The sequence below is a fragment of the Apis cerana genome, linkage group LG7 (assembly GCF_029169275.1).
Source record: "Apis cerana isolate GH-2021 linkage group LG7, AcerK_1.0, whole genome shotgun sequence".
NCBI lineage: Eukaryota > Metazoa > Arthropoda > Insecta > Hymenoptera > Apidae > Apis > Apis cerana.
The window spans coordinates 5,688,639-5,976,996 of record NC_083858.1 but is presented as its reverse complement, the minus strand read 5'-3'; the positions used below and the strand labels follow the sequence as shown (position 1 = coordinate 5,976,996).

The following is a 288,358-nucleotide window of genomic DNA, read 5'->3' as shown; positions in this document are numbered from 1 at the left end:
TTTAATTTTAAAAAATAATTTTTTATATTATAATATCAAAATACATTCTTTTTTTAAACATGAATTCGAAATAGTAATGAGTGAACAGAAGTTATAATGATAAGTGAGGTGCAGAAGGTGTAGAATGTCACTCGGTATACTATAACAGCATACTCGTCGAGGTTGTTAGCTAGGCAGATGAATAGAACAGCGGCTCAAATCTTTGATCTAGGGTAGGATGCCACTCTACTCGAGGACCTCCTGTCTACTGAAGGCAACACCTGCATTCTGCGGAAATTATACTCGAATGCCCTATAGATCGTTCTATGAATCTAACTGATATTTTTATTTTCAATTGTGTGCGAGATCACACCTCTTAAATTTGTCTACAAAGATCAAAATCTTGATGTCATTGTGAGAATAATAAAATAAAGTTGAAATATTAAAGTCGATAATAAATCGATAATAAGAATTATAAAAGATTTCATTTTGAAATATAAGAATACAATTTTATAATTTGCAAAGATAAAGTTTTAAACATTCATATTTCAAAGCAATGAGATATAGATTTATTCTATTAGCCGAATGTTGTTTTACAATTTAAAAAAGAATTAGTAATACGTTTCTGACTTTTCCTAGATACGTGATAGATATCTGTGAGACTAATAATTTTTCATTTATTCCATATTGTGATAAAAAACCATTAAATTCAGTAAAATTATTCATCAGTCACTATGACTAACGAATCAATTATTTTAAAATAATTATTATCTAATTAAAACTGATAAATCTTTCAACATGAATAATTAATAATAAAATACTTATAATTTTTTAAAGATACAGATCGTAAATCTTGACAAGTAAAAAAATTATTTAACAATTAATAAAATAATCAAATATAATTTAAGAGTAATTTTAATCTCAGCAAAAGGCAAGATTTCATTCTTATTGATTTTTATTTCAGTTCAAAAATTAATGTATTTGACGCATTCATATTGAAACATTGTAATTAAGAAGTGTTGTAAGAAAGTGATTAATTAATGAGATAAATTCATATATATATCGTAATAATATAGAAGGAAATGTAATATTCTCAACAAGATAAAAAATTAAATTACCAGCATAAAATTCGAAGTAAAGGATTAAATTAAATCATTCTATATAAAAAGTTACACATTAAAAAAGATAATGTATCTTTTAATGACCAAAAAGCTTGCAAAGGTAATTATTAACGATCACATTATGTTAACAATTACGATAAAAAATTAAACTTAAATTATATAGCAAGTATAATATCAAAAAATAATTATAAATCTTCATTTTTTTTATAATATTAATTATTATATATAAAATAATCGAGTTATAGAAATAATTTATGTTCATTTAAAAATAAAAATTAATTATTTATTTGTAATATTTAATTTATTTACTTTTTTATTATAAAAATAAATAAAGTTAATCTTTTCAGGAATATTATAATCAAAGATATCGTTACAATATATTTTCAAAGTGATTGTCATGTAAAATAAAATATTATTAATATTTCGAGTTTTTTTTATTTTTTATTTTTATCATTAAAAGATTTTGTAAAGATTTTTTTCAATAGTTCTTACTTTAATTTTCTTTTTATTTATTATAATTTTAATAAAAAAAACTAAATATACATATACGTACTAATACTTCTAAAGATTTCAAATTTTTTCATCAATTTAAAATTATTATATTCTCTAATAATCTTCTCTAAAAATATTAATATTTTTTAATACCTATGGATATCTATAATAATTTTTATTGATGTTAATTAATATCTAACTTACATATATTTATAAATAATGCTTATTCACTTTTGATACGAGATTTATTCATCTAACGAATTTTAAATAAGGATCTAATATCGCAAATAATGAATCGAGAAAGCGGGGGAGAAGCTCAAAGCACAGCAGGTTTCTGGGTTGACAAGCTTAATCTAGCGCATGTAAAGAAGGGCTTTCTCCGTGATGTAAAACTCCATGGGGGTTAATACGTGTTTGGGCGCGTAACCTCGCACGTAATGGATCCCTAATGTGAACCAACGATTATACCGCTCTTTCTCTCTTTGCCCACCATGATCAGTCAGTGACAAATTTACCAGCGATTCGAAAGCTTTTAACGGAAAACTTTTGCGTCGATTGAGCTTATTTCATTATCTCCTTGCTATGCTTGCTGTACAGATTTTATCACTATGTGTGTTTTCCGATCTACCATTTGAACATATTCGTTGTATGACATGCGTATAGAATATGCGTATAGGACATAGAAAATTTAAATTAACATTTTGATTTGAATTGAATATGATAATTCAGAAAATATTAGATATATAAATATTAGATATGAAAATTTTATATATTTATCTGATATTGTTAAAGCAAAACTATATTTAATTTTACATTAATAATAATAAATAATAAGTAATACAATTAATATGAAATAATAATTAATAATAATATAGCAATTAAAAAATAAAAAGTTATTAATAAAAATTCGGAACTGGAAAGAATATATCCATTCATATATTTTCAATCATGAACCAATTTTAATTTCTAAAAAAACAAAATATTAAACTAAATTATAAAAAGAATAAAAATATAAATAAATATTATAGTTATTTATAAATAATTTAAAAATAATTAAAAATTATAAGATTTTTATATAAATTATATCGTATATATATTTATAAACATAATATATTATTTTCATATGCATTGTATTTATTTTTCATTTGGTATTTATTAATAGGCAAAAAAGGCAATAATATTCTTTATGTTATATTTTCTTTACGTTATTTTTCGATCTCTATTCATTCTTATTATCACTTCAACAATATTTTTCAATAAATATTCATCAATAAAATACATAAAATCATTATTATTTTTATTTATATTTAGAAAGATTGATTTAAAAATTAGAAAAAAGAAGCATACTCTGCATAAGAATACTTAATAATTTTAAATTTCTAATGAAGAATTAAAAATTTCTTATTTCGAATTTCTATATAAAATGGTACAAAAACTTCGAACATGATTCGAAAGTTCAAAATTCTTGAAAGTCCTAAAAAGTTTTGAAAATCTTGATCATTTTGAAAATCTTGAAAATTTTGAAAATCTTATTAGATTCGAAACTTTGGAAAGTTATTCTATCTTATTTGCATTTGGTATTTTATCTACTTCTCATTCTTGGTTGTTTCCAGGAATTAGTCAATGTTATCTCTGATTTTGGCTTAAAAGCAAGACAGTAAGTATTTAGTAGATAGTATGAGTAAGATAGAATAGCTCTTAAGATTTTTCAATCGATCAAAACTTTGAATATTTCTTAGATAATCAAGAATTCTAAGTTTTTTTAAGTTTTTTTAAGAAAATTAATATTTTGAAATTTTTTAAGAATTTTTTAAGAATTAGAACAATCAGATTAAAAATGATTTGAATTTACTGCTTGATATAGCTAAATACAATATCTATTTGAACTAATTTAAATCTCTATTAAATTATTATTTATTATAATATTATATAACAATATATTATATTATTTATTAAATATTTATAACAGAAATACTTTTTGAATTATTTAATATATATATATATATATGTATATTTAATTTATTACTTAACATTTTATTAATTTAATATTAATATTTTCTTTTGATTTCATTTTTGTTTATAACAATAGCTTTTCATAGTTAAAAATAATATTCAAATAATATTTTGTAAAAGAAACTCATATTGTTTTTACATTTGTTACAATAATATTATAATGATAATAATAATAAATGAAGTTTATTTTTACATATTATTTCGATGAAATGTTTTTTTAATAAAAATTAGAATTAAATCTAGAAATGAAAAAAAATGAAGCTATTGTTTAAAGAAAAATAAGTAAAAAGAAAAGATTTTCTCGAAAACTGACGACGAAGTCAAAAAATACTTTCCTAGAAAGCGGATAAAAATGCGCGCGATGCTTCCTAAATACAGGATCCACCTCAGACACAACGATGTCTGACAGGGACTCTTTCACAATATTGACTCTTGACCGTGAGTATTTATCCTTTTTTATAGTTACATATTTATCCGTGGCTGCCCTTTTGTCGGCTGGATAGAGAAAGCCACGGTCCTGCGTCTCGAAACACGACATATAGACATAACTGCTTTATCTATATAGATGCAGTCATCCTACCAGCTGCATCTGCAGCCGCATCTGCAAAGTGAACCAGTAAAACTGGCTTCCCTTTCACGCTCAGAGGCGCAATCTTCACTCGTAGACAAAAACCTTAAAAGAATCTTGACATTTGTTCCTCTTATTTTTTCATTTTGTTTTTAGCATCTTATATTTGAAGAACTTTGTTCGATCTCGTAAATTAAAAAATTGTTTCGATTTAAAATTGCATGATTTAAAAAATTATATCATTGATTAATATAAATTTATTCATTTTGATAATAAGATGATATAAATTAATTTGAAAATAAAGAAAGTAAAAAAAAAATAAATAAATAAAATAAAAGATAAATTGAGATTGAGCAAATTTTTTGAAAATCTACTAAGTTTCTTTTTCTAATTTTCATTATTATATTTCTATAAATCGTTCTATTTCCATCACTATTCTCTCTCTCTCTCTCTCTTATTATTCTCTCTCTCTCTTTCTCTCCGTTATTCTACTTCTCCGTTTTACTTTATCCAATGCAAACTTTTTTAGAATCAATACTTTATGATCACACAAATATATAAACATTGTCTGTATGGTTAGAATATAGATATGAATATTATAATTGTAATTTTATTATATATGTATCTAAAATTTTCAATAAAATTGAAAATATATAAATATAAAAAATTTTAAGTTATTTTTAATTTTACTTTCGACTCCAATCAATTCTAATAGACTTATGAAATTAAGTATTATAACGATATTAACGATTTAACATATGTATTTATTAAATCTATTTTGATATATTATTAATCTAAAATATATATTATTATCCATTATTATCTATAATTTAAGAAAATTTACATAAAATTATTAACATTTCAATAACTTATAATTTATTTATTGTATTAACTAATTGACAATTAATCTAGTTTTTGCTTTTATTTAGAATTACATTAATATGTCAATTTATTAATTACCGTAATTAAACAAACGAAAAATAATTGATCTTAATTTATTGATCTCAACTGAATATAAAAAAACACACATATTAAAACACATTATTAATTCTGTAATAGCATAACATAGTGCATTTTAATGTAATATTACTGTATGATTTATTACAAAAAAAATTTTTTAAATCTAAAATTCAATAAACATTTTCTTTTATATAACATCTATATTAATATTTATAATATTAATATATATTATATGTATAAATTCAATATGTGAAATACATGAACAATGCATAATTTAATAAAAAAATAAATTTTTTAAAGAAAAAAAATAAAAAGAAGAAGACAGACGAATAAATAAATAGGCGGATCGGATCGTTCGAACGAAAAATCAAATGCGTACATCGCGTGCAAGGATCTGACTAACTGACTAACTGACTGACCATGGTCGGGGGTGACTGAGGGGTTGAACAAATGGTTAAATGATGCCAGGATAGTTAGGTGTGCCAGGATAGAACATAGACGAGCATCTAACACGCAACTCTGTATAATCGTTGCATGCTTTTCCGCGTTACATGGCTTTGCTCATCCATATCGATGGTATTGTCCATTTACATACACAACTCAAGATGATTTTCTTTTAATTATACAGCACGCATGCAGTCACGGTGCCATCAGATAGATCGTAGATTATTTCGTTTTTTTAGTTTATCATTTTTGATAACATATTGTTCGCCGTAATTAGATAATATTTATGATAACATTTTATAATTTGTATATTTTTATAAGAATATATCGCCGATAACTATTTGTTTGATGAAAAAAATATATTAATTTGTATTGTTAATTTTTTTTCATCTGTCTCGTGATTATTTTTATTAATTATTTGTAATATAATTATTTTGATAAATATAAAAATTTATTGATAGTTTAATAATAGATAATTAGTTTATTTTGTGAAAGATAATTTTATTTAATTTATTAAAAATATCTCAACTTTTTACAAAAATTAAAATTAATATAGTATCATCAGTTCATAATATTTAGAACATCTAAGAAATTTTAAAATTATCTGTTTAAAATTTCTAAAAGAATTTTAGCATTTATTTGATTGCAATGAAAAAGTGCAAAGATCCAAATATCCAATAATTGAATAAATAACATAAAATTCAAAGTTAAAACTAAATGTTATATAAATAAACTTTATCGTCATTTATTTTTTTAAAGTACTTAAATCATAATTGCATAAGATTTGAATTAATCTGTAAGTCAATAAAATCTACTATCATCACACCATACCACAATCAGCGCTTAAAAAATTATCAGAATTATCAGTTTTCGCGCAAAAGAGATATCAGAGATGTCTATTGAAGAATATCAATTTAATTATTTGAAAATTCGTCAATAGAAGGTCAGTCAATGAAGCCAACCGGGAATAAATTTGCAACATAACGCAATTGTGATTGAATGGAGGCTCCAGAAGGGCATGAATTTCGAATCACCTGTTTGCGAAGCTCAGCTACCGCACTGAGAATGGATTTGTTTGCTAACATAAAAGGGATCAAAGGATTATCTGGGCAAACAGGGCATCCGTTACATTTTATCATGCTTGTCCTTTCATACACGCGATCGTTCGTTATCTCTTTTATCGACTCGCGCAACTGTTAATATTTTCGTATGCTTTTCAAACGCTTTTATCTTACTTCGTAAAACCATGAGAAATCGAACGAGCAAACTCGTTCCTATTATCGGTTTCTCTTTTCTACCGAAGAATTTTCAATTTAAACTGAAATTATCTTACCATTTTGATATATATATGATGAATATAGATAGATATATGTAAATGAAACAAATGTTAATAATTATTAATGATGGAATTGAGTTTAATATTAGAACGAAATAAAAATAAAAATTTGTTTATTATTCATAACATAATCTGTGCTAAGTGTTACATACATAAATTTTTCATTCAAGCTATTTGAAATTTTCGCTATTATATGACAATCTTTAACAAAATTTATTATAAAATCATATATTTTTGTTTCTTCTTTTACATTTTATATATATTTTATTCAATAATATATTATTTTTTTTCAATAATTATGATTCTTTTTATATATTTTAAATATTTTGAAGCATACTTTAAAAGAAAAAAAGAATATTAATTATATTTATATGATTTTATTAATATGAAACATACATGATCCATGTAACTTGAAATTATCAAAAATCGGCTTAGTATAGAAAGTATTAATAATAAATAAAAACAATTTTTTATAATAATAACTATTAAGATTTAAATTTAATGAACAAATTTTTTAAGATAACTGAAAGCTAATGATAAATTAATGAAAATAATAATTATTTTCATTAATTTTTTCAGAAACTTTTTAATAATAATTCTGCTTTTGCATATTACAATATACATTGAAAGAGAAGTGAAATTTCATCTCATCTGCATAAATCATACATTTTAACTTAATAACAAAAACTTAAAAACAACTTTAACTTAAAAACAAACATACGCGAGTATATATAAAAATATTCTTACGTAATTTGATATAAAGATATATTCGTACATACTTCATTCATTATGATGGAATTTCTATCAGGAAGCATGAAATGTTACGTCATCCTCCCACGTGAGAATGTACAAATTATACCATCTGCAAATCAAGTAGAAACGGCAAGCATGAGCTGGCTAAGGCCAGCAACGATGATGAGCCTACGATCCGATCAACAGCTGCCCTTCTCGGCCATATGGCACCCATCGAATGTGCCTCGTTTCTTGTCTCCTCCTTTCTCGCCACCGAGCCACCCTCGTACTGGTACATCTGATAAGAGATCGCGCCGTTGATAACCAGACCGGATCGAGACTATGCTTAGTAAATTTACCGGACACGAAAATAATACAGCCACACTACAATTTTACGCTGAATTGGCCGGATTGTCGTTCAACGGAAATGACAGTTGTTATTTGGAAATCTATTTTCTTTTTTTATTTCTTCCGGTATTGCAGATTGAAAAACATAAAGTAGCGCATAATCGATGATGATCATCAAATTTTATAATATTGTTTTATATTTTTAAAATATAAAATTTCTTCATTCATCAATTATTTAACATTTATTTTTCTTAAAGTTTTTTATAATAATTATTTATGAAAAATAAATTTTTTAATACATTGCCAAATCATCATTCTTAGTAGTATAATAAAGTTATAGTGAATAGTTATAATAAAGATTTTATTTTACAGTTATTCATTAAAAACTTATTAACAAAAACTTTTCTTCGAAACAGTTTAAGTTAAGTTAATCAAATTTATTACTAGATTAAAAAGTTAATCTAAACTTAATGCAAATTATTTTATAAATCAATTAATAATTAAATAAATTTGTATTTAATTTTGATTTAAGATAAATTTAAATTTAAGAAATAATATAAATTAATTAATATCAAACAAAAATTTATTTAATTTCTGATTATATTGATTTGATTCAGATTAATTTTTTATATAAGCAACAATTAGTTAAGTAAAATTTTCACAATATTATTCAATATGATAATCTTGAAAACATATTAAAAAATCATCAAGATCGATCGGATTTTTATAAATATTTATCTTTTCTATTTTTGTAGCTAACAAGTTTCATTGTCTTGGATTCATTCGTGAACTTAGTTATCACGAGATTCGTACTAATGATTTCATTTATGGCAATTTCAGCACGTGGCATCAATAATAATATTAGATCGGTATCGTAAAGAATTTATAGCAGGGCGGGGCAACGGAAGCAAAAGGATTTCAAGGAATCTAGCTTTCAAGTCATTCATACCATACGTCGGATACAATAAATATTTTCCAGGACAATGAGCAACTATAACGTTTTGTCCTTCTTTCGAGCATTCTTGTGGTTTTCGATCGGAACCACCAAGGGAAAGAATCACCGCTACCGGAAATCGAGAACGATCTACTGCGCATCCGGCCACGCGTCGCCACAAGCCAATTAATTCATTACTACCCTATACTTTTCATTACCCTTTTTTTGGTTCTGTTTATTTCTGTCATCCCTTTGCTATCTAAAAATATAAAATATTTCAAACCATTTAATACAATATTTCAATAGTTGAATAACGGTTTTTAATTAAATATATAATAGTTTAAAAAATATTCCAAGATTATAATAATCACCAAGAGAAATAAAAATTATCGAATAAACATAAATCCTTTCGAACAAATTGATTTTTATTATTTACGAATATTCAATATTGTGAGTGAATTTCTTCGCAACATATTGAATGTAAAGAAAAAAATTGGTTTACAAATATATTAATTCAAGATTGATAAGATTGATACATTATTATTATTAATCTCGAAAAAAAAGATTATTTTATACATATAAATATAGAATAAAATTTGAGGATTCATTTAATATTAAATATAAGATAAACATTATTTCCATATTATGAAAATATATTTATATCTAAATTTAGAATATTTGAAAATATATTTCAATCAATGATCCGCAGATTTTACAATGCAACGGAAGGGAGACATTAAATTATTTATCATAGACGATTTGTATTATATTTCCATTTATAAAATAATTTTTATTTATATTAATAATAAATAATTTTGAGTTGAAATATATAATAAGTAAATACTTCTAAATTAATTCTTGTAATTATTATTTTTTCTAATTATAAAGAAACTTATTTTATGATGAAGAAGTTTATAATATGAAGTATTGATAAATAATAAAATCAATTTTACATTAAAAGAATTAATTATAGAATTTATATTAATTACATATCTCTTATTTCTCATAATAAATATCATAATTTATATATAATATTCTATTATGATAAAAATTCATTCTATGCATTATTACTATATTATAATATTTAAATTTTATTGTTCTTCTATCTTATATATCTATTATAAAATCACTTAATATGAGAAATACATTCCGCGATATAGAATTTCATATTATTAAGAGTGCAAATTAAGAGCAAATTTATTATCTATAACTAAATAAATACTTTTTTCAGTAGAATAAAAAATAATGTATTATTTTGATAATGTATTATATTATATAAATTTAATAATGTATTACATTAATATATTTTATTTATTAATAACAAAATTTTCCATAATCGAATTATAAAAGAGTATAATACTACTATTGAAAAAAAATAAAAATATCTTAGAGAAATTATTAAATCAATAAGGAATATATCAATAACATATTTGATTTTCTGTATCTTATTCTTTTGAATTGAAAATATTAATTATTAAATTAATTTAATAATAATAAATTAATCTGTAATAGATATTTTTTTCCATAATAGATAAAATAAATACATATTTTATTAAAATCCCATGAAAATAAATCATTATTTTTTATTTAAACTGATCTTTGTTTTATATTTTTGACCTATTTCTTTCTCTAAAATACCAATATTAAGAGGAACATCAAATCAAGCGCGCAACTATCTCGGTTTGATCACGGAAACGGACTCCTCCTGGAAGCCACGTTGGCTAGAGGGTGCGTTTTGGGGTTCGTGTTTAGGGTGACTTTTGGCTATGTCGTCCACGGAAACGCGGCTCGACACGTGACCTCAATATTCGAATTCATTGCCACCGGCACGTGGCTTCCAATCAACCAGTATTGTGCTAAAAGTTGTATTCGTTGCTGCAAAATTTGTAGACCGTTCTGATGAGTGAACTCAAAGTTCGAATATTAATCGGTTTTTTGTCGTTCAAGTATTTTCTTCTTTTTCGATTAATTTTCAAAAATATTATGATTTTATTATTATAATTATCTGATAAAAATTAAATAATAATCTTTTTCATTTGTTTATTTATAGAATATGTGAAAAATATCAAAAGATATCTATAGAAAAAAATCATGAAAAGTGATCGAAATTTACTTTCTTTGTTTCTTATTTCACAGCGATACTGCCAGGAATAAAAATTTCCCGTGTTCGCAGGATGCACGCTTCTCGCGGGGACGCTGACAAATGACGCGTGTCGTCGTTCGGCCACGTGACGCCTAATTGACGCTACCGTGACGTCACGTGTCGCGACTTAGCCCGTTTGCCAACTTACAGCCGCTCTAATACTCTATAATACATGTTATCGCAGATTCTTTCATTTTTCAATGCTCCGTTTCTTGTAAATTTTGACAACAAAAGATTTAAGAAATCTAATATTCATAATTAATATTTATACATTGTTTTCTTATTTTCTCTTTCTATATATATATAGGTCTAAAGCATATGTTTAAAATTGGATGTGTATATAAAAAAAAATGAAAATATCTGAAATTTATATAATTTATTTAAATATGTTATTAATAAAATCAGGATAAAATAAAGATTTTTCAAATATTGCATTGATAAATTTAATTCTCTCCTTAATATATCCTAACATTTTAAATAATTTATAATCGCATTCATAGTTGTTTGAAAATAGATCGCGAAATATGATCTCCAACAGTGGACATTTCGACAGATTACAACGAATAATGTTCGTTTGAGAGGCAGTATATCAAAAGATCTGTTTGCAAGCTCAGACACATTATAATGACTTCAACAAATTTAGTGTTGCATCTGTATTGCCTAAGTCTTCGTGAAGAGCGAAATACAGTATTTTCGTATGAATATGATATTTTCGCTGTTCCCAAACTTATTCGCTTACGAATAACTTTAACCAGAATAAAACATGCAATTCATTATTTTTATCTTATCCTATCCTATATTTTGTATCCTTGTTATTCATTTCTTTCAACTTTTTAATCCAAATCTCTTTCAATCCGTAAGAATTTTGAATTTGCAATTCAAAAATCTCGAAATTTGAATTTCTTTTTTCCCTAAATATTTGGAAAGAACGTCACAACACCTTTAAGATTTTTCCATTTTTTCCGTGCTCGAGATAAGGAGAATATGGACGAGGACGAGTGTCCTAGGAATCCATTAATCTATCCAGAGTCTCAATAGCGTGGCGCTTTTTCTTCCTAGCAGGATCTATTCTTCGCAAACGGGATTCTCGAACTGCGTTGCGTGATGTCGCTCCCTCCATCACGTATGAAGGATATCACTTAGCTGGCATTGCCCACCCTTAGCAGCCGTGACACGCGCAAAAAAGGAGAAAATAACAGATATAGAGAAAGAAAAAGAGAGAAGGGAACCGCAGGGGTTGCGCGATCGACCTCTTGCCCCTCTTTTTCGCTTCACGAGGGTCACCCAGCAATAAAAATATTGATGGTTCGGTTCCGGCCACGGACGGGACAATCGACTAATTATTCAGCAACTATGCGATCCTATCCGGATATTCAAATGTCTACATGTTTTCCTATTTGTCTACATAGTACGGATAAATTTAATAGAGGAAGAATATTTATAGCATCGTCATATTATATAATCAAAGATTAAGATTAATTTCCAATTTATTATTTGTAAGCTTATTATTCAATTTATTTAATTGCAAATTTAATAAATTGTTATTATTGTCAATTTTTTTTTAGTTGGATTTATTAAATAACATTTTTGAAAATGATATTGATTTTATATTTATTTAAAATATATTTATATATCTATCAATATACAAAATAATTTATAATATAATTTACAATATAATTTAATCATTTGAAATAACTTATTTATTTTTGATAATGTTTTAAATAAATATTTTAGATAAATATCTAATGATGCACATATGTAAAGCAGACATATATAATGAGATGTTAATAAAATTGAAGTTCAACTTTATTTTTTTAAATTAAATTATATATTTTTTTAATTAATCAATAAAATGGATTAATTGATGTCGTTTTTAAAAATAATATTAACTCATTTTTAATAACAACAATTTTCAATAAAAAATTATTAATATAAGAAATATTTTATCTTGAATTTTGTAATTTATCATATAAAAAATAAAATAATAAATTTAATATTTTTTTAAAGAGAATATGTTATATCATGATTAATTACTAATTTCTATTATTTTATTACTTCAATTGAATTAAAATTGTTTGTTATCTCTAAAACTAAATAAAATAATCAATTTATTTATTTATGTTCTCTACAAGAACATCAAATGAAATTTTTAGATAAAAAAAAAATTGATTATATAGCTAGTACACTGAAGAGAAAGCAATAGTATTTTTAACTAACTGGTACAATTTTCGGCTTTACACAATTCGTGTACGATCGGATTTGTTCTTTTTGAAATGTAGTTTCACCTTTTGATTTACACAATATTGGTTTATTGTTTTTTATTTTTATTTCTATTGTTTTTATTTGCTACCTGTTGTGTATACATCGCTTGAATTTTACGTTTTAGTTTTCTAGTAACTTTCGTGAAAATTGTTTATTATAACAATTCTACCATTCTTTTTAAATATTATAAGAGTATTAAGAGATGATATTCTTTTATAAAAAATTTTTATTTATTTTTTAAAGAGATAATATTTTCCAATGTTTAAATAATTTTACATTAACATTTAAATATGTTTTTGTTGTAATAATTAATTCTTATCTTTGTCATTTGTATTAGACTAATTTATTATAAATTATGCAATAAATTTTTGTAATTATTTCGCAAAATCTGTTTATAAATATTTGTACGCCAATTTATTTGCACAATGAAATGAGACCTCGCAATATTCGACAGAGCTATTATTATTTATCTTTGTACGTTTATGACTATGGTACATATATTCAATTGAAATTAAGTGAATTATAAACAAATATATATTATACGAAAGTAGAGACATGGCATAAATTTGAATATGACAAAATGTGTAATATTTATCGTAATATAAATATTTGTTTGAAGTGATCAATTTAAAGTGAATTTCAAACAAATTATGCAAAAATAAACATTACATAGCTTCAATATTGATAAATGGTCTACATTAATAATATTTGTACCCACTTAATCAATGTTTAATTGAATTAAATAAATAAATATTATTTATAATGTGCTGAAATAGAATCGTAACAATACTCTATAAGTATTGAGGAATTGTTATTTATTTCAAAAAATAATTGTTTAATAAAATGTTTTATAAATGTAAAAAATAAATATCATTAATTTTATTAAAAGTAAGAAATAAAAGCAAAGTATGATATTTAGACAAATTCATTCTGGTACTTTGATTTCTCGTAGGATTCTCGTAGGAATGGAAGAAATTCTACCGAAAAGAAAAGCTCAGAGGGGAAAGAGACAGATTAATGGAAAGCACAGCAACACTCATCATTCAAGGCGAGGTGAAAAATCGTGAAAGCTTTGTTCAACAAGCACTTAACCAACCGGTGCAATGGTGAGTCGTAAATTGCTTCTCGTTAAAAAATTATATTCGTAAGATTTTTATTTATTTATATGATCAATCATTATATGTAAGTTCGTAAAAAGGAAACATTTATTTTCCATTGTGAAAATTTATTTAATTTTTTGTATAGATGAATTTATTCATATTTATTCATTATTCATTATTCATTATTCATATTCATACTCATTACATTACTCATTCATATTTTACTCATAAAAATTATGATTAAGTTATAAATCTTATAATAATTTCAAGAAAGATTGAGATTTTTTTTTATATAATTAATTAGCAATTTTAAAGCAATTTTCTTTATTGTATTTACTTCATATTTATTATATATATATATATTATTTATCTATCTTATGAGAAAATTCATTAATCTTAAAAAATCTGATTTTAATGAAAATAATGATTAATGATTTAATAAAATTAATAAAATTATTTAATAATTATGTATAATAGATTATATATGTATATTATAGGGTAATTTATATTTTGAAAAAAAGTTTTTTTGAATTTAAAGAGTTGATTTTAGTAATATTCTATTAACACAAAAAATATTCCATATATCATCTATTATAGTTTATATATTTATAGTATTTCATATAAAATAAAATTATTTTTAATTTAATAATATAACTTATTAATTAAATTCTCATATACGAGACTGTGATTAATTGTATATACACTGAATTGAAAAAATTATTTTAGAAAAGATTTTGTTCTATAGATTTCTCTGAACAAATTGCATTTTTCATCATTACTATCATTATTGATAATATAGTTAATTTATAAATATGAAATAGGTATATCATATTATATATAGGTATTATATGAATTAAGCAACAGTCCCAAATGGCAACAATTACATGTATTAACAAGCTATCGATATAATTTAACTATCGAAGTGGAACGTATATAAATGTTACAAGAAGCATTATTCAAGCGATAGTTGAAAGTGAATTATTATTCGTTTGGATTTCGATAAATTTTTAATGAGAATAACTCACAAGTACGTATCGCATCTTGTCTCACGCTTGTCGCCTTTAACGATCGTCGATATGTGGAATATGATCTATATTGTCTGGCATAATGTCGCATTATTACTGCACCCTTTGTACATACTCCCCCGCATAGCATATAGCAATCATTCGGCCTCACTTTCCCACCGTATCACCCTCAACTTGAAATCGAAACCATCGAAAACGAGTATTTCGTTGTGGTCACCCATTATCCATCGGAAGTTAGTTCGAAAGAAAATTCGAATGGAACATTTCCTTTATGATTGTTTGACATCGGTTCTTTTATGAAAATTTTCCTGTATTTTTGTATGGTAAAAAAATAAATATAATAAAAATAAAGATATAAGAATTCGTTCTTAAAAATTTATTTTAAAATTGAACCAAGTGAATAGAGAAAAAGAGTAGAAATATGAGAAATTATGATTTTAATTTGTAATAATGAGATAGCAATGATTAAAACTTAAATAAAATAAAGATTATATATATAAAATTATATATATAACGATCTTTCATAATAATTATTATTATTTTTTAAATGAATGTTTCTTGTATTCTTATAATTATATATTTTGTATATTTAAGTTGAATTTATTCTGATTTATTTTGTAATTAATATTTTGTAATTGTTTTTAGAAAAGCAAAAAATGTAATAAATTATATTTATATTTTTTTCATATTAGATTAGTTTTTTTCTATATTTTCATTTGTAACTATTCTGAGATAAGAAAATAATAGGATAGCCTTCTTCTCTAATGATTTAATGAAACTAATGTGGAAGTAATTATTTCATGTTTAAAAATATTATAATTTTTCTATCATTCTTATTAATCATAGAAATATAAGTTATTAAAAATTATCGATTCATCGCTATATATATTGTGATATAAAAAGTTATTTCTACTTTTGAAATTTATTTTCATGATATATGAACATTACTATTATTGTATTAAAATTATTAACTTATTTTCTTCATTATTTACAATAGATTCTGTTTATCTTATCATATCGTTTATCATATCATTCTATATGTTTTAAAAATTACTTCAAGTAAAGTTTCTAATCATGAACAACCACTTATTCAATTTTCGTGGAGATTGAAATAGTGTTAAAACATAATATGGGCAATGGGTTAAGAGCAGGTGATGACGTAGTGGGATCAATGGCGCGTGAGTGAGTGACTCAACAGCTTCCGGCCGCTGACCGATTCGACGAAAACGTCTAATGGAGCAGATGATGCGTCTCGTGGTGCTCGTGGAAGACTACCGCATGTTTGTTAAGAGATTCGCCACGGCGCGGTTCCCGTGGCGAAACGCTAAGTGCATCCCTCTATTATGCAAGACGTATCTTCTACGAAACTTGTGTCATGGGAGCGCACGATCGCGGCCTTCTAATGAAATCGTGATGCACGCCTGTCCACCAAATTGATTTATGCTCTTCTCCGCGAATTTCATCGGTGCCCGCAACTGTGTCCTCCTGTATCAGAAGAGATACTTGATATTGGTTCTCCAGTAGAGTTTCCTCGCGTACCAATTTAAAAGACAGGAATTGCGAATAAAAATATCTTTTGCATAAGAAAAATTTTAACGATTTCATATTCAAATTTAAAAATAATTAGAGGAAAATAAAAATAATTAAGATTTTTATAACTTTATTTAATATTAGTATTGAATTTTAAAATTCGAGAAAATTTGTATATTTTAAGAGTATTTTATATTATATGTACATTATATATATCTTATATATCTTATATATATCTTATATATATATATTTTATTATATTACACAAGTTAATTCTAAATATTCGGGAAGTATAATAGAAGCTAATTTTATATCAAAAAATAAATTGAAAATATGAAATAAAATTTTTTCATTTGAAATTTTATTTTCGAATAAATCAAGTTTGAAAATTTTTCAAATACAAATGAAATTGGTTAATTAAATAAACTAGTAAATAATTATTCTATAAAAATAAAACTATTATAGAATAAATAATTATTCTATAAAAATAAAAAAAAATGAAGAATAAAATTTTATTGTTTAAATCCATGTTTTGGAAAAAATCGAAATCGAAAACATACAATCAAAAAATCATATAATAGGCAAATTCAAACTCAATTTTCTTGGAAATTAATTTTTAAATGAAAAAAATTCATTCTATGTATTTTTTATTTTTATATGTAAAATTATCTCTTATCGATAATTAATTCGTATTTAATTTGGGAATAACTGATTCATAATTAATTTCATTTAAAAATTTTATTTATAAATTATTTAAAAATTTTATTATTTATTATTTATTATTTAAAAATTTTTTGAAATTTTTTTTTTTTATTTATTCGAAAATGAAAATCTCAAATAAAAACATTTTATTTTTTCATCATAATAAAATCAAATTCTATCGCATTTATATATGTTTTGATATACTTTGTATATTATATTGCATATCATATTTGTGTATTTTAAAAATATTATTTTTGCAATTTGTATAACGAACTATATAGAATAAAATAATGTCTTTATAATTTATTAAAATAATGAAATAAAATTGTGAAAATAAGAGGAATCATCTTATTAAATTGATTTAATTATTATTCTTGTCAAAGATAGATTTGGTTGAATAAATGAAAAAACAACTCTTTTCATTCTACTATAAAATAACTTCTATTAATCACAAGAATAAAAATATGAAAAATTTAAGTTTCATGAAATATAATTTTCTAATTTAGCTTGCTTCGTAGAAATGAAAACTATATAATAAACTTAATTTAACTTGCTTCATAGAATGAAAACTATATAACGAGCAACTTCTTCTTTTGTATCCTCCAAGTCTTTTGTTTTGCTCAGTTTCGTTGGAATATACCGTGTGACAATTGACATGCGCAGGATAGACAGGCCTTTAGTGCAGTTCGAAAAAATATAAGAAGAAAAAGAGGAGAATCCCATATCGAACGGTTGCATCTGCCACGTCACTGACCAGTCCGCTCTTTTTCTCGCATTCATTTGCCGCATTTCTCGTTGCGGTTCGCTTCTTACCTCTTCAACGACTATCCTTCGTCCCTACCATCGTTTCTTCATCTAACGGGCCATCTACATCCTCGTTATCTTGCATCGCGGCTCAATGGCTACTAATTCGAGGATTTAGTGAAAGTAAGACCTTAAACTCATCGCGATGGCCGATCGAAGGATTTCTTTTTTTGAAAGACTTGGTTTCTCCAGTTGATGTTTCATTCTTTGGTGAAAAGATACACTATAAAAAAACTTAAAAGTTTATATTTTTAATTTATCAAAACTACAAATTAGCCCAATGTAAAATTATAAACAATGATTTTAAAATTATAAACAACTATTTTGGAAAGCATTTTCATGAATATAATACGTAAATAATAAAATATTAAAAGCAATGAATCTAAAATGTTGAGATAATATGACTTTTTAAATAAGTAAATTAAGTTATTTCATAAATTATTATTGTAAAATATAGTGTTTATCTATCATTCAAACTAAATTATTCAAATATATATAATTATTCAAATTAGAAATATTTGGTTTATATAATAGATATAATTATAGGTTTTTTATTTGCGAAACTAGAAATTTTGTTGAATTTTATTTTAGTACTATGTTTAAATAAAATATTTATATTTATAATAATATATATATAGATATTTTTTAATTGTTTTTTTGTATAACAATCTACAATATATCTCAATCTTATCATGATTTATATTCTATTTTTTACAAGTTTAAATAAAATAAAAAATAATTCAAAAAATTGAAATTATGATATCATTTTTCATTTGAAAAATAATTTGAAAAATAAACTTCAACATTTTTGCGTATCAACTTAAAAATTTTTTTCTATTTATATCATTCAAACACTTCATATAATTTCAATTGAGCATCTAAATTTTATATGAATCAATCCACTTTAGTTTTTATCATCCACTTATATTTATCGATAAAATTTCACCTTATTATAAAAAGTATTTTTTCTAATGCATTATAAATGACAAATATATTGTATTACAGTATTGATTAGAAGCACTTGATTATTAAATTATTCATATAATTTGAATAATTTCATTATTTATTATTTCAATAATTGAAAATAACTTTAATTTTTATTCATCAAATATTTTATTATCAAAACACTTTTAAGTAATAATTAATAATTATTTATTTAATTCACTATTACTTGAAAGTGTTTTGTATGTTGGTAATGTATTTGTAATAAAATTAGGAAGTCGCTAGTAATTTTTCTTCTAGTGATACATTTTAATACCATTGACACATTCCATGGCAGGACCTGGGTAAAAGTAACTGGTCTGGTTCGATTATTGTCCAGCCTTATTCGATTAAGACCCTACAAACATGTTCCCCACCGCATACCCTTCGTACCGGATAATAAATTCGATTTCGTCGTTTCGCAAAAGCGCAACCAACCTTGACATAAAATCGTCATGTCGACTGATCAACGCCTCTGACGAATCAGCAGCAATCCTTTTAAGAGGAATCGAAATTTTTACAAGATTTCATTATAATATTTATATTATTATTATTTATATTATTATTAATAAATATATATGTATCATTTCATTAGTAAGTGTCTTGAAAAATTTTTGATTATTTTCTTTGTCTTGATTTGTCTTTTATTTTAATGATAAATTTTTATTGATAAATTTTTCATTATTTGATATCTATTTTGAAAATTTAATTTTCTTAATTAAAGTTGAAAAAAAAGAGTTACTTGAGTTAAATTATATAAATTGATATTTTAATTGAATATTATATATTTTAATCAAAAAATAAAATAAACCATAAATAATAAAAATTACTTAAATGTAAGTATAAAATCGAATGTAGATTAATATATCGATTGAAAATTACATATTGTCATTGACGATTGATAACCGAATCAGTGTCCCCTTTGATTATTATTCTTGGACCTACATGGGTAATGCAATAATCGGCGTGTATACAGGCCATATGTGCACGATGCACCCCTTGCACGCGCGAGTATCCCCGTAAATTCACAGACTAGTTATATTTGGGAAGATAGTTTTACGTAGCCGAATTTAGAGAAGCCGAAAATTTAAGATCGACGCACTTATATTGAATTACAGTTTGAAAATTAAAATTTTTAAATCAAAAAATTAAATGTTAAAATATATATATTTTGTTTTAAAGTATTAATAAATTGGAATTCTTATATATAAAGAGTACTTAATAATATGAACCAAAAATTCATTTGAACATCAAATATATAAAATGTAATTATATAATACATACGTAAATATATAAAACTAATTTTTAAATTTTTTATCAAAATTTCTTACAAAAATAAAAATTTTTTCATATAATATTCTATAATTCAATAATTTTAAGTACAATCATAAAAATAAAAAAAAAAGAATGTTCAGGATGAAAAGTACTTACGATTACAAGAATAGCTTTGGCTAAATCCGTGGCAAACAGAGTGGAGGCTAAAATTTTGATTAAATCAGCATTATTAGAGAACAGTTGCACCACGCTGCACCCTCGCATTGCCTTACGACAATCACACCAAATGTCGAATCGAAAGCTGGACCCTATGATACTCGGGACGATGAAATCGGGGGACAACCGGACAGAGAAGTTTAATCATGATCCTGCAGGAGTGGCCGGGGTCGCTACGAGTGTACCGCACTGAAACAGGTGCTGCACAATGCACCCTTGATCTCGATTTCCATCTGGAGCATGTTGCACTTTGCGCTCGATTGTAGCGCAGGCCATTCCGTGATAGATCTTGAGCGAATTATGGACTATCTTAGACTCCAGGATCTTTTCACCTTTTCACCTTTTCACCGCTTTTTAATAGAATAAATAGATGTACAAATTTGCGATTTATTATGATTAATTTTAATTTTATTATGAGTATTTTAAAAAATATCAATTAAATATTTATTATTTAATCACAATATAGATTATAAGTGAAAAAATTAAAATAGAATATTTAATATAATATAGAGATTAAAGATAGATATACATATCTATATATTTAAATATGATATATATTGATAAATACATATACATATGGTTTTATTTTTTAAATCGATTTTAATACAGAATTTTTGTTTTTTATGAAGCGTTTTTATACAAAATATAATATAATAATACTATAATAATTCTGTACATTTATTGGTACATGTTTTTTTCAGTCGAATGATATTTTCAAATGCATTTATGATACATTTATTTTTTACAATAACTTCATAATAACATATATTTTATAAAATCTACCATTCTATTACATTCATATTATATTATTCGTTATTCTTTAACATGAATAATAATATTTTTTATTGTATATAAAATATCATTTTGCGCAATCAGAAAATTCGTCAGAAATGTCACATTTCAATTTTAAAAAAATAAAAATAATACATTTTTTTAATAAATATAATTCATAAACAAAAGACTGTATTTTCTGAGAAAATCGAAAATAAGTATGTTTAATTGAAAATGTATTTCAATAAAAAAAAACAAAATGTGTTATTATTGTTTTTTCTTAATCTTAATCTTTTCAATTTAATTTCTAATCATAGTGATAATAAACATTTATTGAATAAGAAATAATAAATAATTTGTATATATCTATTATAAATATATTTTCCATTTGGTTAATATTACATTTTGTTAACGTATAAAATCTATAGCTATATTATATAAAGATAATAAATACTACGAAAAAAAATATAATCTTTGCTTCAAAAATTGTATTTAATGATACAAACTATGAATAAACAAATAATTTATCTATTCGTAATTTCATTTAATAATAATTTTTATTTTACCATATTATTTTATTCCATAATCAAATAATTTTCATTATCCATAATATTCATAAATTGAGTCGAATCTACGAATTGCAGAATCTAGAATCTACGAATCTACAAAATCTAGAAACTCTAAAGAATAAACAAATAGAATAAGCAATAAGATTTTCCCAAGCCCAACTTGAACGAAGACGGACAACAACAGAACCTTAAACGATAACCTTTGGTGTTGGTAAAATCACCGAGAAGCGAGTAATTTTTCAGGTGTTGAAGTATCTGGGCGCAAGTAGATCAGCAACCCCCTATATGGGAACAACACGGAGCTTTCCCTTCTTGGCGGTGTTCTCCCTCGTCGTAGCAGGAGCTGGTCGAGTTGTCGCCTTAATGCGAGCTCGATCTCGGTGTGCGTCCATGCGTATACTATACGCACATAGCTAGCCGGAAGACGCGTGCGCTCGGGAAACGCACCGTTCCACCCCTGGCTCCTGCTAAAAGCATATCTGTGTCGTCTTGCGAGTACATACGGGAGGGTACAACCTACCGGGGGGAGGTCGGTATATAAAACATTTACTAGTTTAGCAACAAAAGGGTATCGAAAGCGAACGCGTTAAAGAAGATGTATGAGTGCAGCGCGGGAGGACTTAAATAGAGAAAAAGGGAAAGCTGAAGGTTGCTGGACTGATTTCTTGAGTACCCGGAGAAAGTAAAGAATATGAAATCGAATATGAGATCGTTAATCGATGAAGTCTTTTTAGAAGATAATTCAGATTTATGTAAGAAGATTTCTAGTTGTTAAAGATATTTTATTAAAAATTTTTTACAAAGATGCATCGAAATTTGATTTTTTTTTTTGATTTTTAAATTTTCGAAACTCGAAATTTAAATATTTAATGCAAATTTTTTTTATTTTTTGTAAAAAATATCGATTTTGAGAATTTTGATTTCTAAAAAGTTCTTCAAAAGTTCGTAGTCAATATCAATAGTCTTTTTTTTTTTGAAAAAAAAAAGATAGAATAAAATTAAGTTTTTGTCTATAAAATATTTATTTTTTCTATCTATAAATTATTACAATAGATTGATAAAATTTTCATTAAATAAGTCTAAAGTTTAAATGCAAATTAGATGATTATTATTATTATATAAAAATAAATTCATATTGTAATAATATTCTCCTAAAAATTATTTATGCAAATTATTTTTATTTGAATTTTATAAATTTCGAAAAAGTAAAAAGTAAAAGGAAGTTTAACAATTCGAAATTTTTTAAATTTTGAAGGATTTTAAGTGATCTCCAATTTTTCACTTTATTTTAATCTTATAATAACTATTAATTATTAAAAATCAATTATCAAAAACTATTGAAATGATTAATAATTTAATCTTTGTCAAATCCAATTCAATATCTGCTAAATCATCATGATTTCATGTTATTACGGAATCAATCAATAGAAAGAAAATTTTGCACGAGCAGAAACTAAACAAATATAATCATAGATTGTCACGAATCGAATTTTTTCTATTTCCGTCAATCATCAATAAATATTGACCGCGCTTCTTGTATCTCTCGAACCGTAGGCTCATACATCGGGATCCACCCTTGGATTTTGGTTATAAATATTGATCAGAAATAACGTATGCACTCTTTACGATGCGTATATCTTGCCAGCTCAGTCAATGATATCCCACGGGGATGCGAGCAATGTGTGTTTGCCGTCGATGATTGCGGTTAATTACAACACTGGCCGTCTGTTTGTATGTCAACTTTGCGCTGAACGCGTGCAATCTAACGATCCCCCGTGGGAGGAGCGGATTCTGCGAGAGTGCAAGGAACCGCTTCTTCGCGCTCAGCTGCCTGGGGACGGTAAGTCATTGCTGACGTTTTACACGGAGTCATTGTTTTGAGTTACAATTCATTTTCGTCTAGAGGCTCATCCTACTATGTTTTCTGGCATGTTTTTATTAAAAAATATATTTTCATTAAAAATTCTATCTGACATTGTTTTAAATTGAATTAATAAAAGTATACAATCATCATAAATATTTATTATTTCCTCTTCTTCTTTTCTATCAATTCATTTTAAATTTTTATAAAAATTATAAATATACATATTAAGAAATTGTTATGAATCATCATTATTGATCTTAAGAATAAATCATTAGATAGATATATTTATCTGTATGATGATAAAAGAAAAAATTTATTTTTAATAAAAGGAAATTTGTATGATTATTTAAATATTAATAATTTAGACTAATTTTCGTTATAAAGCCGAGCGAGTTCTATGATCATGATGATTATTTGTTAAAACATCAATAAAAAGATATAAATATATTAATGTAAATTATCCAATGTCAAAATAACAAAAAGTGTAAAAAAATTAGAAAACAAATTTTATTTATATATATATGTTTACGTAGAAGAATATTATTCTCGTGAATGATTTATAACAATTGCTTAAATGGATTTATTTCATTGCGATTGTATTATTTGATTTATTTACCTTTTCAACTATTGAGAAAACTTATCTTCACAGATATTTGCATTTATAAATCTGTTTAGCATTTAGCAGTAGGCCTCAATTAATATTTTCTAAATAATTTCATTAATTTCAAAATTAATGAAGTTTATAATTAACAGATAAATGAATCATCTAATCTAACTTAATCTAATTTAAATTCGAAGTTTTCATATAAGTTTTCACATATTATTATATGATATTTCTTTTCATACCGAATATACAAAAACACTTCATTAAAAGAATTATTTTGCAAAATAAAATGAAATGAAATGATCTAAATGATCTAATTTGATGAGTGAAGAAATTATTATGAATTGTCCTTAAATTTTAAAAAATTTTAAGAAGAAAAATATTAAATAGATATATTCTTATCTCTAGATGATGAAAAAAAAACATATTTTTTATAATTAATACTCTTATATATTTTAATATATTGTACCTGCATCCATATACTAATAATAACTTAAGTGGTTTTGGAACATATTGTGATGTAAGTATCGATTAAGTCAATGGTTCACGAGGCTGAAACATTACTTTACTTCTTCTACGAACCATTGACTTTAATCCATCGCTTGAGTCCTTGTATCACAATATATTACAATATATATCCATGTATCCAATGTCTATAACAGTCTTTTAAATTTCTTCTACGTTCTTCTAATTATGTTACCGAACATATTAAATGTGCAAGATATATCTGGAACAATATAATTTTATATATAATAATAATATAATAATATAATTAATAGCATTTACTGGAACGAATTCTCAAATTTTCTACTAGGATATCATATCTCATAGTAATGAAGAACAAAGAGGGATGATATTCGATGACCAATGATGGACCGTCAAAAATCGCAGATGCGCCAATTCATTCATAGCTACGTGTTATTTTATTTCATAGGCTCGCGCCCCTCTAACCGTCCATGGTGTCTATTCGCCGATCTGGCATGTTACGTATAAAGCGAAAAAGACAGAGAGAAATCGAACGAGAGAAAAGGCTTCACGCCCATTATTGCGAGACAAACTATAGAGAGAAGAGGAGAGGGGGAGAGAGAGAAAGAGAGATAACGAGCGTAACGCAGAAAGCGCAATGTGGACACAGTCAAGGTCCAGTGACCAGCTGATTGATTGTCTCCATGGGGGTTACTATTTAGGGGTATCATCGTGAGTGGGATGACAGACGCTCTACTGGAAACGCCACCATGAGAGGATGAATTCGACGTGGGATTTGCTTGTGGAGAATACCAGTCGACCAATTTCCACTAGGTCTAACCCATTCTTATCCCATCCGTTACGATTAGATATAATAATACTTGTAATGATTGTATCGTGTAATTATATTGGAAGTGTTTAAATGATTTTTCTCATTATTCAAATTAATTTAAAATACTTCAAGAAATAAAATCAAAATTTTCTTATCTATTATATATTTAAATTGATGATTTCCAATAGAGTTAAAATAAAAATAAAAATTTATTTAAAAATAATAAAACTCGAACCATGAGGTAATTAAAGAATTTCTTTAATGAAAATATATGAAATTTATTCCATGAAAAGCTCGAAAATAGATCACGGATTATCGATTAAGTGATTACTCGAATAAAGGAAGTGGACCTCTTCGACGTTTAAATCGGGTCACCGGATATGTACTCGAAGAAGTCCCTATAATGGAGATCGAGCGAGGACAGGGGAGGAGATAGAGGAGGATGGCCTCGGTCTGCACTAGGATGAAGGGAGGAGGGATGAACACTCCGTTAGAAATTAACGCAAGGGTGACACTGGGCTGGCTTTTCCATTGTCCTTTGGCCTACCCCCTTCGATAGAATGGGACGTCTGGTGAAAAAATTCAGATGTGAAATTTTCATTTCCGCTCCGGATCACCGGCTCGGAAGAAATACTTCCTGCAGGGGCTGAATTCTCTTCCAAACTTGAAGATTTCGTGCTCGAGACGTTCTTTTGTTGGATGGCTGCTTCCTTCGTGCACCTGATTTCTTTGCTAATGATTTATTTTTAATGAATTAATATTTTTAATGAATTAATATTGTATTGTTGTATGAGAAAGTTGTATTTATAATACACTTTCATTCAAAATATTGAAATCATTTTCCTATTTAATATTTATAAGAGAAAATTAAATAATAATGTAGATATATATATAATAAAAATAAAAAAAATAAATAACAATATAACTTATTTATTATTATATTATATAATGAATAATATATAATATAATTTTATTTTATTTCTTAGTAAAAAATCATGCATATTTTATATTTTTGCAAGCAAATATATTATATTTTCTTATTTTTTCGTTTAATTCATACAGCTATTATGATTTTACCATATATGTCCATCTATAAAATTTTCTATTTTGAAAATTTTAGAAATATAAAAAAAAATATAAAAACATGTGTAATAGTTTGTCTCGTTATAAAATAATTAACTTTCATGATAAAAATTTGTGGTTATAATATGTGGTTATAATAAAACTATCAAAGCGTTTTAAATATATATAAATCAATAATTGTAAAATTTCTTATAGTATTTATAAAATACGTAGAAATCAGAAAATTAATATAGATATTTTTTAAATTATATTGACAATTATATCGAATTTTATAATTTTGTGTAAAATGGAATTTTATTTCATATAAAATAATATTTCATAATAATAATATTTCATGTAAAATGATCTATCTTCTATTTTAATATTATGTATATTTTAAAATTGAGATAAGAAAAATCAGCTTTTAATCATCGATGAATGATTCGTATGCAATGTATTCATTATGAATATCGTGGTAAAATTTAAAAAACAGGAGGGTGTCTACCCTTCTTTTCGTCCTTATTCCGGTCAGGAAATATTTCTTCCAAGTCAGTGGATCAGAACGATAGTGAACAGGTCGTAGCTGAATTTTTTCTTTCTTCTATTTCTTGTCTTACCCGATGATCCTCGGCACAAGGTCATGAATTTCTACTGGATAAGAGTTATTCTTCCGTTTCAATAATTCACTTTATTATAGATTAAAGCAATTTAATGTATTATTTGATGATTTATCGTGAAGTATTTTACTTTTATTTTAGTCAGTTTTTTTTAAATTGTTAATTATTCTTTTATATTTGCCAATAAAATGAAAATTTCATTTTTTCCGCAATCTTAATAATATTGCTATACTTTTTTTTTTAATTTTATTTCATTAGTGAAATAAGATTTCGATTTAGGATATTATCATATTTTATTGATTTTTAAAATAACAAAAAATCTTAAATAAATATATGTTTGATTTTTGCTTCATGTGAAACGTTTTATACATTTGTAAATATTGTATATCTATGAGTTATACATATATAGTATATTAATAAGTATATTACCATGAACGTATTTGTAAAATTCAAACAGTAAAAATATTTAATGAGCGAAAATGGCGCAAAATGTATTTTGGCAATATGAAAATATCAGTGAAATATAATTAAATTTACCTTAAATTGTATTTACACCAAGTATATTTTAATATATATATATATATAGATCACATTAAAATATATTTGATTTTGATATTTTATAAAAGTAATAAAAATATCATTTCTTTTAAAAATATTTCTTTTAAAAAAAGCTTAAAAAAAGAATGATATTGTTGTCAAAATTGGAAGATTATTAAAGTGAAAATTATTAAAATTATTCATTTTTATAATTAGATTGAAATTTTATCATTATCTCGAAAGCAATGCATTTTAAAAAAATGTTATTTATATTTACATTATTTGCATAGTTTCAAAAGGAAAATATTACAAACTTATTTTATTATTTATTTTATTATTTGAACATTATCAAAATTATTTGAAAATTATTTTTTTTTAATGGAAATTAATATATTAATATATTTTTTCGCAGATTTTACACAAAAGACTAAGAAATTCAATCATTACAAAATTATAATCTAATAATTGCGATGATATAATTAATATATTTTTTAATGAAATGAAAAATAATTCGGATCACAATAAATTATATAATATAATATATAATATAAAATATAATAAATCAATTAAACCTATAATCCATTAATTTTTCTCTTTTATTATTTATATTAGATTATATAAGAATAAAATCACTAGATAATAAACGAATGTAATTTAATCTAACATAATTTAAGTTATAATTAAATAATTTTTCTCTTTATTTAAATAATTATATAGAAATTATAAATATAAAATTATATAAAATTATATAGAATATTATATAAAAATGTGCTTGCCGTTATCAATCACTTGTATCAGAATTCATATTATGATGAATATATTCATAAAGCAAATTTAAAAAAAGTTTTTTGCAAATATTCAGAAATTAAAATCGAGCGGCAATAACAATATATAGGAAAATATTATTCAGAATGATAACATATTTCATTGAAATCAATAATATTTTTAAATATAAAATATTCAGCAAATGATAAAATACTAAAACTTAATAATCTTGCTGTATTTCAAAACTTTATTTCGTAAAAATTGACTTCTGTTACTTAATCCAGAAAAATAATCAAAAGTACATTAGAAAATACTCATAATTTCGATTTTTTTCTATTATAACTCAAGTAAACTATATTTTTATTATAATTATATTTTTATTATAAATTTATTAATTATGTTTAATTTTGAAATATATGAAATATATTGAAACCAATATATTATAACCAAAATAGTTGACACATCCTAACTTAATAGAGTATTTTGCAATACAATTTAATATAATTTAATTAGCATATGTTATAAATATAAAATATATCAATAAATATATATATCAATAAAGACGAGGAAGAAGATATCATACTCTATTCCATTACTAAAATTTCTCAGATCTTTTTCTAAAGTATCCATCTTAGAAACGGGAAGTCATGACGGGAAACTCACAATTTTCAATAGGAACATAGGAAAACGTGAGAACAGGAAGAAAAAGAATAGCTCGTCGATTCCACTTTTTCTTCCCCCGAAATCGGATCGGTTCTGCTAACTGCAGAGAATACCCTTTCCTCGACGAGCTAGATACAGGATCTATCGTGTAGAAAGTCTATAGGAGAAGGACGAGGTCGAAGAGGAAACCCAATCGTTGTTTACCCAGTGCGTCGTTCCCTGCGTAAGCAAAGCATCCATCTATCCATCCAACGGACCGGGCAAACACACCGCCCCCCCGGCCCCATTACAACAGTTCCGTAAAATCCTCGTTTAACTCCCGAACCGTTCTTCCTTATATTTTTCTCCACGCCTGAAAGAGAGCGATTTTTATTTTCGTTCAAACCGTCAACTTTGACGCGACTGTATATACTTTACTTAGATGATTAATATTACAAATATAGCAGTCAAATATAGCACTATGGCAAATTAATGTCTTTTCTGTTATAAAAAATAGAATTTATAGCTTTCTAGATTTTGAATTACTTTTTAAAAAATTTGTATTAGATATTTGTTTGTATTTACAATTTGAAAAAAATGACAATTATTTGTTCAGATTAATGTTATTTGGAAATTTTGGAAAATCTTGTTTATTTAAAAATTGAATTTTATGTTTATATATACATGTAGAAATATGGACATTCATTTTTATTAATATGATAAATTGAATATTTATGAAATGAAAGAATTATTTTTGGAACATGAAATTTCGATAATGGAATAATCGAAAAATAATATATAAATATGACAAAATATTTTAAAAATAATATAATGTATATATAAATAAAATTAAATGTGCATTTTGTATTATAAGCATATCTAATAATATATATTATTTTCACATATCAATTTATTCTTTTAATATATTAATAAAATTAATAATGATATTAGAAATATGAAATTCATAAATTATATAATCAACTTCAATATACATATATCTTTATATATCTTTATATATAATCTACAGAATGTTCGATTATAAACAAAAGATACAAATTATTATCCATTATATAACTCTCCATTATATGAAAACATGTTTGGACAAAAAAAGAATGAAAAAAAATAATCTGGTATAATTAGATTTTTTGTAGCCAGATAAATAACTAAATAAAGATCATATGAAAATAACATTTTTTTTTAAATCGTATCATAGCATCAGTTTTACACTAATCCATTCATTTCGGTATTCAATATAAAAATAAAATTTATGTCGAAAAATCATTAATTTAAAAAATATTAAAATTTAAAATTTATAAAATTTATTGTACAAAAAACAAGAAAACATAAAAACAAGTTGAGTTCGACTGACTTTTTTTCATTTTTTTCACAACAAAACTCTAAACTTCAAATTACAATATCTTGTAATGATGATACAAATTAAAATTATATAAATAATTTAATTAATTATATAAATATGATATAAATAAATTAAAATGATGATATAGATTAAAATTTTGTTTATAAAGAATGTCTATGAAAATAGATTACTACATTTAAAACTATATTTTATTTCATTTAAAAAAATTTATATCATTTTTATATAATTTTTAAAACTAGCCTATCTATAGAAAAACTAATTATACTAGATTATATTCCTTTTGAAAACATTCATTTCTTTTCTTTTTTTTTTTTATATAATATATATAATAATTAGGATGTTTAAATCTGAAATTCCTGTATATGTACATTCTTATGATAAATATATATCAAATATTTTATGTAATGAAAACATTAAATTGATAAAATATATATAGAAAAGAAAATTTAATAATGTTAAATAAACTAATTAATTTATACAAAAAATAAAAATTCTCTAGAGGAAAATAAAATAAATTAGAGCATTAATAGATATTAATAGATATTAATAGATATTATAGATATTATAGATATTATAGATATTATATTTTATATTTCGTTTAATAAGAAAAAATGTCGTAAGATATGAATTTAAATATGAATTTAAATGTAAATGTAGATAGTTGTTGAAGCATTTTGTGATTGATTATAGTTCCGTGAAGATGTTTTCTGTTTTTTAGAGCGCGAAAAATTCAAAGCATAAAAATTTTTAGCATAATAGCTATTAGCTATTTTTTAATTTAGATATTGATATAGAAACCATTAATGATATATGAATGATCATTGCATTCTATAATTCTTATGTCATTTAGTTGTTTAACAGATTTTTCATCAAATTGAAGCATAAATATTAAATTTTTTCTAAAATATCTCTCGGTACCAAGCAACATAAAATGTTTTAAGATTTAAAATTAATATTCTATCATAAATGAAATGTGATTTACATATAATTATGCATACGTATAATGTAGAGAAATATTTCTTTTAATACATATTTATCCTTTTTTTTTAAATTATTAAATTAAATAGTAATATTAATTGTTGTTCCATGAAGATTGCATGAGCGCAAAAAAAAGAAAATAATTTAATATATACCTTAATCAGCATTGTTCATTAAAAATTTGTCTTATCTTATAGCTTATTTCTAGGTTTTTAATCTCAATATTTTTTGTATTATATTTTTATTTATGTACTATTTATTTTTATATCTATTTTATATGAATTAATATTTTTGATCTTAAAAATATAAAGATTTTACATTTTAAATAATTTGTGAGAGTGTAATATCTTATTTATAATATCATTTAGAGAGTAATTATTTCAATATCTTTAAAATCTCTTATTTTTCTTTGTATTTAAATATTTTTTTAATTTTATTAAATTTTATTTTCTCAAAAGTTCACTTAAAATTCTTATATAAAATAATTTTTTTTTGCATTCCATTTCATTTTTTCTCTATATATCACTTTTATAATTTAGAAATAGTAGTTTATTTTAAATGATTTTTTTATAAAATCTAACATAATGAAATTTATTTTCTTCAATATGACAATATAATTTTTACTCTATATCTTCTCGCAAATAAGAAGTCATATAAAATCAAATAGATCCTATAATTTTTCTAAATTTTCTGACGAATTTCGCATCTCGGATAAATCGAGCAAGAGATAATTAAGTGATTCGTCGATTTCAAAATATTTCTCATCATCTGTCCAGTCTCCTTCACAATCTTCATAATCTCTTATCCCGGAATTGACTCGTGAAATCACTGACTCCTGCTGCGAACCGAAAGAAAAAAAGAATAGTTCTTATCTGTCCCCCCTATCTATCCCATTGAGCAACGTGTTCCATGGAACTCTGAATGAAAAGAGGAGAAAAAAAATCGAGAAAGAGAAAAAAAGAAATGAGAAAAAAGAAAAGAAAATAAAAAAGAGGAGGCGAAACCTCACGGAGGGAAGGAAGGAGGGAGATAGATCTTGCTGACAAGGGCGCGATTCCTGATTGCTGTCGCATTGTACATGCCTTGTCCCATAACAAGGACGACGCATTGTCGCTTACGAGCAGTGAATACGTTTGGCAAGACTCCCGATGACATGGGAGTAACCGAAACAGAGGGAGACGCGCACGGGCCGCAAGAGAAGAAGCCCATGCAGGGCAGGGGCCAAAAATTAAACCTCTGAGACAATAGGTCAAGCGTCCATAGAAATGGAAACACCAAACACGCCCTTTGCTTTATTTCCTTCGCGAGACACAAACGAAGAGCAGTGAAAGAATCGATCTCGCCCCCTGCTCTTTAATGTACCGCGAATGATGAATTCAAACGCTTTACCATTCGAAAAGCTAGATAGTTGAAAAAAGAAGCAAAAGAATTATTCGCTTGTTTGCATCTATTAATTATTGAAAATAAAAAATAATGTGAAATATATAAGGTATCTAATTAAATTGTATTATAACTAATGTATTATTATTCATAAAAAGTATTCTGTTATTTTTCTTTTATTATATTATTCTTATATAATTTAATATATATTTAATATATTTAATATATATTTTATAATATTTTTGTAAAATAATTTAATATAACTTTTAAATTATTGTATTAAAGATATTAATTTAGGACTTATTACATTTCATATAATAATTTCAAAAAGTATTCATATATTTTTAAATATAACAATTTTTTTAATTGAACTTAATATGTTGACTTCGAGAAATTAAAAGAATTAATTTAAATAATAAGAATTAATTTAAGTAACATAAAAAAATCTTGAATAAATTATAATTTTTTTATATATATAATTTACATTTTTTATACGTTATCTAATAAATTAAGGCTTTTTATTTCTTAAAATATTTTCTAAATTAAAACATTTAGACATTAATTCCAACTTTAAAAAACTTATTTTTCGTATTTTAAAGAATACCAATATTTTTTAAAGCCAGCATAAATATAAAGAAAAGAAAAAAAAATAATTTTTAGATATTTTAGGAAAATACAGTATCATTTTTCAAAACAAAATGAACTTGCTACAATTCTAGAATATAAATATAAAAAAGATAGAATATAAATATTTTTTTGAAAAAAAATTTTTAATTAACAGCAATAAAATAATTGAGAACATGATTTTTACATAGTAATATTTTTACGCATCATTAAGATATCTTTATTTTAAAATTCTCTTTCAATATTTTTTTATCACATTACATATTTTAACATATAATAATACATATAAATATATATAAAGACAAATAAATAATAACTTTTTCTCGAAACATATCAAACTTCGTTTTAGGCCTATGAATTCTGAACCTACTTGAGAATGAACTTTTACGAGCGTGTGATCTGACGTCAAAGTGGTCGTCCTTGATAACCGGAGACAACGAAGCGAAACGTCTTTAAGGAAAGTACATCTTCAACAATCGAATTACCGACAGGGTCAGTCGGTCTCCACCGCAGTAAACTTGTAAAACAATAAAAGCTTCCGGTGACCTAGCGAACCGGTACATCGAGTTAGCCAACTCGAACTTTTCACCGGAAACCGCCACGAACCCGAACCATGTACCATCCAGGATGACCAATAGTGGCTTTTTCCAGTTCTTGTCAAACGAACCCAGAAACTAAAAGTCATGAGATTGATTGCGACGAATTTCGAAAAATTTTAAAATAAATAAATATTTTTTACTTTATGTACATAATCTATTATATATTTCGTATAAAATTGAGTTGCATAATAAAATCTTAAAACTAAATTATTTTTTAATATTTATATGTTCTTGAACAAAGATAGTATAATGTATGATATTATTAAATATCTTTTTTTTATATATAACAAATATATAATAAGTATATTTTTTATCAACAATAGTTTTGCAATTATTTATCCATCTTTATTACTCATTTGTCAGTTAAATTATAAAAAAAATCCTGTATTATTCTCATTAAACTTCTTTCATTTCTTCTTTTTTAATTTCTTTAAACATTTTATTTTAAACATTCATTAAATTTTCCCATGCGATATACAATATCTAAATTTATGCTTTCTTGCAAATTGCATGTACATTATTTTAATCATTATAATATAATATAATATAATATACGATATTCATTAAAATTATCAATCTTCCACTAATTCATCATGCGTGCAGTCACCAACCATATATCTCATTCATTCATCAAATTCGTAAACGCAAACCGTCCATCATTCTTCATGCGTAAATATTCTCGATTTTCGACTATTTTTACCACACTCTATTTAATCTTCGTTCATCCTAAAACACCTAGCATGTTCTCCCCCAAGCCGGACGGTTGCTCTACGCCCTTTTCCAACCGGAATATTCACCAACCCCGCGAGCTTTTTCCCGTGCATCGGCAGATCGAAATAAAACGGAAGGCATAATGAAAATAACGGCGTCGCTGGACAGCGAAAGGAATAAACGCGAGGTTGAGGGACGATGGGCCAGGCGAGAGGCAGCGACAAGAGGAGGTGGCGGGCGGAAGGGGTGGGCGTTCTCACGATTATACGAAGCAACCCTTTGCTGCGTGAACACGCTGCGCCGGTCGTCGCGAGGCGAGGGCATGCGTGCAGCCCTGCTATATCCATTACGCTTATTACAACCCCGACCGCCGCCACTATCCTTTAACCATCCGCTCCCTCGTACCACCCACCCTTTTACGTGGATGAACATCGATCGACACCCGACCTGGAACAGTCCGGCCGCCAGGTAACCAAATTGCCTCCATTCTCGGGAATTTTCTCTCTTCAAGAACGAGCTGTCGGTCGCTTCTTCTTTGTCCTCGATTTTTCTTTCCCATTCCCAGCTATTACAACCGGCTCCCCCACCCACTTTTCAACATGGACTCCCGTTCGAACATCGCGAACCGATTACGCGAAATGCTATTCTCCGCTCGATCGATGTTACTTCAGCCGATAATTGCTTTTTTGACGCTTGTTCTTGTGGCTCTTTTCTCCTCTTTCTTTCTCTTTTTTTTATTGATGCATGTTTTTAATTTTTTATAAATGAAATGAATTATGTTCAAATTAAATATTAATAAAAATTTTTTCTGATTAAAATTTTTTTTTAAATAAAAAGAAAATAAAAAATTATTAGAATTATATAGATATTTATTTTCGTTATTAATGAGACATAGATGATAAATTTTATACAACGATAAACAAAAATATTAGCATATCTTTTAAAACGAAATAATTTTTTTAAATTTGGAACAATTCGAATTTTTTTTTAAATATTTACTAAATAAAACAAATTTTTTAAATTTTGTTTATTAGTCGAAATTGTAAAAAAAAAATTATGATTTTTAATTTTTTTATCTAAATCTATAAAAAATTTAAAATATGTCTTTTATAAATTAAAAAGAGTTTTATATATATATATATATTTAGTTTCATCTAAATCAATAAATGTAAAAGAGAAGATATCGAAAGATATAATAATTTTTAGATTTGTTAGTTTTTAGTTATAGACTATGAAAATCATCAAAAATTGAAATTTGTATTATTTTTAATTATTTATAATTCATTATTTGTAATTAATCGATCTCGACGAAACTTTGTGCATATGTATAACTTATGATTCTTTATGTGTTTAAATCTATAAAGGATATGTTTTAAATTCAATAAAAAAGTTAAAAATCATAATTTATATTTTTTTCTTCATAATTCTAATCAATTTTAACAAATTTTTTTTTTCCACATTTTTATATATATTTAGTAAACTAATCATTTTAAAAAATCTCAAAAATATTCAATATTTCAGTTCAATTTTAAAATTATTTTATTTTGAAGGATATGCAAATATTTTTGTCTATGACTGTAAATTATAAAAATATATAAATTCAATTTTAATTATTAAGTGAATTGATAATAAACTGATATAAACTTAATAACTGATTATTACGTGAATTTAATAATAGTAATTTTATGTTGAACAAGATTGTTTCTTCTTGTTACGGAATATGTATATTAAATATACGTGTTAAAATAATCTGAATTTTTGTAATTTAAAAATCATAATTCTTTTTAAAATGTATTCTTTTCAATTTTCTCTTTTTCTTCGATGTATCATAAATATGATCGATAACGTTATATTATCTTCAAAAATCAATTAAAAGTAATCAAGATAAAAGAAATTTTATCATAAACAACCTTGCACAAACAATTTCTGTATTCTTCCTATTCTCTTTCAGAAAAGAAGCTTCTTCCTCGCTAACGACAAAAGCAGCAACGCTACGCGTGGTCGTATATAGCTGCGCGCGAAACGTGGCTCCACAATTCACAGGGTAAAAGCGACCACGCTTGATATATTGTACAGTCCCGCTAAGTGGAAGCTGCCACTCTCTTTTTCTCTTACGGCCTCTCTTTTTCCCTTCTTCTTTTCCCCAGAACAGAATATAGAGACAGAAGTGACGAAGAAGCACAAGGACGCAACGAGAGGAGGGAAAAGAACCCGCGGGGAGAAGTTCCATGGACGAGCAGCTGTATTAAGTGCGCCTATAGATTACACTCGGGGAAAAAGTGGAGACCCCGCGCGGCGCGCTAAAACGTTTTGGAAAAAAGATTACCCTATGCACTCCATACGTCATTCGGCCGTGGCTCGTTCGAATGCACACGCGTGAGCAGGAGTATCTTCGCGTGGCGCCGCGCCGCTTTTCCGACGGTCGGACGTCGCCATCTTCGACTCTCGAAGAGCAAAAGTGATTTTTTCGATATTTTGAGGGCTGAGAATCATAAATCACGTGGAAATTATTTTAAGAAATTCATATTTAGAAACTAATATTTTTATATTCTTCGGTTGCAATATTGAATTTTAATTTTAATAATTAAGTTATATCGAAATAACTTATATCAATTAAAAATAATGTGAAATTATAAAATATATAATTACATATAGTATATACTTCTATTTTCTATTTATTGGATTTACCATTTATATTATTTATGAATCTCATTTGTTTTATTTTCGATGGACAATTGAAAACATTTATATTTATTAATATATCTATATATTTATGAAGCACGAAATATGACAAGCTTACTTTTTTCTTCGAAATTATCAATATATTTTTAAATTAAACGGTTCATAAAGATTAATCGTATAACAAATTTTTTGAGATTTTAGATAATAAAATATTTATTATTAGATTATCAAATATGTAACAACATTTATCTGAAACATTCTTTTTATTGTACATAATTAAAAAATTATAAATATCTATAATAGTTTCAAAAAAAAGCTTAATTTGTCACTTTATATATCTTATTCTGTAGATCGCGATTTCCAAAAGAATAGCAAAATGATTTTTTTCTATTAGTATTTATCTTTATACAAAACTTCATTGAATTTTAATTTTATTAAATATTAGATCAGAATACATAAAAAATAAAAAAATCTAAATGCCTTTTTATAAATATAGAAATAAAAGAAAGATCACGGCTATTATAAAAGATTTAGTTGTTATATAAAGAAAGTTTGTGATTTTAAAAAAATTATGAAACATTACCTTAAAGTAATTTTCTACATTTTTAAAATACTTTTTTTTAAAGTGGAAATTTAAATTCAAAATTCAATTATTTCAGCATATTTGTATCAATTACATAAGCTTTCGAATATCTCGATTTCATGTTTTGAAAACTGATTTTTCTTTACATTAACATTTCTTCTTTTACATAGAATTTATATATGCATTCGATATAAGACTATATGTTTGATGTGTATTCGTATATCAATTCATCATAGAATGATACGTTGCGTATCATCGTTGTATGTATTTGTATAACATTTTGATTATAATGCTTACTCATCTATATTGGCATGTAACAAGTATATATAGATATTCAATAAATGGATATCTAATATTTAGCCTACAATATTTACCAATATCTAATTTTGTAGTATTATCCTTCATTTATTGCTTTATTAAGTGAGCTATTTGTGTAATTGTCATATAAATGATATCATTTATTTGTATGTTCAATTGTTTCAATTCAAAGAAAGTCGCCGGAATCAAGGATATATGAAATTGAAATCTTTCGTGATCTTGAATCTTACGAAAATCATTATCTGAACGTTTCCGTAAGTATATTTACATGTACGATCGATACGATCTACAAAGTCCATTATTCGACACCCATTACCTAAATACCTTAATATGTGAGCATTCTGTGATTCGAATTATCTCTATTTGTATCATATGTATTCATTGTTAAATATCTTTCTTTAATATAGAAGTGAAAATAAAATTTAATTTGAAATTGATATGTTCACATAGTATATACAATAATATCAAAACGTAAATATATATTTAGCATTCGAACTATTGAAAAGAAATCGAAAATATAAACAAAATTAGAAAGCGAGTGAATAGTATATTGTTCTAAAGAGTACTTGAAAATACTGAATTGATAAAAATATATGATATTGGAAAATCTAATTCAATTGGCAAAAGTAGATTAGTGAAATGGAAAGTTATTTGTAAAGTGCATTTTTTTTTATATAGAAAATTTATACAAATTTAAAAAAAAAATTTTATTAGAAACTATTTTTTATCTACTAGTATTATCTAAATTTTTTAAATAAGCGCATTACTTTCTTTAAAACATAAAATTATATTTAATCTATTCTATTATCCGAATAGTCTCATTTCTCTATAATTCAGGTAATAAAGATTTCATTGTATTATATGTAAATCAATATATGAATCAATTTACGAAGCACAATGTGAAAAAAAACTCAATCTCAAATAAGATCTGTGAATTCTTTTAGCCGAATTTTGGCTAAATAATACGATATTACATTTCGATAGATCGATCAAACATGAATGATATACCATCCGAAAAACCGGATACGTTTTATTTATGTTTATTTAGACAGTAAATTTAAACCGCACGCAATATTATTAGTCAGCATTTTTGGGAAATGGCAAGTCGTGGGAAATTTGTGAAATTGCATATGAATGACGATTTTAAATTTGTAGGGAGAGTGGTTATTATTACGATTGGACAAAGTGCTGGGAAAGAAAGATCGTTTAAATTTTAAACGTAACATTAAAGAGTGAACGTAAAAGGTGAAATTATTTGTTGAAAACACCAATATAATTCTTGTATTATTGTTATTATTGATTTTTAAAAATAATTGAATTATATATATATATATAATTTATAATATAATATAATTTTTAAAATATAAGATGAATTTTTTAAAAATATTTTTTAAATAAATATTTAATAAGTTAATAATTTAATTAATTAATTATCAATTTAATTAATTAAATAAATAAATACTAATTTAATATGTTAGATAATTTTTTTCTTTTTTTGAATTTTTAAAAAATTATAATAATCTCTTTTAATTATTTCATCCTATTATGTATTATACAAATAGAATTAGAGAAAATTATAAAAATATCATTTCTAACTTTAAGAAAAATCTTATTTTTGAAAATATTAAAATTAAACATAGACTTAATATAACTTAGAATTAATACATATGTCACATTGTCAAACAAAAATTTATTTTCATAGTTTATATTAGGTTTGGTTTGTTTAAATTAGTGACTTTTTATTATCAACAATAAGTTAATTTAATCTAACTCAAATTATTTTTATTAATAAATATCTTCATTATTCAATGTGATAAACTCGATAACATATTAAAAATTCATTAAAAAAAATATCATTTTTTGATATATTTTCAATATATATATATAAGGATATTTAAAAATATGAACCATAAAGTTTTTTTCTCGAAATTTATTAGTTTTAGTTGTCTATTTCTAGCGAAACGTACAAAGCGTATGTTCGATTTTTATTTCTTCGATTGATCAGCGAATTAATCTCGTTGAAATGAACGAGATGAATAGCTAGAAATCGCAGAGAATCGAACTTTCGAACACGTGCGGGCAAGTACACACCGTTGTGCTGTTGTACAGTATATATTTCATACATATTACGTGAAGTTTGTTCGAAACTTCTTTTTCAGTTCGTGTGTCGAAGCAAAGATTTACAGAATTTGAAAAATTGTTTATAAGAAAGAGCATTACAATCGAGCTAAATTATTTCTAAAAAATAAATTCACGATCACGATTACTTTGATTAGAATAATTTTTTCTTAAACATTAGTTTATAGTGATGATAAAATAATATTTATTTTATTTTCGTTTTTTTTAGATTTTTTTCCTTTTCGTCATTTCACTTGTTGGAACGACAAATGATTTTAACGCATTGATCATGACGAATAAACATGGTGTTTGAGAGTGAAAATAGTAAATATTTTTTATTTTTAATTTCTGTTAATAATACTATAGTAAACGTATTAGAATAACATGACTCAACAAAATGAAGGGATAATAAAAATGGAAATTAGACTAAATTATCACAGAATATAACGTGGCAAAATGTATTCGTATTGTAAAAATTTTATTTCTCTTTGAGATATTATTTATATTTTTACTTTAATAATTTACCTTACTATTTATTTATTATCTGTTTTATATCTAATCAGCGTATAAATAAATCTAATAAGATAAGTTATTCAAATAATCAATTAATTTAAAAAAAATTAAAAAAAAAGTTTTAGTACTGCAATAATAAATAACTGAAATATCATTTATTTAGAGAATTTAATATTGTTTGCAATAATGTGTAAAATCTGCCATGATCAACTTCGAAAATATATAATATATAATAATATTTTTAATAATATATATTAATTATATAATAATATTTTTTTATTTTTTAGATATTTTTAAATACATTAGATAGATGCATAGTAGATTCTTAATATAAATGAAATAAGTGGAATGGCAATTTCAATAGTAAATATTAATGATTTTTTATTTATCTTATCTGAAATTTGGAAATAATACACTTATGAAAGTATATGAATGCATATATAGATGACAAATATTTTCTTATTTATTATACATTTTCATTTTACACATATATAATACTTACATACTTACATAAATTCATATAATTTTATAAGTGTAACATTTAATTTGAGCTCGGGATAAAACATGATTAATATTCATGATTGGAATCGGAAGTTATATTTTTATTTGACTTATTTTATTTATATATAATCCAAAAAATAAATAAAAAGAAATGAAAAGTATTATTATATCTCCTTATTATAAATATTATATGTTTTTGAAATTATTTATGACAGACTTCGACGGCAAAAACTTTTTTTATTAACTAATATCAAATTTTGGAATAACAAATGATATTCATTTTAGTTATTAGAAAATAGAATATTAGAATTTCCAACTAAAATTATTTTTTAGAAAAACTAATTATTCAAATAATTTTCCGTGTAAGAAGAAATTTTTACTATTCTCAGTCAGAAATAACATTTTCATTCGCTTTTGGAATATTCGGAAACCAACAAGTGTTCTTATTTCTAATATTTCAAGCTTGTACAATTTATTGCAAAATTATTTATTATTTTTATATCGAAATCATATAAAACCTTTGTCGTTCTTTTTTTTTATATATTTAACATTATACAATACTAAATTATCACTTCTAATAACTTATAATAAAATTTTGTTTAAAATGATGAAACTAAACAATACTCATAGATTTATTTTATTTTATTTAAATGAATTGCACCATTTTTAGGTTTATATAACAAAATGAATTGTAATGATTTTATTTAAAATTAAAATAAAACTGATTTTCGGTTTTTTAATCGCTAATAATTCATAATAAAATTAAAAAATTATAACTAAAAAAATCTGTAATGTTATATATATATTTTTTTAAATATGATTTTCATTTTTAGCTTAGTCGTCGAACGACAAAACTTTTATGGAAAAATTACACTATAGTATTAACCTAAACGATTCTTGATCGACTCTTTTTATAATACGCTGTTAAATAATTCACTAAATATATGTATACATTGTATATAATACTTGAATATTAATTGCATTGGCAGGACATTGCACAAGTGCGTTCGCTGCAACCACGAAAACACGTACCTCTGTAACTATTTATGTATTCGTTCTTCTTTCAATTATGTATAATATTACATTGCACTATGATAAATATAATGTAAAAATAAATATATATTAGGAGAATATTTATTTTTTTTAATGTCAATAATTATTTTATCAATAAATTCAGCGTTACAATTTTTGTAAATAATTATCTCCAATTTTATTTTTTTCCTTGAAATTTACATATTTATAAAAAAATTTGTTTATTTCTTCTAAATAAATTAATAATTTTTATTTTATATCAAATATTTATATCAATCTCAATTTTTTTTCATGAATAATGATTTTTCATATAAATTTCAATTTTTCATTGTTAAAAAAAATATAATATATTTGTAAGATAATATTAATAATTATTATCTATTTAATAAATTAACAATATTATTAAAAAAATAAATATAATATAACAAAATAATTATAATTAGAAATAAATATTATTTATCAAAAAAAAAAAAAAAAAAACAAATTAGATTTAAATAAAACCGAAAAAGTAATAGATACAAATTTACAAATGAAGATAAATAAAAGTAAAAGAAAATAAAATTGTAGCGCTGAATATGATATTGATAAACATAAATTAAAATTATCTTCTTAATAAACTTAATGAGTTTTTATTATTAATCCATTTTAATTAAATGTTTGCATACATTATGCTTGATTATTGCAATATAAAAAAATATAATTATAATTAAATAATGATACAAGAAAATTTCCTGAATATTTTTTCTTTAATATTTTTCTTTATTAAAAAATTTTTTGAATTCTTCAAATCGATTTTTAATTATAATGATTCATTATGTTCGCATGAATATTCATCTATATGTATATAATTTTTCTGATAATCAACAGTTTGTTAGAAACTGAGTATCATCGTCACATATCATTATAAATATATCTTTATCATATAATAAACGAAAAATTCGATTCGAACAAAAATGATGTAGCAGAAGGACACTTAAGGTGCACTTAAGAAATATAGAAATTTTTATATTTCTATAATGTAAAATGTGTCAAATATAGAAAAATCAAAATTAAATGAACCTTATAATAAAATAAATATTCTCTTTGTTTTCTTTTTCTATTATGTTTTTTCTGCTTTTTTTTAAATATTATTAATAATTTCCGTATTTGCCGCTTTTTACATGACAAAAAAAAGAAAAATTAGCATTATTTCGACACGGTTCACGTGGTTTTACATACGCACAAAAATATAGTTATTCTAATTCTAAATAATCGCAATTCGATTATTACATGATGGCTAAAAATGTTTGAAAGGCCCGTTCAAAAGACACGTTCATTTGCACGTATTATTGGCACGCGGAAATGAATACATACATACATACTATATATTAAATGTATAAATATAATTATGATCGTAATTAAAGATATAAAGCTTGCGAATCGCGATTGGATTAGATTCAAAAAAGAACAAGTCCGTTTCAATCTTGTTTTCTTTTTTTTTTTCTTTTTTTTCTTTACCATTTTTCTACTGACATATTCGTAATATTTGAATAAAAATGCACAAATAGCTATAATTGAAAATAAAAATACATTTTTAACGTTATTGAAACGTTTCTTTTAAATATAATAAATACGTATTACATTTATTTTAGTTATAGTCACAAATATATAATAATCACAAGAGATTAATGAAATCCAAAATTTTTATTTTTTATATTAATATAAAAGTGCTTATATTTATTATTTAATTATCAATATTATTTTATTCTAGAGAAATATTTTATGAAAAGTTTGCTATAGTTAGTTCTCTTTTTATATTAGTTTAATTATTATATTTGAAGTATTTGTTACATTTAGAAATTATAATTTCAAATATAGATAGTTGTGAATTTTCAAAATTAACATCATTTTTTAAATAATCAATTATGTCTAAAAAAAAAAAGACAGTTTCAAAGAGAGCTTTTGCTATCAATAAATTGAATTTTTTAAAAATTAAAATTTTTTATTGAATACATTTATTAAATAAAACAGACTTGTTAAGTTTTGTATCTTCGACAAATAGTGAATGATCATACATTGAAATTGTGATACAAATCTGTTTAACAGATAATTCTAGTTTGCAATTGTACAATTAATGTCATTTACCTACTAAATAATAATGGTAATATCAACGATGAAATTTGAAACATGCATGAAAATTGTTTTTTTTTTTTTACGTGCGTCCATCACGAAATTAAATGAGAACCGAAGAGTTTTTCTACAGAAATAAATTAACTTTTTTATTATTATTATCTAATTCTAAAATTATTTCTTCTAAATTCTTTATGATTCAATTTCTACTCATAAAATATCATAGGAAATTTAAAAATCAATTTCTTAAATAAAAAAATTCATTAATAAGTTCTAGATATAAATTTCCAAAACAATTCTACATTTTTTTTATTTTTTTCTTTTCTTCATTCATAAATCTTTAAGAAAATTATCATTGTAGAAAATAAAATCAATATCTTCATATTAAAAGAAAATTTTAATTATTATTATAATAGTTAATTATTATAATTAATAAATATATAATTATTATAATTAATTATTATAATTATTAATCATAATTATCAATACATGTTTATAATATGCTCATTTTACAAAAATTACTTTATTTTTTATAAAAATAGAGAATTTTTTAAAAAATTTATAAATAAAAAGTCTTAATATAAACTCATAATATATTTTTCTCATTCATTTTTCATATTTTTAGTCGTAGAATTCTATTACAATAATTTTTATTATATCATTTTCTTTTTTTAAATATTATTTAACGATTAAATACGATTAAATATTATTTCTGATAATTTATAAATTAAATAAATTTTGCAAAAAAAATTTTTTCAAATGCTTGTAAGCATAAGATTTTAAGCTATTGCGCAACAATTAATATTTTTTTACTTTTTTTTCATATAATTTATAATAGAATAAGAAAAAAATTAATTTTTTAACATTCTGTTTTATACAATTTGAGCATATGAAAAATTCAATTTTTTATATTGTAATATTATAATTTATTTGCTAAATTACAAATATTTTAAGATTTTACTTTTTTGTTTCAAGCTTAAAACTTTTACAGAATATACAATAAATACAGTTGATATAACTAGTACTATTATACCAATTCTTTTTTAGAAATTGTTAATATAATTAATACTATTATTTATCAATTGTATGATAGATATCGACTTTTAAATACACATATAAATATAGATATTATTTAAATTTTATAATTTTATCGTCTTGCAGTTTAGAGATACTTGATGTTATGAAACAACCGAAATAAATATTTCAGAACTATATATTAAAAATTTGTAGAAAGAAAAAAAATAATAAGAATCAATATTTATCATTGTTATTATCGAGTAATATATTATGAAATCATATTGAGAAAGAAAAATGATTAGGAAATTAAACAAAAAGCTGTATAAAATATTATTTTATTTGTAAATAATGTTCTTAAAACCAATTCTAAGACTAGAAAGTCATATTTCAATCGACTAGAAAAAAAAAATCATCTCAAAATATTTTTTTTTATCACAAAAAATGAGAAAGTCAATGTGCAAAACCATTTACTTATCTTATTTACAGATCTAGAACTCGTAATAAATTATCATAGAGAAAAAATCATATCTATTTTGCGAATAGAAAAGTATTTTCAAACATTTTCATTAATATTCTTATATTATTTAATTTCATACAAGTTGGAATTTATTTAATATTAATTTATTAAAGTACTGCTAAAATTGTCAATAATTCTTTAAAATAAATTTCAATGGTAGAAGATAATTTGTCATAATAATAAATTGAAATAGTAATGAAAGAAAGATTATTTTTAACATACTCAAATATTTCATTATATTTCAAATATAATTTAAGTTACGTATTATATTATGAAGTTATTTTACGAGAATATATGTAAAAGAGAAACTATATCAAAATATGAGTATGAAGAAACATTTAGAAATAATTTCAATGCATGTGATATATTAACATATATCTCAATAATTAGCATATTTACGTCCAAAATTCCAATAATTAAAATTTTTCCAATAATAAGAATTCTCAAATATAGTCAACAATAAATAATAATATTAAAATTCTTATATCTAATTGAAAAAACATTGACATCTATTTCTTTCAAGCGATAATATCAATAATAAATAATATGATTAATTAAAAAAAAATTAAATTTTCATTTTTTTAACATAAAGATATTTTTGCAATGTGAAAAAAAATTTATAAATTGACAATCATAGCAGCATTATTAACTCCCTATACAAGATTGTAATAGTCATTCCAGATTCAACATATGAATGCGTTTCGAATGAAAAAAAATGCATTCGAACTAACTTTCTCTGCAATTATCACTTTCTGCAAAAAACTCTTCGATTGATTGATTATTAAATATAATTAATCATAGTATAAAATTTAGCTCTCATTTTCAGTTTTTTCGCCAATCTAATTTAATTTTTCGGAATTATCTTCCATGCATAATGGAAGTTAATTCAATATACACAATATATCGGCGTCGAGTACCAGCCTCGATACACGTGAAATAGCTTTTCAACGATGGACGTACCTAACAACAATTTTCGTCCAATTGTTACTCGAACCTTTTGTTTCAAATAGAACAAAAATAATGATTCTGCAGTTAATTACGTCCATAAAATTCATCGTGTATAATGAAGAAACTTAAAGAAACTTAAGCGCAGTAATCGAATCCTAATTGGAACAGTTATGGACCAGTCGAGTCCTTCAGCAAACGAACTAACGTATTCAGCTTACCATCATCTGAATTTCTGTATTCCTCCAGTAGCTGTGAAATAGATTTTTTTTATATTTTCCTTTTTATTTTTATATTTCTTACTTTTCAAATGTTAATTGAATATATCAAATTAATCAAGATTATAATTTTTGCTCAACAATAATATCTAATGAAATAAAAAAATAAATAAAATAATAAAAATATAAATAAAAAAGATATTTATATAATTATTTTTAATTTAAAAAAAAATAAAAAAATAGAAAATTATTTATAAAATGATGGACTTACCTGATAAGATAATTCGCAAGAAAGAATCGCCGTAGCCTCTGGATTTTGGTGCGTAGCTGCCAAAAGCGTTGGAAAAATGTACGATGTTAATCCTGGAGCTCCGTAAAATGGAAATGGAAGAGTGCACAATTGTTGAAGTACGCTTGGACCAGCCCCAGCCGATTGAAGTATTAACTGAAACATATTTTAATAAAGCATGTTTCTTAAACATTAACATTTTTTATATTTATCTTTTACCAGTTTTTTACGAAAAAAAAATGAATTTTATTTTAAATACCATAACGGATTATATATATTTAATTCTAATAAATTTTAAATAAATAATAAAATTCTTGTTAACAATATTAAAAATTGAATAATAGATATTTACCATCTTGTTAGATTATTCAATTATTATAAATTTTAAAATTTTTAAAAATTGTTAGTTTCTAAAATCATTTTTTATAAATATATAATAAAATATTTTTTAATACAATATTATAATAAAAAAACTAAAAAAGAAATTGATTATAAATTAATTATCTCCAATATGGAATTTTGGAATTTTTCCAATTTGGAATTTCTAATATAAAAAGTTTATTGAAAGATTTGTTTTCTATGCAAAATACCCATATGAAGAAACTAACAAATAAGTCGTTAAGGAACAAAAATGTTAATTAAAACAACTTAAGCGAGTATCGAGCTCATTAATTCTTTTAAATATCGTGAGAAACGATACATCTATAATCCAGGTGTCGGAAACAAGCTAGTTCGAGAACAAGAAAATATGCAGTACATCTGCGGTTCAACAAGTGTCAACATGCACCATCAAGTTTCTGCACCTGTGAAAAGGTTTCGTGCAGGAAATACCCACATTACAGAAATTTTTATTTTCTCATCTATTACCCCCATTGCAATGCTTCAACGATTCAAATATGCATTTCAATTAGATAAATTCAGTTAATTAAGAATCATTTAAGACTTTATTATAAAAACGTTATTATTGTAAAATGAATTAAAAAAAATTGAATAAATATATTTGTATTTTAAAACCAGAATTTACAAATTTTTATTTAAAAATGATGTTCATATTTATTGTCTAAAATTTTTTCAATAATTGCGAAAAATATTAAATTCTATTTTAATTTTAAAACATATCAATTTATATTAACTTAAAATTTTTATTTTATATTATAAAAAAAGAAAACATATTATATTGATAAATTTTTTTTAGCGTATTATTTTAAGATTATTTTTATGTAGCATAAAATTGCTTATAACATTTACGATTACCATGTACCTCATATATTTTTATCATATTTTTATTATTTACTTTTCAATTAATTATATTCATACTATTTTTAATATTTCTTTTTCAATAAATTGAAAATTAAATTTTCAAAGTTAAATTTTCAACAGTTTTAAATCACTGTTACTAAAATATAATCATTCTCCAAATTATTCCTTTTATTCCTATCGATGATGCATTTTTACCTGATATTTTAGAAAACAACTAAAAATAAAGGAAGATTTTCTAAGTGGAACAATTAGGCTGATGATAGACAAAAGCTGTCGCGATGAAACGACCGAGAAGCATTTTATATTGGATCTTTCTTGTCCATTCCTTTTCTATATCTTCCAACATAGATTGAATACCTCAGTGATTAGGGAGAATTCGATATCAAAAAATGGGATTCAATAGTCGCGAGGAAAAAAAAAAGATGTCGCGACATTTTGAAAGGCGTCAGACCGTCAGATATTTTCACATATGGCCTATATTTTTTTGACTGAAAATATCTCAATGAATACGAGAGAAAACCGTTTACCATTAATTTCTCATATTTTTTTCCGAAGAATTTTTTTATCTTAATATTTTTAAAAATGTTTCATTAAAAATTAATTTATCATTGTTTTAAATATTAATACAAAATAAATAACTGAAGGATTGAATGTAAGAAGCAATTTTATTTTTTGAAATTGAGATTTTATTATGTGTTTAAGAAAAAAAAAATTCACATTACTGTTCAAGATTCATGATGTATTTCTAATAATTTCCTTCTATAATTTCTTTTCTTTATTCTTAATTTGTTTATGGAAACAGAATTATTTGAATATATTTATTGTAATTTTGATATAAGAAAAATTTCAAAATATAATGATACTTATAATAAAAATATATCAAAATAATCAATAGAAGATGAAGATATAATTAAATAACACAGCAATAGACAAACTTTCATAAAATATTTTTTTAAAATATTTCTATAATTATGATTATTATGATTATTATGATTATGATAATTATTAATTATATTTATAATATTTATGTATTATGTATTATATATGTATTATATATGTATAATATTCAAAATAATTATATATATATTAAATAAAACTATAAAAAACATTAAATTAATAAAATTTAATGCAAAAACGAAGTTATTTTAAAATTTATTTATTATATTTAAAATTTATTATATTATTATTTATTATTATTATGCATATAAATACAAAAAAGTCTTGTTATAAAATAGAATGCATTTATCAAAGAGATCACAATTAATAAGAAAAAAATATTTTATATCATTTTTCAATTTTTTAAATAATTTTTTTATTTCTTTTAAATTTAGTAAGAATAGAACTGTTCAATTCTTATATTTAACTTTTCAATTCATTTGTTGATATAAAATATGAATTAACACAATACGATAAGATCCAATTACTCTTAATATTTAGCTAATATACTTTACTATCTTAAGTTCATAAATATTTGAATAATTATAAATATTCAAATAGTTTATCGAACAGTTTTGAAATTATATATGTTTATCATATATTTACGATATATTTTGATAATAATATATACTAATACTAAAACATATGGAAATAAATTATATTAACTGGAAGAATATTCGGAGGAATTTAGAGAAGACGATCGAATGAAATATCAAGAATAAACGATAATCTTATGAATGAAAAAAATGAAAGTATGATATCGATAATCGTCAATGAATTCTATTTCTCGAAATAAATATTTTTAATTTTAAAATTAGGCTTCAAAAATTTTAGAAAAAACTTTATAAAAAGAATATATTTTTAATTTTCAGAATTATACGATATTACCCGCATCTATTTATTTAAGAATTATACCACAAAACAAATTAAATTTATAGATCATTTCTAAAAAAAAAAGCATTCAAGAATTCGACGAAAAGACTATCTCGAATTCGAAATAACATGAATTAAATTAATCAAAAAAGGACGTGCATAATGGTAACTTAGAAGTCCATTCAAGAAATATTCCGTTCAAACTAACTACAAGGTGTTCATTTAAATATCTCATCAAATATTCGTGATATTTTCAGTTTTCTATTTGTAAAAATTTATATAAAATTTTCCTAATTAACAATATAAATTTTCATATTATTCCGAACAACTGTGAAGAAGAAAAAATACATATTATATACATTAAATAAATAAAAACTTAAATCCATAAACCTGTAAATCCATCACTTTATTAATAAATCTCAACATCGCGATGTATCGAAGAAAATATCGATCGATGACATATTGGAAATTTATCTGCAACGATTCAGCAATGCTTGGAACGAGGATCGAAATTGAAACTGAACCAGAGCACCTGACATCATCCATCATGGAATGGGCGATTGGGTCACCCGGTACATTCGCGTGAAATGCGGTCCGCAACATGCAGCGAAGAAGGAAGAAGCTGTTAGACACAACACACTCAGCGGACCTCCCATCAATATACGGCCGAATGTAGTTAAGATATATTTACTCGGTTCCATTCCATACGTCAGCCTCGTGCAGGCGCACGATGCGCTTGCACCGCGCTGGCGAGGAGGGTGCATCAATCCACTGCGTGCATCGGGATGTGTAGCGTTGAGTGCACCGACGACGTTGCGCATTCGTCTTTCGCCGCCTTTTTTAAGGAGGTCCGCTTTGCTTGCTTGCTTTTGCTTACCGAAAGTGCATCCGATATGGAACGGGGAAACTGGCGGAAAAACGCTTTTAACCTTTAACTGCCGCCTGTAAATTGCGAGGGAACCATTGGAAGGAACGATATTACGCGATTTATGCGTTTTACATTTGACTTTCTTTTTCTTAGAGATTTATCAGAATCGGCTTGAAATTTTAAAACAATTGACAATTTTTTTTTTCTTTACTTTTATTTCAAATTGAATATCGATACTAATTTCCAAATTCATTTTATGTATATAAAGATTGAATAGAATAGTTTATGAATAATATTTGTCGAATAAAAATTATATGGTATAGAGCTAGATTAATAAAGGATAAACAGCTCGAATAAATCGTGGCCACAAAGAAATAATTAAAAATGCATTTTTTGTAGAAATTTCTTTCTTTTACAACTTATTTTTCAACTATATTCATTTTGAATATAATTAAATCTATATATATATTTAACAACTCAATCTTAAAATAATAGAGAGAAATTTATTAAATGAAAAATAAAAATTAAATTAAAAAATTAGAAAAGATATGAAATAAATATAAAGGTGCGAATATATTTGAGAGTAATTTCTCGAAAATAATCATTCTCAATAAATATTCTTTAGTAAACAATAATTTCTGACAGTAATTCTCGAGAGTTTTATTCTAAAATATATTCGTATTCTTATTTGTTAAACTGAAGATACCGGATAATCAAGATCTTGGATGATCGAGATTTTGGTTAATCGCAAATTAATTGAGATTTCATTATATTTCTTATTAAAATATAAAATTTTCTAATGTGAAAAAGTATAATATATATTACTAAACTTCTATCATGTCTATCTTTGCTATTCCTTGTCACTTTACATTGGGTTAAAAATTTAGTGATAATTTATTCATAATATTTCGTCCGCATTTTAATTTTAAAGACAATTCTGAATTAATTTTGAAAAATTACTATTTTTCAAAGCTATTGATAATTGCAAAAACAAAGTTCAATTCATCATTAATCTGCAAAGTATTTAGAGATATACATTATTTAATCATATATATATATATATATCTTTCCATAATTTTTTTTATATTAAATACAGATTAATATTTCATTCAACATATTTCATGAACATAAAAATAAAGAATTTATTCTCATTCTAAAATCAATTTTTAAAATATTTTAAAAAATTATTTTTTATTCTAAGGATTTGATCATAAAGATTATAATATTGCAATTTTATGTTTTGTTATAAAAATAAAAATATATTTTGAATATATAATTATGAATAATTATTAATTTTAGATATCTATATAAATAAGAAAGTTTGATTTGACATATAGAAAAAAAACTTCTCTTCTTTCCTCAGAAATAAATATTTTCTATTAAAAATAATTTAAAATATTTTTTTAAAAATATTTTTATTTCATATTTCTTATGAAACATGCACTCACCTGATTTTCTGGATTGTTAACTGCAAAATATCCTAGAACCTGGAATAGTTCTGACAGAATGTAAGTACTACTAGTGTTCTGCGCTGATCCAATTTCCAGCTTGTGCGATATTGGATCTCGTGATAATCGAGTTATCACATGACTAGTTATTAGTCGCCATTGCAAGCTGGTACTTTCTGCTCCTAAGAGATTCTGAAATCAAAAAGTTAAGATAAAATTTCTAAAATTCAAGTATGAATATCCAATTTAAATATTTTTAGATATTTCAAATTAATTATTTCTTTTTGAAACATCTTATTAAGTTATCATATTTTATTTTCATTAGAGAAAAATTGTACAATATCAATCGCACTAAGACTCAGTAAAAGTAAAATTGGAAGGATGTTTTAAAAAGATATTTTAAAATTTAATAGGAGGAAATTATTTTTATGAAACTTAATAATAAGAATTGATAATTCCTAAAAATGAAGAAGTTCTAATTCGTGAAAAAGTGAAAAATTATTGTTAATCAGAGATCAGAGATTCAATTAATAAATATTAATTTTCATATCAAATTTAAATGAATAATATTAATAAAGAGATATTTAGTTATCAAAATAAGAGATTTTTAATTAAATTTTATAATTATAAATATCAGATAAAATAATTAAAATTTCCTTGACTTGTACATCCAATTTTTTTTTTATGTAAAACTTAAAAAAAGATATCATTGACAAAAAATAGTGAAATCTTTTGACAAGTATAAATTACTATTGAATACAATTCAAATAGCGGTTCACTTAATAGCGATATATTCATTTTAAAGATCTGGCATAAATAAAAACTTATTTGATAGCTAAAATTTTAATGGATTAATAAAATTTAAAAATATAGAAATATGATCATATTTTTAAAAAAATTTTTAATTTCCAATTTTCACAATAAAATTCGCAACAGAAATATTTATTTATATTTTTTATATTTTTAATGTTAAAAAATTAATTATTCCAATTAAAAATTAATATTTAGATACTTTGAATCTTTTATCACTTAAAAGACAAATTGATCCTATAAATATTTTCAGAAATTTTCAAGTACAAACCAGTTTTATAAAAATCATCAAAAATTTAAGATTCAAAGCTTCAAAGTACTTTTTAAATAGATTTGAATTTGATAAGATGACTTAATCTTTTCTTGTTAATTATACATGTAATTTTAATTATTATCATATTTTAATTAGAGAAAAATTTCTCAAATCAAAAAAATTTGATGTAGAATAAAATATAACTTTTAATATATCAAGAATTATCATAATATATGCTTCAAACGATTGAAAATTATGGAATAAAATGAACTATTACATAAATATTATTTAGAGAAAGGACTAAATAGATGCTTAAGGAAACCCATCTCCGATGATCTTAATTTTGATATATGCTATCAAAGTCAATCTTCTATGTGACCTTCAGAAGATTTTTTTGTTACTTTTTAAAAAATTATTATCAAAAAATAGTTGAGATTAACATACATACATTAATTTTACACATCCTATTTTTAATGTTTTAAATAACTTAATTTGAATTGATTTCTATTAGATTAGAATTCTAATCCCAAGCAGTTGCATAGTGTAGATATAAAGAAAAATTGTTAGATTGTTATCATTAAACTGCGAATATTTATGAAATCAAATTATTATGAATATAATAATTAAACAATATAGCTTAAATAGAGACTATAGAGACTTGTTTCATTTTTTCAATATTCATAATAACTTATGTAAAAAAATATAAAATATTTATATTTTAATAGACATTATAGCATAAAAAAATGAAATAAATCTATTTAAAGATTTTTTTAATCTGTTCATAAATTTTGATTTTTCATAAACATTCTTTTATCATTAATACATTTCAAATAATCATATTAAAATATAATCATATTATGCTCTCTGTTCTCAATAATTGTTATATTTCTATTTATTCTATAATTCTAACTAAATTATATAATTAAAAGATTAATATTTCGACACAAAAATTCAGAAAATATGACGATAAGTTATGAACTATCACCTCTATTCAACGATCCGAATCTCTTTGAGGAGTAAGAGACAGATTCCCATAGAGATTAGAGAACAGCCAGACATCGTTGTCAGAAAGTCAAAGAGAATAGATAATAAACGTTGGTTTTTCGGCAAACGCTGCCTGTATGGACCGCAAGGATAATCGAGACGGTACCCCATGAGACTCAGCAGGTTCTCCTATGGGACACAGGATAGCCCTTATGGTTTTTGTGGATGGGGGCGCGAGCTTTCGATTCAATTCGTGGTTTGATCATTGCAGACTTCACGGGAGGGCTTTCTATCTTGGCAGACGAACCCCTCTGATACACGATATATCTCTATTGCACTTTTTACAGTACTCAATCTAATAAAGAGGACTATCGATGTTTGGGAAGAAAGAATCAAGCTTTGTTTTTCTAAGATAAAATTTTGTTTTTTTCTGAAATGTATTTATAATGTAAATGTATAATCTGAATATTCTAATATATATTGAAAATAAATTTAGATTTTTAGCCACAAATAAAAATAGTCACTATAAAAATTTTAATTATTGTATAAGATAAATTGAGCAACTTTCGTTTTTTCTCCTACATTAAATGATAATTTTTATTAATTCGATTTTATTAATTCGAATATCATTATGAACACAAATCAAATTAAACTTTTTTAAATTTTTTAGAACTTCTTATTTAAACTTTTTGTTTGATTCTTTTTTTTAAGAAAAGAAAAATGTTGTATACAATAACCTTCACATTTCGAATTTATATTAATTATTAGCAATTAGAAATTATATCTAATCTTACCTGTAATTTTTGAATATTTAATCCGGCGATCGATTTAAGTAGCCTAAGACTGCGAACAATCAGAATCCTCGTAGACTGTGACACCATAGTCTGATTAGGAGTAGGAGAAGATCCTTTCTGATTTTGTGGCGTGAGTGCAACTGCTGCGTAGAGTGCACCAATCGCACCTGCAGCTTCAGTCGAAGATAACGTTGAGAGAAGATGCGATTCAACATTGGTCTGTTCAACGTTATTATTACTCTCATTAATAATTCCTGTCTCTTGATCCGTTGATTTCTTTAAATGACAGCAGATGCGGAATAGCAAATCGTATGAGGACAATAAAACTGGCGATTCGTGGTCCTGCTCCACAAAAAAATCGCTCTCGATCAAAGCTCGACTATGACAAGATACTCGATCTATTAATCCCCCTGCTACCAAATATCTGAAATACAAATGATATAACAATTATTATAGTTATTAAAATTGATTAGAAAAAAAGAAAAATTATTTATTTGCTGATATATATATATATATATTATATTTACAATTTTCTATGATATATATGAATGATACTTTAATAGATATTATCTTTTTGCATTTTTTTAATATATTTTAGCAAAAAAAAATCATTTAAAAATAATATTTATATGATATTTTCGATAATTATACAAAAAAGTACTATTCTCTATTCTGATAATTTTTTAATATATTATTAAAATCATTATACTATTATGAATAATAGTATAAAGATTTTATATAGTGATGGTTCATTATAAATTTTTCTTATAAATAAAATAATTTAGATTTAATTTTAATCAAATTTATTGCAGATAATTATAATTGGCTACTTTATAGTAATTGGAAATACTAGTCTAAATCTAATACAAATTATTAAATCAACCAAATGAATTTTTATTTAATTTTGATATGAAGTAAAATTAAATTAACATAATTGATGTCAATAAAAATTATTTATTTAATTTCTGATTTCATAGTCTAAATTTGGTTAAATTAATTATATTAACAACTTTTAATGAAAATTAAGGATTAGTAAAATCTTTATAATGCTTTTTAGTATACATATACAATAATACATATACAATAATTGATAAGATAAATATCAAAAAATGTTATACTTGGTATAAAAAAAAATTTTTTAAAATCACGAAGGCTGATAATTTTCGTAAATAATTATCATATTTTTCAGAATAAAATCTAAATCCAAAAATTTTAATTAATTTTTTTTATGATTATTCGACAACATAAATCAATTCTCCAAAAAAATCGGCTCATCTCTTTTAAATCCTCAAGTAAAAATTCTAAAACAAAATATCACATCCAACTGTCACTTCGTTTTTATCAATGTGCTCAAATTCCTTGACAATATGCATTGATATCGAAGTAACGCTAACGTCAATCGTTCGTTAATTCCGATTCAACAAAAATCTGTCCCGCTCAGCAAGCAACGCAACAAACTATACTGTGTTTCTCGTTGGCGGTGGCAAAGTGTGCATATGGGTATCGATAGATCTGGCGTCATAAAACGATGGGAGGAAGGGAGGATGTAACAGGCACAAAGATCAGAAAGATAGAAAGAGAAAGAAAGAAAAGAAAAAAAAACAATGTATTGCTTACAGGACAGCATGTGCGACGGCGTAACACGAGAGGATTATAACATCAGTGGGTAATTCTGCGCGCACAGGCCGTCAGAATAGGGAACAAACGTCGGCGCATGCGATGCTCATTCTATCGGGTTGTTGTATATGTTTTTCTTTTCTCCTACGGCACCCATCCGCCCTTCATTTTACTCGTGACCCCCCAGCGACAGGGTTGTCGAGGGTTTTGCGCGGCTGTCAGTGCGTATTATCGCTGTTCCCTTTCCATCGAAACACCGACACGGCCGAATTGCGCTTGCCTGACGCCGATGAGTATTGGAATATGAAGTAGTCCGGTCGAGGGCCAACTGTCTCCTCTAATCATAACTAGCTGGAAGCTAATCCATCGATACTGAACTCGACATACACACGCGCGACATTCGCAGACTTTCTTTCTCCGTGACCCGGAAACTTTTCGATAGAAAAGGCAACCCTTACTTAGGACTTGATAATGGCATGGTCCTATGCTACCATAGTCACATAGATATGTCGTTTGGGCGAGTTATAAGGGGGTTAGGCGAGTTATTAATTACAAACAATTGAAGGTGCGTCTGTTTAAAGCGATGCTCAATGAGGCGATTAACGAAGAGGAGAGACTTGTAACGGCTACAAGAGTCCAAAAGTAAAGTTCAGTCAACGAGAAAATGGCACGTGATATTTACAGATAGTACAGATATTACAGATAATACAGATCAATAATTTTTATCTTGATTTATTGTACATATATTTTTTAAATCAGATTGTCTCAAAAATTCTTTTCGTTTTTTTTATTATATGGATCTTCTCTATTTTTCTGTAACTTTCCTATTTTATTCTCCTATTTATTTATTTTATGTCCTAGTGTTAGAATTCCATCTTGAAATAGTTTTTAATGTCATTTAAAGAAATCAGTTTTTTTTACAATGATCATCAAAGTTATTTTGGTTTTTTATCTGATTTTAATTATAATTATAAAAGATTAGTTATAATTTATTAATTTATTAATTCCAATTCCAAACAAAAAATATTATTAATTAATAAATTATTTAAAATTATCAAAAATAAATATATATTTTTAAAAAGAAAGAAAAATTGAATATAATAATAATATCAATAAAAAATAAGTCAAATTGTGTATTTTTAAAGTTATGATTGTTAAAACCATATACGTAATAATATAATAAAAAATAATTTTTGGAAATTGTTATAAAAAATTTTATTAAAATTTACATTAAATAATATTTGATATATATATTATACTAAAAAATGATAGATATAATTTGATAGAATATATACAATAATTTTTTTAACATTTTCACATTTTAAAATTTTAAATATATATATATATTTCTTCGTAAAAAATATAAAACAAAAAAATGCTATAAAAAAATAGAATAGAGTACATAAAAAAAATATGTTAATATTTAAAGCTATTTTATAAAAATATAATAATATAAAATTTAATTAATTAAAAATATAATATATCTATATATATTGTTAAATGTAAAAAATAAATTTAATTGCTTTTAGAAAAATTAAGTTTTATTTATCTTTATGTCTTAGCACTAATGAAACAAATCGGATGAGAGATCGAAGAGAGAATTTGCAAGCAATATTGATTCATCTCATTGTTGCATAATTCATCGATAGATATAAAAGCAAAGACGCTTAAGCTCTGTCACTGCGATGATAGAAACGACGAAATGGACGAACACGAACAACCGATAATACCGATACTTTTGTCAGTATCCCAAGGGATTCGGTAAATACGCTAATAAAATGCAGCGAGATGCGCGCGTGGATTAGAACCACTCAAATTGTAGATACACCCTATAACCTATAATAACATGAATGATAGCCAGTAAAGGGTCCATGCTCTAGGACGTGTCTCAGTATAGAATAATTTTGCTCGAATGAATTGATCTATATGGTTAAAATTCAAGATACAAGAAATCTGTAAAATAATTAGAATTTACATGATGATCTCTTTTTAAATTTATTAATTTTTTAAAATTATTATATTAAAAAAATTAACAATATTGTAAATTTTATGATAAATAAATTTTATTAACTTTAAGACTACAAAATAATTAAGAATAATTAATTAATAAATTATATCATCTGCATTATATCACATTTGCAAATTTCTAATTGTAATATAATAAAGTTAATATAATATAATCCCTTCTTTATTGATTTATGAATTATAAGACAAGATCTATGAAATAAATAGAAAGATAGATTAAAATATTAATATTAATAATTAAGATTGAAATAGAAATAGATATATAAAATTTTTATTAGAAATATTAATTTGATAGTTTGGCTCATGAAAACATTCTTAAGAATGTAGTAGGAATAATAATACTTACAAGATAAAATTTCGACCAGAATGCAAAACATTATCATATAATCAAAATTACATAATAAAAATTATATATATAATTTTTAACATCTATGTTTATATTTATAAACCGCATTACAAATATATGTGAATAAAAATCCGCTATATATATATATATATATATATATATATATGAATTATAATTTCGTATACTAGTTAAGTAAATAGTATGACAGCAATAATTCGAAAGAAACGCAGAAAGATTTGTTCTTTTAATCTTCATTGACCATTTCTAAGGTTTGGCCTATGCATCATCACTCCCCTTAAGATTCCGATCTATCATTGAATATTTGTGGAGGGTTCGAGCAAATACATTGAATTTATTTATTATTTTCCCCAAACGCCTTATGGAAGCCGCAGCAGTCAGAGCAATCGCTACCCCAGCGCTACCATTAGCTAACCATATGATTATTTCATAGTGAGAGCACAGGGGTGCATATCTTTAGATACTAGTGCTTGCCTCCATCCTTGCATCAGCTTACGCAATTTCGTAGTGCATATTAAGGTGCAATCCAGAATCTCGAACTAACTAATCAAAAAAATTAATTTACATATTCATGGATGAACGTTACGCTATTTTTTCAATCGAATGTATATGGATACGTTTTTATGGATTGCTTATGGAGAATAATGTTTCATGTTCTATTTATGTTCTATTCTATTTATATATATATATATATGAGCAATTATATTGATTTATCACGGATAAGATACAATTATGTTAATTTCATTTTATATCATTTTCAAGAATTTATAAAGATTATATTATACATATTATATTATACATATTGATTATATGTAACATATTAATAATGTTACATATATATATATAATATATATATATATATATATATATACACACATAAATCATTATAAAATAATTAATTATAAAGATAATTTATTTTTATTTAAGCTATTTATATAAACATTGTAGCACTTTTATATAAAAAATACTTTATAATATTTTAATAAAATATTTCTAATAACTGAAATAAAAAATTATAAATCAAAATAAATAAAAAATTGTAAAATAAAAATATACGTACATATTATGTTAATATATTGCATAAAAGTATTTTCAATTATCAATCTAATGAATTTTTATTCTTATTATTTAAATTTTTCTCGTAAGTTTTTTATCTCTATTACTAAGAATTACTTAAATCCCGAATCTATTTCATGAAAAATCTTTTATCTTGTTCTCTAAACATACGAATAAAAAAAAGATCAATAAAAATTGACAGAAAAAGTTGTATCTAATATAATTCATATCACAAAATATATTTATATTATTCAATGATTCACTAATTAAAAATTTTAATTCATTAATTAAAAAAAGTTAACTTCTTCAAAAATATTTATTTATTATACATACAGATTCTGGTTTAATGTAAAAGACCCATTTAAAGTCCAAAGTCCTTTTCTGCAAGTGGCAAATGTGCCTGGCAGAAGTATCATTCACTGCATCTACAATGGATGTTTATACAACGAAATGGTGAAAGTGTGAAAATGACAACTGTATATCGTCTAGAATTCACGATGAAAAATGATAAATACCATATTTTTTTATTAATGTCTAAATCGATAACTGTAATAACATTAATGATTGCAATATATAATTTTATATATGCACATAAGTAAAAAATAATAAAATTATTTGTATTCTATGAAATAAAATTATACAATAGAATATAAAAATTAAAAAATTAATAATTATCGATATAATAAGTTTCATATATTTGTTTCATATATAAATCAATTATAATATGTAATGATATGAATATATATAAGAATCCAATATACTCTTTTGTTTATTTTTATCTTAATTTTATATTTAATCTACTAATATATTTTAAAAGAATCATTAATAGTAGAGTAAAAATTTTTTAAGAGTAAAAATTAATAAATTAATAGAAACTAAAATATTTCAACAAATACTTCAACAATTAAAAATTTTCGATGAACCAATCGATTAACAAAGCACATCAATGCCAGACGTGGCAATGATGGCACACTTGTTACAATATTTACAGAATCATCGTCTAGATCTGAAACCCCTGAAATCGACCCCTGGCCTGCCATTGACAAGTGTCTCCGCTACCGAATTTCAGTATCCCCTTTTTGGCCCTCACCTTTTATTCTGTAGTATCAACAATGATCTATATAATGCGACGTACATATAAATTATATATTTTATATATAAAATATATTTTGATAAAATTTAAGAAAAAATATTATTCTTATAATATTATTCAAATTATTTTTAACTTTATTTATTTGAAAGAAATTATTTTCTTAATATTTAAAATATTTTCATTATTAAAAGATTATAGATGTAACATATAGATGTAAAAGATATTAAATTATAATATGAAAAATATACAAAATTATAAAAAGCATAAATAAAGTATTAAAATTAAACTGTAATTTAATTTTATATATGATTAGATAAATTTAAATTAAAATTATTATATAGAATTATATAGCATTATATGGCATTTACATATTATAATAAACTAATATATATATAATATATAATAATGCACTTTTGGAGCAATTATAGTTTAATAAAAATTGCATTTTTACACATTCAGGCACAACCGTATAAACTATCATAATAAAATATTGAAATCAAATGAATGAGACTAATACGCGAAATAAAATCTGAAACAAGGTCAAATGATCGAGGCGTTCGAATTGGTAATGTATTATAATCCCCATACTCCAACATCCAGCAACTCAGGATATTGCTACTCCGAGTTCGTTGACGCGTAATGCATTCACGCTGGGATTTCGGTAGCCCGAGGGATGAGGTGAATCCTACTACTCTATACATACAATCCAGTCCTGCTATGACAGAGTCAGAAGGATGCGAATCTATAGGGTGCTTTGAAATTTCATTATCAATTGTTCTTTTATTCAATAAATTATTTAACAAAACTATTCAAAAAATGATTTCTGGTAAAAAAAAAACGGAATGTATTGAATAGCAATTGTAAGTAAATTTTTATTTGAATAACTTTTTTAAATTTTATTTGAATTTTGCCAAATTTTTTTGATATTATATAAATCGATTAGCATTTGCTTTCTCATAAATTATTTTAGATGAATATGTTTAAAAAATTTTATAAATATTTTTTCTGAAAAAATTTGGCAAATAGGAAAAATATATTTTAAACAAGAGATTTAAAAAGAAAACAATAAAAAATTTTAAAAAAAAGATGTTCATTGTCAAAAATCTTATATTATTTTTTTAAATAAATACGAATAAAAACGCACGATGCATATATAAAAAAACTTTAATATTAAATAATAAAATCAAATCAAAAACAAATTGAAATCCTGAGAATATTTTGTGAAGAAAATCATTGTACGCTTTCCTTGCGCCATTTAAAGTTGTCTCTGTCAACAAGAAACATTATGGAAGGATAATAGATAAGTGTGAAATTTGGTACTGAGCAGAATGGGAACAGAAGCAGCCGTGCTGTCTATTCCTACTCAGCACCCTATCCAACCTGATCAAATACTGCTTCAATCCCGCAGTTCCCATTACTGTTGTCATTATTATCTATGTTAACTATTATTATGGATATCTCTATCTTGTTAAAAATTTTTAAGTATCAATTATTTAATTATTCAATTATTATAGATTATCTTATGTGTAATTATTACCTATATTTTTTCATATGTTTTTATGTTTTTTAATTTGCAAAAGAAATTAAGCAAAATACATTTTTTCTACTACTTATATTTTCAAATAAATTTATTTTATTTTCAATAAATTTTAGAAATTAATCGTAAATATTATATTCTATTAGGAAAATTAGCTAAATTGAAACATTTTTTTTTAAATTGTACAGACAAAAAAAGAAAAACAAATATCAAATTCATTTTATATAAAAGTCTTAAATTTGATGTTAAGAGAAAATAAGATTATATAAAAATCTTAAGTTTGATATTAAGAAAAAATAAAATTTAATCTTAAAAAATATTTAGTTATAAAGAAAAATATGGATTTTCTGCACGTATCGAAATATCGTTCTCGCTAAAATAAACTAAAATATTTTTAAATCAAAATCTTTATTTTTTTAAAGTCAAAAATTGACTTATATAATAGTTATAAAAAATAATTAAATATAAACACAAAAATATAATACGGAAAATATTAATTAAAGTTAATCCAGAAATAGACAAATTTTTAATAAATAATAATCATAAATATATAAATTATTTTATTTTTTCGTATTAGTATTATTTTTATGAGCCAGCAATCAATATATTAATGCAATTTCAGTCTAATGATTTTAAGAAAGAATAAATATATATTAAAAGAACTTCTAATTTTTCCTATAGATATTCCATTTTATTTTATACTAAAATATTTTATTTTGTGACATAAGATATTTTTAAAAAAGTTTAATATTTATGCTTCAATTCAAAAGAAAAATTCAATAAAACAACCATAATATAGCATAAAAAGTATATGTAAAATATATAATGATTTACTTATTTTAATCATTATTTAATTCATTAATATCTAAATTAAAAATATAGTTATTATGCTTTGGCAATCATCTAAATTCATATCATATGTGATATCTTTTTATTAACATTTCATAACATTTCATAACATTTTTATTTAAGATAAATATTAATATTCCACTCTATATTTATGAATTGAATTATCATTTATTATTTTATTTAAAATTTAAATTGAAACATAAAAAAAACGAAGAATTATCTAGTTTTTTTTTTTTAGTTTTCATTACTTTCTTACTTTCTATATTTATTTTTTATATATGTATATATTTGATATTAACAAAATATAATCTCAAGTTAAAAGTTTTACTTTTGTTTATTAGTAGTGAAGAAAAAACATAGAAAAATTTGCGCAAAAAAATTAAATGATCTAATTTTAATATCTTTATTTCGAAGATAACTTATTTCTTTGCTAAAATAATAAAAATTTAAAAGTATTATGTTAAATATAGAATTTTTTAAGAAAAAATAAAAAAAATTCTTGAAATAAAGTTCATCATTAATGAAATTAATATTTGTATTATTTTTTTAATTCATTATTTATTCAAATTAAAACAAATTATATAAATTTAGTGATTACACAAATATTAATTTTTTATATATATAATTATATGTAACTGTATTGTATACGTAAATTAAAAATAGAAACAATTCAAATATTAGTTAACATTTACACATATACACAAATATACAAGATAAGATATAATATATAAAGAAATACAAAAAATACAAATAAAATATAAAAATTCCAATAAACTTTATAGTATGTAAAAAAAATAATAAACTAATCAACAAAAATCATTTAAATCATTATATATGATTTTAAGTATATAACAAATAGACTTAAATAATTCAATTAAAAAGTAGATACATTTCTTTACAACTAGTTTCAATTAATTTGATTCATTTATGTGATTCATTTATTTTGAAATTTATTCTGATTTTTAAAAAATTTAAAAGAATATTAACAATAATTATGACTTTCTGATCAATCAATATAAACATATTATTCTTTTTAGAATAAAATTAAAAATATTTTGTTATATACTTTTATCAAATTGTTATAATATCGAAGCTATCTTATATAGAATCGTTTAAATATCAATTAAAAATTTTATAAATATTAAAAAATCCATTTTTATTATTATTTTTACTATCCCATAATAATCACAATCCACCAATATCTTCAAATATCATTTTATAGTTTCAGTAGTAGCCACGCATAGGTAAGAAAAAGAAAAAAGAAAAAAAAAGAGAAAGAGGAAAAAAAAAAGAAAGAAGAATAAAAAGTAGAGAGAATCGGAAGATGAGTCGAGTCTAGGAAGATCGAAGGAGGGTTAGAGGCAGCTGTACGCCGAGTGAGGGTGAATTTGGACGACGAAAAAGAAGGAGAGGGAGAAAGGGAGAGTCCATTAGCAGATTACGTACTCAACCCGCCTCGCTCATTCACCCCCCGCGATATTTTTTTCTTCTTGCCCCGTTCTCCTTCAACCACTAACGATTTCTCTTTCCTCTGTCTCGCTTTCAGATTCGCCCCGCCTAAATTTCTAAGCTTTTCTCTATTGCAGCTATACCGCGTTGTCATTTAAATTTTGTTCAAAAAGGAAAATATCATTCGATTTTAAATTTAAGAAGAAAAAGTTTAAATAAATATTAAAATTTAATTTGGTTTGCAAATTTTTTAAATTGTAAAGTTCAAATTTATAAATTTTAGGTTTAAATTATTTTGAAGAATTTGTTTCACATTAATCTTTTTTTTAAAAAAAAAGAAATAAAACGATATATATAAAAATTTAGATCAAACATAGAATTTCGAAGGATTAAAAGGATCTTTTTTCACAGGATTAATAGATAAAATATAATTCTCATAAATAAAAATTCTAAAATAAAACTTTTAATAAGTTCAAATTATTTAAAACAAAAAAATCTTCTATTATTATGTTTCATTATAATATATAGAAACATATTTAATATTTAAAAAAGAAACATTCTCCTTTCTAATCATTTGATTAAATTTTTTTTCGATGATAAATATTTTATGAATCAAATGAGGTTACAAAATATTAAAAATAGTTATGGCAATAAAACTAAATATGAACAAGTATCATATTACAGAGTACCGTTTTATAGAGAAAATAAATAAAAAAATGTACTTTAGTATGACATGATTAAATTGGGAATTGCGCGAAACAAAGTTATGTCGGAGATGACAACCTACCTTTCTCTCCTTTTGAACAGCAAGAAAATCTATTTTAATATAACGGCGTTACTGTTAGATCTGATAATTTAGTTTGGCCGTTCTAAAAAGCGTTTCTGCTTTTTTTTCTGTACTTGCTATGGCAAAGACGCTCTTATAGTCTTATTTTCTCGATAAGCTGTATTTCCAATACACCACTTCTTTTCTATCTTTTTTGATTGACGATTATATATTATGATTCGAATATAGTCTTCAATTCTAACAAATACATTCAATATACTTCAATAATTCAATTTTAACAATAATAACTTCGTTGTTTAGAAATAATTTTAAATTCTAAAAAACAGTATAAGAAATCTAGACAAAATCGAGTAATATCGAATAAATGTATAATATAATGTAAATAAAATTATAATTATATATATATAACAGAATTTATTCTAAAATTTTGGATTTAATGAACTGAATTTTAAACAAAGATAGTATTTCTATATCTAAGGTTTATAAATTATGTTTATAAATAATCATTTTCAATGAGATTAATTGATCTTGATTTTATTATATATATTATTGAATTTACACATATTTAATTTTAACAATATACGCAAAAGTAAGAAAGAAGAGAAAAAAAGAAAAAAAGAAAAGAAAAAATGAATAATATTAAATATTATCATCTTGATATAGTTGATTTAGTTGATGATTTGATGTTTAGTAATAATCTGATTAAAATATATATGTGTGTGTGTAATAATAATCAGTAAAATGAATAAGAGTAAACAATAATTGTTACAAATATAATTTGCTACAAATATAATATTTATATTAAATTTATGCATTCTGAGCATACATTTTTAGATGTAAATACCGATAAGCTGATCGAAAGCCTGGTTAATTCTATTTTAAAGGAAAACAAAAACTGAAAGCGTTTCATCTTCCTTTCATGGCCGTTTCAATTAACGAAAGTAAACTCTGATTTACAAGGGAGAAATAGGCTACTATAAAGAGGGTAACGATTTTACAAACTGACATACTTTTATTTTCTTTATATATTTTATACATATATTTTATTTTTCTATGAAATAAATATAATATAATTTAATTTAATAAATATTACAATATATATTGAATTAATATTTAAAAAATAATTAAATTCATTTTATTTGAAAACAAATGTTATATCTAATTAAAAAATTGAAGTAAAGTTTATTTTCATTAATTTTTCTATGAAATAAATATAATATAATTTAATTTAATAAATATTACAATATATATTGAATTAATATTTATAAATAATTAAATTCATTTTATTTGAAAACAAATGTTATATCTAATTAAAAAATTGAAGTAAAGTTTATTTTCATTAATTTTTTACAAATAAAGAAAATAAAGCAAACCAAAAAAAAAAAAATCTTTGGTAAATTTATGTTTATATCTATATTTATACACATATACATATATATAATGTTAAATATAGAAGAAATATAAATTATGTGTATTTTGAAATTTCTAATGCAAAATAATTAAATTCTTAACCAGACAAGTTGTAATTAACAAGATTTAACAGGAATAATATTTACATTTCTCAATTTTAGATTATTTCTTATTAATTTTCATAATCCTCCTCTTTCTGAAATCTCAAAGAAGATTCAGAAAACATATTCACAAAATGGTCGTATACATCTCATAAGTAAATTACCAATTGCTCAGTTGATCATACTTCGATTAAAACTATATCAATATCTCAGAAGGTGAAAGGGAATGAGCTTTGTGAACGTCTGTTCGATCAACTCATCGGGATTAATAATAAGAGTGTTTGCTGACTGATTTTTCTAGGAGCGTTCTAGCAATTACTTCACCGATTTTCTCTTGAGCTCCGATTATCATAGTCTTCAAGAGTTCTCGATTATATTAAATTGTGAATTAAATCTCGTTTTTTCTTCTACGATAAATTATATCTGAAGTATTGTCTAATCTTGTTTACAATTTTAATTATTTGCCTAATTGAATTCATTTTAACAATTCAATTTATCTTTTATATTATTATTTTTTTTGGATATTATTATTTATTATTATTTTCTTAGAGAAAGTAAAATTTAAATTTGTTGGGTAATTATTTAAAAAAAATCTTTATAAATCCCTCATCTTGAAAATTTTTTTAATATATTATCAAAGTCAATATCCTGAGTAATATTATAAAATTTTATATGACGTGTTGATTAAAAAATTATTGAAAAACTTTTTTTTGAAACAATTTAGGTTAGATTAGTTTTAATTAGATTTATTGCTAAATAAATTATAGTTATAATCAAATTAAAAAAAATTAGCTCAAATTCGACTTAATCCAAAATCGGTTAACAATTTAAATTAAAAATTTTTATTTAATTTTGATTCGAAATAAAATTAAACTTAGAATTAATATAAATTAATTGCTATCAAATAAAAATTTATTTAATTTCTAATTTCATTCGGTTCTAATTCATTTCGGTATTGAATTTTGATTAAGTTAGCTTAATAATCTTTTAATAAACAAATAAATATAATCAAATAAAATCTTCATATCATATCATCATTCAGTATGATGATCTTGATAATAATTAATTGATCTCGATTAAAAAATCATTTAAATCAAAAAATATTTTTTTTGTGGATATTTAATTAAGTTTTAATTAAATTTTATTTTAATTTTTTTATGAAAAAAATTTTCTTTTAAAATTATGTAATTATTTAAATGAGTTTAATGTACATTTATATAGTTACATTTAATTCGCTACTTTATAATGTTCAATTATATATATAGCAGAAATTATAGATCCAGTATACAAACATTAATCACACTCATAATGTAAATTATGTATGTTTATGCATTTCAAAATATTATAATATTAACTCTTTAATGACCACATATTTCAATTGAAATCTTCCATATATTTTTAATAAGTTTCATAAGAATATTTGTATGATATCATTTTTCAAATTCATTTCTCTTATTATAGTGATTTTATAATTGAATTTATAATTAAATTGAACGATTGAAAATCATTATATATTAATTCATCTATTCATATTTTACCTTTTATTCATTCTTTGATTAATTAATTTCAATTAGATGAAATAATTTATTATAATATAATGATATCATTATAATTTTTGATAAATTTTAACAAAAAATTAAATTAACAAAAAAAAATAATAATGGAAAATAAAAATAAAAATAAAGAAAAGATATCCTATCTAAGATACCCTAATTTACTATAAATTTCATTTATATCAATATAAAATTAATTCTAAATACTATTCTAATACATAAATACTATAAGATCTTAAAATATCAAATCACTTGATTAATTATTTCTATAAACTATATCATAATATATAAATAACTGCATAACAGTTAGAACATCTGCTTTTTGTCATAAAAATCTTAGCACTCTTATATTATGTAACAAAAATCATTTTAACACAACTTCCTTGATAAAAGTATAACTTCTTCATGCAATAATAAATCATTTTAAATTTGTAGTAGCTCCGTAGAATGTATTATAGACCGTATATGTCGGTAAAAGAAACAAGAAACGATGGTGGTATTATGCTTCTTGTTTTGTAACATCGATTTATGACAAAAAAACCATTTATCATTTTTCGCTTAAGAACAAGAAAATAATTTCTCTGAAAAGTATAATTTCTCGGTATATGATTCTTTAATCATAGATTGTGAAACTGAGAAATAAGTAATTGATAACTAATCCAATTTCTTTTTATGACCATATAATCTTATTTTCTGAATGAAAAGTTTACTAGTAATTAATATGGTTAAATGAAACATAAAGATCAATGTTGTCACGGTATCTATTTATTTTCTTGATTCAAACTACGAAAATTAGAAAAAATTAGAAAAATTACGTGAGAAAGAAAAAATAAAATATTAATTAACTGCAATATAGCACAATAATTTGCAATTTATATTATATATATTCTTGTTATTTTTTTCTTTTTAAAAGTTTAAAATAATTCTTAATAATATAGAAAATATTTTAAAATATTATAAAATTATTTTTATTAAAATATTAATTTATAAAAAATTAATTTATAAATAATACATATTATAAAAATTATTGTATACAAATTTTAATCATAATATAGAAAATATATTTTTAAAAAATTAATAGCAATGAATGCATTTAACAATTCTCAAATATGTATTACAAAGTAGGAAATGATCGATTATCTTTAAACATCTGCACATTTTAAAGGTGAAAAGCAATCTTGCTGGTGAGTAAAAATCATGACTAGGTCATTCTTGCATCGGCAGGAAATTAATCATAATAATTCGACTGGCGACCGGCCAGTAATCATTCTAATCATGCTTTCATCGGTCATTACTCAATGTTGAACTAAACTCGAAATTTTCAGATTCAACGAATAATATAGGGTGTTTCCAAAATTATGATATAAACGACATGATTGATGATTCTACATGCAAAAATAAATAACGAAAAAGAAGAATAACATTTTAAAATTTTATTTTTAGATATCAAAATTAAATTTGAAAATTTTTCAAATTCAAAAGCAATTAGATAGGAATGAATTATCGATAAAAGATAATTCTTTATGTAAAAAGTAAAACATATAAAATAAATTTTTTTAATTTAAAAATTAATTTCCCAGAAAATTAAGTTTAAATTTCGTTGGCAAATATTCAATTTCGATTTTCGAAATAAAGATATAAATCATAAAATTTTATTCCATAATTTTTGCTTGTTTTCATATCTAAAATAGACTTATTAATATTCAAATGGAAATTAATCAATTTTTGTCTAAATTTGATTTATTTAAAAAATATTATTCTTTTTTTTCGATTTATTTTTGTATATAGAAACAATATCCGGTCATTTCTATAATTTCAAAGATATCCTATATATTAAAAAAATATTTTTAATAACTTGTTATTATTAAAAAATATAAAAAAATAAAACTATAAAATCTATTAATTCTATTATTTTTTGAATTAAAAATTATCTGATAAAATATAAATAAATATTGATCTTATAAATAATATAATATAATAATAAAAAAATTTTATTTATAAATATAATACTTATATCATATATGTATGATATGCTCTATTTGTCTATCATTTATATTTACAAAATTTTTCAAATTAAACATTTATTATAATTAGAATTTTGGTGTTATAATTTTTAAAAACAATTCTTAAAAATTGAAAATAATTCTAATAATAAAGACAAAAGAAACAAAATAATTTCTATGCAGAGGGAAAGGATTAACCAACCAATTGGGAGGTCTCGCAAAAGGAAGTTGATCCAGGTGCAACGCTTCTTCCTAGTGAAAATCAAATCTCAGAGGATGCAACGAAAACAGTTTGCACCTTGTCACTTTGCCTTGACTCGCGTATTAAATTCAGCTACAGAATCGTCATGTTTTTTTCTACAGGGTGGTCCATGCTTGTCAAAATGTTAAAGATTTTTCCCGCTGTTCATCTCAAAGAAATCCTGTGAGCTTTTATTTGCATAATATATAAATGGTAAAGTTTGAGTAGAAAAAATTTTAACATAGAGAAGAATAGAAATTTTATTGAAAGAGTTTTATAAGAATTTTATTGGGAAATTTTATTTTAAATAAATAATAAAATGAAGAATATAATTTATTCAAGATATTAATTATAATTTGTGCAAAATTAATTGTCATCAAATTTAATAGCTTGATTACAAATATATAATAATAAAATGACATATATTTTATAATTATCTTAATGTCATTTATATTTAAAAAAATAAATTAATTAAAAATAATTACTGATAATTAAAATTCTATTTTAATATATTATAAGTTTTTCTTTTGTCTTCAAAAAATTTTCAATATTTTACGTTATTTTCATAACAAATGGTGTTTGAATTTCATTATAAATACTAGTATGTTTAAATTAAATATATATTCATAATTTAACGCACGCAATTAGATTTCAAATATCGCAGTTTCTACTACATACATACTTAATGGAAGGCTAGAAATGATTTTATCATGTAAAGGAAATGAAAAGATATCCTGAAATGATAAAACTTTATACAAATATCCAATTTGAAGATTATTAAAAAAAAAAATTTTAATCTTATGTATTTAAGTACCGTGAAATTAATATGAAAATTAGAAAAATCATTTCTTATATTTATAAAATAAATGGAGATATATTAAAATGTTTTGATTGAAAATTGAGAAGTTAAAAATAATAGATGATATTAATATTTATATAACATTATAAATATTTGAAAATCTATTAGTTATTCATCATATCATATATTTCATATGGAATATATGATTTAAAATTTTAATCAAAATAAAAATTAAAATATTTTCTAATAATATAAACATATAATGTATAAATATAATGAATAATATGATTTTTTGATATTCTTTAAAATAACTTTCTCTTATTGTTAATGTTTTAAAATTGTAGAAAAAAAGAATATAGCCCTAATTATTTAAATAAGATATAAAAAAAGATAAATTTATAAAATATAATAAATTTAATAAAATTTCTCATTACACATAAAAATTTTCTGATTCATTATAAATGAAATAAAAAACATATTTCTTAAATAATTTTAAAAAAATAAATAAAGTGAAATCTCTGTTTATACACAATTAAAAAATGTATTTCTAATAATTTTAATTTTTTTTTAGATGTTTGTATTAGCCTAGACATCATAATAATAATATAAATTTGATGCATCAATATTTATATATTTATAATATTACATATCTAATCTTTGCATCTTAAATCTAATCTTAGAAGATTTCTTCGTAAAGAATGCATTGTATCTATTGCTTGTCTTATTGTTTTTCTCTTTTTTATTAAAAAGATTTTTAACACAACTTTTTTATTCGTAATAATTATATTTTTTATAAGAAATTTATCTTTAATTAGAAAATGTTAATTTCGTTTTTATTCATTTTTCAAATACAAAATGTATTTTTTAAATTTAAATCACGAGCAAAGATGACAACAATTAAACATTTAGTTAATAATAAATAATCTAAATATAAATCTAAAATAATTTATAATGTGTTGCGTTGTTTGATATTGCTATAATATATATATAATATAATATAATATGCTATAATATATTGCTATATTATGATTCAAAAGTATAAATTCCCGTAATCCGAAATTCATTTTGGATTATTTTAAATTTGGATTATTATAAATTTAACTGATTAAATTTTTTAACTGAAATTTTAACTGAAAAATATTTAATTTTATATGTTGTAATATAAATATTTGAAATCTTTTAAAAGTATTCGAGAATAATCGATTGATTTCATTTAATATTTTTATCATATTTCAATATTTTTTATATAATATAAAAGAAAATTAGCTAAATGTTTAAAAATCTTAAAATATTAAATTATTAATATTAAAATCAATAAAACATTTAATAAACAAATATTGATATTTGATGGTCTCAATAATATCATATTCAATATATTGAAGAAAATTGATTATTTAATTCGCTTAGCCTGCATACTATTACTAACTTCCAATTGTTTCTAGAGAAATATATACAGCTGTATCATTTATATTTCTATATCAAACAATAATAAAGATATTAAAATGTTCGAGATATTCATCGGAGCTACTTTCGCCTATATATAATAAGTATATATGTAATCAATATTTTTCATGCTTTTTTTTTTGGTTTAATCTTTAACTTGAATCTTTTAAATATAATTTAAATAATAAAATATAACTAATTAATAAATATAATTAACTAATCGTTAATACTTTTAAGTTTAGTTATATTGTAATTCATTTTCTAAATATTTTATTATTTGCAACATTATATAATTTAAATTTTTTTCTATAGTTTTATTTATGTTTTATTTTATATTTATAATAATACTTAGATGTTAGAATACTCGAAGATAATTTGTTCATGAATTCAAAGAACTTCAAAAGGAAAACAATAGTACGCTTATAAAAAAAATAGTTTAACATGATATATTTGAAAAAAATACTTTAAAAAATGAATTCATGACTCATTTTTTATTTTATCCAGAGAAAATTTTCAAAATATTATAATAAAATGTTAATGTTTATGTCCTTTCTGTTTTATATATCTTTTTTAAATTTCAATTCAAGAAAAGTATACATAATATGCTTTTTTTTTAATATATACAATTACTTTTAAATAATATACTTCTTTAAAAATAAAAATGATATCGATGTATAAAATATGATCGATCCGAAATTTAAACGTCAAATTTTTAAGATCTTGTAGCAAAAGATAGAGGTACATCACGATACATTTCAACTACTCACCCAGCAATATCCTGAACTCGTGTTTGCAATGCCGATTTTTCAAAAGGTTCCTCCGGGACCAAACTGCATAGCAATTGCATCAGGCTGCTAGCTACGATTCCATTTCCGGTTGAATTACCGGATACCTCCTGTATCTGGATCTGGTCGTCAAGTTTTGCGAATATCTATGAACAAAATATTTTATTGTTTAATTTTCTTTATAATCAGATTATCTTATAGATAAACTTTTACTATTTTAAATAAAACAATTTTTATTTAAATTAAATAATTTAAAAAAAAATTATTTATTTATTATATTTAAATTATTGTTAAAGATTAGAATGCAAATCTATCTTAATCTATCTATCGTAACGTTATAACATATTCAATTAAAATCAATAGATTTTTATTTGTTAATAGATATTTTCCTTTAAATATCGACTCATGATCATTAATTGAAATAAAATTATATACGCACAAACAAGAATTGAAAAAATATTTCTTGAATATTTGTTAATATATATATTTTTTAAATATATTATTTGTTTATATTTAAAAAATCTAATTATTTATTCTTTTATGTATTTGTTTAAAATTATTCAATATTTATATGTAATGAAAACAAAAGTAAACTTGTTTAGTTTTTAAAAAAATCAATTAAAGGGATTAAAATGACCAGTGTTAAGAAAGAAATATTCTATGTTCCATAAGCTGATTGACTGAAAAACATCCCCATCCTAAGTAGAATATTCGTCTAACTTATTCCTTTTAAGAATTGATATCAGTTTTCTAAAAGGTCTAAAAGTTTGTCAAGCGATCATCGAAACTAATTCTGACGAAATCGTAATGTCCGACTTGGAAGAACAGCTACTAGTCGGGTGGTCGCGTGTTTCCAAATGGCCGAAAGATCAGCGGATGCCTCAAGAAAGCGAATTCCAAGCATGTTGAGTCACTGATATCAGTCCATTGAAGTGGAAGATCAACGACACATACATATAGGCGACATTTAAAATGCTAAATTAGAAGTAACGAGTCGGAAGGTAACGATAAGAATCCTGGAGAATATGGCCTCTAAACGGTTCAGCCTCGACAAATTTGATAAGTCCTTCGAAGAACACTTAACGTTTCACGTTTCCCCGTATTCGTTTATGTTTTAGGATAAAAATCGTTGTGCAACTCATGAACCATTTAATTTTTTAACGTTGAAATTCGTCACTTGTTTAATTTGATTTAACGCGAATTATTCTCTTTTTCTCTTTATTTTGTCTTTTTTATTTATTTTTTTATTAACAAGTTATTAATCATGTTAAGAAAAATATATTTAAAAATCGTGAATTTTTTTTCGTGAAAGTTTCAGAAAGTTTTATAACCTTTCTGATGAAAAGATTACGGAAGAGAGAAGGATTTCCATTTTTATATAAAAATAAAAAAAAAAAAAAAAAAGAGGACAAATTCCATGAGAAAAAAGCTTTTGTCAGGCCATTTAAATATATGAAGTAATATCTTTTGCATGAATTTTTTACCATATAAAGCTTTTCAGTTGCGTAATTGAAATGAAGTATAAATCGTGTTATATTAAAAAATCCGATTACGGAGTAGAAGTTTTAAAAACGCGTAGAGAACATTTTTGCTGGTTAAAGAAATAAAATTTGTATGATGAAAACATATACCTACATATATTCGCGCATAAAAAAAATATATTTTTACATTATATCTTAATAATTTATATATTTGTTCTTTTGTTTCATCTCATTTAGATTACAAAAATGAATTTTAAAATAATAATTTTTTTCTTCATTTGAAACTAATTTTATTTATTTTTTATTTTAAAAATTATAGAAAAAAATATGATTATTCTCAATTCTTCTATTAAAAAGAGATAGATTAATGTACATGAAAAAGAAAGGAAAAAGATAAAAAAAAACATTTAATAATGAATGATAAATCTACGGAATTTTAAAAAAGAATAACTGATTGAGAACAATAAACATCGATATTTTAATCGAAAAATTCAAAATATATTAAGCTGAAAATATATAAAATTAAAATTATAAATAAAAACTCAAATTTAATAAAATATAATTGAATTAAAGTGTTTTGAATTTTAAAATTGTTCTTTAAAAAATGGAAAATTTGATATATCCGACTGCTCTCTCGTTTCAAAATAGAAATAAATTTATAAATTCCTTATAGAATTTAAATATATTGAAAAATCAAATAATTCAATTAATTCAATATATTATAATCAAATCCGCTTTGTTTATATATAATTCTAAGTCTAAGCTAGATTAAAAAAAAAATTTTCTTATTTTTTTTCTTTTTTTATTCGGTCCAGTTCCAATAGAATTTATTTCTTGCCTTATTTCTTCGAGAAGAGAAATTGATAAAAAACTAAAGAAAAGGAACAAACAGGGGAGAGTAGCGAACGACTTGGGAATTTGTAAATTTGTGCTTGCCCAACGGACGAGATTGAAAGACATTCGTGGACCCTACAAGACAATCAATCTCTTTGCGTAATGAGCTAGACTGTGATTCTTTTTGGACTTTAATAATATAACAAACCTCTTTTCTTAAAAAACTTTCAGTCAAATTGAAAAATTGATAGGAATATGGAATAGAGGATTGAAAATTAAATTTATTTCTTTATAAAAATATTTAAAGATTTTAATTGTTTTATATCGATGATATCGTTTCAACAAAAAATATTTTTCGGTAGTTATAAAAAACAAAAAATATTATTGATTAATACATTGATCTAAAATTAAAAATTAATAAAAAATTAAAAATAATACGATTTCTAAAAATATCTAAAAAAAAAAAATTATTCTAAATTCGTTTATTATAAAATTTAAATTTATAAAATCATGAATATAATATCCGTAAGAATTCTTCTTTAATGTATTTCTTATCTTTTTTTATTTTATTATGAAAAATTGTATATTAATCGATCCTAATAATAACTGTCCTAATAATAAAAGAATTAATCATGAAATTTGAGGGAAATCGTCTTATTATTTAAATATTTTTAATTAAATGTCAGGCTTCTTTAAAATGTAAATAAAAATATTTAAATAAAAATGCTTTCTTACGTTCCAACTATAAACTCGAAAATATCGCGATCGTTTTCGCGCGAATCGGATAAAGCCGAGAAAAGTTTATACGGTAAAATATAAGGAACAGACAAATTCTGAGACGTGCGAAGAAGTCGTTGAAAAACTGTCGATAGAAGAACGAGACAAAAGATTAGGCCGACTCCTCGAAAACGGAGCTTGATGGAAGCAGCAACAAAAGTACCCACGCACATTCTACATGGAACACACGCTCCTTTCACTGTATAACCTGATTCCCCAGCCTGTCCATGTATACATGCTATATCCGTGTACGTATGCAGAGATGTGAATGTGTGTGTATGTGCGTGGGTGACGTCACTAAAAGCTCTCTCGCCGCTAATGCATTTGCGGAGGGGGATTCCCGGGGGAAAAACAGGAGAAGGAAGGCGCCAGTGCCGTATCTATAAAGCGTGAAAAATCAATTTTGAAATCACGATGGTGAATTCGTAGACCGATTACGACGGATCATCGAGCGAAACGATTGACTTCGAACGTATGGCCGATCGTTTGGTCTTTCCAATTGGCAATCTAAGTAAAAACGAATCGATTGAACATATGTCTCGAAAATTGTTGAATGAAGCAATCATTGAGCAAGCAGAAAAGAAATACAAAAAATGAAGTATAAAAAAAAATCAAAAAAAAAATATATTATATTGATATAAGAAAAAAAATTATATAAATAAGGAAAAATGTAGAACAAAGAAAATATAGAAAGATTTATTAATAAAAATAAAATATTAATAAATAATATTAATTAATATTAATAAAATAAAATAAAATAAAATAAAATAAAATAAAATAAAAATAAAATAAAGTAGAATTTTTAAATTAGTAAATTAAAAATTATTAATAAAAATTAATAAATTATTAATAAATTAATGTCATCAGAAAAAAATACAAAATATAAAAATATAGTTTATTTAAATAATTTATATCTAAATATTTAAATGTTTTCCAGGTTTATTATTAAATAAATAATTATTCATATAATTAAATTATTTTCTAAGTTGCTTTCAATTAGTTAATTTGTTATTAATTATAACAAATATAAAGTAGAAAAAAAAATTATTTGAAATATATACAGAAAACAATCTATTTCTATATATGTATATAAGTATACATATATATTATAAAATCTGGATATTATATTATAAGTGAGAAATAAAAATTATTAAATATATAAGTAAATTGTTACCAAGAAATCATTATATTATAAGTGAGAAATAAAAATCATTAAAATTAATAATTGTTTAAATATTGTAAAATATTATTATTAAAAACATTATCAATAATTATATTAATTTTTATCTGATTTTTTATCTTCATAATATTTTCAGAACAACATTAAAATTATATAAAAATTAAAAATTTAATAATACGTAAGTCAGTCAAAATATATATATTTCAATCTTGATTTTCTATTTTCAATCTAATTCTTCCTTATATGTCATTTATTTATTGAAAATTAATAATAATAATAAATAATATTTTTAAAAAATAATAACTAACATTTTTTTCTATTGACTAAAAAAATCGATAAAGATCCAAAATTCTAATTCTTATATTTATCCATATTTCTGGAATAAGACAAATAAAAAATAAATTATTGTTAATTTTAATTTCATAAACATTATTTGCAACTCACTTTTTAATTTTTTTTTTAAATCAAAATTGAAAAGAAATTTTATATTCTAAATAAAGTTACTTTATTTCCTTCAAATCAGAATAAAAGACAGATCAGAATAAAAGAAGAAAAATATAAAGAATAGAAAATATTAAATTCTTTATTCTGTAAGTACAATTTAATATCTATAGCCAAAATTTTAATAGATTTTGATATTCAGCTAATCGATTTTCAACACATAAACGATTCGCAATGTTAAATATTCCGAACTCTGAAGCAAAGAACGCAAACCAGACCCTAAGACTCTTAATCCTTATTTTGACAAGTCGAACAGGACAGGCATGATGGTTTTTGCCTTCGTTTATTTACCAATCTCAAAATGAACACGAAAAACGAACATACCAAAAAAAAAATTTACTCGCCGCATGGACTCCCGATTTATTTGACACTATTCACATGAGATCATTGATTATATAGGGTGTCTTGTAACTGATGGTATAACTGCCAAATGGATGATTTAAAATTAAATAAAAAAAAAAAATGGAAATGTAAATTCAAATAAAAAATATAACATTTTTCACTCAAAACCTTTTTTCAAGAAAATTGAATTTAAAAATTAGTTATATTTTCTTACATTTTTTACATAATTCAATTTAGAATATTTCAAATTCAAAAATTTTCTGTATTATTTTTTGTATGTCCAGATCATTTAATATAATAAATTTATTTATGAATATTAATATTTATGTAAGATATTATTTTTAATTACAATATTGAAATAAAAGAAATTTATAAAATAAGCGATTTCTAAAAAAAATCGTTTCTCACAAAGAAATAATCAAACTATATATAAATAGCTTTATAATTGAAATAAGTAATATAAAAATAAATAAATAAATAAATAAATGAGAAAAATTAAAAAAATTACTGATATCTCTTAAAATATTTATAATGCGTTATTAATTATTTTGAAATTTATGAAAGTTTATATATGTATCATTCCAAACTATTTTATGGATACAAAAAAAATAAAAGTATACTAAAAATTTCAAACAATTATTTCACAAAACATAGAAATAATAATTTTACAAAACAATAATGTTCAACATACCTCTAAATGCTGAAGTAAAAGATCCAAGATAATAAGGATTTTATTACTTGACAAAACTGCTTCAATGTTAGTGTCATTTTCATTGACACTCAATTTAAATACTCGGCATACCGAAAGGATACTTCTAAACAAAAATTTATATTTGGAAGATAAGAATGAATAAAATAAATTTATATATATACACAATCTTAATTTAAATGAATATAATTTTATGATATATAAATATTAAAGTAAATATTATATATTAAATTATTTAAAATAAATGTTTTAAACAATATTTAGGAAAAATCATTCAATAGCAACCAGTTTAAAATAAAAATCAATCAATAATTTTCATTTGTTTTATCGAATTATAATATATTTTTTAAATATAATATAATATATTATATTCATTTGTTATTATAAAAAAAGTGTTGATGAGAAAGTGAATTATTATTTGATATTGTCAATAAATTAATCGGATCTTTTTTACAATCTTCTATACAATTTTTGTTGCTTTACATTAATTATATTAAATATTGAAGTTGCTTTATATTAATTATGCTCTTTAATATATCTGATTTTTAACCTTCACTAATTATTATTTATAGATTTTAATATATTTTAATATATATTTTAATATATTTTAATAGATTTTAATATATAAAATCATTTTTTCTAAAATTCACAATTTTTGTTTAAAATCAATTTTAAAAAAGATTGCAATTTTTCAATTTTTAGTAATAATTGATCAAATAATAATCAAAATTAAAAGAATATTGAAAATATATTTATTTTTGCTAATATTTTTTAATTTATTTAAAAAACTAAAATTTCTACAAGAAAATTTAATTATATGATAAATCAAATTTTTTTTGCTGAAGAAAGTATCAAGGAAAGTTACAAAATCATTTTTGTTTTTAATGCAAAACTGATATAATTTGGCAAAATATACAATAGTGTATACATATAGCATAACTGATTCTAATGTATAGCAGATGAGACAATGACTATCATTAAATATTATTGTTGTTGTTGCATGCTTTGATTAATTATTTCGTTCTTAAATCAAAAATAAAAATAATTTTATATAGTTTTTATTTATTGTTCTTAATGCTTTCCATAAAGTTTATTCTATAAATTAAATATTTTAAATAATGTATTCAATAAATTGAAGAATATCAGTATTTTCAATATTCTCTTAATATTTTGATTATCTATTTAAGTATTATAATAATTTATATTATTTTATTCGAGAGAATCTAATTAATCATTTTAGTTATTATTAAAATATATTAAAATATAATATTTTCTAAGTTTAAAATTGTTATTTTCTTTAAAATTTATTTTTTCTAAACAGATTACGTATTCAACATTAAAATCTATAAAAAATATATATTATAAATTAAAATATTGAAAAAAAAAATTTGAATAGTATTATTCTATTATTCATAATTTCTATTATTCATAACTGAATATTTTAACACAAAATAATTTAAGATTTTCTATCAAAATATAATTTCTAACAATATGAATATTGATATATAATTGAAAATATAAAATTAATATTCAATTTTAATATACAAATACGTAAAACTAAAATATTAAACAATTAAAAATAATTGTATACATACATTTAAATTCATTCTTATTCTGTACGTAAAATTCAATATTATTTTTAATTATTAATTTTAAATATTAATTAATAAAATATAAAAATTTCGAAAATAATTATTATACTTACTTATTTGGTAAATTATGAGAAGTATTCTGTACTTGCAATCCCAAATTCAATAAATTAGTCAAAATATCAAATCCATTTAATATTCGAAATACATTTTGATCGAATGCACACTGAAACATTATAAACAACATTTGCATTAAAATATTTAAAAATGTTATAAATGTTTTATAAATATTTTAAAATATTTATTTTAAAATATTTATAAAACATTTAATGGATTAAAAAAATATATATAATTTTTTTTAGAATAATATATCTTACCGATTTTGAAAAAGCTCTTGTTATTTCACCTAGACAACGTTCTAAAGCAGCAATAGCAACGCTTGACCAAGCAGTTTTAGAATGGTTGTTATATAATCGATCCAATTCTTTCAAATTTCGACGAAACTTTGCTTTATTAATTGATTCAATAGATTGATTTACATCTGTTCTATGATTATCTTCCCATTCTTTACCACGTAATGACATTCGTTGTTTCATTTTTCTACATCGACGTTTTAATGCTTTTTGTTTTTCTTTTGAAGCTTTAATTTCGTTGGCATTATTATTTTCAATAATTGAAATTGGAACATCACGAATTTGAGATATATTAAACCGTTGTAACTCATCTCGTGATGGTTCGCGGCCATCATGTGTATTTCGTACTGCTTCAAGATGTATTTTTCCTTTTAAATGACTTAATAAATATACTTCATTTGGTATCTATAAAAAAATATAATAAACGTTGTTATAATAAACATTGTTATAATAAATATTGTACAAATTTTATAGCAAATTTATTTAAACAACAAATAAAATATATATAATAATAATAATATTAATAATAATATAAAATAATAATAAATTGAGACTTACAAGTGTTCCACATAAAGAACATTGCTTTTGAGCAGGATATGATTTCAATGTAGGTGGAACTTCTTCTGATCTTAGAATTGAAGATTCAACTGCTCTTTGTCGAATATGTTCTATATTTTCAACGTGTCTTCTAGCTGATTCTTGCTGTTTTTGAGCTATTTTCTTCTGTAATTCTTCTTGATTTGCTAACTGTGCTGCATGAAGTGCTGATAAGCGTTCTTCTCTATCTCTAGCTTTTTCTCTTGCTAATTCCTATAAATTATATCCAATTTAATATCATATTAATTTTTTATTTTAATCATTTATATTACATACCTGACGTTCTTTTTCTCTTTCCAATTGCATTTTACCAACTCTTTCATCGCGTTCACGACGTGCTTGTTTCATTTTTTGAATACGTAATTGTCGCTCTGCTTCCAAAGCCCGTCTACGTTCTTCAGCTGCAGCTTCTTTAGCTGCTTTCTCTTCTTGTCGGCGTTGACGCTCTTCTTGAATTCCCTAAGAAACAATAAATTTAGAAGAATTTATAATTTTTATTATTAAAAATGTATAAATATTCATAATTACTTGTAATCTTTCTTCTTGTTCTTGACATAATGCCATAAAATCATGTCTCTTATTTTGTGCTTCAAGTTCATTAATAAATGCAATTTCTTTTAATTTAGAATCTTCATCATGAGCTTTTCGAACTATTTCCAATAAATGTTGTGTTCTATTTTCTTCTGCTTTTTTTAATTTCATTTCCATTCTGATTCTCTTATCTTCTATTAATTGGTTCTTTGCACTTTTAACATCTTTTACTTTATTTAATAATTCTCGCAATCTTTGCGATTTTTCCATTAATAATTTTTGACGTTTATGTTGTGCACAAGCTTGTTTTGCTTGATATCTTCGTAATGTCTCAGGTAATGATCTTTTTCGTGATGGAGATGATAATTTCTGATGCAATTCTAAAGCTCTACCAGGATGACGAGCAACTAATGCACGTAACTGAGCAAGTGTATCTACGCATTCTGCCCAAGACATTCCTTCTAACATATTTTCATACCTATAAAAAGTTCTTTTAAATTTAATATTATACAAAATAAAAAATAAAATAATAAAAAATGCTACGCACCTATCCTCTAAACTAACATCATCTGGCATTGTATTAGGAGATGTTCTTTGCTCATCTTCTGTTTCAAGTATCATTTCACCATCTGTTTCATCAGTTTCAGTATCAACATCAGTTTCAGTACATTCTAATTCTAAAATTTGTCTATGTAAAGAAGCTTCTTCATCTGATAATTGTTGTGATCGTTGTGAATCGGCTTCTTCAGTTTTTCTTTCTTCTTCTAAAATTATTCTCTCTCTTTCTGCTTGAGCAGTCATAAATTGTTGTATACGCTTTTCAAGTAATTCTGCATCACTTTTAAAAATAGCTGCAATCATTGATGTAGAATTTATTTCATTTAAATTAACAGTATTCTTGAAAACTTCTTCTACCTTATCTTTAATGGTAAGGTTTACAACTGATTCGCCTTTGACTTTTTGTACCTCATTACATATATTTTTTCCTTCTTTTTCTACAATACATTTTTTTTTCTGTTTGTTATTTCTATCTGGAGTTAAACAATTTTTTTTATTCTTTTCAGACGGACTTTCAATTGATAACGCTGGTAATGATGTTGCAGTACTTGGTTTGTGAAATCTTGTAGACATATTCAAATTATGTGTACTACCTCTTCTACAACGACTACGAACCGTTTGCCAACCATCAGTTTCTTCTTTTGTTTTAATATATGTTTGTTTTGTTAATACTTCTACTGAACCATTTATATCTCTATTCTGATCTTTTTTTAATGAACTTTGTTCTGAAATCTAATAAATATTTATAATTATATATATTATTTATTCAAATTAATATTAATTACATAAAAAAAAATACTACCTTATTATCAATTGATTGAAATCGTTGTCTAACTATTACAGATGTTCCAGGTTTTATTTTATTTGAAATTAATGTATTTTTATCACTTAATGTTGTTTTACTTCTAATAAATTTTGGAGTTTCTGAGAGACTTGATTGCTTTGGTTTAACTTTCATTTGTGATACAGTAGAATATGCTGGTTTATTTGTATTAATTGAACTTTTAATTGGATTATTGGAAGATGTATCAGATATAGATTTTATTACATTTTTATTATTTGTATTATCATTAACATTTAATTGTCTTTTTAATTTTTGACTAATTTTATTAGAAATTTTTGTAATATTTTGTATATTTTTATTTACTGTAATATTACTATTTTCTTTTGTCACATTATTAGATTCTGTAATTTTATTTTCTGTTATTACATTTTCTATATCAATAGTTTTAATACTTTTTCCTGTGCTTTGTCTTTTAACTTTAGCATTAATTTCATTTTTTCCTAATCCTAAGTCATTTTTAGGACTTAATGGTTTTACTTGAAAATTATTTTGAGAATTCAATTTATTTTCTATATTATTAGATTTAGAAAATTCTTTTTCTGTTGATGTACAAGTAATCAATTGTACATTCTTATCAGTACAAACTATTTGCTCATTCTTCTCAGTTATTACATCAGAATCCGTTACTTTGATGGTAGTATAATGTATTCCAGTTTTAACTGTTTTTAATGCACCTTTATCCAATTTCCCTTTTATATCACGAGATGAACTTTCATTTGCTTTTTGGTCTGTAATGTTATTATTGCATGTTTTAACAGCTGTGTGTTTTACAAAAGTTTTATTTATTTTTATTGAAGTTAATTTATCTTTATTCAAAGACTGAATTGCTCCTTTATCAGTTGCATTTTTATATTTTTCACTCGTTATATTATTCTTGGAAATATTACTTTTATTATCTTTTATCAATTTATGCACTGATTCTCCTTTTATATTACAATTTACATGATTTATTTTATTGTCTACAATAACAGATTTATTTTCTGAAATAATCTGATCAATAGGACTTCTACAAATTGATTCAGTAGGACTCATTCTTTGCAAAGGACTACTGGATTTTGGAATCATTGAATTCCAGATTCGACAAGGAGAAGTTTTCCTAACTTCCCAAGCTAAAGGAGTGCGTCTTAAAGGAGGAGGTGAATTTTCATAAGCCCACTTAACTTTAAACCATTCAATTAAATTATGAAAATCTCTGGTATAATTCTCTAAAACTAATATTACTTCTTTGCATTCAGAAATATTTTCATCTTCTTCGCATGTTTGATAAATACCATCTACTGCTCTTTGTAAATTACCAAATAAAAATGCCCAATATCTTGCCTGTAATTCTAATAAAAAAAAAAAGAAAATAATTAAAAATTTATGAATTTGAAATTTTTAAAAAATAATAGTAATATATAAAGATATTATAAAAGCAAAATATTTATAAAAAAAAAGTAATATTAGAAATAAATATATAACTTTAATTTATTAATTATATTAAATTTTTGATTTTATAAATTTTAATTTACCAGATTTTTTATCTCGACCCGTGGAAGCCGATCTTACTCTACTTGTTGGTTTCATAGATCTTTTAGAAGTATTTGCTTGTGATACTCTTGGAACACTAGGAGGTTTTTTAGTGATCTTCTCAGTATTATTTGTTCCAACTGGTACATTAAAAGCTATCAAATTTCTAGCTGCCCGACCTTCTTCTTGTATAAGTAATCTTACATCAGCCATTTTTAATTAAATTCTATAAGAAAATTAAAAATTAAATATTATTTACTCAATTGCAGACATATATTTAAACATAGTTTATATATATATATATATATATTAAAGTAAAAAATAAAAAAACAGATTAAAAAGATGTTAAATATTAAATTTTAATAATTCATTAGGATTTTAATAATTCATTAGGAATATTACAATTATTAGGAATATTACAAATATATATTTTTCATAAATAAATTTTTCATAAATAAATTCATAATAAAAAAATTTAAATGATAATAATTTAAAAAAAAAATTTATATACAACTTATATACAAAACAAACTTATATACAAAATTTTAATTGTTTTATAATAAATTGATTTTTTGTTTTATGTAATTTAAGGTTATATTATTACGATACATTCACATTTTAGATATTACAAAGAAACAAATAATTAATATATAAATAATTATATATAAATAACTAAATCATATATAATCATATATTAATAATGTTATTAATATTAATTTATTTATGATACAATTAATAAATTTATATTTGTATTTTCATAATCTATATATATTATATATACTGTATAAGTATCAAATCATAATGTTTATATTTTTAATTCACAACTTACCTTTATTATAATTACAATTACAAATTATCAAAGAACGATTGACTACAAATTGTTTTCAAATAATAAGAATTCCGAATTGACATTTCAATAATGATACAAGACATTTTATGATAAATATCGTCTAAGTTTTGCGGCAGTTTGTTGGTTGCACTGATATTGCTGCATTAAAAACTGCAATCGCGTTATTGAGTTATAAACATACTGATTAAAATAATATCATATTGCATTAACTGTAAGATTTTATATTATTTTTTATTTTATTAATTATTATTAATACATTTTAACAATTCAATTAAGAAAGTATATATATTTTATTTATTTATATATTTAGTATCTTAGAGTATCTATACACTTATACTTTATAATGTAAATTGAATTTTTAATTATAATTTTTATCATAATTTATTTCATATATATTATTATTATAATGTTTATCATATTATCAATGTTTTGGCTTTATATTTTTTTAAATAATATTATAATATATTATAATATAATTTATTAAATTTTATTATAATAAAAATATAATAAAAATATTATCTTATTTTGAAAATAATGTATAATATTTAGATAATAATTTTTTGATTTATTAAAAATATATCAAATTAATAAAAATTATAATTTAAAAAGAATAGATTTTATTAACTGATATTTTAAGAGAAATAATAAAATACAATTAGAAAAATGTTTTTTTTTTCAAAGAATTTTAAATTCTTATTGGTTATCTTAGAAATATTGAAGTAAAAATTACGATAAGAATAAAATTATCCAAATTTATAATAAAAAAAAGCTTATAAATTTATATGAATTATTTAAATTTAAAAATTATTTTTTATGTTGACAATAAAAATATTTAAAGATATTATTAAATTGGTTTACGCAGTGAATTCGTATACAGCGCCATCAACGCGTGATAAGATGAATCGCGAGAAGCGGTTGCGAGGGCTGTAACTCACATTTACGTGTGGAAATTTAATTAACACTACGTTACAGTATCTCTTTGGGGTTGCAATATAGATCCCAAGCAGATTTTTGAAGTCGGCTGTAAAGCCGATTATCACGAAACACGAAAGTGCTACGAAATTAAGATTAAAAATCGATTTCGAGGTTTCTAGAAGAAAAGACTACCATAGAGGCGGACAATCTGCCACACTTTGCGGGGTGACGCGGGGATATTTTCAGATAATCGTACGTATTTTACTGATATATGTAAATCACTGTTACTTCAAACTTTTTTACATAAGTGAGAAACTTTGTATACTTTAGTTTTATATGGTACGTGACTTCGTGTATGAATTCTTTGTTTACGCATACGCATAATGCTGCTTTCAATAGCTTTGGAGGTTGGCAGAAATATTTCGGCAAAAATTAAAATATTATTCTATTATTTGTTTTTTTAATAATTTATTTGGTTTTGTTATTAATCATACGCAATAAATCATTTATTTAATTATATATAATAATATAAAGATTACTTGTTTCATTATATTAGTGTGACAAACTGTCAATTTGTAATTAAATCAACTTTAATTATTAGAATTATTAGAATTATGAGATACTTATATAATTTAAATTTTTGAAATTTAATTTTTATTTGGAATGTATATGATATTTACAGAAATAAAAAAAATTCTTTGATAACCTAAATTTTCTTATGTTAATCTTGTTTAAACTATAATATTATATTTATAAATTTAATATTTTTCAATGTGTTTAACTAAAAATATCAATATATTTATTTATTTTTATTTATTTTTATATTTATAATAATTTTATATAGATTTCATAATCATTATTTTAATATATTATACTTTATTTATGTTTATATGAATTATATATTAAAATACAAAATAATTTTTTGTATACATTTGATTAAGTAAAACATATTAAAGATTATATTATTAGTTTACTTGTATATTTATATTAATGTTATTAATTGTTTATTATAATTTTATTTATATTTTTATAATAAGTTATTAGTAATTATTGCATTATTTATAAGATATAATATTTATATAAGTAAATTAAAATATTTAAATTATAAAAAAATATTTATATAAGTAAAAAAAATTATTTAAGTATAAGTTTACAAAGTTTTTCAACATGGATAAGATAATTATGTTTTTAGTTTGAATATATTATTAATCAAGGAACAAATAAGAAGATGCATAAGAATTTCTTTTAGAGATATTTCATCAAACATGGCTGCGCTACCAAGGAGGATTATCAAAGAAACACAAAGATTAATGCAAGAACCAGTTCCTGGTATCAGTGCTGTACCAGATGATACAAATGCTAGGTATTTTCATGTAATTGTAACTGGACCTGAAGATTCACCATTTGAAGGTGGACTTTTTAAACTTGAATTGTTCCTACCAGAAGACTATCCAATGTCTGCTCCTAAAGTTAGATTCATTACAAAAATTTATCATCCAAATATAGACAGGTAATATTGTAGTTATTGTTTTTAAAAAATTAAGTTTCTTAAAAACAATGAATTAATTAAATTGATTTTGGCTATTAATGTAAATATTTTAGTTATTATTAACTTGTAATATTAATTTCTAAACTATATCATCTTATATAATGTAATACATGAAATAAGATAAATAAGATTAAAACTAGAAAAATATATGTTTTGTATATTTAAATTAAAATGTCAAAATTATTTATATTTGCTATTTAGATTGGGCAGGATTTGCTTGGATATCCTTAAAGACAAGTGGAGTCCTGCTCTTCAAATCAGAACAGTTTTACTGTCAATACAAGCACTTTTAAGTGCACCAAATCCAGATGATCCTTTGGCAAATGATGTAGCTGAACTTTGGAAAGTAAATGAAAGCGAAGCAATACGTAATGCCAAAGAATGGACTCGGAGATATGCTATGGACAACTGATCTTAGATCATCCATGATGCAAAGTGATGTTACCCCTTTCTTTCCGAGTTTACCGATCACTTTACTCGCACCAGCTGCGTACCCTGCACCTGTGTCCACAATTTTGCTATAAAAATAATAAAAGTTTTGTAAGAGTAAACAGAATGAAACTGTATTTTCTATATTGCGGGGAATACAAAGATGTCGTGTTTAGATTTCTTCAACGGTTTGTGAAGCAAATTTGTCAAGAATCTTCTAACATTGAACAACATCAATTGTAAGAAGATTCCTATTTCAAAAGAAAAAGGTATAATTTTAATGAATTACTAGTTTTTACTTAAAAATATACCTTTGTAGTAAAAATAAGTGAATGTAGTATGTTGCGTCAACATTTTTTTTAAATATTATTACAGAATGGCTTGTGCAATCAGTAATTTATAGCCTTTATTTTGGTACCTTTAATGTATCCCTGAAAAAAAGCAGTTCTAGATCGCTCATTATATTATACTAATATTACATTTTTCTGTACTTTACGGAATATTTCCGAATTGGTAATACAAGGTGGAAATGAATCTATATGAAAAAATAAATTGAAAATACGAAATAAAATTTTTTGTACGGAGCTTTATTTTCAAATAAATTGATATTAAAAATTTGTGTAAAAATAACTTATGTCTAAAAGATATATCGATTAAAATTTTATTATCGTATTCTTTTTGTTATTTGAATTTATTAAATTAAATAATTAAAAAAAAAACATTGAAATACAATTATTTTTTAATCAAAAAATTTTTTATGAATATAAAAATTTTCATTTTTTTGTTAATATATATTAAGCTTTCATATACGTTAAATTGTTGATATTTTTACCATGCAGCATCTTCATTTATAATATACTCAAATATAAATGAATTCGACATATGATTTTATTTATCTTTAAATTTAAATATTTTCAGTGTAAGCTCTGTATAAAAAATGTTATTTTAAATTTCCGAATTATTTTTTCATTTCGATTTATCCTCTTTTAATTTGTATTATCATATATAATATATCGGAAATACTCTGTATTATGTCTACTAACTGGTTGTCTGATAATCTTAATGTATTTATCATTTCCGCGAGTGTACGACGTTGGATGAAAGATATTATGATATTGAATTAGAGATCGACATGGCATTTATTTATGTATTAACTACGAATTAACTTCATATATGTATATATATATTATATAATATAATATACATATATGTATAAGCGTACAAACATATTGAAGTTATCCATGAATGCGAAGTTCCATTTTTTGAAGTATATAACTATAACTATTGTAATAATTATCTATTGCAGATTTTTATTTATCAGTATAATGTAAGACAAAATGTTTTGAATATTCATAAAAACTTCTCATGATTTGACCTGAAAATTCTTAATTGACAAGATATTTTGATATTCACATTTCGATTTATATTATTATTATTCAAAGCGAAAATATAATTTCGAATAAAAGTTGAATGATTTCGAGGTATGATTGATGATTATTAATTTTTTTGCAAATAGATATATAATCTGTAAAAGTTAATTTTCTCTTTTAAATGGAATATTATGCTTTTTGTTGCATTAATAAATGCAACTCAATATAAAATTTAATATAATAAATTATTAAATCTCTTATAGTAAAAAAAGATTATTAGTTTTGAAAATATTTTATTTTAAAATTTATCATAGTATAAATATAAATTTATTTAAAAAGTAAAACTATTAATTAATTTTATATTTTAAAAAATTAAAGATAACTTATAATAATAATTTTGTCATAATACTCTTTTATAGAGAATATCAAAAATTAAAAAATATATGATTTTTGATGATGATTTAGAAATTGTTTTTTATGTGTTCATCTACAACAAAATTATCATACATGCTTCTCAAAATCACCTAACTTTTATATAAAACATTTCTCGTTACGAATAATAATAATGACGTAAATCAAAATAATAATATCAAATAAGATATCCTATTATAAAAAGATATCCTTATATAAAAATCATCTTTCCTATGATTATGTTAATCTATATTTTTACTGTGTAAATATACATACGTATATATAATTAAATGAGTGAAAATTTTTAGATAGTTTTTTCACTTTTTTTTTTAAATTCTTGGAGATATAACAAGATATAACATATATAAAAATAAGATATAACAAGAATAGAGACTCAAAATGAATTGTCTTATTTTGCGCAATTTATATTTAACAAATTGAAAATAATTTAAAAAAATTAATAATATGAAATTAAATACTTTTGATAATATACAAAATTTTTGTTTGAATACAAAATGTTTAAAATTGCGAACAAATAGAAGTGCCCATTCTTACCTAGTGTATATTTTGTAAAGATATTCTAATCATACTAATGTAATTAGAAGGTATAATTTTAGTTACAATTATACCATTACATTGGAAATGAAATAGGCTATTTGCTTTCAACAAATGCTTAATTGTTGTTAAGCTTTGCTACATTTCATAATTTTTTGCTTAGAAGAAGTATAAAAAACTGGAAAATACCAGTAAAAATCTTTTGTAAAAATCTGCGCAATATTTTTGATGATATTTAAATATAAATATAATGAAGAGAGATAGTAACATGAAAAAAAATTAAAATTTCTTGTTGCTGATTAATTGAAGTAATCCATTATATTTAATCCAGTTTTTCTTATATTTATAAATATGATTAATATCATTTTAGATAATATACTTGACAGATTTTTTTCACTCATTCAATGAATGAGGATTATAAAATTTTAATTTGAGAGTCATTTTTTGAATGAAATGAATGAAGACTAATAAATAGTTTCTTTTTTTTTTATTATATAAAAAATAAATGGTAACTCAAATTATTATTTTAATGAATAATGAAATAATTAAATTTTTAATGTATATTAAACTTTTTTTAATATTTATTTCTTCTATAAAAAATTCAATAATTAAATAAAAGTAAATTTAATATTTCATAGTAAAGATAAAAATACATTTTTTTTGATATATTAATTCAGAAAGATAGATCATAATTTCATTAATTAGGATTTTATTTTAATATTTAATAATCAATTTTTTGATTTTATTTTTAAAAACTCTTGCTGTAATTGATTATTATTTTATTTTAGGATGTATAAATACAATATTTTTCAATGTTTTTAAATTGTTTAAATAATAGCATTTCTTTTAAATAATTAATAGAAAGATAAATTCTATTATATTATCACTATTCCGTTATACTTCTTCATATTGCAAATGTTTTAGTTATAGTCGTTTTATTAAGTAAAAAAAAAGAAAATTTAATAAATAAAATAAAATAAGAAACGAAATGGACATTCAAAATTTATTCATATTCGTATTCCTATGAACATTCAATTTGATCACATTAAATAATTTAATAATTAATAATTTCAATAGATTATTTACTTTTTTAATGAAAAATATTAATAAAACAGCATATAGCATGCAATTAAATATATTTATTTAAAAAAAAATGTATAAATAATATTACGAAAAATTAACAACATTAAATTATTTATTGGAATAAATAAAAATTTAGTTATTACTTAATGATTTGGAACATAACATTTATAAATATTAATAAATCAATATATAAAGGATTAAAATATTGTTTTCATTTAATTCTATATTGATTGAAATTATTAATAAAAATTATTAATAAATTTATATTAAAGAATTCAAACAACCAGTTGGTACGTACATATATTTTTAAATTAATTAAATTCAAAAATTTAAATTCCTCTATTATATTAGTAGTATTTTAATAAAAATGGAATAACAATGATATTTAATTTAGAGATGCTAACTGGCGGACATTGGGATCGGTTACGCGAAAAGAAATTATATGTGTAGATAATTTGCAATAATAAAGAAGTTATTATAAATATGTTATAAAGCAATATTAACATACCAATATATTGTTGCCAATTTTCAATTGTACATATAATTATCTTAGAATCGTAATGGAAAAAAAACAAATTAAATAAAAATAATAAATTTCAAATTAAATTTTTTTTGATTAGTATATATATTAATTAAAAATGGAAGAGATAAATACTAAGTAGGTATGATTCATTTAAATCTGAATAAAATTTAAAATTTATTAATAAAACAATTTTTTTATATAAAATAAATCTTTGATGTTTTATAAAGGTTTTAAATAAAATTATATTTTTAAAAATACATAATATAATTTTTTCAAAATTAAAATTGTTCTTTTTAGCATGTTGAAAAAATAAACAAATTGATAATATCTTAAAAAAATAAATAAAATTGTAATTTATGTTTTTAAAATTACGAATTGTTATTTTAGGAATAAAAAATAAATACATGTAATTTATAGAATCAAATCTAAAAATTATTAAAATTGAAATAAGAAAACTTTAATTTATTTAAATATATTATTTTTTTTCATATAATATATATATGATTATATAATAGGAAAGAAATAAGATTTATATTTATTCTAATATTTATTTATATTTTATTTTATAAACTTAATTTTAGAAAAAAAAGAAATAAATAATCAAATATTTACATTATTTTAAGAAAAAATTTAATCAAAAAAATAACTTTATAAAAAACAAAATAAATCTAATATTTATAAAATTTTTGTAAATTGTTAGGGAATTCTATTTCTTATATGTTAATATTAATATTTATATTTAGTAATAATTATTTAGATGTTTTACATCTAATTACATTACTATAATACGTTATGTCATAGATGTCATATACGTTATAATTTTTTGTCTCATGTATTAGGTTGTACCACATGAAGTTGCCAATTTTAGAATAAATGATAATCAACTGCGATTTGTAAACTCTACTTAACCTATATTTTGCTTATCATATTTTGATGTTATCCTCTTATATTTCTTTTGTGTAATAAATTGTTTTTTATATTAATTTAATTGAAAAATTAATTTTTTGAAAAGTGAACAATATGGTTATTATTTCAAACGAATTTAAAATATTATTTTTGTATAAATTTAAACTCGATCATTGTGTAACTGAACTATATCGAAATATTAAATTAACTTTCGGAGAAAATTCTATCAATAAGAGGATTGTTCGATAGTGGTTTTAAAAATTCAGGTCTGGAAATGAGAATCTTAAAAATAAGTCTCGAAATAGACCGAAATTCATATTAAATAAACTCGCAAATTAAAAGTCAAAGTGAAAGTTAATCCACAAACAAATATTCACAGAATTAGGCATATCTTCAATAACAATTTTTAAACATTTAAGTGCAATGGATAAAATGAAAAAACTGGAAAAATGGATACTGCATTGACAGAAGATCAAAAATGATATTTGGAAGTTCTTAACACATAAAACTTAAAACAATAGAAGTCTATTTTTGAATAGAATTATAATCTGTGATGAAAAATAGATACTATATGATAATACTATACGATCTGAATAATAGTTGATCATCGAAAAAAGTTATATAATCTATAAAGAGAGTAATTCATTATTCTTTTTTGAAATAAGGAAATATCATAACAACAGTATCCTACTGCCAAGAAATATGATATACATCAGAAATTGATTAAGAAACAATTCGCATTAATCAATTCTTTTGCATGACAATGCTCGACTGCATATATCACAAACTATTCTATAAAAATTAGCTAAATTGAAATATGAAATTTTAATCTATCTACTATACTTATCAGTACTATACTTATTTCATTAACTGATTATCACTTGTTTCGTCATTTACAGTTATTTTTAAAAAATAAAATATTGGGTACTCGAAAAACTACAATCGAAAAATTTCTTTACACTAAAATTATAAAGTTTTATAAAAATGAAATATGTCAATTGAGAAAAGATAATAAAAGCCGATGGCTCATATTTTAATTGAATAAAAATTATAATTTCGAAAATATTGTTTTTTTTCCGACTAAGAAATTTCACGTGGTATAACATAATTTTTAATATTTAATTTCATTATCAGATGGTAAGTCAAATTTCTTTTATGAAAAAACTTGTATTATTTTACTAATTGAAAATTATATTTATTGCATTAATACAAATCTTATTTAATTGTTCCCATATATAATTTAATACATTTTTAATTATTTATATGACAATGTTATTTATATGAAAATTCTAACATTTTCACTTATTTTTCTAATTATTTTATTTTATTTTAAAATAAAAAATAACTCATCCGTTTACAATCTGTTTCTTTTGTTTTAGCACAAGCTTTTCCAATTGTTTTTTTTTTATTATAGATTATATATATATTCTTCTAAAAATATTATATATTATATATATAATATATTTTTAGTAATATTTTTAGTAGTATTTTTAATAATATATATATTATTAATTTGAAATAATTTTATAATTTTTATGATAATGTAGTATAGTTTTTTGAGTACATAGTAAGATTTGAACAATTTTTTTTTTATAATTATTTTTTCGATTTATTATATATTATATATTATTATTATTATTATTATATATATATTATTTATTATTATATTTTGTGAATTAAATATACAAATTTATGAATAAATAAAATTTGTTTGCTTCTAGTTATTGAAACTGAGAAGAATGAAAAATATATCAAATGTTTTATTTTTATTTTATGAAAATTAGAATTTCTTTTTTATTTTTATTTTTTTTATATATTAAATATTAATTTTTATATGTTAAATACTATATAATCTTAAAATTAGAAAATGTATTAATATATAATATCTTTATAATTTTTAATATGTTATACAACATAAGATTTCGAACAATTTTTTCTTATACATATAATTATTAGTTGATTTTAATTTTAAAAATATTTGCGAAAAATAATTGCTACTACTATATTAAAGTTCGAATTCATGAAATAAATATGGAAATAAAATATAAAATAACTCTTGAATATTTGAAATTATAATAATTGAAATGATAATACATATCAAGATTAAAATACATTTTGAATTCGCCATTATATAATAAGATATAATAAAATATACTAAATGATAAAGATAATATTTGACACATTATATGAAAATAAAAGTAAAATTCAATGTAATACTTAATAACATCATTTTTCACAAATAAATTATATATTTAAAAAATCATTAAAACCAAGATCTATAAAGGCGTCGATAGGTTATGTAATTTAATCTTAAATTATGATTTAGTTAATTGCATGTATAAAAATAGATACTTTTAATAAAAGAAGAAAAAAATACTAGATTTCTTTTATATAAGTTTTTAATAATAGTTTTTAATAATAATAGTAAATTATAGGAAATCTTAAATAAATATTAGTATTAATGACTTAATTATTTAAGTATTATTTTATTTTATTTTATTTATTTTATTTTATTATTTTTTAATGAAAAGAATAAATAATAATCCTAATTTTTCGAATGATTATTCTATCAGTTAGGACATTTTAAATATTTGAAGCTTTTCGTAAATCATAAGAATTTAACTATATTAATTACTTTTATGCATGTTATTATCCAAATTAAATTTAAAGAAAGACTAGTGCACAATTGATTGATCATTAAAAAATAAATCGATTTTGTTAAATAAATCACAAATTCTATAAATGAAAACAGCAAAGTATCTGTGATATTTAGATTTATTAAAAATTATAAAAAGAATTTTGACAAATTAAGAAAATCAAATCAAAAGAAATAGATTTGCAGATTTAATATTGAACTTAGTAGAATTTATTTGAAGTTTTTAGTAAATATTATATATATATATTTTAAATATCTATTTTATTAGAAAATTCACTAAATATTTTCTTTATGTACACCGAAGATTTTTTGAAAAATCAATTGTAGTTGAAAGATTCTGATTGTTATATGATACGAAATTTGAATTGGTAGTTGGAAAGAAAATAAATAGATTTAAAATTTTAATCTAATTATTAATATATTAAATGCTACCTTCAAACGTTATTAATACAATAATTTTTACTATGGTGATTATCATCATCGAATGTCAAGTAATTGATAGAATGTATATCAATATCGATCTCACGTATACAAAATATCTCTTTTATAATCTAAAACCTGAATTAAAAATCTAAGTACTTGTTCTTAAAAATAGAAAAATCAATTAAAAACATTTGATGTGGCAACTGCTGTTAATTTAAACTTTGAATACACATTTATTAATATTTCATTAGAGATATTAAATTAGTTTAGAATTTAAAAATGATTCCAATAAGGAAATTGCCAATATTTGATATTTTTTATGAAAGCAATTGAAAATTTTATATAGGACTTCCTATAAATCAAGATCGGTTATTAAACATTTAACAATGATATCTATAATAAAAATAAAACAATTATATCTGTATGTAGAGATAGTATTCAATATAGTTTAATATATTGAAAGTTTTTCATTAAATTAATAAATATCTAGAAGTTAGAATTATATATTTTTCCACTTTTTCTCTAGGACCTTTAAATATCGTGTCGATCAACCACTGGAATCTTTCAGAACTTTATCTGAAAAATCATTAGTAAAAATTTTGTAAAATTTTCAGCTATTTTTATAAAATATTATATCAAATATTATTACTCATGATAATTTTTTTTAGTCTTTATATATCTGACCCAATATTAGAATGTAAAGATTAATTAAATGAGTGAATAAAAAAAACAACAAATCAATTTTACAAGTCCAGTTGGATCCAAGTATTTCGTGTTTCTGAATTTCTTCAATATCAAAGTATTGTTAGATTTTTAGTTGATAATATATTATCCAGATTTCTTTTTTTAAGCGTGTTTCAAAGATTGTTTTTTTTTCTTTTTTCGAATATTAAACGTTTTTCATCAAATGAAAATATATAATGATCTATATTGATTATTTTCTTTTTAGCCTATATTGAAATGCACATAAAATGTTCAAATTTCGAGAAAACGGAATAATTGTATTGATGTGTGCAATTATATTAATATGAGAAATTTTGAATAATTATCTACTTTTCCTATATTATATTTATGCTGATCCATTAAATATAGAATGTATAAAAAATATATTTTCTTTTTTTAATTATAAATTATAGGAAATATATAGGAGTTTATGAATCATCAATTAATTTTATTAGGATATTAGATATTAAATTACAGACAGACATACAAAAATGGTGTGTTTGAAAATAAGTTTTTGTAACTAAGAAATAATAAATATATATTTAATATAAATAATATAATAAGTTTATTTGATGTAGTTTTGTAATGTATATGTGTATTTTATAACATTTGGTAATAAAAAATAATTTTAAAGTAAAATGTTTTAAAAAAAAAAGAATGCTTTCAGTAAAGTATTTTCTCATCTATCTCATGCTTTAATGACATTCGACGAGACTAAAAGGAAATATTTACAGAATTAGAATATAATATTAACATATTATAATTACGATTTAACATCAAATAAGTACTTTTTATAAATAGTTAAGGAAATTAATTTAATTATTTTTATTTTTTGAAAGAATTATTTCAACAAAAAATGATATATATATATATACACATATATAATTAAAAAATAAAATAAAAAATAATATATATATATATATATAAATTTTTGTTTTTAGCGAAATCTATCGTCGAAATTTTTTGAAATATTTAATATTCAATTCAACTATAAAATATAGAAATTAATATGAAATATTATAATTATAATAACATAATATCATATATATATTCTCATAATTTCATAAAATCAGAATTATTGTTTTAATTATATTTCCTATAATGCATTATTTAGAAATGTTATAAAATGTATATGCATATAATATATTATCTATTAATGTTAATTTGTATTATGAATAAAATTTTAATTTTAAGTATAAGATATAAGTATAAGATTTTAAGTATAATATTTAGTTTTTATTTAATTTAATTTATATTATATTTATATAATAAAATCTTTTAAAATTGTAAAGTATATTATTTTCTATGTTCTAAAAAATAAGATATATAAATAAGTAAACAGATTATATTTATTGAAAATAATGAAATAAATAATTTAAAATAATATAAATTTTATACTATTATTTTAATATATATTATAAAATATATGTTTGAAATATTATAAAACATAAATGCAAAAAATAAAATAAATATAATAAATATAAATAAATACAAAAAATAAATATTTATGAACAATAAATATGTCATTTATGATTTATTGTGATAATAACATTTATCAAATTTAAACATTTTTTTACTCAAAATATTGAAAAAAATGTTTAATTTTATAAATATTTTTCAAAATTAAAGAAATAATTTTGATAAATATTTAAAAAAAAATATATTTAATTAAATATATATTTATAGATATAATTATTATCATGAGTGTAATTAATAGAAGTAATAATCTGTTATCAAATTAGAAAATTTTAACTTTTGGGATATTTTTATGCCTCTATTTATTTTTATATTTTTGCATTAAAATCATTTGTTAGAGTGAAAAGATTTTTGAATCTATTTACATAAATAAGAAAATTATTTGTTTTGATTTAACTTATTTATAGACATGTAAGATTAAAAAATGAAAAATTCCATTTTATTGTAGAAAATTTTATTTAAAATAATTTAAAATATTATAAATGATTTTAATATAATATAGATATTATAGATATATATATATAGATCAATATAATTTTTAATTCTGATATAATTCTGATACATTAAAATTAAAATATAGAATTAAATTTTTGTAATTTCCTATTTATTGAAAATATGAAAGTCTTAATTTCGTTATTGTATCATAATAATTGTAACATTATTGTTATTTCTTTAATTATAATAATTATTGAATTTTTCTATTAAAAAGTTTCTGTTATTAAATTCATTAACGAAATTTTTATTTAATTTTTTATAAATATATAATTTAGTTAATTTCTTCGATGTATTTTGTAATACTAATTGTATAATATTATTTTATGATCAAGAATATCTGTAACATAAAATACTTTTCTATACAAATACAAAGTATTTGCCATAATAGATTAACATTTTTTTAGAAAATGATAAATTTTTGGAAAAAGTGACAAAAAAAATTACTTTAATTTTTTTTGGCGAATATAATGTGCGAATCTTTTATATTTGCAATATTATATATTATTGTGGGAAAAAAAGTGAATTTCAGTTTTTTAAATAGAACGATATATATTTGTGATATACATTATATTATAATAATATAATATAATAATAATTATAATATAATATGATATAATATAATAATTACATATAAACATGCATATCAAGATGGATTCAAACATGTTATGTTATGATTTTCAGCTATACATATTTCATTATCATTCGTAAATGATATGTATTGTCAATAACACAATAACATAAAGTTCCTTATATAATTATATAATGTAATATAATAATTATATAATATAATTATATAATACAATTATTATATTATATACAGAGATATGTAAAAAGTTTTAGTTAAAATAAGTTTTTAGAAGTTCTAGAAATAAGTTTTTTTGAAATAATGAATAATAAAATTTGAGTTTATAGTTATTATTATTAAACTTATATTTGCAAATATTATTAAATTTGTTCAGAATGACATTCTCTTTCATATATAAATATCATAATCAATATATTGAAAATTTATCTCATTAACTATTTTATTATTTATAATATTTATATTATTATAAAATAATATTCGTAAAAAAACACATTTTATGTATTTTTTTATTTGACAGAGAAATATAAATCACATTGTAAAATAAATAACATATATATTGAAATAAATATGCAAAATTTAGAGTATATAAATTTTTATTAATTTTGAGAAATTAAACAGAACAAATATTCATTCAAATATAATGAAATATTTTGTTTTCGCATACAATATATTGTAATTAATGTACAAAAGATGTGTATTTAAGATTCAATGAATGAATATTTATTATTTAGAATAAAATGAATAAAGTATTATACATTATTTTCTCCGAAATTTTTATATAAATATCGATATTCTTTTTTTTTTAAATTAAATATTTGGAAATCAATAATAGAGTATAATAAATTTTTGGAGGAATGTATCTTAAGACTTTTCCTCTTTTTCTTTTTAATAATAGTTATAGCATATTAATTTTTTTTTTATTTAAATCAAATATTTATTCTTAATATTTGCTTGAAACATCTTTTTCTATTTGATATATTTATTGACTTAAAAATATTCTACATAAAAATATGTAAAATATTATATGTATATAGAAAAATATATAGAGAATATTTATAATTTATAAGTAACAGATAATTTGTTAATTATGTTAAATAGAAAAAATTATTTCAAGGAAATTAAATTTTGTTTAGTTATAATAATTTAATATTTACATCAATTTGAATATTAGGATTTCCAATGGATTATTTTTCAATATATTTGTTTATTATAATTTTTTAAAAAGTTTAAAATAAGTTTATTATATTTAATTGATTGTTTTGTCATATTAAAAATTCAATTATATTCGATGTAGTTAATAAAAATTTTACTTATTTGATATATATAGTTTTTTGTAATCGTAAAATTCGACATAATATTTCAATACATAATAAATTTAAATTACAAAAACGAAACTAATAATTTTTTATAAAAAATAAAAATTATATTTACTTTCTTTCATAACAAGTTTTAAATATTTAATTTTATATAAATATATAATTTTAATAATTAAAATTATTTAAAAATTATTTATATTAATAATATTTATTTGAAATGTATTCAAATATTCTCAGAAATTAAAATTATATTTTCCTTTAATTTTATAAAATTTTATAATAATTCAGAAAAAAAATTAACAGATTTTTCATTTTTGATATTTATATTTTCTACTGTACATACATATTTACATTATTTTTTTTTACAATAAATATACAGATATAAAAGTATTTATAAAATAAAAAATTTTATTCTCTGAGAATTACAAAACAAACTGAATTAAACTAATAAAAGAAAAATTTTAATTAAGAGAACTTGAATACATTGGAATATATTAGGAAATTAGGAAATAACAAATTTTATATTATTATGTAATTATTCTTATGCAATACATCGAATATGTAAAAAAACAATAATATATATTAAAAAAAAATGATTTGTTTTTAAAATAGAAATAAAATATGGAATATTTGGGAAATTATCAACAAAAAGTAATGTTAAAATTTTATATAACGTATATAATATATATAAATATGTTATAAAAAAATATATAAGCGTAATACTAACCTTTTATATAATCGATTCTGTTTTTTTAACTTAAATTTATTAAATATTTTTTTGATGTTAAATTTCACTATTATTTATAATATCTCAATTATTTAAAAAAAACTATGTGTATGAAGGAAATTAAATTTATGTTTCGATTAAAGAAGTGCTTTAAAAAATTCTATTCAATTACATTATAGTAAATAATTATATAGAATAATAATTTGTTGCAAACCATGAAATCATTATATTTAAATAACATGAAATTGATATTCATTTTCATACTATTTCATTTAAAAAATGAAGAACGAGATTTTTTAGATGAGATATATTTTGTCAAAAAAAAATGTCTATATCTGTATTGTCTATATCTGTATATTATTGCCTTTAATTATATCATTTAAAAAAATAAACATGTTAAATAAATATGTTAACATTTGTAATAGTTTTGAAAAAAAAACTAAGTTTGTATTTTATATGCTGCATTTATATAATAAAGATAAATTAACAACTTTTTAAATTCCAGAATATTTTGAATAATTTGTATTCAATAACTTTAATCTTGACAAACTTGATAAATTATTATTACATTAAAATTGTTCTTACATATAAATCAATATTTTTTCTATCAAAAATCTATCTGAATTCAATACGTTTTGTTAAATAATTTACCACATAGTTATCGATATAGTTATCGACAATACATACAAAGTTTTTTTTTGATGTAATTAATAATTAAAAAATTTTCTAAAAACGTAAAATTACCAAGAATGATAATAATTTTTTTCATATATAAGAGATTTATTACATTTTTATGAATTGAAATTGTAAAAATATGAGCGTTTGAAAATTTTGTTCAAGACTTGAACTTCAAGATTCCTTGAATGGATTCGTTAAAGGATGTTCGATAAACCTCTTCGCGTAGCTATCCGATGCGACCTGGATTGTTGCTCGTATTGCGGGAAAAGGAAGATCAGCACATTTTGGAATGGAGGATGTAATACATCAAGTTATTGGGTGGAGTTATGGAGAATATCAAATTTTTGAACTTGAAGTTAATTTTCCTCTGTAGCTGCTATAATACTAGATAAATCGATTTAACTTATTAATCGAAAGTATTTTGATGGAAAAAATTGAATATAGAGCTTTAATACATATGAAGATTGAGAGGATTAGCAAGAGACGAATAATTCAATCAATGAATTCTTTTCGTATTTTAACGGTTATTGGTATAGGGTAATTGATTTTTTGTGAACCAATACTCCACGATACTATGGATGCTATCTTTAAATTTATTATAATAAGTTTATTATAATAAATATATCCTTTTTTAAATAGATATCTATATGATTTAGAATCATTGATTTTTTTATTTTTTACAAAATGGAATTCTGTTTGCTATTATATATTTGTATAAAAATATAGTATATTGTATAAAAATATATTAATGATATAAACATAAATATAATATAAATATAAAAAAATGTTATATAATAAAAATTTTTAATATTTTTAGAATAACATTTTGAAAATTCACATATTTTGTAAACTTTCTAATTAATATTATTAAATATTGGCTCAAAAATAAATAAATAAGTAATTATTATTTGTCTTATGATTGTAATTAGTTTTGATAATTCCATGATAATTTTTAGTATTTCCTCAATTAGATTATATTTTTCATTTAAGGAGACTATGAATCAAAATAGGCCATCTTGCATGAAGGTAACAATGTAACGAAGGTTTGACATATGAAGGAAGTATCACAGTCGAAGAGAAACAAGTATTAAAATATCTTTTGCTTATTCATTTCTATATCTACACTCTATAAACAATATCTTGTTTCAAAATTTAGTTATAATTAATATATTTTATTTTTTTATATAAAAATAATAAATAAAGATAAATAGAACATGAATATAATAATATAAATTTTATAAATTATAAAATTATTTGGTGCTTGTAATTGTAGGCATTTATACATAATATTATTTTTTTTATGATTTATGCATTATCTTCATACATTTTGGTTAAGTTATATTAAATTAGATTATTATATTTAGTTAAATTAGATTATCTTAAAATTATTATCTAAAATTATCTAAAAAGAATTATTTAAAAAGAAATTACAAAGTTTTTATTATTCCGAAAATAAAATCAATTTCATTTTCTTTAATATATCTTTTGAAATAAATAATTAAATAATATTATTATTTTCATTAGAAGTTAAGTATAAGAAAGAAATTTTATTTTCTTATATAAATATTAATGTTTTTTTTGAATAAGTAATATAACTTTATAATTTTTAAGTATTTTTATATAAAAATTTCACTAAATATTTATTAAATCCTAATTAGAAAAACAATATAGGATAAAATGATTTTGATACAAAATTAAGAATACTACTTATACGCATTCTTTAAAAATTTATAGACATTTCATATACCATTATCTCGATTAAACTGATTTATATATTATATGCATGTCATTCATAACGAGATTTTTCATATTTAAATTTTTTTTATTAATTTTGCAATGCTCTAAATATATACATTTTTTCTCTTTTTGAAAAATTTTGTAAAATATTTAGATAGAAATCATTTCATCATAATTTGTGTGCTTTTAAGAATTTTTATATGATAATAAATTTTTTTTATTTAAAATTACGAAATTTTCTTTTATATAATATGTCTAATTTTATTTCATAATGCTAAAATATTTAATTTTAATTTTAGTTATATTAATTAAATAATATTATATATAATATATATAATATAATATTTATATAATATTAACATAATTTATAACATATATATATATATATATATTATAAAATATAAAAATGAAAAAAAATATTTTAAATTTCTATATATTTCAATACAAAATATAAAGGAATTTTAATTTTGTTAAATATACTTTTTATTTAAAATTTTAAATATTGCTTTGATTCTTTTTATAAAGAATTTAAAATTTAAATTTAAAAGGATTTTTTTTTTAAATATATTTGATTTAATATTTTCATAATTTAATAAAATTTAATAAAATTAATTTAATAAAATTTAATAATTTCAAAAAAAATATTAAAAATAATAAATAATTGAAAATTATAATAATAAAAATAGTAAATATAATAAATATAATATTTTACGAAAGAAAGTATAATTTTATCTTAATAATAAATTACGTTATTTAGCTTGAATTATTTTAGCTTGAAGTTATTAGATTATTTTTGATATTTTTCGTTTCAATTTTTTATAAAATAAAATATCATGATCAATTTAAAATATTAAAATTAAAAAATTATATTTTTAAAAAAAAATATTTTAAAGCTTATTTTTAAAAATACATTTGAATGATATATATATATATTTTTTTAAAATTAATGTTAACTATAGTAAAAAAATAAATTTTAATTATTAGCTTATAATAAAAATATAATAATAAATAATAAATATAATAAATTTTATAATATATTATAATTTCTATTTATAATATATTATAATTTTATTCTTAACTTAATTAATTATGCTATTAACTAAATAATAAATAGTTAATTTTCCAATTTTATTATTTTATACATATTATCTTAATCTTATAAAAACAATTTTTATTTGAATTTTTTGATTTGAATTTTTAATATCTATGACCATTTTATTTGAATAAATAGTAATTATTATAATATTCCAAGATTTATATACTTTTATTACTTTTTATAATTTAAATATAATATATTTCAATATATATTCAATACTTCAATATATTCAATATATGTACTTTATAATTTTTCAAATATTATGAAACATAAAATAGGAATAAAATAGTAAGAAAATGGAAAAGTTTTGAATGAAGAATAAGAATTTTTCTTGATTATCATAAACATATCAAATTGATGGAAATGGGTTAAAAAAACTTGACATAAAATTGATTTTAACTATATTTTTGAAATTAAATTTATTTTTTTTATCGAATTCTATTTATAAAAAAAAATTTTTAAAATTCATACTGATTATTTTTGAACATTCACAATGTCGAAATTTCAATAATATTTTTACGAATTTTAAATAATTTTTGTGAATAAAATATTACACGAACATAAATCGTTAATAATATAAAAAATGTATCACATAAATTCAAAAGACATAATAAAATCTAATAATAAAAGCTTTTTTTTTATAAATAAATATGTAGAGAATACGTGAAATACTTTAATTTTTTCAAATAAAAATTTACAGGAATCTTAATTTTTTTTTTAATAGAATTTTATATTTATTTTAATATATTATTCAATTTTATTCATAATTTTCTCTAAAAAATATTTTATTTGCATAAAAAAAAAATATTGTCATTATTTAAAAAATATTTGAATTTCAGAATATTTAAATTCAAAAATGAACTTATGAAATAACTTTTATGTTGATTTTATATTTCATTATATTCCAATATATACTTTAATTTATATTTCATTAAATATATATTTTAAAAAATTATGTATTTTTACATATATTTATATAAATTTTTTAAAAAGTTACTTCATTTTTATAAAAATATTTAAAAAAATTAAAACAATTTTCATACATATATGTTTTCTACATATCTACATATCTATTTATTAAAAAATATATTTATATTATATAAAAATAAATGTAATTAAAAATTATTTAATTTTTATCTGAATCATTTTTTAATATTATCAACAATATATCTATATTCTGTTTGCGAATAATTATTTAAAATCCGTAAAAATATTATTGAAATTTCAACATTATCTTATAAAAAAAAAACAATTGAATTCAGTTGTTGCATATTTTATCGTTATCATAAATAAAATATGATAAAAGAAAAAAAAATTGATTTTGAAAAATATGATTTAAATTAATTTTACGATTTTTTAAAGAGATTATTATCAATTTGAAGATATAGAATAGATATATGATAGTGAAGACAAAACATTTTCTGAACACAATTATTTATCATCTTGAAATAGTTTTTTACTTTACTTATATTAATACTTTATAATATCTTATAAATATTATATAATATCTATAAATATTATATAAATATATATAATAAATAATATTTATATATTATTATATAAAGTATTATAATAATATAATATATATATACATATATATATATATATATATATATATATATATATATATATATATATAATTTATTATGAACTAAATTATCAATTTAAAATGCATCAAATGTACTCTTTTATAACCAAAAGAAATTAAATTTTAGAACGATAAATTTTGACAATCTGAACTTTCTTACATGATAAATCAATACATTTATCTTCTTGATGTGAATTTGACTTTACCATAAAAATTGTTCTTCGTACCTTTGTATGCATAATTCAACCAAAATCTATTGTTTGAAATGAGATCAACGTATGCAAGTTAATATATTCATAAAACAAAATCGATTCCAGAAGTCAAAATAAAATACAAAAATTTATATAAAAATATCGGTTAAAGCTTATTTTTTAACTTATAAATAATTTAAATTTGTATTAAATAAAGCGAGTTAGGAATAGAGTAATAACGTGACAAAGAGCTTCACATATGTATGGTGTTTAATGCAAATTGTTTATTATAATATTAATAAATGATAATAAATAATAAATAATATAATAATAATAAATAAATCTCAATCAACATTTTTATATCAACTTTAATATATATTTTAGTCTTTAAAATAGATCTTTTAAAGATATCTCATAAATATTCAACAATATTCTATATCCTATTCACCATCAATATTCTATAAAATATTTAAGTATTTTAACAATACTAATGTAAAATATAAAAATATTTATATTCATCAATGAAATTAAAAATATGACAATTATTATACAACATTATTATTTAATACTAATAATTATATCAAATAAAGTATTTTTATATATAGATACTAGATATATTATTAGATAAATAATTTTTTTATTAAGAATACGATAAATAGAATTTTGGAATTCAAATTTATATTCATATTTCATATTGCAAATTGTATCAAAGTCTTTTATGTTTTAAATGTTTAATATAAATGAAAATATAATAATGATAAATTAAAGAAAAAACTTACGAATAACACTAGTATATAACTAATTATATCGAATATTTATTTGTCTTTAAATTATATTTAAGAATTATTTTAGAATTAAATAATTTTTTAACGATGAAATAATAAAAAAAAAAGAAAGAAAGAAAGAAAATGAATAATCATATTGCAGTATCGTAATATGCATTTTTGCATGTGACTTACATGCAATTGCCAATTCTGATGTCGTGTCGGTCGTATTGAACTTGATCCCGTTTCTCGTAGCCCAATTAGCCCACATATAGATCCGTCCATGTCGTGTCGTGGGGTGGTTTTCAGCAGGAGTGTGCGCAGTGACAGGTAAGCGCAGCTTCTGGGGTTGGAGAAAAGGCAGAGTAGAGGAGGTAGCCCCGTGAACCTGTAGCGATGCGTCGGATAGGCACGTCGCGACTCCCGACGCCGAAACATCCTCGATCATGTCGGGTGCCGGTAACGGACCACCAATCTCGACATTCTCGTTTGTACAAGGGCTGTTCTCTTGTTGGTCACCTGGTTTGACCTTGTTGCTCATCGAATCAACTCGATTAATAATCGCCGCTTAGTTAATTCCGATTTTCTCGAACCGAATAAAGATACGCGCCGGAATTGTTGCTATATCCTCGAACATCCATGGTCGAGAGAATATATATTTAGATTTAGAGAAGCATACGATATTGGAGGGGGGACTGAGAATCCGAAGCACGAACAGGTGGTGCGGCATCAGTCGAGCAAGAAAACAGATATATCGAGGAAGAAGTAACAGGTATTAAAACTATTTTATTTTTATTTTTTTTCTTTTCTTTTTTTTTATTTCTGATCTCTTTTCTTTTACTATTTAATTTATTTCCAATCTGTGATATAATTTAAACGATTAACATCGTAAATAATGAACCTTTTTCATTTGATGCGGTTGTTACGGCATTATTGAATGGTTGTTACTGCATCGTTATTTCAGATAAATGATATATAGAAAAAAATTTCATACAGTCGATGTTGCATTGTGGATTCTTATTTATTATAATTTTTTTATTTTGAATTAATTATTATTTTGAGTATATGTATTTAATTATAGTATATGTATAAAGAAAATATATATTTGTTTATAGACTTAAATCTAAATATAAAATTAAAAAATATAATTATCTTAAATTTATTATTTTTCAGTAATAATTGTACATATTCAATGATAGTGTACAAAAAATCATTTTATAACAAAAAAATTAAAAATGCAAAATTTGATAATTTTCTTCTTTTTAATTTTCTTCTTTTTAATCATTCAAATTTAAAATAATTTTAATAACAATTCATTATTAATAATTTATAAAGTTCAATTTTTTTTCGAAAGTCTCTATTATTATATTCCAAATATATTTTTATATATTTTTTAAAAAAATATAAATATACTCTTATTTTCTTAAAAAAATAAAATCTCATTTTCTACCAATTCAATTCAAATACATCATACTTTGTACTTATAGTTTAAAATATAATTCGAAAGATTTCCATATTTTACTAATATGAGTTTTATTTTTATTTGTTTTTTTTTCATATTTCATTCTGTTTCTCTAGATATTGATATTTTTATAATCTTTTATCGTCTAATTTTTCTCTTCATTCCCATTTGATACCATATTTGTTATATGTTATCGATTTCACCATCTAAAGATATAGTTACTTAATTTGTTCTTCTCTAATAAAATTATGTGAATGTGATTATCTTTTTGCTTTTAGTGCTTCTTTAGATCATTTCTTTTCTCGTTTGATTTCGAAAGAATTATTTAAAGGAATCGTTATCTAACGATTATTAAATGTTTAATTCCAAGCAATTTCTTCAATAATTTTTCTCGGTTTCAAATCGATTTTTTGATTAAACTTTTTTATCTTCTTTTATTGTTTACACAACTCGTGCATAATATTGTGCAATTAAGAAAATGCTTCGTTAGTTATTATCTCAGTTATCTAACAAATCTTAAAAATTCTAATGAAAGTGAAATTTAAGTGAAAATTAAATTATCAAGATTTAATAAAGTTTTAGTTTACTACTGGAGTTTAATACTTATGATTAAAAAATTATTTTATTATTGAAATTATGAATAATTTAATTAGTAATGAATATATTAAATGATTAATTAATTAATACAATTATTAATATTATTAATATTTTTTAATATTTTAATATTCAATTAATATATTAAAAAATAATAAAAATAATAATAATAAAAATTTATTAATTAATATATATTTAATTTAAAATCTTTTTTTTATTTTTTTAAAAATATTATCTTTTAATATTTTTAATATTATGAATTTTTGTAAATATTTTCTAAAAAAATTAATTCGATTAATATCTGATAAAAAGATTAATTAAAGGATTCTTTAAAATAAATTGATAATCATTTATTTATTTAAAAAATATTTTAAAATAATATTATAGAAAACTAACTTTAATACTTAAATTTTAATTATTAAATTTCATTTTGTATTTTTTTTTTACTATTATTTTATGTTTTCATTTTCATTAAAATTTGTTTGTAGATCTGTATTTTAATTTATATTTTAAAAACTATTTAATACTATACTATTAAACTATTTAATTGTGAATATAGATACATATCATTTATGAACGTGAATTATCTAAAAAAAGCAAAATATTTAGTTGATATTCCATATGATGAATAAATATTCGTTTTACTAATGTTCGTTGTTTTAATAATGATTAAGTTTAAAAACAAAAATTGTTATAGAAAATAGAAATATTAATAAATATTTAAGAAAATAATCTATAGGTCATAATATCTTCCTCTTTTGTTAAGTTTCTGTTGGAATTTGAAAATGAAAATAAGAAAAAAGTTTTATATATAAAAAATTTTGTTATAAAGATTTTATTATGAATATTTTGTTAATAAGATATTTATATTAAATGATAATTTTCAATTAAGCATTCCTGAAGAAATTTATTTAATCTTAGAATCTTAATTATGATTACGATGCATTTGCTCTCTATTATGAAGTTTTTCCAATTATACTGCATATGAGGTATTGATTGCAAATTAAAAAATGATCTTTTAGATCTGAAACACATTGATCGTAATAATAATAAAAAAATATTTCCGGTGATTTGTTTGAATAATCTCGAATTTCTCTTCTTTAATTATTATACGAAATGAATTATTTTATTTTCTTTTCTATTATATAATTCAATCATAATCTTTCTATGATTAAAAAAAAATATTAGATAATATTTTAATTCAACTCTTTATTGTATATAATATAAAAATCACTGGTCTGTTTGATAATTAAAACAAACGTCATTTTTTTACACATTCCAAGAAAAATTTCTAATTTCAAATGATAAAAATTGCGCGAAGATCAAAATTTGAAATGCTATATGTAACATGTAGAAAGAACGATATAATATTTGGACTGTAGTGAATTTTATTCGTAAAATAAAAAATAAAATATTTGAAGCATATGTCGATTTCAAAACATATGTAAAAAAAATAATGACAGTATGGAATTTCATAAATTATGAAATACGATCATATAAATTTTTTGACAAATAAATATATATTCCAAATAATAATCTATTAATCAGTAAATATTCCGTATGTGATGCATTTTATCAATTAAACATTATATAATATAACATATAATATAAAAATTAAAAACAACAAAAAATTCATGATATTTTTTGAGCTTAATTGATGAACTTTAAAATAAATATTTATTTATTTATTTGAATAATTTATTTCATTATGACTGTTTTTTGAATTTATGGTCTAATATATTTTTTTAAAAAAATAATTGATTTCAATGATTAAATGCTAAAGCACAATTAAAAATGTAATTTTTACATTTTAAAACCAACTTTTTTAAAATATATCTATGGCTTGAATGAATGAATAAAACTAAAATAATATAATTATAAATAAATAAATGTAATATTTATTATAATATAATATATACATAAATATTTAATATAATAAAATTTATCATAATAAAATTTAAAAATAATAAAAAAATTAATACGAATTGATAATTAAAAATTATAATAACATTGTTATTAATAAATATTAAACAGCTGAAAATTTCATGAAATAAAGTATAATAATATAATTTATTATTTATACTATTATTATGCAATAAATATTTAAATTAGAAAGTGCGACATGAATTTATAGTAGATAATAATGAAGAGTTTATTAAAATAATGGTTTAATTATAATTATAAATGGATAATAAAGAATATAGATACATTAATTATACATATATATTTTTTTATATCATAATTATATAATTATATAATATATAATTGACAATGAAATATATACAGACATATTATTCTGCTGGCAAAATTTAAATAAAAACTGTAAATTTATTCAATATTAAATAATTAATATTAAAAAAAATAATTATTAATATATTCTCATTTGATTTTGATGATTTTAATATTAATGATTTTAATATATGTATTATATAAAAAAAAATTTTGAATAATTTTTGTTTTGCATATTCATTTAGTTTTCTATTTATTCAGTTTTTGAAATATTTATAAAAAAAAAATTATTGCTATTATTATTATATACAATTTCTTATATATATATATGGTTATAATGTATTAGTATGTGATTGCTTTATTCTCTGTTAATGTGAATATATAGCCACAGCAGGTAATTAAGATATATAATGAGTAAACTAAGATAAGATGTATTTCCTCATAGATCATGATGGGCTAAAATATCTCAAATCTAACTTGAGATGAATATTGAACTATTGAATTATGAACTTAAATATTCTATAGATTTTTCGGAAAAATAAAATGTAAAACTTGCAAGACTGAAATTACAACAAAAAATACCAAGAATGATGCTGATATTCATTGTAATTTTGGTCATTGATTTCAAAAAATATCAAGAATGATGTTGATGTTATTATAACTTCATACATTATAATTTTGGTCGTTCAAGAATTTTATATTTTATTTTTGTATTTCGCAGATCTGAAAGAATGGCTAAGTTCGATCTTGCATTTGAAACATTTAAACATTTCACCACAATCTATAAGAAAATAGCTTTTTATACATTTAATAGTTTAATAATAATTTTTTACATTTTCGATATCATTTATTGCGATATATATATAGAAATAATAGATAAGTGACAGTTGTATTTCTACACAATCACTGCTTTTATAAGATAAATTCTATGTAAATAATATGTAAATAATTCTATGAAAATAATCTTTTTTTGTAAATATCATAAAAATTAAGGATGAACGATATTAACATGTAAAAAAAAAAGATCATTCAAAATCTTGTCTATAATATATTCAAAAGTCATTAAAAATCGGTTTTATTTCAAATAATTTCAAAAAATAAAAGTTAATTAATCTTCAATCAAAAATTACAAAATGAATTTGAATTCTAAAGAAATTCACTATAAGCCTGTAGTTTTTTATACAGACATCATCCTTGTCCAAAAATATTTTTATAACATCTAAAAATTTATAGAAAAGTTCTCATTTAAGTTCTTATAAAAAAAAGAAAAGAAAATAAATATATAGTTATAAATAAAATGTTATAAAAAAAAAACAATAATTTTGTGATATTAGCACAGTTTAAAGAAAATACATATGCTTCCATTCATATTGCTGCTATATCTATATATTAACTTATTCATTTATAAAAATTCTATTAATCACAACCATTAATGTAATATTGTATAATATCATATATATCATATATATCACAGATGAGCTATTGCGAATCTAAATATTATTTATAAAAGGGTAGTTGAATAAAAATTCGTTCGAAATTCATGAAAAATCTCTTCTATAGTGTTGCATGAACGATTATGTTATAAAATATTTCGCTTCATAATCTTATTAATCGTTTCACAATAATATAATATAATAATTATATTATATTATATAATATATATTATATATTAATAATCTTATTAATTGCTTCACAATTATATATAATATAATGTAATATAATAATTATATTATATTATATAATATATATTATATATTAATAATCTTATTAATTGCTTCACAATTATATATAATATAATGTAATATAATTATTATATTACATTATATTATATTATATAATTGTGAAGTGATTAATAAGATTATGAAAAAATATAATTTTCATTCAAGTTATTTTAAGATCATAATATAGTATATCATTGATTTTTTTTTAATATTAGTTATAGTTATAGTTTATATTATGGAATTAAAAATATATATAAAATTTAAGGTTTATTATCGAAAAAAATATTTCTTTTTGATATTTTTTTATTGCAATTTAGCTGATTGAAAATTGATTAATTTTTGCTTGAAACATTTTTTTATCAGATTATTGGAAGTGCTTGAAAAATCATGATTAAGTTATGTTGTGAATCTTATATTTTATACAATATTTGAAAATATTTGAAATTTCAAAATATTTGTAAAGAATATTGTATTTTATATTAGATATATTAAATTGTATAATATTTATTTTTTTCATTTTCTTTTTTTTTAACTGATTTCTTATTTATTTAATACATTATGTATATTAATTCTCATTTATATAAATAATTGCTTAAAACTATAATAATAATAAATAATATACATAAATAATAATATAAATAATAATAAAAAAATAGAAAAAAATAAGAAGTACTATAAAAAATAGAAAAATAAATAAAAATTTCATGTTTTCACTTTATGTAAATATATTCCTTTATTCAATTTATGAATTTATTATTATAATATATCAAATATTAATTGTTATATCAAATATTAATATTAATTATAGCTATAACAAATTTTAATAAGATTCTATTATCTTAAAAAAAGTTTCAAAAGTTTTATTAAATATAAGAATATTTATGTATTTGATATTTTTTTCTAATTATGTCTAATGTTAAATAGCTCTACAAATTCTATAGATATATACAATTTTTTATAATTATAATTAATTATAATTAATTCTGTATTAAGCACATAAAATAATATAAAATACTATAAAATAGAATTTGTTATTTATTTTTTATTTTTTAGATAAAAACATGTAAATTTTCAATTTTGAAAAATTAATTCTAAATAGAAATATCTATAAATGTTTTAAATATCTCGTGTTGAGAATTTAAAGATTTATGAATATATTTAAAAAAAGATTATTTTTTCTATGTTTTCCTATTTTATTTTACCAAAAATAATTATATAGCAAAAAATTATAAAAATATAAAAATTATTATAAAATATATATTATAATCTTTAAAAAGATAAGATTATATTTACAAAAAAATAAAGTTTCTCAAAATCTAAATTTTATTTATATTTATATAATTGTAATTTCTATGACTTAACTTATAATTTTGTTTCATAAAAATAATAAAAAATTGATAAAGGAAAAATTGTCGATATAGTGATTATAAAATTTATACTATAGAAATATATATCTCATTAAATTATGTAAATTTTTCTTTTACCATTATTTTCTCCTTTTTTGTAATCTTTTTTTTATATTTTATATTTTATACAAAAATGGCTGTTTTACAAATTATTTAGTATATGTAAAAACACGATATTGTAAAAAAAATAATAATAACTTGTTATAAATTATTCATAATTCAAAAAGCTGAACAATTTTTTTCTTTCTTATTTCTTTTTAGGAAATATATAAGTTGTTGAAAAGGCTCAAGAAATTGGAGTTCCTAAGATACTTAAATCACGATAAACGTCCGTGCACAACATCACGACAGCACGGTACTATTTTCTACACCATTACATCCAATACAAGGTATTCTGGACAATCAATATTTATTGCTGGGATCGTCAAAAGGAAACGTTCTTTGCCAACGACCTGTGATCATGCTCAGCCCAAAGATGCAAAGAACTGGTAAGTTGTGAATTAAGTTTCCGTTACTTTCAATTCAATTTATATTAATCCTTTAATATTATATATATCTTAGAAAAATATTTTTGTATCTTAGAAAAAAATTTATTGCAAAACATTTACGAATACATATGGAGAAAAAAAATTAAATTAAAGAAATAATCTTGCTCATAATGATGCGATTAGAATTTGTATATATATATTAATTAATAATATAATATTAATATCATAATATTATAAATATTATATATATTATATATTTGTATAATATATATATATATATATATATATAATATATAATAATATAATATTATACATAATATATAATATATATTTATAATATTTATAATACATAATATTATGTATAATATATATATATATATATATATAATATATTTGTATATTTGTATAATATTTGTATATATATATATATATATATATATATATATATATATATATATATATATTTGAAAACAATAGGAATATTCAATAAATAGTTCGAATATCTCGCCATTTTTGATTAATAAAAAAGGATATAAATGAAAAATATTTTAGTATTATTGAAAGTTAAGTGAAAATTTGTTGAAAATATTTGTGCAAATATTTTTAATTTTTGAATATTTTTTGCATTAAAAAAAGTTTAACATAATATATTATAGATTAATATCAATTTAATACAACTCACGAATTAAATTGAAAGATTTGTTCAAAATAAATTTTTAACATCAAATGTATATATAAATCGTTTGATAAATATTTAAAATCAATAAAATAAAAATTATTATGGAAAGAACTTGACTTACAACTATTCATTTTTATTTTTTTGAGATAAACATAATTTCTTAACTTTTATGAAATAACTTATAAAACAACTTGATAAATCAAATATTTAAGGAAAATATGAATCTATTTCTTGATGAAATTTCTAGTTTATATATTTTTGAATTTGTTTTTTAAATGTTTTTATATATATCATGTAACAAATAGAAAAATAAAATACTTTTTTCTTAAAAATTTGAAAAATTAGATGAGTTATAAAAATATTGAAAAAAATTTTTTCAAACTAAATCCATTAAAAATTGAAGTCTTTTCTTTACAATTTTCTTTACAATTGTTCTAAAAATTGTTATATGATTATATTTATTAAGTTATTGAATTTTGAATATTAGGAATTAAGAATTTTGAATATTAGGATTAAACGAAAATTCAAAAAACATTAAATTTTTATTATTTTAAATATAATTTAAAGTCAGTAATTTAACGAAAAAATAATTGCATAATAAGTTTTAAACCTTTAATTATTATAAAAAGTATTCAATTTTCAAAATTTTTATGAATTCAATAATAAAAAAAATTTTTCTGTATTTTTATAATGAATTGAATTTTTTAAATTTTTGAAAAGAAAAGTATCTTTATATTTTTATTTGTTATATGATATTAAGAAAATAAAAAAAGAAAACGAATTCAAAACTGAAAGTAGAAGAAAGTAGAAGAAAATTTTACATTTTAAATAAATTCAGGCTGATTATTGTATGATTTTTTTATAAAGATATTTAAAATATAATTTAAAATAGCGAAAATTTTTCATCAAATATAAATTCACTATATTATTCTGTGCTTTTTTATTTGCTAATTAAATAAAGTAATTTATAGAAAAATTACATGGTAACAAATGAAAAAATATATTTATTAATAGCATCGTCGAATGTTACTTAGGATGATGGATAGTTTTAAATCACATTTAATTGCTGAATCATACGGACAAACTTTTACCTAACTTATACTGCAATAGCATAAATTGAAATTGAACTATAACAAATTCCTTAGCTTTTTAGATTTTAATCGATCGAGAACATATTTGCTTTGAAAGTTCTTTAACTTCATATTATTGAGATTAGAAATATTTACCTATATTTATGAATTGTTTTGAGATATTTCTCAGCAGTTACTTTATTATTTTTTCAAGTTATTAATCACAAAAAAAATGAAGAAAAATTGTGTGAATTAAAATCCAATAAGTTTTATATAATTGAATTATGTAAAAAATGAACTTTAATACATTATTTGTTATTAATAAATTAAATAAATTAGTTAAATTGCTTAATTAGAATATTTAATCTTTATACATTCTGATCTGAATGTAAATTAAATTAGAATTGAAAATTCGATACAATTAATTCAGCATATTATTTTGTGAAATAATAATTTTATTCTATTATTAAAAATTTTAACTTTTAAATATTTTTTTTGAATTTTTAAACATAAAAATTTTATTTTATATAAAATCGAAATTAATTATCATTGAAGTGAAAAATTGATATTTCGATTAAAACATTATACAATATCACATACGATATAATCATATATACAGAAACAGAAAGAGTTATAATATATAAATATGTATATACAAATATATATAATATATATTATATAATTTACTTATTCAATAATTTATTCGAAGTAAGTAAATAATTACTTATCATATAAATAGTTTAGTACAAATATACTAAATGTAGTATACTATAAATAAGCATATTAAAAGTATACTAAAAATACTATTAATATATTATATATAGTTTACGTAGAAAAATATCTGGACAATTATAAAAAATTATAAAAAATTATATTTAAGTTTTATAATTGAGAAAAACAATAGATTTAATAATAATGAAATATGTTTATATAAGCTTTTATTTTTAATACTTAAAAAATTTACAAAAAAATATAATGAAATAGACTTGACTATCAACTAAAATCGTTTAATAATTATTTATAAAAGTATACTTTCTATTAATTTCAATGATCTGAAAATATGTTATCGAAGTTATTCTACAACTTTTTATTATAACATCGTTTATTTTAGTTTTCGAAATGTTCATAAAAAACCTATCGATATTTCTGTAATAAATTTTGCCCATGTATTTTATTTTTTTGTCTATATTATTTACAAAGGGAAACCTCAATTTTTCTAAATTTTGAATATGTAAAAGAAAGAATAATATATATTTTGTTCAAAGCGTAGGTTTCAAAATTGCGATTCAAAAATTATTGCAAAAAATAAATTATAATTCTTATATTACATTTACATCGAATGTTTAAAAATAAAATCTTATATGAATTAAAATTTAAATCTTATAATTGCGATTATAAGTAAGATAATAATTAATAATTGTAGTTAAGTTAAATTTAATTTAATTATAATTGATTAATTAAAATTGATATATTAATTCAAATTAATTATAATTGATTAATTAATTAAAATTAATTAAAATTGATTATAAAATTAATTGCATTTAGATTTTTGGAAATCTGAGGAATTATAAACTTCACTTTAAATTATATTTACTTATTGAATTATTATATTGAATATAATTGAGCAATAATTTTGAAATATTAATTTATCCATCTAAAAATTTAATCTAATTTAATAAATTAGATCAATTTTTACCACTGTTAATCAGTGAGAAAGTCAACTTAAGTTTATCTTCTTTTTGTTTTTGAATTATGATTATCCTTTTTGAACAAAATATATCAAAACTTTTTTCTCTGCAATATACTTTTTTAAGAAATTGAAATTTATTAACAATAATATGTATAGAAAAAAATTGTCCAAAATATTGAATTTGACAATATATTAAATAATTTCATTGAAATTGCGAAATATTCTTTTAAATAAATATCGGAGTATCTTAAAGATAATTAGATTTTAGAAACTTACTTCTAAACTAAATCCACAATTTGGTACTAAATTACTTGCCATTCGACTAAATTATTGAACGTGTCTGAACCAACTTATATATCATATGAAACTCAATCTGATAATCTTTGGGACATTATCGTTTCTGATGTAATATCTAACGTTAATACGATCTTATATTACAATACATACATGTTATGTATCATGTATTAATTTATTGTAAAAATATTCGCAGAATATGACGTATGAATGAATCTACTTCAAGTTATATAATGATAGATTTAATAAGTTCATATGTATTTATATTATTAAATAACTCTTTTCAATAATGTTGCCAACTTTTGATTATGGCATAGAATAAATTTCAGGAATTCATTTATAAAAAATATTTAAAAAAAAATTAAAGAATCTCAAAGTTTTGTACAGAAATCTATTATTCTATAAATAAAATATGAATACAATATTATTATATATTATAAATTATTTAAAGTTATACATATTTAAAAAAAGTTATAGTTTACCTGTTAATAAACCAGGTTTTTATAGATTTTAATGAGTTTGAAATATGTTACTAAGAATATTATTTTTAATTTTTTTTCATATACAGAATATCAAATAAAATATATAAAACAGATTTGATATAAAATATATAAAACAGAATTTTATTTTAAATAATAATTTAATATCAATTATATAATAATTTAATATATTTAATATTTCAAATAATTAATAACAATACTATTTGATATTTCAATGGATATTATATTCTTTATTTTAACTAAATAATAAATTTAAGAAATAATTATTTGAGGAAATAACCTTTATTTCTTAATTGAAAAAGTTTTTTTTAAATAACATTCAGTATAAATATTAAGTTATAAATAACTGTATTATTAATTATTAATAATTAATAATTATAATATAATATAATAATAATAATATAATATAATAGCAGTTGTGGCATATGTAAATATGTGTAATAATGTTAATAACAAAAATTAATATTAAAATTAATATAGATTATTTAAATATAATATAATTAATTAAATAAAGCTATATATTAATAATGCATATTATAAGAACATATTAAAAAAATTCCTTTTTTCATTAAAATAAAATAACAAATTATATATAATAAAATAACAAATAAATAATTATATCGAATAACAAATAATTTATTTTATGACAAATAAATTATTTAATTGAAAATATATTAATTTATTTTTTATACGAAATACTTCATGAAATATTTATACTTTAAAAATAAATTATTTTTCTAATTTTAAATAATAATTTTTAAAATAATAAAATTTAAAAAATTTACTTATTATGTTATAAATAATTTAAGTTTGCATTAAAGTGAAATGAAATAGATAAAATGAGACAGTGATATGAAATATATTGTACAAAATTGTTTTATTTTATTTACTTCAATAATTTACAACTTAATAAATAAATTTCAATAAATAAATCAATATTTTTGAATATATTAACTTTTATATTTATTCTGGTTTCTGAAATCAACTTTCTAAAGTTCCACGAATACAGTAATAGTTTGTATAACTATTGGAATTATCGATTTAATTTTTGAATTAATTTTTTTATTGAATAAGATTTTTTAAATATTTTTATTGATGTATAAATAACGAAAAATATAATAATAAAAAACAGTTCTTAGTAACTTCAAAAAAATAAAAGATAATAATATTGATATAAAAAATACTTTTATGAAAATCGTAACTCAAAATTCGAAATCAAATAGATGAAATATGATTAAATAAAAATTAAATAGAAAATAATTAGAAAATAATTAAATAGAAACAGTTTTTATGTTAATTAATTCGAAAAAAATATTTTTAATCACAAGATTTTCATTAAAATCAGTAAGAAGGTAGAACATAAATATATTTATGAATGTTATTCTATTTAAAATAAGAAATAATAAAATAAAAAAGTATAAAAATATTATTATTGAATATAATTATTGAATAATATATTGTTGAATAGTTATATTATTGTAATTCTTATATTGAATTTGAAACATTAATTTTTAATTAAAACAATTACTAAATAATCGAGCATTTAATCAATAATCATTATTATCATTATAAAATAAAAAATTAGATATAGAGAAAATAATAAAAACGAAAAATTTTGTTTGAATCAAAATGTCCAATTATTGTTAAATCTATTACTAACATAGTGAATAAATTCATCAAAAGAGAACAATAGTGATAACTAAACAGATTGTAAATGTACATACTGAATCCAGGAACAACATTGGATTTGAATGTAGAAATTGTGAATTTGATTACATACCATTTGACGTATTATATTCATTACATGTTGCAGTGAGAGTAAATGATTCGCAGCTTGTGATGCTCTCAGAGAAAGCCAATTATGATCACTCATTGAGTGGATATTTGCACAAACGAACTGCTGACTCAACCAAGTGGCAATTACGATGGTTCGTTTTATATCAGGTAAATGATATCTTATATCATTTTTATGTTAATTAATTTGAATTTTTAAATTCCATTTAAAAATTAAAATAAAATAAAACAAAAACTTCTTTTTTTTCGTTTTTTAACCAAATATCGTTTTTTAAACAAATCAGTTTTTAAAAAAAATTGAATTTGTAGTAAATTTATATGCGCATACTTGTAATATATAAAGATTTTCAATTAATACTTTCGCATGATAATAAAATTTTCAGTTTTATATTTCATTTCATGAAAATTTGTTATTTTCACAATTCGTATAAAAAATTAAAATTTGTTTAATTCTTTATTAAATCAATTCATTGCTTATTATTAGTAAAAATTTACAAAATTTACATAATGTTTATTAAAATGATCAATTTTCTTTTATATTATATCAATTTTCTATTATATTTTATATTTTTAACTTCAAATTAATTTAATTGTATATAGAAACAAAATAAATAATTGAAATTATTGTATATCAAATAGATTAGTATTTAAAAAAAAATATATTCTTTATTTTTATTAGATAAAACTCTTCGTTATTTTTATAAATAGTTTTATTTAATTTCTTGTCTTGTAGTTTTATAATAGTTACCTGTTTATTGCAATTAATTACCTGTTTATTGTTTGTGTTTAAACAATGGTTATATTCACTTTACTAGAAATTTTTTTGTATAATGTAAATTCTTTGCTCACATTATTAAGAATTCTTTTTTATTTATTTCAAAAAAAGAATCAAAAGCTCTGTTTCAGCAACTTATTCAAAAATTTCTTGAAAACGCGATCAAGTTTTACAGCGAAAAGTTTACGCGAAGCTTTGATTAACTTGCAATGTTTTTATGTTTTTATTTTATCTATAAAATAGTTTTCATTTTTTATTTGTTAATATTCATTATTTTTATTACATAATTTTTTGTCATAGAGAATGAATTGATTTCAAAATATTAATTATAAAATATTAACAATTTTTTATTTTTATTGATATGGTTATATTTTTATTACAATAAGTCCAAATGGAATTCTGTAATCTTTCATTTGAGAATTCAATTCGATACTCAAGGTTTTCAATGCGTTGAAATACTAGTAACTCATTATTTAGTCACTCTAGTTGAAACTAGAACAAAAGGTAAAATTTAAATAACATGTGGATATTGAACGAAAAATTGATCGATAGAACTTGTAACGAAGTGAAGCGAGTAATAAGCGTGAATACCGTGAACTAATCTGACACGCTATCAAAAAAAGAACATTCCAATAGAATTGTTCTACAATTGTGTGCAGAAATGCCTTTGGAAAATTATTTATAATTATTTTAAAAAATATTGGCATATTCTAAAACATGATAATTTTTTAAAATTGAATTTAATTGATTTGAATTGTTTTAAAATAATAAAAATAAAATAATAAACGCAAAAAAAATCTTGAACAAATTGTAATTTATCGAAATTGCCAAAAAAATAATAATTGTTTTTTCCAACTTTTTTACAACTGAGTCTGCAATAAAAATTTAAAAAACACATTTTGAATATTTATGTTAATTATATATTATACTGAAAATTTCATTAAAATCGGTTTATGCAAAAACAAACAACAAGTATCAAAGAATGCAAAAATATTAAAATTGTGAATTTAAAAATTTTTACCAAAAATCATGAAAAATTGCAATTTTTACTATTTTTAATCGTTTATTTCATAACAGTCGATTTCAATGATATTTTTAGCATATATATAACTAATACATACACATAAGTCCAAATTAAAATGTATTTTTTAAATTTTCATTAAACTGAGATAAAAAAGTTGAAAAAGTGATTTCATTATTTGTTTCATAGTTTTGACAAATTGCAATCTTTTCAAGGTTTTTTATATAACATTTTCTAGTGTCTCAAAATAATTAAAGTCATTAAGTCAAATTTTAAAAAAATTATTCTTTAAAGGATATGTTAATATTTTGTAAAATCATTATACGTATTATAAAAGTTATGTATCTTTTCCAATCAATCAATATAAGATTTAAGAAAATACATTTAAAAAAAATTCATTCTTAATTCATAAATATAAAAGTTTCCTTTATATCTTGTAACTTTCAAAAATAGAATTATAGATTATATATTTAGATTATATATAGAATTATATTTATACGAATAATAATATTCAATATTTTGATTACAATATTTAGAATATTTTATTTATTTTATTTATTTATTATTTAAAAATAAATTAAATATTTTATTTTTTATTTTTATATGATATTTTATTTTAATGTAAAAAAAATATAAAATAACATTTTTTATATATATTTTTATAGACATGATGATATACTATACATTCGCACATATACATATTTATGTTATAGAATTTACTATTCTATTATGAAAATGAAACCTGTTCGAGACCCAGCGGTGTTATTTTATTAGAGGGCTGCTACTGTGATCGTCTCATTACAGCCAAAGGCAAAGAGCCAGATAAACAGGTAAGAAAATGTATATATTGTTGCTTTCAGTTGCAGTTTTTATATAGTATGAAACTTATCTATGTTTAGAAAAATTGCGATATTTTATTAAATGTATCTTACTCATGAACAATTAATGGAAATATAAAAAGTATAATGAAATGCTTTGAATAATAATTTCGAACATGTTTACTAATTAATTAGTAAAAATACAAATTTTTTTAACATAAATTTTTTAAGCAATTTAAATATTACAGGAATATATATATATATTATTTAATTTCATAAAACATTTGTTAATATTTATTTGATAATATGTTTTAATATAAAATTGAATGAAAATATTTTTGATAATAATAATAGTTTTAAATTTAAATAAATTCAAATAAATAAACAGAAAAATTTACTTACTAATGAAATTATAATACTATATATTATTATTAAGAATAATAATTTTTAAATTTTCTAATTTTTTTATAAATAAAATAATATTAATTAATTAATTAATATTAATATAATTAAGCTTAAAAATTAAAAATATATTACAGAAAATAAAATAATAAATTAAAATATTTTAATTTTATAAATAATTATTATTAATTAACATTTTTCAACATGTATAATTGTTACATGTTATTTCAAGATGTATAAAATTGAATTATAAAAAATGGTAAAAATTAATATTTGATTATATAAGCATTACGTATTATTTATATAAAAAGTTTTACGTATTATTTATATTTTGTATTAATATTTTAGCTATTTAATAATTATAATATCTTATTGCAATATTTGTTATCAATATAAAATAAGAATACATGAATGAAATTCAAGCAATTAATTAAAATAATTACAAAACATTATATAAAAATTTATAAGCATATTTTACAAATTTATTCTTAATAAAATATGCAATATATTTCATAATAAATATAAAATCTATTTCTATTCAATCTAAAAATTGTCTATTTCGTTTCATTTTCCTCAAATAAGATGTAATATAGTCCACGGTTAGTGAAACGATAATTGAAACCGAGAAGTTACATTAAGTTAGGATTAGAGAAGTTGTTATTTTCTCGAATAGAATATTTATGAGTGTTATTCGAAAAAAGATAATTTGAAAGTCAAAAAAATAGAATCAATTAGATTTCTTGATTAATGATTATTAGTGATGAATTACAGTAGATATATACATATAACGAAAAATAAAAATTTTTTAGTTTTTATATTAAATTTATAAATATACACTTATTATATGTAATATAATAGAATATAGAATATAGAATAATAATATAGAATAGAAATGATAGATTTAATGAAATCAAAAAAAAAAAAGATATACAAAAAATATTAAATTTTTACTTTTTTTTTAATAATATATATATAATATAAAAAATATAATATATATAATTAATAATATAAAAAATATAATTTAAAATAAAAGATGTATATATATATATATTATATATATATATTATATATATATTATTATACATCTTTTATTTTATATATATAAAAAAAATAAATTATAACAAAATGATATACATATTAGAATACAAAAATGAATCAAATTTTTAAAAATTAAGATAAATATTTCCATTTTGTTATTTTCAACATAATTACTGTTTCTTATAATTATTTATAAATAATTATAATTACATTATTTTAATAAGAAATTTAATTACTTCTCTTGTCTTAGTTAAAGAAACTATTATAAACATGAAAAATTATATGTAATATTTTTTGCTGCAAATAAAATAACCGAATTTTTTAAGATTATTATTTAAAAAAATTTATAATTTTATTGAAAATAATATCATTTAAAGTTTAATTCAATAAATTTAATATATTTAATATTTAATATATTACTTATCCATCAAAAAACAAGCTTATAATTATGATAATGAATTTATTTGATTATTTAATTGATTGCTATTTTTTTGACTAATATTCTTTTTACTAATAATTCCTTTATTTTTTTTATATATATTATTAATTATAATTTTTTATGCTAATTATTTATTTCTTTAATTCAATCTTTTTCGTTCTATGTTAATAATATTAAAATTATATTGAAATATAATTATATTATTAAAATTAATATTAAAATATAATTCATTTCAGTATATAATTTATGTCTTTATTAAACATCTTTATAATAAAATAATATTCAAATCGTATCTATTCAAACTTTAATTGAAATGAATATTACATTAACATTAAATTAATAAACGATATATTTATTTAACGATATATTTAGTCAGTTATTTTTGAATAATTTTACAAATTTATGAAATCATTTCATATATAACAATCTAATATTTCAATTGATGATTTTTTTGAGCTCTTAGTAGTCATCATGTCCAATATATATATCACAAATTAAAACTAAATTACAATAGCAGTAAATTTGTTATATAAAAATATATTATTTTTTAATTATATATATTTTTAATTATACACATTCTATTTTATTTACTATTAAAGTAGAATCAAATAATAGATAATTGATAAAAATAAATATTAGATATTTGTTAATTATAAATATTAAGTAATAATAAATATTGCGTATTTTTTCTGAATTTTTTATAAAATGTATTAATTTTAAAAAATTTTTTGAAACTAAAGAAAAACTAAAAAAAATATAAAATAACTAAAATAAATAAAAAAAATTACTTTCATTTACTATAAATAATTTACCCTAATTTTCTCTTTAATTTAATTTTTAATTTTTTTTTTTGATTTTTAATTTTTAATTTCTCTTTAACTTTCTTTAATTTGTTAGTCTTGAATAAATTAGATTCTCATAAAAATGCTTTTAATATTTTGTTTAAAAAATCAATATAAGAAATACATAAAAATACAATAAAATAAGTTTAAATAAATATTGATTTATCGTAATGCAATTTTTATACTTATAATTTAAAATGAAAAAAATTTTCATATATCATAATGAAGAATTATTAAAAAATTTTGATTTTGATAAAAATTTATGTATATATAGAATATAAAACATAAAATTTCAGGAAATTATATGTTAAAAAGTAAAATTCCATTACAAGTGAACAAAAAATAAATTTTTTAAACAAATTTTTCATTTTTAATTTTTATGAATATATAGTATATAATGGTTATATATGCAGTAATTTTTTTAATGGAATATCATTTTAAGAAAGAAAAATTTACGCTCTAAATTTCAAAATATTCTGGCTTTTTTAAATATAATGATTATTCAATAACGATGCAATTAAGATAAAATTTTAAATTGCAGAATAAATAAAAATAAAATTTAAAATAAATAAGAATAAAATTTAAGAAAAATTAAAAAAAAAATTTTGAGACAAAATAAAATTCAAAATATGAAAAAATGCTGAAACTTTGAAATTGACTTTCTTAAAGAGAGAGTTTTCTCTTGATAAAAAAATTGCTCCATGAGTAATCCATTATCTTTTATAAATTAGAAATTTGAGTTAAATGAATTTTTTTATAAGATAATATAGCTAATATAGAAAATTATTAAGATTTATTATAATTTACAATATATAAGAAATTTATGTTTCTTTATACTTTTTTTTTAAAATATGTATCATATTGATAATTTTGCTGATCTTTTGAAACTAATAGATCAGTAGATCAGCTATTATTTTCAGCTATCATTATTCTTTAAAAATGTTCCATTTTATTTACTATATCAAGATTAAATATTATGAAATGAATTATATTCTGAAATGCTTTTTCGAAATTTGTAAATATAAAATAATTTAAAACGCATAAGGTATATTTATTATCTTTTGTTTCCATTTTAATATAATTTCCATTGACATTGAGATTAGTTTAAATTTATATGCGAAAATAATGTACAATTATTTAAAATCAATATTTAAAAATATACAAAAATATTTATATAAAATAAAAATTACAAAAATATTTATATATTATTAATATATATAATATCTATAATAAATATTATTATATATTATTATATATTATTTGAAATTTAATTTCAAATATGAAAATCCGAAAATATTGATTTTATTTGTATATATATAAAATTTGTATGTATATAAAGTTTAATGACATGCATAGAATAATTTTTTTCTCGACAGAAAATTTTTTTAACAGAATGAAATCAATTTTTAAAAGTTTTAATATTCTCTTAATTTTGGATATAAATTTATCTAAAATTATTTTTCATAACAATATTTGTTCATAATAAAGCATTAAAAATTTTATAATTTAAAATTTTGCCTTATTTTGTAAAAGTAAAAAAATAATTAATTTAAAAGAACAAAAAAATATTCTTCAAATGTTGATTTTTATCTGATATTTCGCTAAAATAAATTATATATATAAATATATATAATTTATTATATAATATATTAAATATTATATACTTATAAAGTTTTATTTTAACTTTTAAGATACTTATAAAAATTTATCGATGTATTAAATTTAAATTTCTCACGTGACCACATTTTAATCTAATCCAAACAATAAAAATTCAATGAAAGGTAATTTAAAATGAAATTTGTTTTATGCTTTATGAATTTTTTATGCTTTTTTTTAAAGTTTTTTTTTAAATTTTTTTATGCTTATGAATTTTTTTTGATTAAGTTAAATTAAAATGGAACAATAGAAAAATTTATCTTAAAATTTATTTATCTAATTATATTATATTATATTATATTATATTATATTATATTGTATTATATTATATTGTATTCTATTGTAATTATATTACAATTAAAAGATTAAAAATTTTATGTTTTAATTATTTAATTATTAGTTTAAATTAATAACTACAAAAATACTGAATGACAAAAAACAAACACATATTATTATTAATATATTATTGAATATTTCATAATATTAAACTACAATTAAAAAAAAGATGTTAAAAATCTTATTCTCTATAACATATATATTTTAGTTTTGATAATATATTTCAAAATTATCGAAATTGATTATGATAGAAAATTGTTAAATAATCAAAATTTTATTATATTTTTACATTATATTATTTACATTTTTTCAGATATTTTTTGCTAGATACTTTTGCTCTCTTGCTCTTTTAAAAAAGAAAATTATATTTCTTCATTTTAAAGCAAATGTATTTTAAATAGATTAAATATATTTTAAAATAAGATATTTTTTTTTTTTTTTGCTTTATTATATGAAATTAATATATTAATATAATATAATCTTTCTTCTTTTTTGGAACGCAATATTCTTTCCTTATCTTATGCTTTAATATAATATCTATTTTTTGTTTGCTTCTTATTGATAATTTTTTTTTCTTCTTTTTTCTCTTTGTCTTTCTTCGAATATAGATATTTTTTTTTTATCTTCTTTGTTCAATTTAAATAATCTTTGTTGTTTTCTTTCTTTATAAAAATACATCTAAAAAAAATATAGAAAGTTCTGAGTGATTATATAAATATATATATTTAACTTATATATAGATGAACAATTCAATTATTATATTTCCTTCGATTTAAACAATTAATTTTTTAAAAATTAAAAAAATAAACATAAAATAATTAAATTATTATATTTTCAGTATAAAACTATAAATTCTTGTTTAAATATAATTAAATAATTAAAGATATTGTAATAATCTTTTTTTCAAATTATGAAAAATATTTGTTAAAAATATTAATCGAAACAATATAATTTATTCATTTTTGTTATACTAAGAAACAAATTAATCAAAGTTTTATAAAATTTTAATGTATTTGATTTTGATTTTTTTATATTATGAAATAAATAGTTATGAATACTAAAAGCAAACAATTTCTACATTATAAAAAATCAAAAGTAAATAATTAAAATCATAATTTTTTTCTATAAAAAATTAAATCTAATTAAAAAATTAAATAATTAAGTCATTAAATAAATTAAATTCTTATATAATTTATGCTGTAATTAATTAATGATTCATTAGTGGCCCTTTATCGTATAATAAATAGTATAACTTAACAAATTTTAATAAATTTCAAGAATTATTCAATAAATTTTAATATTAAATTTTCGTAATTAATTATTAATTTTCTATTAACTTTTCTATGCTTATATAGAGATAAAAATAATGAAAAAATTAATAGTATTTAATTAAATACTATACAATATACGATACATAATGTAACAAAAATTTTATTTTATATTTTAATTAGTATTTTTTAGAATTTATTATTTTTTATAAATTTTTAGTGAAAAACAAAGAATTAAAAATACTACTAAATTATTAAAATATTCCTTAAATAAATCATTTATTTCCTTTATATTTTGATTTAACATTTGATTTCTTTACAGAATAAATAAAAAGAATCAGCATTTATATGTTAAAAAATATATAATTTCAGAATGTAATAATATAAAATTGTAGAATATAAGTAAGTAATATAAGTAATATAAGAATGTAAAATATAAATAATTATATTTAACATATTCGTATATCAATATTGCATTTACAATTTGCATTTTATAAAAACAATCCTTAAATTAATATATATTTTTACAACTATAATAAACATAATCTTAGAATACACTTTTAATAAATGTTTTAACAGACGAAACATTTGTATCTTAATGCTTTATATACAGTATCTATAGATCGTCGCATTCTATAGTATCTATAGATTGCAGCAAAAAGAATTGCAAATATAAGTATATTCATTTGAATATTTTCTTTTGTTGAAACATAAGCATTATGTAAATGCTTTACAACATTTATTTTTATCGTAAAATTAATGTAATTTGCAAAAAAGACATATCCCATTTTATATGTTAAACTGATTGATACGATTTGTTTTACGTGACTATTTACATATCGTTTTCTATTGATTGAGTTTATTCGATACGATATGATACGAAATTATCGCGACATTGAAATTTCGAATGATCAGATATATTAACAGTTTATATGATTATATGTAAAATAGAAAGGAATATATTGTCAGTTAAAAATTGGAAATCATTATAAAAATAATATACAATTGTTATATATCAATTTAAAATTTTAAAAAACTAAATAAATTTATTAATTTATAATTAATAACAGCTAATAATATTGCAATGATATTTATTAATGATATTTATATAAATTCTATATATTTTTACTTAATTTTTTATCTATTCAATTTATTCAATATTATATTTAAACAATTTTATTACAAAATTATATTACTAAAAAATGTTTATCTTCTTTTATAAAAGATAAATATTTATTTTAATCTCTAATCTATAGAAAAATGACGTATAATTTCTCTAATTATTGAAAATTATATGTAAAGTATTAAATTAATGTATAAATCTATCTATAAATTTTTTTGATAATTACTCGAATTAAATATTTTTAAAATGCTTTGTACAGTTTTTTCATATTGAAAAAAAATTATAAATTATTTAGTAAATAATCTTATTTATAATTAAATAAAATTTATGAAATGTACTATATTATTATTATTTTATTAAAATATAATATTGTTTTCATTGTACTAATGATCAAATTTTAATGAAAATATTTAAATTAAATATTTAGAGTATTATATATATCGAAAAATTTAAATATTTGATTTAAATTTAATAATAATTTAAAAAATTTTTTTTTAATAAATTGAAATATATTAATACAGAATATACATAATATATATATATATATATATATATATATATATATATATATATTAATATATATATATAGTTAATATAAAAGTAAATTGAAATATATTAGATAATGTGAAAATTATTTTATTTATGGAATTTCTTTATAATTTATAATACTGTTTTGGTTGTCAATCATTACAATAATGAAGTAATCAAGTTTTTAAAATAATATTCTTAAAATCCAATTTTTATTTAACTTGATTTAATCTATGATAATAATCACAAGACTTTTTATCGCTCCTTGACATAATAACAAATTTGCATTTCAAAGAATGGAATAAAATACAACTTATTTCATTATACATGTTTATTTTAACGTATTATATTTAATATATTTTTTACTTAAGTATTCAAGATCAAAGAATAAATTAATCTCTAATTCAGTACTAAAATGAAAATAGTTTGAAAAGTATAAACGTAAAAATTGTTATACATATTTATTATATTTCAAGTTTGAAATACTTTTATATTTCTTATTTACTTTTATCTATTTTTTTATTTAACTTGATTTATTTTTTTTATTTAATTGTTGATTTTTTAATATTATTTTTAATAAATATAAAAAAATATATAATATTTAAATATGAGATAGTAAAATATTAAAAAATTATTTATTTTATTTAAATATAAGATTGATTTTTTCAATTTTTATTCATATATATAGATAGTAAAAACTTAAATCTGGTATATATATATATATTATCTGGTATAATAATATATATTATATGTAATAATAATAATATGTAATAATAAAATTCTATATAATATTAATTTATAATTATAGTTTAATTATAATTTATAATTAATATTATAATATTAATTTATTATAATATAATTATAATATATTATATAATATATTATATTATAATAAATATTAACATAATTTGTATGTATAATATATATATATATATAATAATATAATTATATATATTTTTTAAAAATATAAATAAATAAATAAATATAAATATAAATATAAGAATATAAATATAAAAATACAGAATAGAATAAATATATAAATATAAATGTATTTTAATTTCATGTAATTCAAAATAAATTAAATAAATTTTGGGAAATTCAAATAAAAAGATTCAAGATGACTTAATAAAATAAAATATAAAATAAAATTTTTTCATGTGAATTTTTTTCACATTAAACACATTTGTTTTTAACTAAATCAAATTTGAAAATTTTTCAAATAATGAAATTATTTGATTGAATATGAAGATGAGATATCAATAAATAATGTGAAAATAATAAACAGAAAATATAATATAGAATAAAATTTTATGGCTCAATATTTTTTTTGTTTGAGAAAATGTTTGAAATTGAACATATATAGTCATATAATGTGTGATTTTGTGTGAATTTTCAAATTTAATTTTCTTGAAAACTTTTTAAATGAAAAAAAATTTTTCTTATTATAATATTTGGAATAATCTTCTATCAACAATTCATTCATATGCTACAGAAAATTTGTTATTTTCTCTTATATTTTCAAACTTGATTTGTTTGAAAATGAAACTTTTCATTATTCTTGATTTTTTTTTCGTTTTATTTTGAGTCATAGAATCTCCTTGACTTTATTTATATTATGAATTTTAAATTAATAAAGATATAGTTTTAATTTAATAATATTAAATTTTTGTGTGATATATTAGTAAAATTATTTAAATTAGAAATAACTATCTTTTTATTTATTGTTATTGTGCATATTAAAATTGATATCTTAAAAATAAAAATATAATAACAATTTTAAAATAATATCCTATCCTATAAGTTATATCAAAAATATAAATATATGATGTTTTAAGTATTTTATACTTAGTTTTTAATATATAAATATTTTATACTATTTAATATACTTATTCTATTCTATTTTTTAAATATACTATTTTTTTATTATATTTTATCATTACATATTACTATATTATATTACTATATTATATTATTATTATATTATATTTTCTTTATAACAATTAAGATATATCATTATCTAATGTATCTAAAAATACAACATTTTTACATAACATTTATATAACATTGTAAATAGCATATTTATTTATCAAGATTTAATATCGAATATTGTTTTGAATGCATGGCTGGATATTTTTGCAACCAAATATAAAGTATTCGATTTTTATAATTTAATATTAATTTATAATTTAATAATTTAGATATTATAAACAATTAGATATAACAATTAGATATTATAAACAAATTAATATCATAAATATTTTAATAAGCATTTGCTATAAGGAAAATTGTAAAAAATATTTTTTTCAATATTTCAATATGACAAAGGAATATAATATTCGAAATACATTATAAAATTTAAAAAGTGATTTTCAAAGTGAACATGAAAATTATTCGCGATCGCAGCAATAGTATTATAATGATAGATGGTAAATTGTTAAATGCATGTATACATGTGTCGAATGCTTTTTGAGATGTGTGAAGAAGTTAAGTTCTTTTATGATATTAAGTTCTAATTATGATGTATTTTCTTCACAATGAATGGATTGTATTACTGTGATTACAAATGCGAACGCGTGTCTATAAGCTGAGTCCCTAATATCAGTAATCGTATCTAAGTTATTTAGTCAGAGCAGGATGTTTAACTATAAAACTATCTATTGTCATATCCGACAATCAGAGTACGATTTGTTGATAATGAAACTCTTTTTCACGTAAGGCTTGTGTTTTCAGAAAATCTTTCCAGTTCAATTGGGAGAATCATAGTTTCCCGGCAGGGCATGATAATAATATAATAATATTGTGATCAATATCTGACTCGCGACATTCCCAAATTAGAAAAAAATTAAAATGATGTTGGTTGATATTGAATCAGTCTGGAAAATGTCATTCTGGGCTCTAGCCAAGCTATATCAAAAATATACAATTATAAGTATTGAACTCTTCTTAAAAATGGCAATTTTCTCAGATAACATCATCCTTTGTTTAAGCTTAATAAAGATCGACGATAATAATAGAAAAGAATTTTCACACGAGAAATTTCTCTGAATAAACTATTTATAAATCTCGCAAGTAATAAATGTTCACGAACATAAATAAACATATAAAAATGTCCATTAGGACTTATTTTTTAAATTATAAAGAATTTAATTATAATTCTAATAATCTATTGATATTATATTGTTATATCACATTTTATTTTATACTTATTTTACTTTCTGACAATCTTCCTGACGTCTAACTGCAGCTATGAATTTCTATCTCGATTCTATAATAACTGTGATCTGAATTCTATTTAAGTTCTAATTATGATTTTGGAAAAATTATCTAATTTTCTTTCTTCAATAATTAACTTTGATGAAAATGTAATTTAAGAAAGAGTAATCTGAAAAAATCAATAGTCACATTGGTTTCCAATGAAATTCCAGCGCATGGAAATCAGAATCTTTGCAACTGTTTTTATGCTCCATCGCATGTACGAAATGACCATCTGAATCACGAAATTGTTATTGAGAATTTGAAAAAATATAAGAAAATTATAGTAAGAGAAAATACTTGCTCGTAAATTATTGCTAAAACCTAAATTGCTGAAACTATTGAAATTAAAATTTAAGCTGGTTGCTTCAGGTTGGTTTTTATTCTAATATATATAGAATAGCAATATATTCATCTTTAGAACATCTTTAAAAAATCGATTCAAAACAAACATAAAAAAATTAATATGTAAAAATGTCAGTTAAGATTTATTTATGAAGTTTCAAGTATTGAAGTTCATTAAATTCATTAAAAAAATAGAATGAGATCTTATCTCTATTGCTATATTACTATTGCACTACTATTTTATTTCTAGCTTGTTTCATCTAATATAAATTTAAATTACTTATAATTCAAAAATAAATCTTAATCATAAAATACGAAAGTATTTTTGTATATCAATTTTTGAGTTTGTTTTGAACTTTAGAGTGATTCCTTTAAAGATATTTCATGAATATATTAACTATATATTGTATAATTTTGAATATATATTGTATAATTTTTTTGAGTACAATCGTTTTCAATAAAATGATTGCTATACTGATCATTAATAATGAAAAATAAAATTTCATATAAAAAATAAAAAACTTCTGTTTTTTTATTCATTTTAAGTATAATTTATTGATTACAAATTATCATATTTTTTGATAAATTAGTAATGATATTGTAATAAAAGATATTGTTATTATTATTCAATCTAACCTACGAAAAATTTCTGTTAATCTATTGAACTTTTTATATTTTTCATTACAGTAGCAAACAAGTTCTATTTTCTTCCTTCAATAAATTGCATTTCAATCTTTGTACAAACAAGTTTCAAACATTAATCATCTCGACTGAATTTTAAGCTTCGATGCAAATATTTGCAAATGAATCAATTCTGCATATGTGCCAGATTTATCTCAAGATATTAATCAATATTGCGAGTGATAATTACATTTACCATTTACTTTTAAATTAAATATTAATATTATAACAATATACTTCGTAACAGCGAATTCAATTTTGTCTTTTTTATTTTTATAACGGAATATTTTCTCATTGATTTATGTGATTTTGGATAATTTTTATATATGTATATTTCGAAATATTATAACGCAAAGGAAAATTGTAAATTAATGCTCAAATTTTACTTTAATATTATAATTTTACTTAATTTTAATATTATAATAAAGATAATACAAATAATGTATTTATAATCTGTACGATAAATGGAATTTGAAAAAAAATAAAAATGTATATATTTGGACGATCATAAAATGTATTTTAACGATGTTAATAGTATGAGGAAGGATGCAAAATGAAAATGTGAAAGACTGAGAAAGGATATGAGAATTGCTATGGAGATGAAAGTAATTCTGTGGAATATATAAGAGTTATAAAATGAGATGAAAGATAGAATGAGATGATCAACGTTGTAAAATACAAATGAAATAGAATATCGTGCATAATGTGGTACGCATATAATTATTTTCATAAAGTTTGCAAATGATTAAATACAAGTCAAAATAGTAATTTAATTAAAGTTTTTAATAATTCAAAATTTCATTTAGAAATTGTTAATAAAATTGTTAATATCAATCAAATATCATATTATGTTACGGAATTATACAATATTTTTTTTTAAACGAAATAAAAATTCACTTATTAAACATGGTAATATTTTTCTATATGAAATTATTATTTACATATTTTTTCAGAATGATAATTTATTTTATTGATTTCTTTGAAATTATGCAATCTAGGATTTTTGCTGATATAATAGAAACCAAATCATTTCTACAATTATTTGCAAAGGGTTATTAATTATAATATTCATTTCTAAAGATTTTGATTTATTATTATTTATTATTATTAATATTTTATTGTACAAATATAAATTATTGTTATAATATATTATTATATATATATAAATTATATATATATATAAACATAAATATTCACAAATTATTTTAATTATGAATATTTAATTACATTAAAATTGACATAAAATCATTAATAGCATCTCTTCAAAAGAAGAATTCGAATATAAATAAATGTATAAAAATAATATATTTAAAAATAATAAAATGAATAATAATAATTTATAGATTATATATAGATTTTATTTTTATGACACTGATAAAAATAAAATTAATAGAAATAAAATGATAAGAAATTCGAAAAAAAAATATTTTCCAACCTTTTTTAGATTTTGGATATATATTTTTAAAAAATAATAAAATTAATTTATGTTTAAATATCTATATCTTTTTTATATGATTTTTTTCGTATAATCATCTTACATTATATTTATTTTGATTTGTTTTTATGAAAAGATATATTTAAAAAAAAGATATATTTAAAGATATATTTAAAAAAAAAAAATTTGAAATGAAACAAATATTTTAACCATGCATTATTATTATAGATTATCAGCAATTTTTTTTCTACTTTCTTCATACACTTGTTGCCATGGTAAATTTATTACACTATTATTATTATTTTATTATTATTATTTTAGTTTTATGATAAAACTCATATTTAATCTTATTCTTTTGTTTTCATATTATCATGATTAATAAATTTGTATCATTATTGGAGAATAATATGTAAAATTGTATAAATGTAAATATACGAATATTAAGAAAGAAATATATGATGCCATTTAAGAAAATACTTTCTTTAATATATTAATTTCTTTTATATATTTCATTTATTTTTTAATTTTTTATTCTTTATTTGACTACTAAAAATATCCATTACAATATATGTGCATACACATACATCTTTCTTAATATTTCAGGTGAACTTAATTTTTGGTGTAATTTCAAAACATACGAAAGAATTATTTTTACACGAAAGACTTTAAAAACTTTCTTTCAAACGAAGGAATCGTATCTTCAATTGAGAAATCAATTGTAGCCTTGATTTGAAGAGTTTATAAAACAATGACAACGCTCATCATCGTTTTTATGTCGAAGTGTTCATTCTGTAGCATAGCATTGTTTGAAAGTAACCATTGTTTCCGTTTTACTTAGATTCAAAGAAACAACCTCCTTGATTTCGCCTTTACCTTCTTATTATGTCTGCGATACGATTAAAATGGATATTGTATGTAATGAATATTCCGTTTCAATTATGAAGTCACGAAACAGAGAAATATAATAATTTATAGTTTTATTATTAAAATTTTTATTTTTATAAAAGAATTTGCTGAATATCGAGTTTGTAATATTTTTTTTAAAATTTGAATTTAATCTATGTACTTTTATCTACTTAATTTAAAATTTATTTATTTATTTTTTTATTATGAATAATATTAATTACTAGATTATTAAAATTATCTTAGAAAATATTTTGTGTGTTATTTTATAATATTTTATTAAAATATTTAATTATTTTTTTCAATAGATTTCACAATTTCAAAAGTAATTTGTATTTTATACATTTTGAAGCTGATTATTTGATTAAAAGTATAATATGCGTGATCTATGATATGAGTAATTTTGTTGAATGTTCTATTTAAATATAGCTGATTATGATTACATAATTATATATCTTTTTTAAATTATTTGATATATGTCTTGTAATTTTTAAAATAGTTCTTATCTATGTTTTTAATTATTAAATATGTTTTTTATTGTAAATTTATTATTAATTTTTTTTTAATTATTTTTATTTTATATTTATTTTTAATGTATCAAATTCAATTTATTGTATTATATATATGTTCTCAATTATTGAAGATATTTTCTAAATGGAATTTTCCAGCGATCTATTGGAAACATTTTCGGTTCCAGTTATTTCTATATATAATTCATACAGAAATTCATAAAAATTTTAATTTCTTTTTTTTTGAAATTGTTCTCTAATATATTTTTATGATCTGTGAATATTATGAATTTGGATATATATTATCTGTATATATTATCGTAATATAACATTACAATATTGCATGACATTGTTTATCATTCTTTGAATCAATAAATATAATAATAAATTTACTTATTATTAGAATTTTGGATATGATTTGAAAAATTTGATTGATATATAATTGATACAATAATTTATATATGATTGATATTATATATAATTCAACTAAAATAATTGATGTTTCATTTAATTTGATTTTTAATCAATGCTGAATAATAACAGAATTCTGTGTCTGAGAATAGATTTTAAATCATCTGTATAAATGTCTTATAATTCTTGACGATATCTGTAATTATCGATAAATTTTGAAACTAATGTTGATTTTTGGATTTATTTACTTTTGGATTTAGTGTTAGACTTGTCTATTTTTCATTTTAAATTTTCTTGGAACTAATTTTAAATTTAATTTGAATATTGATTTGCATTTGGTTTATTTGATTTACTTTGAAACAATCTGATTGAGTTTTTCTGTAAAGTGTATTGAAACTGGCGAAAATATTTATATATTTATTTATATTATATTATATTTAATATTATATATTATATATGTATTCTTCGGTCATAGCAGTTTTTATTGTTTGATTGTTGTTAAATTTCTTTTATATTACAGTAATTATTTGTTTACTTTTTGGGATAGAATCTTAAAAATCGAAAATAATTCTTATTATAATTCGAAGTACTGTGTTATGCATTAAATCTAATTTTTTAGATTATTGATTCATAATCTATGTTCTGATAGATTTATATGCATTTATTAATATTTTATTATCTCTGTACTATTTTTAATATGTTTAGACATCGTTTACATTCTTTTCTGATCTATATTATTGCATAATAAATAAATATCATATAAGTTTGCTATCCCATATGACGCCTAAGATTTTATGTGATTCAATTGTTCAAATTTTTGAGAATTTAGATATATAAAATTTTAATGGTTTTTCATAGTTTTTGTTTTTTTTTGAAAAGATTAGATATATTTAGTATATAATTTTTTTCTTTTTTACAATGGTACTGTATATTGGCTCTTTAAGGATTCTTTTTAAGATGATTATTTGTTATTTTGCTTTATAACAAAGATAAATTTTTTCAGTATTATATTTGAAATGGATTTTATATTTGTTGTAAGTTGATATATTTGTCTAATTATGGAATTGGTTAATCAATAAACAGTATTTTTTGCAGTCTATTTTTTTCAATTTCCATTGTGAAATTGATTCATCATGAGATATTGATATGAATTTCATTATGAGATAATTGGTTAATGAATTTCATTAAATAATGTAAAGTACTTACAATATAATTCTGATGTCGTTAATGCATTTATCTATATTTGAACTGTATATAGTTAAATTGATAGTATTAAATATTTGCCACGTTGAAGTGATTTGATTTAGAATCATTGAGAGAAATTTGCTGATGATTTAATATCATTTTTTCTAAAAATCTCTCTATTATTAATTTTCTATGAGTTTCAAAAAATATTATGACAATTGAAATATTTTATTATTATGAATAGTTCTTATAATTCTCAAAATTGTTTAATTATTTAGTTCTGTTTTGTTGATACTTATTTGAGATATAATCTATAATAAATATTTATAATACAATATAATATAATATATAATAAATATATATATCTTAAATGTTATATAAATATATATATTTTAAATGTTATTATATCATATTATTTAAAATTTCAATAAATATTCCAAAAATATATTTTATAATTATTATTGAATTATGTTATTTATTTATTGATGTATTATATTTAGATCAAAGAAATCTAAAGTATTTTGATAATAGATTGATATAAAATAATGAAAAATGAGTTGATATAAAATAAAATCCATGTGACATATTAGTGTGTCATCCAGTATAATAGACACAATGTGACATACTGATATGTTACATGACAGACAATGAGATAAAATTTTTTGAAGGCATATTATTTTCTAATTTAGAAATTGCAAATGAAATAAATGAAGAAAAACTATTTAAATTCTACTGTAAAATTGCACGCTATCGTTTAAATTATTTAATAATTTCTTAAGCGTATTTTGGTTGATATTTCTGCAATTCTTTGTTATTTTTTTTTTATCTGATTTGTAATCTGTTAAACTTAAAGTGATATATCATTATTTAATATTTCTATTTATTCTGTGAATTCTGTTTTTTATACTTTTTTCATTTAATTAAATTGAGAATGTCCTTGACATGATTATGATTTACATATTGAACAAAAGTTATATCTTAAATATAGTTTTATAATATTTCTTAATTAAAAGATTTAATTTTTTGAAAAATTGATTGTATTTAATTTAATTAGAAGTTTAGCATAATCAATTATTATATTTTTTATTGAATCGATTATTTTGACATTTTCGATTAAATCGAATGTTAACATTTCCAATGTTAACTTGTTTTTTTTTATTAGTGTTTATTACTTATGTTATTATCTTATTTATATTATTTATGTTAAAATTATATCGTTAATTGTTTATATCTATTCTTAATATCATAAGAAGATTATTATTTTCTTCTTCTTTTGGATGTATTTAGATGTATTTGTAAAGTGCATTCTCTTATTGCCTGCATTTATCGTTTGTTGTTTATCGAATGTTGTTTCTGTTTACAATTTTACAATTTTATAAATGAGAATTCTTTGTTATATAGAAAAATTTATTTGTTTTGTTTCTAGATTTATACTAGCTATTTATGTTAATTATTATAATACATTTTTATTACATATAATTTTTTCTTACATATAAAATATACTTTTTTATTACATATAATTTTTTCGTACATATAAAATATATTTTTTATTAACATAAATATATCATACTATGTTATCATAATTAATTAAAGAAAATATTTTTATAAATAGTCAATTGAAATTTAAATGACGTGATTCGAATGACAAATATAAAATTTTAATTTCGAATATTTATTAATTTTTAAGATATTGATAAGAATTTTTCGATACTATATATTCAATACTGTTATATAAATGTTACTAACATATTGAATATTATCCAGATATTACTAATACAATTATTTTCGTTATAATATTTTTCGCAACTATCGAATAGCCAATAACAAAATAGTGATATCAATTCAATAACTATAAAATATCCTACTTATAATCGATCAATTTATATAAATATATCATGATACTCAAAACCATAAATTAATATTTATCATATTTAGAATTAATATCTATATGTTTCCGGAACTTGTTCACATTTGCGGAATGCGAAAAAACCATAAAATATAAAAGAGTTTTTGGATAGATATTACAATGATTGAAATTATAATAATAATATAAATCTTATATTTCTTATCTATTGTTATTATCTATTGTTATACTTTTGCTCATTAATTTCAATCGCTCAAAGGCTTTATATTTTATTTTTATATTTCGTGAATTTGGTACGATTAAATTTGTTGATAAAATTTGTAGATAAATACTGATTGAATATAGTAAATATTAGTTTACATTTATATATTTTGAGTGCTGTAATGGAATGTAAATGTGTATTACTAATAATGTGTATTAACAAACATAGATGGAATTTCTGTAAATAGTAAAGTCAATATTAATATTATATTATCGATAACTTGAAAATTAATTGTGATAACTATTACAATAGTTATATGACAGTGACTAATACAGCAAAGATGATTGTATTAGTAATGTCTGTATAAAATAAAAATATTTCATAAATTAATACATATTCGAAGTTAAGATTTTATATTCAATGTCTTTCTCTTTCCTTCTTCAAAATTTCGATTCATTATGATGATGAGTTATATTGCATTCATTTTTTTTTGTCTTAATAGCATTTAATAGTATAAGCATTCATAAACAAAGAAATTTTCTATATAAACAATATCATTTAAATTTATTCAGTGAATGTTAATATAAACATGATTTAAAGACTCGATATAATTTTATATTTAATTTTATATTTCTAATTTTATGATAATTTTAATATTGCTAATGGTAATAATATATATTAAATATGTAAAATAATAATTTGTAATAATATGTAATTTTTTTTAATATTTATTGTGGAACTTGTTTTTATAGTAATAAAATTCATGAAGTTGTAAGAATGTTTGGTATAAATTGTTTATAAATAAGCTTATTAGTCAAAATATAAAATTTACAACTCTATTAATAAGAGATTTTTTAATTTTTATCAGTAGATGATACCATTATAAATTATATAAATTAAAACAATCATGCAATAATTGATCATATATAATAAACTTCAAATACAATAGATTTCAAATTTCCTGAATCTAAAAAGAGAATTTCAAAATTAATATGAAATTTAAAAAATAAAATATATACAGAAAGCAAAATAAATTAGAATTCTGTTTATGAAATATTTATTATATATTTATTATTATTATTTATATATATTTATCACCATATATTTATTATATAATATACATATATTCAAAATGAGTCATTTAATTCTCTAATAATTATAATTTTAATTCTAATTTATTTGTAAATTATATTAAAATTATTTGATATATATTATATATTTATGTAGACATACGATATAATTATATTTTTTTATAATTCGCTTTTTTATTTAAATATGAAGATTATTTATTTTTTGTTTGAAACATTTTTTTATACAAATAATTTAAATGAAAAGTTTAAACTTTTTAACTTACTCTATTAATCTTAAATAAAATCATACAAAAATTTAATATTCATAATATCATAATTATAAACATCATAATTATAAATTTTTCAATAGTATATTCTGTTACAATAGTATATTCTGTTCAATGCACTTTTTCTTTAAATATTTAATAATGATTATTCAATTATGCTTTTGACTTTTTGAAAGGTTATTAAATTTTGATCAAAAAATCATCAACTTTTCAAATATAATTTTGTATATAAAATAATTGTATATAATATAATATAATATAATATAATATAATATAATATAATATAATATAATATAATATAATATAATATAATGTATATAATTGTAATAATATAATAATAATATAATGTAATTGTATATAATATAATATAAAATATCGATCTTTGAATTGTTCTGATATTGATAAAATATCGTATTTATCAATGACGATCAATTAAGATTTTAGAGAATGAAATTATATTTCCAAATTGAATTTTTCCAAAGATTTTATGTTATATTTTATTTGATATTATAAAAAATAGAAAATTGAAGATAGTCATTGTTTTATAAATTTAAATAATTTTAAATTTAAACAATTTTTTTCTGCAGTTCGTTTTATAATGGGTTTAATTAATAATGGGTTTGTAAAAAAAAAGTTTTTTTTTAATAATTTCTAGAAAGTTCATATATAATTTCTTTTTTATTTCATAGTATTTTGAAAAATAAAGATTGCTAATTGTTTGTTTTATATAAGCTTATATGTTTATATATTTATTGTATACTTAGTGTATATCTAGTGCATATTTAATATATTTTAATGTGATGATATGAAAGAATAATAATAAGAAGAAAAAAGAATAATAATATTTACTTATTACTAAATATATTAATATATTGATTATAATTAAGATAAATATGTAACATAATATATATTAATTATTAATTATAATAATAAATATATATTAAATGTATTAAATTAAACATACAATAAATATACTGAATATATATTAAACTCACAACAAATTTATATATACACAAATAAATATAAACATAAGCAAATCAGACAATTCTTCATATTATATTAAATTATTTTATTTCTGATGATTAATGATTCATTTTTTATTCCAAATGTGAAAATGGCAATAAAAATTTGTATATTAATTTTTAAATTATTGTAAAAAGAAGACTTTTTTTTTCTTTTTACAAATTTACATAAAAATATAAATTGTAAAAAGAATTTTTTAAATAATTAATTATTTTTTTAAATTTGTAATTTAAAAATAATAAACTTATTTAATTTTAAATAAAGTTTTAGTTTTTTAATATAAAAATTTTTGGGAAAAAATAATATAAAAAAATATTTTTTTTTAAATAAATCTTAATAAATTGCTATATGATATTTTATTATGAAGCATATAAAATTGATTATTCTTCGATCAAAATTTTTTGAATGAGTGTGATATTTTTTATGTTGAATGAATATAAAATTCATCTAATATTTAAAATATAAATATATTTCAAATATTTAATGTTAAATAATTGTCATATACTTTGGGAAACGCTGCGAGTAAAGGATTCATGAATATTAATCATTAATTCTCTCTTTCTGAGAATATATATATATATATACAATATAATAAAATCATGAGAATGGATTTGCATGAGGAATAATTTTATGAGTTTATTAAAGTAAAGTTTATTAAAATAAGTATATTCAATATAAAACTTTAAATATTTATACATAATCTATATATATCTATCGTTTTGAATAAAACACTATATTTTAATTATTCTTTTAAATAACTAGTAGTTTGTTTGAATAATTTTTTATTTCTTATCCTTTTATAACAAATTTGAATTATATATGAATATGTATTATAAACATAAGAATCCTCTGTATCAAAATAGAATTTTCAATTTAAGAATCTAATTACATATGCGATGCATTTTAAATTCTTTTTAACAACAGTTTCATATTCAAATATCATTGTAATAATGTTTGCCATATCATAAATTTTTACGTGATAATATAAAATGCAACTCTTTGTAATAAATTTCGTATCTACTTTTTAAGCGTAAATTAATTAAGGATCTACTTGAAAGCAGTTTGTTTAGAATATATAAGATTCGAGAGAAAAATGCATAAAAAAGTTATGAAATAAAAATTTTATTTTTTTGGTGTTGAATGGAAAGAGCTGTATTAGTAGCTTGTTTTTTATTTTATATATTAAATTTAAAATTTGCCATTTATTATGCTATATTCTGTTGAATTTCGTTTATTATTATATATTTGTAAATATATGATAAATTGAAATTAATTTTATCTTTGCTTATTGTGTTTTATTTATTGATATAAAAATCGAATCCACAATTGAATATTGGTCAAATTTAATAAACTTCAATGTTCACTTTCTTAATTATTAAAATCAAACTTTATTTTATTTTTCGATTCATAATATTAATTTGAATTCGATTTATTAAAATCAAGTTGACTATCTATAGTTTATTTATAAATTTATATTAAATTAAATTCATTTATTAGAATTTATTTTATATTTATGATGTTTGATGATATAGTCAGAAGTAGTATGAAATTTACAAAAGTTGAATTTTGCAAAAATTTATTTATAATAACAGTGATGAGTATTAAGTTTTCTATTTAATTTATTAATATTATTTTTGATTTAAATAAATATGATATAAATAAATATGAGTGAAAAGTTTACTATTGTCAGCAAATACATATTTCTTTGGCAAGTAATTTATTTTATCATAGAAAATAGTAATATTTTTCAATAATGTATATATTTTGTTATAAATTGTTTAAATTTTTTTTTCTTTTAACCTTTCTTCCGTATATATATATATATATATATTTATTTATTATATTACTATTTGTAAATGTACTATTTTATTATCGATAAAAAAAATAATAATTTTGCTGATTTCGCTGACAAAGACTAAAATTTTCTATATTTTTCTTATTATGAAGCAATAATCATATGTATAAATAATTGAATCATCTCACATACATACTTCAATTGATTTATAAAATTCTTTTTTTAATAATTGTAAAAAGAATTACTTTTTTAAAATAATTTTTTATAATAAAAAATTTGATTATACTTTTTGCTTATCAAAGTGTTTTGCTTATTAAAGTTTTCGTGAAAAGATTATATGTAAAATTTTATTTTAAAAGAAAGAGCTTGCTGGTTGGAACTATTTTCGATATATTTTATAGAGAACATGTTAACAACATTGTAAGCAGTTATTTATTCATTGTTTCAGCAGACATTATTTATTCTTGTTACTAACAGCAATTTCTTTTGAATTTAGATTATCAGCCAAAGATTTTCAATAACAAAATGCAGTCATTATATTTATACGATTTTTTATGATTCTTGCATAATATGATTTTAAATAATATAATTACTTATATACGAAACTAATTAACTATGTTATTTGAGGATTACTTGTAGTAATATATTATATATTCATGAGATAGTATTTGGAGGAATACTTTTGATTTTAGAAATTGAACAAACAAAAATGGATATAAAAAATGGTTGAGGTTTATTTATTAAGTTATAAATAATTTAAGCTTTATTGATATTATAGCGCCATATTTTATTTTTTCTTTGCTTCATTTAAAACAAATTTAAATTATTTATAAATCTATCTCCTAACTAAATTTAATTAAGCTTCAATTAATATTTTTATATATTAGGTTTTTATGTTTCGATCTTGAATCTTTAATAATGTCAAACAAATATATTAATATATTATATATATTAACAATATTTATATAGATATTTCTCGGTTTTTTAAACCTTTTCATTAATCTTGTAGAAAAAAATTACAAAAATAAAAATTTTTAACAAACTTTTATTCAATAAAAAATTTAATTCATTTTAGACTTTTATGATCTTTTTAGACTTTTTATTCATAGAATTTATTTGACTTCATAAAATTATATTTATTATAATAATTTATAATCTCGTATAATCAGAAATTAAAATGAAATTGATTTTATAGAAATGTAAAAATATTTTTAAAATATAAAAAAATTTTTTTAAATTTAATATTTAATATATAATACCAATAACAATTATATGTAATAATTGAATTTATGACAATATATTTATTGTTTACATTAGATATTGCTGAATTATGATTATGATAAGTTTGATTTATCAATGAGCATTATTTTTTTTCAATTTATCGATATTCTTTCTCTTCATTGATTTTAATAAATTTAATATATGTTGTTAAAAGTGTCATTTTGAGCATTTTTTTTTTCTTTATGTATAATCAATCATCTGTTTTAATTTTCAAATTATTCACATAAAACTTCTGATACTTTATTATTCAACTGTTTGTGATAACATCAATATGCATCCATACCTTATACCAGTATTGCTTATACATTCTTTTACGGTATTTATACAGAATGTTAAATATTCATAAAATCTGTTAATATATTCATAGAGAATATTTGAAAAATCGATTCTAGACATCAAAATAAACACAACTGATTGATATATAAAAATGCGAGATTTATTTATTAAATTACAAATAATTAAAATTTTCATGAAATAATGCAAAGATATAAAATATGTACAATAAGATAGTATATAGAACTATCTTAATATATCTCAGTCTCAGTTTGTTAAAATTACTTAAATTAATTTTTTAATTTTTAATTTAATATATAAGTAAACTTCAATTGAAATTTTTGTATTATTTTTGTTTCGCTCTCTAAAATTAATTTTTTAAATATATCCTACAAATTTATTATATAATATAATATAGATTGTTAAATGGAAAATAAAACTTTAATTATAAATATATGAATAAATTTTTCATGTAATAGTGATCAAATGATTTTTATTTTGTATAATAAAAAATTAATTTAAATATAAAAATATTAAACAGAAGATTTTATCTTACATCTAAGTTATATTTTTGAATCTATTATTGATTTATTATTGAATTTATAAATTATAAATGGCTATTGTAGAGTCATCTGAATCGTCAAGACGAAATTTCATTTTTTTTATTACATGAATTAAATATATATTCATATATATTTATATTATAAAATGAGAAGTATATTATAAAATATAGTTAAGTATTAAATTATAATAAGCATAATAAGTTGAAGTACAATATATTAGTACTTTTATTATCTGCAAACTTTTGTAATAATGTCTTAAAATTGTGCGACATTGATGACACATCAACAAGCAACTTATATTCAAATGCTAGATATTTGATTATTTTTTTAAAATATATACCACAGAATATTTAAGATATCCAAATATTTATAAAATATTTAAATTTAATATAAATCATTCATAATTTATTAAATGTTTATTTATAGTTTTAATAGAAATATTTACATTTAATAAAAATTTTTTTTATATAAAATATTTAAAGATTGCAAATACACATCTAATCTTTATAAAATTACTAAAAAGATGTATACACACATATATATATATATATATATATATATGTAGATATACTATAATTTTTATTTCATTCAATGTTACAAACTTTGATATTTTTAGTATATAAATTCAATAAGTTTCAATTACTTATAATTGTTAATTTATGAGTAATAATCATTTTTATTTGTTCTTGCATACTAATGCGCAATACAAACAGTACAAAGCACAAAGCATTGAAATCTCCTGTTTGTCTGAAATCTATTGTATCTATTCTATATTAATAAATATCTATAGTAGATTTTAATCTTTCTGTGCTTTGTGTTATTATATTATATTGATGAGCTTTTGCATTTCGTTAATACATAAGTGTAGACGAAAATAATAATTAATTGTGAATATGTATATATTCCCAAAATGATATATGTTCTTATAATTATTGGTATTACCTAATGAAATAAGACTAATGAAATATATTATAGATATATTGTGTGTATTGATGTATTATAGATAATAAAATTCTACAGATATATAGGATATTCCGTTCTTATTAAGATAAAATAATAGAAAAAAACATCAAATACAATTTATATTTTTATCTATAAATTTCATTTATTTAAATTTACATTTATGAAAATGAATGAGATAAAATAATAGCACATGAAAATATCAGATTTTTTATTTGAAAAAATAAATCTTATGTGTTTTTGTATGTTAAATCTGAATTTGTAAAAAATTACATTCATACATATTATACAGAACTACTTTTTTCTTATGAAATCAAATTTGATTTTTATTATCAAGTTTCTTTTTTTACCAGATATTGCTTTAGTTATTCCATTTTTAAGACATATAAATGAAATTTATTTTGTCAATATTTGTATTTTATCAATGTTTAAAAAATCGTAAGTATGTATCTTTAATTTATAAAACTTTTATTTGAAGAAAATAAATCAGATTTTTCATGAATTCTATTCTTGTCTTAAATTAAAAAAATTGTCTTAAATTAAATTTCAGAATTTAGTCTCAGTCAAAAAAATCCTATAATAATAAATTAAATTTGATTTTACAAGAGAAGGATAGGATATTATATAATGCAATTGATAATGAATTAAAAAAAATTATTTTTTATGAAATATTTTGTGTATCAAAAAATGTATTTATAATCTAAATTTATTAGTTAGTTAAAAGTTAGCTGTTTTATTCTACAACGTTCAACAAAGTTGTATTTTAAAATGATCAAGAGCAAAATTCATATGTAGTGAAAATTTATGTTTATCACTGAATTCATAAGGTTCTAAAATTCTGTTCAATCTCTTCTTACAAAGTTCAAGAATTCGGAAAATTCTAAAATGTAAATGATTTCTAATGTTTAAAGAATTCGGAAATTAAAAAGATTCTGAGATTTAAGAAGATATTAAAAAATTCTGAAACAACAAGTGTTTTGATTTTGAAAAGATTCTCAATTTCTTGAATTTTATCAAAACATTTTAAACTTCTTCGTCGAGATTATGAATGGGATATATAAGGGGTCAATAATATGATGAACCAGTCATTAAATGACATCCTTAACCCAAGGAAAATTTCCAAAATTAAATTGAAAGAATATGGTCTACAAAGTCTGTTGTTTCTAGAAAACTGATTCGCAAATGTTTGTTACAATTCTTTTCAGCAGAATAATCTTGACTGCCATTGAGTTTGGCATAGCTGGAGAATGTCTCAAATCCCAAGACTGCTCACACTCCAGCTTCGAAGTTTTCTAACAAATATACAATTCCAAGAATCCTTCAAATTCTTTTTTCAAAAAAGTATTGTTCTCACATCATCTTACATCATATTCAATGTCTCAATAAAATCTTTTTATTTTCAAACAAAAGAATTTCCTTAATGTATTTTATTATTACATTTAATATTATTTTCACATTATTTTCCACACATTTTGTATGGATAAAAACAAATCAGATTTGTAAAAAAAAAATTAAATATATTTGAACTTCTTCTATATTATTAAGAAAATATTTTAGTAAAAACATTACAAAAACGAATATTATAAAAAATCAATACGAGATTAAAATTTCTAGAAAAATATATATTTAAAAAAAAAAAGAAATGGAAATATATTATCATTAATAATGAAAAAATTTAATCTGGATGGATTCGATGATTAAAATTATTATTAATCTAAAAAAATAAAGAAAAATCATGTCATAAAAAATTTCTGATATTTTAATAAAAATTTTCAAAAATTACAATCTATATATACTAATAATTACAATATTTTTCTCACAAAACTAACTATATTTGAAATTAAATCGACTTAACAATTATTATATAACTATTTATTATCATTTATAATATATAAAAAAAGAATTATTTTTTAACAGAATAATTTTTTTATTGATATAGTTATTTTTAACAAAAAAAAACAGTTTAAAGAGTTTAAAATCAATTTATGATCACGACTAAATCAACATCATTAAAAATATTTCATATTTTAATAACAGAAATGTATGATAAGAGAATCCAAAAATTAATAATTTTGCTGAAATTAATGAATGAAAAAAGCCATTTGGTAAAAGAAATTAAATAACTTACTTAATGATGTTGATTTATTATAAGTAATCAAAAATATAAATATATTATTAAATGGATGAATATTAAAATTATATATTGAATTTATATTTTTTCATATAAAATTCAATTTAATTTATCATATATAACACATTATAAAAAAATATAAAAATATACCAATTTTTTCATTATTTGTTTCATTATTATAAAAATTATAAAAAACATAAAAATATATATAATTATAATATATTTGAATATATAATTATTCACAATATTATATATATTAAAATAAAGTCGTAATATTATTTAATACTTATAATATATAAAAATTCGATCTGTATAAAATCTTGTGAATAGATTTGTAAATCTATATTATTTAAGATAATATAAAATTTATTGTTTGTTTATAATAATTGAAAATATTACATTAAAGTCGTTTACAATTATCGAATTTGTTTTAAAATAAATGAATTCTCTTTTTTTTTATATTTAATCATATTTACTATTATTTTATACATCGTATATTATATACATCTATTATTTTTTTAATTATAAAAATTATTCATATAATTTTAATCATTATGTGATTGATAAAATGTACTATTTTAAAACTTTAACAAATATTTAAAAGTAATTCTTGAATTTTTAAAAATTTTTATATTATTTAATAATATTGTAATTTTACTTATAATTTTACGATTATGATAAAAATTTTATTTCGAAAATTGTTCATTTGCTTTATTCATTGATTTTGATTAAATTGCAAATATTTATTTATTATGAAAATATGACATATTATATATTCGATTTAATTAATTTGTGTAAATTACAGTATAGATTAAAAATTTAAGAGAATATTTTGATAAGTCAAGTTAATTTCTAATTTCAGGATTTTTATTCTAGCTAAGAAAATTATTAATATTAATAAATTGAATAATAGCTTTTGCAATATTATATAATTGCAATGCATAAATTCTTCATCTTTATTTAATTTTCTAAAAGTTTTGAAAAAAAATGCTGCTATTAATGTTTTTTATTTATTTTACGTTTAAATCATATATTCTAATAAGTAATAACTTTTAATAATTCTAATTACCTTCAAATATATGACAATTATAATTTTATCTTGTTTGTTAATTTAAGTTTTGATTTTATCTAATATTCTTTTTACTTATTTAATATATTTTTGCACTTAAATTTTTTTAATTAATTTTCTTAATTAATTAAAATAAATAAAATTAATAAATAATTAATAAATAATAAATAATAAATAATACTTTTTTTAAAATAATTAAATTAAATAAAAAATAAAAATTAATTAAATCTTAATTAATTTTTACTCTAATTAATTTTTATTTTGTTATAAAAATAATGTTTTTAATAGAGAAATGATAAATGCGCCCAATGGCAAATATTTATATATCATCATTTCTTCTTGTTTATAAAAAATTATTTTATCTTTATTCGAGATAAGTTTTTTTTTAAATTCAATTAATTTATTTTGTGTTTCCAAAAAATTAATTGTTTATCCAAATTATTAATATGGCATTATTCTCGTGTAACAAATATCAAGATTAAAGTACATTTGTAATTTTATTTTCAAATAAATATAATCCTGCATAGTCCATACCGTAGATAGCCAAGACATACAGAAATATGCCAGGCAGTCTATTGTTATATTTCTAGTTTATTCTAAGTTTATATAGTCTATTCTAAGTTTATATAGTCTATTTAATAAGACTTAAATATGGATACAAACAATCTTAAGAAACACTTCCAAAATAAACCTTTAAATAAATTATTTATAAGAAAAAATTATCATTTGAAATCTGAGTGTAATTAAGTTTTTTGTTGTAGCTTTTAAAAAAATTTAGATATGTATGAAATAAATAATGAATGCAATATGTTGTGATCAATATTTCATCTATGCAGAGAGATAGAGTATGATAAATATCCATAAAGTTTAAAAGTATTCCATTGTTTGTTATAAATATTAGAAATTGTTTTTGCTTATCTTAGAAGATTCTTATGTTTGTGGTCATTGCGTAGAGTTCTGCAATAGCCATGTTAGTTTATTCTTCTATATTGTCGTCATTCATTCAATTTTGACAGACTAAGGCTTTCACATCATTTGAGTTTCGATTGGAAAAGATAATTTCTTCTATGATAATTCTATTTTTTTATCCGTTTTTTTCTGCAATGATTATTTTCTTTTATAATTGTGATGTTCCTCTAAATTCCTTGAATTATTTTTTATTTTCTGGTTATTTTTTGTTTTTTGGTTTCTTTTAATAAAGCATTCATACTTTACAAATATTGTATTTTATAAAGTATTTCTTAATTCAGTCCAGTCTATTGAATTCAAAATTTGGATTATTCAAGTTGTCGATCTAGGATTGTCTTGTTTCTATATGTTTCACTATGAATGTCTTTCTGCTTATATACTGCATGGTGGAAACTAAGTTTATCTACGATCCATTCTAGTTGGGTTTTTTGTAGAATAAGATTATTACCAACGAGCGCCTACTGATACATTGGGTACAAGTCTCAAAATAATTTTGTTAATACCAATTATCTATTCCATTGGATTTGTTGAAGTTAAGCATCTGTTAATTTTTCAGATGTAATCAGATTTTCATTTAATCGCAATGATATTGATACGTTTTCAGTGATTTTAGACAAGATGAGATACTAGATAGTGCGATAAAAATTATTATATTTCGATACTATTTCTATACATGTGTTATGTTCTATCCCGTGCGCGGAACCCCAATTTCTACAACATATGTATCCGAACAAAGCCAAATTTTTTTAGCTATATTTACAAAATGATTGAGATGTTGATAACAGTAGTCTGCGTGTTTCCATATTGATTCTTTATGATTATTATCACCGTAGATAAAATTACTGTTTGATATAAATGAAAACAATAAATTTTGTGTATTGCATCTCATCATTGTATCATTCGTTATCTCTTTATCCATTATTATCAAAGATGTATTGGTTATTCGTACTTTATTTTTAGATTCATGAAAAAATATGTTGTGTTTCTTGCCACAGATTCTGCAAGAATCATGTATACATTCTTTATTTCGATGCCCATAATTAAAATACGCGCTTATTTTTTGCGCGATTCGTATATTTGGAATTTTAAAAATTTTAAAATACTTTTTAAAATCAACAAATTAAAAAAGACTGTGTGATTTGTTACATGTAAGAATTTTGTAAAATTGTACACGCGATTATTTATCTCACTCGTATTCGAATACTTGCGTGGGCTGTGGCTTGGAAAGTTGTGGAAGTGATTTTTAGTCATTCTCTCTAAATATCTACAATGAGTTTTTTAGAAATTTGATTAAATTCAATAATTTAATATTCCCAATAATTGTCGATTAAATCCATTCTTCTTTCATCATTATGTCTAAATAGTTATTATTATTAATAAATGAATAATAATAGCGTCCCAGTAATTTATAGATTCTCTTAAAGCTTGTAATACCAATAGGCTATTTGTATTCTTTGTTCAATGCAGGTAAATTCCAAAATGTTCGTATGATTTTGTTTCAGTAATTTTTTATTGTCGAATCTGTTTTTAAGTGCCGTCTATTCAATCGTAATGTCGTAATTATTTTCAGAAATGTTGAGAGATAGTAACTTTTACCACAGAGAACTTGAGAGAAAAGTTCAAGAAATAGAATTTTTTAATATTTGTCAGAGTCTCGTTGTTGTATATTAGTGATTCAAATGTATTTAATAAATTTAATAAATTGTATATTAGTGATTTCTCTGTATTTAATCCAATGATTATAATTTCATCAAATATCGATAATTTTATTTTTGATAATTTGATTCTAGAATATCAGTATTACTATTTGATATTGTAATAAATATATTGGCAGTTACAATTCAAGCAGAATCAAATCATTGCCTTTGGGTTATAAAATCCTCGGCAGCATCCATGATCTTGCAATATGAGTTTTCAAATTTATTTTGTATTGCGAATACAAAATACAAAATTTTTTCAATCGAATCTTAAGTAGATACCTAAAGTTTGAAATAAGACTTGAAGTGAATCAATACAGATGTATATGCGTTTTTTATCGAGAGATTTCAATGCAGCATTCATTGTTTTTGAAAAAGTTTAGAAAAAAAGAGTTATGCAAAAGTACTAAAAAAAAGTATTAAATTATGGTAAAGTTAAAATAATTAAGACGATGTTCCTTAATTAGTATCCTTTGTTGCATGAAGACATTTCAAAATTCGTTAATCTGCAGTTTGGCAAAAGATAAGTTTTTTTGAAAGTCGAGTATCTGGCAGAGTGATGATGCACTTGATTACAATAACAGATAGCAATTTTAAAATGTACTTAGAGTTCTTGCATTAAACAACACGACAGATTTTATAAATTTTATACTTTAACTTTAATTTTAACTTCAACTTTACACTTTAATATATCGATTCGAAATATCAAATTAGTTCAAATTAGTTAGTATAAAAAATATTATATATATATATATATGTAATAAAATTGGTTTATTACAAAGTTCACTATTAATATTAATTAAACTTTTATTCTAAAACAATCAAGAATAAAATTCATCTGATAATGAAAGTTTACGTTTGTCATTAAATTCACAAGGTTTTAAAGTTCTATTTCTTTGAGGTTATACAGTTCAAGATTCAAATGCATTTTAATAGTTCAATAGTTTGAATTGTTCTAATAGTTTAAAGATTAAAAAATTCGATGAGTTTACAAGTTTTGTGGTTCGTAAAGTTCTAAAATCTAAAGTTTTGATATTCACAAGGTTCAAAGATTTTAAAGTTAAAAAAGTTCTGAGATTTAAAAAATAATGATTTTCTTGAATTCTTCCAAAATAATCGCATCCTTTAAAATTCTTTCCATATTCATCTTGTGAGATTGTGGATCTTCGGTGGGACACAAGCGATCAATAAATTTCAAATTCAATCTCTTTATTGAACGATCTAATCCAAGAAAAATTCTTAGAATTAAGCTGGGGAACTATGGTATTCACAAAATCTACAATTTCTAGAAAATTGATTTACGAGTGTTTTTAATAATTTTTATCAAGTAGAATGATTGCTGTTAAGATTGGTATAGCTAAAAAATGTCTCAAGTCTCAAGATCATGTTCACACTCCAACCATACCGAAATGTTTCTAAAAAAAATATACAAGATCCTCTATATTCTCTAAATTCTTTTCTCAAAAACAGTTGTCTTTACGCGACATTATTCTGTGCTACATATTATATATTCAGTGTCTTAACATAATCATCAATAAAAAATAATTTTTAATATTTTATAACTTAAATATCTTAAATTGCTTAAAATTATATGAAAATATAATCATACATGAATTATATGAAAATAAAAGAAAATGAAATTCAATATTTAATTTTTATAAAAAATTAATATTTTAATTATTTTAATTTAAAATTGTTATAAATTAAAAATTGTGATTTTATTTAATTTTTAATATTATTTTATTATTTACATAATTTAAAATTTATATGTTTGTGAATATATAATACTCACTCGGAAAAAATAAATTTGAGTTGATTTCTTCTGTAATTAATTAATAAGATCTTTCATAATTAATAAATAGTTAAAGTTTACTGTTTGAATATTTTTTTAATTTTATTTTATTTTTCTTTTATGATTCAAATTTTCACAAGATATTTGATATGCATCATATTTTCTGCATTTTATTATTTATTGATTATTTACATAATCACTTAAATAATATATTTAAAATGATAGCCATACATGGTAAATATTAATTTTATCACAGTTAAAATTTTATGTTATTGAATAATATTATTATTTGTTGATATGACAATAAAAATTTTATAAATATTTTTTATGAATTCATAAAATACACTAAATAGATACCTAGATATACAGTCAATGAATTTTCTTTCTTGATGTTTATCGAGGACGGTGCTTTAAATATCGTCAAATGGTTTAATCAACCAAGCTAGTGACCTCGATATGTTGAGTTTTTATAAAACACTTTAGTACCAATAACAAAAATGAACCAACATTTTTTTATAGATATTTTTATAACATAATCAAATTTAATGAAGCTTTTATCTATAATTTTCGTAATAATTTTTTGCAATTATTTTTAATAATAATAATACGATCATTTTTATAAGATTTATATGATATGTTCATTTACTTTCATTTTATTTTATAAATATAAACTATTTTATAAAATTCATTTTATTTGAAATATTAATTTGAAATGATTATCAATTGAATCTTTCCATTTAACTTAATATTTTAAAACTTAATATTTTAAGGTAAATAAGAATTTACTTTATATCATTGTAATGTCTTCGTTTAAAATTAAAAATTTTAAAAGATAGTAAATGGAAAAAATAAATCTTATTATATTAAATGTTATTTCTATGAAATAAACATTTTTATGTCGATACATAAAATAAAAATTTCACCCTTTTAAGAAATAATATTCTTTTAAAATCTTGTTTGCAATAATAATCCAATCATCATTATCTGTTGATTATTACCCATCTTTTTTTTTATATGTATATGTATAACAAATTCTAATGTTGTTAGTTCCTCAAATTCTAACATGAATTTGAATGATTGCTTTTCGAAAAATTTGTTTTGCATTTGTAATAGTTGTTACACATCACAAGTGAAAACTGTGATGCGATGACTTTACAATTTACTTTGACCTTATGCTTCATAAACTTTCTATTCTAAAAATAAATGAAAATTATGTATATAATAATAAAAATTGACAAGATAGAAGAACATTCTTTCTTCAGATATTTTTCATTCTATGCAAATATTTTTTCAAATTACATATGAAATTTCATTGTTATTATGTCATAAACACAATTTCTTATGTATATTATAATTCATAACTTATTTTTTTTTATTTTCGACTTTCGAGTTTGGAACAAATTAATATTTATACAGGATTATCTAACGAAGATATATATAAATGTAACTATAATAATCTCAAGCTAAAGTTATTTGATTATATCAGACTTTCTTCTTGAATTATATTGAATTTTAAGTTTTAGAATGTAATATAATAGAAAATTTATTTTATTTATAGAAATAATTTATGGAATAATTTAAATATTAATAAAATTTTAAAATTATATAATCTAACATTATAATCTAACATTATAAAGTAACATTATAATTATTAAAAGTATTTAAAAGTATATAAAAATAATATTAAGAAAAAATAATCAATTATTTATTTTCTGTTGAATTACTGTGAAATTCACAAAATTATATTTTGTTAATATGAATTAACAAAAAAAAGGAAAAAATAAAAACGATTATCGAATTTAATAATTATTTAATAATTTATTAAAACTATTACTGTTTAATAATAAACACCACAAAAAATCAATTACGATAATATTCTATTATTCTTTTATTTTTATATTTCATTTTTATATTTTTAGATAAAAATGTACATTATTATTTATGCCAAAAATATGTACTAAATAAATTTTATTTATTTGATTTTAGAACAGTAGAATGAATATTTTCGCTGCATTTCAATACAATTTCAACATAATATATATATATTTATTGATGTTTAAATATCAAAGATGTAGAAATAAAGTAAGTTTTATTTATTTGATCAGAGAATAATAAAATGAATATTTTTGTTACCTTTCAATAAAATATAATATATATATCACTGTATTCAATTTCAATGTAACAATTATTTTATATTAATGTAACATATATATATATACATAAAATATTAAATTATATTCAATATTTTTATATATTTTTTATTTATTTAAATAAATTTTGTTTGTCATATATTTACTTAATTATATATTTTTTTGCTTAATTATTGAATTTTAAACATTAAGATTAAACGATGAAAATTCAAAAAATATTAATTTTTTATCATTTTTGCTTATTGAATAACTTGATGATAAATCGTAAATCTTGGAGATTATTATAAGACTTCAATATTATCAAGTGTATTGTAGATTTAATCACAAAATTTTTTAAGATCTTTGTAGGTTGAATTTTTCAAATTTTTGAGAAGAAAAATATTTTTATTTTTCTATTTATATAAAAAATATTTTTGGAAAAACTACAAAAATATAAACTTTATGCTTTAAAAATATGAATTAATTATTGTATAATTTTTTTAATGAAATTATAAGTTTAAAATATTGATAATATTTTATTGATTATAAGTTTATTTACACTGTTCAATATAAATTAATTTTTATATATGTCGAAGTGAATTAATAAATATATATAGAAAATATATTTAAAAAATTGAAAATGACTTTGAATTTATAAGAAAATATCATCATATTATAGTTTTTTTTTATGCTAAATAATTTTTGTTGATAAAATTTTTTTATGAAATCAAAAATAATGGAAATGTTTAAATATATTCATTTAAATGTTCCATCCAAATCTATATAGAAAATCTATATAGAATTTTTATAAAAATGAAGAATACTTTTGGAAAATAGATTTTAGATTTCAAAGCTGAAAAAATTCATATATATATATTCATATATATTCAATAATAAATTATAATGAATTCTAATATATATATTTAATATAATTACAATGGACAATGAATTTTAAATTTAGATTAGATATAATAAGAAAGACAGCATCCAATTAGATATCTCAGAGTCACTTATATATATAACAAAGTCTCCTAATGAAAAGATGAGATATTTATATTTTTTTAACATGGATAACTATTTCAGAATTTTAATAATATATAATGTAAGTATATAATGTAAGTAGTATAATGTAAGTTTTTATTTAACAAAAAATTTATTTCAAACAAGTTATATCAAATTTCAAAATATATCATATTTAAATTCATAAATAAACCACTGCATAAATTTTATTTAAATTTTATTTAAATTTATAAGTAAATTATTGTATAATAATAAATCTGTCAAAATCAAAACACATTCCCATAAAATTTTGGATTAGAAAAATTAAATGAAAAAAAATATATATATATAAATTTGCTTGTTAAATCTATTAATAATTGGGATAAATATCACTTTTGTCGTTACAATAATATAATATCACAAAATATAATAATAAATTAGAAATACGATAATAAGCATTAACATTATTACAAAACCAAATATAATTATGTCTTATACAAGCGTTAAAATTTGTGAGACAATTTTGAAAAGTTAATTCTAGAGACTAAAAAGATGATATGAAAAAAAATTTGATTAAAGCTTATTTATTAAATTAAGTAATTTAAATATGTTTTGATGGAATAAAGCAAGAGCAATGATGGCAGTGGTATAACAAAGACAAAATGGTCTTATTCTATTCTATTTTATTTTTATTCTATCTTGTTAATGCAAACTTTGTAATATGACATTTCGAATTCCTGATTAACTAACTCATCATAATATACAATGTTTCTTTTGCTAATGTATTCAAAGAAAACATTAACGAAGAAATTTTAAAATCTGATACCGAATATTTTAAATATCTTTTAAATATCTTTATCACATAAGATCACGATAAGATTCATTACATACAAATTGTGTATAATGCATTCGTCAGAAAATGGCTGGGCAGAATATTAATGTTTTTATTTTATGCCACTTCTTCTACAAACATATGCATTGGAACTTGGTTGAAATAATGACAAAAACTGACGACGAGCATATTAAAATAGAATGAGTTTGATAACATTAACAGCAAATCAAAAAAATTCTAATTGTTTAAAGTTAACATTTTAATTAGAAGATTACATCAATATTATGAAATTATTCTATTTTTACTTTATCTCGATATGTTATCGATTTTTGTCATTACTCTCAGCCAATAATAACAATATGTGTGATATTGTTATGCAGAGAAGATAGAATAAAGAAAGTGGCTATTGTCAGTGACTAGATGGCTAGTAGCCATTTTCTGACGAATGCTGAATAATAAATGAATAGTAAATATTTACTATTAGGCAATCGTAAATATAATTGAACCGTTGCAATCAACTTGTACATTGATCATGATATCGATTACATCTCTACATATGACTTATATATATATATATATATCTGCAATATGACTTTCGCTGTTTTACAATCGCGCTTATAATCGTTGGATGTATAAATTATTTTCACCATATTCGCAACAAAGTTTTTTTTATCATTTTTTATTTTGGCCTGATTTTTCCTCTCTACTTAAAATTTTTCCAAATTATATTATTCAATAAGATCAAAAGTCTTTCCGAATTATATCAAAATATTGACCAATTTATATATATGTATATTTTAACATACCTTAAATACTAAGATAATTTAAGATATTTATTTGCCAAATATGATACATAGATAACTACAATAATAATCATAGCATAAATAAATAATCATAGCTATAAATTAAAAATTGGTTTTGCAAAGGCATCCTATAAATTAATATTCTATATGTAAATTAATAGAAAATATATTGATAATATTGAATTTATTAAAAACTGAATTCTAGTTTAATATATTAGTTTAATATATTATATATTGTAAAAAAAGAAACTTTAAAAAATATTTTTAAAAAATTATGTGCAAGAATTAAATTAAGTGCAAGAAAAAATAAAAATAATATTAAATAAATTAAATAAATTAAATTAAAATAGAATAGCAAGAAAAATAATAAAAATAAAAATGATAAAATAATAGAATTTATTCTATTATTATCTAATCTTATTATCTAATCTTAATCTAGACAAGATTTTTATTGTACATAAATGTTTACATTTATTAGCAAATGGTTACATTTATTATATTAAAAAAATTTTTTTATAAATTTTAACTTATTAATTTATTAATTTAAAAATAAAAAATAAAAATAATATACTATTCCAAAATAATAAAACTATTTCTGTATTGTTAACAATCTAATTATTAATTATTAATAGAATTATTAATAGAAGTTTTGCTTATGTATTATTATTTTAATGTTAATAATTCAATATAATTCAATATATGTTTTAGTATTTAATTTATTATGAACGTTATTAATAATAGAGAGTATTTAATTAATAAAACAGAAAAAAATAATCAATGATAAATAATATTAAATTACCGAAATATTTAGAAATAATCTTTTTATTAGAAAATTTAAAAATGAAATGTTCACAATATATAATTTTGAATCTTAAGAAACATAGTAATACATATATCCAAAAAAAAAAATAGAGAAATTAAATAATATACACACATGTCTATACACATTAACAATTCGTTAAAAAGGAAGAATTGTAAAAAAAATGAACAATTCTATATTCAATATTCAATAAGTAATGACATTATTAGCATATATTTATAAAATTATATAAAATTTATAATGTACAAATTTGATTAAGTTTAATGCAAACGTAAAAAATGAACAACTATTTCTAATATAGTTCAATAAAATAAAATGATGATTAAAATAGATTACATAATATGAACAAAATTATAAAAAATGTCATCCCAGGTAACGAAAAAGAATTCAATTTAGGCGGTTTAGATGAAGGAATTAATATTTGCAAAAAAAATATATATATATTTTTAAAATAAAAGTATGATACTATGAAGTATATTTTGTAATATTTATTAGAATTGATTTTTATTTCAAGAAAAATCAAAGCTATATTAATCAAAATATATTTTGATATTATCAAAATATTTTTTTAGAATAATCTATTATAATTTTCAATTGAATTTAAATTTCAATTGAAACAATTGAATAACAGATAATTACAATTTCAATAAAACAATTTAATTTCAACTTAAGAATATTTAAATATAAATAAATATAAATATAAACAATAATTCTTATAACAAGATCATTGTGTTCATTTGATATTAATCCTAAAAATCTATAAAGGACATTAGTATGAAAAATATACCGAAATAATTAATAATTTATCAATGTAAAAGAAAATTAATTATAATTATTGATTGCTGGACAAAATTTGGATAAAAGAGAATTTAGCAAATTTAATATTATCGAATAGAATTCTTAAAATTACTTCAAAATAAGAAAATTTCATAAGATATTAATCATAGATTAGTATATAAGATATATATTAATATAATAATTAATATATATATTAATTACGCCAGAAATATAAAAAAAATAAAGATTATTAAAAATTTTGTAAATATTATTTCTTTTTTGAATGTCTCTACTTTTTTCATATAAAATCTCTTTTTTCATATGATAATTCATGAATTTACATATCATAAATCTTATTCTTATGTTGTTTATATTTTCGTAAGATTCAAAATTATAATTCCGATTTCATATATCCTCTATCGTTAACAACATTGACAAAACATAGCATTCATTCATAATAGATTTAGAAGTAAATTTTATTGTTAGATAAAATTGTATCAATACAAATGTATCATATACAATTACTATATCATTGTGTGAAAAAGATATATCTAGAGTTATAACTCTCTATAACTATAGAGCTATATCTATGCTTTTTTATCTATATTTTAAATTTTGAACAGAATAATTGAGAAAAAACATGATATATTCGTAATTATTCGTAATTTATCTTATCTTTCGTTACATAATATTATAAATTTTTGTGAATTATAATATATGTTTTAAAATAAAATGCTATATTAATGAATTACATGGTTTTCTGAACATGGTTGTTAGAAAGTATTTAACAATTGATTATCGGATATTGATTTTATCCGAGATAGCTGAAAATTAAAGTTATCATTTTTAATCTTTATTAAAATAATAAAGTACTAATTAACATGTAATAATGGATTTATAATTAATGATAGATTTAAACTATTAAAAATAGTATTAAAAATAGTAACTATTAAAAATAGTAAATATAATGTAATATGCATTACATTTGTATCTGTACTAAAAATAAAAAAAAATATTTTGAAGTAATCAAATGATAAATTTATTTTACAAATCTAAAAAAGGAAATTTAAAAGAAATTAAAAGGAAATTAATTTTCTTCGTATAAGATAAGATATTGAAATTGACAAAATTGTTTCTACGATGCTCACATTTTTGCGAATGAATACAAATAAAAAAAATTTGTTTAAAAAAATTTTAAATCATATGTTTGATAAATATTGAAATTTTAATTTAAATTATTAATAAAAAGTAAGAGATTAGAAGAATTATCGATCATTTTAGCATTCTAATTCATCATCTCACGATTATCTCATGAATTGAATTATTAATAGTTTAATAATTTAAATACATGACTCATATATTAATAATTCACGGTGAAATTTATGTATTGATTAATATCTTATTATTAATAACATAGATAACAATTGGAAATGTTATATGCAACAATATGATGATTAATATATACATATATGTATGTATGTATATATATATATAATCAAAAACATTATCACGATAACTCTCAGATACTTTTAATTAAACATTATTACACATTATTAATATGAAGCAAAATACTTTTAATTAAGTATTATTACGTATTATTAATATGAAGCATTTACTATATACTAATAATAAGTTAATATTTTCAAATGTTTAAAACTTTATAATGAAAATGGATCTGATTAGTTAGTTCGTAATGGAAATAATAGAGATAGTAGAAAAACTCATATAATGTGTTTTGTTTTATGTTATATTTTATTGAGTTACTGTTATTATTATTACATATTATTATTATTATTATTATCGTCATTCATTGCAATTTCAATTTTCTGATATCTGAGTTATTCTCTTGTAATTTTGCATAATTTTATTTAAGTTGATTGATAGTATTTATTAAGTAAAAATAAATAAAAATTTAATGATTCCAATTAATATTATCGTTTATTTTACGATTATTTCGTAAAATAACTTATAAAAGTATTTGAATATTATTTTACAAAAAAATTCATTTGAAAATTTTGAATGAATAAATATACAGTTATACTATAGTATAACTGTACTGAACTGTACTGTAACTGAATGAATAAATATACAGTTAACTATATATATATATATATTATAATATAGAGTTAAATATGGAACAATTTTTTTGTTGAAATGAAATCTCTGAGTGAAATCAGTAAATTCATATACTAATAAAGATTCAATATGTCTTTATAATAGTCTTTTCAATACAATTTTATTAAGAAATTTTTTTTACAATAGAATGATAGAATTATTTTAAATTTTGAAAATTTTCAATTTAAAATTTTGCTATATTTTACATTATTATAAAATTATATTTGACAAACAAAAAATAAAATTTTGAATCTTAATTTTTAACCATTGATGATTACGCGATATATATGATATATAATTTAAAATAATAGATTAATAAAAAAAATTGCTGCATCTATAATCCATTAACTTCTATATATTCAAAAAGTTCATTACAAGAATTCATTATTTTATATAATATTCATCAAATAATATTAATAATATATTTCATAAAAAAAGGTCTTAATTATTTTTATGAATCATTGTATCTTATATTGTATTTTATATTTTATTAAATATTTAAAAGAAAGTTTTATACAAATATTAAACTACATATAACTAATTATAATTGTAAGTAAATACAACAAAAATAATAAGATTGAAAAATCATCTAATAATATTGCTATTTATTGACGAATGTAAGAATTATTATAACTTTATAAGAACTTTATAAGAATATTGTTGTTGTTTTTAAAAATATATTTTTTTAAAATTTGAAAAATATGATTAAATAAATAGTAACATAGAAATTTTAATATTATTCTTTTAAAAAAAAAATATCAAAAATGAAAAATATAATGATTGATAACTTGCTTTTAAAAATATTATTATTACGAACGATAAAGATTTTTTATAGATATTTATTCTTCTTCAATGAATGAAAAAAAAACATGATAAATGAACTCTATTATTGAAAAGAAATCTCGCGGAATAGCATATAGATCAGAGAATCTTTCGCTAAGATCGTCTCTCTCCACTTTAGACTCTTTATTGACAATTTTAATACCATACATTATATAATAGTAGAAGAGTTATAATTTGAATATTCAAAATCGTAAAAATAATTTTCATTTATTAAATTATGTTAGGATAATCATCTAAGATTGGAAGCTGAAATATTTTCAAAGCTATTATTAATTATTTTGATATAATATTAATATATCTATAGTATGTCTAGCTTGTATATATATATATATTGTATATATTGTATATATTGTATATATATATATATATATATATATATATACAATAAAGATTTTCATAGATATTTATCTTTCTTCAATAAATGAAAAAAAATTATTATCTTAATTACTTGAATACGAAATTACATTTATAAATTAAACTATTGTTACAAATCATAATTAGATATTTACATATATTATGAAAAATAATAAAATTTTTATTTTATATTTATATGTTAGAATATTTTAAATTTTATGCTATGCATTGAGGTTTAGATACATTAGATATATTAAATATATATACATAGAGATACATATCGTTTATTTTATTATCGTAGAGATATAGATATCGTTTTATTATCTCTCTCTATTACAATCGGATTAGTATGTGACATACTATCATGCTAGAAATAAAAATGCTTGTGAAAGTAGATGTTTTCTCTCACGTTAATCAATTAAATCCGCATTTCTTCTACTAGATTTCTTTCCAGTAGTTATATTTGTCTTTTCATCTTTTCCCTTAATTTATTTTTTTAAATAGAAATACATAAAAATATTTTATAAAGAAAATTTTTAAATGAAATAAAATTTTTAATTAAAATGAACATTTATTTTTGTCAATTTATATTCTCACATTTATCTAAAATTACAATACTATGAATATTAATTTTAATTTAATGAAATTTCACTTTCTTAAGCATTAAATATGCAAAATAATAAAGAGAAGAATTTATAATTTATAATATTAATATATTTATAATATTAAATGGAGAATACATAATATTCGATAAATGAAAAAAAAATTTAAATATATACTAAAAATAAATACATTAAATAAAAAAATAATATTATGTGAAATAAAATAATGAAATAATAATATCAAAATATTAAATTAAATATTAAAATTAATATTTTTAAAGTTATAAATGATTTCTTTCCGTCAAAATTCGTTTCAAGGATAATTCTCATGTGAACAATAAATTAACATACATATATTTATGACATAAAATTATTTCATTGTGATGTATTACCAAACAAATTTTAGTTTATTATATGCCAAAATAATAAAATTTATTTATAAATTAGTTATTCCAATTTTAACTCTACTATTGTATTCTATCTATCTCATTTTTTTATTTTTATAAATTTAAGATATTTTTATTTTTCGAATTTATAATATTCTGCCGAATGTTTTCTTGTGATCAAAATATTTTATATAATTTTCGAATTAACAAAAATCAAAATAGCAATATCTACGAGCTATTTTAATTTATTTCTAATTATAAATTTCATATTTTAAATTTCATATATTATATAATTAAATATAATTATTAAAAAAACTTAGTACAATATTAAAACTTAGTACAATATACGATATTAATGAACTACAAAAATTTTTCATATTGTGATAAGAATTATTTCAAAGAAAATAACAAATGCATTTTTGAAAAAAGTAATTTAGTTTTATTAAAATAATTAGTTAAATAATAAATTATTTTTAAAGAAATGATTATAAAGATACAATACTATTATAAAAAAATAAATATGCAAAATTTGTTAAAAAAATTTAATTTATAAATTTATAAACATTGAATAAAAATATTTTTCATAAAATATTTAAAATTTTTATATCACAGTTGAAATTATTAGAATTAGAAATCGGAATCTGAAAGTTAATTTATAAAATATGAATTTAGGTATTCTACATTCATTTCAAACCACATGAATTGCTGGAATCTATTGTTTCGATATTCAATAATGATTAATTTATCATATATCTGTAGGAAAGAAACCATTTATGATATAAGTTTATATTCATATTCATATTCCCTTGGATCTATTGATCTGAATCATCATCTTATAATCTATCAATAATCTATCTGTCAATAATGCTCTGATTATTGATTCTGAATTAGAGATGTCAATCATTCCGTTCTATTTTTTATAATATGCAAAGTTTGTCATATTATAATTTCTATTATATTTTCATAAATTGCAATTTTAAAATATTAAAAAATAAATTCCTAAATATTTGCATAATATTTATTATACATCAATTAAAGCTGAAACTAATAGCATAAATACAAAAGCATGAATACAATTTGAATATTATTTTAATAATTATCTTATAAAAATTATAAAGAAACAAATTGTGTATTTTGATAAATTAAATTATAAAGAAATAAATTATGTATTTTGATAAATTACATTTTGAATATTTACAAATTTGAATATTTTCTTATATAATTTTAAATTTTAATATAATGTAAATTATTTAATTTGAAAAGTCAATATAATCTTAAAAAAATAAATGAGAGAATTATTAATAAAAATCAATTAAATTAATTAAATCAATTAATTATATAATTTTAATTTGATTTTTGATACATAAAATTTATTGAGTTAAATTTTAATATTATTATTATTATTATTATTATTATTTTCAATAAAATTATAAGTCTTATTAAGAATTAATCGATTATTGCATTTGCAACAATCGAATATTTCGAATATTTAGAAAAAACATTTTAATTTTTTTCGCAAAGTATTTTAATGAATTAATTAGCAAAATATCTTGATGAATGTTGATTTAAATTTTATAAAATAATTATAAATAATTATTTTCTAAAATAAAAAAAAAACTTTAAAAAAATTTATTATGAAAATGAAAATTTAATAACTAAAAATATTAAATATCTACTAGCGTATATAAAAATAGAAAATCATGTGATTATAAATAACAAATTATTTTTAGAAATATAATTGAAATATAATAATTAGAAATATAATAAAAATTCATATTTAAAAAAAAGAATAATTTTTTTGTATTTTATATTCTCCGGTTTTAATATTCTGTTGATTTTAAATTATATCTTGAAATAATTTATATAAAAAAATTTATTATTAATATTATTATAAATTATAGTACTATTCCATTTTCTATCCATTGAATTTATCATTATGATTTTAAATATTTTATATTATAGCTTTCCTTTGTGAAAAATTTTATGTTTTAAAATTTTAAATTTTAATTATCAATACTATTCTTTGCAATTTATGATTTGATTTGCAACGAAAGTTTTAAACGTATGTGCACAAATATTCAATATTCAGTGATTAATTATCTAAATGCCTAAGAATATATTCTTGACTTTAAAAAAATGGTCCTTGACATGAAGTTTTGAAATACGAAATGTTTGATAAAGAAACCAAATTGCAGTACATTTTTCTTGAGTAGTGTAACAACGTCGAAACCAAAAAATTACATTTTTGAAAATTAAATTAAGATGTCGTAAAAATTTCTTTAAGCAGAAAAATTATTTTTTTCCTACCTCGATCCAATTTTCTGGAATAATAGAAAATAATGTGAGAGTAGAATGTAAATAAAATATATTTTATCTTTTATAACGTATTTAGAAAAATATTAAATATAGAAAAATACAATTTTTCTGATGAAAATAAATTCAACGAAATAAAATTGATTTTTTCGGTTTATTTTTTATTTCAGGTATATGAATAAGATAAGTACATATATACATTAAATTATATTATACACGAATATAAAACTTTTTTTTATAAAATATAAAATGATTTTTTATTTTTATATTATTAATATATTATTAAATAGCAATTAATTTTGTTTAAATATTAAATATAGTTATTTTTATATTCATTTATATTGTAAAAATTTATCTGTTATAATATTTTTATAATAATTCAAAAATAACCAAAATTATTATTATTGTTAAATTATGTCTTCATATTTACCGTGTATTTAATAAACACCTATAAATTCAAGATTCGATAATACTTATACCGAGAATTGAAGCAAAATAAAAAAAGAAAACATATTTTTTACAAAGTTCTTATTTTTATAAAGTTCTTATTCTCAGAAAAACTATTTTTTTTAATATCATTTTTTAATCATGATTTTATTTTTTAAAAAAAAATAAAGAAAATGAAGAAAATCTTTGTCAAGAAAACATTCATATTATTATAAAGTTCATACTTTACATAGCTTCTTATCAAATTGATATTTGAATCCCTAAAAAATTTTAACTTCCTAATAAAATTTTATTTTCATAAAATAGAAATAATATATTTCTAAAATAGTCCAGTTCTACTTGTTTATCTTTCATCGACTTTTGTTTTAGTTCTTTTTTCCAATCTTCTATTTCTGTCTTTTACCTATTTTATTTTTCATGCGCGCTCCCTTTTTTTTGACTTTCTTTCTTGGTTCCATTTGTTTTGTCTTGTTCATTTCATTTCTTCATATAAAACATCGATCTGAATGGTAGGGCAGCGTAGCGGCAGCTAGCATAGCATCAGAAGGGATAAATCGATTCTCTTTTGTGCTAAAAATAAGTTTCTCATAGAAGTTCATCCCGTAAAAGCGGTGCGCAGTTTCCTTGCTGATGCTATCTCTTACCAGGATCGACATTAGAATCTCATTTAGGATGACATTTAGAATGTCAAAGATCATTAAGATGTTCGTATCCGATTTCAATGATTTGTTCTTGTTTGCAGAAATGGCGTGAACCAAGAGAGAATCATGGTATAATTCGATTTCCTTCAATCTGGTTTAATAACAACAAATTAATCAAATAAATAATTTCTGTTTAGCATTTTTAATCAATCATTTAATTATTAATTATTAATTTTTTTGAACTTCATACACTATTTAATTTAACATCTTTTAATTTTATTACGAATTTTGATATGAAATTTTTTAAAGACATTATATAAATGTAGATATTATTTTTTATTATATTCCATTTCATATTTGATGCATAGAAAATTTGAAAATATAAACAGAATGCACATAATATATTTAAATTTAATATTTATTAAATAAAATAAATTCTTATATTTATGTTTTATTTTCACGATTAAGTTTATAAAAAATGTAAATTTATAAAAATATAAAATATATTTTTTATAAATACAAAAATAAAATATAAATATGAAATGGTATGCATTATTATATTATTATATAGTATTATATAATATATAGATTTTCTCAGTTTTATATATATATATATATATATATATATATGTTTTATATATTACAAAAATTATTATAATTTTAATTAATTTGGAAATTTGAAAATAATCAAATTTTAAAATGCTTTATTAAATATTATGTATTTGTTTCTCATATCATTAATTTATTTTTGAAAAAAATTATAATTGACGTAACTTAGAAAAATTTTAGATCAACAAACATTTTCTATGAACTAAAAATAATATGCTTTTAATACCACTACAAACTAACGATTTCCATTATCTTTATACTATTATACTCTTACTATCAACTTTAATAAGAGCATAAAAATTTAACTTATGACAAGAAAGAAATAAATATATTCAAATATTATAATATATATGATGATAAAATTTTTTTAAATTCTTTTTAAAATTTTTTACATTCATTAAGAAAATTATATTCTTCTTTTTTTATTTCTCAATAATTAAAAAGCTAAAAAAAATGATTTGAAAATTTAAAGAATTTCGAAAATGTTAAAAAAATATGAAATAATTTATAATATTTTAATTCCATTAAAATCAAATTTTATTTTCTTTAAATACAAAGTGTTGATTTATTCATAGAACACTTTTAAAGAATCAATTCTTAAGATCAAATAAAATGTTGACAAGATACAAGATATTAATTAAGATTTATTTAATATTATAGTAATTTAAATTTACATTAAATGAAGCGAAAAGGGCATAAAACGAAATGCTGTGATAAAAATAAAGATTTCATTCTATTATCTTCTCGTTTCTAATGCAAACTTTAATTTTTTTATAACTCTTAATCAACATTATATCAACTTTATGTTTGTTATATTAACTTATATTCTGATCTTTAAAATCGATTTTCTAAATTCATGTCTCACGAATAAATGAATATCCTCGTATATAAAATATTGCAAAATATAGCGGAACTTCTACATGGTACATTCATTTCTATATTCTATATTATCTCTATTCTATATTAAATCCAATATTCGTTATATTTTTCGGAAGAAATACTTCAATATTCATTCAAAAATTCACTATTTGTCATCAAAGTTTCATATTATATAATTTGCTTTCTGCTATTAGGTTTTTTTAATAAAAATTAAATTCTATTTATTTGAGTCCTGATTCAAGACTGAAAACTTATTATTTTTTAATTTTTATTGATTTTTAATACATCTGATTCTATATATATATCTAATTTGATATTCATTCATTCTAAATTAATATAAAAATATAAATATATCTACTTTTTCAATTATTAAAAATAATAATTGATTTAGAGAATGTTATTTAGATATAATTAATGTAAAGTTTAATATTTTAAAAAAATGTTTTTCTAATTTAATGATATTTTATTGTTTTAAGAGTAGAATTCAATAAAAAATATAATTGACGTAATATAGTCATATGTATATCGAGTAATAGTTTGAGATTTTATCGATATAAACTGAAAAAAATATATTTCAAGTTCAAAAATAACATTCTATAACACTTCTTTGTAATAAATTGCGAAAAGTTTATAAAGAGTAACTAAAAACAGTGTTGCTTTGCATAACGGAAATTTAAAATGACAAAGGTTTGCAACAGATTACAAGATATTTTTAGTTAATAAAGTTATTTGAAAGAAAATAAAAGTATCACATCCTTGAATATTATTAACTATTAACATAATTAATAAAGAGAGCAAAAATAATATTTCTTATATATTCAAAAGAAGTTTATCTTCTTTTATTATTTTTTGTAACATTTTTTTTTAAATCTAATTTTATTATTTATTAAATTATTATTTACTCATTAAACTTAATTTATAGAATCATTTTTCTTGATTATTTTTAAATAATTTTTGATGATATTTATTTTCCATATATAATATAAACATTGTATAAATACAACGTAAACATAAAAATTGTTTAAATTTTACAATATGTGATAAAAAAAAGTAGTAAAAATGATAATTAAAAAAAAATACAGAATTTAAATTTCATGCAGCGAATCATTTTATTGATCATTTTATTAAATGTAAGAATCTTAATTTTTATATCAATTTTTAATCCTATGTATGAACAATATTGATTTTATTCAAAATATATAATATTTATATATTATTATTGATATTATATTGTTAGCTTCAATTCGTTCGTTGTTAAGAATGATTACTATATAATATATAGTAATAAAAGTAATTTATTATAAAGGTCGTTCTTAACAAATTCTAAGACGATTAAAAGCAAAGTTCATTGAAGATTTACGTTTATCATTAAATTCACAATAGGTTCGAAGCTACAAGAATTTCTTTGAAAGGATTCTAATGTTCAAACAGTTCTGAAGTTGAAATTCTAAAGGTTAAAAAAGATTACAAGTTTCAAAGTTCAAAAAGTTCTCTCAAAACACTTCCTTTTAAAACCTTCTCTATGCTCATCTCGCGAGATTGCGAACATTCAGTGGATTATTAATATACAAGTGATTAATTGAGCGAAAGACTCCCAAAATTTTCTAAGAAAAATTTCTAAAATGAGACTGAGGAGTTATGCCACAAAATCCATTATTCCCAGAAAATTGAAGAGTATTTGCAATAATTCTTTACAATTTTTTTCAAAGATGATGCTGATTACTGTTAAGATTGATATGGCTAAAAAGTCTCAAATCCCAAAACTACTTTGACACTTCAATCATGCCGAATTTCTAACAAATATACAAAGCATCATTCAAATTCTTTTTTCAAAAACGGCATTATCTTCGCAGCATTCATACTCTGTACTATCTGTTCAATGCATGTTCTGAATATATATAATATAATATAATATAATATAATAATATCTGTTTTCAATTTAGTTTTTGATTTTTAATAAATTATTTTGACAATTATCATATAATTATAAAGAATTCTGTATTCAATAAAACACAAATATATACGATTATTTGATTAAATAATTAAAGTAAATCAGCTAATATAATAACAGTTAATATAATAACAATTGAACGTTAATGTTTATTTTAATGTTTTTCAAATATTTTTCATATTGATCAATTAATCCTATAATCGAGGTTATAAAATTAATTAAAAAAATATTATCAATAATTTATCTTAATAATATAATGCCAAGAATTTTATTAATTACTTTTCTTTTATATTTTAATAATAAACTAAAAATTTTTTATTTAATTTTTATTCAAATATTAATTATAATATATAATATATAGTACATATATAATTTACTTACAAATATAATTTAAATAAAATATAAAAATTAATTTCTTAACAAAATAACAATAATTTAAATCTTTATAAAAATAATAAAAACTTGTTTAAATATATAATAACTTATATAAAATTTACACTATAGGAAAATATATTATAGAAAATTGTTGAATCATTGCTTATTTTGATTTCAATATCCTTTATATATAAAATTGTATATTAATAAATATTATAAATTATTTTTATAAATTATTTTAAATTATTTTAAAATATTTATATTTTCAAAAACTATTTATATATATATATATATATATATATATATATATATATAAAATAACATTATTTATGTATATAAAAAATATTATTATAACCTAATAAATAAATATTTTTAGAATTTTTAAAATTGTAAAATTTTTATTAGATTTTACAAAATTAATTTAATATTTATATTAAATTATTATATTATTTATAGTAGCATAATTCTATATATAAGATATTTCAACTATTTTAATCGATTTTGTACAAATACTAAACGATACACTTTCTAAAAATTATAATCGTAATGGAATTTAAATATCTTCAAGGGACACATCTTATAAAATACATGAATTGAAGAGGCTTTAGGATTTAAATAAAATGATCTATTTTTTATATCATAAATTGATATAATTTTGTGTAAAAATATATTGGCTATCATATGTCTTTAATATTATTAATATAATAATTTAATATTATTAATAATAAGATATTAATAAAATATTTTTTAATATATTCTTATTAAAAGCTAAAATAATTTAAATTGATGTCAACTACAATGATGATCAATTTCTTAAATAAAAAATTATTTATTTCGTAAAAAAATATTTTTATTTTTATTTCTGAAAAAAATATATAAATGTATCGTGTATTTTTTAAATTTTTTATTTTTTTTTTTGAATTTTTTTATCATTATGATTTAAAGTACACATTTTAATTATATTCTTTAAAATTTTCCATATAAAAAATTTAGCAAAAGACATTTAATACTATTTGGTAAATGCGGTAGCCATCGAAATTTTATGTATGACCGATCTATCGATAATTTTTTTTTGTGATCGATTGAGAAATTGAAAATTCCATATATTGCTTATTATAATTCTATTTTATCATTGAGTAAATGATTTAATATATATAATATATATAATATATGTATTTATATTACATTGTCATTGGTAATCAATTTATCTAATACAATGAAATAAAATTATTTTAAAATTAATAATGCATATTTTTTAAATTAGCATACTTGTAATTATTAAAAATTGTCTTATCCGTAAATAAAATATTTTGTAGAGAATCATTATTGTTTATTTGTTGTAAAAGTTTTTAATAAAATTGTGAAAATTTTAAGAAAATACGTGAATGCATTATATTGAAGTTAAGAGACTAATTCGAATATTTATTACTAACTTGCTAGATTGTATATTAATAATTATTTCATTAATATCTTGTTAACTATTATATTTTGGACATATGAAAGTTAATAAATTTTTATTATTCAGAATTTTATATTCTATTAATCTTAATATTTTAAATTCTTTTGATTTTGAAATGTTTTTATTTTCAAAAAAATCTGTAACTTATAAAATGCAATCTCTGGAAGATATTTAAATTCTATTTTACAATTTTTATAAAATACTATTTAGTAATTATTCAAAATGATCAAGTTAGCTGAGAGCTGTATAAAAGAGAGCTGTATGTAATATAATATAATATATAATATACATATACTAATGCAAATATGAATAATATGAAAATATAAATTCTTCAAGAAAAAATATTTACTCATAGTCAATTTTTTAAATGCTAATAACTACAATCATGATACAAATAATAGAAAAAACAATGAAAAAATAATAGAATAACTATCCATTATCTCTTTTTTTTATTATGTAAAATTTTATTGTATTTTTATAATATAGCATACGTAGATATAATGTTATTAACAATTTATTTCTACAGACAATTTCGTTCTTCTCAAAAAATATACTGTTTTTAATTTAGATATAAAACTTTTAACAATTGTAATTAGAAATTTTATAATATTTTAAATATAATGTATAAAATATAATATCATATTAAAATGTAATATTTTACAAAATTATTTTTATAATTATTATTATTTTTATATTATTTTGAATATAATATGTATTAATTAATATAACATTATTAATTAAATTAAAATGTCAAAAAAAAAACAGATCAAATCTAAAATCTATTAATTTAATTTAAATTTCTGAATAAGTTTCTGTCTCTTATTTTATGTATATTAAAAAAAAACAAATAAAAATTTATTATATTTACATTAATATTAATAAAATCAATATTTAATTTAATAATAAATTTAATAAATTTAATAATATTAATAAAATCAATATTTTTTTAAAAATATGAATATTTTGAATTAATATTTTTTTGATTTTGATTGAATTTATTCAATATATATTTACGGTCAAACTAATTTTTTCTCTCTTTATTGTAAATAATTAATAAAAATTAATTTTTAATTGAACAAAATTAAATAAATAAAATTTAATGATGAATAATAAGACAGGTAATTCAAATTGTCAAAATTTTCAATAATGCACCATTTTTTTCACACGATCAAAGCTCTTAAATCTTATAATTTTTTTAAAGTTTAATCTTCTAATTTTAATTAACTTAATTTTATTTATAAGAAATTAGTGCAAATTATAAATGAATACTCGTTAAATTATTTGTCCATTTATATATTGAAATATTGAGAACTTTTCCTCCATTAATTCGTTTATTCTTAATCTATTATTTCAATTCCCTTTGTTATATGGGAAATTATAACTATATATATATTGCTAATTCCGCATTTAGGTTCAATAATGACAAATGATATAATCCTTTGTAAAATATATAATATGTCCTAGAACAGACGTGATTTCATAATATCGATAAACTTCTCTTATAATTTATTATTAAATAATGAATAAAAAAATGGTGTTTTTAATTGAATCTTAAATAATATAATAATGATGCTTTTATATTTATTATTTAATATGATTATAAATTATACATGTATTAAATTATTTTAATCAAATTTTAATTACAAAATTACTTATATTATAGTATTATATATATATATATATAATATATATATATATATATATATATATATATATATATATATATATATATATATATATATATATATATATATATATATATTAAGTATTATATATTATTATATATACATCAAATATTATTATTATGTATATATATTATTATATATATATATATATATTATTATGTATATAAAATAATTATATCAAATAAGTATTGAAATATTTTATTGATTTAAAAAGTAGAGTTATTATGATTTGAATATTATATGTAAAAATGAAATTATATTGATTTTCATTTTTTATGATTTTGGACGAATTTTAACTAAAAGTATTTCTATCGCTATGAATTTTATTGATTTTTAATAGATGAATTATTATAAATTTTATTTATAATTAATCTAAAGATATTAATTATAATTTAAATCAATTTCATTATTTATTATAATAAAATTAAAAAAAAATTAATTATATTTAAATTTAAATTTAAAAAAAATTTCATTATAAATAAAATTAATAAACTATTAATTAATCAAAAAGAAAATATATTTATTAATAAATAAAGAGCAATTTTGCTGATAATATAATTTTATGAAAACAAAATATAATTGATTTCATTTCATATTTTTAATAATTTTTATTAACTTTTAATGAAATGATTATAGACTTTCTTTTATTTATTATTTTATAATATCGATATGTAAATACTTGTTTTCTCATTATCTTTTTCGAATTATTTTTATTAATTTTATTTTATTAAATTTATTATTTTATTAAATATTTATAGATGTTTTTATGAAATCTTAATTTTTAAATCATTAAATTTTTTAATAATTTCTTTTAATATTTTTATTTGTATATGAATTAAAATATATATTAAATTTTGAATTTTAATTTAAATTTTTATTTACGATATTTCAAAAAAAAATAATTATCATGTTTAATGTTTTGTATGTTATATCGATTTGCAAAAATAATTTACAGAAATAGAAGTTTTGTTGTTGTGTAATTATGTATTAAAAAATAATCAAACAATTAAATTAAAACAAATGAATCTTTAAAGAAAAATAATAAAATATTAATAAACTAGATATATTTAAAACTTTTAAAATTATAATGAATAAATTTCATTAAAAATTCTGATTTACTTACAAAAATCTATAATATTTATTTTAAAATGTATAATATTTAGAAATTGAACTTATTTGTAAATTATATTTATTTATAAATCTGAAAATAAATTAATATTCTATTTGTTTTTCTGATGCATTGTTTTATATGACTGATTATGATTGATCTATTTCAATTCAATGTTTTTAATAAAATTCAATAAAATTTCTTTAAAGTTTTAGTAATATTATGTTTAATTACTTTTATAGAGCATAATATGTTTAATTTCATTAATCAGATTATTGACCGAATATTTACATAATATTTTTTTAAATATTTTTAAATTTTTATTTATAATTATTACTGTAAAAATTATATTGTTAATCCTTCAATTCTTAATATTTGTAAAGTTTAATTTCATATTACAATTTCGTATTTATTCTGGAAAATATTATTATTAAATAATAATAAATAAAATATTATTATTAATAATTATTTTTTTGATATTTACAAAATATTTTATATTTTTATTTTTATTATATTGCAATATTTTTACTTATAATAAGTATTATTAAAATAGAAGATCTAAAATGTATTACATGATAAACAATTTTATAAAATATGAATGTAAATTATTAAATATTGCATTCATCTATTCATCTCATTGGGCAATAATAGCATTCACACTACTCGAGATTATCTAGCAATAAATTTTTTCAAAATATCTTTCTTGAATTTTATTCTAAGCGTCTTATAATTTATAAAATCCACAATTATTTTTTTAAGCTTCTATAGTTCACTATAGATTCTACTTTATTCTATAACAACTCGATTTACAAGATCTTATTTACAAGAAGTATATGAAATATTCTTGAAGTAAAATTCTTGAAATATGATGAGAAGCAAAAAATGAACAGTAGAAAAATGTTAAAAACGTTAAAAAAGAATAGAAAAAATTCTACTGTTATATATTTAAGAAAAAAAGGATATTCGATTAGGCAAATAGTTAATAAAATTAATATTTAAAAATCTGCAATACACGGTTACTTAATTACTTAATAAACCGATATATTCTTGAGCAAACAAAATAGATGTATGGTAGCACCAGAAATCATATCAGAATTGAATAAAAGCAGGGAAAATCTTATCGAAGTTACTATCATAAAACGTAAATGTAGCAGTTAGAAATTTAAAATACAAAATAAAGTAAAACGAAATTAACCAAGAAACATGTTAATTGAACGATAGCAGGGAAGAAAGAATAGACAGACAAAATTTGAAGTGATCGAAAATAAACTTCGCGTTTTTATACATTAAAAAATGAAAAACTATTATCTAAATGTCAATAGTCAGACATGAAAGTGATAACGTGATAATCCTTTGGTGCAAATAAAATGAGAAATGTGATTAAAATAAATGGAATTCTACAAAAAAAAATAATTTAAAAATTTTACAAGAGCATGCAATATTATCAGGAAAGAGACTTATTGACAAAAATCTTTATATGCAAGATAATAATTTTAAACATACAAAAATATTTAAAGAAACTAGAAGACACTAATAAGCTTAAAATCATGGTGCCACAATCGCCGGATTTAAATCCGATCGAGTTGTTATAAAATAAAATGAATTATAAGATAAAGGTAAAATATCAGAAAAATAATCGTAGACTTAATTACAAGACATTTAGAATGAAATTTAGGAAGATATTTTGACTTAAACTTATTTCCAGATAATCTCCAGTAATAAATGCTATTATTGTCAACCAAACAGACACACAGATGAACGCAATATTTAATAATTTCCATTCATTTGTTGCAAAGTTTTTTATCATTTAATACATCTTAGATTTTATATGTTTCAATGATATTCATTAGTATTAATTATAAGTAAAAATATTGCGAAAATACAACAAAAATAAAATTTTTATCGAATAATTCAAATATTTCTTCACGATAATATACATATTTATGCATAATAATATGATCTTATATGTTATATGTTTTATATGATCTTATTATATTATATAATCTTAACTTTCATTAAGTAATTATATAGCTACAGACTATATATATAATTAAGATTTTGAATTAGAAATAATAAATTAAAAATTTAGTTATGTTTTTTAAAATATAAGTTACTAGCATAAACATAATTAAATATAAAGAAGTTTAATAATCATATTTAATAAATATATAATAATCATATTTAACAAATAAGATTATTATATATTTAATAAATAATAATATTCATTTAAAAAATATAATTAGTTTACAGTCATTTAATTAAACACATTAAAAGTTCAAATAATTCAGATTGTTTTATCTAAATATATTTTTTAAAGTATATAAATAACTAAGTTTATACTACATTAATCTGTAATATTATTTTTCATAATTATAACGTGTTACATAAATTATTTATTGTCTTTCATTTTTTTAACATGCTTAAATATATTACATATTAATCCAATATTGTTGACATTTTATCTATCATGAATTTCTTTAAATAATTTTTTGTTATCGCGGATTCCAAAGATTTATTTATTTAAATCTAAATCTGTAATACCATGTATTAAATATGAATATTTAAAATATTAATAGTTTTCAAATTTGGTGAGAAGAAATAATTATAAATAAATAAAGAGATAATATCATTTTACTTTAATATCAATTTACTTTTTGATAATATCAATTTATAATATCAATTTATTTTTAATTAATTATTCATTTGTGAGGATTTTTTGAATGAGTATCTATAGACCATAAGAACCATTGTATTATTTTTTTAATATTGTATTATTTGTATTGTATAATATTATTTGGTATATATTTATTAACATTCTTTGTGAATGTTTTATTTATTTATTTTTCTTAATCAAATATAATACGTTTTTCATTTCTTAAACTTATTTATCTGATGATTAACAAAATTATCGGAATACAAAACATGTTATAATTTGAAGTGATAGCTGTCCGTACTCTCGATTCTTAATTAACTTCTGATTAAATTTTAATGTTATCGGTTTTTATTTTTACATTTTAATCATGCTTAACTACCATATTTATCAATTCATGCTTTTCTGTGATCAATCTATGTTTATTGTTTCTGTTTTAAAATTTCCTACAACTATTATGAAATTAAATTGTCGATGTGAATAAATTTTATAAAATGTTTTCAATTCTTAAGCTATTGATAAATAATAAAATCAATTATAAGTCAGTTATTAAAATATATTAGAATATTGTGTAATAATATTGAAAATAAAAAAAAATATATTGTTTATACGATCTTCGATGATCTGATTGATTCCTTTTCAATGCGATATGGAAATAAATCATCTAATATTACGTTTAAAAAAAGAATAAAATTGATGTTTTTTTTATTTTATTGATGCTTGATATCTTTTTCCAACAGAATAAAAATACTTTTTATATTGAATTCTCTATTAAATCAGATAAATTTTGTAAAAACTATTTTTTTAAATTAATTTTATTAATATTTATTTAAATATAATTGTAAAAAAAAAGAATATTTCGGGTGGCTCAATCTTCTGATTAACTTCTTCATCATTCATTTTAAATCTTAAAATGTATTTTATGTAATTTCTTTATACAATTTGAAATTTGCTTTGATTTTCGATTTATTTATTTATATAAAAGTTAATAATATTATAAAATAATATTTTATTATTGTAACTTTATTTATGTGTGTACATTATATATGCATCAATATGCGATCATCAGTTAGAACAATCATATACATATAACACAAATTTATTTTTCTATAAATCTTTTTTAAGATTTCATTTCATTATATAATATATGTATATAGGATGTTTCACTAAATATTATTAAACTTAAATTACATCATTATTATTATTCGCAATGAAAAATGTTTTGATGGACATTAAATAGTTTCATAAGGTGTACAAACTGGTAAAGTATACATTCTTATATTATATCATATTATATCATATTATATCATATTATATCATATTATATCATATTATATCATATCATATCATATTATATCATATCATGTTATGTCATGTTATATCATGTCATATCATGTCATGTCATGTCATGTCATGTCATGTTATGTCATGTTATGTTATGTTATGTTATGTTATGTTATATTATGTTATATTATGTTATGTTATGTTATGTTATGTTATGTTATGTTATGTTATATTATAGTTATATTATTTCTTGTAGATGAATGCATTGTTAAGAACATATAAAAATCAATTTTCATTTTATGAATAAAACTACACATCTTTTTATATTTATTTGCATCAATCAATGCAACTTTCAATTCTCTATATAAAAAAATATTAATCCATATATATCAAAAAATAATTAGTTTAAAAAATATTTTGATGTAAATATTGCTCAAAAAGCTTCATTCATTTATAATAATAACTATTTATTAATTATATTTATTAATTTAATTATAAAATTATAGATTCAGTGTAACATTTAATTTACATCTCAATATACTTGCAATCGATAGAATAATGATTGTCTTACATTTTTGTAATGTCAGGCGATATTTTACAATATTCATTGTATATGATATATTCTAATATAGTCGGAGTTTCTATAATTTTATTTTTCAATTATTTTTCAAATCTTCTTAAAAAAAGTCGAGGAGCATTAAATAAATAATTGTATCAGAAAATTAATAGATTCTATTCAACGATTTAGATAAAATTGATCCAATGTGTTTTTTATATAATCTGGACGTCTATTTTATTGAATCCACATCGATGAATAATATGATATATCTTTCAATAATGTTAAAATTAGTAAAATTGGTCAATATTAAAATAATGATAAAATTTGTGATAAAAAATTAGTATATTTTGACTCAGTTAATGCATCATCGATGAAATATGTATATAATACATATAATAATATAATAATATAATAATATTATTCAATAATATAATCATCTTATATACCGATCTTTACATTGATATTCCATCGATATTAATGTTGAATTTTTCTATAATGTGGATTTCATATATTTTCATCCTTCGTAAATGTAGCCGTACACATGATATTTTTGAAAAAAATTAACATTCATAAAGATTCATTAGAAAATTTTACAGTGAAAATATGACAGTGAAAATAATATAAATTAAATGTCTATGGACATCAGGACAATATTAAATTTTTTGAATGTTTATATATATTTCACAATATCACAACATTTTTACGATAGTATTGTTATAAAAAGTTATTATTAGTAAGAGAGAGTTTTCTTAATAATATTTACATCAAAATATCAAAAAATATCTTTTGAAGTTAATATGTTTTGTTTATACAAACAATTGAAAAATTATATATTGTCGTATTGTTATAAACGCATATAAATAAACAGAATTCAATGTAATAATCAGAATTTTTTTTTGAATTCAAAAACTAGAAACCAATTGGAAATGTAAAAAAGAAAATTGTTTAAAATATTTATATATCTGTCTTTTATAATATATTTTAAGATTATTCAAATTAATAAAAGGAAAATTAATTAGCAAGTTTATTTTTATTTTTATTTACTATGGATAAATATTAATATGCATGGTAATATTAACTTATTTGTTATATATTTTGAATGCCAAATGTTTTGATAATTTATATATAAATTATATTTGTATAAAAGTTGTTAAGTTGCAATCGTATATTGACACATGTTATTATGAATGTATACATATATGCAAAATTCTATGAAATAATGAGTTTTTTTCTATATAATATATAAAATAATACTGAAATCTAATACTAAAAATAGATTACTTAAATATTTCGATTATTATTGCTGAACTAATATTCATTATTTTTATTATATCGAGATATATAATTTGACGTAAATATTTTTTTTTAATTTTTTTCATGGAGAAATAAACTTTATTTTCTTTAAATGAAATATATTTTTTTATTTATCAACGTTTTAAATACATTCAAGCATATTCAAGCATATTCAAAATCATTGAAATTAATTGCAAGGAAAACTAATTTATATGAATGATAGAATCCTTTCATAATTTCTCTGATTCTTAATAATCATGATAATACAAATCATTGAATATAAACAAACATTGCATGTTTCGTTATTTATTATCCATAATTTTATGGAATATTATTATTAGCTTGTGATTCATTTATGCACGACTTATAATTTTTAAAATTTATTATTCAAAAATGGAAACATATGGAATTATACATCCATCAAATGATATTAAATTATGAAGAAAATAATGAATTTGTATATAGAAAGATTTTTTAAATATGATAAATTGCAATTTGTCACTATGTATATAAAGAATGTTATAAACAATGTTAAAAAAATTGAAAGAATATATTAATATATAAATAAATCATTTACATAACATAAATATTCATATAAATTATATTGGTAAAATTAAAGAAGCGCTTGATTTTCGCTAAAAAAATTTAAATATTATATCAGTGTTTTTTTTTTTAAATAAAAACTTTACTTTTAGAATTGATAATTTTTCTCAAAAATGTCTCTGGAACATATAGAAAGATTTTTTATAATATAAGAAAATAATATAAAAAAATGAAATGATGAAAATTCCTTTTTTTTTCGAAAATTTTTCAAATTCAAATAACAAACATTGAAACATTTTTTTAAATGAAAATTAAGACATTTTAAATTTTTTAAAAAATTAATTTCAAGATCACAAAATAGATTTTAAGATTGTCTTAAAATCTTAAGATAAGTCTTCTCTTTACAAAAGTCTTTTTTAAAACTTGAAGATAAATAAAATATCTACTAATTTTTTAGGGCAATATTCTTGATCGAAGAATTCAGATTTAAATCCTATTGAATATATGGAATATTTTCTGATTATTGAATTATTGAAGATTACAATTATTATTATACGAAGTATTAAAGAATCATTATTGATGCATTGAAAAATATAATTGGAAAAATTTTAAATAGTTGAAAAGATATTTTTTAAAAAATAATATGTCAATTCATCAATATATAAGAAAAATATTAGAAAATGAAAAATAATAATAATTGAATGATTAATCACTCATATTAATTAAAATTATATTCTTTAATTACTCACATATACATTAATCATATATAATCGAAATATATTAGACTTATATATTAAACATATTGTATGTAAGATACAAATCCAATTGTGCAACTTTTCTATGTTATATCTCATTATTTTAATCTTGATGATATATTTTTTATTTAAAAAAATCACATTAAGTTTTAAAAATATTTTAAATTTAAATTTTAAATTTTAAAGTTTAAATTTTAAAAAATTTTTGTGAAAATTTAAATTTTTGAAATGTGATTTTAATCCTTAAAAATTTTTGTAATGCCTGTAGTTATTTAAATAATAGTAAATAGTAGAATTATTTAATTTATTAATTTGAAAAATTTTCGAAAAAAAATACTTTTATTTTTTCTTCTACAAGATATAATAAATCCCATAATAAATAATAGAAACATCCTGGAGAAAAATCACTAAATGATTCTGAAAATAGAAGTTTTATAAAAATAAGTTTTATCAAAATAAGTCCGAATTATTATTATATGACTTTTTGTTACAAAAATATAATATACAAATTTTTAAATTTTTCGGTGATTTTGCTATTAATTTTATCATTTTAATTTTACATGCCAATGTATTTTTTTTTGTAGTTGATTTTTAGTGATTTTAAATGAATGTATTATTATATTTATATTCATTTCATTTAAAAAAACAAAATTAACTTTCATAAAACTTTTACATCGATCGAAAAATTAATTATATTAAATTATGTGCTCTTCGATATCATGTATATTTAATATATTCTGATATAGTTTATATTATCGATAATTAAGATATTCAGATAATCTATTTTAAGTATTTTGTTCTATATTTATGGAATTATCCAAATCGGTGAATTTTTTTATATAATTATCGAAAAATATATTTAATAGATTTAAGAAAGCAAAAATAATTTTTATATCTTTTTTATATAATTGTTTCCATATAATCAAAATAATATTAATGTAAAAAAAAATTTATAATTATACAAAACATATTACAAATATGAAGATTTTTATGAGTTATAATGAAATTTCATACTAAAAAAAGAAGCACAATGATGTTCTTTTAGCGTGTGTTCTTAGATCGTATAGAATAATAGAACGCCACCCAAACATATCTATTCTTTATATCATGAGCATAAACAATTTCCCTAGGAAATTGTTCTTTCTACCAGCTAGGGAATTGTTTTCTTCTTCAGCCATGTTAAATATTTACACTCGACCTTTCCATTCTCCTCCGGTACTACAAAAGCTCAGCTTGTTTCTGGGCATATATATATGTATATATTGTACTATTTTTCTATATTTGGTCAGTCGGCTTTGGCAGTTGAAGAGCTATGATTAGTTCATCAAGTTGGAAAAATGTTAGGATTACACATTGCTTCCTTGTTTACTTCTGTTTTTTCTAATATACAGAGCGTAAAGTTTAGTCAATATTTTGTAACACGAGATTCGTATAATAAAGAAAATAAAGTATTACATGTGTGTGTATATATATATATCTATATCTATATATATAATATAAATATTTATATATAACTATTATATATAACTAAAACCAACAATAATTCTGTTTTATATGTATATAAATATAATATAATATGAAATGCATATAATATAATTTGTATTAAATAATAAATTATACTGAACTATAATGAATTATATGTGAAATTATTTTTTTATTAATGAAAAATCAAAAAAATCAAATGGGAGTTAAAATTTCAAATATTATTTTTTTTTATTTAACATAATTTTATAATGATATAAGAAAAAACAAAAATTTTAAATTATAAAATATTCATATTTTAATATTCTATTATTTTATTACAAAAAAATTTTTCCAAAATTATTTCAAAATGTAAAAAAGAAGTTGAAATTTGAAGATGAATTTTTATAAAAAATAAATATATTTAAATTTTTTTGAAGTCGGTTTTAATTTTTAATTTTTCACAAAAAAGCTTTTGATACTTTTATTATTGAAAGTGTTTGAATATTAATAATATCAGTATAATATTATTATTATATTATTATATTATTATGTTATTATTATTATTATAATATTATTATATTATTATATTATTATATTATATTATTATTATATTACATTATTATTATATCAATGTCAAAATGAGATATTGATATATATTAAAAATAAAAAATATACATATTAAAGATATATATTAAATAATATATTAATGATATATTAAAGATAATTTAAAAAATTATAAAAAAAGACTTTGATCATCTTAACTTTTGATGAATATTATCAAGAATCATCTTGAATAATTTTTTCTTATAACTTAATCAATTTAATTCAAAATTAGAACTAAAACTCTTATAAATAAATTTACGGCATTTCATTAAAAAAATTTTTATTTCTTCAATAATATATCACAAAAAATATATCATAAAAACTTCTTTGTCAGTTTTTTTAAATATCAGATTAAATATTTTCAAAATTTATTTTCGAGAAAAATGCACTAGTCTAATATATTGCAATTTTATATTATATGGCAAGTTCTATATATTTGATAATATTTTCTTTTTATGATTATCGCATTCGCCTATGTGGCATTGTTTCTTAATAGTCCAATTTTCATTAACTCTTTATAATGCTTAATAATATCTTTAGCATTGTCATTTTATGTGCTTTAAAAGATTAATTAGAATATTCAGAATTGAAATTAATATTAAATACAATTAATATTAATTAAATATTAAATCTCAATATTCCATATGCATAATCAAAATATGCATAATCAAATGGAAATAAAATATCGTTATTGATATAATATATATATATATATATATTAAAGAAAATCAAATTTATAAAAATTTATAAAAATTTATAGAAGTTCAAGACGACCATTGAATTCAAATAGGATCAGGCTCATAAGCTTATATATGTATACATATCACAGCAAACAAGATTTCAACTGAGCAATTAGAAAACATGAACGGCGCCCAGACTATTCATTGATCATTAGAAATAAAGAGATAAATTGAATCAAATGTATTTTATTCATAAGCGATTTTCTCGATATTTATATAAACTAAATTACTAAATTAATATTTATATTTATATACAATAATAATCAGGTTGCTTTATAGAGAACTTTATTATTATTACACGAATCGAATGTTTGTCAATGATAAAAATTGAAAAGATTGATTGTAGGATCGTGTTGTTGATTGAATATTTTTTGTTTCTTTCGGTATTATGAGTCTTTATATTTTGAATAATTGAATTCTACCTATATATGTGTATGCATTTATTATAGCGCTTGTGATGTTTGTAACATGCAATTATTCAGCATTTAGTAACTTATATAAATTTTAATCAAACATGATGAACAGATGAACTACTATCTATCATCATTTTCACAATTATATAAATATCTATAGCGATTTTGGAATTCAAAATTTAAACATATGATTAAAATAATTAGCATTATAATAACAGCAATATAAATTTCATAATTTATTAATTTTTTTGCATTGTTTATGTTAGAGGAAAAATATTTATTACATAATTTATTACATAAATAAAGCAATAAATATTATATATTTAACCTCAATTATTTACTTGCTTATTTATTTGTTACTTCTTACTTACAGTAAGAACTTTTCGAATTTTCAAGAGTTCGTAGATACAATTATAGTTACAACTGTTTTTATAAATTTTATTCAGTTTTTTAGTTTTATTTTATTTGATATTTTAAATTTATATATAATAAATTAAGCAAATAAATTATTTCATTTTATGAAAATATTTATAATAGAAAAAATTATGCAAAAAAAACATCAATTGCTTAATTTGCTATTTATATTTAAAACAATAATTTCAAATGAAAATTTGATAAGTTATATATTTTTAAATTGTCTTTTTTAAACATAATTTCTTGATGAGATATTTAGATTTCTACAAATAAATAGTTTGTATATTTTAGTGAAAAAATCGCATATTTCAATTGTAAGAGTATCTATCTAAGAAACACATTTATATAAGTGAACTTTACCCTTTCTCTAGTAATTTTAATTTTCTCTAAAATAATTTTTCAAGCGAAAATAGTCTATAGTTTCAAAGAAAATATTTTAATTAGAAATTTTTTATTTATATTAATTTATTTTATAACTAAATTTTTCCATACTTATTATCCTTCATTTTATAATAATATTAATTTAAAATAAGAAAATAGTATCAAAATTTTCATGTTTAATAAAGAAACGAATAATAATGAAAAACTAATTGTAGGAAAATATGTGTCGTGATATATATGATATTATAGAATAAATAGCCTAAAGGTATTAGATAAATTCGAAATGTTATTAATAAGTTTTTTATTTTTTTTCGATTCCTATCGTGGCATTAATAATCAATTATTATTATTCAGAATATTATTATTTAAATATAAAAAGGCGTTATAAAAAATTGGTTATCATCAAAAGATAAAATGAGTGTCAGTAATAATTGATAAAACATATGAAATACTATATATATATTCTTCTTGATATAAAGTTACATATTATTGTAATTTCTATTTTTTCTTCCGAAGATTAAGCTTTTCTCGCTGAAATTTTATCTTGTAATATAAGAACCAATATCATGTTACTCGAGAAAAATATCCACTAGGTATAAAAGTTTAGCTCGTAAACATGTTCATTATTCTTATATAATGAATATTGCATGTATGATATGGTTATGGAATTTATACAGAGTGTTAATATATTATTCATGAGATATCTTTGGAAAATCGATTCCAGAGCCAAGAACGAAAATATACAAAAATATGAATCGAGATTTATTTATTAAGTTATCAGCAATTTATGTTTGTATTAAATGAAGCGATGGTAATAAAATAAGTATATCTCTGTCACATTGATATGTCATTCTACATGATCCAACATAAAATTTCTTCAAACTTCAATTACATAATTTAATAATAAAATCTTGAATTTGACATTTCATATATTAATTTTTATGTTTATATGTATGTTTATTTTCTAAAATCAATTCTACAAATATATAAATATTAATTTAATAATTAGTTATAATTTTATTATAATTTATAATATATATTAACGTAAATTGCAGTTATTTAACACATAAGTATTTAATTTTTTTTCATTTGAGTTAGCAATATCTTTTTAATTCTATTATGTATTCAAATTTCTTACTTATAATTTTATTTTATTTTACAAAGTATTTATATATATTATTTAAATAAAATATATATATATATTTATATATACTTTTATTATATATACTTATATATATATATATATATATATATATATATATATATTAATACATATTTTATAAAATTTTCTAATACATAACATATCAATTTAAAATATTTTTAATAATTCGTTAAATACTACTACAAATTAATTCATAATATTATAATTTTTTTAGATATCGTACAATAAAATCTTTGTTATTTATTCAATCAAAGAATTAGAATGTATTAAAATGAACATAAGAAATTCTAATTATCAAATTAGTATTCAAATTAATAATTCATGATTTCTTTTGTTTATTTATTATTGTCATATTGATCAATTTCATAAATAATAATTTTATTATATAATAACATTTATTTAAGATCTTTTAGTGTTATTCAAAACAAGGTTTGTTGGAATAGATAAAAGCTTGAATATTTTTGAATCAAAATCTTATAAGAAACTGATTTATGATGAAAAAAATAAAAGAATAATATTAGAATAATAAAGTATATGTCAAGTATAGCAAAAATTATGATATAACAAAGAAAATAAATAATCATATAAAATAGTGATTATAAGTAATTACGCAAGTAATATAAAATGTAAAAAGTTGTGGAAGAAAAACTCAAAATAATTATAAGATTAAATATAATGTGCTATCATAATAAATATAAAATTACATTTTTGTTAAATTTCTTGTATAATATTTTTCAATCTATTCTTTAGAAGATCTATTCTTTACATTATAGTTGATTTAACTAACGCACAATATATAGTTAATTCAGTTATAATTTTTTATATATATGTTTATTTTTAAGAAAAATATTTATAATATTTATAAGAAAAATATTAAAATTTTTATTATATTGGATGAATATTATAGATTGATCCACTATACTGTGTTACATATATTATGTTTTATGTTTTTTTCTATTAATTATAAACACAATTTGATTTAAAAATGTAATTTATATTTTTTTTAATTAATGTATAAAAATCTATCATATATAAATATTTCATTTAAATAATACTTTATTATTTAATTATACTTATTATTACTTTATTATTTATTATACTTATTATTTATTATTGAAATAATAAATAAATATAACAATTTTATCTAATATATATTTTAGGCTATTATATTCTTTAATTCATAATTTTTGATATATTTATTATATATATTGATTTTTGGTATATTAAAATTATGTATATTATTTCTTTTATGCCAGAGACACGAATATGCAATTTGATAATTTTTAAAAATTTATATTTTATAGAATATGAGAAAATTATCGAAATTAACATTTTTATTTTAATTTGATTATAAAATATTTTTTGTTATTATTATTATTATTAATTATTTTATATTACTATGATTGAAATTAAGTATAAAAAATAACGTTTCAATTTATTTTCTATAATTTCCAATAAAAAATAATATGCTATATTTCTATTCAAACAAAGAATTTACACATTTGTATCTCTGCATAAATTGATATTTTAGAGTTAGAAATGATATTTTAGAATTATTCTTTTCGCAGTTAAATAAATGATTTTTTGTTTTACTATATAATTTATATTTTATTTTTTAGATTATTTATTTATTAGAAAAATATTTTTTATTTATAATTCAGTTTAATCTGATAACATTTAAAATTAAAATAGAAATATTCATTTAATCTTTTTTCTGTCTCTTCTCGCAGAAAAATGTCTGAAATTCTAAAATGGAATTAGAATGAAAGATATTAAATATAAAAATTGAAAATATATTGAATATATAAATCAAGAAAAATTTTTTTATTAATTATTTTAATGGAATATATTTTTTTTAACATTATTAACCATTTAGATTTAAAAATTTACTAATTTAATATTAACAACAATTTTTCGTTTCTTATAAATTGCAATCTTTTTTTTGCGAATTATTTTTTTTTAAATTTTATTAAATTTTATAAAAATATTTCTTTTCTTTTATTAAATTTTATTTATATATATATTTATTATATTATTTATATTATTACTTTAATATTTATTTTATTATTTATTATTATATTATTATTTTATTATTATTTTATTTTATTATTTATTTATTATATTACTATTATTTTACTACTTTAAAATTTTTATTTTTATTAATTTTAACATAAAATATAATTAAAAATATTAGATTGATATTTAACTCTCTCCTAATTACTTATTGATTTTGTGACTTGTGACTAAACTTTTATTATCAAACAAATAATATCAAACAATAATTTTTTTAATATAATAATATGTAATGTAGTTATTTTTCGTTTCTTAAACTTTAAAAATTTTTAATCATTTCTATAAATCTAAAAATATTAAGAAATTAGAAATAATCAATTCTATTGTTTTTCTGTTTTTTTTTCACAATAAAAATTATCTAAAAACATATATTTAATTATATTTTCAAGTACACATAAGTTATTAAACAAATAAAATTCTGTAATAAAACGGAAGAATAATATGGAAATATGATGTAATGGATCGCATGGAAACAAGAATAGGATTATTTCCGCATTTCTCCAGGGATTTCATCATAAAATTTACTCTAATTGGTACAGCAAAAAAAAATTGAAACTGGAATGCTCGATACTAAGGCAAAAGTAACAAAACTTTTCTCTTGGGAAGAAGTTTCGTATAATGCTTATGTTTCGTTAACGTTAGCGAAAAATAGCTTGTATATTATAACGTCTCGTATATGTCTTTGAAAAAAAAATATGTTCGATAACTGTCTAATGGATTATATACTGGTGTATTTTTAATTTACTTCGTATAGCCAAGTTTATAATAATTTCTGATTATAATATTTTTCTCTCATAATTCTATTACCAATCTATTGACATTATCGATAGTTTTCTCGGAGATTTATTAATTTTTTTCTCGTGCATTTTATTTTGACGGTTTTAAAGACATAATTTTTTTCAATAATATTTTTTTAAAATTAATATCATTTCATTGTTTATCTTTTTGATTAAAATATATCTAGTTTTATTTTACTTTTGTATATCAAATGCATATATTATTGTTTACAACTATAAAAATTATTAATTGTAATTTATTCTTTTATAAATAATATAAAAATAATAATAAAAAATAATAATATAAAAATTTTCTTTTTTTTTTCTTTATTAAGAACAAATAAGATAATTATATATATAGGAAAAAGAACACATTACAACTTTTGAATCATTAAATTAAAATTTTTATCATCTCTGATCTCATTTCAATATCTAAAAGTTGCAATAATTTATTTTTTATTTATATTTATACAGTAAATCATGAATTGTTATTAAAATGTAAAGCTTATGGAAAATCTATTTATTTATATAGAAGAAAGAATTAATGAAATCATCGCAAAGCTTTCGAATATCTCCTCTAGAAAAAAAATTTGATGTTAAATAATCTTAATAATAATAACTCAAATTGTATTGATCTCAAAATTAGTTATAACATAGGCATAAAAAAATTGCAGCATCTTGTATAATGTCCTCATGTCTATTCATTATAAAAATACTTAATATTATGCTTCACGCTAAATGAAATCATATATAAAGCTTTCTCATTATTGCAAATAACAAAAATATTTAAGATGGAGAAATACTGAAATACACTATATAAATTATAAATAAAAAATGAAATTGAGATTTTAGATATATATAATTAAATAATTTTTTCAAAACAATCAATATGAAGTACTGTAGAAATTATATTAAAAATATATTGGATCATAACACATGATAATACACTATGATCCAATATTCATAATGAACGAAATTTTGTAGAAAAAAAAGAGAAGCGGATAAAATACAAATATAAAATTTTAATTGCGAATATTTCTGAAAAGATTATTAAAAATCAATATTATATATTAAATATTATTTTGATGTGATAATATATGTGTTAATATAATTGCTACTTATTTACTATTTTTAAAAAGTAATATACAAGTGAATTATGAGATTGGTATTTGCTATTATTATAATTTCGTCATCTAAAAGTTGTTTTATATTTTATTTTTACATTCCAAAAGAATTTCTAAAATTACTTTTTCTAAATATAAAAATAAATTTCAAAAAATAGAAATGGTAATATTAATTTATCTATTACATATTTTAGATATATTTTGAATATATTTTGTCGGTTATTGATTGCCACGATTTACATAAATTATATTAATATAATTATTCTGTTTATAAAAACAGTATAAACAAATTGATTATGCTGTACTTTCCGAATACAATTTAAAAAATAATTATTACGAAGTTATGTGAATTTAAATAAATATATATTTTTTAAATATATATAATATATTAACTTAAATTTCTTTAGTTTGGCGTAAATAGTCTTTATTTTATTCTGGCGTAGATCGTTTATATTAATTTCAAAATTAATTTATGAAAAGATAAAACAGAAGATTATTTTAAATCTTATAATTAAATTTTAAATCTTGTTGATTAAAAATTAAATTAAAATGTAGCCGCCGTGAAATGAAGATAACAATGATGTTTATCACGGATGCTTAGATATACTATATTTAGGAAAAATATAAATGATTATAAATGTAAATCGATATAAAAATATTGAAAGTACGACTTTAATTATTAGGATAATGAAATGTAAATTATAATTTGTTATTAGATTATTGTTTGATCAAAAGTTTATGTTTCAAATATTATAATCATTGTATTATATATTCATAATTTTTGAGATATTAATAAAAATATATTAATCTTATTATATTGTATTCTGCATATATATATATATATATATATATATATATATATATATATATATATATATGTGATAATGATAGAGATATTAGCCTTATATTTAATATTTATTATTTTCATTAGATCGTCTAAGTATTTTTTATTTTTGAAGATTCAAAGGGGTAATAGCAGAAAAAATTAAACTGCAGCAGTTATTAATAGAAAAAAAATATATTAATATAGAAAAAAATTTTTTAGAATTTTCTTCTTTATATATATTTAAAAATTATCGAAATCAATGAGATGTATTCTTTTCTCTATAATTATCTAAAATATTTTGATAAATGAAATATATGAATTGACTAAATGAAATATTGAATTCTGAGACTTTGTTATTTGAAAAATTATGAAATTAAATATGAAATAAGCAAATTAAACTAGAAAGCGTAAAATAAAATACATGTCAAGCGATACTTGAAATTGAATTAATAGAATTAGATCGAATAATATGCCAAGAGCTTAAAGTACAAAAGAAAATTAAAGTACAAAAACTTGAACGAAACGAATTTTAAAAAAAATTACTATGTAAAGTCAGTCAAGTTTAATATCATAAATATGGTACTCTCTTTTTTATGGTTCAAATAAATTTTATTTGTATGAAATGGAAATTTTTTATGAAATAATGTTTTTTTATAAATCTTATATCTTTTTATATTTAACATATTTTTTATGCATCATTTTTTAAGTTACTAATGATAAAGAACTGCAATGCAATTTTTTGATAACATTAGGTATTATGTAATATTTCTAAAAAATATATAAAAATTTAAAATTGAGTTAATTTACACTATAGTTATGAAAATATATTGAAATGAAAAAAAATATTAACAAAAATCATTGATATTAGCAGAAATTTTAAAAATATTGAAAATATTTATGTCGAGCAAATATAATTTATAATTTTTTTTCATACATTACATATTTTCCTTTTTGTATGTTACTTTAATATCGACAAAATATCACATACTTAAGCGGATTTAAATCATATTCAGATTCTTTCCAGTATACTGAAAGAAATCTAGAATAAATTATATGAAAAATCCGGAAATTGAAATATTAATTCAATTATTAATAATAAGTTTTTCATTTTTGATAATAAAATTTAATATTTTATACTTTTTTGTTTTATGTTATTATTTATAATATTTAAATAAAAAATATATAATAAAAAATTAATTACTTAATCAAATAAGAAATTTTTATTTTTTGTTTAACATTAATATGATATTCAATTTTAATACGTTTATGTAGAAAAATGTACATGAAAAGAAAAAAATATTAGATTTTGTTCAAATCACTATTTGCATCCATAATGCATGAATAATTCTATTAAAATCTATCAGATCTAATAATTTTAAGTTAATAAGAACTATTGTTCCATAGTCGAATTCCAAATATCTATTTTTTAAAAAAGTTAAACGATTCTAAATAAATTAAATTGTAATTTATGTTTCTATAATCGCAAATATAAATAAAAACATTTCAAAAAAAGATCAAAGCGATTTTAGTAGAGTCATTAGAGAGAATTTTAATTAAAAACGAAAAAACGAATTTAGAAAAATTATTAACTTTATTATTCGATTCATTTTCCGATTTTTAAATAATAAAACTTTTATTTTTTATAATTATATAATCTTATATAATTATATAAGTTCTATCTTTTATAATTTTATAAGTTATATATCAATTATATATTGAGTTATGTATATTGTTAAAATCCAATTTAATTGACTTTAAATATTGAACAAATGGACTTAAACTGATGTTATTGCTCGAAGGACTACCTACAATTGTATGTAGAATTGTCTATATTAAAAACTTTGAGTGAACTAACTAGTAGTTTACTTTAAATATTGACAACTGAGTGAAATGACAACTAATAACTATTTGACCTAATTATGCTTTAACTTGAATTATATCTATGCTGAATTTTATTTGATCTTGAAATTCGCGGATCTTTGTTTTTTTTCAATTATTATCTCCCACGAAAATATAAACTAAAAGAAAGTTAAAAGAACTATAATTGCATTGAAAGGCAACTCTTTCAGTATTGCATCCTAAAGCATAATAGTTAAGATAATTCTTGTGACCGCTTTTATGATGGTCCATTATTGACATTTGGAACACAAATATGATTTGTGAGAAATGGCTATCGCTATTATATTTTAGTTTGGATTGCTATTGAGAAAAACTTCTGAAATTGATTCTGAATCTGAAAAATTTTAGGAAACTGTATCCATTTATAAATTATTACTAAACTGCTGAAAATATTGGAACTATTGAAAATAAAATTCAAACTATTTGGCCACTTCACAAATCAGTTCTTCATATTTTGTTTTTAACATGTATACAATAATTGCAGAAACATATATTGTATAAACGAAGATCTATAATAATACCATGACTGTATTATTTTATAATATTATGTTATAATAAAGCGAATAAATTTTTTACTATGATTGATAAACTTAATGATTTCTAGTATAATGAAAATCACATAGTTAAATAGTATTCTAAAATCTCATCCAAAGGCAAGAGAGACAATTATCTACAGAAATGATTCTACAAACAATAGATGTTTGTGCATGAATAATTAATGCAAATAATAGAAGGCAAAATACGAATAATTAAAGTAAATGAAATAATCTATATAAATGAACAAGTATTTTCATTAGGATGAAAAATAAAATATAATATTTATAGATTATTTATAGATAAATAATGAAAAAACATACAAATAAAACATATATTAACATATATAAATATGTATTAAAACATTTATAACTAGTAAGTAAATTTCTTATAATTTAGATGTTACGACTAATCTTGAAGAAACAAATATTAATGCATAAAAATTATCCTCTTTTTTTCTATTTTCGGATAATTAATTTTTTGTAATAGAATTTTGATATTACTTTTAAACATTTTAAAATTTCTAAATTCAGAACTTAATTCTCTAATAAAATTGTTTTAATACCAATAAATTTTGATTAAAAATTTATGTTTTTACAATTGTTTAATAGTTTTTTCCATAAACTAAAAAACAAATATCTCATAAATTATGACAACAATATTCAGAAACATAATTCAGAAAAAACACAGTTAGATATAGGTATTTGATACTATCTGCGAACAATCGAATGATGATATATATAAACTATATAACTATTATATAAATTATTAACCGATAATGGAGAAGTTTAGAGAAAAATTTAAAAATAACGAAAAATTAAAAATAACAATTTAATCGCCGAAGTAAAATAATAATAACATTAACATTTCATTATAGTTTTTAGTGATCTTATTTTAAACTAGTTTTTTCTCCATCTCTTTATTACAATTAGGATTGAATGAAAATGATAATTATATTCGAATAATCGAATAATCGAATAATCGAACATTTGAATATCCAAACTTTTTTTCAAAAAACATGAATATCTTAATTTATTTAATTTATTCAATTTATAATATATTTTTAAAACATGATCTTGTAAACAAATTTCATAGTTTCTTAATTGCAATTATGCATTTCAATATTAGATCACAAAAAAACGCATATGTATGTATTTTGAAATATTATTAGTGATTAAAAGATTTCTACATTTTAGAAATAATTTATTAATAATTTAATATTATATTAATTATATAATTAATCATTTATAAATTATTTATAAATTGAAATATTGAAATATTTTTTAGATTATTCGAATAATTAATTTGAATTATCTATCTAAATCTACTATTAATTACAAATATAACAGATTTGCTGCATAAAATTACAAATATATCTACAAATAATATATATATCATAAAAAATATTCACCCATATATATAAATTTAAAATATATTTTTATTATCATAACTAATGTTTTAATATAATAAATTTTTAATAAACAATTACATCTATAAAATATATGATTATATATATAAAATATATTAAAATATATAATATGTATAAATAAATATATATATATATATATATATAATAATCTATAAAATTAATAAATTAAGTCATTAAGTGATCAAATTGAAAAATATATAATAGAATTATTAAATAAAATAAAAATAAAAATTAAAATTTATGATTCATAATCAAATTATCCGTTATACTATGTATAATTATTTAATTTTCTAGAAAAATCACTGTATTGGAACATTATATATAAATCCAAAAGCATATTTGAATATTGTATTTAAAAAAAAATAGTAATTTTTATATTTTAATTATAAATATTGTTTTTCAATTAGACTCTTAATTCTAATTGATCCTAATTATAAATTTATTTTTTACTTTGATTTTAATAAGAAAAAAGAAAAGATAATATTTTTAAAAAATCAATTTTGGATTGACAGGATTCGTTCAGGAAATTTCCAATTTCCTATTGAAAAACCTCTTCTAGCACAATATAGTGGTATCATATGTAATTTTAGATGATAAGCTTTTAGACTCTTTAATTATATAATGAAATCTCTAAAAAATCTCTAAAAGTTTTAACACAAGATACTATGAAAGTTATTTGTAATTATATATTTATTCAAGGAAAGAAGAATATTGATAAAAATATTTAAAATATTTTTGCAATTTTAATTTAAATATTTTATTAACTAATAATTATTGAAAATTGCAATTATTGTAATATGTTGTTTGCATAATATGAGTGACAAATATATTAATAACAATAATTAAGAATATAACAATATAAGTATATTAATAATAATACCATAAAATAACTATAATATTTAATAATATGATATTTTTAACCAAATCAGAAGATTTCGACAATACAGAATATATGAAATAAATTAATATAATTGCATCTTAAAGATCAACAATAACAAAAAAAATGAATTTAAAGAAATATTATAATATAAATAAGAATGGTTATATTTATTACAATATAAATATAAATGAGTTGAAAGCTTGAAAGGAATTCAAAAATATCAAAACATCAAAACGATAAAAAAAAATTTATATATATGTATATTTAGAAAAGTTTTTAATTTAAAGTTTATAGTAACATTATATAATGTTATATATAATATTTAATATTTTTAAGTTTGCTTTTAAACATTTTTAGATAAAATGAGATGGCGGATATGTTTAATGAATACGTAACAGTTCAACAAAAAAATCATTTATATACTTTTAAATAAATAACTATTTCAAAATTTTTCTCCAATTATAATGTAATATGTACATATGTACATATATAATTTCAAAAATTTAAATAAGTTATAGCAAATTGAAATAAATTATAGCGAATTTCAGAATATTACCATTATACAATATTTTATTTAAATTTGTAACTAAATCATTATACAAATATTATTCATATACACATTTAAATTCATAAGTAAATCGTATGATAATATTAATTTCCGCAAGTAAACAAATTATAATATAACTATTCATTTACGATTTTAAATGTAATCATCATACAATATCGTGAAATTTACTATAACTTATTTGAACTTTTGTTAAATAACAAATTACAATTTATATAATTATAAAATAAATTAAATTAAATTTCAATTTGCATAATTAAAAATAATAAATTTTTTTTTAAAGTATGTACCTTATGTACTTTTAAAAATGTAATGATTTAAGTACAATAAGTTACATAGTTATATTACATAATATTTAATATATGTTATATGTTACATTATAATAAAATTCAAAAATAATTTTTTTATTAAAAGTAATTATATTAAAATTCTTTTCTATATAAATGATATTGTAATACGATATGGTCACGCATTCTAGCTAACACAAAGTTATAACTTATTAATTAAATCTTATGTATATATGAATCTTTGTTATTATTTAGAATCTATTTTTCAAAGATTATATTTTTCTAATATATACACATATTTTATATACTTACTTTTTTTATTATTCAAAATTTATAATATGTATTAATATTATAATAATGTTAATATATAATGCACATTTATTCAATATGTAAATAGTAAATGCTAGAAATTTAATCGATTGTACTTATGATTATAATTGTAAAAATTATTATTTCTAACTTACTTATTACTTAAAAATACTATTTTTAAATTACTAATTCTTTACACTAATTTCTATTTTAAATTGACAAATTTATAATGAATTTATTATGTATCATTTATCTGTTATCTGATTAACAATTAAAATTTACATTATGTATATTTTCTTATTAAAAATATAGATCTGAAATTCTATTTTCATATAAAATGCAATTGTCAATGACTGTAGTAATCTTGAATTGATTGTTGATATAATCTGTAAAAATCAAAAATAAAAGAGCAATCAAGTCTTTGTTAATAAAGAAGAATGGCATGCATTCGTTTACAATATTTTTACATATCTTTTTTTGCAGATGTTAAAATACATTGCGATGCAAAGATATCGATTCAAAAAATGAATTTAAATTAATAATTCTCAATAAACATTTTCCTATTAGCTTTCAATATTGTTTAAAGTATTGATTTAAATTCAAAATTTGAATCGATGCAATGAATCGCAACGTATTTCGACATGTATAAGAGTCTTTAGTAAATAATGCTAATAAATATCGAAATGGAATTTGGAGGCCGCCTAGTGGCGATAATCTCTATTACAAATCAATGTATATCATGACATAATATGTGAACCGATCGTGGAAGTTTTTACTATTTGATCACGATGATAGCCACCTAGCAGTAGAAACAAGCATTAACGCAGTTAGTAATTCGATCGATAAGCGACCAATGTTGTTAGGGCGTGACATGATGTTATATTACAACATAAGTATGTTATAAAAGAATATATGTATGTATATACATGTTCTTTTTAATTTATCTGTTATGTTATATATCTTTTCATATTTTCTTTAATATAATTTTTATAGTTTTTATAATATGTATTGTAAATATATGCAAGATGTAACATACTTTAATATATTTAATTTTTTTCGAAAGAAAATTAAAATTTTGCCAATATTTTTGTAATTATATTAAAAATGTCATTCAATAATTTTTGAATGTTATAGAAATTAATATTTTGATTTCTATTTATAATTTCATTATAATTTCAGTAATTACATTTTCACATTATAAATTTTCACATTTTTGCGGATCCCTAATTATATATAGTCACATTTTCAATGTGAACTAACCATGATGTTTTCATATAAACAAATGCATATGTGTAAATAACATTCTTTATATAATCTTTTTTAAAATATTTTAAAAATTAAGATCGAATGGCGATTATATGTATATAAAAAAAAATTGTTCAAAATGTTAATATTTACGACATATCTAAAAATCATCGAAATCAATGATATTTATTGTAATTACTGATATTTTTATTAATTTGATGTATTGCATTTGCATATAGATTACTTTTGTATCATCAGATGTATACATATGAACATAATATTTGATCGTTTAAATTGTTTAAGAGAAAAAAGTATTAATATCTATATCGATATAATAACTGTCTATGTATTTGATATTGAAATACAGATATCTCATGTTGGAAAAGAAGAAATTTTAATTCTCAAAATATAGAAAAAATAGTCGATAGATTTATCACATTATAAACAGTGGATTATTTTATCCGAAGAACGAAATCCAAATTGTAGAAAAAACTTATCGGAAAACTATCAAAACTATCGAATCTTGATTATAAAACTATAATTAAGAATTCTAAACATTTTTAACATCTCAATATAATAGAAATATTATAAAAAAATGTAAGAAATGCTCTATTAAATCCTGTATTTTTTATTATTAATGAATAGTTTTATTTTCATAAAGACAATAGAGAATAAATTTAAAACGTTCGAAATATTATTTTTTTATAAAATATTATTCATTTGTCAAAAGAATATTACTATATCTAATTAATCATAAATAAACTTATTAAATTTATCAAACATTTATCAAAGTGATTTGAATTATGACTATGAAATTCTAGCATATTATAAGTCTAAAAACAAAAAATTAAATTTCTATTTAACATTTTAAAAATATTGATCACTTAAGAAATAGATATAAATTTATTAAGTAATATGTATTAATTTATCATAAAATCCAAGTTAGATTACATTTAGTTAAAATAATTCTATGACAAATAAATTCATTTTAAAAAATTAAATCAGAAACGTAACACCATTTGAGAATAATAATTAAACTATTCGAAACTAGTTCATTTTAAATGTTTTAAGAGAAACAAACGAACTACTACATAAATTCAGAAGAGAGTTTTTCAGTATCATGCAGACTCTCAGATAAAAATCTCCATTATGTCGAATAAATCAACATTTGCTAATACTTTCTTTGGCTGCATCATTATTAAATACAACGATATTTGCTTTTTATTTTTTAAATTCTTTTATTATAGAATATATATATATGTTATTATATTCTAGTATCAATAATAATTTCAATTAATTTATAATATAGTAATTTTAATTACTTATTTACTTTTAATTATTTAATTTTAGTGTTCGAACTCTGATTCATCTCATTTCATTCTTATTGCATACTATTTATATCATTTATTGTATTATGTTACATATACTAATATATATATAATTTTTCCTCGTAAAAATATCAAGTGTATATTGTAAATCCATTAAATCTTAATAATTTTGTTATTAAATTTGTCAAATATATTTTTTGTAAATTTTCTGTTCTTGGCAAAAATCTCACATTAATCAAATGATTCGAGAAAACAATGCAAAACATTTCCATTCTCATCCTACTTTTACCCTGACTGATTCATATACAACTACAAATAATATCTAAAATTTTATAATTATTAAATTTAAAATTATTCATTAAATTCACTTTTGCTATTGTACAAAAAATAAAAAAACAATTTCATTATAAAATATGTATTTAATGAAAATAAATATGAATTTATACAATTCTATAAAAAAAAATCTATATAAGAAGAATTGAGTCTAGCTGAAATTTTTTATAGTTTTAATATTTTAATATATTTATTAATATTTTAATTATAAAGTAGTAGTAATAATAATTTAATAAATTCTCAATTATTATAAAAGCATTTATAATTAAAACATTTATTATTTATACAAAATCATAATTTATATTAATAAAAAATCAGAACGGAAAATTATTGAATATGCAGTATTTCTATCGAGTCTTCATTTAAAATCAAATTTGTAAATATTGGTCTTATTTTTATAATAGAAATAGAATATTATTATATTTTCAAAATTGTGAAAAATTCTATATATATATTGTTATATTTGCCAAATTTTAAAAGTGCATTATGAACATCCCAATAATAAATATTATTTTCTGAACATAAGAAATCTACCACAATATTATTAATAAGAAAAATAAAATAAAATATATTATATAAATATATTATAATATATATTATATAATATATAATATATATTTATAATTTTTGAACAGGAGAATATTATATAATTTATAATAATATTATATAAATTTATAAATTTTGAACAGAAGAAAATTGTTTAGATTGTCAATGATTTCTCTGTGGATAAAAAGAAATTAATTAACAAATAATTAATTAATAAACAAGAAATAAAATAAAATAAAATCATTAAAGAACGGAATGAAAATTAATTAAAAACTTTCTACATATCAAAAACTTAAATGTTTACAAAAAAAAACGAAATAATTTTTATATTTGAGAAAGAATAAATTGCCATAATTTATATAAAAATAAATTCCCAATATTTTGTTCTGAAATCTCTTATTATTTGTTATTTATTTGTTATTCATATGCAAAATCATTTAACAATTGAATAACGCACGATTGAAAAGCTAAAACATTTTTAATCCATGCTAAAGTCTCGTATTTGAGATTTTATGAAATGAAATGTAAAAAATCTTATTTTTATTAAATAAGTTATTGTATCTTTATTATATAATTATTATATAACAGATTTCCGATTATCCGATATGCTCGAGATCAAGGCAATGTCGAATAATTAAATATGTGTCACTACTATATTTTTCATTATTATTACTTCATAGTGATATCTTAAAATACAATGTATGAAAAATGAAAGATTATTAATTAAAATTTATTATTAATTAAAAAATCATTAATTAATTATATTTATAATTAGAAATATGATATATTTTTTTTAAATCTGATTGACTAGAAATAAAAGTATAATTATATTAGAATTAAATTGATGAAATCCTTAAAAGAACTCATGTATTTTATAATATTTATATATATATAAATTACATACATTGTAAAACCTATGAATTCCTTTAATTTATTCATTTATTCCCTATTTTTCAATTTATTCCTTATATTGATATCACTATTAAATACGTATGATTATGACTTTTTTATTTATCAGAAATATGAATCACAAAATTCGATTGCTAAAAAATAATTAAACATGTTAGTTAATCGAGCATTTTGGATAATCAAAATTTTACTATATTTAAAAAATACACATTTATAATTTATTTGCAAATTAAAATTTATAAATTATAAGAGATCCAGTATAATCGGTTGATTATTAATTTTGTTCTGTCCAAGAAATATTCTGTAATAAGTAGAGATTCCTCTTAAAGATAACAATTTAAAATAAACCGAATAATATTAAACTACTTGATTACATTAAGAAAACAAAATTAATAGATAAAATATAACAGAATAATAATGTCATTAAACTAATAAAATTACATAAAATCATTAATCTCTAAAAACAAAGTTCTTAATCTGTATTTTTATAAATCTATATTTTAAGAAATATATTTTATTAATACAATTCTATGAACTCAAATAAATGTATAACTTCAATTTAAATTGTTATAAATGCCGATAGTTCAAATAATTTAAAATACCACATTGTCATAATTTTTTTTAACTAGTTCACATCTTTAATCATATATAGTAAGCAATCGTTGATTTCGAACAAGAATTTCATTTATAATTATTGGCTGAATGCTCCATCTTTCTCATGTAAATTGTATGTATGATACTATGTAACCCGAAGTGCGATGTTCCGATTCTAATGAAGCGTTTGAATCAATAGAGCAAAATGTATAGTTACGAATGCCTAATCGAATGGAATATATTTAATGCCTGATTCAACATTATATACATTTTATTCCGCCTACATTTAAACATTTTGTATGTATATATATTTTCTCTTAATACATTTTTATAATCTATACATTATTTTATTTTTACAATCTAATAAATAATAAATATCTATTATACATGTATTATATAATATTATATAATATAATCTTCTAATGTTTAAAATAATTTTATATTATATTATATAAATTATATTATATATATATATATTATATATACATCAATGTATATTATAAATTAATTCATTTAAATTTCTGTTCAAAATTCAACAGAAAAAAATAGAAATTATAAATAATATTAGAAAATATGTCGGTATATTCAAAATCCATAACAAATTTTAATTTTGCTTTAAAATAAATTTTAACATAAATGAATCATATTCGATTATTAAAGTATAAATTTAAAATTCATTCAATATAAAATATATAGTCTATAATCTAATAGCCTTTTATATATTTTATATATAGTTCTTACACGATTCGTAAAGAATACATACATTTACAATTTTTGCAATATATACAAATTTTAAGCAAAAACACATTTATTTATAATAACGTTAAGAATTGAATATTGATAAGTTTATTAATAACTTGATAAAATTTGGAATTTTATTCAGAGTTCAATTTAAGTTCGAAAAATTCAAAATTCATTTTTTCACTTATTTTTGCATTACTTTTTCATTTCGCTCCTTCCACTAAATATTTTCTTAAATTTTTTAATAATATGATTTAGAATTGGATAGAAAATCATTTCCAATAAAAAAAATTCAGAATTTCATAATAAATACTTATTTATTTCTTTCATGCATGTTTGATTAATCATATTTTGTCAGATAAGATTTGTTGTTATCCAATTCTTAATTCTAAAAAGTAATATTATACTATTACTATTAGACAGAAATAGATTCAACATTTTCAATAGCATTAGTTTTTAAAAATAGCAAAAGATATCTCTAGTATATACTTTAGAAATATAAAGACAGTTCGAATGTTTTAAAAAAATACAAAATATGCAATGCAATATTTTTTGTAAAATAAAATAAATGCAATCTATATAAAATGATATAAAGTTAAAATACATTCATTGGAATTTTAAACAGTAAATTAAAAGCTTATTATTGTCTTTAGATAAATATAATGTGGAAAAATTATAAAAAAATAATAGAAATTTTAATGTACAAAAAATGAATTTATAAATATTTTTTCTATTTAATGACAAAAATACATTTTTATCAATTTTAAAAAAATAAAACTTTTTTTGTTTGATAAATATTAAAAAAGATTTTTTATATTTTTTTATATTCTTATTTCTTTAAAGAATATTATAAAAAAAGAATAATATTAAAATTTCTTTACTAATATTATATTTTCTTTGTCTTTTTTTCGTTATTAGTTTACAAAAAAAAAAGAATAGAAGAAAATATTAAAGAAATTACATTTAAAATTTTTCATGACTAATCTATGGTTGCCAACATTTTCTTTCGATGTCTATAACTATGTTAATTTAATAATATTAATTAAAATCAATAATATTTAAATAATGTTTAATTAATAATAATATTATTAAAATTAGAAAATTATATATAATTATATTATTATAATAATATTATAATATTATTGTAAATTAATATTATAAATAATCTTTTGATAGATATATTTTTAATGATATATATATTCAAAAAATCGGTTTTTTAATTCTAAATTAGAATATTCTCTTAATGACATATTACTTTTAATAAAATATATGTATAATATATAATATTATATGTATATTTTATATTATATTATATTTTATATTATATAACAAATATAATTACTATTAATGAATTTCAAGGAAAGATCCTTATTTGAAATAATTCATACTTTTTTGTAACAATTTTTTTTTTATTAAATAAAATTATAATTAAGTCTATTTCTGATATTTATATTAAGGAAATACATTGTTTCATTCATCAAATTTAAATTCTTTCTAAGGTTTCATACATTCAAAAAGTAAAAAAATAAAGATTTTTTTTAATAATAATTTTTAAATTTTTATCTTAACTTTTGTATTATTCTTGGAAGTATATATTTGTTTTATTTGCTATATATTTGCTTTTTCTTATTATTTTTTTTTGTTTTTTCTCATGATATTAGATAATAAAAATAAATTAACAAATTATAAATCAACAAATTTTATAGAAAATTTTAAGATAAAAAAATTATAACGAAATGTGGTTTAATTTTTAATCTCCTTTTTGATTTAAATTTTTAATTTATACAAATAAAAGATATTACATTAAGTAATGTTTTAACATTTCTATAAATTTTCAAATATAATCAAGATTTTATGTATCTATATATGAGATTTGTTTAAACTCTTTATTCTGTTATAATTTTTTTTCAGCACTGTTTTGCGATATCTTACAGAAGAGAAAATCAACGGCAATATGAATTAAAAGCAGCTACAGAGTCCGATTGTAAAACATGGATCGAAGCTATACGAGAAGCAAGGTAATTACTATACGTATAATTTTTATATACATTGCATTAATATGAAATCACAGCAATGACATTTATATGACAGATTTGAATGGTTCAATATATATGAATATATTATTATTTAAAATATATTATTTTATATACTATATATTAATTCTATTTCACTAATGAAAATGCAGCATTATTAATGAAAATATCGAATAATCGTTGTGAAATCATAACGATTCGATATAATATATTATTCATCTGCATTGAATTTTAAGTTGAAATATAAGAATAAATTTCATTAAATATACTTCTAAAAAAATATTTCGTTGGAGGAATAAAGACAAATTATGTATTTGAAAATGTAAATTGTAAATCAAATAATTTGCAAAGAAGAATTTTATTAAATATGTTTTTGAAAGGACATTTTATTCCACAAAGAGAGACAAATTATTCAAAAATACTAGAAAAAATTGAATTTGACAAATCAATGAAAAAAATAACAGTAATTTATTACGTATTATTCTTTTTTATATGATAGTTAAATTAAAAATGAATAGAATTAAATTATATATGAATAGAATTAAATAAATGAATTAAATTATTTTCGTATAATTATTTTCTATGAAGCTAAATATAAAGCTAAATCAAAATTGAACAATTAAATTATTTTCATTCATATTTTTGTATAATTTATATTTTCGTATTTGAGAGATAAATTCCTAATTCTTTCATAATTGACTTATTTTTTTTTTTTTACGTCAATGTCTTTAATAGAGCTTTGATTATGTAGACATTATTAATGCTTTCAGATATGTATTAAACATATCGTTTTTGATATATGTCACTAGCACTGAAAATTGTTCGAACAAAATGTTTTTTTTCTTATAACTATTTTCTTCGATTTTTTTTGAAAATAATTATTAATTTAAATATTGTCATTTAAATATAAATCGAATGATTTTTTAAAAAAATAATTTCTTAATAATTAATTATTTTTAAAAAAATATTATATATAATATATAAATAATATATAAATACTTTTTGAAGTTTTTTTTTAAGACATATTTATTAATATCGAAAAAATATTTATTATATTTATTAATAAAATTTTAATACTTTAATTTCCTTTAGAAACAAATATTTTTTATTTCTCAGATAAATTATTTAATATCAATTTCTCGCTTGAAAAAAAGAAACGCAATTTGTTTTATAGAATGCCGAGAAATCATTCTTCTTCTAAGACAATACAAAGTCACTGTCATCAAAAAAACATTTTTTTTAATCAGGATTAGAAAATTCTAAACCCCTCTATATTGTACTATTATAAAATTATCATATTTTGTAATTAATGCAACCTTTTAGAAATTCGTTAAAAATTTCGAAAAATAGAAATTAAAATTTAAAATTTTAATAATTGTATACAAAATTAAAAATTCAATAATTATATAGCTTAAAAAGACAAAGCATTTTTTGATTTAAAAATTGGGTTTTTTCTTAAAATTTTTTCATAAAAAATAATTTACTTAAAAGAAAATTACTTTGATATAATTGATTGAATGTAAATCAAATAAATTTTTTTTATATTAATGATGTATGTTTTTTATTGTTTTTTGTATATATTTTAAAACTGTGAAAACTTATGTATTTAATATATTTTTCATATAATTTCATTATTTCAAATAAAAAGAATTAATAAAATTTATTTATATTGTGAAAATCAAATTTTAGAAAAATGATGTATACAATATTAATAAGTAATAATTAATAATTCTAGAAAATATAGAAATATAAAAATAATAGAATTTTATTAATTCTATTTAAAATAAATATTTCTAAAATATCTATATTTAATTTATATCTAAGTTTTCTTTAATTAGTAATTTATATGCTATGCATATAAACTAAATAAAATTTTTATGAAATATGATTAAAGAAATAGAGTTTAAATAAAGATTTGCCTTATTTTTCAAATATCATAAATCGCTTTATTTTTTAAATATCATATCTGTAATGTACTTTGAATATTTTTAATTCTTTGCATATCATAAATTTTTCATAATCATTCTTTAAACTTTTGTATATTTAATTTTTGTAGTACAAACGTGTATACACATTCGCAGTTTATTAATTATTAATATCATAACATTTATAATATAATGATATTTTTATTAATTTTGGAAATAATATGTTTCTACCATTCCTAATAATTCTACCGTTCCTAATAAATGTTTCAACCATATTATCCAATTCGTCTTTTGACATTACATGAAAGATGGTTATCGATTACTTTTAATTAGTAATGAATGTAAGCTTAAATATTCAAATTGTTTGCATATATCTATTAAAAATTTTAATCTCAAATAAATTAAATGAAAATAATTGACTAGATTCAGATTTTTCTTCTGAAACTAATTATTTAAAAAATTTTAAAATTATGTAAAATAATAAACAATATTAATAAATTGATTTCCTTGGTAAAATTTTTTTATTTTATATATGCTTTATATATACATATAAAGATAGTATAAGAGATGTTATATGTAAAAATAAATTAAAATCCAGAATTATTTATTTTGTTCAAGTTTTTAATATTAAAAAATTTGCATGATTTATGATTTAACCATATGTTGACTTTATATATTCAATAACTCTATTTCTATGTATATTATTGTTTTTCTATATTATATAAATTTTCTATATTCTATATTATATTATTTTAAAAATATAATTAATAAATATTATTATATTATTATTATATATTAATATTATATATTATTATTATAATATTAATATTAATATATTATTATATTTTTTGCAATTAGAATTGATTATAATAATATATTATTAAAATAATATTAAATCTATTTATAAAATGGTAATCATTAAAGAATATTAATAATTAATTTTATTTTCGTATTACTTATAATACAATAATATTGCAATAAGTATTACAATAAATATAAATTAATTTATGTTTATATTATAATTAATTAATTTATATGTTTGTACTAATGTTAGATAATTTTATATAAATTAATATTATAATATTTTTTCTTAATGACAAGAAAAAAAGATAAGAAAAAAATAAGAATCGTATGATTATTTATTATGTATTATATATGTATATAATATAATATGTATATATTATGTATTATATATTATGTATTATATATATATATTATGTATTTTATATATGTAAATTTTTAAAATCAGAAGAATTTTTTAATTTTATGACAATCACATAACTTTGTTAAAATGAAATGATCTATTGCATATTTTACAACGCGAAATGTATATGAGAATCATTTATTATCTTTTCGAATTGTAAATTTATTATTCTATTTTATTTTATAAAATTAATAAAGATGTTATAAAATGAAATAAATATTTTAAATTAATACAAAGACAAAGAAATATAATTCTTTATTTGTAATTTGATATATAATTTTCTAATTGAATATAATAAACTATAATGATCAAAGTTGCATTCAAATTTTATACTTGAATCACAATGCAATTAAATATACACGAATACACGAAAGATATAGATATTTATTTTATCATCAATTTGATTATTAATTGCAGTTTCAACAAATTACTATTGCAAAAAGAGGAGCTCGAGCAGAAACACTTACATTTGTTACAAATTGTCGAGAGCGAGAAGACAGCTAAATGGCAATATACACAACAATGCGAAGAACTTGCATCAGAAATAAAAAAACTTCGAACAGAAGTAAGTTATAAAATAGATTGATGTAATTTTGATTTTGATATAGTGGATTTAATTTAGAATTGGAATTATTATATTTTATACTGTTTATATAATCTATACGTGATAATATATGTATTGATAATAAAATGTAAAATGCAAATAGAATGCAAATAAAATATAAAAATAAATTTAATTTTGAAATAAATAAAAAAATATTGATTATAAAATAATTTTAATAATAATTAAAAATATTGCCTGTAGTTTGATCTTTCATTTTTTATTAATATAATCATTGTTAAATTACTTGAAATATATAAAAATTTGTATTAATTACGAAAAACTGAAAAATTTTTTTTTAAATTTTTAATTTTGAAATTGCATGTTTCGATAAAGAAGAATTTATGAATTCATATCATAATGAAAATTCCATGCTTTCGTATTAATTTTGCATGAAATAAATAAATTTATTTATTAATTTAATAATAATTAAAATAAATAATAATTAAAATAAAAATAATTGTATAAAATATAAAGTATAAAAATTTTATTTTTAAAATAAATTATATAATATTGAAAACAATTATAATATACGAAAATAAAAATATGCACAATAAATTTTTGTAATGAGAAAGATTTTGCAAATTTATATTTATATAAAAATTTTTTATTTAATAAATATTATAATAATTTATTTAATAAATAGTGATAGAATAATATAGTGAAATAATAGAAGTGATGTCATATCTATTTAATTGATATTTGTTTGAATTCGCGATAATGGTGATGAATAGAAGCTTATAGATGTGTGTAGAATGTTCGACAGATGCAAGATATATTTGTGTATGACCATTTGTATTTTCTTAACGTAAGACTACATTACAACTATGGGTATCTATATGAAAGTCTCTCATAATCTCAAGTTAGATGTGTCTGACGGTTAAAACACGATACATAATTACAACAAAACTATATATTTATCATATCCGGCAATCAAAGTACATGTTCATAACGCAGAATTAATTAAATCTTCACAATACCAAAATAGATAATAGGTGATTGCGAGCATGATGTGTCATTACAAAAAAACTTGTCATATTTGGCAGTCAGAATATTTATTGTATTTACAACAGATATTAATTAAATTCTCCATCAAGTGAAGCTGATGCTTTCAGAAAATCCTTTCAATTTAATTTGGAGGATTATGATTTTCCATGATAATAATCAATAATATCGTAGTCAATGTTTTCGTCGTTACCCATAAGCTAGAGGAAAATTCCTCGAATTGAAATAGTAATGAATGCACAAAGATATTAGCATGTTGATAATCAGGAATTAATCAACGTATATCTATTATAGATTTCTTGAACTTCTTTGAACTAGAACTGATATTCATTGCTGTTGATTGTCTGGAATATGTTATTTTTGGGATTGGATTCTGGTTCAGTCAGGCTAAAGTATATCAAAAATATGCAATTATAAATATCAACTAAATTTTTCTCAAAAATGGCAATCTTCTCAGATAATATCTTCTTTTATTTAGGCTTAATAGAATCGCGATGATTGATAATAATAATAAGAAAAGAGGAATTTTAAGGAATTTTTCAGAATAAATTGTTTATAAATCTTGCGAGCAATAACTTATTCGTAAATATCTGTGTATATAATATAAAAAAGAAATGTCATTTCTATTTTATATTATTTTCTTTTATATTATTCTATTATTATTTATGTTTCAATTTTTATTTCAAAAAATAAAATTTATTAAATTAATTTAATGTTTTTTTTTAAATAAGATTTATACCATAAGTAAATTTTTGTATTATATTAACATTTAACATAAAAATAATATAAAATATAATTTAATTTAATTTAAAATTTTTAGATAATTATAGAAATTTTTAGATAATTTTAGATAATTATAAAATAAAATTAATTATAGAAAGTTAATTTTTTTAAATTGTTCGAGTAAAAACATTTTTTATTTTTAAATACTATTGTAAAAAAAATGTATTAATAACATAATTGGTTTTTAATGTATGAATTTTAATTTTTTAGTTGTGTGCTCTGAAGAAGGAGTTAAGACCTGTAACTTCGACATGTAGGCCGGGATTTCAAAGAACTATGTCCCAAGGCACTGGTAGTTTATATATGTCAGGATCTCTTTTTGGTTCCGGAGGACAAAGTTCAGGAGTTACAGTGTTTGGATTACGAGATATTACCGAAGGCTCGATCGAAATGCAGAAAATTAAAAAGGTTCAGAGCTTTTTCAGAGGATGGCTATGTCGTAGACGGTGGAAGCAAATCGTCGAGCAGTATATTAAAAGCCCCCATGCAGAAAGCATGCGTAAACGAAATAGGTAAGAATTACATCATTTATTTTTCCAATTATTAATCTAATCTAAATTTTATTATTAAATTATGATATTAAATGATATTTTTTGATTATATAATAAATTTACTAAATTTACTAAAATATGATAAATTAATAATAATGATAATTTAATTTTATTATAATTGTTGCGATAAATTATAAAATAATAAATAATAAATAATAAAAAATAATAGAAAACTTTGTGTCATATACATATATGATGTTAATATGTTCGCGAGATATTTTTGAAAGATTAATTTTAGAAATCAAAACAAATACAAAAGTTATTTAAAATATTGAAAATTATTTATTAAATTACAAATAATTTAAATTCATATCGGATGAAGTGAGACAAAAAGAAAATGTCACACCAAAATGTAAAAGAAATGTAATAAAATGTAATAAAGAAAATAAAGTGGCCTCTCTTTCCGTCCCGCTTTATCTAAACAACAAATTTCAATTACTTATAAAAATAAATAAGTTTTAATAAATCTTAAACAATTTTTTCTATAATTTTTATATATTTTTTTTTAAGATTGATTTTTTGAAGATATTTCATGAATATAAATATCCTTTATATAAAAAGGGATATAAAAAAAGGTATGTAAAAAGTAAATTTAAAGAATATTATAATGTGATTCTATCTTCTATCAATGAAAATCTATAATAAAAAAATCTATATAACCTACAATATATATATTATATGAAATTTAAAGAAATTTAAATAAAAGTGAGTGCAAAAATGATCTTGACTTTGAAATTCAACATTAAATTTATTGTATTTTACCATATTTTAGTTATTATAAAGATAAAAAGTTTTAAAAAAATGATCTCTTGAACAAAAAAATTCCATTTTTAAATTCATTTTATTTATAATATAATTTTATTTATGTTTTTTAATTATTTGTAAACAAAATAACATTTTTTTGATAACATTTATTGTGATAGATAAACAAATCTGCAAATATATAATATAATATATTCTATATCTTTTTTTTTCTTTCTCCTTATTTAAATAACACCATTTATTTATATTTAAAAATCTATATATTGAGACATATTGCGATGTACATGTCAACTTAAGTAATAGATTTAAATTAACAAAAAAATGGTATAATGGTATAATGATATAATCTTTCAACTTGTTGTATATAATTTTCTTAATATTAGTATTAATACCAATATTAATACTATTAGTAATATTAATTTATTCTAATATACTATTAATTTATATGTTATTTAAATAATATTGAATGTACATATATATATTATATATATACAACATATACATATGTATATTTTTGAGAAATATGAATTGTGATATGTTTATTAGCTATAAAATATTAAAATATGCTGTAAAGGATATTATTTTAAACATAATCGGCAATTAAGTTTAGTTTTTCAGTTATTTTAAAATTTAAAATTTTAAAATTTATTATAAATTTTTTACAATTATTAAATTATTTATAAATTTATTTAATAAAAAACTGTTGTACTCAATATATTATTAAATATTACTTATACGTATATATTCATGATAATATATATGTCAATACATGACCATTTTTTAATTATATGAACACGATATAACATTATTTTTTGAATCTATGGAATACAAAAATAAAATATGAAACAATTTGGGCTAATAAAATTATGATAATTTTACTAATAAAATTAATAATAATTAATTAGTAATTTCATTCTATATATAAGAATTTTATCAAAAAAATTCAAATGTATATAAAAAATAAATTTTCACCAAGTTATATATTTATATTAATAATTGATCTGGCCATTATAAATATTTATTAAATATCTTTTAAATGACAATATACTGACATATACATTATAAATTCAGTAATAAAAAAAATTTAATAGTTAAAGTTACAAATAAAATTATTTCCATAAATTATTTCAATTTATTGTCCAAAACATAATAATAATTGCTAATAATTGTAATGGCAAACAACCTGAGATTATATGAAAAGCGGATCGACTAATATAATAGCTACGAATAAATGCTATTTAAATATTTTAATAAATAATTACTTAAAGTAATTTTATTTAAAATTTTTAACTTATTTTCTTAACGGTTAATGTCCATCTCTCATAGTATGAACGTTAATTTCTTCTAGTAAAAATAGTTATATAATTGAGATTATAACTTAAAAAATAAAATTATTACAATTGCTAATATAAAAATGATATAAAAATAAATTTTTTATATCTTTATCAATATACAAAAAATAAAAATATATTTATTTAACATAATATATGAATGTAATATAAATAATTATTAAAAATTAATTGTTATTATTTACGAAAACAATATACAAAATCAATAATAGTTTTGCTAGAAATAAGCTTCTCCATCTTTCCAAACATATTAAAAATTAATTATTAAAAATAATAAGTCCTTGAACACGGAAATTCATTAGTTTTAAATAAAAAGTCGATTTATTAATTGCACTGTCTTCGATTTGAAGATGCGTTAATCATGCTTTTAATTAATTAGACACAAAACAAAATTAATATACTTGAGTATTTTTTAATTAGACAAATTAAATTACTAATTAAATAATAAAAGTTAATATATTATTCTATAATCAAAATGCTTGTATTTTATTTAATTTTATTTATTACTTTGAAATATTATAACATTCTCTTTCATAAATTTTTTCATAAAAAAAATTGTCAATATAAATGTTTGTCACATGTAACTGGCAGCATTAAAATGATTTATGATCTTGTATTATATGAGTTAAATTCGAATGATCTAGAATATTTATCTTTCATTTATTTTTACAGTGTTTATTATCAATATTTATTATTTCATTATGTCTTATATTATATATTTTTATAAATTCTTTCTTATATATAAATATGATAATTATAAAATAATATAAAAAATAAATTAAATTATTATAAAATATTGTAAAAAAAATTTTTAGAAAAATTTTTATTTATATTTTAATGATAAATTTTGATTTTCGAGACATTTATATTACCGTTTCTTATTTTAGTTTAGTATTTCAAATGGTGGAAGCAGAAGAAGAATATACAGAACAAATGGAAATATTAGTAAGCTGTTTCTTGAGACCTTTTAAGATGGCTGCCAGTTCAAAGAAACCCCCTTGTAGTCATGAGGATGTGAATAGCATATTTTTGAATAGCGAAACAGTGTTGTTCCTTCATCAGATTTTTCTGAAGGGTCTTACTTCTCGTATGGAGAGTTGGCCCACTTTAGTTTTAGGTATGTTTTTTATTTATATAATCTATTTTAAATGGATCTTTTTACATAGAATTGCTATTTTCATTATTTATACTGTTTCTTTATGTTTCATTAAAATTTTTATTAAACATTTCAATTCAGGCCATATTTTAATTTTTATTTTTTATATTTCTACATTTTTAATCATTCTAATATTAATATAATTTATTTTAGAATCTATTCGGAGTATATAAAATCATATTTTGATATTATAGAAGTAAAACAATGTCATATAAAATACTTTTAATAAAAGTATAAATAATATATTGATTTTTTATGTTAACAGTATTTCAAAATTTATTACTGGAATATTTATTAATATAAGAAGATGATATATCAGTAATTATTGTATTTATGATTTTAGGCGATTTGTTTGACATGTTATTACCCATGTTGGCAATTTATCAAGAATATGTCAGAAATCATCATTACAGTCTTCAAGTGTTAACTGAGTGCAAGCAATCATCTTCATTTGCTGCATTGCTCACTAGATTGGAGAATAAGACTGCTTGTGGAGGACGATCTCTAGAAACATTTTTAACGTATCCTATGCATCAGGTATGTTATTTAATTCGTATAAAACTTATAATTGCAATATTAATTTTAAATGCTTATGTTTTAAATTTTTATCGTAACAAATGTAATATTTATGTATCCGTATTTTGTAATAATTTTATTATAATAGTTTTAAATTGTAATTATGCATAAAAAAATTTATTTTTACTATAATGCGAAAAAAATGCTAATGCTAATTAACATTTATTATTAATTGTTTTGTTATTTTATAAATCAATATATACGTATGTAAAAATTGTATTGACTATTTTTCCATAAAACACATAGTGAAAAATAGTGTGAAAAATATTTTAAAACTATAATAAATAAATAATATTTTATGTTTTCATTTCCAAAAGAATCAAATTGAATCCTTTTCACAACTCAAATATTATAACTTCAAATTAATTTCAAAGATGCATTAGAATTAATTTTTTATATTTACTTTTCAGATTCCAAGATATATCATAACATTGCACGAACTATTGGCGCATACTCCCTATGATCATGTTGAACGAAAAAGTTTACAAAATGCGAGACAACAATTGGAAGATTTATCAAGACAAATGCATGACGAAGTATTAATTATATATATATTTCATTTAAAAACAATAATTTTAAATATTGCTTTAATATTATATATAAATTATTTATATATATATATATATTATATATTATATATTATATATATATATTATATATATATATATAATATATATATATTATATATAATTATAATATGTTATATATATATAATTATTATATATAGTTAAATATTATAATTATTATATTTTTAATTATATTAATTACATTAATTTTATATTTATTATATTATATTTATATTATATTTGTCATTATTATTATTATACATTTATATTATTTTAGGTTAGCGAAACAGAAAATTTACGAAAAAATTTAGCTGTCGAACGAATGATTGTAGAAGGATGCGATATTTTACTTGATGTCAATCAAGTATTCGTTAGACAGGGTGAGTGAAATTATTTTTTTCTTAAATGCTTTCTTAAGCTAATAAATAATGAATAAGATTATAAAACGGATAAGAAAAATTGAAACGAATAGAAAATGAGCAAAATTGTTATTACTATTATAAGGCATTATTATTACAATATAACAAAGTATTTGAGATGTATAACAATTGTTAACAAAGAGAATTTATTTTCTCTTTTTTTATCATATTATATATTTCGTTAAAAAATTGATCAGAAATAGTTGTTTTTATTATAATTCATTATCAATATCATTATTTTTTTATTTCGATTATTAATAATGCAAATATATTCAAATAGAAATTTACTTTTTCTTTCATGAAAAATGTCGGTAACAAAAATTTTATTGATATTTTTGTTTTGCCTCTTTCTTATCTAGAATCAAGAAAATCGATAAAAAAATTTTCATTACAGTTAATAAAAATCTTAATTGAGTTAATAATATTTGAATAGTATATCGAAAGTTTCATAGAAAAAATCATGAAAAGTGAAAATTTGTGGTCAGTGACGCCTAGTGTTTTAGAATCGATGGGATTATACATTTGTGTGCATTTCTACGTTGAAATCGTTTGATCATACGCCATAATTACTATCAGGATTTTTATAAAATATCGAAAATATTTAAAAAATACTTTTAGAATATTTAAAAATATTTTACATTTAGATTTATTTTAATGATTCTATTTAATAAGATAGAAATATAAACGTGTTTTAAAATATAATATAATTTTCAATCAGAGAATTCTAGATTTTGAATTGAATAAAAATTATACATTATATTTACATATATAATATTATATTTATAAAAAGATAATAATGTAAATTATTTATATTGTAAAATATAAATTTTTTAATTAATTTTAATTTGTATAAAATAATGGAAAAGAATATGGATGTTAAATTCAAGTTGTTAACACGGCTCTGATTTCTCGTGTTTGTAATCGTATCACATGGCTTCTACGCAAATATTATAATTATTATATTTTTTACCTTTAGTTCTTTCACTTTTAAGTATAGCATAAAGAAAAACCCACCTGTGATTAGTTATTTTCATGGCATTTTTATTATCGAAATTATGGATTTTCTGTGTTTATAAATTGTGCTTAATAATATTAAAGAAGAAAATTTTAAAAATTTTTGGTTGATAAAAAACAGAGATTGTTTTGTAAGATTTATAAGAGAAGAAACAAATAAATACAATTATATATGATATGAATAATTCAGCATATCTTGAAAATGTGATCGCATAGATTTTTTTATGTTTTATATATGTATCAAATTTATTATATTTATTATATTTATACGCGTCCAAAAAAAAGAGACCAAAAAGTATACAAATAATTGTATAGGAATCAAAGATATCAGATATATATATTTAGGTATATATATTTGTATATGTGTGTAATTTTAATATTTTTTATTATTATTATATTTATACTGATTGTAGACATTGACATAAATAGAATAAAAAATGTAATAATCAAAATAATAATTTTTTTTATATTTAAAATTTATATTTGTATTTGTATTTGTAAAATTTATATTTATATTTGTTTTTTTTAATTGATATTATTTTTACTTTTTTAAATTTTAATTAATTATAAATTTTCATATAGAATAATTAGTTGAGTGAATAATTTATGTACTTGTGATGTATTTATTTTTTTCTTCTAAAATTAATTTTTCACAATGTGTTAATATATTCATGGAAACTTTAGAGGTTCACTCCAAAAATTGAAACATAAAGATTGATATACAAAAATATTAGTTGAGATTTATTTATTAAATTATAAAAAATTGAAGTTTACATAGATAAAACAAGATGAATATAGACAGAATGTATATCTTCATCACAATTCTGTTTTATTTTGTTTTATTTTGTTAAGACAAACTTAAATTGCTTATAATTTTTAAAATTAAATTTTTTCAAATCAAATTTTTTATTTCAACTTTATTATTTAAATATTATATTTTATAAAAGCATCAAATTTTTTTATATATTATAATACATCATTATTTTTTTTAGGTACACTCATCCAAATTTTAGATAAACCAAAAGGAGCGCGAAGTAGACTAAGCGCAACTTTCGGAGGGAAAAGTGGAGATAAGGAAGTAATTAGACAATGCTTCCTTTTTTCCAATCATTTGTTATTAACGACTCGTCAATCAGATGATGATGGTCGTTTGAATCTTGTTCCACAAATCGGAAAAATACCTCTTTCCGATGCGGTGTTAGTGGAGGATCCTAACGATCAGGGTACTGCGGATGATGATGGTATTAAAAATATTATTATTCTTCAGTTAAAGCTTTTTATCATGCAAGTCTATGCTATGTTTAATTTTTTACACTATAATTATATTATATATTTTATTTATAATGGATCGTATATTATTATATAAGTAAATATGAATTTTTTAAAATTTCTTTAAAATTCTAGCAGTTTCTAATGGCAACAAATTTATTTAGCGTTGCTTAAATTATTATAAAATTAAGTCTTTTGAAACTTTTTTGAAAATTTATTTTAAGAAAGATTTATTTTAATATTTATTCAATTATTGATTATTTTAATTTTCAACTTCTTTAAAAATCTTAAAATTTTATTGATTTTAATTATATATTTATTATTCATATTATTTTGAAAAATATTTGTTTAATTAATTTTTAATTGCGGATTAGAATTTAATTTTCAATTTTTTAAAGAATTTTAAATTTTTTCGAGTAATATATTTATTATTCAAAATATAGCATAATTTTAACTTCTAATGCAATTTTTGTTATATTATTTACAATATTTAATTATTCGAAAGTATAGCTCTTTTATCGATTTTAATGATCTTGAAATATGTAATTATTTTAAATAACTTTTTTTATTTTTTACTAAATTATAATTTTAATGTATGGCTTTAATTTCTGAGATTTTATAAAAAAACTTTTTGAACTTATTTTATGAATATATTTATCATGAATACAACGATTATATTCCTATATAAATTATAAAAATTATATCAAATGTTTTTATATAATCTAATCATAAAGATTAAAAAATATGATTGAATGATTGAATAATTGATTAGTTATACATTATATTAGATTAGATTTAATTGGTTTATTAATAATAATGACTATATTCTTATATATAACTTAATTTAAATATATAACTTTATATAACTTAATTTAATTAATAAAAAAAATTAATGGATAGATTAAAAATTAATTTTAAAATATTAATGTAAATGTTTAAAATGTGTACTTAAAGAATATACTGAATTTAAAAAAATATTATTTTTTTCACAATTTTTTATTTTGATTATTTATATATATTGATTGTGATATCTATAATAATTAAATATTAATTATTTCTTATTAAATTTCAAAGATTTATTGCATTTTATACAATGTATAATTTATTACGAATAATTTTTTGTTTGATTAAAAATTGCATCAATTCAAATTATTATATTCGTATCACATGTTTAAAAATTCTAAAATTACAATTTCATTAAATTGTGAATTATTACACATGTCATTATGAATACATTCGTAAATTTTGAATTCTAAATAAAGATTTTAACATTCTTATTACATATGCGTTTGTTAATGTATTTATAGACTATTGCTTAGACATTATTATATAGAAAAAATATAAATAAAAAATTCAAACAATAACATAAGAAACGAAATATATTGTATATTATCAATTATAAAAGTAATTTTATTAAAATAAAATTGAATGAATTCGATTTGAAAATTAAAGTTGAATAGTAATATATAGAAAAGAGTTATTTAAAATGATTTTAACAATATATTTCAAGTACATTGAAATCAGAAGATGTAAGAAAAATGTTCTAAATATTTATCTTTATAATATTATTAAATTAAAAAATAAATTAAATTTTATTTATACATCTATATTTTATTTTCTTTAAAAATATATTATTTAATTATAATGTTATGTATTTCTTATTTTTCTTATAATTTTTTTTTATAAAAATTTCATTAATTCATTTAAAATTTTTTATTTTCTTTTTTAAATAAATTAGCTTTCCTGTAAACTGTTTTTTCTATTTCTAATTTCTTTACATTTATTTGCAACACTTCAAGCTTCTTCAGCTTTGGGACTGCAACGACATTCTAAGCAATGGATGAGCTGCCTTATGCAAAAGTGTGTTAACTTTACATATAATTAATATAATATTGCCGTGAATACAAACTGATTTTAGAACTGTCAGTATGTTCGATGTCCAGCGGTATCAGTGAGAGCAGCGGTAGTGGTAGCGGAACTGCCAGTAGTCAAGTACAGAACCGTGACTTCAAAATTATACTCGATTTAAAATCTGGTGGAACTCAAGTTATAGTACATCTCGTAGCTCCTACTATTCAGGTATTATTTATTATTATCTATTATATTTATTATATGATTGATCTATAATTATTTATATTATTTATTTTTAATATGTTAAATATATGAATAAAAATATATAAAAAGTTAATCCTTTAAATTTTTGTAAAGAAAAATAATACACATAAAATAAAAATTTCACTTCAAATTAAGTTTCATTTCATATATATAAAATATGAATATATAACATACATAACATAAAATAGTTCTAAAAAGCATTTAACGCACAATAATTTTTCTAAAATTAAACTTGAGTTTTTAACTGAGAAGTTAGACAGATTAGTTTATTAGATAATATTAAAAAAAAATTTTAAAATTGCAGTTTGTTAAAATCGCGAAGAAAATAATAAAAAATATTTTTTTCAATTTTTTTTAGTGAAAAATTTGAAATATATATTTTGTGAATATATTTTTGTTAAATATAAATGTGTTGAAAATTTATTCAAATTGTAAGTAACAAGAAACAAGTAACAGTGAAAAATAAAAAAATTTTTAGATTTTTAAACCGTCGTAAAAGTCAAAAACTTTTTAATTATCTTTAATTATTTATAGCTCATTATGACATTAAATTTCGACGAAATTTTTAATGTATACATAAGTGATATAAATGTATAAATGATCTTTTAAATTTTCATTATTTTCTTCATGATTCTCAAAATTTTTTTAACAATTTTTTTATATATTATTTAAGAAACTAATTCTGTTAATTTCTAAAAAAAGTTAAATTCATTAAATTTTAAAAAAGTTATCATATTTTAAAAGATATACCAAATGTATATTTTTTGAAGCTATATATGTACAAAATATTATATTTATGGAACATTTTTGCAAAATAGATTTTAGACACCAAAATGCAGACAAAGCGAAATGAAAATAATGTGAGATCCCTTTGTTTCCATTATATCAATTTTGCAGTCTCTATTTTACTTCATTTAATACGTACGAATTTCAATTGCTTGTAACTAAATAAATAAATCTCAATTAATATTTCTGTGTATTTTTGTATTTGTTTTTGGTTTTTTGAATCTTTAAAAGTATATCATAAATAATAATATCTTGTATATATTCATAAAAAAGATTAATATTTTATGTAATTTTAAAAAACAGAGATCAATTAAATCAATTATAATATGATCATTTCAAAATTAATTTAAAAATTTAAATTCATAATTAAAGGAAAAAGCTGCGTGGATCAGCGATATCAGCCAGTGTATGGATAACGTTCACTTCAATGATTTGCTTCGAGGCTCGTTGTCGGATACCAGTTCCGTCACGATGCCTCAATCCATCCGGAATGATCCTAAATTGTTCAAAGATGATGTAGACATCAGATTCAGCAGAACTTTAAATTCTTGCAAGGTTCCACAAATTCGATCAGCCACTCCTGAGCGTCTACTTCAACGACTAACAGATTTAAGATTTCTCAGCATTGATTTTCTCAATACATTTTTGTTAACGTATCGAGTATTTACTGATGGTGTTACCGTGCTCGAAGCTTTGAAAAAAGTCTTTTATGAAGCCGAACCACCAGATTCTGAGATGCCTACTGGTTCTCTAGTGTAAGTTTAATTTATTATTTATTTATATTTATTTTTAATAATAAATTTTATTAGTTTTTTTAAAGAATTCAATTATTCAATAAATATATACTTGACTAAAATATTTTTATATTTTAATATAAAAGGATAATATATTTGATATATTAATATTTCAATATTTATTATAATTTATTATAATTATAATTATAATTTATTATAATTTAAATATGAATTATTAATAATTCTGAATATTGAATTTTTTCCTTACATATAATCCATAGATAGCCTTAGTTTTTGAATTACTTTCAAAAATATTATTTTTTGTATTATTACATTTAAATTTTGTTTATAATTTATGCATTTATTCAGTAGTGACAATATGGTATTTATATAAACATGATATAATAAGTATACAAATATTTTAGCCATTTGTCTAATTTAAACATTTAACAGATTCCAAGAACTATAAAATTGATATAATTAAAAATTGCCATAGATGTCAGGAATAAATGTATCAATAAATTCAAAAAATATTTTTATAATCAAATATTTCTTATACGAGAAACGAAATAAATAGAATAAGAAAATTAAATGATATGAACTTTTTAATCATAGCTACCAAAAATTTTTTGCGAATATTTTTTGGATATTAGATTATGTCTGTCTTCAGATTATGTGTAATAATGTTAATAATTATGTCTACGAATAAAAAGTTATTTAAAAATATATTCCTGACAATAAAAAATCATAAAATTATTCTATGTAGAATATTAAATATTACTCAAAAAAATATATATATACATATTTATATAAATTAATTTATATTAATATATATTAGAATAAATAATATATATATTATATATTAATTTTTATATATTAAAATAATTCTTTGTGCAAATATAATAAAAATTGTAATTGAATAAAATATAACTTAAACATTACTCTTTCTAATTTTCACACATTTACAATTACATATAATTATATGTCTAGGTCTTTAGATGTATTGGGAGTAACTACAACAGATTCTACATTGCATGTAGATGATAGAAGAAGAAGTAGCTTTTCACCACGAAGAATTAGTGGAGATAGTTCAGTTTCTGGTATAACATTTATAAATTTATAATCTAAATTTAATCATTAAAACCCATATTTAATGAATAATTATTGAATAATATTTATACTATATTTCTAATATCTATATATAGTATAGCTAATAACATATTTTTCATGGTATGTAGGATATGGATCTGAAATAAGTGATAGTCGTGAAATAAAAAGTTCCTATGATTACCCTGGATATACTCTTAATTCAAAGGGATATTGGCGAAGTGGATACAAAAAGGGTAAATTTTTTATTAAAATATAAAATATAGTATTAATTTATATATATTAGGATAATAAATAATTATTAATATTTAATTGAATAGGTATTGAATATAATGGAATTAAAATCCAAAATTTATCTTATAATAGATAAAATATTTTTAGAAAAAATTTTTTATTTGATATTTATATATTTGAATTAAATTATTAGTCTATATAGTCTATAATATCTTTTTTATATATTTCTCTATTTATATATTTATATATTTTTATATAAATGTAATTTAATTACGTAGATTATAATTTTTAATATTCATGTATAATGCAAGGATATTTCTTTCTAAAAATAATTTTAAAAATATTATTATATTTTATATTTCACTGAAGTGATTTATTTTTCAATAATATATAATTTAAATTATATCATAAATTTATTTCTTAATTAAATCATTAAAGAAAAAGATTATTAAATCTAACAATCTCACATACTGTTATTCAAATATTTCATTATTAATAATTTTGTAATTATTAAATTAATTAATATTGTTTATATTATAAATGAATATATTTAAAAATTATATTTAAAAATTATTCTATGACTTATATTATTTTGTATTATTAGAAATAATTATAATGCTTATTTCAGTAGATGAAGAGCAGCAATTAGGTTTAATTTCGGAAGCTCCTCCGATTATAAAACGGAGTCCTACTATACAATCGTCTTCTGCATCCATTGATTCTCAATCTCCCGCTACACCACGAAAGATTAGCATTCGCGTGGACAAAAAAGAAGATGATGGTTGTCATTTAACAATACCAAAAGTAATTGCGGTTTCATCAAGTTCTGAAACTCTGACAGGTAAGCAATTTTTCACTTTTTTATCGCTGAATCATCTTAAGGAATGATAAAAACCATAGAATAACTATAAATCATATAATTTTTTTATATTTTGTATTAAATTGAATAATTATTTATATAAAAAAATTACATTAATAAAAATTATAAAATTGATTTTTTCCTCTTATAAAATTTCTTTCGGAAGAAATTAATTTTATAAGAGAATATAAATATTACATAAATATTATTTATTATATAAGTATTAATTTTATTGAAATATTTGCATTAAACATGCATTTTTTAGATCACATTGTTTTTTTAAAATGATAATATTTTCTAATTTATTATTTCAATTTTTTTATTATTTATTATAATAAATATTTCATAATATGATTAATAAAATATTATATAATATTGATATTAAAAATATATAATTATATTTCAGATAATACAGTAATAAGTGCACCTTCTTCTCCAAGTAATCTTAGCTCTGTTACGTTAGTCGGATCAACAGGTTCTGGATCAGGTTCTGGATCAGATCGAAGTCCACAAGAGGCTACTTATTCGCGTGGTGCCTCAGAAGAAACAGATACACCTGTAACAACGGATCCTTCAAAAAAAGGTAATTATTATATAGTTTTTTTAAATTACATATATAAGCGCATATTGAAAGTACTGTTCAATATTGCTGGAAACAAATTTTACAAAAAAAATGCGGATTAATCAGAATAGGAGAAGATCTATTCTTACACATATTTTTATTCTATTTTATTATCAATATAGGAATATTAATTCAATTGCGTGGCGAAATATTTTCAATAAGATAAATATTTTCAGTAAGAAAATAATGTTTAAATAATGTTTAAATAAACTGAACATATTATATATTAATATTATATCAAGATAATTAATAATTTCGAAAATATTACATCTTTCAGTCTTAACTTACTTTAAGATGATTTCATAAGTGAAAATAATTCTTATAGTTATTATTTATTAATTTTAATAGTTTTTTCTTATTTTTGTAGAATAGAATCCTATTCACGATTTTAAATTTTTAAATCATTTATTATTATGTCAGAAGATGTCAAAAGAATAAATGGTCTCAAAGATCACACAGATAGTTTTTTTAAAAGATTTCATTTATAGAAAATGAAATAAATATATTTATTTATTTACACGAAGAAAGTAATTATTCGGATTATTGCCGATTTTTATGATTTTTGAACATGTTATAGGACAAAATTTCGAATATAAATTTTTTTCTTTGCATTTTATCGTCTTAATTTTCAAGATATATATAAAAAAAGATTGCCATTATTATATAGAATTTTTCTGTATATGTATCTAAGGTTGCATAATACATACATAAATTTACGATTAACCATTTATCTATTGTAGAATGATAGTTACTGGAATATAATGGAATATAATATCCAAGTATTGGATTTGAAATATTTTGAGCCAATCATAATTTATGTGGAAATAGATTTTTGATTAATATTCATATATTTTAATTATTGCTACTATATTGCTAAATTAATAAAAAATAAGAGACAGTTACATATATATATATTTATGCATATACAATTATGAATATATATGAATAATAATATATATAAGTAATATATATATAAATAATAATATATAAGAAAAATTCTATGTAAATATATAATAGTCAATCTTTTTTTTATAATTATTTTGAAAACTAAAGTTGAGCAGTGATATAAAGAGAAAAATATTGATTTCCATAATATATTCAAAAATTATTAAAATCGATGAGGATTTCCTATGTTGAATAATTATCAAAATAAATTAAAAATCTAAAATGATATTTTTTCATACGAAACTTTATTAACTTATTAATAATTATTAATAATATTAAAGATTTGATGATATAGAGCACATTTAATTATACCATAAAAATTTTAAAATTTTTTGTTTGTGCGTTTGTATATATGAATATCATAATTTATTATTATTTTCAAGTCAAACTTTCAATTTTTTTCTGTCGATATGACAACATATAATAAATGAGAAATGAAAAACAATTTGTATACTAATATTATCTAAAAATAAATTGTTTAATTTTAAAATTTTTTCTATTTGCATAATTTGATCCTTTACATTTTTTGCAATTAAAAACAAGTGTCGTATTTATGAAAAAAAATTCATGTTCCGTAAATATTCACTTCATTTTTCGAATTTTTTTATCCGGATATTAAAGATTTTGAATTCTGTAATAATGAAGTAATTAAATAGATATGTTTCCAATATTCGCTTAACATGCGAATATCAACATATTATTATATGTTGCCATATCGATAGCAAAAATAATAAAAACTGAATGTTTAACTTAAAAATAATAATAAATTGAAACACATTCATAAAGTTATGTATGTTTATATATGTATTATATATATGTGTATATAACAAAAAATATTAATTTACAAAATATAAAAATATAAAATGTATTTTATATATATGTATATATATGGCACATATGTGTAACAAAAAAATAATCTACACTGTAGTTAAATGTATTCTATGAATATTTAATATCGAATTATTTGGAATTAAAATTTTGTACGAAAAAATATTATTCTACATTGTCTAATTTATTATTTTATATGCATTTGTGATTATCTGCTTTTGTGATTATTTACTAACATAGTATATATCATATATATAAATTATTATAATTAATTAACTATTAATAATACAAAGTTATTTTTTTTTAATAATTAATAGAAAAACATTCTTAATTAATAATAGAAATTAAAAATTTGTCGATAACAGATAATATTAATTAATATTAATTAAATATTAATTAATATTAATATAATATTAATTAAATAATAAAAAGTATATTAATATTTAAATATATTAATGTGTTAAAAATTTGTAATCTATCTATTATTATCTCGAATATCGGAAAATGTTAAATTTTTCCGTCAAATTTTATTTATTAATCAATAATGGTATAAATTTGAAATATCATGAATATTACTTATTTCGTGTTTAATGCGAAATTAATCAAATCTTATAATATTTTTAACAATAAACTGAAACATGTAAATATGTATCTATAAAAAAATTTGGGCATTCCACAGATTTTTTGGATGTGCATGTGTATTTATGGATATATATATATAATTATAAAAATGATAATTTGTTTAATTATATGGAAAATAATGTCTTCAATTTCGATGATTTTTGAATATATTGTTTAGAAATTAACATTTTGAATAATTTTTCACTTCGTATTTTCTTATAAAGAAAAGTAGTAATATTATATAAGAGTATTATTATATTTTGTCTGTATGTATAATAAAAATACTTATTTGCGCCTGCGAAAGTATTGGTGATGAATCATTAGATATATATATGTGCGTGTTAAAATTTTTAAACTGAGATGTTTATTTATGTGTGTAAAAGTTGCTTGTGACTATGATATATTTTCTTAAGTGGACTATATTACAAATGCAGTACGCATATCTATATTGAATTGAATTTCTTACAATGTGATAGTAAATGATCGTATTCGACGATCACATTAGTAAGTATAGTTATAAGCGTAGTTATAAAAAAACTCGTATTTGGTCAGAGTACGATATATTCGTAACAAATGCTAATCAGATTCTTTCCATAGTAATTTTCTCTTAAAAATTATTTTTGGTTTCCTGAAAGGATAATAACCAATAATATCTCTTGATTTTCGTGATGTTTCCAAATTAAATAAATTTTTCTCGAATTGAGCTTGTGATTAGATGCAGAAAGATATTAAGATGCTGATAATCAAAAATATAAGCGTATATTTGTTATAGATTTCCTTGAACTAAAATAATGCTGATTATCGTTGACATAATAAATGCTCACAAAGTACTTATTTAATATTATTATGCAATATGTGACAATTAATTAATTGTCATTTATATATAAACATATCACCTTTTTTAGCCATTTTGATACCTGATTTGTCATAATATGTTGTGTAATATTTATTATATTTTATATATATTATTTGTCATATTACATTTGTGATATTATGAATTTTTTATTCTAACAAATATTGTCTTTTGGTTGTCCAAACTATTACAAATAATTTTTTTTCTATTGTCGTATAATTCTTCTCAGCATTATTAAGAATTCGTAAAATATAACAATATAGATATTTTTTTTAAGATGATATAATTTATCATTTGATGCGTTTATCTTTAATATAAATATTTTATTATAATCAAGATATGTTCACAAAGTTTATTCTTTAAAATCTTGTTGTTGTTTCTCTCTCTGCTGTTATTTCAATAGAATGAAATGTTTTTTTTCAAATATATATTTTTTATGTTAAATTTGTATTTTTGAAGAAAGTCAATTGCAATTATTTTTTGGATAAGTTAATTATTTCATTTTTTATTAAAAAAGGTATCAAGTGAAGAATATTTTTATTAATTAGATTATATATGTTTTGATTTGTATCATTGTCCATGTAAAATATTTTTATCTGTTTGTTAATTAATTAGTTGCTCGTTTTTATTAATCACTTTTTTATTCTACTTATTTCTATATTAGTGTCAAGAAATAGATTTTTTTTCTTGCCATTTCTTGTATTTGGTATTTGATATACTCTAATTCTAATTAAATCGGGTATCTTTTTATTATTCTTTTTATTATTTTTTTTTATTTTTTGCATTATTTTGTTGTTATTTCAATGCATTAATTTTTTTGTTACTTTATTGTTTTTTCGCTTAAATATTTCTTTTGTTATGTTTACTAATAATCTTGTATTTTTCACATGTGTCCTTTATGTGTCCTATTTTATCACATTTATCATATTTTTATATTTAATCTTTATTCATCAAATGAATCTTTCTCCGTTTTTCTTCGAATGTTGATATTTTTTATTTCTAGACCAGTTGATCTACAATTGGCTTTTCAACTGTTTTTTTAAATGATTTTTTTCTCTATAGCTTATGTTTGGCTATTCAGCATCGATCAAATTCTATGATTGTTTTGTTTTCTTGTTTTTTATTAAATTCTTATTTAATTCTCTTTTATTGCTCTCTACCATATTTGATGAATTTTTTTATGAAATTGTAATATTCTAATGCAAACTATTAATAGGTTTCTAATTTATTAGTATATAGCCAATAGTTTTCAAACTCTGGATGATTTTGTGATGTACTTAGATTGACGATCGTTTCGATTTCTGTTTCTTTAACGTTTTCTAATAGTTTAATATAATTGTTTATAATAATTGTTTCTGTGATCATGCTATTGAATTGTCTTTTTGGTAACAGATTTGATAATAGATATATTTCTAATTTTTGTTATTCTAGATTGTTGTTCTAGATATCTAATTTCTTCAGAGTTTCTTATTATACTTTTCTCAAGCTTGGTTAATTTTTCAAGTATGATTTTCAAAATATCTTCAATAGATTTTGTCATTTTTGATACAGATGTAGATTGCTCATCGAAGTTTGATTTCGGATTCTTATACTTAAGATGAATTTCAATATCATATATGTAATGAATACTATTATCTCAGTTTGCACGAATATTGTTATTTTTGATTCTTATAATCTCTTGATGCTTGGCTCATGCAATGAATTTTTAAGTTTTCAAATGATGAATTAACATATTTCAATAAGATTAAATTTTGTCACTGGAAACTATACACAATAGAAATAAAAAAATGATAATATTTATCTGTAATACGCCCAAAGTGAATTGTGAATTGAATATAATTCTTTTTTTTCACTTCTTTTTTTTCTTATAATATTATAGAGTGAGATGTTATATAATTATATATATATTTATAATTATATTTATAATTATATTATGGAATATAAAATAGTGGAGGAAAAGGTTTATTGGCAGTAGAAATTGTAAAACAATGGCGAGAAAGAAGATTAGGTTTGGTTAGATTTGATTTATGTAATCAAATACGAAGCATTATGGAATATTTCCTACTTAAACTAAAATTAAATAAAGAATTAGATAGATAATATAAAGATGAAGATTTAACTTTTAAATTCAAATTCAGATTTTTTTATTAGATACTTTCGCAGACGTATTTAAAAAATAGGAAATTTGCTTATTGATGTCACAAATATAATTTTTATTTTTTATATCATTATCAATAAGTTCAAACATGTTTGAAAATCAGATGTGCTTTATTTTATTGTTAAAGTCAACACTTAACTTTATATATATTTATATACATTTATTTTACTTTTATTTATTTGTTTTATTTATTTATTTTTATTTTTTTTATTTATTATTTGTTTATTCTACAAAATAATCAAAGTGTTCCATTAAAAACTCAGAATTTGTACAATATTCCGTTTAGAAATATTTACGCTTAGGAAACTTAAATTATAAACTTAAATTAAATATAAATCGATAAAATTTAAATAAAACACGGACTGTTATGTTTAAGTTGTGACTTAAAGTTCATCACGATTAAATCTTAGGATTTGGTGGCAGAATGATCTGCATATAGGATATTTTTTTAAAAAATATGGTAAATATCAATTAATTCTTTTTTTACATTTCAATAAACATAAGAAATATTTTTTTCTTTCTGGTTATTTAAGGTTCAAGACTTTTTTTTAATAATTACAAAGAAGAATAAGAGAATCACTCTCATTTTTTTTAAATAGAATATTATAATTATATTATAATTATTATTTATAATAATATTATAATTACTATTTGTTAAGATAACTTTTATAAAAATAATATAATTTTATATTACTCGAATATTGCTAAATATAATAATTATATTGCTCTTTGTTATTTATATTTTATATATTTTTTATATATTTTTTTATATAATTAAGAAATATGATGAAAGAAAAATTTAAAAAGAAATTAAGCTATAAAAGTAAACTTATTTTGAGATTTAATTAGGTAAGTAAAATGAATATTACTTTTTAAATGTTATACCGATAATAAAAGAAGAGATGAAATATGGTATGACTTTTCTGAAAATTTGAGGGATGAAAGAAAAGAAGGAAATTTTGTATATATAAAATTTTAACTTTACTTATTTATTAGTTTATGTTAATAAAAAATTTATGATACAATATATTAAATTCTGTCTATATATACAAAATTACTTTCAAACATTTTTGTATTTGTATTTGTGTTACAACTGCATTGTTAATAACTGCTGATGAAATAGCGATATTATTGACCGAATGATAAGCCACTTGCATTAATCATACATTTGTTTTGTTTATATTTGTTTATATTTATTAAGTTAGATAAAATGTCTTAAATTAGAAAAATCTCTTCCTTTTTCTTCCATTCCTTTCAAATTTTAATTTAAAAAAATTTAAAAGTATGATGTAGAAACAATAATTAAGCAATAGTATCATATTAACATATACATTGTTAAGAATATACAAAATGTGCACGTATATGCAGATCTCAATATATTATCAATGTATTATATCAAAAATATTTTATTAATATCTCGAAAATAAAAATCGGAATATTATATCTAGAATTCATTCTTCTCTTTCCTTTTTAAAATTTTAGCTTGTTCGATTAGAAAACACATTCGCACTTTATTCAAAGATTGAATATTTGAAATTTTGAAGATAAGAATACGAAATATTTATCAATTCATAATTCCAATAATTTATTTAATATAGAATAATATCATAAAAAGAATAATTAAATATTTAGAATTGAACATTCATTAATAATTTTGAATATATAATAAAATGAATTTCATCTTATAAGTTTCAATTATTTTAGTTTAATATTGGTTTAATTTCTTTTTAGATTTTTTCTTTTTCATCATAATTTTTGCAGAACTAAAAATGCTTCAAGCAAATGTTATTCAATTTTGTGAGAGTTAACGAAATAAATACAAATTAATATTGCATTCCATTTAAGAAAAATGAGAACAATTCTTTTATGCGTCTTTGTATTCATTATAGAAAAATCTTTTAAATCTCCAATCAATCTTCTTGTATCATTGAAATGTAAGAAATAAATTAATTGATATTTTTTTATTTTTATATCTCAAAAACAGCTTGTAACAATGTGGATCATATATATATATATATATATATATATATATATATATATATATATATATATATGTATATATAATATATAATATATAATATATAATTATATTAGTTTGTTGTTTTAGTTTGTTGTTGTTTATAATATATTACGAGTATCACCGAATTTATATTTCACAAGTGTATAATAATGTTTTTAGATGAACAATTTATCTACGAACATTCTGAAGCTGAATTATCAAAACAAATAAAAGAGAATGTACAAGCAAGTATTTCTCCAATACCAAAAGAAAAAAATGCTGAAATAATCAAAATTGAAATAAACAAACAGGAAAAAGAAAAACAAACAGCAAAAGAAACTGAAATTAATATCTCAACAATGCAACCTCAATCTCCTAAACAAATTCAGCAAAGTCTACAGAATCAACAAAAACAACATTTACATCAAAGTGAACATAGAGCATCGATTGCTTCTGCACCTGCGGCTACTATAAGGAGTAGCTCGATTTCTACAATAACTGGAGTATGTTAAAAATAATTTTATTATAAATTTATATTTTATATTTAATATTATATATATATTTAAAATATTGTAGGTATCAAATATTTTATTATTTTTTTTTAATTTTTTTATTAAATATTTTTAATTATATATAATTATTTATATTTCTTTTTGAAGTAGTAGATCATTATTTATTTAATGTGAAAATTTTAATACATTTGTCGATAATTAAAGTAGTGGTTGATATTGTAACTATTTGATATATTAAATGTAATTACATATTAGATAAAAATAAATCTAAAATATTTTTTTTTAATTTTTTAGAGAAATATATGTAATAATTTTTATTGAATATTTTCTTTTATTTTGAATATCTTATGAGTATTTTAAGTATCTTATGTTTCTTTTTTCTACATTTGAAATATTTAATATTTTTTCATATCATTTTCTTAAGTATTATATACATAATATATTTAATATTTTTAAAGTATTATATACATAATACATTTTAATATTTTTAAAATAATAAATTGAAAATGTTATATTTTCTTTATTTAGAATTTGACAGCTAAGATCTTTTCAAATTTAGATTCTGCATGTCTAAATAAGTTTAATGTTTATTTTATATATTTATAGTTTGCTGCTTATATCTTGTTTGGAATTATTTGTGATTTTGTTCTTGAATTATTTATTTTTATTTTTATTTGTTTGATTTTTCTTTGATATGTATTTTCTAATTTATTTTGTGGTTATTATTATTAATTATTATTCAGATAAAATTCTAAATATATAACAAAGTTTGTTTATATAATTATTGGATGAATTTCTCGAAAATTTTTCTTATTTAATTTGAATAATTTTGAAAAATATTAAGAACCACTAAAAATATAAGGAACCATTTTGAATAATTTTTCCGTATCTATATATCTGTTATTTGGTTCTAAATTTTGAATTGCATGCAAAATTTTTCACATATTATATTGATTTAAGCAATATAATTATAAGATTTATATTAGATTCTTTAAATGTTTGTGATATTTATATTACAACAACAATACATAACTTATAATATTTTATGAAAAATAACACATTTTATTTTTCTTATAAAAAAAAAACATATTTACCTTTAATATAATTCAAAATATTAAGTTTTTTTTTTCGCGAAAAGCATTTGCAATTTAGTATGAAATAAAGTATTATTACTTTTTGCCACAAAATGAATATCTATATTGCAATGATTTTCAGTAATAATATTTCACTTATAATTATAATAAGAAATATTTATAAGAGTCTTTATGAAAATAAGCATATTTTGATTTTGCATATGAAAACTTTAATCGTTTAAATAATTTATTATTTAACGATAGAATAGAATGTTTATAACAACAAAAAACATATTTGAATAAATTAATATAATTAAAAATATAATATAATCAGAATTTTTAAATTTTATATGAATATTATAAATAAATAATTATATATAAATAATATATAATATTATAAATTATAATATTATAAATAAATATTATAAATAAATAATGAATTAATTTTCGAAAAAATACAAATGTAATCTTTTTCATTATTATTAGAATAATGAAATAGATTACTTTTGTAACAAAGATGTATGTATATATATAGTATATACATATATATATATATACATATATATAGATGTATGTATGTATGTACATATATATATATATATATATATATATATATAGATTATTTAATAAAATTAAATAAAAAATTATTGAAAAATGATTTAAATGATATTATCTTTCATTAGATTAGTGAAAATAAAAAAATTTAAATAAAATTATCTAAATACAATTGCCTAACATATAATATAGCATGAATACTAGAATATATAATAAAAAATATATATATACATATGTATATATATAGTTTATATATATATATAATATATATAATATATATATATATAATAACGTGAAAAATATTTTTATATATGATTCAAAATTTAAAACTTATTATTACACAATAAAAACATCTTTAAAAAATTTATAATTTATTCTTTTCTTTTATACTATTTCTAACAAAAATTTTTTGACCAATTTGTAATGATAAATTTTTAAAATGAATCTAATTATGAACATAATATGTAATTAAACTTTTTACGTGAAAATATAAATAATTTCAATAATAATATATTTTTCAATAATTGAATTATCGATGCAATGCTATGGAGATAAAATTAAATATTAAATATATTATTTCATCTTTACAGAATTATTGGATGAGCAGACGATCGATTCAAGAAATCGAAATGTCTTCCCAACAAGGCAACTTCCAACACGACCAGGTTTCTAGCAAGGCTGGAGTAGTGATAACCAGCTTTCGCCAGAGTCATCGAAGGTTCGTTCGAGTATTCCTGACGTGTTAAGTGTTTATATCCATACGTTATCGTACATATCATAAAAAAGTGCGCATGTCGATCGATCTGAAAGATTTTCATTTTCCAATAATTATATTATTGAATATATTCTTCTTATACGAAAATACGATATTTTATTATACCTTTTATATGAAAATACGATATTTTATTATACGTCTTATACGAAAATACGATATTTTATTATTTGTTCGAACAAAATAATATCCAACTTAAAAAATACTAAAATGTATTGATTTCTATAATATTACATTAAAATAACGACTAATATTCGTATTAAACGCGTGTATAATTAAGAAACTGATTTGTACTGGTATTTGTATTTTAAAATAGAAAAAGAAAAATTATCTCTATTTCGTTTCACGGTATCGCTATTGAATGTTAATTGTAATAAAGGTATTTTTCACTTTCTTGCGCATGAGTGCTTTGTCTCGGTATTTTTACGTGTTTTCTTACGCCTATAATCTTCCTTTTTTTTTGTAGAAAGAAATAATTGTATCTTTCTATCCTTATTTCAACGATACTATTTTTTATTATCTATTAAATATTCTATATCTAATAATTAGAAAGATCATGTGTATTTTATTTTATTTTACTAGAAAGAATTATTTTTTATTATGATTGATTTATTGTATATTATATTATATATATTTATCATAATATGTTATATATATATATATATATATATATATATATTGTCCATTTTTGTTGTATATTTTTTTTTATTGTACATTTATTTTGAAAAAATAAAATCATTAATTAATAATAAGATTTTATTATATATATATAAAATTAGATATTATGTTTTGCAATGAAAAAATTATATTAAATTATTATGTTTTTTAAGAAGAAATTTGAAGAAATCTGAACATAGACATAACTTTATAAGTATATTTTACATTTATTGTTTAAAAAAAAATTTTCATGATTTCGATGATTCATTTCATATGATTCTATGTAAATAATATTTTCCTTTTTTGTATACAATATAATATTAATTCTAATAACAATTCCGTAAACCGTTTCTATTTGTAAATCAAAATATTTATTTTGCATTTATCTGTTTTTTTGAATTATATATTTCGAAATACATCTTTTAAATAATTCATGAAATTAATTTTTCAATTCAGGATAATATTTTAGTTATTTTAATGCAATTATATTTCATATGACATTTTGTATCACTTATAGCATTGGACGTGTACCTTTCTGGTAAGTGTTATTTCTGCTTCTGAAACTGCAAATTTCCACTGAATGTAGCGCATGGTGACTCTATTTCACAAAATCACATTTTTGCTTATCCATCATTTAATTGCCTGTAATAATTTAAAGCACATTGAAAAGTTTCAAAATTGCACTTATCTTCCTATCAAAAATTATTGTTCTTACAATAAATATAAAAAATTTGTGTGTATAATAATAAATTTCAACAAAAACATTGTAAAATTTCATTTATTAATATAATTTCAAATAAATTCAACAAATATGTTCTTAAAAGTATATAATAAGTATAATAAGTATATAATAGGTATATAACAATTTTACAAAAAAAAATTGCGATATTAATTTATAATAAGAAATGGCAAAAATATATCTGTAATAAATATTCGTATAGTATATTAAATATTAATATTAAATAAGTATATTAGTAAGTATATTAAATAAATATATATAAATATTATAATTTGATCATTAAAAAAGATAAAAATTTATTCATATTTAAAAATAAAATAATATGTATAAAACAATAATAGATATAAATATTGCAATTTTGTAATAAATTATTCTATAGTTTAAGAACATAAAACATATTATTTAAATGTTGGAATTATATTAATAAACGAAGTTAATAAATATCTACAGCATTTTTGTTGAAATTAATTACTGTATGAACACTTTTTATCCACTATATATTAGGAAACTTAAAATTATTTATAAATAATGTCGGCAATACTTAATTGTATAAAATATTTTTTATAACTTAAGTATTAAAGAAAAATAATATAATAAATATACATATGGATATATTTTTCTATTTTAATAAAATAAAATATATATTATAAGATGTATATCATATACAAGGTGTTTATGAAAAGCCCATTACTATTATTTTTTTTATTTTTTAAAATTTTTCTATAAAATAAAAAAGAAATATTTTTTTGATTAATTTTGATTAATTACCATTAATATTTAATAATATTGATTTAAATTATTTTATTAATATTGTAAATTTTTTAACTTTTATATTTTTTTCAATTTTTTCATTAATAATTAATAAAATCTTAATTGCATGAAAACTTAATCTATTTTAAATATTACCTATTTTAAAAATTTTAACATGTTTTTAAGTTTATTTTTATCAACAGAAATAATCAAAACTATATTATAATATATAAGAAAACATCATGAATAATTTATGCATATCATATTACCTATTTTTATTTTACTATCAATTACCTTGCATTATGGGCGTACTAAACGAAATAGAAATAGTTTCAATTTATTAGACGCCTTGTGTTATTTGAAATTCTCAGCGAATTTATTTTAATATGACAGCATCAGATTAATTATTGCATTGTCGACTTTTATTGAATTAGATAGCAAAGACGCACACTAGTGCACATTAGATTTTAGATTATAAAAATCATTCGCAATAAACTGATTATTATTTATTTACTATTTGAATATTAAATCATAACAAATCATGTAAAATATTATAAGCAACAAATAACTTTTATTTAAATTTTATATTATACATGCAATGTAAATAAAATTATTCATTTATATACATAAGATGTACATTAGTATATATTTTGTATATATTTATATACAATAGTATATAAATATTTTCAAAATATATATTAATTACATAATATATCTATATTTAATTTAGTATTTGAATAGTCTTTAAAATATATATTTGAATATAGCATAATAAATTACATAATATTTATATATTTGTAAAAATTTTGGAAAGTCGATTTTAGAAACTAAGAAAAAATAAAAGTTAAAACCAATATTATTATTATAAATATTATTTTTATATGAAAATAATATACAAAATATCAGCTTATTAAATAGTATTAGCTTAATAAATAAAATAATTTAAGTTTTTATTAGATAATCCAAAAAAAACAGATCTCCATTAATCCAGCATTTCATTTCGATTCATTTAATGCAAACTTAGATTCTAACTTAATAATTAAGCTTCAATCAACTTTTATTTTAATTAAGTGTTAGCAACTTTTGTGTTTGTATTGATTTCTAGAATTGATTTACCAAAGATATATTTTCTATAACATAGATTCTGTACATAGAGTATTTTTTTTTTAACAAAATCATTTTAAATTAGCTTTAAATCGATATTTAAATTTTAATAGATAAAGATAACTTCACGAATAGTAAGCATATTAATTTAAAATTTTTATAACTTAATACTTGATTACTCTGTTGTGAAAAAATTCTAAAATATAATTACATTTCAAAATTATATTTTATATTATAAATATAATTATATATAGTAAAATATAGATATATGTATATATACATATATATAAAAATCATTCTGAAATTTCAATTAATTTTATTCTTATTAAAAATTTTATTAATTTTATTTTTATTAAAAAAAAATTTTCAATCAACAAAAAATTACTTCATGTGTAATTTATTATGCTTTACATATAATATACATATAATATACATATAATTTACATATAATATACGTATTTTTTTATTCAAATTTAAAGAATTTTTGGATTACATGAATTTTTTTAAGATAATGTTCAAATACTTTTATGAGCTATTTTTACAGTATTTTCTATTTTATTTTATATATTTAAGTGAATCAAAAAGATAATTACAAATAGAAATATATATAACTTAAAAAAAAATTTAATTCAGTATATTACGAATGATTAGTAGAAAAAAAATAAAGTAGAATTTATTTTATTCATAATATGGGTAGTTTGTAGATAATAAAGAAAGAATTACATGTTCTTTTATTATTTTACTTGCTTAGATGTTCACTGTGTCTAATATTATGTTAGACAGTTATCATAAAATTATAAAAAGAAAAAGGAATATCAAATATTCATAATACTTTTTTCGCTTTATAATGATACTATAATTCAATTACAATTAAATAATTCAAAAATTAAAAATTGAAAAATATAATTGAAAAATAAATTTATAATCTTTTAAGAAATCAATAAAAAAGCTTATTCTGAAATTATAAGCATTTTAATATTTGATTAAAAGAAATTATTCGATTACAAATTTTCTTATTAAATCAATTTAAATAAACAATATTATTATTAAAATATATACTATAATATTATATTATATAATTCGATTTAATTAAATATTTATTTAATTAAAAATAATATTGAAAAGTATGAAAATATTATTTGAATATCATATAATCAATAATTTATTTAAAATCATTTTTTCAAAAATTTAAAGTTATAAAAACTAAATATATAAATATATGATATATTCATTAACTTTTATTGTAATATATTAATATATTAATAACACATATTACATTCATTATTAAATTATCATACAACGAAAATAAATTAGAAATAAAAATTTTTATAAAAATTAATAATCTAAAATTGAATATAATATAATTAAAATAAAACTTTTGAATAATTTAATAATTATAGTAATTTTTTTAATAATTAATGGTAATTTTTTAATAAAAAACGACGTACAATGAAATATTTTATTATTAAAATAATTACCATTAATTATTATTAAAATAAAATAGATTTAAATTAAAAAATCAATAATTATTTAAAGGAAGTATTTAATTATAAGTAAAATAAAAAAATAATTTTTATATATTTAAATAAATATATAAATACATAATACGTTATTATATCTTACATTATCGTGTACATATAACATATAATATACATAATGTAATAATGTTATTAATAATATATTATTATTATTGCATATAATACATATTATTATATAAATATATTAAACATATATAAATTATATTAATATATTAATATAAATATAATTTAGATATATAATTTTTAAGTAATAAAATAATAAAATATAGTACTATGACATAAATTTCTCATTCCTAAAAAAATTAAATTCCTAAAAAAAATAAAATGTTTATGATAGAAAGAGATTTAAATATTTTTAAATATACTTATAATATATACGAAAAATGATTGATGTTAATATTTTGAAATTCCATATTAGGAGTAGTACTTCGACTGCTGCAACTGCATTTGCAATTGCAACATCTGCATCAAGCAATCCCCCAGATAAGGGAATCGAAGGAAATAATCGTAGTGGTTCGTGTCGAGAAAAAAACAGACGAAAGGAATCAGTTATGTCAACTGCAGCCACGATGCGAGTATTAAACGTGTTGAGACATTGGGTCTCGAAACATGCTCAAGATTTTGAATCTGATCAGAAGTTGAAAAATTTAACGATTGAGTTCCTAGAAGATATCATTTACTGCCCTAATCTTCTCCCAGCTGAACATAAAGCTGCAAGCCAGCTTCTTAGATTAATCACGAAAGAAGAATCAGAAAATAGCAAAGTGGATCTCAAGAAACTATTAGCCTCTCCAATTGTACGTACACAAAATATCACTAACTTATGATAATTAGTAGACTACAGATTTTTATGCATATTTTTTATATTATATATTTTTTATAAACGATATAAATACAATTCGGTTATGTAAAAAATTTTTTAAAAAATTGAATATAATATATATTCTTCAAATTAATTATTCAAATTTTTTAAATTAAAATAAATCGAAAATCAAGAAAAGATATATATATTTTTTATTTTTTTTAATTATTGAAAATTAAGAATTAATGAAAATATTCATAAATAAAAACAAACAAAAACAAAAAAAGAAAGAGAAAGTATAATACTTCGATCGATATATAAGTATAATAATCCTTCTATTAGTTTATTTTATACAAATCGTGGGAAAACACTATAATAAAGTTAATAAAAACTATAATAAAGTTTTAAATTTTTATATAAAATAATATAATATAATATTAATTTTAATATAATAAGTTTCTTAATTTCATTACTGTTTCTGTAATTGATTTTGAATTAAAAATTCTCTCTTTTATTTTTTCATTATTTCATTATTCATAGACCCTTAAGATTTTCTTTAAAGTAATAAAATAAAAAAGACTGAAAATCATAAGATATTGAATTAGAATCGATGATACTACTATATGATGGATGTGAATCTGGTTCAGCTTTAATTTCATTATTGTAATATAAGTATTGCCATAAATAGTTGATAACATGATTTTAATATCTATTATAGTACTATTACAATATATATATATTTAAGCAATTAAATTAAATAAAATTCTGTTTTTTTTATACGTATATTTCACAAGAAAAAAATATAAATACATTTTGATATATGATGCTTTTAATGTTTTTTTATTTTTTGATATTACATGCAAATATATTTATATTACTTTTCAAATGACTTCTATATATCATGATTCCTATATATATATATATTATTTAATTTAACATACAATAATGTATGATAGGAACCATTTTCTGACAGTGAATTTTGTATATGAAAACAATAAGAAAAGTTTATATGAACATATATTTTATTTGGCCTTGTTTTCGATATAGTTATAGAAAGTTTTGGTATACATTTATTAAATGATAAGAATAGAATCAATTTCTTCTATCTACTTATATATCTCATATCTCCAATAAATCTTAATATATTTCATATAATGTATTTTGTTAATTATTTATTATTAATGCTAGTTCATATATTAAATTTTTGTCATTTTTTAATTAAGGAAACTTTCCATTTTCGTACACTTATAATTAACTTCTTAATATCTTGATGCCATCATTGAAAATTAATACTTTAAAGATATAAAAATAATAGTAAAATCGAATAAAAAATATGAAATTTTTTAATTGTTTTCATATCTAATTTTTTTATATATTTTACATATGGAATAAGATTTATTTTTTATATATTTATTGAATATTATCATATGCTTTAATTAAATAAAGATTTGCTATTTATAAAAATTTATATTCTTCAGAAAATTAAACTATTAAAAAAAATATTTTTATATTGCATTTAAAATATTAAAATATTAAAATGTTGACTGATAATAAAATAAAATATGAAGATAAGGATACGAAATGTTTGTAATATTATCCGGATTTATTATATTATATATTATATATTATATGGAATAATCATGAAAAAAATAACTAAATATTTAAAAGAGAACAGTTATCATTTTAATCAACTTAAAATGAATTTCATAACAATAAATTTTTTTGACGTCTCTTTTTATATTTTTCTTTTGTCATAAGTCTAATGCAGAATAATAAAAAATGTTTCAAGTAAATATATATAATTATTCAGTTTTGTAAAAGCAATTTTAATGAATAGAATTTGATATATTTCATTTAAAAAAAATAAGGACAGTTTCTTTCCTTTGTAGTCCTTTGTAGAAAAATCTCTTGAATCTCAAATAATCAGTTTTTTTATTTTGTAAAAAAAAAAGAAAAAACATTAATATATATCTCCCATAGTTTTCAGAAAGAAAATGATTCTTTTATAATCGTTTGTAGAAAAATCTCTTGAATTTCGTATAATCAGTTTTTTTATCTTGTAAAAAAAAAAGAAAGAAAAAACATTAATAATATATACATTAATATATATCTCCCATAGTTTTCAGAATGAAAATGATTTGTTCTAATGAATATTTTAAACAAATTATTCTATATATAAGTATATAAGTACATAAAAATAATAAAAGTGATTATCTTAAATTTAAATATATAATCATTATCTTGATTTATATTTCAAAAAAATATATATATAATTTTAGATGCAAACTAAAGAGAATATCGAGACATTGTCTGCGCTTGAAATCGCAGAACAAATGACGTACTTGGATCACAAGATTTTTACATCCATTTCAAGCGAGTAAGTAATCAAAGTAAAGCAGGAATTCTTTCATTGGAAAAATAATATATTATTTAAATAACAAAAATATATAATGAAATTATTGTTATAAGAAAAAGTTTTAATGTATATTTTTATAATTTTTGTGCAGAGAATTTCTTGGGCAAGCATGGATGAAAATTGATAAAGCTACACGTGCTCCTCACATTCTTTTAATGACAAAGAGATTCAACGAAGTGTCGCAGTTAGTTGTTTCAGAGATTATTCGCCGTTCAAATATGGCAGCACGGGTTGCAGTGATTGAAAAATGGGCTGCAGTTGCAGACATTAGTAGAGTTTTGCATAATTATAATGGCGTATTACAAATTTGTGCAGCTTTCACGAATAGCAGTGTTTTCAGATTGAAAAAGACATGGGAAAAAGTTTCAAAAACAGTAAATAATTTAATTTAAAAATAAAAATTTAATCATATAAATCATTTAAAATTTATAAATAAAAAATTATTGTCATTAAAGAACAAGATAATATAATAAATATCTATAAATAAGGAGATTCAAATTTATAATAAATTTTTTTATTGATTTTCAGACAAAACAAACAATTGAAAGATTACAAAACATTGTTTCTTCTGATGGGCGTTTTAGAAATCTACGGGATGCTTTACATCGATGCGATCCACCTTGCATTCCTTATTTAGGATTATATTTAACTGATCTTTCTTTCATAGAAGAAGGTACACCAACCATGACCGAAGAAGGCCTTTTAAATTTTTCCAAAATGCGAATGGTAAGTAAGTTATTAATTATTTATATAAACTTGAATATATTTATAGATAAATATGAATATAATATAAATTGATCTAACATTCGTATTTAAATTTCTTTCTTTTCTTTTTTGTTTCCTTCTGCATAAATTCTACAAAAAATAAATTTCATCATTATTTTTGTATTGAGATATCGCGTGCATAATATAAATATTATAAACAATAAATTAAAAATGAATAATCTTATAATTGCAATTATTTCTTTAAATTTATTTTTCAATTTCATGTGTGAGAATTTTAAGGAAGTTATTCAATTTATTTCTAGATCGCCCACGTGATTCGAGAAATACGACATTTTCAACAAACGCCATATAAAATTGAATTGATAACTAAAGTAACGAATTACTTACTGGATCCATCATTGTTGCTGAACGAGAAGGATCTATACCGCATGTCTTTAGAGATTGAACCAAGAACATCCAGGTTAAGTAGTTCAACCTTAATTAATCTGCCACCTTCTGTGAGCCACACATCTACAAAATAAATTTGAGTACCGAGCTGCTTCAATTATTAATACGAACTTAATTATTCTTGTCTTATTCTTAAGCTATTTTCTAAATAATAAAAAAATTAAAAAAAAAAAAAAAAGAAAAAGAAAGATTCATGCTAAATATTGAATCTCAGTAATGGTTAAGAAGAGCATTTACAGATTTAAATGTTCTTGAAAAGGATGAAGTTTGTAAAAAGTATACAAATTTAATGATCGTTAATTGAAAAAAATTGAATTGAATGGAAACATGAATATGGAATTCTTTATGAATTATACGAATCTTATCTTATCTCTCTTACGAATATCATTCTTGTTTCTCAATATAAAAGAATAGAATGGAGAATTAAATGTTCCATAGAAATTATTATGATTCAGAGCCAAACAACAAGCGTATTCAGATATTTCCCGAGTTTTTTTAAAAATAGATGTCCATTATTTCCTGCAAATAACAATGAACGTTGCGACATCGTTTTATGTCAGACACAAACCAATGTATCTTGAACCCCGTCCACTCTCGTTCGTTGTCACAATAACGTCCATTTTTCATATATTTCGATTCATGAATTTCAATATGTCTTTACGTTGAATCTGTAAAAGATGCTATTATTAAATTGCATTTCACCGTAATTTAACAAAAATTCGTAAATATATTGATTAAACTATATATTGATATAAACTATATTTACAACAAGAAATATAATCAAAATTTTATTAATTTTTAATAGTGTGTTGGATCATTCTGATAAACAATATATGGACAAATAAATGTTATTACTATTTACTTTTTTTCTATTTGATTTTTCATGTCTCATCTCATATTGTGATCACTGTTATCAAAATGTGTTATACTTCGTCGAAAGACGATGTTAAATAGATGAACGCTGTCGATAACATCTTTTTTTTGAGCCATTTTTTGACGGGGTGTAGTTAGTCGATAGAATAGTTGATGAAGTTGGAGAGATTTTGATCACTGATTTTTAATTAATGTTCAATCGAACAGTATTATTCTTCGTAATGAAAATTAATAATAAAAAAAAAATATTGGATGATGAAGATTAGCAGATTAAAGATCGAAGATTGTATTTGACAATCAATAGAGTAACGACTTAAAACCTTCGATCAACTCTTAATCTAATCTAATTTTTATTGTTTTTTTTTTGTATTTTTCTATTTTTATTATTTATTATATTTATTGGATTTAATAATTATTTAAAAAGTAGATGTTTTTCTATTTCAATGATTATTAAGTATATTATAAAAATCAATATTTCAAATAACTTATACATATAACAACCGTTGGGTTTTTATTTTCGAATTATTTGCAAAAAAAATTCGATATTATTACATTATATACATGTATTTCATCGTAATACACACTTATACACACTTAGTCAAAAACGATTTATTGTAAAAATTCACTTATCTTAAGAAATTTGATTTTAATAAAAATTTATGTGTACATAAAATATAATAAGTTACGCAGTTTTTTTCGGCGAAAAATCTTTTTGTGTGTGTGAAATAAATTTCTAAATTTATTCTTTTATATTTATATATTTTTGTTTGGAAATATTTTTACAACAGGATAATAATGAATGGAACATTAAAATCTAATTATTTTATAATTTAAGATTTAATTTCATACTATTTACATTCTATTTCAAAATTTCTTATCGTTTTATATTTTTATATTATTACAAAATTATATTAAGTTTAAAAAAATTAGATAATATTATATTATAATAAAATTAAGATAATATTATTATTTTAAAGATTTTAAAAATTTCATTTCTTTAAAATAATATTACAGTAGCAAAGAAATTATTTCATAATCCATTATGATCTATAGATGCATAATGTTTTATATAAAACGAAATTATTGTTGGTTCTGATAATACAATTAAATTTTTATTAGATATATGAAAATGTTTTTATGATTCATTGTATATATATATATGTCAATATAGCATTATATATGTTAATATACAACAAAATTGTTTATATTAAAATATTAAAACGATTGACATATAATACTAATATTATCATATTTATTTCCTTTAGATTCGTTGAATATAATAAATAACAATATTTGAATTACAATGATTGAAATTATTATAATAATAAAGAGATTGATATTATTTTTGTTTGATCATAAATAACTTCGACCATATTTTCTATTATTTTATGGTTATTTCATTTTTTATTTTTGATCTAAAGAATGCATTTTATAGAATTCAATTTAATAATATTGAAAATTTTGTAAATAAATCAAAAATTAAAATCGAATGATTAGATATGCATAAAAAAAGTTGTTCAAAATATTGATTTTTTAAATGTATTTATAAAATATCGAAATCGAAAATAGTATTTTATACATAATTATTATTTTTAATAAAATTAAGACAACAGTGTTCTTAAATATATATGTTCTTAAACATAGATTTTTTATATTATATTTATATTTATTTATTTATTATTTATATAATTCATAAGGAAATTTAAGAAATTTTATTAAGAGAGGAAACTTACATTGTATGCTTTATCATACTATATCATATTTTTTCTTCAATAAAAATTTTTTAGCAATAATAAAAAATTATAATTAATAACTTATATATTTCAAAATTTTATTTAATGAGGAATTTATAATATTGAAAATGCGCATATCAATAAAAATATATTTAAATATAATATAAAAATGTTTGTTCTGTCATTTTTAATGTTACTATTCAATAATTATTTCATTAAAACCATTATATTATAATTAATATAGAGGAAATTAATAATCATATATCGTTGAGATAAAGAAATTATTTATTAAATTAGATTAATTTATATATCGTTAAATTATTTTATTTTATTGTTTCATTTATTTAAATAAAAACAAGAGTTTGAGTTTTGCAAATTATTCTTAAAAATAAAAGAGAAAAAGTATTTATTCGAGTTAAATGTTTGAAGAAAATAATGAATTTAATGCTAAAAGATTGAAAAATATTATATTTATCAAGTTGAAATATATACATAATACATAAAAAATAGAATAAGATTAGTTAAAGATATATTATAAAATAATATTCCTCTCTTATACATTTTTCTCTATTTAAATATAATAATATTAGTGATAAGTTTCAATCAGCTAAAATAAAATAATGCATACTTCTTTGTATCTAATTGTCAAAAAATATTTTAAAATAATGTTATTATTATTTTCTCAATTGAAAATTTAACGTTTTATCATGATCTTATTTTTTCTATTATATTATTATATTTATATTTAATATTTAAAATTCGATATTTCAAAATTATATTTTTATTATATTATTTGTCCTGAAATTATATCTATTTCTTTTCTCTGTTATTCTAATTCTACTTCATTGAATAATATCAAAAATAAAATATGGTATATGCATCATGTTAAATATACGTTCTGACATATTCTTTGCCATATCTGACATATTCAATGCGAATGAAAAATCAATTAGATATTTTAGCGAGCCACTTTTCAATAGATACTATAAATTTTTAATTTGTGTTTTTTTTATTGATCATAGTTTTTTTAAATTATAATTTTATATCGTATAGATATCTGTGATGGAAAAATAATAGTTATTGTATATATGAAACATATCGCTCATAGATGTTGTTAAAAAAGTCGAATGGACTATAATCTGTGTGATTTGCCAACAATGCATGAAATTTTATTATAACACGGATATTTCCGTCAATAACAAATTTATTTATGAATAGGATAATATATTCTCTTCATAATATAATATGTAAAAAAAATATACAAAAGATAATTCTATCAAACAAGGTGTGATTTTACTTAAAAAAATGAATAAAAATAGTCAATAAAAATTTTTCATTGTCGAGAAAATTTATTATTCCTATTTAGAAATGGGTTATGTAAGCATATTTAATTCTAAAATTGAGTAAAACTAAAATTGATAAGACAGTTGATATTGAGATTTAATTCATTAAAATAACAAATTAAATAATAAGTATAAAATTATATTATGCTTATAAGTGTAATGAGTAATAAGTGATATATAAGTATTGAATCTTTAATTAAAAATTACGCATATTTGGTATATTTTAAATTATAAATTTTTAAATAAAAAAGTTTTGTCTACTTTTTATTTATTTCTTTATGAAAATTCACACCTGATTTGTAATAATAAATTAAATATCAAACATTATATTTTGTAATATTGATATTAAGTTTATATATGATAAAGTGAATTTTTATCTTATAAAAATTTTTATTCAAATAATATTATGTATTTAAAATCACTAAAATTTTCATAAAAATCTTATATTTTTCATAATTTAATTGGCAAGAAGTGCTAAATAATTATAATATTATACATCCTATTGGAATTTACGGATTGTGTTACATATGTCGATCATTTATTTTAATTATGTTAAGAATTATTGAATTTATGTACAATAATGAAAATTATTTTATTCTCTCTTATTTATATATCTTAAATATAAAATATTTTTTCAAGTTACAAATAGAGTATCTGAATATAAAATTTTGATTTCATTATTGATTTTAATTAATATACTTAATTATAATATACTTAAAAAATATAATAGTTATATATTATTACTTTTAAGAAAAAAAAATATTAATTAACTTCAAAACTTGTGTTCATATGTGATTTTATTCTCTACAATAACAATAGGGACTTTTACGAAAACTGAAAAAGAAAAAGAAAGCATGAATGAATGAATGAATGAGAGAAATAAAATTTCTATTTGAATACATTTCTGAACAAAGGAAGAAAACAAAAATAAATTAAAATCAAAATATTTGCACAAGTTAATGTAAATTTCGATAACTTTACGAAGCATATCATTATCAATTAATATATTATTAATTCCTTTGTTCCACAATATTTCATGTGTTTATTTTATATTCGAGAATATATTTCAATATCGCGTTAAAACTATATTAAAGAGCTTTATATCTATATATAATTAAATTCCTAGATATTTTAAAACATTAAAAAATCGTGACAAATGAAATATAATTTATTTATTCAATAACTTCCTTCGTCATATCAAAGATAATCCATATGTACCTAAATTTTCAAAAATTTATTATAATTAATTTATTATAATTAATTAATTATTAAAATAAAATATAAAAATGTATCAATTTGTTTTTGAAGTAAGCAACTGAAAACTTTAGAAAACTTTAGACTTTATCTCAGATTTTCTAAAATGTATCAAGTTATAATGAAATTGGAATAGCCGTATAGAATATTTTGTCATCAGCTCTTATAAGAGAATATTAGAATAACTCGAAAATTTTGATTTTTTTTAGATTTTAAGAAAAATTATGTATGATATTTATCTTTTTTTTCTAATTTAAAAATAATAACAATCTTGAATAAAGATTCATTTACATCTTTAAAGTAATAATACGTATAAAAAAATAATTAGAATAAAAATTAGAATGATTTCTCATATTTTTTATAAAATGATATTATTGATATTAAAATGATAAAAATTTGTTGTTCAAAAAGTTCTTTATTATTGTTTATGAAAAATTTCTAATTTTCTATTACATTGAAAAACATAAAAAAACATAAATGCAAAAAAATATGTTAAACTTATAAATTAATGTGATATTTAATTTTTTCACTATTTATATATATGAGACTCTAGTTGTTTTTCACAATCTAGTCTCATATATACGTATGTGACATATATTGTATTTTGATTTTCTTTAAAATAAATGTATAATGTTTTATATATTTTTATTAAAAAAATTTTTATATATTATAGACAACAACAAATTATCATTGGCATTATAATATATCATTATTTTAAAAATTTCTCTTGCATTAACAAAAATTGTATAAACCTATTATTAAGTGATATTTATTGATATTGATTTTGGATTTGAATTATGAATTAAAAAGAATTAATATAATAATAATTTAAAATATCATAATAATAATTTAAAAAATATATATATATATTATATTTTGAATTACTTTTTTTGATTATAAATTTATTTCTTCTTATAAATCTGTAAAGTTAAAAAAAAATCAAATTCTCCAGTTACTAAAATTCACTTATTAATTAACAAATAACTATTATATTAAGAAAAGAATTTTAAAAATAAACTAAATTTGAAAAATAACTAACAATCTTACGCCATAAATGGAAAATTGTTCTTTATTGCTCAAACTTTATAGATGTAAATATACAACAATAAATTTGTAATTAGTTTTTTAAGTTATTGGTTAATTTCTAAATGGTACAAATATATTGATTTTTTAATCGCGTCTCACTATAATTCTGAATTAAATCAAAAAAAAGTGTAGCAAATTATTAAAAATTTAATTAAAATCGATATATAATAATAATAAATTTATTTTCCGTTAGTATCTAAATATTTCCATTATTAAAATTTTAATTATATAAAGATATAAGTTGCAAAACTTTAAATTTATATTATATTTCTTAATAATAATAAGAAGAAGAAGAAGAAAGAAAGAAAAATATGAATAAGAATAATAATAAACTTTTTTATTAAAGTTCCTTATAAAAAAAATAATAATAATAAATAAAAAGATTAAGAATGTTACAAATTTTAAATGATTCTAATTAGTGATTAAGACTATAAATTATGTATAGAAGACATAAATATTTATAATATACTATTGAATTTTTTGTTTATTTATTTTTTATTTTTTATTTATTATTTTTTTTATTATTTTATTTTACATTTAGATTCATTTTTAAATAGAATTTATAGAATAATTTTAAAAATAATTTTTATTTTGAATACAAAGTTTTTAATAGTTTTTAATAGTTAAGTTTATTTTGAATATATAATAGTTTTCAATAGTTAATTAAAAAACAATTTTAAGTACAAATTTATACACTTTAATTATAAGTTGTCTATAATTTGTAAATTTGCACAAATTAATTCACTTATATTTCAAATAATTTTCAAATACTATAAATTTCATATGTGTATATGTTAAAAATATATACACATATATATATCTTTCACCTATATTTTTTTTTATAAATATAATAAGCATATTTATATATTCATGCGCGCACGTGTCCATATATAAATATGTTCAATAAATATATTAATGTGTTTTAATTAAATTATTACATTCCAACTTCAGTAACAAAAATTTTTTTCATTTTTTTTTTGGTTATTTCTATTTTAAAACACAAATTTTTACTTAAGTTCATTATTCTATGTTATGAGAGAACGTTCGAAGACTACTCAACGCTCAATACATATCAACTTAGTTATTCAAAAATATTTTCTTCTCAATATGTATATCGACTTTGTACTACTTTGTATCGTTAAATAGTCAAATAGAACTAGATTACTATTGTTGTATTTATGAAATTATTGTATTGTATTTAATAAATTATGAAATAGAAATAGATCATAAATGTTACATATTTAAGAGTTTTCAGAAAAGATTAAAATAATAATTTCTTTTAAATGATTATTAAAATAAAAAAAAATTATAATTCTATAAATTGTTGTACTAATGTATTATAAAAACAATTTTTATTTATAATATAAAATTCTACTGAATAATATGAATATTATATTGATATAATTCTCATTTGGGTTCAAAAATTAATTTTTTGTTATTTATCATTTATTCAGAAATTGATATTAATTGTAATATAAAATAACATTTAACATTATTAATTTTGTAAAATTGAAGATTTTTTATAAAGTATTTTTGAAATATATATAAAGTATTAATATATTTGTGGAAGGATTTTCTAGAAACAAACAAAAATAAAAACTAGTTTATCAATTAATTTTTAATATTTATTTATTAAATAATAAGCAATTTAAATTTGTGCTAAATTAAATAAGAGTTAGTTCTATCTCTATCACATTATTATTTTATTTTATTTTCACAATTCTTTATTTAATACGAATTCCAATTACTTATAACTTTTATAATAATATAGATTATAACTTTTATAATAATAGATAAGATTGAATCTTTATTTTTTAATAAATCTTATATCATTTTTTTTATTTTTAGAATTGATTTTCTTAGTAATATATTTAATAATCTGTATAATATTCTATAATATATAAATTATAAAAATAGAAAAATTAATGTATTATAATTTCGTGCATTTTATATAAAATAAAGAAATTATCTTACAAGTTAACAACAGCAAGAAACAATATGTAGTAAATCGACATCTTTTAAATTTTTTCAGATAATATTTTAGAAGTCAATATTTTGCTAAATAAATTTCAATTAATTATTTTTTATTTTTTATAATTTGTCAGTAATTTCTTTTACTAATATTGTACTCGATCTTGTTCAATTTCTTAATAATTTTACATTTTTATTAATAATAAAGTTAATTATAAAAATAATTTTAAAAATTCATATAAATAAATATTATATGGGTTATATAACAAAATATATTGTATGAGTAGAAAATATAATAGAGGTTTGAGAGAATATACAATTATCAAGATTATATTATATTTAACTTTTATATTTATATTTATATATATTTATATATATTGTTTTTGATATCTAAGTAATATTTATTAATACGATTTATGAATTAATATTATTTAATAATATTTATTTATTGATTTATATGAAAATTTATATTTAAATAATTTTTATTTTTTAAAAATTTAATAACAAAAAAAATTATTAAATTGATTAAAAAAAATTGAATTTCCATTTTTAAATAATATCAAACTATTATTACAATTTTCTCTAATATTTATCGTAATCTATTCATATTAAATTATAAAGCCAATTGTTAACAAATTATAATAAATAATTTATAAGTTTTTATTTCTATTCTCTTTTATTAAAAAATTAAAAATTTTTGAGTTACTGATGCATGATTTATTTGATACAAGTTTACTATACCAATTGAGAATTATAAATAGAAATTGACATAGATTTGATTTAAATATAACATCTAATATGAAGGTAAATAATTTAAAATAAAATTATAATTATAATCAAATAGTTGTTACAGTGAATATTTGAGAAGATTATTACTTGATTCGATGAAAGTTGGCTAAAGTTTCAAACTGTATGCATAAATACTAGCACTAAATATTATCAGCATATACGTATATGTGATATGCATACATATATATATTCAAATAATATCTATGAAATCATACATGTCCAATGCTAATTTAATATGTTAATTAATTTTTTTTAAAAAAATATTTTAAATCCTTTACAAATAGATATATTTTTCTTAAACGATTTATATGTTTTATAAATATCTAATTATATTAATATTTAATTTGATTATATTTTACATTGAAAATTGATGTTAGACATTATTATTATTATTGTTGTTGTTGTTGTTGTTGTTGTTATTATTATCATCATCATTATCATCATTATCATTACGATTATCATTATCATTATCATTATCATTATCATTATCATCATCATCATCATCATCATCATCATCATCATCATCATCATCATCATCATCATCATCATCATCATCATCATCATCATCATCATCATTATCATTATCATCATCATCATTATTATTATTATAATTAGTATTATTATCATCATTATTACTATATAACACGTATATATTATATACGCGCGTGCGTATATTTATTTATTTATTATATAATTATTATATAATTTATATATTATAATTTATATATTATTTATATATTATTTATATATTATTTATATAATATATTATAATTATATATAATTATTATTAGAAAATTTATCTAGAAAACAATAGCAAAATTGAATTTTATGTCATTTTTTTCATTCTATTCTTGCATATATAGGAATAAAATATTTTTTAATTATATAATTAATATAATATTAATATATAATATAATATTATATATTAATATAATATAATAATAATATAATAATTTGTATTCTAAAAATATATAATTTATATAATATATAAATATTAAAAAAAATTATTTAAATATTATTTAAATAATTATGATAAAAATACAGTTTCACATTTAATATATATAGTTTTAAATTTAATGGAAATTATAACTTTTTATAATTTATTTATATTCTATACCAAAGATTATTATATATATATATATATATATATATATATATATATATATATATATATATATTAAATATTAATTAATATTAATATTAATATATTAATAAAAATATTAATATATTATTTATAATATTATATATTAATTAAAAATTTATTTTATTCTACTATTTTTCTATTCTATTCTATTTATTTTTATTTAAAACTATCTCTTATTTGCTTATCTGATAATTAATAAAAATCTTAAAAATAATTATAATTTGTAAATATTAAAAATGATTATTTTAAACATAATTATTATTTAAAAGCAGAAATATGAATGATTTTTACTATATATATATATACTTTAGGATATTGAATCTTAAGAATCATTCTATGCCAAATTAATAACTTCATTGATTTTATATATGAAATTATAATACATTATATTATCTATTTATTAATATATAATATATAATAATGCTTTAATTGACGATTTAATTATAATCAATATTTATTCATTCTTTTGACAATGAATTTATTCATTTTTTTTTACAAAGTATTCGATATTTTAAGAAAATAATAAATAGAACAATAAAAATTTTATATATTTTTCTCTATATATATTTCTTACTTTTCAAATATATATATATATATATATATGTATTATATAAATAAAAATACAAAATTTAATACATCTACATAATGTCGAAAAAATAGAAATGATCAAATATATGAATCTTTGCTGAAGTTTAAAAGTTCTTTTTAAATTCTCTTAAATTCCCTATTAAAAATCTTTAAAATCTTTAAAAATCTTTAAAATATTTTAAAATATATGCTCTTATTTCAAATACTGTTTTAAATATGAAAGTAATAATATTAGTAATAATAAAAATAATAATAAAAGAATAAGATTATAAAATAAATTTATTTTTATGATATCTCTGAAAAAAACTAGAAAAAAAATAAAAAATGTTAGTAATATTTCTATTACTATTAAATATTTTATAATATTTCATTTTTACTAAATATTATCATTTTATAAGTATTTAAATTAGGAAAGTGTGATAAATAAAAATTAAATAATAAAGGATAGAAATTAGAGAATTTTATTTTGATTTTAGAAAAATTTTATTTCGTAATTCTATAATTTAATTAATTAATATTCAATGTCTTTTATTTAAAAATTGAGTTTTTAATATCATATAATATACTATATCATATAATTAGCAATCATAATGATATATATATAATTTGCAAATCAAAAATAAGAAATTATTTATTTCAAATACAGAATATAATACTATAATAGGAAATATCAATAGGAATTATTTCAATAGATAAGAGAGAAATCTACTTTCCAATATTTATTAAAATTATCGTTTTAGAATAAATTAATTTATGATTAATAATACCATATGGTTAAAAATTTTAAGAAATCATTTGAAAAGATTCTAAATATAACGTTAATAATATTATATAAAGATTCTAGCAAAAATATTTATGAAGAACGAAAATGACGGTAAAATATAAATAGTTTAATTCATATAACTGTAAAAATTGATCTCTTTCAATTTTGATAATAACTTCACAATTTGTTAATTATTTTTGATTCTGAAACTAATATATTAAGTATATATATATATATATATATATATATATATATATTATATAAACTAATATATATATAAATATAATATAATATATAATATATACTATATATACTATATATATATAGTATATATAATATAATATATTATATATATATAATATATATATAATATATATATTTTATATATATATATGTATATATGTGTGTATGTGTTATATTAGTTATATGAATAACATGAATTATTAAAAAATGTTATTATTAAAATATAGCCATATATCACGAATTAAAATATTATTGCATCATATATTTTATTTATAAAGATAAAAATTATATAACGAATAATAATTTTTATTTTATAACTAAATATTCATTAATTATTTATTTGTTATATATTTTTTACTTTGAATCGTTCTGTAAAAATCATGTTAATGTTAATCATGTAATATTAACATATAATATTGGCATGTTTTCAGAAAGCTATGTATATATTTATTATATTATATTTTTTTTAAATCGTTGAGTTATTTAATTGAGTTTTTTCAGAATTGTTCTACGTTTAGAAGGTTTCAATTTTTATTGAAAAAGATGAAAATTTAAAATTATTATAAATGTATGAAAAAATTTAAGAATTAATTACTATTTTTAAATCGATTCAATATATTTCACAACACTAGACCGATATAGAATCATTTCAGAATTAAAAAATATCAATATAAACAAATAGATTGTGGAACTGGAATTGATAAAAGATTTTAGTCTTGATTATAATAATTATAACATAATTTAATTCTATATAATTACTTTGACTAAAAATTATAACTAAAACTTATAACTATGTTATTTATAATTTGATTAAGAAATTATAACTTTACTTTATAAAATTATAAATTAATAAATTATATTCAATTTCTGATCTTATTTGAGAATACTGGAAAACTTAAAAGAAATTTATAATTTTATGTTGAATTTAAAGTATATAAATACGAAAAAATTATTTTTAATTATGCAATAGCATAATAGTTTTTAATAAAAAAATTTATTAAAATAAAATAATATGTAAATAATATGTAATAATTTATATTTTATATATTATTGTTTTAATTATATGTTATTAATTATTTATATAATCAAAATGTATTGTATTTGATGATTATTATTCGATATTGTTAAATAATATAAGAAAAAATTTTATTTACTTATTAATTAATTAGTTTCTTATTCTTCAATAATAATAGAAATTAAAATTTATTAAAAATCGCAATTAATTCATAAATTAGTCAATAACTGTTAAAAATTGTAATAAATTAAATTGTATTAAATAAATGTTAAATATTGCAATATAAATTAATCGTTACTCATTAATCAAATTTTATAAAATATCTAATTCTATATTTTTAACAGTTATTAATTTGAAAATTGATATATTGTCTATATATTTATTGTCTATATATTTATGTTTAAAACAAATATTTATAAATTAAATTATAACTCGGCATAAAATTTATACGTGAATGTGTGCGCTTGTTAACGAATGAAACCATGTAATAATTGTAAAATCGTAGTATGCGGTGATGTTCTTTTAAATTAAGTAGAATAATATTATCACAAATCATCAACTGGTTGTGAGTAAATGTTAATTATATATCCACCGTTAATGTGGAAATTTAGATATACGATATCATTTAAATGGAATAATGTACATCAATATAATTACTATTATTAATCAATTTTTAATGAAAATATTTAATTTATAAGATTTAATGCAGTGCCATTCCTGAATTGTTAGCAAATGCAAAAATAATATTGCATTCTTTTAATTTAATATTATTTAATTAAAAATTTAATGCAATGTTTATTTATATATATATATATATATATATATATATATATATATATATATATAATTTTAACAATTTTATTATAGAAAAGAAATATTCATTAATTTTTATTTTACTATTATTATTTTATATATATTATTATTTTATAAAATAAAATAAATTGATTACAAATTTATTTTTGCTTTTTCCAATAAAAAATCATCAATTATTTTCGATAAATTTAGAATTTTTTAAATGGTTTTTTTATCTTTTTCTTCTAAATTTTTTATATTAAATGATCATATTATTTATTAATCAAATTTTTTATTATTACGTAATAATTTACCTGGGAATTGTTCAAATTTAAAATTCTAACTTCAATTGCAGGTACCAATTTCATCTTCATCAGGAATGGTTTTAATTCATACAATCGCAATGATTATAATTGAAATACTTTTTTTTTTACTTTCATTTGAAATACGTTCGTAGAAGATTTTTTATTTTATCATGCAGAAATAAGTGGATTATAATTTTATTTATGTTTATAATGTTTATAATGTATACTTAAACTTTATAATGTGTAATATATATATGTATTAAAATTACAATCTTTGACAGAAAATTTGATTATCCATGTTTCGATACTTGTCATTTGTTTCAATGAAATTTTCCTTAATTTTCAGCATGTATAATTGACACGAATTTATAAAATATTATTTAATTTTTTATATAAGATCAGAATTTTAACAAAATTGTAAAAAAAGATTTTTTTTATTTTGTTCCGATTAATTTTACGATTTTTTCAAAAATTTAATAATTTAATAAATTTAATTAATTTTTCAAAAATTTATAATCTAATAAATTAATTCTAATTTGACAAGAAAATTCTGGTTAATCCAATTTTTTAAAAAAAATTATTTTATTTTAAAAGATAATCAAATATTTTTTGCTAGAGATTGTTAAAAAATTTTTATTATTTATTATATATATATTTTTTTATATAATAATGTTTAATAATATATATATTTATAATAATTTTATATATATGTAAAAATTATATATATATATATATAATGTATTATAAAACATGAAAAAAAACTTGATTTCTTTAATTATGAATTTGAAATCTATGAATTGAAATCTATATTTAGTATAATTTAATTAATTCATTTAATGAATAAAGAAATTAATTTAAATCATAACTTTACATTATAACAAATATTATTTTTGAATAAAATTATTTTGAATAATATTTTGAACAAAATATTAATTTTTGAATAAGAATAATTTTGAATAAGAAGTAATTATATGTAAATAGTATTAATACAATTATATTAATACAATAAGTATTAATACAATTACTAAAATATAATTTATATAATTTATAATTTATATAATTCATTAATTTATAATTTATATAATTCATATATAATGATTTCTTCTATTTGTATGTTATAAATTCGAAAGTTAGTAATATTTATTTTAGATTCATAATTTTTAAAAAAATACTATAATTCTTCAAAATTTCATACATATTAAGTAGCATAGATAATGTAATTTTATATTTTATGTAGTATTATAATATATAATTTTATATAGTATTATTTCTATTAATTTGTTTTTTTTTGTTTATTCAATATAAGAATTATAAAATTACTATGAAATGTGTGATTATGAAAAGTGGCTCGTAGGATTGAATCAAAGAACATATTATCTTCAATATACAATTTCTCTTGTTATAGTATATATGTGTATTATCTTTGATTCAATCAGGAATTCTTAACATTATAAGAAATTCTATAAAATAAAAGTGAAGTGAAGCGAAAATGTTTCTTACTCAATAATAATTAAAAAAAAAAGCCAAAATCTATTCAAATATAAATTTACAAATTAAATTATATACATTAATCGTTAATGTTGTCTATTGTCTATCAAGATATTTTATATCTTTTCTCTCTCTCGATCTGTATACATTAAATAGAAAATATTCTTCTGTAAATTGTTTCTAAATATTTATTACAATTACCTACTTTTTTAATTTAATAGATTAAATTAATTTAATAGGTTAAATGCTTTTTATAATAATATTTTTTAAAATATTATTTCATATGAATCAATTATTAGAAATTATTTTAAGCATTTTCTTTTTTAGTTTCTCAAATTTTTTTATGTCTAATTATAATTAAATTAATTAAAATTTTACTAAAAAATCCAATCTTTTTTTGATACTGAATATGAATATTTTTCTATTTGCTTTTGTTTTCTATCAGTTTTTAGAAAATTGACTAATTTTTAATAGAAAAGTGTTCAGTATCAAAAGAAGATAAAAAGTTACAATTTTATAAAAGTTATTTTATATAAGTTGCTATAACTAGAATATATGGTATTTCATTATATAAAAAATTAAAACAAGAATATTATTATGACAATTATGAAGTAAGTTTTTTCAAATTAGATTTATGTCATTAATAGTTTTATTTGTCATTATATTTGCAAATTATCAAATGATTAAGAATCTTAATAATTTAATTGATTTTTTTGTCTGAAGTTATTATATTACAAGGCAGATTTAATAATTAGAACATTCTATCTTATGGATGGAATAAGTTACTTTTTATATAAGCTTTTTATATATTATTATAGTACATATTATATATAATATTTAAATTATTTAAATCTTAAATCATCCAAATGATATTATCAATATTTTGTTATCATTAATCTTAAACTATAGTTAAATATAAAAATCTTTTTATAAAAGTTTTTTTCTTAAAGTCTTTTCAGATTAATTAAGTTGTTTGAATTTATTTGATTTAAAATATTCTGTTCTCAATAATTTACAATAATCAAATCATTTTCTTCAAGTAAGTTGAATTTAAATAATTTAAAACTATTTAACCAATTACTTACTTTACTTGATTTGAAATATTCTTTCAAGTTTTAAATGAAGTTGAATTATAAATTTGTATAGTAAATTTTTATTTTTATAGTAAATTGCGTGATATTAAGAAATATATATAATTATATAATATATATTATATACTAAATATATAATATAATATATATTATATACTATATACTATATAATAATATATAATAATATATAATATATAATAATATAAGTATGTATAATAATTTATATAATATATAATATATATAATTATATTATATAATATATAATTTATATAATATATAATATAAACTAAAATGAATCAGAAATAGAAAAGTTTTTAATTATAAAAAATTTATATAAATTATATTTTTTAAGGAATATTAATGAAAATGCGTATGAAATTTGAGGTATAAAAATGTAAATATAAAAATAATATGAAAACAATTAAAAACTATTAATTTAAATTTAAGTTATGATTAAGTTTTAATTGCGATAAATGCTTTAATTATTTCTAATAAATATTATTTTAATTTAATCAGTTTTGATTTTGTACATGTTTAAAAAATCTAGTTAAAAATCTAGTTTTCTTAAAGGATAAACACATTATTTCTAAAATTAAAATATATAAAATATGAAATGCCCAAGTAATTTAATCATTCATTGTCGAATAATAGTCTTATTATAATAAGCTTTATTTAAATATATAAATGGACTTTTTAGCTTTTGATCCTAAGAGAATTATTCAAAAAGGAGACACAGTTCAAAACATATGTAGTTTATAGTCGCCGTCTCAATTCGAGGTAAGCGATCGTTATTCTTGCACGCTTCCCTTCGCTTAATGCGCGCGCGCGCACATTCTTAACCAGAGTTGCCATATTCCCATATTGAGGAATTGATATAGTTATTGTCGTGACTATTGTCATGAAATGGAAGCGAAGAAAGAAATAATAAATGTTCTATTATTGTACTATATTATTATTATTTTATATTATTATTTATTGTATATTATTTAAAAATTAAATTATTTTTAAAATGTGATCAAAAAATAACAAAGATAGATCCATAATTCAAATTCGAATTTCGAATATTTAAAAAGCTAAAAAGTCAGCTATAAAATTAAGCCGAATGAAGTTAAATATGATAACATCGCGTCCTTACGCTAACACTTTAGTTAAGCTAACACTAAATAACACAATAACTTTAATAACACAATATAAAATAAAACACCTATTATTTTTTCTAATTCCTAATTTTTTTCACTAATTCAAAAAATTGTGTTTTTCTGCTCTTTTTTCTTTAAATAATATATCATCTTTCTTTATTCCTTTTTTTTTAATTTTAATTATTAAGTTATATTTAGTATTATGTATTATAAAATTTTGATATTATGTATTATAAGAAAAGCAGTTTTTATCATCTTAATATATTGATATATATTGTGAAAAACATTATCCTGAATATTTTTTTTTATAATTTATAATCGATTTCTCATAATTTTTGAGAATGAGTGATAGATACGAATAAATTATACATGACATACAAAATAATGATCGAATCAATAAGAAATGTTTAGTCCGAAATAGTAATTCCGAAAATATATGCATTGAAAAATTTGAAAACGTAATTAAATGTACGTTGTGCATGTGAATTTTTAAAAATGCAATATAATTGAATGATAATCTTGCATCGTTTCAATATCGAAAAGTTATTATGAGTTCTGTAGCAAGTTTAAATATATTAATATTTTAATTTTAATTATAAATAATTCATTATATATAATTCATAATTTATTCAATATATTTATTCTGCTTGTATATATATATATATATATATATATATATATATTGTTGTTATAAACACATGGAGTCAATATTCCATATGTATAACAGATAAACTAAGATTCCTCTTTCTAAACTTGAAACATTTTTTTCAGATCTGCGGTATGCAAAAATAGAACATAAAATAATTCTGAAGCAGCTAAAATTTAATGATCAATATATTTATTGTTAATATCTATCGATTATTGTAATTTCGGTTGAGTGAAAATAGTTTTATATTTTATTTCTATTTAAAAATTCATAGAATGATTAAATTTGCTATATTATTGAATTGATTTGCTATATTATTGAAATTGAGATACTTCAAATCCACCAAAATCCAGGAAGCTTTTTTATAAAATTTTATATAATAATATATATATTTTTACAACTATTTTATTATATAATTATTATTATTTTATTATATTAACTATATTTATATAACTATTAAAAACTATAAAAAACTTCTGATTAAGTTATAAGAAAAAATTATTATAAATGATATTTTTAACAATATATATCAAAATTAAAATAACTTATCTTCCTTATAATATATAATCATCTTAATTTTTAACATAATAATAAATTCTTTATCTATTTCATTCAATTTATTTATTTATTTTAGTCAGATAATGAATTTGAATGTTCAGACAATTCAATTTTATTTATTATGGCATATTTAGAAAATAAATATTTGAATGCGACTATGAATTGAATCATTTAATAATAATACATATAATATTTTTTATATAATAGAATTTTGATATAGATGAATATTTTATAAAATAAATATAAATTATTAAATAATAATTATATCAAATGGAAATTCAATCTATTAAAAATTAAAAGAAACTTTGTGAGTTTTTTGCAAAGATATGAAAATAAAAAAAGAGATTCAAGATTGACACAATTCACTATTAAAGATAATTTCTCACTATGAAAGATTCACTGTAAAGATAATTTGCATTGATAATTGTCTGATTATAATGTTAGGAAATTAGAATAATATAATGCAGATTTGATTTTATTTTCAAACTATTAAAGAGAATTTAATAATCAAGGAATGGATAAAATATCCAGGATGCATATGTTATTAAATGTACTAACAAATTTCCATCATATATATTAAGCATAAAAATGAAAGTCTTATAATTGAATAACTCATAATTAATTTTAAAAAATAGTACTTTTTTTGTTCAAGAAAATTGTCTTTGGAAGACATAATCGAAACTAAGTTTAAAAGATTATTGTTTTCATAAGCTAAATTTTGAAATTTCTATCCATAATTATCAAATCTATATTTGCTATTGAAGATATTTCAGATTAAATATAGTAAATAATATAATCTAATACGAAAATGCTATTGTATGTGTTTATGAATTTTTCATGAATATGAAAATCTATATAAATATAATAAATATCTTTCAATATGAAAATCTATCATAAACTAAATAAATATCATAAATAAATTAGGTAAGAGAAAAAGATCAAATTCATAGAGATCAAATTCATAGATAGATAATACAGAAAAAACAAAGAAAATAGCCAAAGATAGTATTCTATTTTTGCAAAAATAAAATCGCGAAAAAAACTGTAAAATTATATTACATCCATTTCAAGTTTATTTGAATTCCATTCATATGAATGGAAAATTCATTATTCAAATCAATAGAAAACAAATAAATAAAAAGATCTTGTTGATGTATAATGATTCAAATAAATAATGGCGAATTTTAATATTGAAAATATATTGAAATACTTAATAAATTTAAATTAAAAAAATGAAAATAGCAATTTATTAGAAAAATTAAATATTTTATTTCTTCTTCTCTTTTGTGACACGTTTTAGTTTTAATATATTAAAAATTATTTTTTATTGATAATGGAGTGAATATATTTTATTTCTATTTTACGAATTTATCATTTATTTATTAATATATTTTTTATATATCATATAGCACACACAATTATACATAACTATATACATATATTTATTTTTTTAAAATATACATATATGTATTTTATATATATATATTTTTTCTTTGATTTTGATAATCATATAATCATATAATCATATAATTATATAACTATACAAAACTTATTATTCTTAGTTCGATAAAATATATTTAGAATGTATCCATATATTTTCATAAATTACATTTTAATAAAATTGCATTTTTTCATTTATTTTATAATATTTAGAAAATACATCAGATTTTTTTATATTTTACAAACTAAATTAAATATAAAAAATTTTCGTTTTTGATAAAAATATTTTATTATATTTAATACACTATTATATACACACATATTTAATATAGTTAATACATAATTATAAATTCAACAATAATAAATAAGAATAATAATAAAAAATTATAATAATATATATATTTAAAAATTAATTTATTTAAATTAATTGATTGATATATCTATTACAAAATATTCGTTTATTTATTTAAGCAAATTTATTTAATTCGTTTATTTATATAAGTGAAATAAAACGAAAAAATTGCACTTATTAATGCGAAAGTTGCACATATTTCAAGTACATGTTATCAAAAATAATAAGTTTTGTATAGTTTAGGATTATTTTTATGCAAACAATAAATGAAAAAAAAATAATAATACATATTAAAGAAAAATGATAAATTCGTTTAAAATAAGAATGAAACGTGAAGTTTATTATTAATAAAAAATAATTTCTAATATATTAAAATATTAATATGTTCTGCGCTTATTATAGAAGAAAGGAAGCATCAAACACAATAGCTTCATACAATTATTATCTTCGTTTTTTAATTTATGTGTCCGATATTAAATTAATTTAATTTTTTATTTTATTTCTTTTATGCAAAAATATATTATTGATAATATATAAATAATTATTATTAATTATTAATTATTAATAAAATTATATAAATAAAATAATGTTATATATTTGTACTAACTATAATTAACTTTAATGTATTAAAAAATAATCAGTTCAATTTAATTACAATAAACAAATATATGTAAGAATAATCTCAAATATTAATTCAATTTACTATATGTATAATACATAATATTACGCATAATTGAAAAAAATTTTTTCAGAAAAAATAAAACATCAAAATAAGAATGTAGTTATTGCATAATAAATATATATTCTTTTTTTTTTGGTAAACATAATATTTTTAAGTCATTTTATAGTTATATTTGACAAATTTAATCTAAAAATATAATTTTAATTCGATTTAAAATATAATTTTAATCGATTTTGTTTTCGCATAGATCTTAACTTTGAATATAAAATATAAAAATTATTTTATTTTTTGAACAATTTTTTCCTTTTTTTTTTTGATACATAATATAAAAATAAAACAGATTAGTTTTTTCGAAATTATTTATAAAAAATATTATATTGAATTCTGACTATATATATATGCATTCATGACATGTATGCATCAATATACAGCCATCACTTATAAATTATTTATATAAAAATATCAGAACAGCCAACATTTAATATGCTGAGCTTATGGAAAATCTACTTCTATATGGATTTGAATGCGACTTTTTATTTGCTTTATTCAACAGAAAAGTTATTAAATGATGAGATTGATTTTATTCTTGTTTCTTTTTTTTTTTTCGAATTCGAAAAAGTAAATTTTCAACAAGTTCACGCATTATACATATCGATTATCAATGTGATATATTACATAAGTTATTTACCCACAGATTATATAAATAGTTGATAAATGTATATTCTGGTATATACATTATCATGAAGGCATATGTACAGGTAGAAAGATTTTATATTACCTATGATATTAAAAATATTATATTTGCAAATAATTCAAAAACTAAAATCAATTAATAATTATATGAAGAAAATATATAATATATAATAATTATTTATAAAAAATATTTATAATTATTTAAAATGATTTAAAATGAATTATTCTTCAAATGGATTTATCTTAAGTTTTAATGATCAGAAAAGTTATCATATCAAAAATTATAAATTCAATATTAAATGGACTTTACGAGTTAATTTGGCACTACAATTGTTTATTGCAATTAATAGCAATTAATATGTAATAAATCGAATTAAGTAGTTTATATATAAATATATTGCATTTATAATAATAAATATATCCTTATGCTGACAAAAAATTAAAATAGATATTTTATGTTGATTCGTTGATAAAATTATTTAGACAATGTATTTTATTTGTTTAAAAATTATTGCAGAGTTATTTGGTAGTTTTAAAGAATCATTTCATTTGTTTTTCTTTTCTTGAACACCGCATCACAAAAAAGGGAAAAAACACGAATATTATATATCAATGGTTCCGACCGGGATCGAACCGGCGACCTTCTGCGTGTAAAGCAGATGTGATAACCGCTACACCACGGAACCTGTTATGATTTAAGGAAAAAAACAAATTTATATTACAATAAATCTTAATGTTGAGTTTATAGTTTAGTATGTAATATATATAATTAATAATTAATTAGTAATTAAAGAGTAATTACTTTAGATTTTCGAACTGAGTTTCGTGTTAAATGATATCTTATGATGAAATATCAATTGATAAATTTTTAAGCTAAGAATTAATTTGAAGTATTTGTTGAATTATTGAAAAAATCAAAATTCATTAATGCTTCAATTCATACATCTTGATACGAATTTTCATATATATTAATATAATTCAAAAATTATTCTTTGAGATTTTTCAATAAAACAAATTTGAATTTAGATTTACAATGTCGATTCAATAGTGAGCAATATAATATATATTAAAAAAACTTTTATCATATTTCTTGATATTTTTTTTTAATTTTAAATAATTTAAATTCTAATTATATTAAAATTATAATTATATTTTATATATAATTATAGGATATTTATAATATTGTTTTAACTTAATTAATTCTATAAGAGTTTATGAAATATTAAAAAAAAAAATAGATTGAAATTAATTGAAAATTAATTGAAAATTCAATAACAGACATTAACGAGTTCATAAAATTAAATTAAAAAATTAAAAGAATATAAAAACTGAATTATGCCAAATTGAAAAATGCTGTTTTTATCTCTGCTTTTTTTTTTATATCTAATCATTATTCCTGGATTTATAAATACATAGTAAAATTTCTTTTATTATAATTACATATGTGAATAATTTCTTATGTATTTTAGTTTCTATATAAAAAAAAGTTACGTTATATGGAATTTTTGTTTATTGTGTATGTTTTATTTATGTTTATGTATAATTATTATACATAAATTATAATTTTAATTATAATTTTTTTGGTAAAAAAACAAAATTGAACAAAATTAAAAGATAAAATATAACTTCCCTATTATCATTTATTTTATGCATACAATATTATTTATAAAAAAAACTCAAATATATATTGCAAGAAAACAATAATAAAATAGAATTTATATAAAAATGAAAATTAAACTGTATTTCTTTTAATTATTATTCATAAAATTATTTGATAAAATCTTCAAAATTTTTCTTTACAATTTAATACGTGTATATATATATATGTAAAATATGTTTTTTTCAAGTAAGTAAAGTAATATTAAAATATTTTATATAATTTTTATTTTTTTTTCAAATTTTCAAATTTCAACATACAGAAAATAAAATAAAATATTTCAAAATAAAATATTTGTAAATATTTCAAAACAAAGTATTTTAATTAATAAATTTAAAAAATTGCAATTTTTTTATCTATATTATTTTTCATAAAAATCTTAATATCTTGTAATTTTAAATCTTAATATTAATCAATAGCGAAAGGATTCAATAAAAAGAGGAATGATTGAATTTTTGATTATATATTCAAATTTTGATTATATAAATATTTCTATTAAACATACAATATAGATTTAATATCATTTATAATAAAAATATGATATATGAAATTAATTCAATTTGATATAATAATCTGAAAAATTTGAAATAAATTTTTTTTTTGTTTTCAATGAAATATTATATACATAATAGACTTTTATATAATGCATTTAATACATTATACAAAATTATATTATATGAAAATTTTCCCTGTATAACAGAAATAATATAAATGCATTATATGATAATCATGTTATATAAAAAGTGTTGTAATATCTTTAGCACGTTGTACGAATTTGCATTAAATTTACATTATATAATATATTTTTATTTAAATTATCCGTATCGATATTATTTATTTACAATTAATTTCGATGGATGAACAGGTAAAAAATTTCAAAATACATATACACATTTTAAGATTCATAATTTTTACTAATAAATTCTAGTCATTATAACTTATATTTCTTTATGTTCATCAAATATTTTAAGATGATAAAAATTTTGTTAAAAATCATACTAAGCGTGATTTTGAGTATTACGTAAAAGGCATTATTTAATTTGAATATTATTATGCAGTTATACAAATGTTTGTATTGTTTCCAATGGTTATTTCCTAATTTAATCATTATCTTCAGTGAAAAATACAAATTAAAAAGTTAAAAAGAATCAATAAAGAAGACCGTAATGGAAAGCAAATTTTCAAGAATGGGCCATGTCGTAAAGTGTGAGGATTAAGATCCTTGTGATCACTTCTATGGTGATATACAATTTTTCTATGTTGTTATATTTTAATCTCTGTATTTGAAATGACTGTTATTGAAAATTTGAAAAATGAGGGAACTGCATTGAAAATGAAATTCAAACAATTTTGGACTTCACAAATCAATTATGGTTTTTTGTTTTTAACAAATTTTAATTATGCACTTAAGTAAAGTACATACAGATAAAGTAACATATATAATATATAATCTAAGATCTAATAAAGGTATTTAATAAAAATAAAATTGTTACTTAACAATACTAAGATATATATTTATTAATGTTAATATGAACTTTTTTATATACATTTATGTCATATTACCAATAAATTTTTTTTTGTATTTCAAAGTTCTTTAAATTTTTGTATATTCGCTGTTAGATACATAGTAAGATACGTGAAACATTAAAAAATTTTAATAGTAGTTTACTATAAATATTCAAAATTAATTTCATTTTTATTGAAAAATCATTCATTAAAGCTAAGTTTTTATAAAAAATATAAATATTATAGACTTAAAAAAATAATAAATAAAAACTTGTTAATCATAATGTTTCATTATTTATTAAAAAGTTTTACATAATTTTATATAATTTTTACATAATTTTGTCATAAAATTGAATACCTAAACACAATTAAAAATATCAAGCTGAAGATTGTCTGGAAATAAAAAAATTCTTTCTTTCGCAGTCATATAAATGAACAACAATGAAACAATGGAAGTAGCTGTTCTCTTTTTTACTTTTCAGATTATTATTATTTTTTGTTTTTTTTAAAATCCTCTTTTAACTAACGACATTTATAAAGTAATTTCAACTATTTATTTATTCGAAAATATATAATATTTTTCTTTTATTTTATGATATATTATTTTATTTTATATTATTTTATGATATATTATTATATGATATATTATTATATGATATATGTATATGATATATTATTTCTCAACAATTCTAGTTAACTATCTCTAATAATATTTTATATGCTTTATGAGAGATACATAGCATATCCAGAATTGAAATTAATATGTTATCATTCAATATAATTGAACTGAAATAAGATATCATTGAATTCATTAAAGAAACATTAAAGAAACATGATATCATTATGCGATATATTATTGATATATCATTCTTTCTATATTTTTTCAAACCTGCAAATATAAAAATAAACTATAATAAAACATATAAAACAAAGTGATTGAAATTATAATAATTGAAATTACAATGATAGATAACAACAATAACAATAAAAATTATAATTGCTATTATTATAATTTCATTTATTGTAATTATGATCATATAAGGATTGTTTTATATTTTATATATTATTATATTATATATATTTTATATAATAATATATAATAATATCAAAATTTATTCAATATTTATGTTGCAATAAATATATTTTGATTTTATTCTTAGCAAAAAAAAAAAAATAAATAATTTAATAATTTTTATAATTAGGTAATGAACATTAATGCAAATATATAACAATAACAATAAAAGTTATAATTGCTATTATTATAATTTCATTTATTGTAATTATGATCATATATATAAATAATTTGATAATTTTTATAATTAGGTAATGAACATTAAGACAAATATATATTTTTATTAAAAATAATGGAAGATCAATCAAAAATTTTTTTTTATTTAAAAATTCTAAAAAATTCTAAAAAAATTTTTTATTTTGCTTGATCATAATATAGATCAAGATTAGATTATTTAGATTTAGATAACGATATATATAGATAACGATAAATTTTCTGGATAAATTAAATATACCAAATGAAATCTATAAATTATTTTTCAAAAAATTACTCACAAGATTGTTATAAAACAATTATTCAAAATATAAAAATATATGATTAAATAAATATTGACAAAAAAAAATTTTGATATTTGATATATATTTTAGTAAATAAAATAATAAATAAAATTAATGTAGCAAATGTAAAAAAGCTTTAAAATTATAAATAATTATATTACAATTAATTATAATTACTTATAAAGAATTATTAATTTATTAAAATTAATATTTCTAATAATAATTATTATATCAATCAATTGTTTAATAATTTTTTAAATAAAATATTGTTTGCAATTCGAAATTATAAGAAAAAATATACTTATATACTATCTATTCATGCTTTGACTATGCAATAATTCTCCCAGTTTCCATCACAAAGACTGAACCAGCTTGAAAATGATCAATGAATCTTGAATACAAGATTCATTCGAGTGTTATTCAAATATTCATAAAAACAGCAGTTCATTTTTTTAAATGACTGTACCGAGCTAAATTAAATTTAACAAATAATAATTAATGTTCTTTTAAATTTTTTTAACTTTTAAAATTATTATTTCATAATTTTTAATGTAGCTGATTTATAAATTTGTATACTATATTTTTTTATTATACTATATTTAAGTTCTAATAATAAAAATACAAATCACAATGGTCAAAAGCATAATTCAATCCATGTTTTATATTATAATATATCTTTACTTTTTCAATAGTAGTTATATATTTTTATTATAGAACATGTTATATTTAAAAAAGGAGTCATACATTTTTAAAAATGCACACAATTCGCATATTTGTCACGAGAAATTCGAGAATTCAGATTTATGAAACTATTTTTCATTAAAAGTATATTTATTTTGTTTTAGAAAAAGAACCAATACTTCAAATAATTTTTATCTATTTTATTCATATTGCAATCTGATATAAACAATTAATATTTTAATTCTTGTGAAAAAAAATAATGAAATATAATTATAATTGTTGTACATATAATTATATAACTAGATAAAATTCAATTAAGTTTTACATATCAGCTTTTACACATCAATTGATCATTTTGTATGTTTAAAAGCTGGATATGCAAAAAATATAAAATAATAAGATATCTTTAAATATTATTATCTATTTTGCATAATTATTAAATTAGTTAAAACCCCATTGTCTGCATTAGTTAGTTATTTTACATATAAAAAATTAGGACATAGATATAATTTATTATATTATAATAATTAAATACATTATTAACAGATGTTCCTTCATATATGTTAAAAGCTAGGATAAATAATTTTAGATAATTTTATCCTATTATAAAATGTAATATATGATTTACAAAAAAGAAGAAGAATGAAACTTCTTTTTTTTTAAATTTATAATTTCTATGAAAATAAGCTCTCTTAAAAGTTCCTATATTAAAAATTATATAAACAATTATATAAAAAAATATTCCTTTGTAAGATCCAGCAGTTTGTAACAATAATTTGAAATGAAATGAAGTAATATGAAATATTGGAATGCAAAAATTTTAAAAAACAATAAACGAATGAAAAAATTATTGAGCAAAATCATGATGTGCAGCTTATTAATATTATAATTAATCGTATTGTATAATATATAATATGATGATATATGATATATGATTAAATACAAATCTTTCTTTTTTTTAAAATATTACATATTCATCGTTTGAATCTACTTTAACACAATGTTTGAACATGTCTATATAGTTAGAAATTGTAATTGTGCTTTATGCAAAATACATACATATTAAAAAGGTAAATTTTATTTGAGAATATTTCAGTCAAAATTCATCAAAATGGATTGAATCATTAATTCCGTACAAGATGATTAAAGGTCATCTAATAATACTTACGCCTGATCAGCACCAGATCAGCATCGACAAATTTAGCCATCGCCCATTATTCAGTGTAGCAGTGGCACTATTCAACTATTCATGCATGAACATCATACGAGACCATATTACTTAACTTTATAATTTAAAAAACTTTGTTATTTAACTTTATAATAATTTAAATCTAAATTTTTTCTTTCATTTTTATATTAGTATATTCATATTATTTATGTCATATAAAATTGAATATTCTTGAATTAATTTTATTAATTTTTTAATCCATACCATTCATTAAGGCAATATTAATAATACATTTATATACATTTATATATATTTATATATAACGCAATATTACAATAATATTAACATATGAAATCTAAAATTGTTCATGTATAAATAGCTTTTATTTCATTCGAATTATTCGATCTATTAGAACCTTTGTAATTATATTGTATGAAAAGAAGTTAATTTTCAGAAACGTTTCTTGTTTTGCTTAATTAATTTTAAATTGATTTCTTTTCTATTTGTTTTTAAATTCACTTAAATTTTTATTTTATTTTAAAATTTTTTTTTGCTTTTTGATCGAAACGTTTCGGCAATCAATTCAAGTGTCAATGTAACTAAATCTGCACAACTATTACGCCACTAAATTTCTTCGAAAAATGCGAATGTATGCAGAATTAATTTTTTTTTATTATAAACACAAAGTTTTAAAATGTATAATACTTAAAATAAAATCTAAATATATATATATACATATATAATTTTAAAATTTAATATATAATTTGAAATAAAACCATTCATTAAATATTATATTTAATAATATTATATTTTGTGATGATAATAAATATTATTGATACATTAATGATTTTTAAATATTAATAATTATAAAAATATATATAATAAAAGAGCAAAAGATTTTTATATTAAAATATATTAGAATATAAAAAAAAAAACATTGATAAAGCATAATATTTCAATATATAAATGATGAAAAAATATCAAAACATTTCTATTTACATATTTAATTAGCTTAAGTGATAAAAATTTCTTAATTTAAATAAAATTTCTCAAATTGACTTTTGGTTAATTAATTGATTTATTGAACTACTATGATGACATATAATCAGCAAAACTTTTAGGTTGCTGTGATTATAAAATCACTATAGTTACTAAATGGATATACTTTTATTAAAATATATATAATAATATGAATATGTGATCTAATGTTGAGTTGTATTGATAAGCGACAATTTTATTATTAAAACTTTATTTTTTTTAAATTATTGAATTTAAAGAATAAAAAACATAATATGAATTAAAATAAAAAATACAAGACGTTTTAAAAGATGAAAAATTATATTATATAAAACTACTCATGATTTAATATTTCTTCAAGTTAACTTTCATACTTTGAACATGACAAAAAAAATCGTTATCATTAAGAAGATATATTGTTGTATATATAAATGCTATTTTTAAAAATTTTTTTTGGAATTTTTTTCAAATCATAAATCTTTTTTATATCAATTTTAGCGTATATTTCACTATATTTATTTATACATACTTATTAATATTTAAAATATATAGATTATTTTATCAAGATTAATAAATTTGCATGTTATAACTTTTTTAAAAAATTTTGGTAGTATGTATATTTAATATGATTATTTTGATAATCTAAAACAAAAAAAATAAATTTTTTTTTAGTATAGACTAGTTCAACATTTAAAGCTGCCATTTTTTTAATTATCGAAATTTTTAATTTATCATAATTCATATAATATTCATAATGAAAATGTTATTTTTTTTTGTTCCAAAAAAAAATTGGAATTATATGTATAACAAAACACTTCTTTCTTTTTTAATTTTATTAGTATGAATACAATTCATGTAATTTTTTATTATTTTTATTTTGAAAAAATACTATTTGTAAAAAAACTGTTTTGAAAAAATAATTAAATGTTAGTAAATATGTTAAAATTGATATAAATGTCTTATGGTTTCTTTGAAAAAAATTTCGAAAATGATTGAAAAAAATGACCATAGATCAGAATATTATTATTTCTAGATTAAAGTATTATCTTAATTATTATATTCTTTATTATTGTCTTATCAAATCAGAAAAAATAAAATATAAATTTCATAAAATAGAAAAAATTAAATTATATATTTATTCTGTGCGCAAAATTTAAAAAAAAAAGTAAATATATTAAAAAAAATTGGAGATTATTTCGAATTATTATCCAAAGTTATTAATAATTATTGTTATATAATTGTTATATAATCTTAAATATTATTCCGAGATTCAAAAACTAAATGAAATTCTATTACAATATTAGAAAAAGTATAAATATGTTTATTCATATTCTATGAAAAGTTTTGACATATAAATTAATTTGATAATAGATATCGCTTAGAATTGTAAATATTAAAACAATTATTACCATATTGTTACAAATAAAAATAAATAATAAATAACAATAATAATGATTTTGCATCTTATATTTTTATATTAAAATTGAATAAATATTTTATATATTTGAATTTATTTTTTGCATATATATTGCATATTTTAACATTTAAGATTTATATAAATATCTAGTTATAATATTATACATTCTTGAACAATATATGCATTATTAGCGTTTAAAAAATAATTTAGTTTTTTTTAGTCATTAATTTACCAAACAAACATGTCCATAATTTGTACATTAACGAGAGTTAGTAAATAGAGTTAGTGAATGTAATAGACGTGAATTATATATATTGCAGCATTAGCTCGAGGATTTAATACGAAAGAGTAATGACCAATGCAATTATAATTTCTCCATTATTTTGTACCTAGGATAAAATGCATGGTGCTAACTAAAATATAGGTAGATTATGTCTACAGTTTATTTTCATACAAAGCACATGGATTATGAGAATTTCGGGAAAGATATATATAATTAAGATATTGAAAGAAATAATTTTACATTCATGAATTTTAAATTATGTAATATGATATAAATTTTATTTAAATATATATATATAGCATTGCATATAATAAATTATTTATTGTTCAAGTGAAACTAGCAAATGATTTTCCTAAATATTAATTATTGACTATTTGGATTAGATTATTATAACTTTGTTATGATGTCCTCTTTTCATAATTCTTACTTCTATTACTTTTCTGTTTTAATCAATTTATAAATTATTATGTAGATTAAGTATGAAAATAATATTGTATATAATATAATATTAATATTATGAAAATAGTAAATTTTAATTAAAAGCTTTATTTTTGCTGATTTCAATGATTATTAATTATAATATCAACATTTTGAATGATATTTATATATTTATATAATATAATATAATATATATATATATATAATATAATATTATATATTTAAATATTTATGTACTTATATATATAAAATAGATAGTTGATTTTAATTTCTGAAATATTTACAAGAAAATTTGTATTGAATTCTGCTTACATGTAAAAAATATTTCACTTTAATGTCGAATTAAATTATATATTTAAATTATATATTTAAAATTTTCAAAAAATCAATTTTTCAAAGATGATATTATCTGAAAATATATTATTTAAAATATTTTGTGAAAATTTCAAAATGATTCAAATAAAATCTTTCAAGATGTAATTCTCTAAGCAAATGTTTTTTTTTTTGAGACTTATATATATCATATCTATTAAATAAGTATATTTCAAAATGATATTTTCAAGGTTAATGGAAAGCCTAAATGTCGTTTTATCGATCATTTTGGAATTTTGTATATATTATGTATATATGTATATATTATATATAATCTATAATTATATAGTTTATCTATATTAATGTTTTAAATAAAAATTATATATACATTAATTATATGTATATATAGATAAATATTAGTATTTGATCGAAAGTTTAAATTTTTCAATCAATATTTTCGATTTTATGGATAAAGTGTGACTATTTTTCTTTTCTTAAAAATTAATATTAAAAATTTGAATGCGGTATAATGTATATATTATATTTTATTTTTTTCAATTAATTACAAGATAAAATATTATAATAATTAAAATATTTCAAATATTTAATTTTAAATAATTTAATTTTGAAAAATCGTGTTTAACAATATATTGATATAAAAAATATAAAATTATTATAAAAATTAGCAAAATATTAACTTTTATAATAATATATATTTTCGGAAAAAAATTTAGAATTATTTTAAAAATATATTTTTAAATATATTTTTAAAAAAATTTTCGTTTAGAAATATGCATAAATTTTTTCAAAAATATTCGGAAGAATTTGCTTTTTTTTGACTTTCTAAGAATTTCATAAAGAAAATGAAATTGTAACAGTAATGCGGGCATGCAGTTCGCAGTTTTATTCGATGGAGAGATGTTATCAAGCTCATTGTCAGTCGACTATATTCAGGATTAAGCGATAATATTGTTATCTCAATAATCTCGAGAAATTATCTTTATTTTTTCTTAAAAATAATTTTATTACATAAGTTAATTTACTTATTATTTAAATTTTTTACTAACTTAAATATTAATCTATTAAATATTAATGTCTGATATTATATAACACTTATTTGATACAATTAACTTTTAGAATTATTGTAAAGATTTTATTATTATATACAGATTTAAACTTTAATTTTTTTGCAAATATGCATTATTTCAATATATAAGGTTCGTCAAATTACCTTACTATAGATCAAAAAAATCTGAAACGAGAGTACTTTTATTGTTTTAAGTACATTATTATATATTATATATTATATATTGTTTTAGTATTAAATATAGTATTAAATATTATATAGTATATTATAATATTAAAAAAATTAGATAACATTTATTTGTTCGATTTAATAATTATATCTGATGGCGTAGATAATGCTAACGAGAGTAGCAGTGATTCTTGGAACCTAGTAAACGATATCAGAATCAGGCCTAGTAGCTTTCATATGAAGATTTAGTAATCACCTAGCGGTAGTAGTCAATCGGTAATCAATGTCAGCAGAGCATGATGTCATATAATAAAGTTTTTTAAAAAATATTTTAATAAAAGTTATTTAATTCAAAAGAAAATTATACAGTGCAATTATTTTTTTGTAGATAAATGAGGGGAGAAATTTTAAAGTAAACTTTATTTCTTTAAATAGAATTATATAATTTTGAATGCATTCATCAATTTAGTAAGCCTATAAAAAACAAATAGATTCTTTAAGATTCTATAAAAAATATTAAAAAATATTTAAAATTTTATAAAAAATTCTATAAAAAAATATCAATCTTTTGCACTCCAACTCATTTCATTTACTATTTTATGTGTTGCAGTAAGTCCAAAGATGAATTTCATTCATCATTTTATTTTTTATCGCTCATTTCTAGACCGTGTCTGAAAAGCGGATAAAAAGTTTAACATTCGTATTATGTCGGTATTTTTAAAATTGGTTATAATTTGTACTAAGCATGAATTAAGAATGAGATATACGAATTGAAAGTAATGAAAATATAAAGTGGTTTAGTAAATAATATATAATACATATTATATAATATAATGATAAAAATTTATATTTTATATATATATTCTATTAATAACAAATGAAATTATAATATTTCTTGGAAACATCAAATAATAATTAGGAATAACTGATACAGATTGTTTTATGTAAAAGAATATTATAGACATATATTTATATTTTAATATTTCCTATATTATTAAAATTATTATATTAATAATATTAATAAAATATAACAAAACAATTGTCTTCAATTTATATATGATTATATATGATTTGAAGCTAGCTTTGTCTGAGATCTGCATGCTGCAGATGTTTTCTGTACATTTATAAGTAATATGAATCTTTACATTTTTTGTAGAAAAAATATTTTAAAATATAATAGTATTCCACTTATTGGTATTTCACTAGTTCTTCCTTAAATGAAACATTTTGTATTCGTCTAGCTTTTTTGTAGCTTATTTTTAAGATTCTTATAATATATATATATAGGATTCGTGATAATATTCACTAAAGATAAATACTAAGTATATATGCAATATTAATTCATCCATTAAATACATATTGAATGCCATTTGCTTTATATGTTTATATATGTAACAAATAGTCGATTAATAATAATTGCATATTGATGCATATTACTATGAGTATGTATGTATAAAATAAAATTATATAAAATTCAATATAATATAATAAATATAATAAATATAAAAAATTTTAAATCTCAAAAACTAAAATTGATTATTCAGACTATTCAGTTAATATATTCGTAAAAAAAATAGATGAAGACAGAATGAGTATCTATTCTATATCTAATCTATGTGATGAAGTAACATCTTTTCATTTCGATTTCATCTAACATAAATGAGAATATATATAAGAATATATATATTTTTTACAAAATATATATTTATATATAGTTTTATTGTGTGCAAAAACAATATGAAAAATATAATTCAATAATTGTTAAATAATATTTTTTGTTTTGGCAAGAAATTGATCAGTAATAAGATTTGAAATACAATTATTCGAAAAACAACTTGAAAAAAATTAATTTCGAATTCTAAAAAGATACACTTGGATATGGGAATAGAAAAAATTGGTAAAATAGATAAATAGATAGCTTTGAAAGAATCAATTTAAAATACAATATATACAATATACAGGTATACAGTGCTCTATTAATCGCCAACAATGAGAATCAAAATGTATATTCAGGAAGACTTATTAAATATTTTGAGAATTAATTAGCAACTTCTTTCTTTCTCGATTTTACTTCATTGAAAAATCAATGAAAACCGAGAAGAAAAGAAAAAGAATTTTTTGTAAATAAGACAATAAAAAATATTTGTTTTTTGTTTTAATATATATTTTAAATATTTAAAGATACACATACACACATATATATAAACAAGTCAGAATAGATGTAATTATAATACATATATATATATATATATATATACATATATATATATAAATACATATATAAATACATATATATATATATAATATAATATACATATATATAATATATAATATATATAAATAAAAATAAATACATTAAAAAAAGTCAAAAATGAAGTGGAGTTTCAGTTCCAAAAATTAATAGAGATAATTTCATGACAATCAAACAGATAGAAAATATGATTATTAATTGGATACTATTCTATTTTCTTGTTAAATATTCGCTTTGAGATAGGCAACTATGTTATTATATGAGTTATTAAAAATTATAAATCAGTAAATTAATACCATCATGGAATGATATGGAAAATATTTAATTGAAAAATAATATGAATAAGTAGAAAAAAATTTCTGATTAAAAAATTTTTTTTATTTTCTAAGAAATAAGATAGAAAAAAATATTTTGGAAAAAGGAAGATATTTAATATTTTTAATATATTTAGATTTTCTTTAAAATAAATACAATACTTTCATTAATAATAAATCATTAAATATTAATTACATTTAGATATTTTGTTAAAAATTCACGATC

The 288,358-nt window shown here is 19.4% G+C and overlaps 4 protein-coding genes and 1 non-coding gene across 12 annotated transcripts; 3 read left to right on the top strand and 2 right to left on the bottom strand.

Annotated features, from left to right (window-relative positions):
- The first annotated feature begins 35,607 nt into the window (after window positions 1-35,607).
- Window positions 35,608-38,020, top strand: LOC133666374 (uncharacterized). Its single transcript, XM_062076921.1, has 3 exons — window positions 35,608-35,831; window positions 37,315-37,407; window positions 37,511-38,020. The coding sequence occupies exons 1-3, from the start codon at window positions 35,686-35,688 to the stop codon at window positions 37,665-37,667; spliced, it is 396 nt and encodes a 131-aa protein (XP_061932905.1). The 5' UTR covers window positions 35,608-35,685; the 3' UTR covers window positions 37,668-38,020.
- Window positions 38,021-43,654: 5,634 nt separating this feature from the next.
- LOC107993189 (S phase cyclin A-associated protein in the endoplasmic reticulum) lies at window positions 43,655-88,405 on the bottom strand. Of its 3 annotated transcripts, none has more exons than XM_062076952.1 (15): window positions 88,238-88,404; window positions 87,411-87,634; window positions 85,858-87,227; window positions 85,045-85,787; window positions 84,495-84,975; window positions 84,243-84,425; window positions 83,928-84,179; window positions 83,334-83,774; window positions 83,073-83,182; window positions 81,350-81,473; window positions 75,526-75,689; window positions 56,432-56,855; window positions 53,591-53,782; window positions 48,188-48,361; window positions 43,655-47,950 (listed from the first exon to the last, which is right to left on the bottom strand). In XM_062076952.1, exons 2-15 carry the CDS (start codon window positions 87,619-87,621, stop codon window positions 47,870-47,872), a joined length of 4,950 nt encoding a protein of 1,649 aa, XP_061932936.1. In that variant the 5' UTR covers window positions 87,622-87,634; window positions 88,238-88,404; the 3' UTR covers window positions 43,655-47,869. The 3 variants fall into 3 exon arrangements, 2 of the variants coding, with proteins under 2 accessions (XP_061932936.1, XP_061932937.1); XR_009830488.1 differs by lacking the exon at window positions 43,655-47,950 and adding an exon at window positions 51,966-52,216 and having other exon boundaries at window positions 48,222-48,361; XM_062076953.1 differs by lacking the exons at window positions 43,655-47,950; window positions 48,188-48,361 and adding an exon at window positions 55,639-55,826 and having other exon boundaries at window positions 53,643-53,782; window positions 88,238-88,405.
- A 718-nt stretch (window positions 88,406-89,123) lies between these two features.
- On the top strand, window positions 89,124-97,202 carry LOC107993191 (ubiquitin-conjugating enzyme E2 N). 2 transcript variants are annotated; one of them, XM_017049489.3, is made up of 3 exons: window positions 89,124-89,425; window positions 90,411-90,683; window positions 90,924-97,202. In XM_017049489.3, the coding sequence occupies exons 2-3, from the start codon at window positions 90,439-90,441 to the stop codon at window positions 91,132-91,134; spliced, it is 456 nt and encodes a 151-aa protein (XP_016904978.1). In that variant the 5' UTR covers window positions 89,124-89,425; window positions 90,411-90,438; the 3' UTR covers window positions 91,135-97,202. The 2 variants fall into 2 exon arrangements, with proteins under 2 accessions (XP_016904978.1, XP_016904977.1); XM_017049488.2 differs by having other exon boundaries at window positions 89,126-89,425; window positions 90,423-90,683.
- Window positions 97,203-110,689: 13,487 nt separating this feature from the next.
- On the top strand, window positions 110,690-253,137 carry LOC108003088 (ras-specific guanine nucleotide-releasing factor 1). 5 transcript variants are annotated; one of them, XM_062076929.1, is made up of 27 exons: window positions 110,690-111,227; window positions 118,129-118,355; window positions 124,402-124,532; window positions 126,892-127,008; window positions 213,023-213,129; window positions 216,691-216,838; window positions 218,873-219,174; window positions 222,212-222,441; window positions 222,824-223,017; window positions 223,467-223,592; window positions 223,900-224,002; window positions 226,048-226,296; window positions 228,124-228,184; window positions 228,268-228,403; window positions 229,598-229,980; window positions 230,950-231,059; window positions 231,198-231,302; window positions 231,932-232,141; window positions 232,566-232,742; window positions 240,366-240,688; window positions 242,916-243,043; window positions 244,272-244,292; window positions 248,304-248,682; window positions 250,967-251,064; window positions 251,195-251,477; window positions 251,632-251,829; window positions 252,132-253,137. In XM_062076929.1, the coding sequence occupies exons 2-27, from the start codon at window positions 118,328-118,330 to the stop codon at window positions 252,348-252,350; spliced, it is 4,566 nt and encodes a 1,521-aa protein (XP_061932913.1). In that variant the 5' UTR covers window positions 110,690-111,227; window positions 118,129-118,327; the 3' UTR covers window positions 252,351-253,137. The 5 variants fall into 5 exon arrangements, with proteins under 5 accessions (XP_061932913.1, XP_061932912.1, XP_061932916.1 ...); XM_062076928.1 differs by having other exon boundaries at window positions 110,692-111,227; window positions 231,929-232,141; XM_062076932.1 differs by lacking the exon at window positions 228,124-228,184 and having other exon boundaries at window positions 110,694-111,227; window positions 228,243-228,403.
- Window positions 253,138-274,877: 21,740 nt separating this feature from the next.
- Trnav-uac (transfer RNA valine (anticodon UAC)) lies at window positions 274,878-274,950 on the bottom strand. Its single transcript has one exon. It is a non-coding gene; the product is annotated as a tRNA-Val (tRNA).
- Window positions 274,951-288,358: the final 13,408 nt, after the last annotated feature.

Excerpts from the sequence above, each read along its gene's own strand:
- LOC107993191 (XM_017049489.3), top strand. The coding sequence starts at position 90,439 with ATGGCTGCGCTACCAAGGAGGATTATCAAAGAAACACAAAGATTAATG. Across the intron at positions 90,684-90,923 it reads TATCATCCAAATATAGACAG|ATTGGGCAGGATTTGCTTGG; the intron begins GTAATATTGTAG and ends TTTGCTATTTAG.
- LOC107993189 (XM_062076952.1), bottom strand. The coding sequence starts at position 87,621 with ATGGCTGATGTAAGATTACTTATACAAGAAGAAGGTCGGGCAGCTAGA. Across the intron at positions 84,180-84,242 it reads AAAGAGAAAAAGAACGTCAG|GAATTAGCAAGAGAAAAAGC; the intron begins GTATGTAATATA and ends TATAATTTATAG. Across the intron at positions 48,362-53,590 it reads TTAACAATCCAGAAAATCAG|TTAATACTTCAATCGGCTGG; the intron begins GTGAGTGCATGT and ends AATATGTTTCAG.
- LOC133666374 (XM_062076921.1), top strand. The coding sequence starts at position 35,686 with ATGCGTGCAGCCCTGCTATATCCATTACGCTTATTACAACCCCGACCG. Across the intron at positions 35,832-37,314 it reads TGGAACAGTCCGGCCGCCAG|AAAAGAAGCTTCTTCCTCGC; the intron begins GTAACCAAATTG and ends ATTCTCTTTCAG. Across the intron at positions 37,408-37,510 it reads GTGGCTCCACAATTCACAGG|AACAGAATATAGAGACAGAA; the intron begins GTAAAAGCGACC and ends TCTTTTCCCCAG.
- LOC108003088 (XM_062076928.1), top strand. The coding sequence starts at position 118,328 with ATGCTCAGCCCAAAGATGCAAAGAACTG. Across the intron at positions 240,689-242,915 it reads CGATTTCTACAATAACTGGA|AATTATTGGATGAGCAGACG; the intron begins GTATGTTAAAAA and ends TCATCTTTACAG. Across the intron at positions 243,044-244,271 it reads TTTCGCCAGAGTCATCGAAG|CATTGGACGTGTACCTTTCT; the intron begins GTTCGTTCGAGT and ends TATCACTTATAG.